Here is a 288,358-nt window from a genome sequence, read left to right as displayed (position 1 = left end):
TAAGCAAACAAATAAAAAGGCAATTGTGTGAGTCTCTGTTTTGAACCAATATTTCATATCTAATAGACTACACAACAAAGGAAGGCCCTCTTTCTTTGACTGCTGCCTGACATCTTGTGCTCTCTCTCAGTGTCAAGAACAATTCAAGCTGTTGTGAGGAAACGGAGTTCAGAGATCGTTGTTGGGAGAGTCACTTAAAGCTTTGCAGGTTTGATGAGGGAATTTTGTTTTCAGTCTCAGTAGATACCGAGCAACCAGAGGGTGGGGTGGGGGTGGGGGGAAAGAAAGATTCACTGTGCTTTTTTGTTGTTTGTCCCTGAAGCTTCTGCTTTCATAAGGTTGTCTTTGCATAAAAGGTTGCTCCCTTCCTCCCTGATGTGTCTGATGTGACAAGTGCAGTTTCTGTGATCAGGAAATTGCAGATGCTACACATTTGCCAAGGCCGTAGCTTATTTGCTAACGATTCTTAATCTTTGAAGGACTGCACATATCGAAGAATGCAGCTCTTTGATAAAATGGAATCGTCCTGGTTTCTGAAGTAGTTTGATGCCTGCTTGAATTGATGGCCTTCATTTCCTTGGCGCCCATAGAAAGAAACCAGTTGGCCTAAGAGAATGTGCATTTTTTCAAAGAGCTGATTGATCTAGCCCAAACAAGCTGGAGAAACTCCCTGCTTTCCAATGATCCCAAGTTTTATGGGAGAGATACCACTTTAAATATCTCTTCAGGACTGAACACATTTATATTTAATATCCACTGGTTTGGGCAATGACATTCCAATAATACTTTCATCTAACTTTGTCTTGCTTCCCTTTGCTTTCATCTATGTTGAATTCCTTTAGCTGCTAATACTTAGAGTTATTAGCTTCCACGAATAGTCAAGAAGGCAGCAGCGGGTTGAAAATAGGGTCAACGGTGACTTGATTACGTTCCTACTGAAATCTATTGGAGTTTTGTAGCAGACTTATATGAGAGCCGGGAAAATGCACTCTATATTTTCTTCAGCGTACTACTATAAACTGGGTTTCTCTCCTCTTCTGAAGTCTTTCAAAGTTTGCATTCTCTGTCTTTTGGTGCTACACCTCTGAAGATGCCAGCCACAGCTGCTGGCGAAACGTCAGGAACTACAATGCCAAGACCACGGCAATACAGCCCGGAAAACCCACAACAACCATCGTTCTCCGGCCGTGAAAGCCTTTGACAATACATTTGCATTCAAAAATGATTTCAATCTGAGACTCAATGCACTGAAGTAATTCCATTCAATTAATTTATATTCACACAGAGCAGAAGCGGGAAACAACAGTCATAGGTCTTGTATCATCCTCATGCATCAAACATCTGTTTGATATACTAAATTGCACTAGACAAAAAGATGATTATGCTACCCTTCTTACACTAGCATTAGAGATAGAGAGACCAGATTTTAAACTGCACTGTGCATTTATTTACTTAGAATCTTTCTATCTTGCCTCTCAATTTTTTTTGCCTTGTACGGCAAAAATAAAACAATAAATAACACAATGCATTTAAAGCAGTTAACAGTGTAACCATAACCAGAATCACATCTTTCTAAGCTATTGACATCAATGGTCTAAGATCATAGACTGAGAAGACCCTTCTAAGACCAATTGACTGAGAAAGGTGGAACTCTGCTTAGGACTGCACTGTAAATGGAATTCCAGTAGTAAAACAATAATTGGTATAATCAGTGCTAAAAAAAAAATTCAAATAAAGGATAGGCTGTACATAGGTGATTAAAACCAAATGTATGTAAAAATTAGGTAACAGCCTGAGTGATGATAAATATCTTCACATGGTGCCTAAAAATCAACAAGGTAAGCAACCAGGGCCGATTCCAGATGACTAACCTGAAGGTGCTGCATGCCGCCATGTTCCGGATCGCGACGGGGAAAACGCGAAATATTGCGTTTTCTCGCACGAGTTTGGCGTGATGTCGCGCGAGAAAACACGATATTTCGCGTTTTCCCCGTCGCGATCTGGAACATGGCGGCATGCAGCGCCTTCAGGTTAGTCGTCTGGAATCGGCCCAGGTGTGCTTCAGGGGAGGACTTTCCACAACTGGTGAGCTACCACAGAGAAAGCTCTGTCCCACTCACTTCCCTTCGGTGGGTAAGGGCACTCTTAGAAGAACTTCTGATGAAGATTTCAGTTGACTAGGAGGATATGGGACTAGGATTGCCACGCCTCCTGCTGGCAATTCTTGTTGCTTTCCCCTGCTCCAAGTGGCAGTGGTGGAAAAATATTTTTTAAAGTAGGCATAGCACACAGCCTGACATCACTTCTGGGGAAAAAACTGGAAGTGACATCATGTACCTCTTGGAATCACCAGCGATTCCTATAGCAACATGATGTCACTTCTGGCTTTTTCCCAGAAGTGATGTCACGGCGCATATGACACCACATGCCCCTCCATGTCTCCGCCCTAAGCTTCCACTGGTTGCCTGGCAACCTATTAGAGCTACCAGCTGTGGGTAGGAAATTCTTGTAGACTTAGGGGCAGAGTCTGGGAGGGCAGAGTTTGAGGAAGGGAAAGAACACAGCAGGGATATGATGAAGAGGCTGGTCTCCAAAGCTGCCATTTTCTTCAAGGGAACTGATCTCTGTTGTCTGGAGATGAGTTGTAATTCTGCGAGAAATCCAGGCCCCATCTGGAGGTTGGCAACTTTATTAAACCTTAGGTAATTGAATCTTCTGATTACCTGAAAAATACAATGAATAATATGCAGGTAGCAGTTTGTCAATGCATATAAATAGCCCCCCAATTATCTAAATGTTTAGATAGTCCCGCTCCTTCAGAAGCGACATGAAATAATTATGTACTAGAGCGCTACATTATTGAAGCATTTTGAACCTGGGTGAAAAAAGTAAGATTATCACATGAAAAGCCATAGCTTGTACTATCTAACTTATTAACACTACAAAAAACCCTCAAAAGCAGCTTTGATATGCATGTGAATATTTGGCTTTGAAGGGACAAATGACATGATGCTGGAAATGTGTTTGATCCCCAAGGTGTATTTTATTTTAGCTGCAAAAAGCAGTCACAGACACCCCAAAATGGATTGGCCATGGCAGCCAGTGATTCACTGGTGAAGAAGGGAACTCACTGTCTCCCCGCTCTATTCCATAATAACTAATTCTGTACACTTTTAATTTATACACTTTTAAAACCTTATTAATTGGACTGCTACATTTTGCAACTCTGATGTTGCATCATTAATAATCAGGGGTCATTTTGAGGGGGAATGCACAGGAACGCAGTTCTGGTAGTTCCCCATAGAGGTCACATGTCAGGTGGCCCTGCCCACCTGACTCTCGGCCATTTTGGGCCCATTTCGGTCTGGATTGGGACCGAAATGGCTCGGATCAGGCCTCTGATGGGTGGTGGATCACTCTCCCGCTCAGCAGCGGCCCAAAACTGACCATTTTGAGCCTCTTTTCGGCCATTTTCAGCCCCTTTTTGCCATTCTGGGCCCAATTTCAGCCCTGAATGGCCAGGATTGGGTCCAAAACAGCCAGGATAGATGATGTCAGGAGGTGTGGCATATGCAAATCAGTTATGCTAATGACACAGTTCCGGTGATGGCAATGGGCATGGCATATACTAATGATTTATGCTAATGAGTTATGCTAATGAGTTCCTCCAGCTCTTTTTCTACGAAATGATCCCTGTTAATAATCAGTCTGAACCAGAGCACCATCCACTAGAGAATTGTTTTTTTAATGTTGGGAACTCCATTTACAGGTTTGCTGTCTGTTTAGGAGAAGGGAAATCAACTCATTCAAGCCTCTGAGGGTCAACCTACACAATAACCTAGGAGGTCCATGTACAGAGCACCCAACATTATTTTTAAGTGACTTATAAGGTGTATGGGGGCCTTATTTAACTGAAGTTCATAAGAGATAGAGCTGTTAAGTCTTCCCCCTCGCTATGCATTGTGAAACCACACACGCATCTGATACCAGCTTCCTAACAGGACAAATAGCACCACTCTGGGCTGTGTTTAAGTGGGGGAAAGGTGCTGGCACCCATGCACCTCCCAAACATGTTTTTAAAACCCTGGGTCCTCCATACACAGAACTCCCAGTGTATCACATGGTTAGATCCTCAGAACTTAATGCATTGTGGAGATTTTGAGGGGTTGGGTGAGATCTCAAAATTCTTTATCTTCCCTCCCATAATTCCTTGCATGTTCCACTCTGACACTATATCAAATAGATAAGTGAGTAGTGCCAAGCTTAAAAGGAGTAAAATCCAATATTTCTATACAATTCAGGGACTTGCCCTGATTGGGGGGGAAGGTAAATTTGACTCCATAAATTAATCAAAAAATGGCCTAATGAGGAATAAAAATGTCTCCAAGAAAAATAAATGTTGAGAGAAACGAGGTCAGGAGGAGGGAGGACAAATCCACCTCTTAGTTTAGAGAATCCTGGGAAGGTTTGGAGGAGTGCAATAGAATTTCCAGAGTTTTCCCCTCCCTGTATTTCAGTCCTACCCCCAGTTGTTTTTATCATATTAGCTACCTCAACAGTCCTGTAAATCTGGATTCAAATTGCAAATGTTGCATTGACAGTAAAATTCAGAATGCTGGTAAATCTACTAGCAGTCATTGCAAAGTGTTTCATGTCTCATGTTTGGTTAACGAAGAATGAGTATCCTGAGAAATGTTTAATTCTTTTGGTTTCTCCTGCCCCCCCCCATAGGATGTTGAAATTGACTTGTCATCATGCTACCAACCAACCAAACAGTAACATCTCCCTGTGCCTTTCTCATACATCTGGTAGCTAATAATCCCCTCAACAATCATAATCCTTCACAAAGACATTCTGGGTTTGAGCCAAACCTGGAATTTTTATTTCAACCATCTGTCAATGCACTTTTGATGCACTAACTCCCTTGGTATTGAGATAATCATACAAATTTAACTGATACAATCTCAGAAGAGAATTCCCTTCCAATTCGAACCCAACATTTATTATGAATGGATTCAAAGATGGCTTCTCTATCTATCCCCAGCTGTATGTGCGCACATGGATACATGAAGCTTGCCTTATACATAGTCAGATAGTTAGTTCATCCCGTCTAACGTTGAGTGTACTCTGACTGGCAACGGTTGTCTGACAGGGATGGGTGTTCCCCTCTGTTTTATCTATTTGATATAGTGACAGAGTATGACCTGCAAGGGCCCTTTAGCTGAGGATTCAGTTGACTGAACTCGGACCCTTCTTTATGCAAGTTCGGCAGAGTCACAGTCCCTCCTTACTTGGGTCCTCCCCATGAGAAAGAAGAACTAGCTTCTTTATGTTTCTCTTGGATAAAAGTTTTAATATCAGACAAAAGAAGTTATTATTTTCTGCCTCTAAGACAGCAAAATTAGTATCCTTCCAGAGTGGTAACAATTTGGCAAACGTAGACTGTCTTTGCTATCTCAGGACATATCTAGACAAGCGTTCCTGTCATATTCTTTTTGGTTTTATACACTGCTGACCTTTGCATGTTCCCTGTACCTAATACTGCCTCCTCCCAGAACTGTCAAAAATGCTTTGCTGCAGAGTAACGTTCCACCACCTCTTAAGAAATCAGCTCTCAGACCCCTGCCTCAAACATCCCATTTCTAGGCAAGGTGACTAAGGGCAGTTGCCACTCCAGGGATTTCTAGATTGTCATGATCCAACTTGATTAGGAGTTAGGTTTTAAGACTGATAGAAAACAACGGAAAGAAAGAAAGAAAGAAAGAAAGAAAGAAAGAAAGAAAGAAAGAAAGAAAGAAAGAAAGAAAGAAAGAAAGAAAGAAAGAAAGAAAGAAAGAAAGATTGCATGAAACTGTGTAAGAAATAAAAATAGGCAGCTTAATCTTAACTCCCAGATGCCAGCAGGGTACTGACACTGCTGCAGGCATAGCTGGCTAGTATCCTATGGTCCCTCAGCAGAGAAAATAAATGCCCCCAAAGACCAGGCTAGAAGGAGCTGAGAGCACAGCAAATGCATTGGAGTCCAGTCCAATACCACTAATACCACCAGTCATATAGACAACGCCCCTGTGACAGCCATATTTGGATGCAGTCAACCAATCCATGGTGATGCTGGTCTGCCTCTCTGACATCAGCAGAAGAAGGACTAAAGCAACACAGCACCCTCTGCTGTATAGTGGATGCAGTCATGTAGAATTACCAACCCGAAGGTAGACCCTGAAATTTTCCCAGAATTACAGCTGATCTCCATACTACAGAGATTAGTTCCCCAGAAGGAAATGGATGCCTCAGAAAACAGAGTCTGTAATAAGTGCCCTCCCCTTCCCAAATTCTGCCCTCCCCAGGCACCACCTCCAAATCTCCAGGAATTTCCCAACCCTAGTGCTGTGTCCAGCTGCCACAACCCTGGGAAATCTGCAAGGGGGGGGGGGTCAAATCCCCTTTGTCAAATATGTTCTCTCACCAAGACAACTCCACTGCTCACTTGGCAGAGAAAACTCACAGCTCCTCCTAGGGAAGATTCCAAGTTGGAAGGTGAGGTTAAGAATGCCTCATGGAGCAAATTTTGCAGCAATTTTTGGAACTAAAATGCAACTGTGTGAGGCCATAACTGCATGCTGAGATCAGGGCCATAAAGAGAGGTGAAAGAGGGTGTGACCTCCCTGACCTCTGCATTGCAGTGATCTGACCCGGGGCTGCTTATGGCTGAAATTCATCTTTTAAAAAACACAAAGAAGATAATGTTTTTGGATCCCCAGTGTCTCATGTAGTTACATCCTTGAAAAGATCCCATTCTGTGCCCAGCATCAGTGTGTGTGTATGGTGGGGGGGGGGGGGGGAGAATTCTGTTTACATTACTCACAAGGAATAATGTCAACCTGAAGAACGATTCAGAAAATAATAGAGCAGCATTGCCCTTCACATCTTCCTGCTGTCCTTCCTTCAGTGTTTAGAAATCCATTCCATGTTTTTAGTTGTTCTAGAATACAGAGCCTGGAGCAATATCAACCCAAGTTTTACATATCGTTCAAGCAATCCACTCACAAACAGTGGACGTGGTCAGATAGCCATGAAAGCCTCAGCCTAGCTATGTGTACTAAAGTTATCCAGAACCTGGACACAGAGTTGGATTTACGAACAAGCTAAGTAATCTACAGTGTAGCACAGTGAGACATACTTAGTGACTTGGGAGCTACCTAGATGACTCTTCTGAGGACCATTCTCCATTGTGGCATCTGCCTCATGTTCCAAGAAAGTGGTTAAGTCCATTACTCACCACCAGTAGGGCACATGGTTCCACCTTGAAACAGCTGCTGCCAGGGGAACTGGAAGGTGGGTAAGCTGCAAGCCTCCTGGAACTGAATGCCTCAGGCCTAGTTGCCATATTCTCCCTGGGGATGTGAGATCTGCCACCCAGGAGGCCTTCTGCCCCAGCAACTGTTGCCCACCTGTACTCCAGCAGCTGATGGGAGAATTTTTTTTAATCACCATTGACATCACTTCCAGAAAAAAACCAATTTTACCATAGAGTATATTGTCGAAGGCTTTCACGGCCGGAGAACGATGGTTGTTGTGGATTTTCCGGGCTGTATAGCCGTGGTCTCGCCAAGACCATGGCTATACAGCCCGGAAAATCCACAACAATTACCAAAGAGTTTTTGGCAATTCCTAGAGAGGAGTGACGTCACTTCCAGGTTTTTCTCGGAAGATATATCATGCTGGTACTAGTGGCAATGCCCCTACCTCCCAGACTCCTGCTGATTGGCAGGCCTGACTTGACACCTACTTGCGCCAGGGATGGAGGTAAAGGGCCCATTCTTTCTAACAACCCTCTATTTTTCTTTGTAGCTTGTGGACTTTCATCCAAGCATCTGAAAACTGTCAGGAAGAGAGCAAGCTGGCCACAGATAACAGAGTAAAAACACAACTGCATCACCTGCCTGAGAAAGTAGCAACCTAGCAACAACGAGGTAATTTTATTCCCCTTTCTCCACAGCCAACTTCTCTCCTCCAGGCATTTGGTCTCTCTCTCTCTCTCTCTCTCTCTCTCTCTCTCTCTCTCCCCCTGCACTTTTGTGCCTTATGCTAATGAGAGAACAAGAAGGCGGAAAAGGAAGCCTTTTGCCCTACTACTCCTCACTCCAAATATGCAAGGACTGGCTGAGGGTCAACAGTGGCAAGAGAGAGAATCCAACATGGTAAGAGATAATCTGTTAATTTAAAAGGTCATCATTACGACCTGGGTCCTGACCGGTATATCCTACCAGTCACATATCACACCTGTCCTGCGCCAGCTGCACTGGCTTCTGGTTGAATTCTGAATCAGGTTCAAGGTGTTGGTTCTTACCTTTAAAGCCCTGAGCGGGTTGGGACCGGCATATCTTCTGGACCGCCTCTCCCTGTATGTTACCCGGAGACCACTTTGATCAGCGGATAAATGTTTACTGGTGGTCCCCGGCCCTAAGGAAGCCTGCCTCGCTTCAACCAGGGCCAGGGCCTCTTCAGTCCTGGCCCGAGCCTGGTGGAACACTCTGTCAATGGAGACCCGGGCCTAGCGGGACATATTATCATTCCACTGGGCCTGTAAGACAGAGCTGTTCCGCCAGGCATTCGGTGGTTGGAGGGGGCGGTGCCATGTTGGCCTCCCACCTTTGCGGTGGGGGGTTCTTCCCACCATTGCACTTTAATGTACTTGGTTAATTTATTTTATTATTGCTTATTGTATGTTGATTTTAAAATTATTGTTTTCTTGTTTTTATTGATTTTAACTGTTGTTCACTGCCCAGAGCCCCTGAGGATGGCCCTTTATAAATCTAAATAAATAAATAAATTTTAATAGTTACATCTTACATTATTATATGTGTGCATGGTGGGTTGATGCACAATAGTCAGTAGCCCTTTTGGTTGACAGTCAATGTGAATATGGTTATTTACAAGCCACAGAGTGAATACTACTGATCTACTAGCTTTACTTACTATGTTTGTTACTTAACAGAATATGCTTCATTATGAACCCAGCCTTATGTGAGAGTCTTATTGAGTTAGTCGTATGATTAACAGCAAATATCTTAAAAGTTTGTTAACCTTTAGCAAATGTTCATGTGAACATAGCCCATGGCTAATGGCCAGTGATAGAACTAGGCCAATCAGGTGGTAACAGCTGACTGAGATTTGCTGCCATGTGTTTTGGTCATGTGGCTCGCTAGTAGATACGCATCAAAGTTCTGCAGACAGACTGAGAGAATGTTGGGTGACTGTAACCTTTTGAACTTTCTGAGAAAGTCAAATATTGCCTAAATGTTTTGCTTGTTCCCATGGTAGCCACGTGGGAAGGGGGGGCGAGTTAAGATGTTTAAAGCATATGTCTATAAAGCTGCACTTCTAAGCATACCTACAGAACAAATAAACTCTGTAGGTGTTTTGTGATCCAAATAAGCTCACGTGATCAGTTGTACATTGTTCTCTTCTTGTCAACAGGCATCTCAGACTAGCCTGGTCTTCTGGAACAGTTCCACGTAAACATGCACCCTGATAGAAAAAACTCCATAAACGCCCAATATCTGGAGACATTTTTAACTTGCTGGATGCCAAAATCTGGAAAGAAAAAAGAAAACACCCCTGTATTATATCCAACACATGGCCATTTTTTAGAGGATGACAGATTTACATATGGAAAATTCCGTGCGGCTTCATTTACAAAGAAATGACCCTTTGAAAGTACAGTTCACATGTTTACAAACCATTCCCCAGTGGCATGCTGACAAAAATCCTTTTTATAGAAAGACACAGGGACAAAATCTCTACTGCTGCAAACAGGCAATGTTTGATTTCATCTCAACCAAGATACTTTGACTAAAACCCAAAGAAGAAACTGGATCATGGACTGTGCTACTTCATTTGTTTTAGTTATGGATCTTTTTTTTTCTTCAGTTGGTAAATATTGTAAAAATTCTTGCTTCTTTTCATTTTTTGTTATATTGCAGAAAGATTGGCATGAAAGAAAGATGGGTTTTATAATGCCTTGCTGTGTTATATTGGCATTCCATGCTTCTCCAAGGACCTCTCGATGGTCCTCCCCAACTTCATCCTCACAACAACCCTGTTACTTGTTGAGTAAAGAAGCATTTTTTTTCCTGTTCTGAACCTATTTCACAACTATTTCATTGTGTGTCTCGTAATAGTTTCAAGTTCCACCCTCCAGGCTCCTCAGCCAATCACTTTCAAATGGGAGATTGGAATGCTGAACGTTTGGCAGTTTAACTGCTGGCCAACTGACTGTTAAAAGTTGTTGGGGTTTGATGGGAGAAGGGTTAGGAAGTCTTCTAGTTAGGCAGGGCATCCATTAGGGACTTCTTAACTGCTTTGTAACTGTTAACACATTCTGAGGCCTCAGCTCTCCAGTAACTTGGTTACTATAATACTGCTAGGGCTGGAGAAAAGGGGGGAAAAAACTCACTGAAATAAATTTGTTCTTAGTTGGATTCATCAAGCCTACTGCATGGTTCCTTCAAACCTATAATCCCTTCATAACATAAATGTCATGTGGCACTTTGAATCCAGAAGTCTCTAGTTTCTAGGTCTGGAGCTGAGGTGTTGTCTGATGTCCCTAAGTTCTAGTATTATGGGAGAGGGAGAAGATGCTGTCTTTAGGGACTTTAGCCTTCCATCCTGAACCATTTCCCTAATCTGGGACTGCTACTTGGGGAAAACAACACGTTCCCTGGAATAGATGTGGGTTTCCCCAACAGTTTTAATGGTGCCTCTCCAAGACTTCTCCATATGCACTGTGGTCATGATACTACCACTCCCACAGGAATTGAGGAGAACCCACAACTCATTCTGTGTTACATCTGACACAAAGTAGGGACCCAGGCCCAATCTGTGTATTCCATAGCCAAACAAACCAATCGTTAGTGGAAAGCCTAGAGAATTCGTATTGCAAACTCCTTCTTTGCTTAATCATATAATTCAATCCAAATCCGTCTTAAAGGATTTCCCATCACTTTATTGGATTTGGCAGATGTCAGAGAATAACATGTTGTGCTAAATGCAATGCTCAGTTTATACCTGTGCTAACTTCAAAAAACTGACACTAGCCAGGATAAGGAAGGGTAAAAATTTGGCCTGATTTTAAAGCAAAAAACCAGCTGCTCCCTCCTTGGTAAATAGTGTAGTGAAAGATCTAACCCTCATTTGAATTTCTGCATATCTGCTTACCAACCTTCTCCTCTTTTCCATGTAACTTCTGTAGATCTAAAAAAAGCAAACTTTTCCCTGGATAATCGGGTAATAAATGAACGCATTGTAAAGCTGTGGATCCTGTTCAAAAAGTTTCCATTTACAACTCGTATATCAAGTTGTGGGTTGTGTATGGGATTTCTGTGCTTGCAAAAAACTGCATTAAAAAAAACAATTGGCACAGAAAGCTGTCTCGGAAATAAAGATGTTCTGTATTGTACAGCTGAATAATTAATGCCTGCTGAACAAGAACGTTAAGTCACGTATTTAACTTGAGTCAGTGTAAAGAAAAAAAAATCCAGTGTAAGTAGGCAACAATTTGTGGCAGGATCTGTTTTCTACTTATAACAAATGAACTCTGGGAAAGTGCAAAAGTTGAAAGGATGATAGAAAGTTGTGATAGCTGAACAACCCAAAATTGAGATCTCTGGAGGCTGATACTAGAAGCTAGTTTCTACTTCCAAAAACATTACTGAGGGACATCGTTGATTGGCTGATAGCCCTTGCTAAGCAATTATTAATTTCACCTTCATCTCATTGGTTGATATTATCCATTTCTGATTAGTAGGTTTCTTCCTACCTGCAGAAGACCTTCTGGCCATGGAACAATTGTGCCATGGAACAAGCCTTGTGCTGCTTTCCAAACACAGCTGCTAACTCACCATGCTGTTGTCTTATCCATGCTGCACACAAACTGACCAAAACCAATCAGAAATGACCCTAAGTCTGGCTCGATCCAATGCCACTGCTGTTGCCAAGCTTTCTAAACAATTTCTTCTGCTGTTTCCTCAATGACATGAGAATGGTTGCAATATGCATTCTTCCTGTGCTGCTCTGAGAGCGTGTGAATCAAGCTGATGATAGAGCTCCTTCTTGTACATCACACCTAGAAACAACAATTTCCACAAGACAGAATTTGTAGGGAACAGCAGAGTGGTGATCCAAGAACCAACCCATGAACTCAGCCTCACATTCATACATTACTTTCTTGTTTTCCCTCTGCTTCTCGCACATGCTGTTACCACTCCAGTTGGGGCCATTGAAGCATGCAGAAGGAGATCTCTAACTCCCCCCATGCTGTTCTCAGAAATGGAAACAGTCCTATCTGATGTCATCGCAGAAGGCCACATACTTTTCTACAATGGGCCAAATAGTTTTGTTTCTGTTCAGGGTAACAGTATGTGAGCGCGGGAGTGGTGGAATTTTCGTTTTTTAAAAAGAAGCCATTCCCAACAGTTGCTATGTGACTGCTCAGAAGACATTAAAACGAATGCATGCCCGTGCAGAAACGTTATCATCTACCCAGGTCAGTATTGTCTATTCTCTGACTGGCAGCAGTGATTTTAGGTGGAACTCTTTCACATCACCTACTACTTCATCCTTTTAACTGGAGATGCTGGGGATTGAACCTGAGACGGGCTGCATGCAAAGCAGATACTCACCGAACCACAGCCCACCCCTAAAACTAGCGGCAGTTTACAGGCATAATGTGCCCAGATCCCCCACCCAAACTTCAAATACAATTAAGACTGTGGCATGCTCTGCTTGTTTTAGCTACATTGGTGCCAATGGATCCAGAAGGTTTCTGAGGATATTGTGACTGGAAATTCCCTTTGAAACATACCTTCCATGACTTTCAAGGACACTTCTTTGATAGTGCTTCAAAGATTACCTATGATGACTCAGATCTTCTCCAAATCATGATGGAGACGATGTTCAAGACAGCTGCATGGTTATTCATGGTCTTTTTTTACTTGCATAAGAATACCAGAAAAATATCCATACTTCTCCCATGTAACTTGCAAATCTCATGATTTAGGAAAAATGCATCATGTGTTATCATTAAATTATTGTTCTCCTTGAGAGTAACAAGGGCACAATTCTCACCCACCCTCTCACTTTCAACATGTAAATATGTGTAAACAAATAAAAATGCTTCGTTTTCTCCAGAGAAAGTTATCTTGAAATGACTGAATGTTCCATTTCTCCTTCTCCTCTCTTAATAGAGTGTTCATATTAGCCTTGTACATGATAGATTAAAATACTTCTATCTTTGGGTTTGTGCTGTGCTGGCATCAAGAACTAGGATAAGTTGGGTGCAGTGAGACAGTATCCAAGGTAACTACTTGCTTTTAATTGAACAGCAGAGAAAATATTTGTGCAACTTATTGGCACATAAATTAAAGTTGCCCTCGAGCAGTCTTAAATTCACACAAACCTCTCTTAAAACCAAGTGAACTAGTTTCCAAGATTTTCTTTCAATGATCAACCACTAGTAGAGTGTTAAAGGATTGCACAGCCATTTCCATGGCTGTGTTTAGTTAGTAACCCCTATTATTCTAACATATCTCCTGAATATTTCACATTTTCTGGAAAAGCTCTTGGAGTCACATAAATAGATTAACTCCATATATCCTACATACACATATATGTCCTACTTATCTCTTGCATTGTTGGAATGGTGCCTGTACATGTATTCCAGAACATGCCAAGGGCTGTGTATGATAAGCAAAATTGGGCTCTCCTGAAGGTTCCCCCCCCCCAATAGGGTAGTCTCTCTACACGAGGTATCTGACACGTGAAGAACACATGTCAGGATATGCAATGTTAGCTGGGAAGAGTAGTTTAAAAAGTCAGAGCCAGAGGCAGGGCAAAGGCTTTGCTATACCGTGTGAAGGCGCTGTGAAATGCCAGAAGGGAAACTTTAGCCCATTATATACTCTCCAGGCCCAAGCCCGGTTCTGGAAGACAGCTCCAGCTCATTTCCAATCCTCAATGCACTCTGGTTGCAATCCTACACAATTTTAGACTGGATAGGTGAAATTGACAGAGCCTTTTGTCAGACAAAAATGACAAGCCCTCTGAGGAGCGATCTCTGCCAGCTCTATCTTTTAAAACTACGCTTCTGGCTAATATTGCATCTCCCTACACTTGACAAACACATGCTGAGGTGCCTTGTGTAGAGATTCCATGAGCATGGCAAAGACATCTTAGCCAATCACTCCTGTATGTTTATTTAAAAAGCAGAGGCTTTGTTCAAAGGTGTGGTTATTTTGTTTTAGATGCACAACTAGATTGATTGTGGCCATGCAGTTCAGCTATACCCAGAACACTGCATAAGATCTCGAATTCTTCAAGAGAAGAACTTATAACATCTTCTGTACATTAAAAAAAAACCCAACTATACAAGAAAGATCCCCTCCCCATTTTATAGGAATAAAATGCAATGAAGAAACTCTTTGATAAAGTAGGAAATACTATGCTTTCCTAGTAATTTACTAATTAAGAGAAAGCCAAGGAGGTAATGATGAATGAAAATGATTGGCCTCTCTTGGGGTATTTGCTAGGGAGTGATCCCAGCATGATAGTTGCCCTTTCGATGGCTGCGCTTGGCAAAACATTAAAGAAGGATAAATGAAGATAAACATGGAAATTGGGGTTGTATGAGAATCACATCTAGTGTGGGATTTGACTAACTGGGTAGGGCAACCAGCCCAGGCAGCAGGTCTCCCAGGTTAGCAAGAAAACCTGTTTAAAGGAAAACATTTATAATTGTCACTTATTTCAATAAGAAACTCAATGTGCCCTTTCCACATATTAAAAAAAATAACCAGTTTCATACAAGGTAGCCTTTGAGGACTTCATCAAAAGACAGATTGTTCGGCTAATAGCTATGCACAGGTGTTCTCCGTTGCAAAAAGGCATCTTGGTGATATTAAAATAAGTCCAAAGGGAAGGATTGGGTCATGATGATGCCCTTTTATTATGCACATGATGCACTGATTGTCCAGGAGGAACTCACAGTACAGTAGGTTTCTGTCATGCTTTTGTGGCATCTCTTTGTATCCACCACCATTCTGAATTGAGACTTCTAAGGTCTTTTGTACAGGGAGCTCTGATGCTCGAAAGCTTTTCCCCTGGAAATCTAGTTGGTCTTTAAGGTGCTACTGGACCCAAATCTCGCCCTTGTAAAGTAGGAGATATCTTTGTGGACAAGACAGTCCAGGAGGCAAATGATTGCTCTGGTGCAATGATATTGCAGTATCCACTAAGCTGTGCATGCAGCCTAGATTGTCACATTTGTCGAATTCAGCCTGCTACTTACAGAAACCTCTACAATGGCATAATTGGTATCTAGACAAATTAACCAAGGTTTCAGAATGATTTAGTTGTTTGACTTCTATTCTATCCTATCTTTAAGACTAAGGTAAAACATTCAACAAAACTTCCAATTTGTCAAAGAACATAGCTGCCAAAAGATTATATAGTTCTACACTTAAAGAAAAGAGTTGAGTAAGCAGCACATGCAGAAAACGGAAAAGCTGGCCCAGCCAGCAACATAATCAGGGCCTGCTACTCAAAGCATTTAATTATAAGGTGAGGACGAGACACTTTAAAGGCAACATTTCACTTCTTCAGGCAAAGGAAGTGAAATTCCACTTCATCTGGTGCCAAAGAAGTCAGTCCCCTCCCCTAAAAGAGGCCTAAATGACAGAAATGACATGGGAGAATTGTCTATTCTGCTTAAGCTTCATTAATATTTTGGTATTACATTTCTGCAGAGCTGAGCCGGAATACAAAATGGCTTTCCGTTCTCTCCGTACTCTGACAGGGACCACCTTTCTTATCCATTAGCAATAAAAGAGAGTCTATAAATAGGAGATAATTTCTGAGATACAAGGGGGAAGAGGAGGGTCCTTCTCCACAAATGGTTTCTGGCATAGGCAGCAGTTGTTTCTGACAATTGTAGGCCTTTCAATAACTCCAGGCTTCTAAAAATTGCTCTATTCTTCATGCTGCAAGTGTGTTAGCTGCGCATATACCGTCCTTGTCATATTGTTTACTGCAAAAAATCTGTAAGCTGTGGATGAGATGCATACTTATGTTGCCCTTTTAATATCCCCATTCCAATTTATTTTCTCCCTTGTGAGAAATGAACCCACTGTGTATTTGTTTTCAAACCAGTTTCTTGCCGTGTCCATGGTCATGTTAAGGATCTTTTCAGAATAATCTTAGGTAGGCAGAACTGAGCAGGAAACCACAGAATGATAACAAATGGACAATGATGAGGAAGCTGAGAGTAAAAACTGCTGCAATTCAACACGCAAGCCGTAGGGCCACTTGAGCCTCAAAAGATGGGTGCAGCTCAACTGCTGCTGCCATGGATGTGTTAAGAGCGAGTTTAATCTGCCCTTTCCCCAAGGAATGTAGGGTGTCTTACATTCTTCTCCCGCCGTTTGGTACTTGCAACAGCCCCGTGAGGTAGTTGATGCTCTGCAAGCATGACTGGCCCAAAGTTACCTAGCGAGCTTCCCAGACAGAGTGGCGGTTTGAACTTGGATCTTAGTCTGACACTCCAAACACAACTGGCTTTCACAGCCTTCACGGGCTCACTCAATTCATTCTTAAAGCTGCAGTTGCTGTTGAGCACAATTATCTGGGCTGAGCTCAGCTCAGTTGCGTTTCACAGGACCTCCTGAGGCAATAGCAAGGTTTGAGTCCATTGGCACCTTCGAGACCAACAAGATTTGCAGCAAGATAAGCTTTTGAGAGTCAAAGCTCCTTTCTTCAGATACTTTGACTCTCGAAAGCTCAGGCTCTGCAAATCTTGTTGGTCTCGAAGGTGCTACTGGACTCACATCCTGCTGTTCCACTGCAGACCAACATGGCTACCTACCTGAGGCAATAGTCACTGATTACCACAAGTTCAAATGGCTATATGAATGAACCCTCAGAAACAGCAAAGATGTGTAAAATGACAGTAGCAGCATGAACCTAGTTGGAGAGCTCTGGTTAGGATACACCAAGAGTAAACTGGCATTGCTGTTGATCTACTGCTGTCTGGGTGCTTGTTTCTGTATCCCCATAATACTTGCTTATGTAAGTAGCAGGTGATTACAAAGAGACCATAAACCCCTACTGCTCCCTCTGCACAGGAAATAGAACTTCCCACTGCCCAGGAAAGAGGAAGTAGCTAACAGTACATTAATATTAAATAATATTGAAAATAATTTGGATTTGCCTGTCCTTCACTAAGTGGATTCTGGATTTTTGCCTGAATGCATTAAGACATTAAAAATGTGCCCATTGATTTCTTCGGTTATTTTGTTTCAAACAATAAATGAACATGAAATGCAATAATGGCAATTGCCATCAACCATAAAAGAATATACATATATATATATAGCTGCACAGATCTCCTTCAGTCCCCCTGCCCCGGACTTGGGAGAGCCTCCCCAAAGGTGCCAATACTCAGTACCGTTGAGTACAGCCACAAAAAGGAAGCTTGTCAATTCAACAGCGGGCAATGTTACGGCCGGGTGTGAGGCTGGGGCGGAGGCAAAGAGCCATGCCAGGGGTGGAGAGGGAGGAGTGCAGGCATGGCAGGGCTCCTCTCTCACAGTCATGTGGTCGCTGCTATTCCTCAGGGTAGCATCAGAGAAGACAGAGCTCTTTCCCTCCCTCCCTCCCTCCCTCCCTCCTCAGGGGCTGTAGATATCTAGTATTAGCTAGCTTGTCACAACTTTGGGAAGTTTTGAGGCATTGGGCCAGATCTGCTGGGGTGATCCTGAGTGGCAGGGGCCATCTGGCCACGTACATCATGGTCGTACATCACCTGCCATCCTGTGTTGCCCAGCAGGCATACTGGGGAAGGAAACATCAAACCGTAAGGGGCTATTCAGTGCAGCGGATTCATTGCCCTACGCCTTGCCAATACTCCAGTGGCTGTAATCAATAAAGTTGTGGCTCATTTCATCCAAAATATTGTGTTGCATGTTCTTTGCCCACGGCACCAGCCTCACCATCGCCTTATAGCAAAGAAAATAGGTAAGGTGAAAATGCTTACAATGTAACAAAAACAAAAGAAATGAAAAATTCAATTTTGGAACATCTCTACCACAAAATCTTAGGCATTTACCCCACAGCAACCAGGACCAGAATGAGAATTAAAATAAGGCAGATGGGGCAGGTTTTGCTTGGACTGAAGAAAGCTACTTCCCTTCCGATTGAGGTAGTGTTGCTGCATCAGTCATTGCAACACTTCCTTTTATATCCCACATTCCTTTTTTAATTGTTAAAATATGGCTGTGAACGGCCTCATTGCAGTGCTGGTTCACACACAAGCCCGTTTGAACAAAAAGCAAAGCCCTTCCCGTGTTTAAAGCAGCAGCAACAGCAATAGCAGGAGCAGAAGATGGAGATGGAAGGTGATGTTTCCTCAGCCTCCGTGGCATGGAAGGATGGAAATAGAAAGGTGAAGAGAGTTCCTTGTATGGGATCTAGAAAGTATAGTGTTTGCACTGAACATCACAAACATGGCTGTAGTGCTAGCAAACACAATCTCTTTTTGTTATCTCTGAGAAACAGCCCTGGTTTTATTCCAACTGGTATAATGACACCTTATTAGGATCAACACTAGAGATGGCCACAAACCTAAATATGAATGGAAAAAACTAACGAACCAGTCTGGTTCGAGGTTCGTGATCCAGGGTTAGTGGAAGCTTGTTTCCATGAACTTCCATGAACTGGACAACTGATTCCTTTGGTTTGTATTAAAGGGCCAGAATAAATGGCCATTTCCCCAGGAGAAATGGCCATTTAAACTTTTCCTGCCACTTGCAAGCGGCAGGTCCCTTTAAACTATCAGATGGCAGGCGGTAGGAGGGATCCCCCCCTCACCGACTCCCAGCTGATAGTTTAAAGGGACCTGCCGCTTGCAAGTGGCAGGGCCCTTTAAACAGCCCAGCCCCCAGCCCCCAGCTCCCCAGCCCCAGCCCCTCACCCCCCTCCCAAACCCCAGCCCCAGCCCCCCACTTACTTTCCATCTGATGCTGGGGTGGTAGAGGCCTCCTCCACTGCCCTGCAGGCCTGTGTGGCAGCGGAGGAGGCACAAAAGGGCTCTGTGCCCTTCAAATGGCAGCCACGGCCACGGGCCTGCTGGGCAGTGGAGGCCTCCACCACCCCAGCATCAGAGGGAAGGTAAGTGGGGGGCTGGGGCTTGGGGGGGTGAGGGGCTGGGGCTGGGGCTGGGGGGGTGGGGGCTGGGGGTGGGCACTGGGGTTTGGGGAGTTTAAAGGGCCCTGCTGCTTGCAAGCAGCAGATCCCTTTAAACTATCAGCTGGCAGGCAGGGGGATTCCCCCACCTGCCAGCTGATAGTTTAAAGGGTCCTGCCCCTTGCAAGTGGCAGGAAAGGGCCATTTAAACCTCACGAACCCTGAACCACGAACTGGTTCTTAACTGGGCCAGTTCCATGCCAGTTTGTGGTTCGTGGAAACCCCACAAACTATGAACCCCATGGTTCAGTTTTTTTCTTGTTCGTGCCCATGTCTAATCAACACTTTATTACTAGGAGTAGCTCATTTTCATCACAGATCCCTACAGCAAAGCAGATAACTGCATCATCAAATGATATCTATCTCCAACTAGAGATGTAGATCTTCATTTGAATAGTTCATGGATACCCTAAGGCTTTATCCAGTAAAAGGCAAGCATTGCCAAAACTTAGAGATTTTAGTGGAAGCCAAGTGCACATTTGCTGAACTCAATGGGACTTAAAGATGCTTAACGTTGACTGGAATGGATATGCTAGTTGTTAACTCTCTGCTACACTTCAGGATGATCAAGAAATGGAACCAGCGTTAACACTACAGAGAACCAAGAGACTTGATTCTCAATCAACTGCATCACTGAGGTCGAGTGAGGACTGGGGAGAGGCAGTGTTAACACCCTACTGGTGTTCCTGAAGGCTCTCCTCTTCTATACCTCCAAATAAATGATTTTTTGCAATATACTAATGGAGATAAATTGAGCACTGTAGTGGGTTATGCTGTTTCTGTAAAGACAAAATGTTTACCTGTACATTGGGTGGCCTATCACTCAAAGACAAAGTTCCTACTGGGCTGGCAAATAGGGACAGCTGTAGTTGCCCACCCTCTGGCAGGTTTTGCAATACACAGACTCTTCCCACGCACACGCATCTCATCATAATGACAGGCTAGTCATATAAATTAAACAGAGCTCTATTCCCTGCTGATTTCTCCCTCTACTCCACTGGCAAGCCACAAAAGCTCCTCATCTTTTCTGTGCCATGTGCTGATAAGGCAAAGTTCACAAAACAGAAGCCTCTTTCCAAGTCTCTGGAAAACTAAACTTGTATAAAGTTAATTATCCAATGTGATAACTCTTGCATGGATTTTAATTTACAGATTTCACAACATAACTGTCTGCTCCGGTGCTTATTGAGCAACAAAACCACAGAGGGTTTCTCCAGTGGGTGTCTTAACCAGATTGCTTCCCTAAATGCTTCAGAATTGCAAAACAATAGACAAATACTGTAAATAGAACTACGGAAATTGCAGCTCTGCCTGCATACGGCACCTTCAAAGAACTACATACGCATCGTTTATCATGTGGCCCTGCTGAGGGGGAGATATCGGAAACCTGCACAGGAAACTCTGGCTAGGAATATTATTTAACTTCTTCTTTGCTTGCAAATTTCTGACAGCTGAGGTTGCAAGTAGGGCAGTCTGAGAACTGAGCTGCCTGAACAGAGGCCTGCAAACTCAGAGAAGCCGATCAAACTGTTTCCTAAAGAATTGTTTTTCTGTGCAGTTGGTTGTGGGCCACACTTACGTGGTAAGAACCATCCAAAATAGGAGTATGTCGGTCTTTGTGTGACCGTTTCTAGTTTCTAGCATCTGCCATTTACAACTAATTCAGCGTGCCATCCTGCTGCACATCCCTTCTCTGGGGGAGGTTTTTAGCATTCAAGATCAGGCTTCATGAACATTGCTTCATAAATAATACTACAACAGAATGTGACGACATAAGTGATCATCTGGACAAATGTTTTGCAGTACTTCATTATCCTGTCCCCATTTTCTCCTCTTTTTATCATTTTATTTTGTTAATATGGTATGTGCATGGCTCCATATTCAGGCATCTTTGCAAAAAATATCTATTTGTAGTTTATTTTTAGACGCTGAAAATGCCCACCTATATTCCCAGTCCTTGCTTCTTCTTTTTTCTTCTTCCTTTTTTGGAGGCTATTTGCAAGCTTTCTGTACATCTTTTGTATTGCTATGAGAAAGGAGCTGTGTACAGGGTGCTATTCTGGATGTATAAACTTTCTTTTTTAAAAAAATTGACCCTTCTCCCCACAAATTTAAATGCCTCAATAGCCACGAGCAGAGAATAAGCACAATATGGAACAAGAAAATCCAAGTTAATCCTCCTAAAACAAGTGGCAGTGCTCCGGAGCACATGGGCTGGGAATTTACAAACACTATGCATTATGGTGTAGCTGTAATGTGCATGTGTTACCCAATAAACTTTTTCTCAGGGCCAAACTAGACATGACATTTATCACATGTTCTTGACAAGGATTGGAAACCACTTGCCAGTTACCAGTTCCCATGGAAAATTCCCTTAAAAAGTGCTGCGGGGCCCCGATTCTGATTGGGACCATGGTGTTAGGGGCAGCAGGAAACTAGCTGCTAGTCAACGTGGAGCACACATAACAAACATCCCGTCTAGTGTGGCCCAAAGTATTCTGCAAAAGAAGTGGATACTTTTGAGCAGCTTGGATTGTTAATAATATTCATGTGTTACACAATAAACATTTTCTCAGGGTTGAACTAGACATGATGTTAATCACATGTTCTTGACCCTGAAGTCTAGTGCCAGCGAAACTGTAAACAGAAATACACTCTTCAAAGCTCATTAATTTCAATGGTTTTAGAAGGGTGTAACTCTGCTTAGGATTGCACGGTGTGTTTCCTACTAGTCCACCTTTTTATTTTCATTCATTCTGAAAATGATGGATTTTGAGATATCCTGAGGGTTTTTTAAATCCAAAAGCATAATAAAAGGCCATGCCAATTAGCATTTCTCCGTAATAGAAAATGGAGCTATTGCTGTAGTAAAATACCATTTCCATGTGCACTCAACTGAATGTATATGTTATTATCTTTCGATAAAGCATGCAAGACATTAAATGTGACAGGAGAAGCTCAGCTTCAGCCCTCTTGCTCTGAAGTACTCAGACCGACCTGAGATCAACACTGCTGCCGAGAGGCATAGAAAGTGCAACGTTTCTGTGGTCTCTTTTGCTCCAGTAACAGTCTGAACACGATAGGACAAAAATAATTAGGTTAGAAATTCCCACTAGCAAGGATAAACCATTTTAACTTTTGAAAAGTAACTTTTAAAACGTTTTTAACCCAATTACAAATAAACCTGTATTTTATCCTTTACAAAGCAAATCGTATAGACATGCAGCAACTGTCAGGCCTGGCTAGGGGACTCTCTCAGACTCTCCACTTCATCAGGTCTTTATTAAGAGATTTCCACTAGTAGAACGCTGTACAGAGCAATTGCCTAGAATGCCAAAGCGAAGCCCTCACAGAAAAGTTATACCCCCCAGTCTCCTCCTCCCTAGTTTACATGAAAGTCAGTTGAAGTTGGTGCATAGCTCTTAAGCGGGGAAACCCAGGGAGAGATGCAGAGCTGAGTCCTCAAGGTTGGTCGGTTCCCAGACGCTCACTCCCTCCTGCACTGATAACACAGTTCAGCAGAGACAGTAGTGAAAGGCCAGCAAAGAAAACAGTGAAGCAGCGAAGCAGCTAGTCTACTCCCCGTCTCCCCCCAATAGTTAGATACCTCCATGTATGGCAGGCAGGCTGGCTTGCTAGCCTGTCTGAAAGCAACACAGTCAGCAGATCAATTTCATGTGCCGGGAAACTGTTCTTGACTTTATGTGAGCTAACAAACTGAAGCTTCATCTAAACAAGACGGGAGTGACAATGCTGCATCAGTATAGACCTTGCAGTCCACCTATGGGCCGATTCCGCACAGGTTACCTGAAGCCGGGACGTTGCGGAACATGCCAGCAAAAAAGCGAAAAATCGCGAAAAACGCGATTTTTTGCAGTTTTGCCGGCATGTTCCGCAACGTCCCGGCTTCAAGTAAGCCGTGCGGAATCAGCCCTGGTTTCTAATTCCTGCTTGGGAAATTATTGGAGATTTGGGTGTGGTGCCTGGGAAGGTGCAGTCTGCAGCAGATATGTGATGCCTGCCACCATTTCCTCCAGGGAAACAATCTCTGTCATCCAAAGATCAGTTTTAGTTCCAAGAGAACTTCAAGGTCCCACTTTGAGGTTGGTAACCACAGGCCCATAAGGATATTGTGGCTGGTGAAACTGAAGGCCACTAACAAGTCCAGAAGAATCAACAGGGTTACATTTTCCTGGGTCCCTGGCCAAGCAAAAATGGTCAGTATCAAAGTCTGGTGAGGCAGGAGCGCAGCAGTAGCAGAGTTCCTGCTTGCATAAGGGAGAGCTTTTGCATGTACAACTGCCAGGTACAAACGTAATATGCACTCACAACTTTGGTCAGAAACACAGAGGTTGGAAGCAGGGGTGAGTGATTCATTTCATGTGTTCATCCACGTGTTCACTGCCTATGCAAATAGGGTTTCTCTATTTCCTGTTTCACAACTGGGGTCTGAGTCACGCACAGTACTCCTCTGGGAACGGGCTTTAGCACACAAGCCACCAAACTATAATGCACAGCCAATCTAGTGTGTGATTTAAATGCAGATTACACCCATTTTTTTAAATACAACATATCAGTCTGAGTTTGTGCATAAGAGAGGACGGGATGGGAGTATCCGTTTAACACAGAAATCGCACACAGTCTGCGCTACAGCTTTCTTCTTAACAAATATGGAAATTGTGACTCCATGTCACAATGTGTATTATATTGTCTTACCAGCCACACCTTGTATTGTACTTTATCCTCCTCCAGTCTTTAGCAAACTCCCAGATTTCTATTGACAGCCAGTTTGAGGGGTGCCATTTGCTCGCTGTAAGTAGGCAAATGATAGGACATTTTTGAGGTCTTTCGTTCATAGGGTCACCATAGGATGCGGGTGACTTGCACACACACAAGCAAGCAAACCCCCTCTGAAGGAATGGTAGGAGGAAATTGAGAGGGGCGGATTTTGCATATCTCTATCATTTTTACCATCTACCATAGAGATTGGGAGGAATCCCGAAGCGACACAGTATTGCAGTGAAACTGCTTCCAGTGATATCATTATGCAAGTTGCTGACCTCCAAAAGGTCTCACCATTGTGTGGGGTTTGGCTAGCAACCCTACTCCATGCAGTTGATTAGGGATGAGAAGTTTTAGGTTCCAATCAATGTTTAATCATGAAGCTTAATGACATTGTTTATGGAATTGTCCTTGATACTGACTGCAGACATCTTCCATATGGAGCTCCAGGGAGCTGAAAGTCCAGAAAGTTGGCTGAAGCTCCAGGGAGCCGAAGACTCCAGTCAGTTGGCAACGAGCCTGCCAGCTGGTAGTTCTGCTCATTTCGATATTTCTTCATCCCAGCCAATATTTATGTGATCTTCCTAATTAATTTGATCCAGCATCATCTTGTTGCATTCAAAACGTGATACTGACTTGATACTGACTGTACTAATCTCACACTGTGTAACCTGCCTTGAGTCTCAGTGAGAAAGGCAGAGCATAAATAAATAAAATAATAGGCCGTTCACTGTCTCTCAGTGGGAGGGTCTGTGGCTTCACATGCAGAATATCTCAAGTTTAATCAAGTTTAATCTCTAGATATAGTTAATAGGTGATATGAAAGACCTCTCCCTGGGAACCAGTTGCCAGTCAGCAGGGCTCATTTCGAGGGGGAACACACAGGAACGCAGTTCCGGCAGTTCCTCAAAGGGGTCACATGTCAGGTGGTCCTGCCCACCTGACTCTCGGCCATTTTGGGTCCGTTTCTGCCTGGATTGGGGCCGAAACAGCCTGGATCTGGCCTCTGACAGGACTCTCCTGCTCATCAGCGGCCCAATCCTGACCCTTTTGGGCCCCTTTTCAGCCATTTTCAGTCCCTTTTTGCCATTTTGGGCCCAATTTCGGCCCTAAATGGCCAGGATTGGGTCCAAAACAGCCAGAATAGGTGATGTCAGGGAGTGTGGCATATGCAAATCAGTTATACTCATGACACACTTCCGATGATGGCAAGAGGCGTGGCATGTGCTAATGAGTTATGCTAATGAGTTGTGCTAATGAGTTCCTCCAGCTCTTTTTCTACGAAATGATCCCTGCCAGTCAGATATAACACTGATCTTGATACACCAAGGGTCTCATTCTACATAAGGCAGCTTTCTCCACCCTTCTTCACAGGGTTATTGTGAAGATAAAATGGACGATCAGTTCCAAAATCAATCGATGCATATAAAAAAGGATTAAAAACAAATTCATAATAACAGCCTTTGGAAAATATAGTTTTAGCTGATGGGAAAATATAACGTTCTGTTCAGATTGCTTAGTGTTTTACCCCAGTTTTCATTTCTGAGAATTTAACACCGGTTTCCACCAATCATGATATTATTAATACATAGCTGGTGGCCTTTATGGGTCACAGCATCGTAAGTAATGAAGTCTAATGATCTAGGATAGATAGATAGATAGATAGATAGATAGATAGATAGATAGATAGATAGATAGATAGATAGATAGATAGATAGATAGATAGATAGATAGATAGATAGATAGATAGATAGATAGATAGATAGAATTGTATATATGTGTGTGAATACACATGCAAAGCTTTTTAAAAGATTCATTCTGCTGAAACATGAACACAGTAGTCAGGGAATCAGAGCTCAGTGTCCTTTTTGCTCAGGGAAATACCAAGAATCTATAATGTACAGACTTAAAAGCTAAATCTCCTTTTGATTATCATGCCTCAACTGCCTTTTTATGGCCTGTCATCTCACCAAGGCTGTTGCTTTGTTTCACAGATGGCTTCTCCACAGATATTGACTGTTGGTTGGCCAAGTTGGAACCTGACAAGATTAAGGAAATCTAAACTGACAGCTAGTTTTGTGCAAGGAAGCAGAATGTGGCTGTTGTCACAAGCTGCAGTGCAATGACTGTGTGTTCACACGCACATACCAGGAGGGCCTCCTCATCAGCAGATACAAGGACAGTTTCAGAGTTAGAAAGAGTGTATTGGGGTGAGTTTTACTCAGCACAAATGTAAGATGACAGTTTTGCAGCAGACAGTTTGGTACATAAGACCATACTGTGGCAGGTTTCCTAAGCAGGGTGCTCAGATGCATATGCAGTGCTCCTGTATATAGAAGAGGGAATTTTGGTAGGTGCAGCTTCTCACACTGTTAAAAAAAAAAACCTCTTTGAGACTACCTTAAAGTTACAGGAGCCCCGTCTTGATTTTATTGTCAGATAATGCTAAGAATGTCTTCTGATTCATTTTTGTTTTTAGGACTACAAGCTTTATGAAGTAATGAAATCTAATGATCTGGGATAGATAGATAGATAGATAGATAGATAGATAGATAGATAGATAGATAGATAGATAGATAGATAGATAGATAGATAGATAGATAGATAGATAGATAGATAGATAGATAGATAGATAGATAGATAGATAGACAGACAGACTTACTGGGGAAGGTCCTGGTGGGTCGTTGCCCTCAAAGGCTGCTGGTGGTCAATAGCAAACCAAACCAAGCCCCCAAAACACTAGCAGACCAGAGGAGAGGCTTGACTTGGACCCAACCAGCCAGCCACAGAGTGTCAACAAGCCTAGATTTGTTTGTCATGAGAGCTGCCTACAACTAGGAGGAAAAAATGCCCTGTCTCTTTAATAGAGACTGTTCTATGCTGCTCAGTTTGGACCTGAGCACTGATGGTACAGAAGGGATACCATTGCTGATGGGCTAGTATAAGCTTAACATCTCCTGAAGTGCTGCTAGCATCAGTGGAGAGCTACAGAGGAGGGGCGGTTTTCTTCCTTGCTATCTTCTCTGCAGCTGATGGTTTTGAACTGTTTATTCAACTCAGGCTGCTTCCCAGAGATGAGTCAATGTGTTGCTCTTCTTGCTGCTGCTGAACAGCTTTTTAAGTTATAGCATGATCAGCAACAGAGCAGTCAAGGACATGGTTCAGGTTGACTTCAGTCCTTCACAAGCCGACTACACAACTATGTACACATCCTATAGAAAAAGAGTGTGGTGACAGCTATGTGATGTAGTGATTATAATATTAGACTAAGACTGGGGAAGGCCAGGTTCATGAAGCTGAGTGCATGATGCTGAATGAGACCATTTGTCCATCAAAGTCAAAGGCAATGGCTCTCCAAGGTTTTATGTAGAGGTCTTTCACATCACCTACTACCAGCTCCTTTTAATTGGAGATATCAGGGATTGAACCTAGGACCTTCTGAACACTGAGCAGTTGTCTACCACTGAGCCACAGCCCTTCTCATGGGCTCAATTCCCTGTTCCACCATGGAAACTAATTTTGGGCCATTTTTCCGCCTAACCTACTTAACCGAATGATGGAGAGATGAATCATTTGAGCTGCCCCAAACTTCTTAGAGGAAGATCAGAGGCAGAAAGATAGGAGTTCCTATCAAGAAACATCGGTTCGTGACTGGAGAAGGAGGACTTTCAAGCACTGCACCAGGCCTGCCCGGTGTTTGAAAGCCCTCCTGTTTTTCATAAGTCCCAGATAGACAGCAGAAGCAGAAGGTCTAGCAAGTGTTCGATAGGCTGCCAAACCTGGTGGGTGGCCTGTGATTGGTTGAGGGTGGGCGGGATGTCAAAAGTTGTGCAGGCTGGATTACAGAGTTTAAAGTGGATGTAGAAACCCCATGCTGGAAATGCTTTCTCAAAGTGATTTTTTTGCTGGGTGGGCTACAGTCTTGCAGCCAAACTGGTCCCTAGTAGAGAAGATAAAAGGTGAAGAGGGCTGTATTTCATTCCCTTATGTCCGCAGATGCCGCTTGAAAAACCAGAGGATTGTTTTACAGCCTCCTTTGTAGAGTTGTAACCTAATTAACCGAAGGAAGGTGCCAGACTCAGAGAAACCCTCCAATGGTGGTATTTTAGACAGATCCGATATGTCAAGTTGCCATGGTAATAAAGGAAGAAAGCCAGAGAACTAAAATGTAGAAAATTCTGGGGTGGGACCAGAAATTAATTAAGGGAATGGTTGCAGGGGAGGGGCAGTTTTCTTCCTTACTGTCTTCATTACAGTTGATGGTTTTAAAGTATTCACTAGATAATTTTAGCAGATTTGCAGAGTGTATTCTCCAGCCTGCCGGCAAATCAAGGCTATAATTATTTTAACTTCAGCAGACACCTGCTTAGAAAATAAGTAGTTACTAACTAAAAGCACAGCTGAACAAATAACAAAGAACTAAAATCTACCTTAGAGAGAGTTCAGGGATTAGTAGTAGTGATACATATGAAGATATTTGGAAAGCCAACACTGCGATGCTGAGTGCCTTACACTTCCCTATGAGTAGCAAAAACAGAATATAATATTCCTAAGATTATTTTACCTTATTTGTATAGAATTTATAAATTGGTCTACTCTGTCACCGAATTTTTTTTCTATTATTTTCTTTTTAGGGCCAAACTATCATTCAGACACTAAGGCACTCAGTGGGTCAGGTAGGAGGTCACAAACATAGACAAATTATGCAAAGTGAAGGGCCTAGAGGCAGCAGCATTATTCTTCCAGAAGAGATCCCATTGGACCCTTCAATCAGCAGAGTACAGCAGACAGCTCTCATTGGATGCCTGCAGGCGAGATGTGGTTGCTGGCTGTCTTGAAGACAATGTGACAATAGAAGGTTGGGCCAGGATGCAGGAAATCCTAGATCGGACACTGAGAACCAAGCTACAAGTGACGCCTGTCACAGGTTGGACACTTGTCAGCTTCCCTCAAGTTTTGATGGGAAATGTAGGCATCCTGGTCTTGCAGCTGTAATGGAGAGCCAAGCCGTAAAACCAGGACGCCTACATTTCCCATCAAAACTTGAGGGAAGCTTTAAAGTGTCCAACCTGTGTAAGGTGTCACTTGTAGCTTGGCCCTAAGCAAGGCCCTAGAGCAGTCCTAGAGCAGTGATACTCACACAGTGGCTTGTGAGCCGTATGTGGTTCCTTGACCAGCCTCCGGTGGGTCTTCTGAACAAAGTTCTCCAATGTTGCACCCCCCCCATCCCCATGTGCCAGGGAGAGAAAGTAAGAGGACAGTGAGTGAAGTCAAAGGTACCTGTGCTTCCCACTCTGAGCCACAGATAAAATCTATTACAATAACATACATAATCTAGTTTTTAAAAGTTGACCTTTAATAAATGCGCTATATGTGTGTATGTTTCTATACATGCATATGTGCCTTTAGGAAGCAATACCTCTTTTATATTTTAGGGAACACTATGTGATTTTTTAAATCTTTATTCTTTCCTTAATTTCTTTCTCTTTCTCTCTAATAGTTATTAAAACACAATTCTTTCACTAGAATTAGAATTTTATATGTTCCTCACGCTTTTTATTGTTTGGTGTGTTGTAGGTTTATTTCCTTCAATTTTGGCTGTCTTTGCCAGCTCTGAACCAGCCACCAGCACTGGCTTGGAGTTGTGGTGGTAGAAAGAGAGCCAGTTTGGTGCAGTGGTTAAGAATGGCGGGACTCTAATGTGGAGAATGGAGTTTGATTCCCCATTCCTCCACTTGAAGCCAGCTGAGGAAGCCAGCAGCAGCAGCCATCACCAACACGTCTTCCAGGCACAAACCTGCCAGACATGAGGGCCCCCAAAGACCATTCGGGGCGGGCAGCTGCTGCTCTCTCCCAGAGTGCCCTGCATCCAGCGGGCTGCCTGCCCACCCCTGGGGAGCTGCTAGGGAGACAGCTGCCACATTGGTGAAGCTCCAGCCGCAGCAACAGCAGAGGGATCTGCTGCTGCTGCTGCTCTGACATGCCCTCGCTCCGGTTGTCCTCTGGGAGCTCTGGAGCTGCTGCTGCTGGCTTCCTCCAGCTCTTCAGCAAGCAAGGGGAGCCTGAAGCTGGCAGGTGGTCCTCACAGAGAGGAGAAGGAGAGGAGAAGGAGTCTCCTACACTTCCCAGGTAAACTTGTGCCGACATGCTATGTGTAACTCGTCTCTTGTGGTTTGGCTCAAAAGAAGTGGTTTGCTATTGTCTGCCTCTGCATAGCAACCCTGGACTTCCTTGGAGGTCTCCTATCCACTTATTAACCAAGACCAACTCTGCTTAGCATCTGAGTTTTGTTGAGAGCATACTTGCCTGAGCTCTCCAGGTCAGGGCACTGGAAATGTTCATGGTGCAAGCCAAGCAGATACCCCACCTCTGTAGGGGTTTTGTATATGAGACTGGAGAGGGACACTCAGGACAGGTCAGCAAAGTACCAACTAAACTATTTTCTGCTGAAAACAGAAGCCCTGAACTGACCTCATTCCATAGCATGTAGTAAAAAAACAAGAGGCAACAACCTGCCATCTCTCTATCATACCTGGATCCAATTCTAGTAGAGGACCACAGATTTCAGCTGCCGTAAATGAAGCCAAGAAAGGCCAGGGAAGCAGCAGCCTGTCACCTTCTCATCCTGCCTGCATTCAGAAACAGCCAGAAACCTCCTCCCTAAGAAATACTTTATATTGAGCATGATCATTAATATTAGACATTTGTTTGAGGGGCTGTTTGGTGACTTTGTATCTGGAGGGAGAAGCTCATTGGAAGAGAGAGCTGAGAGCTTGTGTGTCAAGCAGGCAAGCCAGCCTGCCTGCCATACCTGTGAATGTAGATCTACTGTGGCGGGATGGGCAGTAGTGTAGCTCTCTTCCTTCTCTGTATCTTGGCTACGCTTTGCTTGGGCTGAGTGGTGTTATCAGTGCAGCTGGAACTGAACATCTGGGAACTGACCTTGGGAAACTCAGTTCTGCATCTCTTTCAGGACTTTCGCGCTTCGCACTCTGCGCCAACTTCAACTGACTCTTGTTTGAACTGGGGGGAGGGGACTGGAGGTATAACCTTTCTGGGAAGACTTTGCTTTGGCATTCCAGGCAATTACTATGTACTAGTGCACTTCTAGGGATATCTAATATCTAATAAAGACTTTTAACTCATACAACCGTGTTTGATGAAGTGGAGAGTCTGAAAGAATCCCCTAGCCAGGCCTGATGTCAGAAATAGTGGGGGAGAGGGAAATGAGATCCCCCCCCCCCGTGCGCAGATCTTTGCAGGGTTCCCAGCCTGACCTGGTCCAGCCAGCACCACAATTGGGTCCAGCCTGGAGGCCAGCAGTGTGCAGCTCAGCCACATTTTTCTTGATACATGTTGCCAGGGAGAGGAAAGGAGAAAAGGCTGAAAGGGGAGCAGATAAAGCTATGTTGGCTGGCAGGTAGAAAAGAAGCTGGCAAGGGGTAGAGGTTATGGAGGTTTTCAGAGAAAAGAAAGAAAAAATAGTGGGAGAGGGGAAAATTAGATGTCCCCTGCAAGTCCTTGTATTGTATATGTTGTATACAATCATTAGACAACATGTGCACAGAATACAAACAAATAAAATAACAGTCAAAAGTAGAGAATCAAAATCTCTGACAAATGTATCCTAAAGATATAATTTTAAATTGGTTAACCCTTCTGTACAGGAACACAATGCACTTCTTCACAACACTCTGAAAAATGAAGCTTCGTTAAAGCACTCTGTTTTCCCCAGCCATAACCTATGCAAAAAGTCATCCACTTATTTCATGGCACAAACTGTAGACGGCATCTACCCACAGTTCATTCCATTGTGGTTCCTTTTCTCCATGACTTTCTAAATTCAATGCTTAGAATTAGCATAAATTCATAAATTCCATTGCAAGTCACCCAAGGACTCCATGAATAATGGAACAAAATATAGTTTTGTGTATAGTTTTGTTTTTTACAATAATGAACCCAGCTGCAATTTGAAACTAGATTCATATTGACAATTATCCTCTATCTCCATTGTCCCTTCTTCTACCCATCGAAAGCTCCACAAATGTGGGGGTGCAGTACAGCAGTTTCATGCTATCCTAGCGGAGAAGGAAAAATTGCAAACAACTATTGTTTGGGTGTACTTGTTTGGGTATTTTTATTTATCACTCAGATATTTTCTGTACATTGCACTAACCTGAAGGATGACCATCTAACTCTGTATCAAGTACATTTCCATACAGTATCCAGGACATTTTCATAAACAATGCCATAGGGTAAATAGATACAAGTTTACAAAGACATAGCGCTAGCAAGAATCCAATACAAAGTAGAAGAAAATTCTGAAACAGAACATAATCACTTCTAGGATTGACATTAGACAACATTAAGCAAACATAAAGCACAGGTAGTGCATAGGAGTACATATTTAAAGCAACAGATAATATGTAATGCCGCATAGTGGTGAAGTCTACGGTCCCTAACTCATTAGCGAAACATACGAGACCCCATCCCTACAATACTCTTATTTGAGTAAAAAGCCTTTTTGACTCATTCAGTTTTGCATTGTTTGCGGAAAGCCAGGAGAGTGGGGGCTCTCCTGACCTCCTCAGGCAGGTTGTTCCACAGGGTAGGGGCCACCACAGAGAAAGCCCGTGTATGGGCTGCTGTTGATTTTGCCCATGTGCAGCCTGGCACCTGCAGGAGACCCTGTTCAGATGAGTAAAAATGCCGTGGAGGAACATAGAGAGGGAGGTGGTCCCGCAGGTATGCGAGCTTCGTATGTAATAACCTTGAACTGAGCACAGCAACTGATAGGTAGCTAATTAGAAGGCTTATTGCCTTCTAATTGGACCCTAAGTACCATTAATAGAATGATGTCCAGAAGAGCAGGACATGCTTGCTTCCCCACTACTGCTGCACTTCCTGAAATTCTGCTCTGGGCTCAAAGGATCCTTAGGAGCAGCATGGGGTAAAGTGTGGGTCTGCAGTGGGGCGTGCTTGGTTCTGAACACTTGGCTGAGCAAACAAATCATCTTCCCCTCCTCCACTAATAAAAAAGAGGTGATTCCTGTTACACAAGTGGAACAGCACCGCATACTACAACCTCTGAGTTGGATCCCGCCTAAATTTTTCATCTGCAGAAAGGCAATTTACTCCCTTCCCCTTGTACTCCAGCTCACTGATCTCCATGAAATGCTGCTCCTAAAGGAATAGGAGATAGAGGGTCCAGTTCATTCATCTGTAAGAAAACTATTACAAATGTGTAACCTATATATATACAGGATCTGAGCAAGTCTGTTAATGATAGGACATTTTGGAGGTCTCTCATTCATAGGATCGCTATAGGTCGGAGGCAACTTGACGGCACATAACACTCACACATATGTGTATATAGTAAGTTGATATAGGGATTAGTAAGCAATTGCGGAGAGTAGTTTGGAGGACTAATTACTTTTATAGCTTCATTTGTTACATACACATAGTCTCACACATACACAGGAGTTCAAATTGCTCCCTTGCTCTGTTTCCCTGGAAAAAATGGCTCCCCAGAGCTGCTACCAGCTGTAATAAGAAAAAAAAGGCAAGTACAGTTTGGGGACAGTAAATAGACTGAACAAGGAATGCAAAAGAAACCTCAAAACCAAATCTTGAATTCTGAATTAAAATTTCCTGTTAATAAACTGCAGCAGAGTTCAAGATTTTTATATCAAGGAAATCACAGAGGTAAGAGAATTATGAATATTAAAATAATTTTTCAGTACATTTCATACTTTCAAGGAACCACCTGTGACTGTATAAATTAGGAGCAGAAACTAGAGAATGTGCCAATATTCTTCTAAAAGAAAAGTGCTGTAATAATTCCAGTTAAAATCTGGCTTTGATTGTGTTGGCTTTGTGTTGCTTCCAAAAGGATCTCTTGGGAATAGAAGTTAATTTACGGAAGCCTTGTAAGCTGCAGACTTTGGAAGGGAATATAATTTCACAGGGCCAATATCTGTGACTGTCAGGCTTTCAAAGTACCTAATAATGAAATCCTGCTTTTGGCACAAGAGTATACTTGGGTCAAGACACTCGGATGAGCAAAACAGAGGGATGTTTGGCAAAGTTTCTGGAAAACCACTGCAGAACGCTTTCCTGTGTGTTTCCCTATTTCACCCTTTTGTCTTTTTTTTTTTTTGAAAAAAATTTTTATTGGGTTAGGATCAAATGTTTACACATTACAGTCAATTTTCCCATTTCCCAATTTCTAACCCCCTCCCTTTCCCCCCCCCATTTTGTTGACTTCCAACAGTTTTCCAACCCTTTATCCCTTTTCCCTTACTCTTTATATATTCCTCTATCTAACAAATATATATTCTCCCTTTATTCTAAGCAATACTTCTTTAACTATTTTTAATACTCTGTACCCTGTCTATGAGTCCCTTTTTCCATAATGGATAAACAATTTATCCCATTTTTCATTATTCCACTTTCAAATATTTCTATATATCATAAACTATGTAAACCATACATTCATATAAATCAACCAGTTTAACTTATAATCTATATGTTATTCATTCTATCTTCTTCTTTCTATTTTAATTATATTTGTTTACATTAATATTTCTATTCCCCTTCAGTCATAAGTCTATATATGATATCAATCAATTTGACTCATATACAGCTTCAAATAAACATATTCAGTTTGGTACATTGTACAGACCCTTTTGTCTTTTTTAATAGGTTAACACAAGCTTTTCAAATGTTTCCGTTCTGATGGAATGTAACTTTGACAGTTTTTACATGTCATCGATAGTGTTCAGCTAAATGCTTCTCTTTTGCAGATGTTTGCTCTGTTCCATCTATAAAATTATTTCTATTTTACTATTTCTTTTTCTTGTTAACCAACACAACACAAATTGGCAGCATTTCTCAATGCTGCCCATAATAATCAAAGTATTAATAATAACAACAACAACATTTGATTTATATACCACCCTTCAGGACAACTTGATGCCCACTCAGAGTGGTTTACAAACTATGTCATTATTATCCCCACAACAAAACACCCTGTGAGGTGGGTAAGGCTGAGAGAGGTCTGAAAGACCCCAGGCCACCCAGCTGGCTTCAAGTGGAGGAGTGGGGAATCAACCCCTGCTCTCTAGATTAGAGTCCTGCACTCTTAACCACTATACCAAACTGGCTCTCCAGTTATTCCCCTGTGAGTCAGAAGGATTGGAGATGGCTGTGCTTATTATATGCCCATGAAGGACAGGAAAAAGCCAGTGTGACATGTGAGTGACATGCTGCCGTTGAGCATCTCCATCTGCACACACAAAGAAGATATGAGGTGTTGGACAGGAAGCAGAGAAAGGACAACCATTAGGGCTGCAACTCCAGTTTGGGAAATTCCTAGACATTTGGTGGCAGTAGATCAAGATAAGTAGCCATGTTAGTCAGTCTGTAGCAGAAGAAAAGAGCAAGAGTCCAGTAACACCTATAGGATTAACACGCTTTGTGGTAGGGTATGAACTTTCATGAGTCACAGCTCACTTCTTCAGATACAGCTAGAATGGGAGTCCATTTGTCCTTATATCTTGGAGAGTGGAGTGATTTCAGATGCCGAATGACAATACCAGGTAAATGACAATAGCAGGCATGATTGGATTAGGTAGAATATGCAGAGGGGTACTAGGTGTGGAGAAATCAGCATTGGTAATGAGACAGGAATCCTAGGTCTTGATTCAGTCCAGGTGGATGCATAGGATGAGTTTCAATATCAGTTGCAATTCAGCAGTCATTGGTGGCAGTGTCTGGGAAGTGTAGGCTCTGGGGAGGGGAGAGAGCTCAGCGGTGATGTGATGCCAAAGGGTCCACCCACCAACGCTGCCGTTTCTTCCAGGGGAACTGATCTATGTAGTCTGGAAATCAGTTGTAATCATAGGAGAATGCCTGGGCCCACCTGGAGGTTGGTGACCCTAACAACCATTCATACTCAGGTTCTTACTATTCCACTGACTGAACAGCTGAAGCTTCAAGTCTGAAGTTTGAAGAAAGGGTTACAACAATGAGAGAGAAGGGAGGTTGAGGCAGGGGAAGGACCAGGATTAATTTCAGTGACATAGTTGTGGTTTCAGGCTGGAGGAAAATTAAGTGGTTGTACAAAAGAAATGAATGAAGTGGATGTTCCAGAGAAAAGGTGGTGCTTGAGGAGAGCTTTACAAGAAGTGAAAGAGGTGGCATCATGCTGATTTTTGGGAGACAATTCTAGGCATCTCTTTATATGCATCACTTATGTGGTATCCTCTGAGGCATGGTGAGTAGAAGTGAGGTGACTTATCCAGCTTCCAGTTCATCCTTCACTAGGGTTGCCAGGCAACAGGAGACCAGGTAGGGCAGGGATATGGGGAGGGGGGACATCAGCAACATCATGAAGGGAAACCTAGAAGTGACATCAGGCCTCTCTAGGAATCTCCAAATCCATAAACCATAGCGGTTAAACCATAGAGATTTTTGTGATTCCCTATAGAGGCTTGATATCACTTCTGGTTTTTTCTGTAGAAGTTATGTCAAACACAGAGATTCTGGTGACATTAACAATAGGTCTACACATTTTCCAACTGAGAGAAAACACTGATGCACACTAAGAAACTACTACAACAACAAACACAAGGTCCACCAGAGGCTCCTCCTGTATATTGCCAGAACACTTGAATCAGTAAGATGTCCCCCCACCCTTCCTTGGAACAGCATCCCTGATGGCATGGCACGGGAAAAGCACACATCTTATTAGCTTCACAGAGGGGCAGTTGTGGAAGACAGCCTTCCTGAAAGATGCTGGCAGCAGGCTGCAAAGCTTATGATTGTCCTGTTGAGGGAAATGTTTCATTTTTGCTAGTTTTGGTTTAGTTTCACTTCTTACTTTTACCTCCCCCTCCTCCTGAGTCCCACTCTATGGGAAGAAGGCAGGCTTATCAATATTTTTAAAAGAAACAAATAAAACATCCTTTGAGTTGCCATGAAGCAATCAATGTATGTAATTCTGTTTTACTGTCTGTGTCCCTGTAAGCAAAGAAATAACTTTGATTTCAGCTACAACTTCTGTTTAACTCTTGGCAATCAAAAAAGGGACTGCACAACTAATCATCATTATTACTGGCATTTCATACGTGAACTCATATATGAATTTTTTTTTTATTTTAAAGGAACATTTGGGGAGAGTGTGAATTAGTAAACAGGAAAAAAAACCTGCACTATTAGCAATGAGAAAAAGAAAGGAGTAGCCAGGCGCCCAGACCAAGCAACTGATTTTCCAACCCAAACACTACTTCTCTTTAATTGCATGTTGATTAAAGAGCACAGTGATACAAAGGGAAGCTGTCCCATAGCTACAGGCCAAATATGTTAGTAAAGCTCCAGGGTAAAGTTGGGCTATATGAATTACAGCACTTCCTTGGAGTTCTTGGCACTTCCGCACAGTCCCTTTCATTTCTCCTCCCACAGCCTCCTGAATTCAGATAATAATCCAGCCAGGAGAAAGAACTGAGTACGATTGTAGAACTGCCTCCTGAGCTGAATGAAATCGGAAAGAGAATCTGCTTTGCACAGTCAGGAATAGTGCTGGTTTCCGAAAGCCTGCAGAGAAGCTATTGACAATTGTTTCTTCTCTGCGGGCATCTGTTGTGTGATTCTGAAATTTGATAGTGCGGTGGGTTCAAGCTGCGTGTCACCATTGGTGTTTCAAAAGGTTTCTGTTAATCAATGGGAAGGAGAGAGCCAACAACATTGGGTACTAGCACATGCTTATCAGGCAATGGGCACAATGACAACATGCCCTCTGTGCCAGATGGCAGAATGGAAGGACAATGTCTCCCTTTGGCATACATGGTGCTGCTTTCGGGCTCAAGGGAAATTTCCAAAACTTCCTGTCTCCCCACCCCCACCCCACCCGCCCTTCATTCTACTCTTTTCCACCTGGGGGATTCAAGTTAGTTAGATATTAATTTTTAAAATTGGCTTGCTTTTTTGACATTGTCACTTACTAAAAGAGAGAGGTGACCCATAGTAAAATTAATACACTGTTATATGCCACTTGTACATAGCACATGAAATTCTCTAGGGTAAGGCAGCTAGGAAAAATGACCATACTGAAAATAGGTTGGTTTATACATAACTACCTATATGTATTCATGAGAAAGAATGAAAGGACTGTATTTTTTTAACATATGGATTGATTTACTATGGATTTCATTGTGGCGTTTTTGACATTTTCTTTCTTCCCAATGAACACAACAGCTATTATGTAATTTTTTCCTAACAAAGTAGTACATCAATCAATCTTTATTAAAACGGTCCTAATTCAGCATAAAATGTAACCGAATTCTTATTCTCAAGAGATCAAAGGTAAAATTTATTAGCACCCATATTATTAAAAATATTACAAAAATATAATATTACACAAAATGCACTGTAGTACGTCCATCGTATCACTATTTTCTGAATCAAAACCAGAATATTTTTGTCACAGGGAAAATATAATTCTTTCTCCAAGATATTGAATGTGCTGCTATTGCAAATACTTTTGTGAAATGCTGTTACACAAGAGTTGTGTTTCTGTTGACACAATTATCGATAACAATACTTAGCATTTAGCGCTTTCCATATACAAAGCACTTCACATACTTTATGTGAGGCTGTGACTTAGGGCCAAGCTAGAAGTGATGAATTACACTTGAATGGCAAATGAACAAACTTGCATGTATTCCTCCCTGTTCACTTGCACTCCACTTGCACTCCACTCGATCACTGAATCACTGAGGTGAAAGATCTCTGTGTGAGACCCTGGAGAGCCACTTCCAGTCAAGATGGACAGCACTGCCACTGACAACAATCCAATGATCCAACAGTATAAATCAGCCTTATTGTGTTTATCTTGTTCTCTACAATGTCTTAGTACTGTAGGTTAGCATTATTATCCAACTTAAAAGACTCTTCCTCCAACTTGAGCCTCTAAAATGAAGGAAGGCTCCTTGGAGGAAGATTGGATCCAGTCTGATATCTGAAGATCTGATATCTGAGGGCCAAGCTACAAGTGACGAATGACACTTGAACGGCAAGTGGATTGAGTTGAGCGCAAGTGAACAGGGAGAAATACACTTGCCGTTCAAGTGTCATTCGTCACTTGTAGCTTCGCCCTGAATCAAGGACTTTTACACTAGTGCTCACTCTTAACCATTATACAGATCCCTCCATTTCCTGTTGCCCCTCCCGTCTGTTCCCAAAGCTCAATTGAATATGGTACATGCCAGAGATCTGAAGGGAAGTAAGTTTTTGGAGACTTGTGTGTGAGATTTGACAGGGTGTTGTGCCCTCTAGAACTGGGAGAGGAATGGCTCCTGCCTCCCACCATGCCATTTTCCCTACCTTGAAATGGCCACAAAGGAGTTATTTGCCATGTGGGGGTTGCATGTGCAAGTATTCAGTCCACATACACACACACCCCAATGGGGGTAAATAATGTCTCCTCCCCAAGACCATTTAGAGTTGGGGAAATGGTGGCAGGAGGGCAGGCAGGAGTCCCTCCTCCCTCTGCACTGTGATCCCAATCTGAATCAGGCCCCTGCACTGCTTCTGAATTGTGTAGGAATTTGTAGCGATTGTGTTGCAGCAAATCCTTCTGACAAGCACATGCCTGTGTTCTGACTGTAAAGATCAGCAATTTATATATATGTGTACATACACACATATGTACAGTTTTTATAACCTGAACATTTTTCTTGTTCAGTTTTCTTTTCAAAGTTTAAAAAGGAATTGTTTTGCTTTTCAGGTCAGGTAATGACTACCCACTGCATGTCTCCCAGTTTTCAAAGTGTACTGATGGTTTCTTTAACCAAGAAAATTCAGTTCTTGTCCCTATCTGTGCTGGTTAGAGCCATGAGTGTGGTCTCATATGACAGTGGGGAGAGGGGAGGGCTTGTATTCTGCAACCAGAAAAAACAGAAAAATCAATTTCTCCAACTGCAAATGCAAAATTGCAGTTGATAGTACATGGAAAATGCTTCTTCCAAAGCCAAAGTCTTCTAGAATAAAGCCTGACAATCAAACAAAACACAAAATCTGGAATTTCCAGGGAATCCACAGCTAGCCAAAGCTTTTCATTTTATATTAAGTGAATACTGTTTTTAATAATTGCCATCATCTCTTCAGCAACTGCAAACCATCTATCACATTTCTATCAGGCTAGTCCATATTGCAGAGTTTTAAATCAGGTCCTTTTCCAATAAGCGATACTTCAATGTAAAATATTGCTCTACCAAAAAGATGTGGGGATCCTCCTTAGAATGCATACTCTAGAATATGGTTATCAGGCTTTAATTTACCATCTTTTTGTGGTTGTTAAACCAAAGACTTTTCTATCTTTAAAAACATGTATCTTCATCTTTGTTTTAACCTCTGCATGTATAAATCCAACCTATTTCAGACATTTCTTCGATTAGTTTCTCAGCAACTTGTAGCTGTATTAACACAGCTGTCTGCAGAGGGCTGTTCAGTAAAATGTCGCCTTTGTCAAGGAAGAAGAAAAGGGAATTTTATTAGACAGGACGTTCCCACCAGTTGTGTCGTCTTCTCTGTTTTATATCACGGCTCAGATCTGTTTCCCTCCTCCCCACCCCCCGCCCAGCCACCCCTTGCAATCGACATTTCTTTCTTGCTTTGCTTAGCTTTCTTTATTCTCCACCACTATCTAAAGTAATTTTGTGGAGGGATTATAGGAGAAGGCTTACAGTAAATATCTTATTAAGCTCCATTCTTTTGCTACCAACAAACAAAAAGCCAGCAGATGTATGGCAGTAAAAAAAAGCGATGTTCTGATTTCAGAGCACTGCTCTCTGTATACACACACCAGAGCCGTTTTCACACGTCTTACTGGCTACGCAAAATCGAATGCACCACAAACCAGAGTCATGATGGGAAATAGTGCCAGGAAGATGCCATTGTTCCGGGAGTAGGGGTGTGCAAGCCAAAAATTTTCGGCTAAAGCCGAAAGCAGAAAGCCGAAAGAGGATTCTCTTCCATATAAGCCGAAAGCCGAAACGGCCAGCCGTTTCGGCTTTCGGCTTTCGGCTTACTTTCGGCTTTCGGCTTTCGGCTTTTTCAATAGGAAAATGCCTCCGGCGTCTTCCCGGACGTCTGGGGGAGGCATTTTCCCATCGAATCAGCCCAAAATTGGTGGGGACCTTCCTCTAACCCCTCTCTACAAACCCCCCACGTTTCAGACCGATTGGACTTTGGGGGGCCATGTTATGGCCCCCCCAAAGCACGTCCCCCTATCCTCCCATAAGAAAGCGAAGGAGCAGCATATTGTTAGCATGCTGCTGCTCATCTTCTTCATTATTTCCTATGGGGGGAAATGAAGAAGCAGGCTTCCTTTGCCAGGGGTGGCATTTTGCATGCAAAATGCCCCCTTACCCTCAGGGGCCCTTCTCCCACCCTTCCTCCCACCCCCCACCAAGGCTCAACCTGCTCCCACTTGGGGGGGCCATTTCATGGCCTCCCCAAGTAGGTGCTCTGCTCTCATCTCTACCACTGACAGCTGGGGGAGGCTTGTCTTGCCAGGGGTGGCATTTTGCATGCAAAATGCCCCCCAGCCCTCAGGGGCCCTTCTCCCACCCCTCCTCCCACCCCCACCAAGGCTCAGCCTGCTCCCACTTGGGGGGGCCATTTCATGGCCTCCCCAAGTAGGTGCTCTAATCTCTACCACTGACAGCTGGGGGAGGCTTGTCTTGCCAGGGGTGGCATTTTGCATGCAAAATGTCCCCCAGCCCTCTGGGACCCTTCTCCCACCCTTCCTCCCACCCCCCACCAAGGCTCAGCCTGCTCCCACTTGGGGGGGGCATTTCATGGCCTCCCCAAGTAGGTGCTCTTTTCTCTACCACTGACAGCTGGGGGAGGCTTGTCTTGCCAGGGGTGGCATTTTGCATGAAAAATGCCCCCCAGCCCTCTGGGGCCCTTCTCCCACCCCTCCTCCCACCCCCCACCAAGGCTCAGACTGCTCCCACTTGGGGGGGCCATTTCATGGCCTCCCCAAGTAGGTCCTCTCAGCCCCTAAAGTCCACCCCTTACAGCCCCACACAAACCCAATTCCCCCCCAGCTGCCACACACAGACCCAAATCCCCACATTAGCCCCTCACAGACCCAAATCCACCCCCACCTGCCCCACACCCATAACCCCAGGAACAGGCTGGCAAAGGCCAGCCCTCTCCCTTTGTTCCCTATGCTGGGAACTTCTAAACTCTCTTTCCCTGGGCAATTCTGCACAGCCCAGGGGTGCCACAATGGTGGGCACACTTCTGAGTGCCAGCTGGTCCCTGTGAAAGAGCACCTGAACCACAGACACCCTCCCTCAAATTCCCCCACCACCTACAGAGATGGCTGGCCAGCCAGCCCCATTGTTCCCTATGATGGGAACCAACTGCACAACAAAGAATAAAACAAGAACAACACAAAATAAAGTTTTTAAAAAATTATTTTCTTCCTTCCAAAGTACAAGTAGGCAAAGCATTATGACACATTACACCAGCAGTCCCCCACACAGAAAAATAACACAACTCACTTAACATCAGAGAATCACAAAGCACGATTCCTGTCAAAAACACTTTATTTCTTGAACAGCTTTAGGTTACACAGCAGGGGGGAACACCAAAGGGCATGGCAGCACTATCTTACACAAAAATAACACAACTCACTTAACATCAGAGAATCACAAAAGCACGATTCCTGTCAAAAACACTTTATTTCTTGAACGGCTTTAGGTTACACAGCAGGGGGGAACACCAAAGGGCATGGCAGCACTATCTTACACAAAAATAACACAACTCACTTAACATCAGAGAATCACAAAAACACAATTCCTGGCAAAAACACTTTATTTCTTGAACAGCTTTAGGTTACACAGTAGGAGGGCACAACAGGGCATGATAGCAATGTACTATAAAAAATAATACAACCCACTTCAGCGTTTTTGACAGCAATTGTGTTTGTGTGATTCTCTGATGTGAAGTGAGTTGTGTTATTTTTGTGTAGTAGACTGCTTTCCTGCTCTGTTGTGCCTTCCTACTGTGTAACCTAAAGCAGTTACAGAAATAAAGTGCTTTTGACAGCAATTTTTGGGGTGATTCTTTAATGTGAAGTGAGTTGTGTTATTTTTGTGTAAGATACTGCTTCCATGCCCTTTGGTGTTCCCCCCCCCCCCTGCTGTGTAACCTAAAGCTGTTCAAGAAATAAAGTGTTTTTGACAGGAATTGTGTTTTTGTGATTCTCTGATGTTAAGTGAGTTGTGTTATTTTTGTGTAAGATAGTGCTGCCATGCCCTTTGGTGTTCCCCCCTGCTGTGTAACCTAAAGCTGTTCAAGAAATAAAGTGTTTTTGACAGGAATCGTGCTTTGTGATTCTCTGATGTTAAGTGAGTTGTGTTATTTTTCTGTGTGGGGGACTGCTGGTGTAATGTGTCATTATGCTTTGCCTACTTGTACTTTGGAAGGGAGAAAATAATTTTTTAAAAACTTTATTTTGTGTTGTTCTTGTTTTATTCTTTGTTGTGCAGTTGGTTCCCATCATAGGGAACAATGGGGCTGGCTGGCCAGCCATCTCTGTAGGTGGTGGGGGAATTTGAGGGAGGGTGTCTGTGGTTCAGGTGCTCTTTCACAGGGACCATCTGGCACTCAGAAGTGTGCCCACCATTGTGGCACCCCTGGGCTGTGCAGAATTGCCCAGGGAAAGAGAGTTTAGAAGTTCCCAGCATAGGGAACAAAGGGAGAGGGCTGGCCCCCCCAAGTGGGAGCAGGCTGAGCCTTGGTGGGGGGTGGGAGAAGGGCCCCAGAGGGTTGGGGGGCATTTTGCATGCAAAATGCCACCCCTGGCAAGACAAACCTCCCCCAGCTGTCAGTGGTAGAGAATGAGATTAGAGCACCTACTTGGGGAGGCCATTAAATGCCCCCCCCAAGTGGGAGCAGGCTGAGCCTTGGTGGGGGGTGGGAGGAGGGGTGGGAGAAGGGCCCCTGAGGGTGAGGGGGCATTTTGCATGCAAAATGCCACCCCTGGCAAAGGAAGCCTGCTTCTTCATTTTCCCCCATAGGAAATAATGAAGAAGATGAGCAGCAGCATGCTAACAATATGCTGCTCCTTCGCTTTCTTATGGGAGGATAGGGGGACCTGCTTTGGGGGGCCATAACATGGCCCCCCAAAGTCCAATCGGTCTGAAACTTGGGGGGTTTGTAGAGAGGGGTTAGAGGAAGGTCCCCACCAATTTTGGGCTGATTCGGTGGGAAAATGCCTCCCCCAGACGTCCGGGAAGACGCCGGAGGCATTTTCCCATTGAAAAAGCCTAAAGCCGAAACGTTTCGGCTTTTTTTCTTTCGGCTAGCCGAAACGTTTCGGCTTAGCCCGAAATGTTTCGGCTAACCTGAAAGAAGCCGAAACACTTTTGTTTCGGCTTTCTTTCGGCTTTCAAAATCAAAAAGAGTCCAGTAGCACCTTTAAGACTAACCAATTTTATTGTAGCATAAGCTTTCGAGAATCAAGTTCTCTTCGTCAGATGCCTGATACAGATACTGGCCAAATACAGAAGAGCAGGAGAGAGAAGAGAGGCGGCAATTAGGGGGGGAGGGGGAGGGAGCAATCAAAACATTCCTTTGCTAGTATATGTAAACATCTCCTTTTGGTGTGTGTATCAGTTGGCTTCAAAGGAGTTTGCCCTGTTAGTTTGTAGCAGCCAAACAGCTAGACCATCCAATTCCAATGTAGTATGGGCCTTCGACAACCACAGCTCTCCCTGCCAGATGCATCTGACAAAGAGATCTGTGGTTCCCGAAAGCCCACACCAGGTGCCACTGAGCTCCCCCAGACCCCACCTCTGTAAAGGAAATCTGTTACCTGTGGTAATGTGATAACCATTCATAGTCCCTATTCAGTCCCAGCTTGACAGAGTCAAATTTGCATATGAATTCCAATTCAGCAGCCTCCCGTTGGATTTTGTTTTTGAAAGGTTTCTGTTGAACTACAGTGACCTTTAAGTCTTTGATGGAATGTCCTGGTAGATTGAAGAGTTCTCCCACTGGTTTCTGGACGTTTCCATTTCTAATGTCAGATTTGTGTCCATTTATTCTTTTGCGTAGAGGTTGGCTGGTTTGTCCAATGTACAGAGCAGAAGGACATTGTTGGCACATGAGGGCATACATCAGATTGGAGGATGAGCAGCTGTAAGAGCCAGAGACAGTGTAGTTGATGCCATTGGGTCCTGTAATTGTATTCCCTGGGTAGATATAGGGGCAGAGCTGGCATCTGGGTCTGTTGCAGGGCCTGGTACCTGTGCTGGTGATTCTGCTGGCCGATTCATGATTGTAAGTGAGAAGTCGTTTAAGATTGGGGGGCTCTGCACCCAATGGCATCAACTACACTGTCTCTGGCTCTTACAGCTGCTCATCCTCCAATCTGATATTGGAACCACAGATCTCTTTGTCAGATGCATCTGGCAGGGAGAGCTGTGGTTGTCGAAGGCCCATACTACATTGGAATTGGATGGTCTAGCTGTTTGGCTGCTACAAACTAACAGGGCAAACTCCTTTGAAGCCAACTGATACACACACCAAAAGGAGATGTTTACATATACTAGCAAAGGAATGTTTTGATTGCTCCCTCCCCCTCCCCCCCTAATTGCCGCCTCTCTTCTCTCTCCTGCTCTTCTGTATTTGGCCAGTATCTGTATCAGGCATCTGACGAAGAGAACTTGATTCTCGAAAGCTTATGCTACAATAAAATTGGTTAGTCTTAAAGGTGCTACTGGACTCTTTTTGATTTTGCTACCACAGACTAACACGGCTAACTCCTCTGCATCTTTCGGCTTTCAGAAAGCCGAAATGCACATCCCTATCCGGGAGTTTTGCCCGATTTTGTGTGGCTAGTGAGATGTATGAAAACGGCCCAGCTGATTGTAAGAGGTTCTTTCGTGATACTTATAGAAACGGGCCCTCAAATAAAAATAAACATCTTTATTGAAAAAGAAGAATATGAAACTATTTCAACTCTGCCGAGTCTCCTTGTCATATCATGAGGAATAAGAGGAAACCTTGAGGTACTCCATCAGCCAAAGGCCTAAGGGCAGAACAGAAGCCTCCTAGCAAAGGCAGACTTAGGGATTCTAGGATCCTGGGCAAAAGTCATAGATGGGGAACCAGAATCCTAGGCTCAAGCAAGGGAAAGCTCTCGCCCCATGCAAGGCTGGTGGGCGGGCATGGCTGCCAAGCCGGCTGCCGCCTGAGCCCTGGAAGAGGTAGATGCACATGGCAATCGCTGAGCTGACTGCTGTCCAAGCCCCAGAGGAGGAAAGGGGTATGTGGGGCGACCACTGACACCTAGCCAGCTACACAAGAGCTGGATGGGGCGGATTCAAGCAGTCTTCTTTCCCTCTCCATCCAGAGGGGTAGTGGGTAGATAGTCGGGTGCCCCCAGCCTGAGGCCTGGCGCAGCTGCCCTGATATTCTGAGGCTATGACTGCATCTGCCTCCCAGCAGTGTTTTGTGAGGCCTACCATCTAGGAAAAATGAAAGCCTGCAGAGGATTGTGTCAGACAGGCCCATTCCTCCAAGGCAATTCAGTAAGTATTGTGCATCAAAAGTATCTAATGCCACTGAGAATTCAGCAGACAGGCATACCTCATCTATCAAGGGTGGCCAAAATGGTTTCTGGTCAGAAGGGTTCCAGATTAACAGTTTCATCTAAGACCACCTGGAGTTGTTTAACCACCACTCTTTCTAAGAAATGGTAAATTTGAAAACAGATGGCATTTCTTTAAATCTAAACCATGCAATGGTATGTTTTTAAATAAAGGTCTGACCTCATTTAAGGCCAGAGGTAACGAGCCTTCCATCAAAGAACTGTTTATAGCTGGGAACTTTCATCAGACCAGACCTCCTCCGATGGATCTGACAAGCCACAAGGGGTTCAGATCAAAGGGGGAAAGTAGTAAGTTTTACATATTTAAGCATGCTGCCCACGTCCCCAGGTTGCAACAGTTGAAAGGTATCCCACATGAACATGACAAGTGGAAACATCAGTAACAAACATACTGTGCTTAATTTGGAGTTTAATCCTAAGAGATGTGTGTGATTTTATTCGCAAAGTCCTGTGAAAACTGGTCAACAGGCTGCAAAAGGCTGTTGTATTTTGTCCTGGAGGAGGGAGATATCAAAGGATGACCAGGAACAACGTTGTCAGGCAGCTGTATGATTTACTTTAATGATACTGCTCATGCAGCCTATTCGGCTCTGAGCAGTGCCACACTAGAATTAGAATTAAAAGGCAAAGTTTTTAATAGCAGCTGTATGCAGGTGGTGTTAGAAAAGTTTGTGTGTGAGACCTGAAACAGCCCCACAGTGGTCATCATGACTGGGGATGGCTGAACACCTGCCAAGCATTATTATCATCATGTCTGACAAATGCAAATAGGGAAGTGATCGTTCAATGGACTGTTTATTTGTTGAACCATAGGCATAACATATATAATTCAAGGCATAATATTCATTTCAAGTGTGTTTTCTTTACCCATAATTACAAGTTTAGGATTGCTCAGGTTGTCACCTGTGTGCTATGTCAGACTGCGTTCCGGCTGAAGAATCACACCAGACACTTGCTTGGGTTAGAAATAGCCACAACTTTATTGATTACAGCTGGACAGAGCATTGGCCTGGCATCTGGGCACGGATCCCCATTGACATTGGGGGCCTGGCTGCCGACCGATGCATCTCCCGCCAGCCTCCCGCTGGCACACCTCGGCACACGTTGTTCCGTCACCGGCTTTGCCTGGTGACCCTTCCAGATCCGTTGGGGTGAGCAGTCCCGAAGGCCCACTCAACCTGTTGGGATCCGGCCCAATGCCACAAAACCACAAAACCCATAAAGTTGTGACAGTGCCCCCCCCATCAGTCGGGAATAGCGGAGGGTAGGAGGGTGACTTGCTGCTCCTGCAGATGCTCAGGTGGAATGGCTCTGACCACAAGGCTGGCCCAGAGCAGGGATGGACGCTCCACCTCTTCCAGGTTAGTCCTGCCTCCACTGCATCTTACACCCGGTGCCAACCCAGCCTGCCAGTGAGTCGTCAAGCTTCCTTTTCTGTGACACAGCCCTATAATCTGAATAGAAAGCCCTCCTGAATAAGTCAGTCTTGAATAGTTTGCAGAAAGCCATGGGAGTGGGAGCTTTCCTGACCTCCTCAGGCAGGCCGCTTCACAACGGGGGGGGGGGCACTACAGAGAAAGTGCATGTATGGGCAGTTATTGATTTAGCCCAACTGCAGGGTGGTATCTGCAGAAATCCCTGTTCAGGTGAGCAAAGCAGGCATGGCAGAAAATAGGGACCGAGGGGGTTTCGCAGATATGAGGGGGCGAGACCATGAAGGGCTTTGAACATAGTAGTCACGATCCTGAATTGAGCCCAGTAACTGATGGGCTGCCAGTGGAGTGACAGCAGAATAGGAGTGATATGCATATGTCTGGCTCCTGAAAGTAAACACGCTGCAGCGTTTTGCACCAACTGGAGTCTCCAAGTTGACTTTGAGGGGAGACCTATGTAGCGTGAAGTACAGTAGTTTAGTCTCAATGGCATGAAATATGTGTCATAAGAAACAGCTCAAAGAGATACATTGTAAGAGACTATAGATTAAGTGATTGGGTACTGTCAGCTGAAACAGATACGCTTCTACTGGGTAGTTTGTGTTAATTACTTACACTTTAATCCCATTGAATGTCCTAACTGTGGATCACATCGTATTTTTGTTCTGTGAATGTCCCAGCTATTTATTATATTGTATTTACTTGCAGTATGCAATCCGCCTTGAGAAAGGCAGACTATAGATTAATAATAATAAATGAATGAATAAATAAATCTTTGGCTGTTCTGTTCCAACTGTTTGTTGTCTGTCTAGTCAAAATAGCTATGAGAAAGGTCTCACAGGGGACCAGAGGTCTCTCCACTCAGTTCTCCTTGCTTATCTTTTCCCATTTACAAAACAAAGCAGCAACACAAATTTAAAGTCAGTGGCAGGCAACTCTGGCACTCATAATATAGTTTAAAAAAGAGGTGGCAGCCAGGCAGTAACCATCACATCATGTACTGCAAGAGCATGCTGTGTGCTGTCCTCTCGATATAACCATTTGCCACGCTGCTTGAATAGGACGTGTGTTTTCCAGCATTGGTACATGTCAATGTGCACCTTCAAAAACCTGGTAAATAATTTTTTTTTAATCTAGGTTTACAGTAGTGTGTACTAAAGCTGGAAAATAAATGTGTATGTGTGTGTCATTCACACAAAATAGTGAACATGTGTATTGAGAGGGTCACACATAGTGCGCTATCCTGGCACATGAAGTAAGAATGCCAAAATCATAACAACTCATAAGGGCTCCAGTTGCTGTCTGAATCCGCCATGTCAGTATTTCCAGCTGAAGAAAGCAGCAACTGAACGGAGCACAAAGGCTTCATTAAAAGCCACCTCTGATGAAATTAAATGCCTAGATTGCTGATAGTGGCAGCACCCCAGGCCTTGGGAGTGAGCAACTTTCACAACAATTGAAGAAGCTCCCTTGGATATGTGGATGCATGCAAACCATCGATCTTCAGAGTAATCTGATCTCTTAATGTGGCTCCTCATGAGGGAAATACCCTACGGGCTCAACCAAATTTAATACGGCAACAGGGGTATGGGAAAGGCTTGTAAATTTTTCTTTACAGGGGAAGCAATAAAAAGGTACAAATGCAAGGAGGCAGGGACATGATTCATTAACTGAAACTCAACCATCAGCAACTGGAAATCTTACAAACAAGACATCTGTCATTGAGGCAACAGTTTTATGAGCGTAAACCCTGAGTTCAATGTGTCAACAAAATAAGAATTTTGAATCCCTTTCCCAGTCATCAATGCGGCGGAGAAAATGGTTTACAGGTCTCTACGTACTGGTATGCAAAGGGAGATGAGAAATGGACAAGCGCCAAATGGAAAATTGCTTACCAACAACTGGATTGAGCAACGAATGTACCTCCAGCCTCATCTTAATTAGATGAACTGCATCAGTCCATGGGCATTTTAAGGCATGAAGCTGGTCTGCGATGTAAATAATGACCTGCAAGGGCTAGAATGTACATTCAATTCCGATACATTCAATTCGTCCCTTTAGTATAATTTTCACCAGTTGGTGAAAGGTGTTTTATTAGTTCAAAATACCAAACTTGTCTGCAAAGTAAAAATATTGTGATACTCATATTCAAAGGGAATTAGACTACAAACAAAAAATGGAATTGCTTTCCTGGTCTTAAATATTTGCATCAGCATAACTACGTGAGTCTGAACAGCTCTTTTAGTTTTGTTTTTCTTGTTAAGGCGCCTCTATTTTTTCCAGTCCAATAAATTTAATCTATTTTTCATTCAAGTCCTGAATAGAGATGGACATGAACAGCAATACAAACGAAAAAAAGCCACGAACAGCCCAACCAGCTGTTTGTGAACAAGCTGTTCGTGAGGCCCCATTCTAAACAAACAGGTGGTTGTTGCAAGCCTCATTCGTTGCTGTTCATTGCTGCTGCAAGTCCCAGGGATCTACCCCTTCAGGTTTCAGGGCTGCTGCCAAGCTCTGGAGCCAAGCTATTATTTATTATTGGTACATTTCCTGCTGCCTGCTCAGGTAGGGTTTCTGGGAGTGGTGTGGTAGGGATCTTGATGGCTGGAGGAGAGCCTGCTGTCTCCCATGAACAACGAACATGTTCGTGAACAGGTCATGTTCGTCAATGTTCATTGTTCATTGTTCGTGGATGGCAACGAACAACGAATACCATCTTCAAGGTTTTTTTTCTGTTCGTGCCCATGTCTAGTCCTGAATACTAGAAGGGTTTATGCAGAAGCCCCAAATGATTTTTTTAAGTCACTAGGAAACAATATAATCCCTAAACTGGCTCATCAGGGCCATGAGCCTTGGAAGTCAAAAAGCTGAGCAATCCCTAAGCATGTCTCACTGAGCCTGGGACAGACTGTGATAAAGATCCTGTCCTCTCCCTAGCCCATTTGACTACTGACATCTCCATCCTGGCTTCACTCCCAGTCCTACTTACAATCAAATGAGCGGGGGTGATGGCTTTCAAAAAGGATGTAAGGGAAAACTATAAGTTCTAGTGCCCTCTCCCATGGCAATCAACAACACCTTACTGTTGAAGTGGTCCCCACAACTCAGAGATACCTCCGTGTACAGTTCTGCCAATATTAAAAATCACACTTTGCATTTTGCACAACTTTGCATGAGCTGTCCAGGATGGACAAAAAAAACCCAGACACACTTTTGTTTTTTGTGCAATTTGCTTAACTCTGTGATGAAATATTCTCCCTCTGTGAGCATGCACTTTTTGACCCAAAACTGAGACTTAATAGCTATTCAGCTCATCTTTCCCTATGGTAGTTGACCGCTATAACCCTAGTTCACAAAGTAACCCTAAATAGAACTGCTATATGGCCAGAAGCCTCCAAATGACTGTAGCAACTGTTGGTTCTGACAAATGCTATACCTATGCCCGGAGTGCCCTTCATGCTATCTCTCAGGAGGTTACATATAATTATATATGAAGACTGATGGTGGTATTTACCCACTCACTAGCTGGCTCATTCATTCTCTCCAGCTTCTTGCAATATAAAATAGGAATAAGGAAGTCACAGCAATTCCACTGAAATCAATAGGACACCAATGTGCTTTTTTGAAGAACAGTGTTCACTATGAATATATGAATAGTTTGTACTTCATTGTACATAAACAGGTTGCTGGAGGAGTAGTAACTAACAATGGAGGACCCATGAGAAACTTGTACGGAATGGGGGAATCCCAGCAGTAGAAGTGCCTGGCTGCTGCCCTATTTGATCACTCACTTGCCAGCCCTCTTCCCTGATTGCCCACTTGACTGCCCTCTGTGGCTTTTGTGCCTCCCTCAATCAGCAGCAGCAGGGGGAGGTAGTGGCTCCTGATTCTCTTGCTCATGCTCCTCCTCCCTTCTCCTCCATCCCAGCCCACCTGCAGCATAGCTTCAGTGGCAGGAGGGGAGTGGTGGCAGCTCCTGGGGGAATCTCATCATTTCCCCCTCTCTTCTCTTGCTCACCTGTCTGCCTATAGTGCTGCCACCTTCACCAGCCTGGCTAATATGGTAACTCCTGTTCCTGCTTCTCTCGCCAGCATGGACCTGTGAGAATCTCTTGGGAGAGGGGGAAGTTGCTAACCCTCCCCTACCCCTGCTCTACTGCCTGCCCACCCCACTCTCTTCTCTGCTTGCGTGCCTGTCCACCTCTCTACTCGTGGCAGGGAATGGCAACAGCTCCCATTCTTTCCTGCCTTGCTTCTCCCCACCTACCTGCAGCACCATTATTTCCCTTCCACGTCTCCCAGTTCCCACACATAGCTACATAGCTGCTGCAGATGAAGACAGACCAATGGAGACATTCTCTTGGGGGGGCACGATTTCACCCCCCTCCTCAATTTTTTTAAGGTTTCGTATTTTTTTCGGCAAACCTGAGAGGTTCCTCAAGTGTGTAGAAATATCTGTTTTCTCTGTACCTGGCCCCCATTTGAAGATATAAGCAACTTCAGAGGAGGCCATCTGGAGAATTAGATATATTGATGTTGCCACTGAGAACCACTGAAAAAAATGTTCCATGATCCCTAACAGAGGCAGCAGCTGAAGCATTGGGATGCTCTCTCAATGCAATGTGCATGCACACTTACTGTGCTACTAATATTGCCCAGAAGAGGCACTGGCAAACATATCACTGGCCTACACCATGCATTGCTAGCCGCTCTACAGTTGTGCACCTGCCCAGTGCGGCAAGAACATCCCTGCTGCCTCCTTTGCCTCCTCCAGATTCCCACCCCCCCAGGGATTCTAGGTTGGGGAATTCCTTGAAATTTGGGGGGTAGAGCCTAGCGAGGGTGGGGTTTAGGAAGGGGAGGGACTTCAGCAGTCCACCCTCCAAAGTAGCCATTTTCTCCAGTGGAACTGATCTCTATGGCCTAGAGATCAGTTGTAATTCTCCAGCCAGCTCCTGGAGGCCGGCAACCCTAATAAGGATGCCAGATTGTCAGGGCCTGTTATCCATTGTGACTCCATGTTGTATTCAGATGCTTTCTCATGCTGTAGTTTTCCAGTGCCTTTCCGTCTGCAGAATCAAAAAGAGTCCAGTAGCACCTTTAAGACTAACCAATTTTATGCTGCAATAAAATAAAATTGGTTAGTCTTAAAGGTGCTACTGGACTCTTTTTGATTTTGCTACTACAGACTAACACGGCTAACTCCTCTGGATCTATTTCCGTCTGCAGGTTGCAGACATCCAGTTGCGTTCCCAGGAAACAGGCAAGGCACCTTATCTCCTAGTCCTGAGCAGCGTCCTTGGAGGAAGTTCTCCCTCACGTTCCCAGGCTTCAACTGTAGCTGGACAATGGGGGGGGGGATTCTGAGGGGCTGTGTGATATACTGCTTTTGGTATCTATCTAGTCATTCTCAACAAAGCTTCCCTGTCAGCCAGAAGCGTTGAGGCCTTTGGATTAATTATGGACACTTATGCTATGAATGTAATCTTTCAATAAAGAACCTTTTGACTCAAGACCTTGGATTTCTTGCAGCAAGCGGTTGGGAGATGAATTCAGAGTAACTTGAATTCCATAAACTGACACAGATCTTCCGCCCCCTATGACCGTGCTCAACCATAGTGGCTAGTAATTCTTCAAAGATATGTTGCACAAGCTGCCCATGAGTGTATATGAACATCAGCCCAACTTCTGAAGTGCAATTTTATGGGATCCCAGCATACACTGAGATACAGCCCTATCTCTAGACAAGATGGGCCACCAGAAGCAGCCCACTTGATGCAGCCACAAGTTGTTTCTATTAGTCTTATTCTTACTACCACCACTATATGGGAGTTTTGTTCATATCTGAAGTGTTAGAAGAGGCAACCATCTGCCTTCGGCATTGTGCAAACATATATTACATGCAGCAGGATAACACAGACCCATTGGCATAGATCCGGAGGAGTTAGCTGTGTTAGTCTGTAGTAGCAAAATAATGAAGAGTCCAGTAGCACCTTTAAGACTAACCAACTTTATTGTAGTATAAGCTTTTGAGAGCCACAGCTCTCTTCATCAGATGCAGATCCATTGGAAGTGGGATACTGCCTTTTTTTTTTAATGCTCTTATGACTGTTTTTTAAAAGCCCATCTATAGACCAAAACGGGCAAGGAATGTCGGGCAATCTATTAACGGCTGTTCATATTTTACTGTTTTTTCCCCTTCATCTTGAAAGGCAAAGATTTACTGTCTGGAACAAATGGCTTGAGGTCGTTCATCCAAGAGACAGAGAGAAAGATGCAGGTTGAAGGGAACAAGCTACAAGTAAGCATGCCTTTACTCTCTGAACCTGGGAAAGGCCTACACCTCCCACACCATCAGCTTTCAAAATGGAAATTCCTCGGCACAAAAGCCTCAGCCCACGGGACTTTTCCAGACAAACAATTAGCCTGCAGTGCTTCACTGGGCATAAGAGCCTTGGCTAGAAGCCACTCACTATCGTTTAAAAAAGTGGGTTTTTTTTAAGTTCATTTTTTTGGCCAGCTGCATTTTTTTTATTATTATTTCCAAGGCAGGCCTCCACACCCACATCTTCAATGGAATGTGTTAATAATTTGCTTTGTGAAGATGAAAGGCTCTTTGATAGGAGGCAGCGTAAACACATCTCCTGTCTGTTCAAAGGTCTTTGTCCTGCAACAGAAGCATGGTTTCTGTACAGTGGCTTGAATGGATAGGACTGACATGTCTAAATCATTTTTAAAAAAATAAATTTTACTCCATGTTTTTTTCCTAATCAGGAGCATATTTTTTTCCTTTAAAAAGAAGAAAAATTATTCCATTGGGTAGACATGTTCTAACTTTTAATGGTGTTGAAAGTCAATAAGCCACACGCCCCTTGAGAACTATATGTGGATCAGTGCAGGCTGAAAGCAGAAAATTGGTGAAACTTTCACAAAATATGATATCATACAATTAAATATACCAAGTGCTGTCTATGAGTCTCTCTACATAAGACATCTGACACGTGAAGAACACGTGTCGGGAGATGCAATGTTAGCGAGGAAGGGTAGTTTAAAAAGACAGAGCTGGCGGCAGGGTAAAGGTTTTGCTATACACTGGAGCTGTGTGAAGGGGCTGTGAAATGCCAGAAGGAAAACTTCAGCCCGTTATAACCTCTCCTGGCCCAAGCACAGCTCTAGAAGGCAATTCCAGCCCATTTCCATTCCTCGCTGCCCTCTGGTTGCGATCCCACAGTATTTTTGACTGGAGAAGTGAAATTGACAGAACCTTCAGGGCGGAAAAGATGAAATTAACAAACCCTCTGGGGAGCAATCTGCGCTGGCTTTGTCTTTTTAAACTATGCTTCCTGGCTAACACTGTATCTCCCTACGCCTGAGGAACACGCGCCAAGGCGTCTCATGTAGCGAGACCTATGGCTGTTACCATTTGGAAGTTTTCTTCCACAACAGCTGCTACCCTACAAAAGCCCGTAGAGTGGTTCGTTTTGGACTAGGATCTGGGAGACCCAGATTCAAATTTCCACTCTGCTGTGGAAGTTCATTGGGTAGCAAGTGATGAACCTGTCCTCTGTGATAAGGAAGCAGCAAAAGTCAGGAAAAGAAAGGATAACAAACAGCATCAAACAACACACGTTTGCAAAAAAAGATTTTTCAAGATTACATGCTACTTTCAAAGTGAATATTGATGTTTGTTTGTTTGATTTGTTTATATCCTGATGACCCAACCATTCTTGGACAACATAAATCACAGTAATACACCCTCTAATTCTACCCTCATCTAGAAGCCACAATAGCCAGAAATTTTGCCATAGCCTGTGTTATATCAAAATCAGTATCAGCTAGGAAAAGAGCCAGGGAAGTAGAAGAATGACCTGAGGCAATCATTGGCTGAATCCAGAGGAAAGTGAATATTGGCATGAGAAAACCTGGTGCAGCTTCACTGTTTTGTAATGTAATTTATTGCAGCTCCCCCTGTTTTGAGAAGACATGAAACGCACTAAGCGAGTGTAATTTTACATCAAGCACCTAATGGCATCACATCTTGTGTTAATATTCACAGGGTACGTATTCAAGGGCAGTGAGGATCGAATTGCAACCACAATTTTTATCAAGACTATTCCAAGAAGTGATGATAATACCATTTCTCTCCATTGCAGATACAAATGCTGCAAGTTTCTTAGTGGTGGCCACTTTTATGGTGCTTAAGTTTCAGTGACTTTTGTGTGATTGTTTAATAATGTACAGGCCACAACCCATTTTCAAAAAATAAAACTGGGTCTTTCTTATAAAATAATAATCAGTTTAGAACTTGAACAGACAGGCATCAAACGTGACGTAATGGCCAGAATCAACTTTAATGTGATAGATTATATATTACTAGCAACAAAACACGTTGCGTTTAACAATACAATGAGCCCTAACAGGGCCTTGTGAGGGCATGCGCTGCCCCAGCAGCATTGCTGCTTTCTGCAGCGGGCCAATTTCAGCCTCAAACAGGTAGAAATTGGGCCGGTACAGAGTGCAGGAGCACTCCAGGGCCCATCACGCCACCTCGGCAGCATTCCTTCACTCTGCACTGGCCAGATTCAGCCTCAAGTGAGTGGAAATCAGGCCAGTGTGGAGCGCAGCAGCACTCCACAGCCCGTCATGACACCCCAGCCTGCTTGGGGTGTGCTCAGGGCTGGGCCAGCATGACGGGCCTCCTCGGTGCCTTGGTGGCTGTGGTGGTGCAACCCTCCGGAGACTCTGAGGAGGCTGTTGCAGCAACGGAGAAGGCCAGTGCAGGAGCATGGCTGTCCCCACCAGCAAGCCGAGCAGTAGCACTGGGCCGCACTGGGCCTTCCCACAGCTACTTTGGAGCCTTGGGAGGGGCACATTGGTCTTCCCCACCCTCTCCTAAGCAAGCCATATTGGCGACAACTCTTTATCCTCACACAAGCCAGAGTGTGCTGCACGGGGATATAAAGTGAGTTATCACTAATACGGCTTGCCTTTTATATAGTAGGATGAAAACTGCAAGGACCCTTGAAGAGTGCAGGGTATGTCGCCATGGAGCCCTTGCTTAGTGAGAGCCATACAGGATATACCCTCATTCCAACAATATCACCAAGAGGAGCACTTGATTTTCTCCAAAAAGGTTAAATGGCAACCATCCACTTATATGCAAAAAGGGAAGTATTTGGGGGGCAGTTTGGGGATGGAGGCATTTGGAAACACTGCTGGGCTGACCCAGCTACTCATAATCAAATCTGCTCCTGTATAGCTCTTCTATGCATTTGTTGGTCACGCTAGAGTATATGGAAACTTAGGAGCAACTGTTTCCACACAGCCTATCGTTCCCGTTTTTTGTGTGTGTTTTGCTGAGCCATTCCGAAAATTCCACCTTCACACACACACACACAAAGCACTTACCTTGCACTTTGCAAATGGAGACATCTGTAATCGTGGGGGAAAGCCTCCAGCATTCCGTGAATGGTCCATGGACTTCCTGTCTCCAGTGCAGGGAGACAAGAAACACAGTAATCTGACCTCTTAAACCATAGAAAGGGATGTGAATGGTCCTCATGCAAAACAATACATTAAGTGTATCTGGGCAACAGGAAGTAGGGGTATCAGAATTGTTGCAAGCGTTGAAGATTGGGTTGCCCAGCTGCACCCCAGCAGGAGAATTTGGATGGCAGGGACAAGCTCTTTAACAGCTGAAAAACCAAAGTGACATCATCATGTCAGGGTGACGCTTGCAATGCAATGATGTCACTTCCAGTTTCATGCTGGAAGTGATGTTGCACATTGGTGCAATGCCGAAGAGCACTCCATTCCTACCCACCAACCTGTAAAGTGGCACCAGGGAAGGGAGGCACAAGCCAGGAGAGGAGACCTGCACCCCTCTCCCCTGCTTTAAAATGATTTGGAAACTATAATTGGCATATAATGTCACTGCCAGTTTACTACTGGGGATAACCATTAGGTCCCATTTTATAATCTTGGCATTGATTGCAGTGTAACTCCTATGTTATTCAATGGAACTTGCTCCCAGGTAAGAGTCCTTGGGATTGTAGTCTATTTGGATTTCTTACACAGAGGTTTGTTATTTATTGTCTTTTTATTGGCTGGCTTTGATAATGTTTTACTGTCCTTATTTATTAGTTGTTTCTATTACCCACCTTGGATCCCAGTTTTCTCAGGATAAAAATAACATATAAATGTTTTAAATTAATGAAATAAATAACGAGCTGCCTCAAAAGAAATCACTCCTGAGGGAAACCCATAAAGCCCGTTCTCATTTAGCTTTTAGAGATCTGCTCCTTTTCCGGCGGGCTTTTAAAGCTATAGATGGAAGTGATGGCCATATACCATTGTTTTATATGTTGTCTTTCACTCATCTTAACTGTTTTATTGTTTTTGTTGTGAATTTTAATTTGTTTGCTTAAGATAAAGTATACTTTAATTATAGCTTGCTTATATAACACAATATGAATCTTGTGGGCTCGTTGCCCAACAACACAAAATACACACCCTAGCCAAGATACATGCCTTTCCAGACATACCCTAATTATCCCTACAATTTTGAGTAAGTTCTGTAGTTTCCTTTATAAGAAAATGATTGAGTATTTTGTGGACTTCTACCTGTACTGGCTGGAAAAATGTTTATGTCTGAATGGTTTTTGCTGAGGTTTGAAAACAATATGTTATTTTTAGTCTGAAGTAAATATAAGAAGACCTCAAAGCCTTTTTAATTTCTTCACAGTGCATTTCATAAGGGAAGCACTTCACTTTTCGTTATGCAGTTCCCAGGCTAGAGTGTCATTATGTTCATCATTCTTGAATAAACACTGCCTCTGGGATTGTATAAATAATCCTTAAAAGATATCTCAGGGAACATTCAAAAACACACCCAGTGCACGAACAGACCACAGCTGAAACTGTTTTGTTCTCTTTGTGGGGCTTACTGAGATTATATGTTAGGATAAAGGGGGGAGTTTGGTTTTAAAGGAGTTTTAATGAGTCCCCCCCCCTTTTTTTTAGTTTAGGAATACCGCTGATTAATTTAAACATGGTTTATTTTTTTGTCAGTAAAATTAAGGATCATGAACTTTTACTGTCCTATCCAGTGGCTCTGAGGGAATGGAATGTCGTTTTCCTAAGGCCTGGAATGACTAGAATGCAGACTTTTACATGCTTTTATCATAGAACAGCTTTTCACTAAAGTCAATGGGTGATAAGTACCATTTTAATAATCAAGCGTTACCACCATTATTATTTCTAATTAGAAGCAGCAGCAAGTAGATTATACTTTAAGTGTGTCCGTGTTCGACAGCTGATAAACTCCTGAACTGCAGTCATTTTTTATCCTGCATGCTGCAATGTAGTTAGTGAATCTCCACAGTGTTTGAATAATATTTTATGGCTTAAAGTTAGGATGACAAGTTTTGTATGCCGCGAGGCAATGGCTTTCCTCCTCCAGGAGCTCTGTGACCTAGTTTTCACTGAGGCAGCAAACCTGTGGATGGGCAATATCACTCCAGGCTGCAAGGGAAAACTTGTGTGATTAATGATCCATGAGAAAAGTTCCTGTTCCTTACACACAGAAAACTACCATCTCAGAATGCCAGTTGGGCTGGAATCTTTCTTTGTAACATTCTGTGTACAGTGGCATGTACACAGAATGTACACAGAATGTTATCCATCCACAGACTTTGCAGAGCAGAACTCTCCTTTTTCCCGTTCATCGCTGCAGCCCATTGAGCCCCCTGAATTTTGTTCCTGGGGGTCAGCGGACCCCCAGAAACATCTATCAACAATAGTAATACTTAGCATTTATATAAAGCTTTCAGTGTTCAAAGCTCTTGATATTGACTGATCTTGTGCTCTGAGCCCTCCTGAGACTCAGACAGAATTGATTTCCTAAGGCTACATCATGATGTTTGGTGTTTGGGGGGGGGGGGAGCAATTAGTGGGAGGGCTTCTAGTGTCCCTTCCCCACTGGCAGACCTCCAGAGGACACCTGGTTTTTGGCCACTGTGTGACACAGAGTGTTGGATTGGATGGGCCATTGGCCTGATCCAACATGGCTTCTCTTACGTTCTTATGTTCTTATCTCATGAAAAAAGTGAGATTTGAACTAGAGAGCACCTTCCCAGCTTACAGTTCATTGCCACAGCCATAACCCACACCTGCTGGTGTGTTCTTGTCAATGCAATTTTAAGAATTCATTTCTGATTCTTCTTAACAACTTTCTCTAATAGAGATAAAGATTAATGAGTTCAGAGGTAAGTTGTGGTCAATAATTTATTTAATAGGCTTAGCAGTCATTTTCTGCTTGGTAAATTGTAAGTAGGAGCTATATTCAGTAAATGCAAGGTACATACAGGGGTCATATCCAACTGTACTTAGCCAGCTTCCCCCCCCCCTTTGGCAAAGTGGCACACTCAGAGCAAACAAGAGCATACCTGATGCATCTACTGCCAAGCCAGCCAACCAAATAGGCACAAGTCATTAAATGAATTATAACCAATCAAACAGGAAATAAATTAACAGCTGAATCCGCACATGATTTTGCTGAAGCCCTTCACTGCAAAACAACTCTGTTCAGAATTAACAGTAAACAACATGCACACATCTAGACACCTGCCAATTGGAATTAACAGTTTCCTCACTGTGAGAACTCTGGTGAGTTTTCTAAGTTGACCACAAGTAGAGCAGTCCACCAATCCCCAAACTGCACTGGCTTCCTGTTTTCTGATTAGCCGTCACCGATTTTGGCTTCTATGTCCCCTTTGATTTTTGCAGAAGTAAATCAGGATGGTAAAGTGATATATATAAAGCATTTTTGATACCGTGCCAAGGATTTATGGCAACATAATGTGTTCTCTTAGCTTTGCTTGCTGATTTGAGCAGCAAGGCTTATTGAGTGGTTAAGTGGATTAAATATCTACATTCCGTAAGTCTATCTTTGGGATTTATATTGCACCCTGGCATTTCTCAAAGCCATAGCTGATAGAAAATCAAGTCAGAAAAACGATTTGTCTTTCTTGCCCATCTGTACCAAATGGGACTGGCACCAGGTGCACCAAACTGCATAAATTGCCTTTCATCAGTCTCCTCCACAGATGCATTTGCTCAACCCTTTGTTGCAATGGGATTAGAAAATCTGGTCAAAGGTCAGTATCCTACCACCTGTGTGTGAAAAGCACACAGAGCTTTCTGACCGTTTTCCTCCACCGCTGTAGCTCCCTCCAGCCCACTGGATCACTGCTGGGTTCATAGGAAATGCACAGGATAAATGCTGTGACTAGGGTTGGTGGCTGAAGCAAGGAGGGATGAGGGGATGAAATTGCACCCTCTCCTCAGCAAACTGTGTGCACAGAACAGGAAGGAACAGTGATTTCCTCATCCTTTCAGGCCTCCCAACCTACAGGGCTGTTTCCCCATGTGGGTCTCATGATGACCCCAGAACGATCTCTCCTGGGGTCAGAAAGAGCTGCAGCTATTCAGAAGAACGCAGGGGAACTACACCTTCTGCACACCGAGTGGTAGGAGACTGTCTCAGATTTTTTCCTTAAGCAATTTATTTGGTATTCAGAAGTATATTTCAAATACTGGGTAAATTGGAAGTTTTTACAACACAGTCTCTTTTAATGGCTGGTACTCAACCATTAATCAGATTGACTTTGGTTTACACCATTCACAGAAGCTGCTCTCAGATTAATACTGTTGACGAGGGAAGGCAATGGCAAACCACCCTGTATCAAAAAGTCTGCCAAGAAAACATCATGATGCAACGTCCCCCCATGGGTCAGTAATGACTCAGTGCTTGCACAGAGGACTACCTTCACCTTACCTAGACGTGGGGAAGATGTCAGATTTCGTTTGATGCAGCCTGAGGCTTCTCGTGTCAGAGGCTTTGAAAAGCCAGCAGTTTATGCTTCAGAAATTCTGCCATGAGCTCCATTTTTAAAAAAATAAACAAAAGGTGATAGCTCCATAAAGTTAGCAGGGAGCAGTTCTAGCTATAATATTTCCTTTCAGGTCAGGACCCTGGAATGAAGAGAGGATGAATGTAAAACAATTGTGTTTATACTTCAGGGTGCAACTCACAAAAATAGTGGCAGGCCTCAAGCAACCACAGGCTGCTTTGAGCTCCCTCCTTGTTAGGACTGCCAGTTCTTGAAACCAAAAATTCTCATGTCAGGACAAGATATGGTTCCCAGGTACCTGCGGGTGATGAGTAAACTCCCGGGGATTTGCCCCCATGTCCACCAATCGCAGGAGGGGGCAAGCTCCCAGAGGTTGCGTGCCACTGGTAGGAATGGGTGCCATGTGAGCTCCCAACCAGCGTGGCGACATCTGTTCCAGAACTGACGCCGTTGCACTGGCCATGGGAGCATTCCCACACTTCATTTGGGACCGGAAGTGACGTCTTTGCATCAGCCTCAGGGCACGTGTGCAAATCGCGCACGTGAAGAGGATCCTCGTGAGTGGCACAAGGTAAGTGCCAGCTCTCCCTACCTCCTGGGAGCCTCTAGATTGGAAGCCCAGAGCAGGATAAGAGCCAGGGGTTAATTAGTACGGTCATCCGCTTGAAGGAAGAGGCCCTGGAGTTCTCCTAGAATTACAATGGATCTCCAGACTATGGAGATCAGATCCTCTGGAGGGGATGGCAGCTTCAGAGAGCAAACTCAATGGCATCTCATCCCCCCTTAAAACTCTGCACTCCTCAAGCACCACACCCAAATCTCCAGGAATGTCCTAAGCTAGAATTAGCAACCTTAGGTGGAGCCCCACCATTTTTGGTTGATCTAGTGGTGATGCCCAGGGCAAAATAGAGATATTCGTCCAATTATACAGTATATGTATCACGTTAAAGACCAGCTGGAGCAGGAAAGTCCTAACTGGATATATAAACAAAGTTCACCATTCCTACCTATTTTATTAAACATCTGATTGATTCATAGAGTCCTCTGGTGCTTTCTTTTCAGCAGAATGTGTACTCTCTTTAGCCCTGTGGGACAAGACTGAACTCTGTCGCTCTATTGGATCTGCTTTCCTTGTCTCTGTTTTGTGGGCACTCTGGGAAAGAAAGGGTGAGAGACCCTGTAAATAAACTGATCCTGAACAAGGCTTTCAAATAAACACTGAGGTCAACAGCACTTTTTCTCACTAACTTCAGAGGCTCTGGAGACAAGGCTAAAGAGCGGAAAGTGAACTTGTAGCGCATTTCCATTGTCCCCTGCCTTTGTGTTGGTGTTCAATTGCATTTACAGCACCAGAACTGGCCTTCATATGAACACATTGTACTTGTGCTCACAAGAACTCAGGCAATGAAACAACTTGCTGCCAAAAACTGTCTTATGAAGCTAAATCTAAAGTTCTCCCATGCATCAGACCAAACAACAGCCAAACACACCCATCTCAGTCACAAGGACTGTTGCATTTGACACAAATGCTCACCTTTAATGAACACCCCCCCTACCTGTATGAGACATATTCTGAAAATGTTAAGTTTGCTATGCTGGAAACAAATGAAATACTGGCGTCTTTTTTATATGCCGTTAAAATATCTCATGCAACATCTATTAAATTGTCAGTTGGTCCATTATGGGAGAACTGTCACATTAGAAAGTTGTTTAAAAAGAAAAACTCGCTTAAAATAGGCCAGGATCCAAGATGAAGCTAAGAAACATGAAGAACGATTTGGCTGATAAAATAAACATGACAGGCTGGGAGAGGGCAAGCAAAAAGAAATTGGCCAGTAGCTAAGCAAAAAAGAAAAAAAAGAAAATTGGCAAGGAAGGGTAACGTCCCTGATGGGGAACTGTGAACTTTTACTTGTCTTGCACATATATCAGACTTCATATATCAAGCCCTGTATTCCATAAGAACTGTGGCTGGAAGACTTACTCCAAGGAAGTGTATACATTTACCGTCATTCAACAGTATGGCTGGCATATGGTGAATGAGTCTGGAGGAGTAAAGATGTGACCCTTAAAACGAACAATTCTTGGATGACAGGTTCTTTCTGTCATGGCACCAACACAAGTTAAGCCAGATATGGGAATACTGTCGAATTTATTCCTGCCTAATTTATCCCCCTTGCTATGCTGCTTCCACTTTTTCGGTGAAGCTGTGTTTGAGCGCTTTAAAAAGCAAAGGAGTTACCAGTGACAATACCAGCACTAATGCACCTCTAGCCAGATTTATTCTATCATCATCATCATCATCATCATCATCATTATTGAACATAATATACGAGGCACAACAGTCGTGGAAAATCAAAAAGTCTGGATAATCGACATTGCAATTCCTGGGGATGCCAGTGTCAAAGCAAAAGAACAAGAAAAAATGATTAAATATAGAGATCTGGCAATAGAAACCACCTGACTATGGATGAAGCATACAACCGTAGTCCCCATTGTCATCGGGGCACTTGGAAGCATCTCGAAAAACTTTGCAATTCATATGGGAAAACTGCAGCTTTCTGACATAACACCTGCAGAACTGCAAACTGCGCTACTTGGAACAGCGTACATATTACACTGATATCTGGTTAATACTTAGGTCTCCAGTGGAAACTCGTATCAGTTTAGCAAGGCCAATCAATAATAACATGTGACCTCTGCATATTGTTGATTGTGTTTCAGATAATTCGGATAATAATAATGATCTATATTTCAGGACAACTTAACACCCACACAGAGTGGTTTACAAAGTGTGTTATTATCATCCTCACAACAATCACCCTATGAGGTGGGTGGGGCTGAGAGAGCTCCAAGAAGCTGTGACATACCCAAGATCACCCACCTGGCTTCAAACAGAGGGAATCAAAACTGTTTTTCCAGATGAGAGTCCTGCCGCTCTTACCCGCTACACCAAACTGGCTTCTGTAACTGGTTAGCTTCTAAAGTTTCATTTACAGATTACAAAGTCCTCATGTTTGTTATGGAACAACACAAGGACTTTGTATCACACTTGTGATGCAGGGGTTGTGCCTCCCAGATGCACACTAACTCTTTTCTGTTTGTGATCACATTGGGCAGAATGTGGGATCACATTCTGCCCAATCACATTTGTGATCACATTTGTGATCACATTGGGCACATTAACCTTCCATCCCCGCAAACTACCCAATGGAGCTGTTATTGGCTCCATTATTTTAAAAAATCATGTCACTTAAGTAGCTACAGATAAGTTTCACAATGGAGCCAATAGCAGCTCCCTGGAGTGGTTTGAGGATGTGAAAACAGCCACTTCTCCCTGCATGCTGGAGTTGCAAACAAAAAACAGATGGTGTGTATGTGGGAGGCACAAAACTCCCATCGCACATGTGATACAAAATATTTGTGTTGTTTCCCAACAAACACAAAGACTTCATAATATTCATAAAGCTACTAAAAACATATTGTAGACCATTAATGGTAAATCCTGAAACATCACAATTACTAGATTTATCTTTGAAGGAAGTCCTGCAGTCAAAGCACTATAATTGAGAAGTGAACAGCCACATTTTCAAAGTTTTTGTTGTTCCTAAAATAACCATCAAGCAGCAGCCAGCAGGAGAGTTTCAGGCAGCCACCAGCATTTAAAAAAACAAAGCCCTATCTGCATTAATTTCATTTACCTACTCTTACAGTGACTATCAATTTTTTAAAAATCACCTTTCCACTGAAAACTCTGCATTTGCCTGCCTTCCTTGTGGTTTGTTTCTTTTCAGAAAGTGAGGAAGGCTTCCATTGCAGCCACCACCAACCCCAACCACTGTTGCACTTTCATTATTCCTTATGGGGGACTGCTGGGGCACAGGAGTCATGGTTTTTAATCAAATATCACCAAAATTGCAGTGGAGTATTTTCTGCCTGTCCTTCAAAGAACCCCCAAGTTTCAAGCAAATTGGGCAAATTGTTTGAATTCTACAGGCCCCTGAACAAGACAAAACTTTTCTATTTTCACTAGAAAAAAGTCTCCTCTCCAACCCACAAGGAGGGGGAAGGGGAAAGGAGGGAGGAAGGAGAAGGGCAACTCTCTACAGCTGGAGATTGGCTTGGAGTGCTCTTTGCTCCTCTCTTGCAACAATCTGATTGGAAGGGAAAAATTCTCCAGGAAATCAGTACAGGATCAAAGTGAAATGCAAGCTCAGGCTGCATTGTTGGTAAACACTGGAACTTTAAAAAAAAACCATAGGTTTTTTTGTGGGAGGGTTTTTGTGACTACCAAGCAGCCAGGACCAGCATTTTCATTCCAGAGAATCCCAGAAACAGTCATTTTTGCGATTTCTATGGCTCTAGCCTAGTAAAGTGTTTGGGATGTGAATCAGTGCTATGCTAGTTCAGTTTTCACTACTGCCATTTGCTGGAGCGCCTTGATGGTGCAGAATGCCCTCTCTCAGAGGATCTGGTGTGGGGTAGTTGATCTGCTGCCCCATAGGAGAGGGCCTCTTTATTTTCACCTTTGCTACATCTTTGCAAAGAAATCCAAAATGACATATGCCTCCAGTATTCTCTCTGCCAAAGGAAACTAACCCATTCCTCTGGAACTTTGCCTCTTAGAGAAATAAAGTGGACATAATAACATCTTTTACTTATAGCAGTTGAGGGAGGTTGAGGGGTATGTTGACTTTGCTATCAAGAAAGAAAGAAAGAAAGAAAGAAAGAAAGAAAGAAAGAAAGAAAGAAAGAAAGAAAGAAAGAAAGAAAGAACTGTTTTCTGTCTTTTATCTATAGCATTCTGTATCTTTATCAGCATGGTCATGTACATAAACTATATCAAATGGTCCTTCAGTAAAATGTGGCAGCTGGTTTATGTCAAAGTCAAATGATTTTTTTTTATCTTTAATCTTGCAGCTAGGACAGCTAGAGCAGCTCTTTTAATGATACACATAAAACAGAATAAAGTCTGTCTCTGAAAAAAACAACAGAAGTACCATTAATCTATTTTTAAATAAACAAGGCCTTGTAATAAGTGCTTTAATCTGAAGAGGAAAGATCCTACACTGGAAAAGAACACCTATGGACTGGCCAAGCTCTTTGAACCCTGAAAGGAGTGTATATAATAATTTATATCGTACTTATTTTACTGATAGCCTGCCAAAAAAACCCAGCCTTGCACAATGTTATCCTTTTTAAAAGGGGATTTTAATAGCTGCTGAAGCTGCACAAAAGGAAAAAATACTTGAAACCACTAGGTGCTCTCTCTCCTGTTTGAAAAGAGCTCTGACATTTCACGGGGGGGGGGGGGGATTCTTTTTATGCATTCACTTTCTAAATGACTGCAACCTTTAAATCATTTACCATGCCATTTCATTTATTTTAATGGGACTACTCCAGAGTAAACAATCGCTATCATACCAGTTCAAAGCAGCGCACACCAGAGCTATGCAGACTGACTCCTTTCTAAAAGTTCACAATTCCATCCGCCAATTGTCTAGTAGGAAGGGAGGAAAGGGGATGGAATCAAGACTTAGATGTCTCTTCCCAAACAGCTGTGACGAGATTTCTGGAAGAGCTGCATGTGTGCAGCTCTCTTGTGTGGACCGCCTGTCTGTGTATATGGATGAGACTGTGTGTGCAGAAGACAGTTTCTGCACATTTACTTCCCGGAGACATAAAGACCATTTATGTGCTCTATGCTATATGGTACAATATCAAGATTAAATGACACATGTATAAAGCGGAGCATCGTTTCTCAGGGCCCAAACAATTGGAAGCCTCTCGCAATCATGCTGAATTAACTTATTACTCTTGGAGTGACATGATCTGAACCAGTATCTGTTTGTAACTTCCCTCTCTGCTGTCTGTTGTTTATATAAACCAGATCTGGATATTATGGTTGCCAACCTCCAGGTGAAGCCTGGAGACCTCCCAAGATATTTCCAGACTACAGAGATCAGTTCCCCTGGAGAAAATGACTGCTTTGGAGAGTAGACGATGCTGAGGTCCCTCTCATCCCCAAACTCTGCCCTCCCTAGGCCCCTGACCTAGCCTAGGGGAGCCTGATCTGTTGGATCTCAGAAGCTATAGCACAAAGGTTATGGTGGGATTTCCTTTTTGGTTATTAGATCTCAGATGCTAACAGAGTCGGCCTTGGTGACTAATTGGATGGGAAACCTCCAAGGAAGACCAGGGCTGCAGAGGTAGGCAATGGCAAATCACCTCTGTTAGTCTGCCTTGAAATTCCCCCCTCCAGGGGTTGCCATAAGTCAGTTATGACTTGAAGGCATTCTCAACACCACAAGGTCCCTTGGGAATCCTATTTTATTTGAGAAACAAGAGCAGAAAGCCTCATTTGGCCCACAGATTGGGGCGGGGAGAGACTGGTAAAACTTGAAGCTTGGGCCTCAAACCTGTTATCTACCATCCTATCTTCTGTTTATATCATTTGAGAAATAAAATACAAGTTTTGGGGTTTTTTCACTCTTAAGATTCCCTATATGCATTAGGATTGTTACTTAAAATGTAGTGTCTAGTGCGTTTGTGAATCCAGTTTTCAAACAGCAATCCTCCGTGTAATGTAGGAAGTGGCTCTGAAATTTAGGAAACGCAGAAACCATTTGTGATACAGCACTGAGGGAGACTGCTCTTCAAAGACAGAAAAATAAGCAAAAAGCCATTTGGCACACCAAAGCTTAGGGCTATGTTTGTGATTGCTCTTTTGCTCCTGGATGTTGTATTGTCCAGATGCAAATGGAGATGTACTTTGCAAGGTAAGATGGCTTTTTCAGTCAAGGGATTTGGGATGCCATTAGGAATTGCAACAGAGCTCTTGGGCAGTCCCTGTTCATTTCAACAAACTTGAACATTCACTAAAGAAGGCATCCACAATTATCTATGGCTTAAGAAATCACTGAAATCTATTCAAAAACAGGATGGGAGGGACACACATACTAAGAGATGGGCTACTTAAAACATGGTTTCAATGCACAAACAGACTGAGCCGACTGGGTTCCCCATTGATGTCGCCAGTAAATGCTTATACAATCAGGGCTTTTTTTCAGCTGGAACGCTGTGGAACAGAGTTCCGGAACCTCTTGAAAATGGTCACATGGCTGGTGGCCCCGCCCCCTGATCTCCAGACAGAGGGGAGTTTAGATTGCCCTCCATGCTGCCAAGGCACAGAGGGCAATCTAAACTCCCCTCTATCTGGAGATCAGGGGGCGGGGCCACCAGCCATGTGACCATTTTCTCCGAGGGCAACCCACTGAGTTCCACCACCTCTTTTCCCAGAAAAAAAGCCCTGATTACAATGTACCACCAGAAACAGAATTGATCAGCTCATCTATGGGTCAATGATTGATAAGAAAGAAAATATAAACACTTGGCATGAAATCCAAGATCAAGGCAAAAATATTCCATGGCTGATGTGTATCTTAAAGAAGGCTGTAGGTTAAGAGAAAAAGCAGAATTTGAACTATTAATATCTGGAGATCTGAAACATCTCTTAGGGAAAATTTACAAAATGTTATTGCAACACCACACAGAAATGGAACAAGTTAAAACCTGCATGATAAAATGGATGGAAAATTTCGGAGAAACTGTTCCAATGAACCTATGGGAAGTTCTATGGACTGAGGGATATAAAATTTACAGGCTGTCAGTTACTAAGAGAGAATTGGAATAAAATGTTTTTCAGATGGTATATTTCCCCAAAAGACATTGCGAGAATCCATAACAGTTGTAGTGGACAGTTTTGGAAATGTCAATGCACAGATGCAACATTTTACCATAAGTTTTACCATGTGTGGTGGACTTATAAGAAAGTGCAAAAACACTAGAGAAAGTTACATGAAGAGGTGCAGAAGATTTTTAAACTCAGATTTGATTTGAATCCAAAAAACATGTTATTAAACATCCTACCCGTTAATGTCAGAAAAGAACAGGGAGACCTTTTTTGTTACATGGTTACAGCAGCAAGAGTGCTGTACACAGTGAGATGGAAAGCAGATGTGTGCCCTGAGGTGTCAGAGTGGATGAAGTCTATGAATATGCATATGCATATGGCCAAATTAACTACACAGGGAAATGACTAATCAAAATAGTTGATATTAAAGTTTGTACAAGTAGAAGAACCCAGTTTGGTGTAATGGTTAAGAGTGCAGGACTCTATTCTGGAGAAGCGGGTTTGATTCCCCACTCCTCCACTTGAAGCCAGCTGGGTGACCTTGGGTCAGTCACAGCTTCTAGGAGATCTCTCAGCCCCACCCACCTCACAAGGTGTTTTGTTGTGGGGATAATAATAATGTACTTTGTAAACCTCTCTGAGTGGGCATTAAGTCATCCTGAAGGGCAGTATATAAATTGAATGTTATTATTGTTGTTGTTATTATTAATCAAGGAGAGGGAAAGAAAGCTATTATACAATTAAAGTTCTGTTATGGAAAAAAATTGACCATATTTTTCTATCACTTTAATCCAATTTCAAATGTAGTGCTTGTTTAAATTGTAAACCAATCCTAAATCTGCTGTTTGTATAAGTCTCAAATTAATCTCAATGTACTGTTTGTATACGTTTCTTTTTATGCACTTTCTAGTGATATCTTGTCTTTTTAAATAAAATTTCTATACGGAAAAAAAAGAACCCAAGCTTGAACATCCATGAAGTTTGCATTCAATTATTCTGGACCAGCTCTATTCAGAGAAAAAAATATTTTAAATCTTTTTCACATATTCCTACTCACAGGAGATCTTCAATGCAGCAGGAGTTAAAAACCCAAGTGATGCTGTGTTAATGATCTTCTGCACATATTGATTAAATTTCTCATGTGCTGTCACAAGGAATTAGACAGTTGCATTGGCTGGCTAAGCAGGGCTCAGACAGCTAGCATTAAAAATGGAACAGATGCCCCCAAAGCATATCGTTCTCTGCTAACCTCTTGGCACTCTTTTTTCTCCCTGCTCCTTGCTAATTAGAAATATAAGTTTGTTTCAGGTGGGCTGATGCTCTTTGCTAATGTGTTTAGAAATCATCCAAACAGTCTGTTCCTTTTGGCCTTGTTATTTATATATAGGAAGCACGTCTCGCCCATCATGTTAGATTGCACGTAAAATCTTGTGAGCCAAGCTATGCTGGGCCTCATCTGCTATGTGCGGATGATAGATCACAGCCAAACAGCAAATTCAGCCCATGATAGGACTAAAACAGAAGATCCAAACAGCAATCTGCTCCCACTCCACTCACAAATTTAAGTTGGTCAACAGCCTCTGGCATGTTCTTCAGTAGAATCCTCATCCGAGTGACAAGAGCTGTGAACGACAATGCCTGTGGATCAGGCCTACCCTTCCAACATTAATTGAAACGCCACCTCACCTAGCCTTGTGATAAGGGCCGCTTCTAGTTCTTCTTGTCCCTTCCAAAAGGTATTCAGAAAATACATGAAGGATCCAGGGTCCCTTACCTCTGGGCTTACATATTGCTCAGAAGGCCTGAAGAGGCTGGGAGACCTTTTGTCCCTTGGGCCTGAAGTTTATTTATCTAAAACATTTATATCCTACTTTCTCTTCTCAGACTCGAGAGTCAGCTAACAACAACACCATGTTGTAAGGATAAAAAACACAACCGTCCAGTTATCAATATTTTTTAAAGCACTGCATTTAAAACACACATCATTTTGAAAAGCACAGAGTACATATTTAAAAGTGCACAGAATGAAAAAGCATACAAAATTAAAATCAAATTAAAAATTTAAATAAAAATAAATAAATTTAAAAAAAAATTCAGCCAAGTTTGTCTGTTCTTCTCTTTTGGTCTTTCAGTGCACCTGGAAACTTTTGTGTGAGGGAGGGTATTCTATGAGCTTCTTTTTTTTGCATTTAAATTGTATGTTTGTTTTTGTTGCTAGCTAGTTTTATGTGTTGTTTTTAATTGTTCCGTTGATGCTGTGTTGACTGCAATAATTATCATTGCCTGTAAGTTTCTTTGAGTACCTGTCAAAGTAAAAAAAGTAGGACACATACACACACTTATGCAGGGCTTTTTTTCTGGGAAGAGAGGTGGTGGAACTCAGTGGGTTGCCCTTGGAGAAAATGGTCACATGGCTGGTGGCCCCGCCCCCTGATCTTCAGACAGAGGGGAGTTTAGATTGCCCTCCGCGCTGCGGCATGGAGGGCAATCTAAACTCCCTCTGTCTGGAGATCAGGGGGCGGGGCCACCAGCCATGTGACCATTTTCAAGAGGTTCTGGAACTCCATTCCCCCGCATTCCTGCTGAAAAAAAGCCCTGCGCTTATGCCTGACAAAGTGAGCACTGGTTCATGAAAACTTCATGTGTAAACAGGCAATAAATGTGTAGGTTGGTAAGGTGATTTGCTGCAGCAGGTTTGCTTTTGCTGCAACAAGCTTAACACAGCTGCTCCTGAGGAATTTGTCATATTTTATCAGTATTGCTTAGATCAGCTCTGCCAGAGAGACCCGTCTGGAACTCTTGAACAAAGGCTCTCACTTTATTTTGTATTAGATGTTACCTTATGTCAAGCCATGACTAATGGTGGAAGAGTTACCTGTGTAAAGGGTGCGTGATGCAATCCAGGATCTCTCTTCCCTAAGGGACCAGCCTCTAATACTAGCGGATTTCTTGCTGATAGCCCAGCAAAGCTGAATGGCAGTCAGTTTACATTCTCTCCCAACAGTGAGACAGGACTGTATCAACTGAGCTTAGGGGCAGTGGCTGGAAATAGTTAGATCAACTAGAGGTAGGAAAATATTGCATACAAGTGCTTTTAAAATTAATTTAGCAACATGGTTTTAAAACAAATTCTCAATTTCACTAACTTTTTAAAAATGACGGGATGATAATTTTATTACTTTCATCCAAAGTTGCAGATAACCAGTGAAGTTTATTCCCCCTTTCCCCAGACCTGTTAAATACAGATAATTTGGAAAATCCTGACAGAGCAACACATCTAAAATTATTTTGAATGCATGACATTGTGTTATAATAATGCTAGCATGGTCTATTGCAATCCTCTGTAGAATTTAAAATAATGAACATGCAGGGAACCTACGAGGACTTGCAGGGGGCATCTCATTTTCCTTTCCCCCACTATTTCCTCTTTCCCTTCCCTGAAAGCCCCCATAGACTTCTTCCCCTTTTCTGCTCCCCCTATCTCTGTTCCTAACTTCCTTTTCTCCTTCCCACCCACCAACGAACTTACCATTTATCTGAGCCCGCCCCCATCTTCAGCTATATTTATTATTTATTTACTTAATTTATACCCTGCCTTTCTCTACAATGAGGAGCTAAATCTGCTTACATTGTTTCCCTCTTCTCCATTTTATGTTAACAAGAAACCTGTGGAATAGATCAGGCTGAGACTGTATGACTGGCCCAAGGTCATCCAGTTAGCTTCCAAGGCAGAATGGGGATTCAAACCTGGGTCTCCCAGACCCTAGCCTGAATCTCTAATCACTATATCTCACTGGCTTTCATACAGTGGCTGTTGTTGACTAGTACCAAGCAGCCAGACCTTCCAGGTGCTGCCAGGCCCCATCCCAATGAGTCCTCCCTCTAAGATTAAAAAAAAAAAGCTCTCTCCCCTCACCTTGCCTTTTACTGACAGAAACCAAGGCTTGAAGTCTGGCAATACTCTTATGGTTTCCTAGCAATGGCCACAAAGGCCACTGAGAGAGCATTCATTTCTTAAAGGTACAGGCCATGCTTCTATTCTTTGGGGGGCATTTAACCACCAGAGTACTTTTATTTAAGATTATAGTTTTGTTTTTTAGCATACCCAAGGCTTTTTGAGGTTTGTAGAAAGATATCTCTTGTTTGAACATGGTTCCAGACTCTGGACTAAAGTTTCCACAGGTGGAATTAGATATATTGATAACACATAAACTAAAATTGTTATTACTCAGAATGATGGGGGAAGGGGGAAGAGGCAAATACTCTTTATTTCCCTGACTTTATTTCTTCCAGAGTTAATAACAGAATGGATGGGTAGCTAGTTTGGATTTTTAAAAAATCACCAGGCATGTGAACAGTTAAGCTCCCTCTCCCTTCATATCACACCATCCAAGCTGATTCAGGCTGCATTTCACCTTTTGAATATTCTGGATATATCCATTCACAGATTTTCCAGGATCTCATCCAGTTCACCCTCATTTATTAATCTGCAGCAAATGCAGGATTGAAAAGGGGTCGGTTTACATAGGTGCCATTTGATGCCACATGCTGGTGTTTGACAGGCAATACTATGTAAACTGACCCCTTTTCAATTCCTGCATTTGCTACAGATTAATAAATTAGGGTGAACTGGATGTGGTCCCTTTAGATTGCAAGCACTCATTTTGATGCCACAGGCAGAGAACATGGAGGTAGAATTTCCAGAGCAACAGAGCTGACTTTAAAAACGCAGATGTTAAATACAGCTTATTGTCCAGCAGGGATCAGCTGAGCAGACTGGCTTGGATCCATGGGAGTGTTACCACCAACTGAAGGATTTCCGCCTGCCAGTATGACTTCCCCTCCTACTGCTGCAGCCCCAAATGCCCAAGCCCAAATGTTCTTCCTCGGCATTCCCTACTCCACAGAAACATGATTTCAGGGGCTGCAGCAGGAGGGGGAAAGCCTCCTACATGCCCCAACACGCTATAGTAAGAAATCTTTTTCTCTGTGGAAATCCGCCAGTGGATCCAGGTCAATGAGTCCAGGCTTTCAACCATACCAGGGGCCAAAGAAATGAAAAGAAGATCTGAGGAGGAGGAGAGAGCTGAGCTAAAAATGTTTTATTTTAAAAAAAATAGAAGGAAAGGGCTGACGATGTGCTTCAAGAATTGACCAAAATCTTACTTTACCTCCTACACTCTAAACAGAACTAAATCTCAGCAGAATTGTGACAGGCTTTTCCATTTCTAAACATCCCTCACCAAGTGAACACTCAATAATGGCAAGTTGTACTCCCACTCCTCCACTAAACAAACTGCTAAAAGGCAAGCATGGAAGCTGTTTAGGAGATAACAAGGTCTAAAGGAACTGCAGCAGGTGTTGAATATAACAGGCACCATCTGGGCCTGTCAAAGTCAGTCAAAACAATCTCCTCAAGGAAGGGCAGGGAAGGATGATAGTAACTGCAAATGAGGAAAAAGAAGCAAGAACTGTCTGTTTACTGGTGCATACACACAGAGTCAATCGCACAAAATGTTCTGTGTATCTCCAGCCTCTCTGTTTCAAAGGATCTGGTAACAGGCAATGTGAAATATCTCTCCTTGAGACTGGGAACCAGTGCTGAGCTAGATGGGTCCAGGGTCTGACTCAGTGTAAGGTACTTTGATGTGTACGTGTTCAAAACCTAAGCAGAGCTAGTCTCCCAGGAAAGCAAACCATGCTGCAGGACAATAACTGAATCCACAGCAAAGTGTCCAAAATTCATGCAAAGCAGCAGGTCACTCAAGAAAGTGAGCCAAAGGTCAAGCCTTGACTCAGTCCCCATGGAGCAAGTGGCATCAAGTTCATGCCAAATGGTGGAGTCACGACCAACATGAAACACACATGAAGCTGTGATTTATACTAAATCAGCCCATCAAGTTCAGTATTGTCTACCCAGATTGGCAGTGGCTCTTCAGGGTCTCCAGCAGAGGTGTTTCACACCACCTAGTGCCTTGTCTTTTTACCTGGAGAGACGCCAGGGATTGAACCTGGGACCTTCTGCATGCAAAGCAGCAACTCTTCCACTGAGCCACAGCACTTCACCATGAGTGGGTGGTCAGGTGTCAAGCTTAGCTGAATGCAAGCTGCAGACCCATGAAAAGCACCAAAGCTGACAACTTGTGCCAACAACTGATCCAGCTAGATCCACTCTTGAAGGGCAAGGCATCTTAAATGAATCTTGCTTAAAACAGTATATCCCTATTGAAAACATTTCCTTGTGTATTTTAGCACGTGTGTATAAAGTGCTATCAAGTCACTTACGGCGACCCCTGCGGGGGCTTTCAAAGCAAGTGAGAAGCAGCGGTGGTTTGCCATTGCCTTCCTCTGCAGAGTCTTCTGTGGTGGTCTCCCATCCAAGCACCAGCCCCACTTAGCTTCCGAAAGCTGATGAGATTGGGCTATACTACGCCACCTTCTCCCCCATTTCAGCACGTAGATGGCAGAAAATGTGGAGAAAGACCAAGGCCATTTTCATCAGTTTGTGAAAATTCCCAATGGCATATTCCTTGACAGCACTGAATTGCTGGGTTTTAAATAATATTCTTTTTAATTCAGTTTTGTCCACAGATTTTCCACCATTCCATGGGTTTCCAAATGTACTGAGAGCGCCTCCCTCTTTTCAGATTGTATTATTTATTGATTTTTATTTATTTTGTCACTAAGACCCAAGGTGGATTACAGAGTTTAAAAGAATCAGACACAAGGTCTGAAACCCGGATGGATCTCAAGGGATCACTTCCTCACCTGGAACAGTATTTGCCCCATTTGCAGGGCTATTCTAAACCAAATGACAGCCTTCAGAGTCCATGGAAATCAGTGGTCCTAAAAGGGTGTCTCTCTGCTTAGAATGCCATTAAGGGTCCCCCCCCCCAATCTGTGACATTTCCATTTAAAGAACACAACATTCTTTTCTGGAAAGGAATTTTTCAGGAGCAAGTGCTGTGATTGGGACTGGGGTAACTTCAGGAAGCTGTTATTTATATAAATCAGTGAAACCTTCTGAACTTAAAACTACTTTTATATACATTTCTAATGCTAACAATCCAGTTGCTCAAGGGTACATAGAAGTTTTGGTCTTGGCAAGAAGTTTCTGCTTATAGAAGTTTCTGTTGATTACACAGAAAGCATTTCTTTGAAGCCCCATCTCGAAATAGGGCAGCTCCACCTAGTGAAGGAAGTTGGTTACAGCTTAGAACACAATCCATGCAATACCTTTTCTTAGGAACAACTCAATGGCACATAACAGGATCCAAACTTTTGAGATCCCTTGAACTCTACGGGCTGCCATAATTTCCTCCACCCCCCACCCCCCAATCCCTTGGCATTTTGGGCGCTTGAAAAGGTGTGGAGGGAGGAAACATCTCCATGCCGTGAGCCTGATCAAGACTAGGCCATTTTAAAATGGTGACGACATCCTCATGGCAGCCACAAGAACATCTCCACACTTAATTTGGCCCTGTGTGTTACAGGAAAATTGCCTGTGGTTAGGACCTGCATACTCACTTTACCGCATTGGCGGCATCTATTTGTTTCAGCTCAAGCAACAGTAATCAGTCAATTACCAATTTTAAGCTACCGCAATATGTCAGTTACAAATAGGGAGATGTAATTGACATACCACTATAGCTTAAAATCTGTAATTGACAAATGCTATCATGATATGTCAATTGCTATTTTTTTTAAACCCAGAAAAACCCTGCAGTGAAGCTAAGGCTGCGGAGGACTGAGGCAAGGGAAATGGAACTGATGTGGAAAACATGCAGCTTCCCATGGTTTGACTGGGTGTGCAAAAGACCCTGTGGTGAAGGGACGCTTTGGCTCTTATTCAACAGCACTGGGCCTTCAGACAATTGTCTGGGTGGCTGTAACAGTAGCACTGTTTCCATAGTTAGTGGAATTCTTTTGTTTTCATTTCTCTTTCTCTTTTTTTCTTTTAAGAGTTTGATTTCCTTCTATCTTTATTACTCGTTCTGGAAAAGGAGGAGGGAAGAAAAACAATCCCACATGTAATCGATCTGCTTTAACGTTTCCGTTGCCTCCTATACTCCACTGTCCTGCTACTTGTTCACTCTGACAGCCCACCCCCTGCTATACCCTTCAGTGTAGCAGCCATTCTAATTAACAAGCAGTTTTCTTGATAATCTTATTTGGTTCTATAATCCTGATTAAAATGTCCAGCCTACCAGTGACAGCTACCATGTGACTAAAATACAATTTCATTAGGGAGAACTGGATTTCCTCCTCTCCCATCCCACACACATTGCAGCCCCTGGTAATATGCTGTGAGTAATACAGTTAATATGTTTGTGGGAATGTTGAAAGTAATTATTAAGCTCCTGTGAGTTCTGAGACTTTCAAGCAGCTGCAGTATCTGTTGTGTCAACAACTTTTAAAAATACAACATGACCCAAATGTGTTGGTTCTACTAAGCATGGGGTGGGGGAAGATACGTTGCAGTCTTCGCAGGGTTGTAGGAGTTCTATGACTTCGAGCATGTGTGGGTGTTGTTGATCTGGGGGTGGGGCTGTTTAACTTGTTTTTCTGGCTTCTTCATAGACTGATAATAGAGATGCTGGAGCTGGCTCTGTTTTGGAAAAAAGTTCTTCTGAGCCGGATTTCCTGATCGACTTTCTGTTAAGCTTACAGTTCCAGTTCTGGAACCCATGGGAATTCTGGAATGGCCGTTCCAAGCTACAAAATGAAAGCCAGGGTGTGGTTACTCAGGGGGACGGCCTCATCATCCTATGTGATAAGCTGCAGATCTCCTGCAAATAATCCCCATGATCAGGCTGCCATAAGCTACTGCATGGTACTTGTGAGTAAAATACATAAGCATCATGTGGGGACATGTGCAGGCTATGCCCAGCCTTACTGGGCATGCAGACAAATCTCCAGTGCATCATAAAGCAACATGTGTCAGTGACATCTGTGCCCAAGATCATTTGACCGTATACTCTTTTGAGTGCATGCAAAGGCCTGCAAATATTTATTTTATTTCATATTCATTTTTATTTACAGTCCACCTTTCTCACTGAGACTCAAGGCCAATTATACAATTTAAAACAATGTAATAGGAATATGCAACAAATGGTGCAATAAAAAAGTATAACACCTAAAATAAAGTAGGATGATACAATTTCAGACCCTTCTAGATGACCCAACAGCTGCCAATATGTACCAGCACCATCAGATTTCAGCAGCATCCATCTCCGAGTCAGAGTCTCTCTACACAAGACATTATACATGGGGACGCTCAAGTGACTTACTTTGAGTGGTCTTATATTGAAGTGGACTCTGTCTCCCTAGCAGTGCCGAACAAGTTCAAGATCTTTCACTTGATCCTACTCATGTAAGATGTCTTGTGTAGAGAGACTCTCAGTTTCGTTGAGCGTGGAAGGAAACACGGCATACACCCCTTTCTGCACAGAGACCACTCCACCCACATTCTCCGTCAGGATACAGGGGTCAACTTTCCTGGCTTCAAGAGAGAAGACTGTTTTGTATTAAACTGCAATGAACAGCCTCCTCTCAGCCACAATCTGACTCCATGTTATTTTAGGTGCCAGATTATTGTTCAGAGTTAAAAACATGTACCAGTGTCATTTCTGCCATGTTCAGGGGGAGAAAGTACAATGTAAAAGGAACTTAGCATCTGGTTCTTATTAACTGGTTCTTCGTTCACGGCTTTCTTTTTTATAAAGGTGTTGAAGAACTAAGAGTTGGATGACTAAAGAGATAGCTGTGTTTCTACAAGCTGAAAGCAGGTGTGAGGCTTCCCTGACATTTCCAAGACACTGTTTTGCATTCCATGCAAAGCTACAGCGCCTCCAGCCTGCCCTTGCCTGGGATAATGAGATGCACAGAGTTAAAGGGCCACAGGCTCTCTTGAAGCTGTTGTTTCACTCTGTTCAGGAAGTCATGTACACAGCTAATGCTTGCTTGGGTACGGTAAGTGGAATACTAGCTAGGCTGCCTATAGACATGAGCTGTGAGTAATAAGAAAAGTATTCAGTTCAATATTCAAGAGAGTTTTTTTTACTCAGATAGGAAGGCTGTACAGTAAGGAAGTAGTTTCAAAGAGATGCATTGGTAAAGAGATAGGGATCTATCTGTCTGTCTGTCTGTCTGTCTCTTCTCATACAGCTATTGCCTTAAGCAGAAATTAAAATGGGAAGAACCTTACATGATACCATGCCTCTGATGTTTAATTATTGCCCCTATATATTTTGCCACAGAAAGAGTAATGGAATCATTTGTCTCTGATAGTAACCATGGCCATTTCCAGACGGCTTACCTGCCTCCAGAACGTCGCGCCATCTTGCAGGGAAAATGCGAAATATCACGTTTTCTCGCACGAGTTTTGCGTGATGTCGCGCAAAACTCGTGCGAGAAAACGTGATATATCTTGCGTTTTCCCCGCAAGATGGTGCGACGTTCCGGAGGCAGGTAAGCCGTCTGGAAATGGCCCATGTCACCTGGGCTCTCATATTAGGTAGTTCCATATTTTTAAGTAGAGGGATGATTACACTAGCCCTCAACTCATTAAATATGGGACACTCTATAGTCATATGTTCAATGGTTTCAATTTTATCATACGGGCATCTGTATGTTGTTAGCATATGGTACTTTCCTGTACCTACCCTCCAAAACTGCCAAGGGAAAGGCATTCAGTTTAAAAGCTCTTCTGAGCTTTGTTACTTACTGTCATCTGATAAAAATACTTCAGCAGTTGCATCAGGAGGGCAATACCTAGGTAAAAAGTCAAACATACCCTCCGTGCCCTAACAGATGTCCAACTTCCTGACACGCATTTTTATTTGCCTAATTATATCTTTGGTCTCTATAGTCTTGACCATATTGTTATTATTCCTAGGCATTTCATTTTCTTTTCCGGTATTTGATCCCATTGACTATTATATTTATCTGCCTGGATGAGTTTGAGTAGAGTGGGCCCTCCCTCAGATTTTAAAATCTTTACTTTAAAAAGAAATGCTTTTATCCATGCCTTAGCTTCCATTGATATTTCACCCAATTCAGCTCTCAGAGCTATTCCTGAAACACATCTGGGAGTAGACAATAAGCAATGGAAAAAATACTGTTTGTAAGTCATTCTCTCAGAAGCAGCCTGAATCCAGGTTTCTGTACCATACCAAACTTAATTTAGAACCTTGGCATTATATACCTTTAAGGCCAAGGGTACAAATTCACCTCCCGCCATATAAAAATATTTGTAAATATTGATAAAAATATTGGTAAAGGCATAGGAATTATAGACTATACTACTATGTACTGTCTGTTGCTTTAAGTATGATCCTATTGGATAGTTTCTGCATTGTTTAATATGTCAGGTTTGGAATTGCTTATGCACTGTTTCAGTTCTGTATCAGATTTCTTCTTGTTTTCAAATCTCTGAAAATTTGCATTTCTGTACCCTACTGAATTACTTATTGATAAATAAAAATAAAATATCTGCTTTCCTAAATTGTTATCCCCTAAATTGTATTCCTTTACTCAAGAGTTTATATTTCTATACTTAGTCCTGCTTTTGCAACATCGGTTAGCAGATAGAGCCATTTTCAGATATTACAGTAGGTAATAGGTAGTGAACGTATGTACTACCCACATAATACACTGTCACCATGTTGCATGAACAGTGGCAACATATGCATGACCTTGTGTGTACAGCCTCAATCAGTGTGAATGTGAAACTTGAAATATCCAGTGTGTTTTTTTCATGCAAACTGGAACTGTACACACACGGTACAGCTGTGTGTTGCACCTGCAGGCTCTCAGTTTGTGCAATTGTAATGTCAAAAAAAGGATAGGCACATGATGGGCCTTTGCATGGAGCAACACATCCCTTACCTCAGGAGGCAGCTCCCACTGGTTATTCATGCTGTCTCTCCACAAAGACTAAAAGTTGCATACCATCCTGAGGCAAATAGAGATAAGCACGAGTTATAAACATGGGGGGAGGGCCCTATTAATCAATAACATTGGTGCATACAGGCAAATGGAGCTAACCTTGATCCCCTCACCTTACTTTGCTGGATTCCGTTGCTTGAAACGTGTGGGAGAAAATATGCTGAAAGAAACCAAGTACTGCAAGGTAAAGTGGGGGACGTGACAGAGTTTAACTCCACTTGCCCACATGCTTTATTTTTGTAAATAAAAAAATAAACCCTTACATATCTGTGTGAGGATCTCAAGAAAGGAGAAAGCACTCGCTAGGGAGGCAATTCGTGCTTTTATGTGCCTGCTACACAAGTGAGAATTTACAGAGCCATCCTAAACAGAGTTACACCTTTCTAAGCTTGTTGATTTCGATGGCTTTAAAAGGGTGTAATCCTGTTTTAGGACTGCACTGTTAGTTGCCAATGGAACAGAAATATGGGTCAAATCCACATTACTCATTCAAAGTCGCATGTTCCCCGCATTCCCCACGCAATCCCGAGTGCCGGTCACATTACCTCATTAAACAGACGCATTTCATTCGCATTTCTCCCGAATATGTGGTCACAGGTTTTCAACGGGAGTTTCACGGTGGCCGTGAATGGGCCAATGTGCAATTTACGTGGTTTTTTTAAAAACCACCCCCCTTCCTGTCTCTCTGGCTGTTCCGAGAGTTCCTATTGGCTGATTCAACTTGCAAGTGCTCCGTAGTCTGCAAAAGACTGTTTTTGACTTCATAGCATTGGATTTATTGATTATGCTGTTTCTGAATCAAATCTGGTAGTTTGAAAAATCATTTTGGGGTGAATCCATCCTCAGAACGGACTCGCGAAACTTCCTTTTTAACTGTTTTTTATTTTATTTTTTTATATTACTGTAATATCGAAATTATGAAATATTGAAATAATGACACTCCAAGGAAGTGAAACTTCAGTAAAATTCAGGCACTGAACTGTCCTGCATAGGAAATGCCCACGAAAGCTTCCCACATGCTTCCAAATTTCCAAAAAAGAAATGGGAGAGAGCCATCAGTGCTGTCAGTGGGGGAAAGAGAGGCATCATTATTTTCAATGATGTTTCTTTATAAGGCAAGATCGAAATAACGGAAAAGTGTGCTAAAAAAAATAAAAAAAATAAAAAAATGGGCGGGAAAAAAAGGTCCCTCCCAAAAAAGCTGTTTTCGAGCGGCCGTGTGACCGGAGGGACGCGTGAGAAAGGCGGATTTGAAACAGGAATGTGAAAGAAGAGGAAAAAATCACGGATTGGAGGCAAACGGAAGATATCCGATAAACATGCGGGTAATGGGTGAATGTGGATTTGACCATGTTCTCCTGAAATTCAGGAGGGAGGATCCTTTAGGTAACCCCTGAGAATTTCATCACAGTTAGGTGCGGGAGGGATACACCTGTTGCTTCTTTGGAAATGGAAACAACTAGCAGATTGATTTCCTAATAAGACAAGCTTTAATTCCAGTATCAAAGAATCTGAGTCATGTATTGTCGAAGGCTTTCACGGCCAGAGAATGATGGTTGTTGTGGGTTTTCCGGGCTGTATTACCATGTCTTGGCATTGTAGTGAAGATGCTAGCCACAGCTGCTGGCGAAACGTCAGGAACTACAATGCCAAGACCACGGTAATACAGCCCGGAAAACCCACAACAACCATTAACCTGAGTCATGTTTTTAAAATGGCAAACAACCCAATTTTTTTCTGCACACCCTTTCCAGAAGATGCTTAGTTCAAACCCTGCACGCATGTATATTTTCAATTACTTACAAATACTTATGTACTTGTCATAATATATGCCTGCCTGCATATCTGCCATGGATGTATTCTGTCTGCATATCTTCCATGAATGTATTCTGTGTTTTGTACTGGTCCTCTGAGGGCATGAGAAGTTTCTTATTGATATTAAGGCAGTAGGTTCGCTCTCAAGTATTTACTTTCTCTTTCCCCACTGCTTCCAGAAGTGTCCATGAAGACTGCTTGCGGCCAGCTCGAAATGTATCGTTCTTGGGAACTGAGATGATTCCATTCTTTGTTCTGTCTAGCCTAAACCTAGCTCTTCCCTGGCAACCCCCCTGGCTCTTTCGTTCCCAAAAACTTTAACGGCCCTTATCCTGATGGTGGGAACATTCCCTATAACTAACATCACCAACCCCAGTTACGTCACTTCTGAGCACCTTGAACTTGCTGAATCTCTAATAAAATTACTTCAACCAATACACCTGCGTGTTTGCTGAGGAGGACTCAGGGATTCTACCTGCCAAGGTCTGACAGTACTCTTCTGACATACTGAGAACCTGATTGTCAAAAAATAAACATGCATTAAAGCAGCAGTTTTCTTCCTAAAAATGCATTTTGTAGATGTCAGCCTTCTCACTAAAAATATATTAGGGCAGCTAATACTACACCTTTCTAAACCTACTGACTTCAGTAGATTTTAAAAGGTGTAAATCATTCTAAATTACACTGTAAATTCCACTTTATATGTACTGCTACCCAGGGCTTTTTTTCTGGGAAAAAAGGTGGTGGAACTCAGTGAGTTGCCCTCGGAGAAAATGGTCACATGGCTGGTGGCCCCGCCCCCTGATCTCCAGACAGAGGGGAGTTTAGATTGCTCTCCGCGCTGCTTGGCAACGCGGAAGGCAATCTAAACTCCCCTCTGTCTGGAGATCAGGGGGCGGGGCCTCCAGCCATGTGACCATTTTCAAGAGGTTCCGGAACTCCGTTCCACCACGTTCCAGCTGAAAAAAAGCCCTGCTGCTACCCCATTTACTTAGAAGACTGACACTCAGCTTTAGTTGTTCAAGGACTCTACACTGGAATCTGTTTTCCATACAGAATGGATTTCTGAAATGTGAAGAAATGATCAAGCAAACCCAAGCACACCCTCCCTGTGCAATTAGGATAATTACCTAGGGGCTTCAATAGAAATTCGCATGGCTTCTCTGTAGCTTTGAGCCCCAGCAACTAAGGGTAACTAAGGGCCAAACCAGACATGCACATGGAGTATCATGTCTAGCATTCCAATCAATTTTTGAGCACACAGGGATACAGTCGGAATCAGGATTATGGTGCACAGCGAACGTTGTTTAGCCTCTCCTCTGTGCCATTTTTCTTGCCAGGTCACTGCCCATGGGAGCTATTTATCCCACTGGGGTGTACATGTAAGTTTACCCAAACTGGGCAAATAGCCACTATCCAGGGATGTCCACGCCTCAAAACTGAGCTTTCAAAATTGCTGGGGGTCTTGAACGTGGAATTCTCAGAGCACATCTGATTTGGCCCTGGTTGTTCAGAAAATAAGCATTATCAGACATGAAGTTCCTGTACAGTGTATTATCACTACGTTTCCTAAGTGCACTCTTCTGGGTGCGCCCATATTCAGAAGTTAGGCAGGTGGCTACCAGAATCACAGCCTTTTCTGCAATGGCTCTAGAACTGGAGGTCTCCCTCTGCAAAATTATGTCTCCCCCTCTGCAGGTGCATTCTCAGACATTAAACTTCCATCACCACCAGGTTAAAACTGTCATGTTCTCCCCACACTTTCAGGGCCAAAAATCAACATAGTCATGACTCATTATTTTAATTTACGTTGACTACTGCTGCTGTATAGATTTTGGATTTTAGATTGTATTGGATAAGGCTGGTTTGTGTGTGTGTGTGTGTTATATTGTGTGTGTGAATTGTAAGCCACTTTAAAGGCCAATCCTGTTGCAAATGAACCCTAGATTTTTTAAAAAAATACGTTAGGGGAAATGTATGCAAACCTTTAAATAGAATACTTAGGCTTCCTATAATCTAGTCACCATACTATATTTGTCTTTCCAACAGTGCGATCCTGAACAAAGTTACCAAGTCAATATAGGTTTAGGAGGGTGACATTCTGTTTAGGATTACACACTGCAAGCCTGGCCATATTTGCAAGGAGATCAGTAGGGATTCGAGGAACCAGCCTGAATGTTTGAGGGCAGCAGTACTTTATTCTTTGGAAGTCATATTAAATGCTACATTGGGGGGAGGGGGCACCAGCCACCAGAATAAGGCTGGTGGCCAGAAGTAGAGTTTCTCTGACATCATCTGGCCACAACAGTATCCTGCAGCTTATAGTGCTAAACAGACCCAGATGTCATTCTCAAATCATTTAAAATACCGTATCTTGCTCTTCTATAGCAACACTAAAAATACATGATCTTTTCTATCATATAAGACATTCCCTCCATAAAGCATGAGGAGCATTTCTTGATGTAATTGGTTCCTAAGAGGTCATCTTTCATGGCTTCTTTCTGCCTCATTCTGCTCTGCTTTCCTCTTTGACCCACTGAAAAGGAACTTTCCCTCTGGATTTTATTGATTTATTTAAAAGATGTCCACCCCTCCTTTACACCAATTAATAAAGCACATGCTATACAGGGACTGCCCTTGCAGACATCTGGAAATGGCAACTGGTTCTGAATATGGCAGCCCAACCATTGCCAGGGGGAAGCCAGTGGGAACACTGCCTGAGCTACCAGGTTGTTTCTGAGTTCAGTTCAGGGTGCTGGGCACTAATTCAGTCCCCTTAAGCAGCCGGCCTCTATTCCTATGGGTTCTTATCATCCCAATGGGTATGTTACTCTTAGGATTATTATGGGGTAGGGAATTTGTTTTCCCAAAGCTCATTTTTTTAGATATAGCCATGGATTCCTCTTAATGTCTTTTTTTTTTCAAGAGCAGGATTGTTCTTTCATTTCTCTTCAAAGAGAAATAAGGCACCTTTCTGTAACTTCAACCCTTGCAGCTGTTTTCTGTTATACACCTCAGGGTGGTGCTCTAGCAGGAAGACAGGCAGGCTTTTTGGGGGCTACATTTGGTTGCACCTGAGCATCTACAGAGTGAAATTCTGAAATTTTGAAGTTCTCTTCCTGTCCCTCCTCTCTTCAAATTTCTCCTTGATCAAAAAGGAATAGATTAGAAACTGACTCCAAATTCCTAAAAAGACAAAAAGAAAAGAATTGCTGGGTTTCAGAAAGAAACTGGGTAAAGAGGAACCAGGCATTTCTCTTAACAACCCTATTCTAAGTCCATTGGCATCAATGGACTCAGAAAGGTGTAAGTTTGCTTAGGAATACAATGTTCTACTAGAACTTGGCCCTTTTCAATATTAACTCCAACCCTTTAGAATGGGCTTTCTGAGGAGGTGAAGGAGGCATCATTCTTGGAAGGTTTTAGGAGATGCTGTAAGGCTGTTTTATTTGTAAGGGCTTCTCAGGGGATTTTAGCTGCAGGCATTTTCTTTGGAGGAGGGGGGTAATTGGTTTTATAGTATTTTTAAATTTTATTTCAAAATTATAAAACAACTTGAGCCAGAAGGGAAAGGCTGGGTATAGCAGGGACAGCCTCTGCCCATCAGGATATCCCATTTTGGCTGTCTCACGCTACATATTATGTAGTTTGGTCCACAGAAGCCTGCTACCAGAAAGAAACAATAAATACATGTGCAATCATGGATGAATAATAATTCTTTACCAAAAATTTCTTATATCACATACAAGAAGAAACAAGAATATTGAAACTATTCATATCTTTAAAACTGCTCTAGAGATGTTCAGTACTTTAAGGTGCCAGTTAGATATTGTGTGTGTGTGTGTGTGTGTGTACACACACGCGTGCATGCTGTAAACTATGTGTATGGAATAGGGTTTTCTTAATCCCGTCTGGTACACTTTTCGCTTATGGTACAGCAAAATTGCTATGTGCGTAATATAATGAATGGCTAGTGGAGCAACCACAGACTGTCTTCATTTTTCAGAATGGTTTCCAATAGCAACATAGTACTTACTAGTTCATGCAGCCAGCAGGACTTCCTAACTGGCAGGATTGAAAAACTTTGTGGTGATCAAAGCCTGCCATCTCTTGGACCTCTAGAACAGTGCACACAAAGACTCAAAGGCATCATTTTGCCTGCTTGGTAATCCGAGCCGCCTGGAGCTTTCCAAAGCTTGAAACAAAATGAAACTGCAGGGTCCTTGGCCCAGACACAATATTGATGTCAGTGGAATTCTACTTTGGGAAACTTCGATGGGTCCTCTTGATTCGTGTGAGGCCTGGAAACCAGGTCAATTATACTGCATCCCATGAAGTCAACAGCAAAACATGTGAATGGTTACAGTCTATGAACAACTAACAGCACTGAAGAAACAACATAGGGGCACAGCTGATCTGATCATATGGTGAGCTGACCCTCTCCGCCCCCCACCAAGCATGTTTGGAGTGTAATTTAGAGAGAGTAATGTTGGGACAAATTCTGCCCCAACAACTTTTTATTGCGTACTAAGATCACAATGCCCTGCCTCTTGCAGTGAGGCATCACCATGATGATGCCAGGTGTGAGCATCGCACACGGATTTCTAAGAACTGTTTTAGGAAGGTTCTATGGAATCTGCAGACCTGTTGCTGTCTCGGAGGTGTTTCTTCCTTGTCACTAGTACTGACCTTAGGGACAGTGTTTGCCACGCATAGGGTTGGATTTCATACAGGTGACTCCTATGCATGTTTACTTGGAAGTGAGCTCTATTATAATCAATTTTCCCTAAGCAAATGTGCTTATAATTCCAAGCAGGCTTTAGGAAAGATCTATGTATGGTCGATCACTGCCAAACTCTGTATCAATTGGCTTATGCAGGTTTAAGTGGACCCAGAAAATCTCTATATGTGACATTCGTGGATTTGGCCACCGCATTTGATTCTGTTGACAGGAGTAGACTCTGGCAAAAACTGGCAGAACTGAACATCGATAAGTGGCTGCTGTTTTTGCTACGTGAGTTGCACTCAGACATCTAGGCTCAAATCAGAGTGGGTTTGTCAGGTTCTATGACTAACAAAATCCCAATTCTTAAGGGTGTGAAGCAGGGCTGTGTGTTGGCCCCAATACTGTTTAACTTATATATAAACAACATTGTTGAGAGGTTATCTGGCCCGCAATTTTTTCCACCCTCTCTTGGCAGACACAAAATCTCAATTCTATTATATGCTGATGATATGGCATTGGTATCTCTTACCAAAATTGGGATGAGAAGACAGCTTCAGCAATTAGGATTATACTGCAAGGAAGAGGCCCTTAACATTAATTTTGGAAAAACTAAAGACATGGTCTTCAGAAAAAGGGCACTAATCTCTTGCTGGAATATACTGGGCAACCAAATTAATCAGTGTAACTCCTTTAAACTCCTAGGAATTACATACCGAGAAAATCTGAATTGGAGTGTACATGTTGCAACAGTTAAAGCTTCTACAAGGATTGTTGGATCTATTTTGAGGGTTTTTTTTTTTTACCAAGGGTGGAGTACTTATAGATCCTGCTCTAAAATTATTTAAGAGTAAGGTTATTCCCCACCTTTTGTATGGCGCCGAGGTGCGGGGATGGAAAGAGGATATTATTACCAGTCTTGAAACAATCCAAAATCAGTTTCCACGTTGAATTCTGGCTCTTCCCAAGGGAGTGCCAGTCGCCCTAATGAGAGCAGAAACAGGTCTGCCCTCTTTGAGGGCACGGGTGCACCTCGTGGTACTAAAATTCTGGGGAAAAAACAAAGCAGCCGGACCTGATACACTCAGATATTTGTCATTTAATCAAATGCTATCTAAGGACCCGGTATGCCACTGTTTTTTTCGTAATATATTAAACAGATATTCCATCCCTGACAATCTTCTCAACCCCTCAGCAAATAACTTACATCTTCGAGACTGGGTCTATAAGGGTGATGCCCTGATAGATAGACAGGCAGTCTTGAACTGTCAGTCAGCCTCTTGGTTTAAACTCTTCAAGTGCAATCATTCTAGAGCATCTTACTTAGTTAGTATTGCAAACTATAATCTTAGAGCAGCCTTCTCATCCTTACACTTCGAAACAATGCCAATCACAGTTTTAGCAGGCCGCTACAGTAAAATACCTGTGCTTCTGTCCCTGTGGAACATCCGCAATTGAGGACTTACCTCATTATATTCTTCACTGCCCGTTGTATGCCCAACCTAGGACTAAATTTCTTTCTGAGATGCTGTCCAACCTTGGTACCCACTCAGATCCTGAGAAGATTGCAGTTTTATTAGCCGACTCTGATGCTCACACATCCTACAAAATGGCTTTATATGCCCTGGCTGCAAAAAAAATACGGGCTAATGCTGTGCTTAAGGGATAACATTAACGTTGAACATTGGGGATTTTTACTGTTTTTACTGTTTTAACTGTGTATACTTTTATTGTCCTATATGAATTTGACAACCGGAAATGGTTTGATGGTTGTATCTAGTTTTAAATTTTAATGCTTTGACCATGTCACATCAATTTTATTCAAGCTTGTGTTTCTGTTTTGTTTGTTGTTTGTGACTTGTAATGGCCTATGGCTGAATACAATAAACCTTTCTCTCTTGGATAAAGGGTGCTTGACTCTTGACCGCTTATACCCTGGAAACTCTTGTTGGTCTTTAAGATATTACTGAACTTGAACCTTGCTCATCTGCTGCAGACCAACACAGCTACCCACTAGAAAGAACCCTGTGAGGTAAGTTTGCCCAGTGTCAACCAGTAAGCACCATGGGAGAGTGAGGATTAGAACATGGGTCTCCCAGATACATCACACTACACCACAGTGGCTTTAAGGGGTAGTTGCTGCGGAAAGTATCAAGCAGCTGTGCCTCAGTGAGATGTGTAAATCATGTGGTAGATAATCATTTGATGGTTGTGGCCAGGCTTGGCCACAGGTCCGGCGAGTCTATGGAGGTGGTGCCGGCAGCCGCCTTAAGCGCTGAACTCTGAAGGAGGCACCATGCCAGCCCGATGACCCCCCTGACCCAGAAGAGGACCACGTCCCCACTCACATCTCCGCCCCTTCACCACTGCTGCCTGCCTCGACTCAGCTCCCAGCGAGCGAGGCACCCAGGTGGCACAGTAGCGAGCGGGGAAGTGGGCCATGTCCCTGCCCCTTCTCTGCTGCCTCCCGCCTCAGGTGAGGGGGATGATCCTGTGCAATGATGGCATAAGTGACATCATTGCACAGGGCCTGAGTTCGCACACGCTTTGTGCACGTACATGGGGGAAGGGGCTCAAGTAGGTATCTCACCTCAGGCGCCAGAAACCCTAGCACTGGCCCTGCTTGGCCATAATGAGTCTTCCCTCAAAAGCCATAACAGCCCACTCTGCATTTTTCTGACAGAAACCAAGGCTTGAAGACTGGCACTACTGTTGAAGTTGCCTAGCAACAACTACTGATGGCATTTGTTTCTTAAAGCTGCAGGTGCTCCTCCTCAGGGCCGGCGCCAGAGGTTTTGGCGCCTGCGGCAGCGTGCCTTGCGCCTCTGCGCGGCGTGATGACGTCATCGCAGACGTCATCACGCGCCGCAGGGGGGCTGGGCGGCACGCCGACCACCGAAGCTGCGGGCTGCTGCTGGAGCGGCGCGCGGAGGCTGCTCCGCGCGCCGCCCCAGCAGCAGCTCATGGCTTCTGCGCTCGGCCGGGGCGGAGGAGTGCGCAGCGGAGCTGAGGTGGCTGACTGCAGCAGTAGCTGCAGCCAGCCAGGCAGCCCCGTGCCGCCGCCGCCACATGCCCCAGCCGAGCGCAGAAGCTGCGAGCCGGGGCTGGGGAGGCGCGCGGAGGCTGCTCCGTGCGTCACCCCAGCAGCAGCTCACGGTTTCTACGCCCAGCTGGGGTGGAGGAGCGCGCAGCGGAGCTGGCGTGGGCTGGCTACAGCTGCTGCTGCAGCCATCCAGCCAGCTCCGTGCCGCCGCCGCCGCACGCCCCAGCTGGGCGCAGAAGCCGCGAGCCGCTGCTTGAGCGGCGCACAGAGGCTGTGCCCGGCTGGCGTGTGTGGCGGCGGCGGCGGCGGCAGCAGTAGCTGAAGGCAGCCCAGTCACTCCAGCTTCGCTGCGTGCGCCTCCACCCCCAACACCCCCTCCAGCGCCCCTCCCGTGCACACGCGCCCGAGGCCACCGCCTACCTGGCCTCCATGGGCGCGCCGGCCCTGCTCCTCCTATCATTTGGGAGGTTTTAATCCCTAATTATTGGTTTGCTTGCTGGCTGGCTGGCTTTACAAATTTTTCTGCAAACTTGAGATGCAAATATAGCATCTTACGCTATATTTATTATTTGTTTACTTTTTTATACTCCACAATGGGGACCCAAAGCAGCTTACAGCATTCTCCTCCCCTCCATTTTATCCTCACATTAACCCTCTGAGGTAGATTAGCCTAAAAGTGTGCAACTGAGTGTGCTTAGCCTTAGTTGTGTGTCACCCTCATGTTCATGGCAGATTGTAGATTTGAATCTGGGTGACCGGATCTTCATCTGAAATTCTAACCACTGCACTGCACTGGCTTTCATGAAGTAGCTACTGATGATCAGTAATATGCAGTCAGCCTGGGTGAGTCTGGCAAGTCAAGTGGTAGCAAGTCACCCAGTGGTTGCTTTCAGGCCTGGCCCTCACGAGTCTTCCCTCAAAGGCTAAAACAACCCTGAAAAAGGCCCTGCTACTCATGCACCCCCCACCCCCACCCCACGGCTTTTCCTGATAGAAGTCAAGGGTTCAACTAGCAATTATTGTAGTTGTTTAGCAAAAGCCATAGAGGGCATTAATTTCGTAAAGTGACAGATGCTGGTTCTATTATTTGGGATGGTTAACCCCCCCCCCTTCCATTGTATTTTTTTTTTTAAGATTTCAAATTTATCTGCAAACCTGGGGCTTTTCTCAGGTTTGTAGAAAAAGCTGCATCATCTATTCATGACTCCAATGTTTGGATTAAATTATGCACAGATTTTGCCACATTGAGAATTGTATATATTAACTGACGATGATGTTATCCATCGATGCATATTCTGCATTCTGCACATGCTCAGAAGGATATATTCTTTCAGATAGGCAGGTTGCAACAATGTGGCTTGCAATTAGATATCAGGCTGAATGAAACAAGACATTTGCTTTTTTTGCTCCTCCCCCTCCCATGATCCTACCTACTCAAGAAGAGGCAAATTTCCCATTGCATTGCAAAAAAGAGGAAGAAACCTCAAAACAATAAAAAAAACTCGTTACAATTTTCTGCCCAGTGTTCTCACATGTTATTGCAGACACTGAAGAGAAGAGACTCAAACAAGAATGAAACAAAGAACCTAGGAAGAAAATATTATGGAACAGAGCAGATGAAAATGAATTTGCTTGGGATTCATCTCCAGTAATCTATGCAGCTCCTCTTTCGCAGGCAATCTGGAAAAAAGCTGCATGTTTCCCCCTTATATTTCCACAATAAAAAGGGCCAGAGAAATTTTAAATGAAACTTGAGAATTTAGGGAGAGTTTATGGCATATTTCTAAGGTGCATTGCCAAAATATGGCCTGTAGCTACCATGATATAGAGCCATAACAGATTTTTCTTCCATAAATGTTTCTAATCCATTTTAAAAGCTATTATGTGAGCGTCAGACAGCGGTACACATGTAGCCTAACAAAATGTATTAAAAAGGACATTTCCCAATAATCAGCATGCTTCCCATTTTTATTCAATTGCTTTTAGGAAAACATAGATCATAATGTCAACCCATAAGTGATGGAATTCCCTCCAAGAAAGAGAACAAAGCAAAGGGAAACTGATGCTACAGTTGTTGTCTTCGCACAACCTGTCCCTTACCTGTCACAGCTCACCAATGACCGTTGCCCTTAATTTGCACTAGCAGAAGTCACCCTCTCTACATGGGTCTTGCAGCATTGGATGTGCCAATTGTTGTCAGGACATCAAACAGACTAAAATATAACAAAAGCTTTATTATTAGAACTGACAAAACGGAATTGGAAAGTGGAGAGATAAGTCTAGCTGCCTAGCTAGTTTGAGAGAGAATGAAGAGTGGAGAGATCTAGGACGACCTAAGTTTAGCGTTCTGCAGATAGACAAGAGGAAAAGCTCCTTTAAAAAAAAAGTACTTCCCCAACAGTCCTATCTTGCTGCCCTCTGCAGGATCTTATTGCTTTCTTCTAGACTTTGCTATATTCCAACACTAATTTAGCAAGTTCAGTGCTTTTTAAAAAAATAAACCCTCCAGAAACATCATTCCAAATATACATTTTATAATCATAAACAGTGTAGTGTATGTGCCTTTCAGATACATTAAATCTATGGAGGATAAGGTATTTGAGTTGTAACAACCTCAGAGCTTGAAAATGGTTCCTTTATGGAATTTCAGTCTAGTATGGAATATAACAGTCTATTAAATGCTGTACAATTGTATATGTTAACAAGCCTCAGAGTGTACACTTGCAAGTTGCAATACGGTACTAAGAGAGAATCTCTTCTGTCACCACAGCATATGTTGTTTTGTCTGTATAGTGAGCACATCCGTATCCCAACTGCATTGGAAGCTTTGCACATGCTCTGTCTGGATCCTGGATTCTCATTCATCTGAGGAGACTGCAATTTTAAGCACACCAGCCTTGTAGCTGACGCTGCATGATCAGCAGCGTCCTTCTCAGACAACCAAAGGCGGTTGATATTTCCCCTGAAACAGAGATACATGAGGCCATTTCCAAGAATTGTTTCCGGACAGATCTTTAAACAAATGGAAGATGCCATTCCTGTTGCATGACTGGCAATATATTTGCCTGGACAATAACCAGCAGCCGTGAATTTAAATTCAGACCAGAAGACTAGCAACATCAATTAATTGCATGCCTCATTTACTAGTGTAATCTATGGGCTGTTGCTCTGGTGATTGCAGCAATGTTATTTTCCTGGACTGCGTAGAGAAGATGCAATAGACGGCAATGGATTTTAGCACTTCATCGGTGTTTGATCAACAGAAAGGTAAGTTGCTCACTGTTAATACTGAAATCCATTCAAGAAGAAGCATGCCGGTTGCGGCTGCATTCTCAAGAACAGCGTGCAAAATGTTTCATGTTCATGGGAGGTCTCAGAAAGCATGAATTCATCTCAGATTTAGCTACCTGCACATGTTGGGTTTTTTAAAAAGGCAACTCCTCTCCCATCTGCTTTAAGGGCAGCCATTTATATATTACAGTACGTGGTTAACAGAAAGTATAAAGTTGTTTTGGAAGAACTGGCTGTATTCAACATTTTTCTCTCTGATGGGAGGTTCTAACTACAACAGCTTGTATACCTGTTTCCTTTGTACAAAAAACGGGATGGGGGAGGAACTGTGTTGACTGATGAAATAACTGATTCTTGAATTACATAGCATGCATATTTGGATGTTCTGGGGCAGGAGATTTTCTTTTCTTTAAAGAAATCCTTACGTGGACTGAAGGAGTATTGAAAAATTAAAATACCCATCAAACAAACCAATTCTTAAAGCAAAGGTGCATTTTCAACTGGAAAAGTTGCTATGGAAATAAAATTACATGCTCAGTATAGAGACGATCGTATTTACATTTCAGAACGATGGACTTGTTTGCCTGTTTGTTTGTGGTTTTCTGTTCTAAATGCTCATTTTTCAGATTTCTGTAACTTTTCATAAGACTTTCAGACCCACCAAAGCAGGAGCAACCACATCAGCCATTGTTCTTGCAACAAAATTCTTTGCACCCACTTGGCAGGGCCACAAAATAAGCTGTTGGCAGATTGCATCTACAAGGTACAGAAGCTGGTAAGAAAGCAGAGTCAGGCCTAAATCGAAGTACCCAATGCACAAAAAGTCTTGCTCATTCTCTTTAGTATATCAAAAGCATCTTACTATTTGTTCTATTCTATTCCTATTCTCTGAATAGAGAGCCAGAGCTCTGTGTTGTGAACTCTCCATATAATAAAAAGGGAGACTCCCAGACCTGTGATCTCTTGCAAATGCAGGGACCGAGAAGTGCACTTTTAACTCTTCTAACCACAAAGCCTTTCCAAGTCAGTGCAAAATCATGTTGTGTTTCGTTCTCACTTGTGGAGATGCCTGTTGTAGACATGACTGAGGATTGTGCATTAGAGTGGCCATCTCTGACTTGAGAAATTCCTGGAGATTTGGGGGCTGTGCCTGGGGAGGGCAGAGAAGCAGAAGGAAATGGGCAGGGACATAATATCATATAGCCTGCCCTCCAAAGCTGCCATTGCCTGCAGGGAGGGTTGCCAGCTTCCAGGTGGGTTAGGGTTCCCAGGTGCCTGCCAGTGGTGGGCCAGCTCCTGGGCCACCTTGCCTGCTAACCCACCAGTGGTTGGCAGATGGCAAGCTCCCAGAAGTTGCCCACCCAGGAATGCAGGCTGTGCACACACTCCCAAGGAGCATGACAATGTCACCCCCAGAAGTGATGTTGTCACACCGGCTGTGGGAGCGTTCCTGCGCTTCATTTAGGGCTGATTTGGGCCCCAGCCCTGCATGGAACATGGGAGCGCTCCTGCAGCTGGTGCAATGATGTCACTTCCAGGGGTGACATCATTGCACCGGAGCTGGAGCATGCACACGCAAAGAGAACCTCGCTGCATGCACAAGGTAAGCGCCAAGTCCTTCCCCTCTACCGGTGGGAGGGTATAGGGACCTGGCAACCCTAGATGGGGCTAGGGTTGACCACTCCAGGTTGGGAAATTCCTGGAGGTTTGGGAAAGGGGAGTCTGGAGCCTGGGAAAGGGGAGGTTTGGGGCGGGATGGACCTCAGTGGGATGTAATGCCACACAGACTACTCTCCAAAGCAGCCATTTTCTCCAGGGCAACTGAACTCTGTAGTCTGGAAATGAGTTCTAATTCCACGAGAGCTCCAGGCCCCACATGGAAGTTAGCAACCCTATCATTAGGGTTCCCAGATGCCCACCGGAAAGGGACAAATTCCCAGGGGTTTGGACCCTTGCCTGCTGATCTGCCTGTGATTGGTGGGAGATGGCAAGCCCCCGGAGATTGCCCACTACCAGTAGGCACTTCAGGAGCACACGCAGTGTACACACTCCCAAGTGGTGCGATGATGTCACTCCTGGAAGTGATGTCGTCACGCCAGCTGTAGGAACAGTCATGTGCTGCATTTGGGGCCAATTTTGACCCCAAACAGGCTGAATCAACCCCACATGGAGGGCAGGAGTGCTCCCTTGGCCAGCATAATGACATCACTTCCAGGAGGGGACAGAAATCTGACAACCCTACCTATTGTGCATGCATAAGAGCATAATTCAGAATTGTCTCAGGGGATCACACATCGAGGATGCACATGCTTTGCATGCACACAAGGTACATTCCCCACACGTGACTCGTCCTTGCCCCCCCCATCCCCTGGTTGGCCCTCCCAGGGACGTGGCAACCCTAGAAGAGGCTTTTTGCTCCTCTTCTCCTGTACCTACTGCTACCACTTGACCTTTGCAGAAATTGCGTGCAGGGACAGCCAAGTCTTCCCATGTCCCTGTGTAGGCTTCCCATTCCAGGCTATGCCATGTGCCTGAGTCTCCTGCTACCCAGGCCCTGGTTACTGCAGGGCCTGCTTGCGGCACACCAAAGAGGAATTACCAATTTGCCAACAGACCACCCCCTCCTCCTGCTGCCCATTTTAAAATAGTATGTTCAAGCAGTGGAAGTTTTCGTGGTGGGGAGGACATCTACGAGGATTTAAGAATTAAAAAGCATTTATTTAGAAAAGAAAGAAAATGTTCATAGTCATACTTTCAAGCACAGCAACATTTTGAGCAAGGGATCCCAAAATAAAGGCGTAAAAGCTCAATTCCTCTGCACCTAAGAAGTGCTCACACTTTTAAGCTATGGTTCAGGTCCAGCCCCCACATAGCTAATGGCAGCCACCTGCAAGGAGGTCGGGTGTGCCCCCTCAGCCTCCAGATGAAATCTGCCAAAGAGAATTTACTTTCCATGCCAGGGGATTTTATCTGTTCCTCCACCCCATTAAGCAAGTCAAAGGGGCAGGTCCTGAAGACTAAAGGAAGAATCTTCTCTGGCATATCTAAATCTCCCCTGGAAGGGTCAGCTTTTAGCAGAAAGTTTTAACTGGCACTCCTTTGTCTGCAGCCAGGTAGCGCATCTGCCTATCTAAAGCCTTGGGCTGGATGCAGCTTGGAAAGCATTTGGCTTCTCCCCGCGCACACTTCTTAATACTACAGTTTTGAAGATTTTGAAACAATCCCATTTCTCACCACCTCTGCTGTGCCATTTTGAAAGGATCTGGGAATATATGAGTTACACATCGTTCTTTGTGATTAGATTTCTGCAGGACCTCAGTTTCTATTTGAGACTCTTGCATTGGTCATAACTGTGGTACGTGAGCAGGATGTAAGAGTAAATGAAAGGAGAATCACGTGCAGGTGGAAGCAAAAGGCCCCGGGCATCAGTAATTCTGACTCATAATGAATTCCATGATGGATTCAGCATTGTGGAATTTTACAGAGCGAAGGAAATATCACAGTGAGAATGGAAGACAAATGTATATAGTATGGGTAGTTAATTCCATCATGAATGACTTGAAAGTGCCAGCAAAGAAGATGCTCTGGTCCTTTTGGTTAACTGCAAGTTAACTATATGCACGCTTATTCATTCATTCATACATTCATTCATTTAGCAATCCATTTAGTTAGATCCAATAGGGATCTAAAAGTCTAGATCATTATAACATCATTCTCCTCTCTTCCATTATAACCTAACAACAATCCTGTGAGGGAGGTTAGGCTGAGCGTATGGGACTGGCCCAAGATCACCTAGCAAGTTTTCAGGGCAGAGTGGGGATCCCAACCTGGGTCTCCCAGCCAGATCCTAGTCCAATACTCTAACTACTATCAATGCTGGCTAATAAGATGTGAGCACTATGTATGGAAACATGGCCTAGAGAAGCAGCATTTGGGGATTTTTCTGCTTGACAAAAGGAATGGAAAATGCCCTGCACTATCCTCTGTTGTATGTATGAACAATAGCTGTACATGTCTTGCTGGTCTCATTCATTCCTAACCATTAATATACAGACCTACTCTGCATGGCAGTACCCGAGCCCCCAAGGTCAACAGGGAATGAGCAAGAGAGATCCCAACAGCAGGTCCTCCAGAAGATCCAAATAGTAGGGCGGCAGACCACACCCATTGTACTAGGTGACCCCTAAGAATACTGGCCAGGAGCAGAACAGTAGCCCAGTTGTTTGTTTCTGTTTATTTATTTTTGGCATCTCAGTCAGTATACTGATATTATTATGTGGTTGCTGCTGTTATATCCCACTCTAAATATCAGTGGTACAGGACATGTGATTCCTTGTGTGCTGACCAAAGGCCACAGCACATATGAATAGTTTCATTTGAAGTGAAGGATAATCAGTTGCCAAGCAACCTTTCGATTTACCAGCAAGAAATATATCTAGCTGCTTGACAGTTGGACCTAGGGACTGCAATCATGCAAACTAGTGAGAGAGGAGGGAAGAGATTGGACTACATGTTCCTAATGTCACAAAATCACTGAAGGCATATCGTGGTTTTCTCTTATGCAGTTATTCATAGAATCATAGAATCATAGGGTTGGAAGGGATCTCTAGGGTCATCTAGTCCAACCCCCTACACAATGCAGAAAATTCACAAATACCGCCCCCCTCCCAACACACACAGTGACCCTGACTCCATGCTCAGAAGATGGCAAAACGTTGTCAGGATCCCTAGCTAAATTGGCCTGGGGAAAATTGCTACCTGACCCCAAGGTTGTGATCAGCCTTACCCTGGGCATGTAAGAAGGGGCCACAAGAACTAAGCACGCGATATTTGGGTGATTTTCACTGCCTTAAATCACAGCAGGACCAAATCCAGATGATTACCCTCACTTTTTGAGATTCCTTATAGTGTCACTTCTATTAAAATCAATGAAGCAGTTCAGGGAGAGAATAAACTCATACAGTCGTAGAAAACAGTTTAGATCAGTAAAGAGTCCAGTAGCACCTTTAAGACTAACCAACTTTACTGTAGCATAAGCTTTCGAGAACCACAACTCTCTTCGTCATATGCATGATGAAGAGAGCTGTGGTTCTCGAAAACTCATACTACAGTAAAGTTGGTTAGTCTTAAAGGTGCTACTGGACTCTTTACTATTTTGCTACTACAGACTAACACGGCTAACTCCTCTGAGTTTAGATCAGGGATCCCAAGCAGTGAAAATCTTTGAATTGTGGTGGCCAAAGTGACATTTTTTAAAATCTGCATAGCCAATTAGATCTTCAGTGGTCAATGAGAAGCCCTGCTGGTTAAATGCCCCATCTGACTCTACTCACTTCTTCAAAACACTTGGCAAGCAGCAGGAAAGGTGTAAGCAGGTGCCACAGTGCCTACAGGCACCACATTGGGGACCCCTGATTTAGATTTATTAAACTAAGAGAGCAATCCCAAGCAGGTCTAATCAAAATCCTACTCAGGTCTTTCCAATGAGGTTTATTCCCAGGAAAGTGTTCTTAGGATTGCACTGTAAAGGACTAATTTACTATGACCATCAAACATCCTAGGAAATAAGAAATTCTTAAGAAAGCCAAAAGGGAGGGGGGGTCACTTGAGTCGGGAACCTGATCTTAAGGAGGTCTCTGTTTATGAAGTCCAGTTCCAAAGTGGTTCAGACAATACCCTTTACCAGAGCACATGCTTTGAAGCCAGTTCTTAGCAGGAATAACCTTGTACCACTCTGGACTTTTTAAGCAAGGTTGTTTCCACATTAGCCATTTACTCTGGAATGGACATCATGACGTTGCCAGACTGCTGTATTACAATGCTTTCTGTGTTGTTTCCCCATCTTTTCCAGATCTGGTTTATGACAATTTGTTTAAAACTTACAGTGTAATTATGGTGCCAACCCGCTTTAGTTGTGGACTGGAGTGGCAAAATGCCACTGAGACTTTCCAGGGTCACTGCGCCTTTAAACGTTGCTCCTTTCCTTCTTTCTATTTCTTAGCTTAATTCATTCATTCCTGTTTACTGCCTGACTGCTGCATTCTTGACACAGTTCTTCATTCTACTTCAGGGAAGAGAAGGAGATTTTAAATAATTACAGTTTTCTATTTGCAGCCAAAGCATTATTTTAATGATATTTATGTTATGTTAATCATAAAATATGACCCCATACTAGGCAACAGATACTTATAAATCAGATAGACATTCACTACAAAAAGTGGTGCTATTTTCCCCTCAGTTATATCAGTGATACTCAGATCAGTGGTTCAGAATCACATGTGGGTTTTTTATGTACCACCTGAGACCCTCCTAAGCACTGTTCCCCAACATGGCACCCACAACATGTTCCAGAAAAGCAGGCAAGGTCATTCTCACCTTGAAACAACTGCCCCCAGAGGAAACAGGGAGCAAGTAAGCTGTGAGCGTCCTTGAGCTTCAGGCCTTGTGCCAGGGAGTGAAGTAAAGGGACCCTCCTCTCTATTATGCACCTTTCTCCACAGCCTCTGCACTCTCATCCTAGCACCTGGGCAGCTATTGGGAAGAGAGCAAGCAGACCATCTCTCTCACACACACTCCAACCTTAAACAACTCCTCACTCACAACAACGCACATCCCAACATGGACACGAACTCTGGGATCAGGGCCTGCAATAAACCGAGATGCCAGCCCTGCCCACATATCTGCTCCAACAACACCGTCTCTGAAACTAACAACAACACCTGCTATACCATCTCAGGCTCATTCACTTGTTCATCTTCCAACATTATATATGCCATTAAGTGTCAGCAATGCCCTTCAGTTCTCTGTATTGGACAAACAGCTCAGTCTCTTCGCAAAAGAAGAAATGGATATAAATCTGATCTCAACAATCACAACATTCCAAAACCTGTGGGAAAACATTTTAATCTACCAGGCCACTCCATCACTGACCTCAGAGTACCAGTTCTCAAGCAGAGAAATTTCAAAGGAAAATTACAATGCAAGATTGCTGAAATTGAGTTTATTTGCATATTTTGAACAATGGATCCCCCAGGGTTGAATCAAGAAACAGTATTTTTCTCGCATTACAGATGCTAATTTTACACACGTTGCACCCATGATCTGTCAAGCTAATGACAACAAGTATTATAGCTAGCTTCCTGACAATCTAATTTGCAATACCTTTCCCACCCTCCAACTGGACTTTAAAGACTCTTACCTTTTTCCACACCATGTGTCTGATGAAGGGAGCTTTGACTCTTGAAAGCTCACTCCCTGGAAATCTAGGTGTTCTCTAAGGTGCTACTGGACCCAGGGCTTTTTTTCTGGGAAAAGAGGTGGTGGAACTCAGTGGGTTGTCCTCAGAGAAAATGGTCACATGGCTGATGGCCCCGCCCCCTAATCTCCAGCCAGAGGGGAGTTTAGATTATCCTCTGCGCTGCAGCACAGAGGGCAATCTAAACTCCCCTCTGTCTGGAGATCAGGGGGCGGGGCCACCAGCCATGTGACCATTTTCAAGAGGTGCTGGAACCCCATCCCACTGTGTTCCAGCTGAAAAAAAGACCTGACTGGACCTAAGTCTTGCTCTTCTACTACAGACCAACATGGCTGCCCACCAAAACTCTCTCTTTCCAGTCATCATGTTACGTGTCCATCCTTTATTTACAGGGAAAAGTAGTGTCCTGAGTTAACCTTTTATATGATTCGCCCTCCCTACACCCACATACCCTATCCTTTACTTTTACGTAACTATCTGCCCAGGTGATTCAGCTGAGGAAACTGACCTGACTCTGGTATACCAAGCAGCGGCCAACGGGGATGTTAACACCTTGACTGCTGTCATTCGTGAAGATCCTTCAATATTAGAATGCTGCGATAGCGAGGGTAAAGTTGTTGTTTTTCTTGATTCCAGTTGCTGCAAGTTGTAACCAATTGCCAAGGTTTGCTCGTGCACTATCAGTTTCAACATTTTCATTTGATATAACTTCACTCCTTAATATTGTTCCACTTCTCCATTCATAAACTCTTGGTATGTGGGCAGTCATTTACTTACACCTAGGTAAACACATACCTAGTGTTTCCCCAGTGCAATACTGGCAATAAAAATCATAAATCAATCCTAAAAGTAGCAACCAACGTTGCATTGCCAATTTCTTAAAAGAATTGTACGACTTCAGAATGCAAGTGGAAGATGCTGAGATTTTGGAAATTTTAATACTTCTCCAACTCAAGACCTCCATGTATGTGGTAAGTGAGCAAGAAAAGGGGCTCTAGTCTAGCTCTGTCCATTAAGTGCTAGCTTTCTGTGTACAGCCAGTTTTGCCATGGCTGAGCATTCAAAGGCACAACCCATCACCTGTATAGTTGCAGTAGTACTCACTCACGAAGATTTCTCTCAGCATTTTAATTCAGTCTCAGCTGTCCATTTATAAATTTCTGTGTCCCATGTTTATGAGAAGAGTCTAGCATACACAAGAAGAGTGAAACTAAAACAAAAAGAGAAGCATATTATTCCTCATGTTTTGCCAAGCCTCCTGCTATGGCAGGAGACAACCTGCTGGCAAAACAAAAAAAATGCTGTAAGATAGATAGCATGGCATCACTTCTTCGAAAAATCTGGTAGTGACTAGAGATGGGCATGAATGGGGGGGAAAAACCCCGAACAAGCTGTTCGTTGTTCATTGCCATCCACGAACGATGAACAGCAAACAGTAACGAACATGACCCTGTTCACAAACATGTTTGTTGTTCATTGTTCGTGGCCCTTTAAAGATCCCTTTAAACTATCAGCTGGCAGGTGGCATGGGGGATTCTCCCCCTGCCGCCGGCCAGCTAATAGTTTAAAGGGCACTTTCCTGCCACGTGCAAGGGGCAGGGCCCTTTAAACACCCCACAAACTGACCTTCCCAATGTCCAATAGCCACCAAATTTGCAAGGGACATAGTCCTCACTGTCCTCCGAAGACCCCCCCCCCAAGTTTCAGAGAGATTGCACCCTGGGAAAGGCATGATGCATGGGTCCCCCCTTTGTTGTCATTTTCTCTTCACAGTGGCAAAAACAGGACTGCCTGTTGGAAGCTACTTTGAGGGGTTACAAACTGACCTTCCCAATGTCCAATACCCACCAAATCTACAGGGGACACAGTCCTCACTGTCCTCCGAAGACCCCCCCCCCAAGTTTCAGAGAGATTGCACCCCGGGAAAGGCATGATCCATGGGTCCCCCCTTTGCTGTCATTTTCTCTTCAGTGGCAAAAACAGGACTCTCTGCTAGAAGCTAATTTGAGGGGTTACAAACTGACCTTCTCAATGTCCAATACCCACCAAATTTGCAGGGGACATAGTCCTCACTGTCCTCCGAAGACCCCCCCCCCCAAGTTTCAGAGAGATTGCACCCCGGGAAAGGCATGATCCATGGGTCCCCCCTTTGCTGTCATTTTCTCTTCACAGTGGCAAAAACGGGACTCTCTGCTGGAAGTACTTTGAAGGGTTAAAGCCAGAAGGAAAGCCAGAAGGAGTTCAGACAGAGTTCAATCCCTGCCTCCGTTTGCCAAGGGAATAGATTGCAGGTGCCAGACTGTCTGGCTTGATGAACGGCTGACGAAGGCAACGAACAAGTCTTGCAACGACCACTTAGTAGTTTAGAATGGGGCCTCATGAACAGCTTGTTCGCGAACAAACGAGCTGTTCATGGTTTTTTCCCGTTCGTAATGCTGTTCGTGCCCATGTCTAGTAGTGACATCAGTCATCTCTAGGAACCACTGGGAATTCAATGGTTTTACTATAGTATTTCCAGAAATTCCTTGAGAAGTGTGATGTCACTTCTCAAGGTTCTACTGGAAATGATGTCATGTCATCACTGATGACGCCACTTCATTTTCCCCTTTGGTCTCCTGTCGGTTGCCAGGCCAGGACTGGAAACCCAGTGTCTAAGATGGCTCACATTTTTGCAGAGCTTCAGATGGAAATAAAGCTTGGTTCCCACCTAATTGTTATTAAGGAAGATTTGTCAGTGTCTCAAGTAGCCCCTTTCTAAAGAGAAACTAATGAGGCCAGCATTTTAATAACTAAAGAATCCAATTAAAAAGATACAGTGGCCATCTGTAAACTAGTCTGTGTGTCCTTATCGTCATGTGTCCCACTTGCTTTTTTAATTCTTTATTACTGACAATGCTTAGTCATCACAACTTAAGTGTAACATACAGTCGAAATACAAACCATCATGTGTGTGTTTATATTTCATACATACAGAACACACAGATCCTTCTAAGAAGCAGGCTTTGTTCATATTCCTAAATTAATTGATTACATCACTAACAGGTCAGGTCTGGAAATATTTATTGCATATCTTTCTGGCGGCCACAGCAAATGATACAATTCTATATATAATGAGCAAACCACCTCTGCTTCTCACTTGCCTTGATGGGGCCACCATAAGTCAGTTGTGACTTGATGGCCCATACATAGATATTAGGGGTGGGCACAAAAAAAAATTCTGTTTCAGTTTTGATTGTGGGGGTTCTGAACCACCTATGGTTCAGAACCCATAACCTGTGGTTATGGGTATTTTCAAGGTGGGGAATTGCCGGCTCAGATCTTCTTGGTTTGTTTTTTTTTTCATTAGCATGAGTTTCAGCCCTGCTTTTTGCAGTGAGGGTTTCCAGGAAGTTTTCCCTCAGTTACACGATGCACACACACACAAAAACAGATCTTGAAGAAGGTGAATGTTGGCAGGTGCACACTATGGCAAGAAACATCTCCTGCTTGTGCCTTGAACAAAAAGTTCAAAGTTAAACTTCTTATACTTTTCCTTTCCAAGGCTGTACACCACTGATGCATTCTGTCTCAGGACGCCAACTGGACACAGTGAAATTGTTGTTGAAGATGGGAGCCAACATCAACACACAAGATGCCTGTGGACGCACCAGTCTTTCTTTGGCAACCTACCTGGTATAAAAACGTCTTTCTTTTAAAATGCATTCAGATGTCATGACAAGTTTAATTAAGCCGAGGTTTGTCAGTACTGTGCTTGAACACAGCTGATTTGCTATGCACCCACACAGGCCTTGCCTCTTCCACTTCCCTCTTCTTCACGGAGCTTGACTGAGCACTTCTCAGATTGATCAAACTCCAGTTTGCAGAGATGTTTGAATGCAGCAACCTCAGCAAACTGGAGTTTCTCTCCCCTGCAAGTTGGTATTCTAAACTTCTGCTAAATCCCAGTTTAGTATTGTGAGTGACTATGGAAACAGACACCAATCTGCCTGTGTTCAGATCAAGCCAGGAAGTTTTTCGTCAAGCTCTGCTTACTAGAGAAGTAGGACAGGGAGCGTTCAAGCTCAGCAAACAAATTATTCCGTGCACGATGCCAACAAATCTCTCTTTAATGCAGTATTTCTTAACTTTTGGGGGGTAATAGACTCCTTTGAAAATCTAATGATAGCTGTGGACCTCCTCCCCAGAAAAATTTACATAAACACATGCACACAAAATTTTACATTCAACTTATTTTAATTATTGGCCACTTCCCAGGGGAAAAAATGAAATAAATCCTAACTGTGCAAATCAAGCAAAAAGTAAATGTTAATTCCGCTAAAAAACACATTTCAATGAGAAGACTGCTGTGGTTTGGCTTGAATAAGAAGTTGAAACTGTGGAGTGGTCTTTGGCATAGCAATATGCTTGTCATATTTGATATCCAAACGATTTCGACTTTTTGTTTTGATGGTGCTGAAAAACTGGCTCACAATGGTATGTAGAAGCAAATGTAATCAGAACTCCCATTGCACCCTTTGCCAGATGACTATAGATTAGAGATGGGCACAAACTGGGGAAAAAATGAACCATGAGGTTCTTGGTTCTTCGTATTTCGCGAACCATGAACTTTCATGAACCTGCCCCAGTTCGTGAACCAGTTTGTTTGGTTTGTGAAAACGTCACTTCCAGGTCAGCAAATCATCACTTCCAGGTCAGCAGAAGGTCACTTATGGGTCAGCAGAAAATTACTTCAGGGTCAGCAGAAGTTGTGCAGAAAGCCCAACCCCCATTGCCTAGAAAACTGAGGGCGAAGCTACAAGTGACGAATGACACTTGAACAGCAAGTGTGTTTCTCCCTGTTCACTTGCCCTCCACTCAATCCACTTGCCGTTCAAGTGTCATTTGTCACTTGTAGCTTGGCCCTCATTGATCAGTGCCAGGCTGTCTGCAGTGACAAACCGAAAAACAAATCAAACAAACCAGCCTAAAGTTCATGGTAGTTCATCAGAAATGGGCTCTGACGAACCACCAGTTCACAAACCATGAACTGACCTGGTTTGTGCCAAACTTTGGTTCGTATTTCAGTTCATGGCCATCTCTAGTGTAGACTTGTACCAAGGAACAGCAGAATTTTCCAAGATTGCTCTTTGAGCAGAATTCATGTCACTTCATAAAGAAGATTTTTCCCTACAAAGACACTTTTCAAGTGACAGGAAGGAAGAAAACATCATTTTTGTGCCCAGTTTACAGACCCCCTGGGGTCCATGGACCACAGGTTACGAACCCCTGAATTAGAGTATATCTTGATGCCTGAATACATATAGCCTTAGTGAAGAGTTAAATGAAAAGATGCAAAAGTAGTTTATGGAGGCGGGGGATAATCACATTGGGTGTTGAATATTTTCTTCAAGGGCCTTTATGTAGCAGCTAAATAATCTTCCATTTCCTAATGGGAGAACACTTGGAGGAGGCAGCAGTTTGTGATTCTCTTTCACTCTGCTTGTTCTACTGCCTCCGGGCACTAGATTGACCCAATATCTCAAGCCCAGTGATGGGCTTTGGTAGATGCCTACCCTACTAATCCTTGATGCCAGCCCTTGAGCCAAGGAGAAAAATCTGTAGTGAATGCCAGCTATGTACAGGACTCATCAACCATGCCTGTGACATCATGAACCTACTTGCCCATTCCTATTCCAGAGTGGCTTTGCAGTTCATTTAAAACTATGCTTTTTTAAAGGGAGAGAAAAAACAGCAGTCATATGAATAAACATACATGTACTTCTTTAATTTTAAAAAAGGAAGGCAACTTGCTGAATCATGAGTGAACAGGGAAATGCTTAAGGCATTTCTTATGCTGGCATGTATTTCTGTTTGGCATTTATATTGTGAAGCTAGGAAGGGCATCCTAAGCGGAAGGCCACAGCAGCTCCTGTTTTAATGCTACATTTGCACCTCAGTCACCCAAGCCTTAGGGATTTAGAAGCTTGTTTTATTATTTGAGTCCATTATCTTTTATCTTAATCCTGTAGTCTCATTTTCTCTCTCTCCCCACCTCCCCATTCAAGCATTAGTATTTTCATTCCTTTTAAAATGTTTTTTTGTGTTGTAATATTTTAATGTGTGTTTCCTCCTCTTGCAAACCTAGGGTTTAGGTTGGGTATTTTTGTATTGGGTACCCCTTCAGAGCGGCTAATGGTGCTGGAATGCACAAAAGTTAAAAAGTGGTTTTGAAACATCAGTGTGGGCTTGCAAAATATCTGGGAGCATACAACTTTTGCATGCTGGGGGAGAAGTGGGTAATACGTAGAATTGCCAACTCAGGGGAGAAATTCCTGGAGATTTTAGGTTCTGGGAGTTCCATTCTGATCCAGAGGGGAAACCCCTCTTTGAACTGATTTTTTGAGCTGTGGTTCAGGTTCTGTTTGACTCCCTGCTCAAGGCAGACAATAGAAAGTATTGCTATGGGGCATGTAACTTTTGGAACAGTGATGGATACTGCCTTCTGTGCCCTTAAAAGAAAACTGGATAAATTCACAGTAGGCAGCTCTAACAACAATTATTAGCCACAATGACCAAATGGAAACTTGGGGCTCATTTTCTTGAGGACTCTACCATAACAGAGGGCTATTGTTTTCATGTTCTGGTATCTTAAGAACGCCAGAGGCCAATTACTAGGAATCAAACCAGGAAATTAAATTTTTAAAGGATACATCTCAATACAAATTTCTAACTCAGTTGTCTTTAGACTGCATCACTTTTTTTTAAAAAAAAGGTATACCGCCTATTGACACTAATTGCCCAAACCCCAAAGTATTTTTTTCTTTTTGATCTGCTTTTAGGGGTGGCTTGAGGGCTGTGTCAGCCTGCTGAGAAATGGTGCCAAACAGAACATCCCTGATAAATATGGAAGATTGCCACTACATGCTGCCACTGCTGATCCGAATGTCAGGTATGACAAGTCTTATAACCAAAATTTCCTGAAGGGAATGAGTTCCCTCGTTCTATTGCATGTCGCTTTTTAAAATTTACTGCTATGTTTATACCCCTCCTTTCTCCCCACTAGGAACCCACATTGGCTTACATCATTCTTCTCTCCTCCTTTTTATGTTCACACACACACACACACACACACAAAACAGTGAGGTGGGTTAGACTGAGAGTATGTGACTGGCCCAAGGTCATTCTGTAAACTTCCATGGCAGACTGCAGATTTCAACCTGAGTCTCTCAGCTCCTAGTCTGAAACTGTAACCACTGCACCACCTTGGCTTTCATGAAGTGGTTGCTGTTGACAGTAACAAGCGGCCAGGCCTGGGTGAGTCCTGTAATTCAGGTGGTACCAAGTCACCCAGTGGTTGTTGTCAGGCCTGGCCCAAATGCCTCTGCCTTCTCAATGACAATGATAGCCGTGTGAAGAATCACTGCCATGAAAAAAACCCCATCCTCAAGTGCAATCATCTGCTGCCCATATGAAGCTAAAATGGAGGAAAGGAGAACCATGTAAGTCACTTTGGGTCCCCATTAGAGAGGAAGGTGGGGTACAAATGAAGTAAATAAATAAAATGCACACCACCTTGATCTCACTGGAGGAAAAACAGGATAAGAATGCCATGGATGGATGGATGGATGGATGGATGGATGGATGGATGGATGGATGGATGGATGGACATAAAATCAAAGGCACAATAATTTAGTTACAATCATTATTTATTGATGCCTTTAAAGTAGGCCATAAGCTGCAGCAATGGAAGCTTTATTCCGTGCACATATTGATGTATATAGATATAGGGAAAAGAGAAAAAAATCCGTTATGAGGCAATGGCTTATGTATGTTTGAGGCAATGAGAAGGTCTTCTGCCTTTGGTGGCTCTGCCTCTGTACATTGCATTCCCACAGGTATACCTCAAACCCATTATTCCTCTTACACTGCTTGTCTCAACTTTTCCCAAGCACTTTCTCTGGTGGCTGCTTTGTTAAGTTTCTGCTGTCCTTGTACATCACTTGAACAGTCCACTCAAGAGGTTTCAAGGCAACCAAGAGGGTGTTATCATTAGATAAAACCTCTATAGAAAAGGAGCTCAACTGAGATTTGGGGAAGAAGTAGCAATTTATTTTGCCAAAGCACAGAGTTTCCTGTACATTCCCCCCCCCCATGGTCTCCATGGTAACCCACAGACCTTTGGTCAGAACACAAGTGTGCCAGCTGTTCAGTTTCTTTTCATCTGTCTTATTAGCCCAAGTCGGCCAAATTAGTTCTTCAGACTATGATCACTCCATTACTGGAAGGCACTCCTGAAGGACCAGAGATCTTTAGCCCGGATTTGGTTTTGTCTTTATCTTTGCTCACCATGGCAATTTTAACATGTGCAAACAGTGGCAGGTGGAGAGCTAGAAGAGAAAAGTAATAAGGGCTATGCAATTTTTAAAAATCACAAAAAACAAAAATTCTGCACCTCAGTTATGGATTTGACTTCTGCCACTGCATAAATTATGCCCAGCATCTAAAAATGCATAAATGATTTATTCTGCTTCTTCTGATTCTGAATATCAGTCTATTATGCAGAGCACTGAAAATATATCCCTGACAACTGCCCGTCTTTTTTTCATTTATCTTCTTTAGCTTCTGAAATTGACATGCTGTCCACACTGTCCTTAAAGCTGTAGGGAGTAGAAATGTGTTTTTTAAAATTAAAGCTGAATTGAAGAAGCTGAATTCTGCACACAGCATTATACACCACAAGGGGCTAGGGGGTTCTGCTTGTGCAGAATTCTAGCCTTGATAATAACGAATCAGGATAACAGAGGATCAGTCAGTTGTACACAGCCAGCTCCAGATTCAAACACCTTTACAACTGGAAATACCTTTACAAGTGGAAAGCAAAACACTGTTGGGAAAATGGGACACTTGGGAGGGCATACAAAGTTCCAGAAAGAATAAGGCCTTCTAGGCCATCCCCCACATCAGCCAAAACCTGGATGTTTTGTATGTTCCCTGGAAGACCCAGATACTTTGCATGTCCCTGGGAAGAGGCTCCTTTAAGATCCCCACGGGATTTGTGGGGCTGGCTGCTCTCTTCTTGTCCATCATCCCAAAGGGGTGATGGGACCTGCCATTTAAGTCTTTTGTCTCCCTTTGTCTGCGACTCTAAAAGGAAGGTCAGGAAGATCTTGTTCTACTGCTCGTCTAATGCCAGTATAGTATCACTTTCCTAATCCACAGAACCTTGCATGCAACAGCACATTGTAGCACATGACTCCAAGCAAGGATCTCTGCACATTTCCTTGTGAAATTCATAATGGGAGCTGGGGGGTGAAGGGCTACAGAAGGTTGCAAAAATTTAGGAGAGAGAGTTCAAAATGTCTGAGAAATGCTGGTTTGCATACTCTGTCCATTCAACTAAGAGGCTCAAAAAGACATTAGGGTATAGAGGAACCTAGAATAAGAATTAGCTCTAGACTTAAGAACATGATGCAAACTTATCCTCATGCTGAATAATATTCAGTGGCTTCACATTATTCTAGTCTAAATCATAACTCACAGCCTTCATTTAAGTGTATAACTTAAAACTTATCCCATTCAAAGGACTCGGGATATTTTATGTTCCCTGGATTTTAAGGAAGGCCTACAAGATGTTGCTGCATCAGTGCTTCTCTGCATATACAGTAGAGTTCTCATGTTACTACAGTGGGAATATTTCCAAGTAAACAACTTAAGGAATACATACAAGAAATGTTTGTTTTCTGCCCCATCCCATCCTTTCTCCTTAAAGGTCAGGAGGACATCATACCTGATAACTTCCTACCTATTATAGCCTCCCAACAGCCCTTTGAGGTAGGGTTAACTGGGAGAGGTTGACTAGCCCACAGTTACCCTCCCCCCATGAAGAATGAGAATTTAAACCTAGATTTCCCCAATTGCAGTCCAGCATCCTAAAAAACTTTGCCCCAGTGGCTCAGCTATGCTCCTTACACTCCTAAATTGGGAGGCAGAGCTATGTGGTTTTAAATCTCTTGATGAAATAAATACAAGTCAAGAATCAGTGTGGTTGTGTTGTTGTTATCTGAGGCTGTGTTAAAAATATAGGATATTGTCCAAGGTTTAGTACATTTAGGAAAGAACGAAGCATATGCTTAACAGTTCCATCGAAATCATTAGTAAATTTTTAAATATGCTTAATATGATTGAATTAGCCATCTTTGAATTTTGCTTTAAAATTTAACACGCACCGTGTCCTTTGTCCTTCATAGGCTATTATCTGTGCTGCTTCAACAATCTGATTTGAGTGAAATTAACCATCAGGACACTGAGGTGAGCAATTAAATTTCCCCTACTATCATATGTACTTACTGTAGCTTATTTATTTACATTATTTATAGTCTGCCTTTCTCATTGAGACTCAAGGCAGATGACAGAGGCCGTTTCCAGATGGCTTACCTGAAGCCGCTCCATGCCGTAATGTTGTGGATCGTGCCAGGGAAAACGCGAAATATCGCGTTTTCTTGTGCGAGTTTTGCACGACATCATGCAAAACTCGCGTGAGAAAACGCGATATTTCGTGTTTTCCCCGGCATGATCCACAACATTGCGGCATGGAGCGGCTTCAGGTAAGACATCTGGAAACGGCCACAGTGTGAGTCAATATGATTAAACATTAAAAAGCACTGCAATCTATGTATATGAAGTATGTCCTGACTGATCAACACCCAGCCCAGACCCCTAGACTTAGAAACATAAAATTTGAGGAGAATATTCCTTTCATGATGTAAACACCCACTAAGAAGAGATTTTAAGAAATTCACCCCCTAAGGGGGTAAAAAGGGGTAAAATGTGTTTTCCCAAAGGGATACAGCTTCCCTGTGTGGCTGGCAGGCTGTTCCCTGCTTGCACCCCTGCCCACTGCCAGCTCGGCCACTCTACCCTGATTGGGCCAGCCTTTCAAGGTCATTTGCATATGCGGGCTGATTGGGGCTTACAACATTCCACACCTCATCCCTCCCCTCAAGACAGTTGGAACACAGAGGTCATTTGTGTATGCGGCCTGATTGGTCCTCACTCCCCACATTCTAAACAAAATGCAGTTGCTATTTGGAGTCATTGAGTGTGTCCTAAGGTAAAATGCACCTCCCAGTCTTCCCCTCTCTCTGATTGGTCAGCTGTAGAACTCTATGTTCTGAGGTAAAAATCAGGAAAAGGAAACTGCAGACAGTTGAAGAAAGATGGCACAAAGACTTCTGAATGGGGATAACATGTTTCGCTTTATTCAAACACCTTTGTAAAGCTCAGGTACTATGCTATTATACTACAAAACTAACACCAAAAAAACCCACAAACCAAAAAATGTTACATACTCATAAGTATTATAACTGAATTTAAAGCAGTTAAATACCGTAACAAAGCATGGGCATCAAACTAGTATAATAAGATTTGATTTATATACCACCCTTCAGGACAACTTAACACCCACTCAGAGCAGTTTACAAAGTATGTCATTATTATCCTCACAACAATCACCCTGTGAGGCCAGCGGGGCTGAGAGAGCTCTGGAAGAGCTGTGACTGGCCCAAGGTCACCCAGCTGGCTTCAAGTGGAGGAGTGGGGAATCAAACCCAGTTCTCCAGATTAGAGTCCTGCCTCTCTTAACCACTATAACAAACTGGCTCTTTCTTAACCACTACACCAAACTGGTATGAATTGCAGAAATCTGCATACAGCAGAAGCAAATCCAGAGCTACAGGCAGTGCTGAAAGAAAACACAAGCAATTTAACATGACATATTAAACGACACAGAAACTGCTCGGTAGAAATACAGTAGAATCGTCCACAGTCCCTGTCCCTTTACTAAGCATCTCTTTGAGCCATTTCCTAACTGTAAAACCCTCTTACCTGTATAAAAAAGCCCTCCTGAAAAGTTCAGTCTTGCATTATCACTTATGTCAGAGAAAGCTAGGCTCATTTGCCCACCAAACAAAGGCTTAGTGCTTAGTTGAAGGGCCCAGAAAGTAGAATGGTTTTGGAATAGGCAGAGCAAGCTTTAAAAGAAACACTGCTGTAAACAGAATATGTTTTCCTTTACAGAACACTGCCCAGTAAATAAAATAGGGCAGGGGTCTCCAACTTTGGTTGAATCTTTTTGGCACTATTAGAATTTTGAATATTCGTAGTAAGCTCCATCACAAAATGGCTGCCATAGAGGACACAGCCAACCCTAATATGGCTCCCATGGGAGCAAAGCCCAATCACAAACTGTTGTGACGCTCTAAGTGAAGCATCCTGCTACTGATGGAGGTAAATGCCTTCTATTCTAAAGCACCTCCAACTGCAATGAATGGAGGAAAGCCAGGCTTGGCTCTTTGCTTTAGAGAAGAAGAAAGGAAACAGATTGCTTACAAAAAGCACTGACATCTTGAGCTTATGATTTTCAGGGAATGACATCGCTTCACTGGGCTGCATTCCATAACCGACCCCAGCATGTGCAAGCACTGTTGCAGAAAGGAGCTGATCCAACACTGGTGGACAAAGATTTCAAGACAGCTCTTCACTGGGCTGTACAGGTAGGGACAGTGGCCAGCCCTTTAATACTGCATGCTTCTCTTCACTTTTGTTTCTTCAGTTTTGTTTCTAGAGTGTGAAACCATGGAAAGTATAAGCTAAACAATACTGCATAATGTGATCATGGAAAATATATGGTCCTGGTCAGAGTAGGATCCCAAATGGTTGGATACATAACATAATGGAAAGAAGGCAACTGGGTTGAAAGCAGCCATGAAACAAGCCCAGGAAACAAGCACATGGCAAGGAAGACAAAGGATTACCCAGCCTTGTTAAAGTACACAGAATTATGTCACAGTTTATTTTCAGTATTTCAGCAATAATGATATTCATATTCTCTCCACTTGCTTCAAGATGCCAAGAAATTATTCATCTTTGCAAGAATTGTACCATCACAAAGCTGCTTAATGGCAGACATGTAAAAAGATTGGCTTGTGGTTGGAAGGGGACAGGAAGTTGCAGCCCTGCTGAGTAAGAGCACACTGAAGCATGAGTTACTTGGGCATTCCTTGGGGTTTTGTCTTGCTCAGTGAGATTCTGCACCCACCCACCTCCCTTTCAACAGCAAGCCCCTGTGGTGTTAAGCAAATCTGGGACATGTGAAGAGACATGGGGGAGGCCTGCACTTTGAACTACAGAAATCCAACTTAATATGTACGCGTACAATTCTCTGCATCTCTGCCATCTTTTACCATTAGCCCATGAAAACTAATTTTCAGGCAGTAATAAGAGAGAACTGGGCAGAGTATTTCAAATTTTTTTTAAAAACTCAGTAGATTCTATTAGACCATATTTCAAAGTGAGCCAAAAAAATTATCTAAATGAGAAACATTTATGATATAACATGAAAATGCATTTAGGTACATAAATCCCATAATGATTGGAAGTTGTTTCCACACTACCATTTCATCTGGAGCAGGCCAGTTCCAGAGTTTGGGGGGGGGGGTCCCTCCCACCCATGGACCCTCCCACCCACCTGTCTGTGCATCTTTCCTTTGCTTGCTCTCAAGCAAGAGCCAGTTTGGTGTAGTGGTTAACAGCGCGGGACTGTAATCTGGAGAACCAGGTTTGATTCCCCACTCCTTTACTTGAAGCCAGCTGGGTGACCTTGGGTCAATCACAGCTTCTAGGAGCTCTCTCAGGCCCACCCACCTCACAGGGTGTTTGTTGTTGTTGGGATAATAATGACATTCGTAAACTGCTGAGTGGGTGTTAAGTAGAGATGAGCATGAACCTAAATACAAACCAAAAAAACCCATGAACCAGCCTGGTTCGTGGTTCACAAACCAGTGGTTCATGGAAGCTTGTTTCCATGAACTTCCACGAACTGGTCTACTGGTTCATATTAAAGGGGCAGTTTAAATGGCCAATTCCTGGGGAAATGGCCATTTAAACTTTTCCTGCCCCTTGCAAGTGGCAGGGCCCTTTAAACTATCAGCTGGCAGGGGGCACCCCTTTAAACAGCCCCAGCCCCCCCCCAGCCCACACATCCCCAGCCCACATATGCCCAGCCCCAACCCCACACTTACCTTGCTGCTGGGGTGGTGGAGCTGCCATGCGGGCCTGTGGCCTCTTCCTGCGAGGGGCGGGAAGGGCTCACAGAGCAGCAGAGGAAGCCGAAAATGGCCTTCCTGCCACTCAAATCACTGCCACAGGCCTGCAGGGCAGCGAAGGAGGCTGAAAATGGCCTTCCTGCTCCTCAAATGGCCACTGCGGGCTTGAGAGGGGTTTCAGCAGGCAAATTGCCTGCATCTGTGTGAATTTGGCAGAACTTGTGTGTTTATATGCCTTATCTCCTCTCACAAGTTTCTCAGGGTAGTAATTGTTAAGTGGGATATCACCCTGATTGGCTGGATTTGCCTTAAGATGTGACTGTTTCCAGGCATGGGGGTGGCTTTTCTTGCTATGGATGCTGCTGGGCCATTACTTTGATTTGAACACTGCAAGACCAGCTTACCCTGCTATGGACTCTATTGGTGAGGCCCAGCTGTGGGATTATTAGTCAGCTAATTCAAGTGTCTCAGTTAAGTTAGCCCTATTCAGTTTTTAGTAAGGATTTGTTATTTTATGTAGATGCTTGCAAAGCTTGAGTGGGGAATACCAGGGGGTTTTGTGTGTGTTAACCCTCCTGAATTTTCTAGAATAAAAACACTTTTTTTACTTTGTGGTTCCCTGTCTCTAAAACCTAAACTGTATCACACTGGGAAAACTCATACTCGAAGACAAAGGGGTAACTCCCCTCTCAAGCCTCTGCAGGGCAGTGGAGGAGGCCGTTTTTGGCCTCTGCCGCTACACTGCAGGCCCATGCAGCAGAGGAGAAGGCCAAAAATGGCCTCCCCACCCCTCAAATGGCTGCCACGGTGGCCATTTGAGGGGCGGGGAGGCCGTTTCCAGCCTCCTTTACCACCCTGCAGGCCCATGGTGGCCATTTGAGGGGCCAAAAGGCCGGTTTTGGCCTCCTTCGCCACCCTGCGGGTCCGCAGCGACCATTTCTGGGGCAGGAAGGCTTTTTTCTCCCTCCTCTGCTGGTCTGCGGGCCCGCGCAGTGGTGAAAGAGGCCAAAAATGGCCTTTCCACCCCTCGCAGAAGGAGGCCACGGGCCCACAGGGCAGCTGGGCCGTGGCTTCCACCACCCCAGCAGGAAGCTAAGCGTGGGGCTGGGGGCTGGGGTTTGGGCCATTTAAAGGGCCCTGCCACTTGCAAGCGGCAGATCCCTTTAAACTATCAGCTGGCAGGCAGCAGGGGGGATTCCCCCCGCCTGCCCGCTGATAGTTTAAAGGGACCTGCCCCTCGTAAGCGGCAGGAAAGGGCCCTTTAAATGATTAAATGCCCCTTTGCCTGCTGCTAAGTAGCTGGAAAGGGGCATTTAAACCCTATGAACCACAAACTGGTTCGGGAACTTGCCCCAGTTCGTGGGAGTTCGTGGTTCCTGGTCCATGAAAACCCATGAACCCCATGGTTAGTTTTTTTTGTGGTTCGTGCCCATGTCTAATGTTAAGTCATCCTGAAGGGCAGTATATAAATCAAATGTTATTATCATTATTATTAAGCTCTCCCACCACCTGCAATCACAGCTGCCCACACTGTCTGCACACCCTTCCCCTATGGTACTGGGTGGTGGGTGCAGCTAAGAGTGCCGCTGCCTTGGCCACCTGGACTGTTGATGCTTTGTGCACTACCAGCATGCCCTTCTCCAGCAGCACTAGGCAGCATATGCAGCTGGGAGCAGAGGTAACTAAGCACTCACAAGAGGCAGTGGAAGAGTGTGAGTGCAGGCATCAAAGGAGATGCGTCAGTAAGGAGTCAGCAACAAGGGGCCCCATCAGAAGCCACAGGGCCTGGCAAATGCTCCACCTCATGTGCTGACTCCGGCTCTGGTCTGGAACTGCCAGGATTCATTCATTCATTCCTTACAGAAGATACAGTGATGTGGTGAATTTGTTGCATTCCAGCAGATCTCATTTGTTGCTGCTGTTTTTCTTACCTATTTTTCACACCTTTATTGTGCCATCTTTTAATTTTAAAAGCAATTGCAGCACTAGCCAGTCATGTCTCGTCTGCCAAGCCCTATTGGTTGCTCCTGCTCCAGGGCTGCTATCCCTTTAGATCAGAGATCCCTAGTGCAGGTACCCTGGCACCTGCCAATGTGTTGCTTGGTATCCCCTGCTTGATGTCCACTTTGGGATAAAATTCAGAGGCTCTTCAATGGAGGAGGGGAAAATAGGAAGCTTCTGCTCACTCCCTACCAACTTATAAACCAGGACAATGCTGAGGTCAACACAAGCAGACACGTAGGCATAGCCAGGCAAGACCATAGATACGTTCTTATTTCTCTGGGCTTGACAGCCTCTTTCTGTGGCTACACAGAGAGAAAACTGTCACCTTTCTTTGGAAACTAAAACAGTATCTCCCACCCCTCATTTCTGGTACCCATTTTGTTTTTGTCCCCATTTAGTTTTGTTTCCTCCCTTCAGCAACCTTATCTTCCCATTGCCACTTAGAGCATCAGAGAAAGAAAAAAATAAATTAATCATCGGTGTCATATGCAGCATGATATCACTTCTGGGGAAGTGGGCTTCCCCAGCCGGGGCTTGACGATTTCTCAGAGGAGGAGCAGCTGGAACAGCCAAGGCTTGCTGACAGCCTTGCTTCTCCTGAGGAGGAGCAGCCTGTCTCCCATCAGCCTACCACAGCTGAACAGTCAGATGCTGAATCCCAGCCAGAAGCTCCCCTTCCCCACCCAGAGCCATCAGCCCAGACGCAGCCAGCTTCCTTATCCCCTTCAACATCTCCAGACCCCCGAGAGCAATGTCAATGCAGCAGGCACAGAAGAGACTTACAGACCCGACATCGGTCAGCACGCCTCCAAGCTCTGAACAGGCCAGCCTTCTCGGAGGAAGGAGGGGCTTCAGAGGAGGAGACTTGAAGCAGCTGTGCCAGCTGACATTACACTCCCAGAGTATAAGAGCATGAGGGAGGGGCCCTTTCAGCGTGGCTTCAACGAGTTCTCTGAATTGCTACTGTGTTGCCTGCACTTGCTCCTTGGAACTGTTTCTCTGACCTCCAATCCGGCCTGTCTTTGACTACTCCCTTGATTTACCAACTTTGTTCATTCCTAGCCTTGCCATTACCTGTCAGCAGTACTCTGCAGACCCGGCTGCTGCCTGAAGCAGGACAAAACCCAGAATGACATCATGTCACTCTGGAACAGAGTTTCTAGCAATTCCTAGACAGACTTGACATCACTTCCAGTTTTCCCTAGAAGTGATGTCACACCTGGCACAACTTCCCGCCCCCCCCATGCCCTGATGGTTGCCTAGCCCCACTCCTAATGGCAGCCTAGTATGGTGGCATTGCTGTCCTTTCTCAGAATTCTAGAAGTGCCTGCAGGCTCAGCACCATTGTTTTAAATCCTCTTTGCTTCTGTTGTTTTGAATGACATTTCTGGATAGGTTGTTCTTTTATTATTAATTATTCCTTTTTCCTTTGCCACAAACATGATTGTCCTTGTTTTATTTGTATTTTATTTTTCACAAACATACAATTATGAAATTTCTGTCAGGAAAAATAAAGATGTATTAACAAGCACAATTCACAGCTAAAGAAAAAAGCAGTAATTAAAACCTCCTCCATCTTTAAATATTCCTTGCTGGTGCCATTTTAAAGAAGCTGCCAATGCCCTTTGCTTAATTAACTACTTCCTGCTTATTTGTGGTTCCAGTGCCCTGACATATCTGAAGAGAAACCAGAGTTTCTTATAGATAGATTCTTAATTCCTTTTCCTTTAGAATAGATGGAAGAGCTTATTACTGCATTTCTCCTTGGTTGCAAAAGTGTTTGCTTTTTCTTTAAAAATTGAATTACCATAATTTTGTAATCAAGCAATTATGATAATTAAAAAATTAATTGCTTTGATTGCAAAGGGAAGGGAAGTAATTAAAGTTTTTTTCCCATTAGGGAAAATAAATTTCAGTATTTCTTCAGGAATGTTGAAGCAACAGCTCCACAAGTAATTAATTAACAAAGCTATTAAGCATGCAGCAGCACAAACCCTGGGAAGTTACACATTTAAAGGTTGAAGTAGTACTTGTGCTGCATAGATCTTATTTATTAGCATATATATTTTATTTATTATTTATTTATTTTATCCCCAATATATATTTTATTTATGTTATTTTGGACATTTCTATGCCAGTTTTCTCCATGAAGGCAGCTTACAGAAATTTACAGACCAACCAATTTAAACAATATACCTTAAATAAACAAGAAAGACAAATCCTTCCCGAGTAGACCTCGTTCATGGGGCTGGCTATTATAGCCTCCAGCCTACGAGCCATAAAGCCTGATGGCTCTTGCCTTCAACTTTCACCCAAGAGTGCTTGCCTCTGGGCTCACTGAGGCTTGAATACAAACAGAGAAAGTAGATCTCAACCCAGGGGGTACTCGGCTGCTGCTAGCTCTTCCTAATTTCCTAAGGCTCACTCTTCCTAATTTTCTTCCATGCCAGAAATGCCTCAGGCCACACGCAGGCTTGAATACTGGCAGACAGAGGACAAAACAAAATCAGCTCCCAAGTGAGCCTAATACTAGCATCTTGCCTCTTGTCAGTTTTAGGTCTTCAGCTAGGGCAGGGGCCTCCTGCTAATTGCACCTGTTTTCTGAAGCCATTTTGAGCAGCAGCAGGAGAAGAATAAAAATATAAACACTGCTGGCTTCTATGCCAGTACATCACTTCTGGGCACAACCCGTGTCCCCACCCCCTCACCCTCCAACTGGTTACCAAGGCCATTTCCACACGGCTTACCTGCTTGCGTTATGTCCTGGCAGATCGCGCAAAAAACGCGGAAAAGCGCATTTTTTTCGTGTGAGAATTGTGCGACGTCACATGACGTCACGCAAATCTCGCGTGAAAAAACGCGATCTTCCGCATTTTTTGCGCGATCTGCCAGGACATAATGCAAGCCGGTAAGCCGTGTGGAAACGGCCCTGGCTTACATCTGACTGTTACATTGATTGTGCGAATCAGTAGAAAATCAGTGACAGAGCTCATCAGAAAGGAGAATGGGGAACTGAAATCCCATAAATAGAAGAACAGAGCAATTATATTTATATTTAAATATATCAGTTGTAGGAGAAGCAGCACTTTATTGAATCCATCCTAACAAATCAAATATCTCCACTCCATTTCATAAGCTTGGGTATTTTAGAAACGCTGAGCATTCACTTATAGCATCTGAAGAAGTCCATGAAAGCTTGTGCTGAAATAAAATCTTTTTTTTAAGGTGTAATACAATGCGTGCCATTTTGAAGAGGAAGTACAAGTGAAAAAGTGTAAATTTTATTGTTCTTGTTGATTAACTTTTCATGCCACACAAATGTGGTTGATTTCTTTCAGAGTGGAAACCGCATCCTGTGTTCTGTCATCCTTAGCCACCGTCAGGGCCCATCAATAATAAACTATGATGATGAGAATGGGAAGACTTGCCTTCATATTGCTGCTGCTGCAGGATACAGTGACATTATCAGCGAGCTGGCTAAAGTCCCAGAATGCAACTTGCAAGCCCTTGACGTGGATGACAGGTGACCATGGAAACCAACTGAAAAGAGCTAGAGAGTTTGGCTGAGGCCCTCATTGCTTTGACCTACAGTAAAGGATGTTTGGCTGCTTGCTCATGAAAAGTGGCCTCTAATTAAATGATACTCTCCATGGCTTCTTCTGGCTCAGCAACTCAGCAAGCAAGTGTCCAACTTTTATTGTTAGAGCTCATACTCATGAGGGGGAGCCAATGGTATGAGGGGCCTTTTAGTATTTTGTATACTCCAGTGTTAATCAGAGCTTAATTTATGGCACAACTTACCACCAGGGATCAGCCCTGTGATTTATTATGAGCTAACAATAAAGAAGGAAGTGCCTCTCATACAGTTGGAATTAGAGGAAAAGATTTACTGGGCAGTGTCACAGACTTGCCATGAGGCCTGGCTGTTCTCATGTTAGAAATTTATCTCTGATATAAGTTCTTAAACACATACACACACTCAGAGAGAGAGAGAGAGAGAAGGAGGGGGGAGAGAGAGAGAGAACGCAATCTTAAAGAGGTCTATTCAGAAGTTCCATTTCATTCAGTTGGGCTTACTCCCAGGAAAGAGTTCCTAGGATTGCAGCCAGAGAGACTTCTTAACATCAGTTTGGAATACTTGTATAGTGTGGTGCATAATTAGGCACCCTTTATTTTATGAAATAGACACAATTAAAGATTAAATTCACCAGCCCAATGAACAATGTGAACATACACTGAAATTATAGATCCAGCCAGTTCCTTAGAAGGGACCCTTCTGTAAGTGTAGGATATATTTAGGTTAAAAAGGTAGTAAAGGTAGTCCTCTGTGCAAGTACCAAGTCAGTACTGACCCATGGGGGGACATTGCATCACAACGTTTTCTTCCACCAGGATCGAACTCAGGTTGTGAGCAGAGCTTGGGCTGCAGTACTGCAGCTTACCACTCTGCACCACAGGATATATTTATAATCTTTTAAAACAAAGCTTAAGCTCACACAATTCCAAATACCTTGAATTTGAAATTTCAGAACTTCAGCCTCAGTACAAAGTCCTGTAGACAAATCATAAATAAGGATAATATCTGCCAACTAGAGATGGACACGAACCACAAGATGAACTAAAGTCTGTCACGAACTGGGCCGGTTTGTGCTTTGCGAACCAGTGGTTCGTGGAAGCCTGTTTTCCACAAACTTCCAGGAACTGGTCTGCTTGTCAGGATCTCCCCGACAAACATCTGATCCAAGCCTGCGAGGGTGAAATGCGGTTTGCCCGAGTTCGCAAACTGGTTCATGGTTCATGGGGTTTAATTTAAATGCCCTTTTCTGTGCTGCTGCAAAGCAGAAGGGAAAGGGGCATTTAAACCCCCAGATCAGCTGCTTGTGGGGGATCTTCCCGACAAGCAGCTGATCCAAGCCTGCAGGGGTGAAATGCCCCTTTCCGTGCTGCTTTGCAGCAGCACGGAAAAGGGCATTTCAATTAAACCCCACGAACCACAAACCGGTTTGCGAACTGGGGCAAACTGCACAGTTCGTTTCTTTCCCGGTTCATGCCCACCTCTACTGCCAACATCAACAAGGTTTTGCCACTCTGCTTCTAGTTGTAGGGGATGCTTAAAGTTCATGTTCAACTGTTATGAAGCTGAGTGCTGGAAACCAGAAAGGCTCAGTGCTGACCACTGACTGAGGATCTTACTACATGATACATTTCTACATGGGCATGCACTGGTTTTAATGTGCTCATTGCAGACACACATTAGCTGAAGGGAACTCCCTCTTTTTTTAAAAAAAGAGAGAGCTCAAACAAGCTCAGAATGGTACCACAGGGGGAGGAAAGACTCCTGTCCTCACCCCAATGATGTTTACTCACATAAAAACCCCATGCAAGGGACACTATTTCACTGAATTTGCACAGATTCTCCATGTGGAGCAGCAAAGTCAGCAAAATAGCTCCCATCCACCACCACACACTGTTTTCACACAGGAAAATAGCTTGGAGGAAGGCAGGAATTTCTCTGTCTCCCTTTGAGATGCTATTCTGAGCTCGTTTGAGCTCTCTCTCTTTTTTAAAGAAGCACTTCTGTTCAGCAGACGTATGTCTGTAGGGAGCACACTAAAATCATGAAGATATTTATCATGTAGCTAGACCCTGAGGGTACAGCTTAAATGACCATTCTTTTGAGAATATAAATTTAGCTCTTACAGAGCTACACTGTGGGTGTCTAGAATGGAGCTTGGAGGCATGAATCCTTTCCTCAGGGTGCCTCTCCCTGCTGGAAAGAAAAGGTCACTCCAGAGGTGCAGGTGTCTCTGCAGCTTGACACTGTACCTCCAATTGCTGTAGAGCTGGTACTCCCCTAGTTGCACTCCCTGGTTGCAAGTTCCCGGCAAGTTCTGTGAGAAGTAAAGGACTTTATACTGTTCTTTGTCTCAGGCTACAGAGAGGGACATACAATAGAGACAGAGAGGTAGAGAGGTCAGGGGGGAGGGGCTTTCTACTAACCCTTTGATATATAGAATGCTATTCTCATGGACTTCCTTTTTTCCTGCTTCACTTTCACTTTCTCTCTTCTCTCTTCTCCATCTTGCCACTGAAGGGGAAAAGGAGTGTGTCAGTAGTTAATGTCAACAGCTTTTCATTCTTTTCCCCTTCACAGCCATGGACGCAAGGCATGCTTCCTGCATCCACCAGCATCCTAGCTTAGTTAGATTAGACCCTGTCTCTTCTCTTTCCTATTCTAAGTGCAGTTCCTAAAATAAAGGGACTCTTAGAGCCAAGCTACAAGTGACAAATTACACTTGCCTGGCAAGTGAACAGACTCACGTGTATTCCTCCCTGTTCACATAGTGATCAAGTGGAGGGCAAGTGAACAGGGAAGAATACACATGAGTCTGTTCACTTACCAGGCAAGTGTAGCTTGGCTCTTACTTTCTTTATTAAAGGAAAGGAGACTCCAAATAAGATTATCTCAGTGGCTTGTACATATGCTTAGCTGCACTCACTAGGCTGCTCTGCTTCCATGTTCATGATAGAGTGTATGCGTGCATGCATACAGTTGTACATGACAGAGAGCCCACAGGAGGTCATTTTGGGCATTGTCCCTCAACACCTGGAGCCAGCCCTGAGCAAGAGTGATTGCATCTCACTACCTGTTTAAAATGTTATAAAGTTATTCTTTATAGGAGACCGAGAATGGCCATCTTGCCACAGCTCTGATGTGTCTGCCATACCATTTAAGTTAACTGATGCCATGTCCCAAAGCTTCATTCCCCAGTGATTTCATCATCTCAGCTGTTTGTCTGACTCCTGACATGCATTTATACAGCAAAAGGTTATTAAATACATTTTGTTTCCTATAGGACACCCTTACACTGGGCCACAGCAGCAGGGAAAGCTGATTGTGTTAAGGTCTTGCTACAGCTGGGGGTAAACAGCAGCCCAAGGGACATCAATGAGAACACTCCCCTGACATATGCTATGTACTGTGGGCACACAGCATGCATTAAACTGCTCTCCCAAGAGAACAGGTAAAACCAGTGGGGTTTTTTGTCTTGGCTTTTCTTCTTATAGCCAGCTAAAAAACTGGATAAAAGTGACATTAAACATGGGATTCATTGGATCATCTCTGTGTTGTGTTTGTTACCAAAGGCATTTCTAAACAATTGGGGGGGAGGGGTTTACACAACTGATGCACAGTCACAACTAGCATGATGCAGAATATTTTCCGGGTTTGGAAGATAGCAATTTCTGTTAGCTAGAATCTCTCCTTTAAAAAACTGCCTTTCAACTTTAAAAAGTCCCCAAGATGGTTTATAGCAATATGTACAATAAAAGTCAATAAAAGCAGTAAAATATAATAACATTTAGTTTAAGCACAATCAGAATCAATAAAATGCAATACAAATCCATTTCCCAACAGTGCCATTCCCCGGGCCACTCCATCTCAACACTATGGTCTAGACCAGAGGTCCCAAATGTGGTTCCAGTGGGCACCATAGTGCCCATCATTTCCTAGGGCTCATTTGCTTCTTTCCCAGAGCAATTCTTTCCCAGAGCAAAACACCAATCCTGGGTTTTCTTCATTTCACTAGAGTAGAAGATGCTGTAGAAGAGCCCAGAAGGCATCATCATCTTTGTGTCTGCGGGGAGCATGCATTTGGAAACAGCTACATGCATTATAGGCATGGCTTGGAACCTCCTAAAATTTTGTGGGATCTTTATGATTGAACCCAGCCCCCATGCCAGCAAGTTTTTATGGTGCCCACTATCAGTTCTCAGTATTCCAGAAATGTTCACAGGTTAAACAAGATTGGAGACTCCTCGTCTAGATCATTTAGGGGTTGCAAGTGGAACAACCAGCTCTGTGAATTGAGCCCAGAAGCGAACAGGAAATCAATGAAGTCAGGGCCAAGCTACAAGTGACGAATGACACTTGAACGGCAAGTGGATTGAGTGGAGGGCAAGTGAACAGGGAGAAATACACTTGCCGTTCAAGTGTCATTCGTCACTTGTAGCTTGGCCCTCAGTTGTTTTATGCCTGACAAAATAGGGACTCTGTAACCAGCTTTCTGCACCAGTTGTAGCTTCTGAACCATCTTTAGTAGTCCGTACCCTATGTATGCACTCTAGTTTTGTTCATTTACGCTCCATCAAACTGATGGACAAATGACTGAAAACAGATATTTTACTTCACTTTCCCCGTTTTTTTTAACTGTCATACTTCTCTCCCCTTGCATTCCTCTCAGTTAATAATTAGTATTATTTCCTGTGCTGAAGAGTGCAAGAACAAAAATACTTAAGCCATTTTTCTGATAACATGGCAGAAAATTTTATTTCTTGTAAAGAGTTACCAGAAGCTAGAGAACAGCAAACTCAATGTGTAGCTGAAGTCATATTGTCTTAGCCTTGAATTTGCCTTGAAAAAGAAAATTGGGTGCCACAGGGGTGCAATCCTGACCACCTTGAGGCTTGCAAGTTGCAGACCAACTATAAGTTGTCCAAATATATGGTAATATTTAAAACTCAATTTACATTGGCTAATTTATATATTATTTGGTGGATCCTGTAGGGACTCAAAACAGCTTGTCATTCTTCCCTTTATCCTTACAACTACAACCCTATAAAGTAGGTTTGGCAGAAAATCACTGATGCAAGGCGACGCAGTGGACTTCCATGGCAGAGTGGGATTTAAACCTGGATCTCCCAGCTCCTAGCATAACATTCTAACCATTGCACCATATAAAAATAACTAATAATAATAATAGCTGTGCTTATATATCACTCTTCTAGTCAGATTAGTGCCCTACTGAGGGCCAAGCTACACATGACGAATGACACTTGAACAGCAAGTGTATTTCTCCCTGTTCACTTGCCCTCCACTCAATCCACTTGCCATTCAAGTGTCATTCATCACGTGTAGCTTGGCCCTGAGAGCACTGAACAAAGCCAGTGTTATTATTATCCCCACAACACAGCTGGGGAGCTGGGGCTGAGAGGAGTAGTTTACCCAAAGCCATCTGCTGAGAGATCATGGCAGTAGTGAAATCAGCAGAGTACTGATTTGCATCCCAACCACTTAACCACTATGCTACAGCAGCTCTCTTTATGTTGTGACCCCTTACACGCTGCCTCCTAACAGAAACCTCTCTTCACAGGTTCAGGACTACAGGCAGGAAAGGCACTCATAAATTGCGACCCATCTCATCAATATGTAGAGCCCTGATCCTTTTACAACCATTTTATAACCACTAGATCTCCTCTCTCCTCTTTCCCAGAGACATCACTAGACAGGATAGCTCACTTCCCTTTATTTGCCACCCATCACCCAGCTACTTCACAGGGCTATTGGAGTTAGGGAACCCAATATTTCTTTCTTTTATACAATGTCACCATCTAGTTAATTAAGTTCATTGGCTATGGCCAGAAAGATTGCTGTGTGTGTTTTACTTCCCCAGAGATACCAGACATCCAGTCAACAGGATTTGAACTGAGGGGGGAAAGAATTAATTTTTATTTTCAACTTCAACAACATATGTGTATACAAATTTCACTGAGATTCTAAACAGATGCATTTTTCTTTTCTCACCAACGTTTTTTTTTAATTCCTCAAAGACTAGAGCTAGTTCATCAAGTTTCCTCTCAGAACAATAAATTCTTGAAGAAGGAAGGTCGATTCAGTGTGTTTAATCAAATCTTCTCCTGCAAAAAGAAAAAGGACAATTGGAAGGCAAACCAAAAAGACAAAACTAGAGATAGATCTCAGAGGGAAGAGACCTCAGAAGTCGATGACATTATCACAACATTTGACTGTATTATGGATGCAAACTGTAAAAGCTCTTCTGAGGAGTGTGTCATGGCTATAGACTTTAAAAGAAGAAACACAGAGACTAAGAAGTACCTCTTCTCAGAAATTAACCCTCCAGATAGCCATGGCCTTCCACCAATAAGAACCCAAAGCCTCCCGCCCATTACTGTGAGTCATTCTTTTTTAACATCTTCTCCTACGACAACATCTAGTATGAGTTTGGATATTGATGCCCACCATTTTGCACATTGCTCTCAAAAAAGCAGAAGTGAACATGATTTGTCAGATCAAAGGAACAAACGACAAACTTTGGACAATCCCTGGAAAATTGACACTAACCAAATACTCACTTGTAAAGTCTGGACAACAATGCCTTCTGATAATAAACTGATAGACAGATTGTTTCCGGAAAGATCCAGTCATGTCCTGTTGTGCCCTCCGTCGCTCCCACAACTGCCAAACTCTCCATCAGGTATTTTTTTCTACATAGTTCTGGGTGGGTACCAACCAAGGAGCATGTATGACACAAAAAGAATTTGTATGCCGCTTTGCCTGCTGCTTTTTCCAACGCAGTGTTCATGCTGAAGAGCCAAACCCTTATTAAAATGAATAGTGGTTTGTCTCTTCAGAATTGGGAATAAGTATAATGAGGCTCAAGCTGTCATTGGTTCTCTTCCACTCATATATTTCCTTTCTTTGGGCATAATTATGCAACATTATAATCATTACCATGATATCAATTCATAGTTTTATGTCATTTTTCAGTATAAATAACAGTATAACAGTGCTTTACTGTTCTTTTCTCTTTAACTTCTGAATATTCCATTACTTTATGTACTCGCTTTGGACCATTTATTTACTTTTTTGTACCCTGCCTTTCTCCCCAATGGAAACCCAAAGTAGCTTACATCGTTCTCCTCTCATTCATTTTATCCTCACAACAACCCTATGAGGAAGTTTAAGCTGAGAGTGTGACTGGCCCAAGGTCACCAAGCAAGCTTGGGATTTGATCCTGGGACCCCCATCATCATCCAGAAGCTGGTGGCCAATTTTGAAACTTCTAGAATTAGTTTCTGATAAACTATGCCTGCCAAAAACAGACAACCATCATGGCAGAGCAGGGATTTGAACCTGGGTCTCCCAACTCTTAGTCCAAGACCTTAACTACTGTACCACATTAGCTCTGTAGTAGGTAGTAATGGAAAAAAGCACTGATGTCTGCATTCAGGTACAATACTAGAAGTTTATAATAATCATTTTGGAAATATTCAATATGTGTATGCTTTTGTATGTAAGTTTTTACATCCACTATAGATCTCCACTGCCTGCTGTTGCCCAGTAAACAAGCAGGAGAAAATGTGAGGGAAAGTGTTTTATCATAGAGTTTGGGGGGATTGCTAGAGCACTACAGTGATATGTGACATCACTTCAGGTTTCATGGGTGGAATTGATGTTACAGTGTGGTACAGCGTTATGTGAGACCTTGTCCTCCCCCCCAAAGTTTCATCCAGCCAGTATTTTCACTTAGTCTTTCCCAATTCTCCTCTTTACTATTGCTCCTGTCCCACATGCCTTTGTTCATGCAGGCCCCGTGACCACCAGCATAGCTGGGTGGACTCCTTCCCTTTTTTCCATCTCAAAAGCTGGTTGCATCAAACCCAACGAATGACTAAGGCAATGAAATCATACTCGTGCCTATAACTTTACTATAAATGCAAGGGTCTCAAGGTCTTCCGTAAAGTTGCAAGATACTCCTTTATTCTACTCAGACCACTGAATTAATGAGAAAATAATACATATGTGTTTTTTTTAAAATGGTATGATTGTGCTGGAAGTGGCCTCTTCATCCTGATAGAGGTGAGAAAGTAGGGTAGCACTCTGCTCGTTGTTGCTTTGTTTGCCACCTTTACATCCAATAGGGTCCTCAAGGTGGCAAACAAAGATATTAAAACACTTAAAACATTAAAATAATATTTTAAATATATGTAAATACAATAAAAATAGAGAGATAAACAAATGAAAACCCTCCTCACATATTTGTAGAGTCAGCATAATTTACTCTTTCACTCTAGAGAGTGAAAGAGACATCTGGAATACTACCAAGGCATCTGGAATAGATTTTGGTTTATGTTTTTAGAAATGGCATTTATTCATGTCACAATGTCTGATGCGGTTAAGATTTTAGCATTACAAGTTCCACTATCTTACCACTGGAGAAAGGAGTTTCTCTTGGCTTGCCTTCATGAATGTTGAGGTGGAAAGTTACATAATGTTATATTTTAATGAATATTTTCAAAGGTTGCGATGGAAATTCCGGCAAGCTACAACAGTGAGTTCTGCATTCCCTAGACTAGCTATTAGGTTGGATCCAGCACAAAATTTCTGTTTGTGCTAGAGCTTTTGCACAAGCAGAAATGCAAGAAAAAGACCACAGTAGCTGCTTGCATTGTCACACTTATTGTATCCCCCACTTGTATTTCTGCTTGCAGAAGATCTTGAACAGGTGAACCATGCAAACTCGTTAACCCATGTAGCAAATATTCTTGTATCAAAATATATTGTAAAGTCTTAGTAAAGTGCAAAAGTAAGCAATTACTAAAGTGCTCAAGTGTTCATGGTTGCACACAGTCAATACTTCCGACTCAATTAGCATTAACAAACTGCAGTCCCACCAAAAACAGGAGTCATAACAGATAGTATGTTTAATCAGTTTACAAATGGTCACATGCCACAATTTTGCTTCTAAATAGTATAAGCTGACTTTTCCAACTTCTGCCTTTTAGTGTAGAAATGATAGCAAAGGGCATATTAGGCTTCTAAATGAAGCAATCACTGGAAGTATTCTGTGCAACCTTGAATACTTGAGCACTTTAGTAATTGCATACTTTTGCACTTAACAAAGACTTTACAATTTATTTTAATATAAGAATATTTGCTACATGGTATTTATTCATGTGTTAACGAGTTTGTGTAGTTAGTTTGTCACAGTTCACCTGTGGTTCTATTCTTTCCTGTGATTCTCTCTCTGCTTTGTGCAGAAGATCTTGTTCAACCAATTTCTGGGCACTATAATATTGGGGCAGGGGGAAAGGTGCTAGGTGTTGCACAAGATTTTGCACATCACTGGATCGAAGCCATTATATGGACTCCTTGCATGATATTCTGTAGCAAAAACTATTACCCTGGGTACATGAACAGATGAAGCTGCCTTATCCTGGTTCAGCAAGGTCAGTATGGTCTTCTCAGACTGGCAGCAGCTCTCAGGATGTGATTTTTCACATCACTTATTACTTGATCCTTTTAACAGGAAATGCCAGGGATTGGACCTGGGACCTTCTGCATGCCAAGGTGATGCTCTACCTCTGAACCATAGGAGATACGTTACATGTTCAGTGCGCTTAAAAAGGGATATACTCCAGTACAGCTATGTAATTTTTGGTGCATACTTAAGTTCAGTAAATTAGACCTTCAGAGTCGGGAGCAGGGGAGTACATTACAGAGAGCATCCGCACATCAGTATCTAACACAGGGTCAAACTACATGAGACAAAATACACTTGAATTACACTTGAATTACACTCAAATATACTTGAATGACAAAATACACTCAAACTACCTGTGTAATTTGAGTATATTTTGTCTCGTGTGGTGGTGAGACTCACAGTCTCAGTGGTATGTGTCTGTCCAGGGCTTTTTTTCTGGGAAAAGAGGTGGTGGAACTCAGTGGGTTGCCCTCGGAGAAAATGTTCACATGGCTGGTGGCTCTACCCCCTGATCTCCAGAGGGGAGTTGAGATTGCCCTCCGTGCCGCCCAGCGGTGCGGAGGGCAATCTAAACCCCCCTCTGTCTGGAGATCAGGGGGTGGGGCCACCAGCCATGTGACCATTTTCAAGAGGTTCCGGAACTCCATTCCACTGTGTTCCCGCTGAAAAAAAGCCCGGTGTCTGTCATTTGGTGCCAGAATTATCAGCGTGGAAGAAAAGACATCTGACCCCAAAACTTCATTAAAATGGTGTCTTTGTTGCCTAACTTTCAGGACTGGAAACAGAAAACTGCAGCCCTGTAGTTGGTGTCCCTGTTTTTCCTTAAAGATTGCAGCAGCTCTACTAAACTGAAAAGGGATCATGAAAGGGGATTCTGTGCTTATGTCATCCCAGGACTAATATGCAGGATGCACAGCTGGTGAATTATCTTCCCACAGCTAGCTTTCCCATGGTCACAACATATATGGGTTCTAATATGTATCTGAATGTCCAGGGCTTGTAAAATTGCCCCAATCACTGTGGTGAACAACACAGTGGCATAATATAGTCCCTTAGCTTGATAGCAGAGCACACGCTTTGAATGCATAACGTACAAGTGCAGTCCTGGGCATCTTCAGGTAAAGGAGCTTAGAAAGCTATTCATGGAACTTCCAGAACTAGATGGGTGCATGAGACTTTGGAGAGATGCTAGACCAGCAGTCTGACAGTATATGGCACCATCATACATCTGCCCATGTATAATCGAATTATACACTAATTTATTCTTGTAAGATGGAGATCTAGTAGTATCCACCTACTTGATTCTGTGGGTGGAGGGATTTGTGCCCATGGAGCACAACTTTTTCACCACCACCCCCACTGTCCACAGGAACAGCATTTCAGGAGGCATTTGGGCCATGGTTCCCAACCTTCAGGTAGGACCTTGAGAGTTCCCAGAATTACAACTCATCTCCAGGCTATGAGATCAGATCCCCTAGAGAAAATGGCTGCTTTGAAGGGTGGATTCTAGTAGATCTTACTGAGGTTGCTCCCTTCCCCAAGCCCCACCAGCCCTAGGCTCCACCCCCAAAATCTCCGGGAATTTTCCAACCTGGTGTTGACAACTCTAGTTTTGGGCCTCAAGCGGAAGAAAGGAGGGGTAGCTGCAATCCATGGTGAAAATCTGTTGTTCCACAATCACTCTGGTGGATCCAAGCCAGTATGATGCACTAGTTCAAGTGTCAGATCAGGGCTGGGGAGACTCAGATTCAAATCTCCATTCTGTCGTGAAGCTCACTGGATCACTTTGGGTCTCTCATGCTGTCTGGGCCAGAACTATTTCACAGGGTTGTTGTGAGGATGCAGTCAAGGCGGGGAGAACCGTGTAAACCACCCTGGTCTCCTGAGTGACCAAATAAATGCAAAATTCAGAATGGAACATGCTCACTTATATTTTTCCCATCCCTGTCACTCAATAAGGCTCTTTGCTTAGGTGTTATTAATTGGGCATCGTCTTTGCAAATGGGAATAAACCCTGCAAACAAGCAACAAATGTATTGTTCTGTAGAAAAGGGAACAACCGTGGTAAGAAAAATGATAGACAGCACCAGTGAGCAGGAAAAACAAGATATGGAGACGTTACAAGGGATGCTAGGAATCAGTTCAAAGTATTGGTCTGAAAAAAGAACCCATTGAAACTCGATGCATTTCAAATACAAACTTCACGACAAATAAAACCTGTTCAGTTGTTAGCAGAGAGGTGTCTCTTGTGCTATAGACAAATCCCGTCAAGCAATTCTAAAATCAACACACAGAAACAGTATTCTATACATTGATCTACTGATCTTCTATTAAACAGAGGGAGGGGGGAAAGGGTATGCAGACTCAGGGTGGTAATTCACTTTCCCACCATCACTACTCCACTACCCCCATTCGTATATCAGGCAGAGTATCTTTTCACAATAAACCCAGTTAATGTTCTTTTTTTCCCGGTTGTAATTTGCAGGGAAACATTTTCAGCAGGCAACCCTACAGCAACCCAAAGTAAAAGATCTTACACCTGTGCGGAAGACCTTGGCTCCTTTATTAAACCACTGTGTTCAGAAAGGTAAGGATAGCATTGAGCAGATCTCTAAAATGCACAGTTGCTAGCTATGTTTCTTCTACTTAAGCACTTTTTCAAGGAGGAAAAGTACTGTATAGTTTTACTGTATAGCATGATCTCCAGGGATTTTTATGTGTGCTTTCAGTTCCACTGTAGTATCATATTTTTCTAGACATACCAAGTAGTGTACCTCAGGGTAGCTCTGCTGTGAAGCCATGCCATAAAGCCATGTTAGAAAGAATTTGACCAGTGGGGAAATTGACATGCATGTAATTAGTTGTGTGAACATATCTAAAGGTCCTGACCTGGATAGCTCAGGTGAGCCTGATCTCATCAGATCTCAAGGTCAGCCTTGGTTAGTAATTGGATGGGAGACCTCCAACAAAGACCAGTATTGCAGAGGCAGGCAATGGCAAACCACCTCTGTTAGTCTTTTGCCATGAGAACCCTGCCATAGCTGCCATAAGTCAACTATGACTTGAAAGCACTCTTTACCACACATACCTAAAGAAGCTGCCTCTTGTCAAAGATTTTCCAGAACTAGCCTAGCTCATGTATATGTAGCATATGACATTTCCTGCATGGCTTCCATGTTGAACATGTGCCACATGCGAAGCAGCCTTTACAAAAGATGGTCAGTATGACTGAGTGGCTCTGGCATACAGGTGTGGGGTTTTAATGTACACACCAGACTCCAGTAAAGCTCCAGATTCTGATCATTGCCTACCCTTTTCTCTACATCATATATTATCTGTGGGACCGATACTGTATAGCTTCTTGACACATATAGCAACTACTGCCTATACTACATTGGTATTTTTCTCACAAAAGTAAAATGATTTCCTTAATAGCTGGCCACAAAGTTACCGTTTCCTTCCATTGTCAGCAGATTACTTCAAAAATGTTGGTTCCAATGACTGGAAAGGCAAACTAATATCATCTAGCTAGCAGCATTATTGCACTGTAGCCCCCTGTACATGATGTGTGCACCATCATGTCTCAACCAACTTATAGCAACCCCACCAAAGGGTTTTCAAGGCAACTGAGGATAAGAGGTAGTTTGTCATTGCTTTCCTCTGCAGAGTCTTCTTTGGTGGCTTCCCATACAAGTACTGATCCTGATCGCCACTGAGTTCCCTCCTCCCCCCAAACTCCACTACCCCCAGTAGCCCCCCCTTCCAAATCTCCAGAATTTCCTAACATGGAGTTTGGCAACCCTAAGTCTTTTTCAGGCCCTCATTCATCCACTGTGTTAAACAGAAACTCCTTCTTGAGGTGCCTTTGATAGTCAACAGGTTGTTCAATGTTAAATATCTTCTCCAATAATCGTTTTGGCATAATGAAGCTTGACTTTGTAATTCCAGGAGATCTCCAGGTGCCACCTGAAGTTTGGCAACCCTAAAAAGACCCCTAAAATGAGATTAAGTTTAGAACGCTCACTGTACTAAATCAGCACTCTAAAATATGAGTGATTACAAGCAACTGAGGAAATAAGGGCTTGAAAACTGTCTGATTTGAGACAAAACATTAAAACAACTTTTTAGAACTGCAAAAAATTAAGGAAACAGAAAACAGAATGAATGTGACTGCAAAGAGGAAGCAATTAAAAATAGGACTGAAGAAGAGAAGTGGACTGTTCAATGTTTATGAGAATGTAGTCATCTTTGCATAAACAAAAAGGGATTTTCAAGATCTTCACAACCTTTTTCTGTTATACTGGGTGGGTACAAATGTGCTGAAAACTGGTTTACAGTGCAATCTTAGCACAGTTACTCCAGTCTAAGCCCATTCCAATGAGCTTAGACTGGAGTAACTCTGTTTACGATGGCATTGTTCATGTACTTCCATAATTTATGTATTTAGTGCATTTCTGTGCGATCTGCCAGGGAACTTGCCCGAGGTGGCTTATAAAATGAAACACCATAAAAGCATAAGCACCATAAAAGTTATTTTAACCTGAGAATTGAAAACCTACCCAGACTGTAAAAATATTAAGCAGCTTAAAATGAATTTTAAACAGTTTTCAGACTAAAAAGATGGCTATTAAAATGGCATTAAGAATCAACCTCTTAATTAAAAACCTAGGTAAAAAGAAACGTTTTGGCCTGGCACCTGAAAGAAAATATCATAGGCACCAAGCAAGCAGTACATTCCCTGGGTGAAGTGTCAAAAAGTCTTGTTTGTAGTTGCCACCTGCCTCACCTCTAAAGGCAGGGGCACAGAGAGCAGGGCTTGTGAGGAAGACCTTAGCTGGTGGGATGGACGGTATGTGAGGAGGCAGTTCTTCAGATACCCTGGCATCAAGCCATTTAGGGCCTTACAAGTAAGAACCAGCACTCTGAATTGTGCCTGGAAACAAATGGGCAATTCAATGTATGTTTGGTGTGTGTGTGTGTGTGTGTGTGTGCGTGCGCGCACGCGCGCGTGCACTGTTATTGGTGTGTGCTGTTATTGGTGCTGTAACTGTAGAGGTTTTTTTTTTGTAAGATCTCAGATTTTTCTGCAAACATAGGGATTTTGTTTTTCAGGTTTGTAAGAAGAGCTATCTTGTCTATTCATGGCTCCAGTCTCCGGATTTAAGTATCCACAGATTTGGCCATGTTAAGAATCAGATATATTTATGTAGTTCTGACATTCAGCCCCCCGCCCAACATCCCTTTGTACATAATAGAAATAGACACCATCAATACAAAACTTTTAAAAGTCTCTTTTAAAAGAACTAAGTTACTTCCATGAACGATCAATCTACTTTGTATTCATTTATGTATACATAACCCGGTTAACAACATTCTGTCCCACTTGAGGGTGATCAAGAAACATGATGAGGCAGTGCTGGCAGGAGCAAACTATATAGTGGATTCTCTGTGTCTGAAGACACAAAGGGTAAGAACATGCTGAACTCCCACACTAATAGTGTCTCTGAGTTTATCCACTTACTTTTTTTCTAGACAGACATTGTCCATTCTATGGGAAACGAGACACTGCTGCACTTGTGAGAATAAAATTAGTCCTCCATCTGTTTCAATCGGTTGTCTAGCACATTGCAAGCTGTCCAGGGGTCCCTTTAATATATAAGCCTCTATGTGGTATAAGCCTCCATGTGTAATAGTGATGATGAGCATTTTGCTTATTCAGTAATGATAGTAACTTTCAAATATAAGATACAAGGCACCTGTCAGGCTGGACCATTCTGCTGTCTGTTGCATGCCAGAACATGGGTCATGTACTTTAATGCAACTTTAGCTGGGAGTAGGAGGTTTTGTTTGGAGAGTAGTAGTAAATAAACCAAACTCAAAAGGGAACTTGCTTATGCAAGTATAAGCAGAAGTCATGCCTGCTTATTCTGGGAGTTGCCACATTCAGCAAATAAAGAATTATCAGTTGTTCTGCATGCACATAGATAACAAGGGAGAATGATTTTAAGAGCCTATAATATGCTGAGCAGTTAGCAAAAGTAAAAACATTCAGAACAATCTCTAGAAAGCGGCCCTGTTGGGTATGTTAGTATATTGGCTATCTTTTACAGTGAAATCCTAACGGGCTTAAACTGGGGCCGTTTCCACACTGTCTATAAATAGTGCGAGACTCACGGAAGGCTGCCGGCTTCCTCCCGCGATTTTTAACACCATCCGACTACAAAACGCCATAAATCACCGTTTGTGGTGTTTTGTAAACAGATGGCATCAAAAATCGGGCGAGGAAGCTGGCAGCCTTCCGTGAGTCCCGCGCTATTTATAGACAGTGTGGAAATGGCCTGGGTGTACCCCTGCTTAGGATTTCACTGTTAGATATGTAAAATCTGGCCGTTATAACCCATAAGGGAAATAATGGAAGCAATCCATCACACGCCTATTGTCAAACTAGAGGCCTGCATGCAGATCCATTCTCATTGGCTTCTTCTGAGTTCTGTGGAATGGACTGATTAGGAATAGAAGAATAGCCATTTAGTCTTTGGACCAAAGATTCCTCTAGACCTCCCTTTTCCCCCACAGTGGCCAACCAGGATGTCCCACAAACATAGCAATGAAACCAGCTGTTTAAGACCATCCCAAGTAACTGGTGTTCAGAGATAAACTGTCCCTGAGCATATGGGTTTCATTAAGTCAACATGGCTACTAGCCATTGAGAGACCTACTCTTCCATTAATGTGTCGAACCCCCTTTTCTTGATATTATGAAACACAGCTGATGCTGCTTTCAGAAAATCTCCATCGGGTTCAATGAAAAGGCATTGTGCCTTCTCTTATACTGTTTAATAAGCCCTCGGGGATGCTGAAGCCATTTGATTTCCCAGATATACAGTTTCCCTTTCATTAAGAGCTGTTTCTGGAGCATAAAATAGATTTTAGAGTGAATGAACACTATATTTCTCTGTGTGGTTTTAATTTCAATAAGCGTGTGTGATAAAGTGCAGCCAATCATCCTAAAACCAAGCAGTGCTGTCTGTTGACTCCAAGACAAGGGCAGGGTAGCCCCATCCGCTGGTCCCACTCTTCAGTTGTCCTGTGCTGCATCCATCTTCCACTACACTTCCTATTCTCTGCTTCCTGGCAATTTTTTCCCTCATCTACCACTACTTTCAGAGCTTCTTGTCTCTTTTTTCTTTCCACTGGTTACATCAAAAATTCTTGGCAACCAAAGTATCTCTTCAGGGATACGGCTTTCCAATGTATTTCTGTGTGTGTTACCATTATACCTCCTAAGACTTCATAGATAATGAGGACACTTCTAATCAGAAGACCTGATTTTCAGTTTCTGCTCCTCCTACCCACACACTTACTTTAATATATACTGTCATTATATATGCTTCTTCACAAGCTGTTCATTAGATGCATTTACTCTGCACTGCAGTCATTTTTTTTAAGCGGATGTGTTAGTAATTCACATTTCATATTTTGGAGTCTCTCATTCATAGGATCGCCATAGGTCGGAGGCAATTTGATGGCACGTAACACACACACACCCCACTTGCCCCAAGCTATCCCAGCAATCTAGTCACTACATTATAATGGCTTTCCAACCTAATTTCAGTGAGCAACTGAAAAATATGCACTAATGAACTTCATTCTTTCATGGTTTGGGTTTAAATCTTTTCTCTTTTTGCTCTTTTCCAGTTCCATTACCACTTGGCCAAGTTTCTCAAGGTGGCAAGGAGTCAAAGTCCTTGGCTTTAAACTCCTTAAGGATTGGCAATTCGGGTCTCCCACCAGCACTTACCACAAAATCCCAGAAAGCGGGGCTTCCTCAGAGTCATTTATTGCACCCCTTACCTATTCTATCACGAGAGCCTCTCCGAACAAACAAAGTCCTGCCTTCCATTCCAAAGCAAAAGGGATCCATCCTTGGAGGAGAAGTACTCAGCCAACACAACTGCAAATCAAAGAAGGACAACTAGCTCATGAGACCTGGGTGGCTCCAGGAAACTGAGGGATTATTGTTTTTTTTTTAAATAGCATTTCTAAGTGTTTGCTTTCTAATCCAGTCAGTGTGTCCATTGTAATTACACGGCTAGCAAACAGGCAATTTCAAAAGGCAAAAAGCATTTGTCTCAGTAATCTATTGGATACATTTTTTATCTTATTGGAAATGTGCTAGCAAATATTCAATGGAAATAGGGGGAGAAAGCCAAGTAAAAAAAATTTCTTTTGGGCAAGAGTGCCTGTTTCCTATCAGGAACACCCAGAACTGGATCCAATATGCGTCACAATTCAGCACTTGTATCTCATTGAGAGCTGAGGGTGGCCAAAAAAAAAAAAAAAAGATTCACCTCTAGGGGTGCTCTGCTCACTATCCTGGACATCACATTTAACTAGCCCATACTTATGCAGTGTTTTGCATACCCCATTTGCAAGTGTGCAAATACTACTAATTCATTGGCCAATACACAGTTAAGAGCTCTTTAAAGAAAATGTCCTACTGTACAACATGCCTGAATGAGTGGTTTTTTCAGCCTTGTCCAATCAGTAGTTGATCAGTTCAGTGTGGGGTTTACATCAGATCTTGTGGCCCATTGATTAGGTCACACAGTGCAATGCTGTGCAGAATTTTTCTTATCTAAGCCCAAACAAAACAAAATCTGTCATCTTGAAATTCTCACCTCTAAATAAATACTCTTTAACATTCCTTGAGAGGTATTATTAAGATGTATACATTTCTGTGTTTTGAGAGCTGCTGTAATTTTTGTGGCCTCTGAGTGACTAAAAAAGGTCTCAACAAGAAAGGGCAAAGAATGGTATTAACTTTTCAATATCCTTGTTGGTTGTAAAGAAATATTTAAATTACTTCCTTACTACTGTATAGTTAATCATATCTATATTCAAATGTACAATTTTCCATTCTACGTTCATGATTAGGGTTTTTCCACCCAGTTTAAAGTGTCTCCTAGGTACATTTTTGTCAAGCTGCTGTACCAGCACCATTGCAGTGTGTTACTTATAAGTATTCTGATTTATCATCTCCTCCTTCAGTACATTGTTTCTTTAGTTACAAAAATATACATCCCTACTAACATCATCATCGTCATCATCATAATATTTTAATGTTTCCTGTTTGGTGTCGTGGTTAAGAGCGCAGGACTCTAATCTGGAGAACCGGGTTTGGTTCCTCATTCCTCCACTGGGTGACCGTGGGTCAGTCACAGCGTCTAGCTCTCTCAGCCCCACCCACCTCACAGTGTGTTTTGTTGTGGGGATAATAATGACATACTTTGTAAACCGCTCCGAGTGGGTGTTAAGTCATCCTGAAGGGCGGTATATAAATTGAATAATGTTGTTGTTGTTATTCACTGTTTTCATTTATATGTCAATCAGTTGTCAGTCAGTCAGTTAGCCTGCCTTTATTGGGATCAGTTGGCACAATGTGTACAATACAGAAATCACAGAAAAACCAAGTTACTTCTGGAACCACTCCAGATGGAATTTTATAGCTGTATAGAGAAACAGTGTTACATTCTCAGTGGTTCTAGGCAGGGAGTCATTTAGAAGGTTAAAGACCTTTAAGGAATCTGGGAGCCCCCTCATATGAACTAATTCTATGTTTAAATATTTGAGACTCAAGTCTGCATATTGTTGGTGTAACTTCTCTTTACATGGGTTCTATGGGGCTTAGAAAGCAACTTTCACAAAATTTTAAGAAACAGCTTTTTTCCTTTTAAACTTTTTAACAATTAATAAAATACAACTTTAACAAAAAATTAACTTTTAAGTACAACCATACAAAAAAAACCTCCAAATCAACAATGTCCTTGAAAAGGCATCTAAGAAGTGATGGTGTGTCCTCTCTCATCCATTTGAAGCAGCTGTACCCCAGGCTTCAGGCTTCAGGCTGGGAATTATAGCCCTTATTCAAGGTGATAAGAGCTTATAATTTATTAAGCTCCCCTGCAAACAGCCTCCTCCTCAGCAGCCTGCCTCTAGCTTCTGACTCCAGCCCACTGGGCTAAACCAATTAACCTTACAGGGGTTACATTGGCAATCAAGCAGAACATGCGAGACTGTCTCAATACTACCATGATCGCAGTGGCAAACTATCTACGTATGGGATCTTGTTATATCTGCTGAATAAGATTGCAGATGGCATCATGTTGAATCTTGCAAGGGAGAAAGCTCTGCAAAGATGTGGTGCCTGTAGGGAAGATAAATAAGAAGCCAGACCACCCGTCTTAAGAGAAATCTCAAAGCTTAGAGGGGAACAAGTTTTATTGGCTAGGCTAGATAACTCCTGATATTCAATATCCAGTATTCTGTGTTTGATTACTCTGTATGCCTCTGGAAGTGAAAGTGGGTATAATGAATCAATGGATATACCTATGGTCGTTATTTCCTTTTCAATATAGGCTAGCCAATTAGACAAGTTGGACTCTAAGAGCCCTTGTTGTATAAGGCTCTCTGCCTCTGCGGTGTAATGCAAGCGTAACCAGTATTTTACTGTCTTAAGGCACGCTCTTGTTTCCACAAGGTTTAGACCAGTTTCTAGACAGAGGGCTGCATAAGGTATACAGCGTAGCATGCCCATAATTTTCTGCAAAAACCTGGCCTGCAGTCATTCTGTAGCACCATCAAATGCACTTATCCATGCTGGGATGCCATATAATAGTTGGGCCTTAAAGACTTTCAGCATGACTGGTACAAACTGATTTCCTGTGTTGTAAAAAAAAACAGGATATAGCAGAGGCACTGATGTTGGCCATTTTTATTGCTGATTTGTGGTGATTAGACCATGATGCATTATATTGGAAATGCAGCCCCAGATACCAAAAGTGATTAATCTGTTCTATTTCTTTCCCACCAATTACCCAATTGGATAATTTGCTGGATTTAGAGAAAATGATTCAAAATAAGTGTGTTGGTTGAGAAAAACATAAGGCATCTATTCAGTGATCATTTTAAGCCTATTCTAGAGCAGGAAAATAATACAGTATCATCAGTGTATGGTGCCCAGTTTAGGATAATGGCAATCAACTTCTGCTAGATAGGGGTCGAGGTCATTGAGAAACAAGTTGAAGAAAGAAGGAGCTAAAATATATTTTTGTCCTGCTGTTCTCCCTCAGGGGAGCCCAAAACAGCTTACATCCCTTCTCCTCTCCACCTTTTTATTCTTACCAAATATCTTGTGAGGTAGGTTGGGCTGACAGTATGTTACTAGCCTGAAGTCACCCAGCAAGCTTCTATGGCAGAGTGGAGATTTAAACCTGGATCTCCCAGATCCTAGTCTGATACTCAAACTGCTACACTGCACTAGCCTTTAAGTATACATGTTGAAAGGAGACAAACTCTGACTGCAGGATTACATTCTAATCACAACTAGGCAGACAGAAAAGCAAGGTGTTAAGGAAGGGTAGATAGGAAGGAAGGGTTCTTCATCTTCTCTCTATAGGCAAAGCAGCAGCAGATATGTAATGGCCGCAATTTTTTAAGGATTTAAGGTCAGCTGTGAGAAGGGACAAATTAAATGGGTGCCCCAGTGCTAGGGAAAACCTTTGCACTGTGCCATCTTCTTTATTTAAATCACTCCTTGCCTGAACCTATTATTTGCTCAGCTGGGGAATACATAAAGGTACTAGTCATGTTCATGTACTGGTAAGTTCTGTAGAACTGACTCTTTTTCCTCTATTAAGTCTATCCATAATACATAGATTTATACTGGTGCTACCAATGTGCTTGCAACATTACCACAGAAGCCCAAGGTACTTATGGTACAAGTAATCATTTGCTGCAAACATCCGCTTGGAAAAAACAAAACTGATGTCCTGGAGCACTCATACTTACTAGCACACCAGAAATGGTATTTATCTAGGAGCACAGAAAATCCTGCACCACAAATTATGCTCACATTTTCTTGATGGTATAGGCATCTTAAATAAGCCTTGGGATAGAGAAGGGCTTTCAGGGGGAAACTCATATTGCAAATCACCCTAACGATGTATTGTCGAAGGCTTTCACGGCCGGAGAACGATGGTTGTTGTGGGTTTTCCAGGCTGTATTGCCGTGGTCTTGGCATTGTAGTTCCTGACGTTTCGCCAGCAGCTGTGGCTGGCATCTTCAGAGGTGTAGCACCAAAAGACAGAGATCTCTCAGTGTCACAGTGTGGAAAAGATGTTGGCAGATCTCTGTCTTTTGGTGCTACACCTCTGAAGATGCCAGCCACAGCTGCTGGCGAAACGTCAGGAACTACAATGCCAAGACCACGGCAATACAGCCTGGAAAACCCACAACAACCATCACCCTAACGATGTTTTAGTCTGCCCTACTACCAAAGAACTGCAGTGCTAAAACTAGAAAAAATGAAGGGCCAGGTTCAATCTCCAGCATCTCCACCTAAAAGAATCAGACAGTAGGTGATGTGAAATACCTCCAATATAGACCCTGGACAGCCATGGTTGGTCTGACTAGTCAATATACTGCCCTTGTGTTCAGGTGTGTGTGTTTGTGAGAAGTTGCTGTGGCTCACTGGAAGAGAAGGTCCAAAATTCAATCTCATCTCCAGCATCTCCACTTAAAAGTATGAGTTAGCCGGTGATGTGAAAGACCTCAGCCTGATGCCCTGGAGAGTCATGGCCTGTCAGAAAAGACAAGATTGATCTCGATAGACTGATTGTCTGGCTTAGTATAAGCAGGGCTTTTTTTCTGGGAAAAGAGGAGGTGAAACCCAGTGGGTTGCCCCCAGAGAAAATGGTCACATGGCTGGTGGTCCCGCCCCCTGATCTCCAGACAGAGGGGAGTTTAGATTGCCCTCCGCACTGTGTGGAGGGCAATCTCAACTCCCCTCTGTCTGGAGATCAGGGGGCGGGGCCACCAGCCTTGTGACCATTTTCAAGAGGTTCCGGAACTCCGTTCCACCGCGTTCCAGCTGAAAAAAAGCCTTGAGTATAAGGCAGCTTTGTGTGTTTACGTGTGAGTTCGAAATGATATCTGAATGTATCCCAAGTCTACAGCAGGAGAAACAGTGATGGCATCTATGGTAAAATCCAAGCCTGCCACCCCCACCCTCACCCCCAACAAAATTTCAGGGAGGTATGAGAAAGGGGAGCAAAAGACTTTGCATTCCTTTAAGCTCCCACTGTTTCTTTCCTTCCATTTAATTTCTTCTTTGTTTCCTCCAAGTACCAATTTCATGAGTTGACAAGAAATCGGAGAGTACAAACATTCAGGACACAATCCGTCTATTGCTCTCGGAAATTATCTCACCAGAAATATCACAGTTTGGTTGTGCTGTATAGGCCAATAACGCAGTTTCAGTAAGTGAATAAAACAACTAGTTTTCAGGAGGATTCTTTTCATTTACAAGTGTGCCTCCTTTTAATTTTATTGAGCGCAATACAGTAAGTGATCACATTCTTCAGCCATATTGACTTCTTGGTCAGGCCCATTCTGAAAGGCAATGAAGTGAATGTTTAATATCGACACTAATGGTTATAAGTTGCCAAGAAATTCCTTTCTCAGAAGCTTTAAGAATGCATTTCCACTTTTAATTATTATTTCAAATGCTCCAAAATATTCAAACTATTTCCCAGAAAGAAGTAGATATTCACCAGGGACTCCTGCTGCTCATCAGAAACCCGGTTCAAAATCTGTTCTGCTTCTTCCCCTCATCGCCCGCCTCACCCACCAAAATGCCAAAAGTAACAGAATGGGCATACTGCCTTCAGGCACATCAACAACAGGGGCACTTTTAACTAGGGGGCATCCCAGGCAGCTGGGGGCATGGTGGAAACTTCCCAAATCCTTGCAGCCAGCTGTGCCAGCCACTGCCACTGATTCCCCACACTGACTCATGCAGCGTGGCAGAAGCAAATTGACATCTCCCAGTGAACACAAGCACACAAAGCTGCCTTATACTGAATCAGACTGTTGGTCCGTCAAGATCAGACTGTCTCCTCGAACTGGTGGCAGCTCTTCAGTAGCGGTCTTTCCCATCACTTATTACCTGATCCTTTTAACTAAAGATGCTGGAGATTGAACTAGGAGCCCTCTAGGAGCAAAGCATAGAGCCACAGCCAGCGCTCCCCCCCTACTCCAACCTGGGCTGGCCCACTCCAGTGGCAGAAGGGTTCCATCTGGCCCGCCCAAGCTCTGCACTTTGCAGAGGAGGTGGTGCCTGGACTACCCAAGTGCTGGGCAGAGAGATGAAGGCAGTGCCTGGCCTTTCTGAGCCCCCACATGATCCAGGGTGGGAGACAGTGCGCAGCTGGCCTGAGCCCCATGCAGAGTGAAGGAGGCAGTGCCCAGCCCACTGTGAGCTCCTTGCAAAGGAATATGGTGCCTAGCCAAGAGAGCTGACACCTGGCCCACCTGAGCCCTGAGCAGAGAGAGAGAGGCAGCACCCAACCTACCTGAGCCTCAGAGTGAGGGAGGCAATACCTGGCCCACCCAAGACTCACGCTGCACAGGGAGATGGCACCCAGTTATCTTGAGCCTCACATAGTCCCAGGATGGAGTGCTGTCCAGTTTGGTAAGCTCCTTCTTCCTCTCTCCCCCTTTGTGGGGGAAAGCAGAACAGGCAGGCTGCCTTTTTCTCTTTCCCTCCTTTGGTGGGGCAATGCTAGGTATGCCAGGGAGTGGGGCCCTTTTCCAGTGCTGTTCTTCTGCAGTTTTCCAGTCTGCTTCTGCAGTGGGAGGTAGGCAAACCAGCAGTCAGGTGGTTGCAGGGGGGCAGGGGGCTGACCATCTCATAACTGATCCATCTCCCCTGCTGCCAGAGTGATTCTGGGCCCCCATTTTCAAGTTTTGTCCAAGGCCCCAGATTTGCTAAGACTGCATGTGATCAGCAAGGGTCACAAGATAGCAAAAAAAAAAAACTGATACAGGATGTTCTACCTGCATTACTTGTCTTCAAAGTTTTCTCCTTTGCAAAGTAGAAGAATGAGGGCTCGATTGTTTTTTATTCTCTAGTTCTTCACCCCTCCCCCTTTCAACCTCTCCCAGTTTTCCTAGCAATCTAGGCTCCCTAGACCCATATTTGTGATGGAAGCACGAGTCTGAAATTTCTGCTAGAGGAAAAGTAGATGAAGTTGGGGGGTGAAGGTGAAAAGCATGCATCAAGGAAGCCCAGTGCCCTCTTCCCTATCTGTCTGTCTATTTGATGGGTTTATAGCCCGCCTTTCTTGCTGAGGCTCAAGAGGGATTACAATACACAAACACACAAATGCCATTCAATCAGACAGCATAAGACAACCAAAAAATAAAGAATTGGACTAGGAGCAAAAAATTATGATACAATGCAAAAAAAAAAACCTGTCTAAGGCATGACATACCGTACTGTAGAAAGTGGATTACAAAGGTAGAAGAAATGCAGTAAAAGCAAAGTGATACATACAATGAATACTGTAATCAACTATAATCTTATCCCCTTATGAAACATTCTGCCATTCCATTATATTACAGTTCTCACTCCTTGATAAAAACGTCCTCAATATTTTTCACCCCTATCCTGTTTGAAATCACATCCCCCCAAACCCACTTTGTGGAGAAGACATGGCAGCCAGGCTTTGAAGATGATAGCGCATGTAGAGACAGAGTATGCACATCTGCTGAAAGACAGACCAGGAAGTAGTATATCCCTCCCTCAGAAACCAACCCTGGGACACACTTGAAAAAAACAGATGGAGGACAGGCTCTGGGAGTTCTTGAGAGCCATACAGCCCAGTCAAACCCATGTCTCCTGTCTTTTAAGAAGCTCTCTTTCTCCCCCTCAGAACAGGAAAAGAGCTGTGGCTCACTGGCAGATCATCTGCTTTGCATTCAGAAGGTCCCAGGTTCAATCCCTGGTAGGTTCAGGTAGTCCATGATGTACAAGAGCAGTACCTGAGATCCTGAAGAGCCGCTGCCCATCACATACGGGCCTTGAATAATAACAACAACAATGTATGTATAAACTGCTCTTCTAGACAGATTAGTGCCCACTCAGAGCAGTGAACAGAGTCAGTATTCTTATCCCCACAATATACCTGGGAAGCTGGGGCTAAGAGGAGCAGCTTAGCAAAGGCCCCCTGCTAAATTCATAGCAGTAATGGGATGTGAACCAGCAGAATGCTGATTTGCAACCCAACCACTATGCTACAGCTAGTCCCATAGACCAGTCTGAGAGACCAGTCTGACTCAGAATAAAACAGTGTTGTGTGTTCAATAACAGCAATAATACAGAGCCTCGGGAAGCTCTCCCATGAAATCAAGGTAGAATCCCAGACAGACAGAGATAGGTCCCCCACCCCCTTTTTTAAATGAAACCATCCTAGCTTATTAACACAGTCCTCTTTTCATATCTCTAAGGCCGTGGGCTAAGTACAGCTGAGCAAGTAATACATCAGGCACAAGAATGAAGTAACCACACCTCTTCTGAGGAACAACACTTATTAACATTGAAACTGAGAATCCCCTGGAGGAAGACTAGACCAAACACATAAATGCTTCCGAGGAAAGCCTGGAGAGGGAAAATAGGTAAAAGCAGATATTTGTAAACAGATGAAATGCAAGCTACATGCATATTTAGTAACACTTGCTTAACTCTGCTGGCTCCCAAAATGGAGCTTGGGCATTGAAAAAAGGAAAGAAGCCAAATTAAGCAGGCCATGATCATTGAGTATCTTACAAGTTAATTCTACTTTTCAAAGAGTCTTGAAGGTCACATTAACTTAATGCAATTTTTTTTTTAGTCAGAAATGAATGATTCAGGGTGTTTACCCAAACTAGAGGTACAAAACAGCTGCTTCATTCACAGCTGCTAGAAAGCAAGTGTGTTATGGCTATCAGAGACTCCAGGCATGGGTAGCTCCAAATTGGAATCCTTTTCCGTACAAGGCAAACACCTTGTTTCCTTGGCAACCATTTTGCTTTGTGGCTCATGCGCTTCCCCTGGCCCCTCCTGGTATCAGTAATCTGTCTATCCAGGAATCTCAGAAGGGCACACATGACTCTCCTGACCCCTTTCTTAGCTTTACAATAACCCTGTGAGGATGGCTAGACTGAGAGAGAGGTCCCATTGTCTCCCAGTAAATCTCATGGGATTTGAACCTGGATACCCACAGGCTTCATCTAACCATGACACCACATATCTCTCACATACACACACACAGGAAGAGAGAGATTGTATAACCTGGTCTCTTGAGCCACTCTCTGTAGCCCTTACCTGTCACTAGCTCCATTTTATGTTCCCTGCCCCAGAACTAAGCCCACCATGTTTGCCAACACATGCCACTCCTTCCCAGGGCTTCCAAGTGCTATAAGACCTCAACCAAAACTAATTAGTAATTCTAGTACAACTCCATTGTTCATTGGTTGTCTTACGCTATCTAATTGTACTGTTTTGTATCCTATAATCTACCTGGAGTCTCAATGAGAAAGATGGCCTATAAATAATGTAAATAAATCATAGGACCTAGGCCTAACACATAACATTACTTGCCTGGCTCCATGGGCCCCAGAATCTTGTATCCCTAACACAGTTTGCATGTACTTTATGGATTTTCACCTTCTCTGAGGATGAACCTGTGAGGAAGTTCCAGTCACAACCACAATGTGATGTACAGAGAACCACTCTTGAAATGTCTTTCTGCAACTGAAAATCACCTGAAGCCAAGTTCAGCCCATCCACAAATACACAATATCTGACCTATATCCAAATTTAACCCAAATTGAGCCCATTCATGGGGAGGGCAGAATACCAGTCAAATAAAATAAATAAATAACTGTTGAACGTGAGCTGGATTCTCTGAATTTAGTTGATGTTATTCCATGTAGTTATTTTGCAGGATTTGTGTGCATTCGGGAACATTTTGTACATAGCCCTTGCGAAAGATTAGAAACAACCAATGAGAAAATGCACTCAAGGACAGGCAGTATGTGTGTATGTGTGTGTATTTTCATTCAAGGTTGTGTTGACTTGCAAACAATAGCAACAGTGCCAGGCAGGGAAAAGACGTGCCAGGCAACCACTCCATTGGAGCAGCAGGAGACGTGGAAACTTGACTCTTGGCCATAAGTTTGCATAACATTTGTATGGAGCTGCTCACCCTTGATAGTCTTCATTTTATCCTTTGAGCCTATTTCCAATCTTTGTAGGCATATTGCCAATAACAGCCCAAATTTATTTATGTGATCAAGAAAAAGCACTCAGCAGGAATAAGGTTCTTCTGGCTGAGTTCTGATTTCCAAATTGAAAGGGGGGAGGGGGAGAGGAACCCTTGCAAAGTTTACAAAACCAGCTCAAATTGCAAATGGTTTTATATGTACTGGTCACAGACTGTAATAATAAACTTGACTTGACTTGAAAAAACCAGCTCAAAGATCACAATATGTCAAGGTGTCCTCATTTATAAATCTCAGCAGCATCTGCAATCCAAGCTCTTTCCTTCTAACGTATTTTTAATACAATTCCTCACTGGCTAATCATAGGGACAATGTTTTGGAGGGTGTTTTGTTATTGTTGCTGTTTTTCCTCCTATATTTTTTCTCTCCAACACATGGTAACACTTTTTCTACATGGAAATAATCTTTTTGTATAGGCGATCACTGTGTAAAGTATATGCTGAACCAGACCAAGGAGATTTTTAAATCCAGCATCCTGTTTACAGTGTTCACCAGTCAAATGCTCCCACTAGCATCACATGAAGACAGCAACTCATTTCTGTTCCATCTCTCCTGCACAAGATAATCAGATATACTGCCTAGAAACTTGGAAGCTCTGTTTTAGCTTTTAGGCCTAATAGCATGGTACATGTGTTTATTTCCGCGCACCCCCTCACCTGCTAATTATCCCCTGAGGAATTTAGTAAAGTAAGTAAATAGTATAGCTATCTTCTCTATACATGCACATTTTGCCACCATTTTGTCTCCCCCTCCCCCACACACACAAATATTCTTTGATGTTGGGATCAGTATCTCTCCTGTTTTGTTCTTCCTTCGTGTCAATAACCCAGTTTCTGGCTGTGCTTTATCTAATCATTGGACTACAATAGGTATTCCCAGAAAGAAGTCTCGCTGCACCTGTTATTTGGCCATCAGATTGTTAATCAAAGACCACCACCCCACCCCACCCCATCTATTAATTAATGCACTTTTAGCCAAAAGCCAAACAGTCACATTTGCATTTCCCAAGAATCCATGTCCATTTATAGTAAGCCTTCACCATTTCCTGCCTGGGACTGACTGTCCCCCAAATTAGACCCATTTCATTGATCAGGCCAAGACTGCTTCTGGTCCTAACATGCCTCTTCCCCTCCTGGACACACCCCATCACTTACCTTATTTAGAACTTCCTTTCCAGGGCCCTGATCTATCTCCTTCTAGTCAGGTTACACACCTGAGCTCACTCCAAGCCTGGAAAGCCTTTGGGTGCCAGCCCTACCCTTGTGTTCACAACTGCTAATCCCAAACCTACTGCAATGAAACATAGATTTGCCTGGAAGATTTGCAGCTTGGACACTTGGACTTCTGTCTTGGGATTCAGATCTCTATTTGGATCTCCATCAATTAGCAGCTATAGCCACCTTTTTTCCCTCTCTTGCTCTGTCTCTTTGGCCTGTTACCTTCCCTTCTTGAGTGGAGTAACTTGCATTACATTTGGATGCCTCGAGAAACTGTCTCTTAAAGTGGACTTTTAGTACTGAGCATGGATAGTGAATGATTGAGATTGCCATGACTGCTGGAGGGTTGCATATTCTGCCCCTCAAATATGCGCCCTTAAACTTTGTTTCTGGTTTCACTCTGTCTTGATTGCACTGTATCCTCAAGGATCTATAATCTCTGCTGGAAGATGACCATTCTCTCTCCCAGGGATTGAAGGAGAGGCTAGTCTTTGCTTACAGGCACCTTTCTAGTCTACTCAACAACAGCGACAATAGACCACCCAAAGGAGATACAAACCAAGGGATTAATGCCTGCAGAGACTCCAGTACCACTTTTGTCTCCAAACGCACTCTGATGACTGATCACAAGACCAAGCATTGAATGGCCGTATCATCAAGAGCTCAATTGTCATCCTGTCCTATCTATCATGTACCTGCAATGCCCTGCTTTCATGTACATTGGCCAGAGTGAACCGTCTACACATAAGACAAAATACAGACATGAATCAGTCATTAAAAATGCAAATCATCAAAAACAAGTGGGACAGCATTTCATCCTCTCTGGACATTCAATAACAGACCTTTAAGGATGCAGTACTTCAGCAGGAGAGTTTAAAAAAACATTCCAGTGAGAAGCTGCTGTGTTGAAATTCATATGCAGATTTGATATTGTCAGAGTAGGCCTTAGTAAAGATTGAGAGTAGTTAGCAACTGGATGGGCACTCAAATGCACATCCCCATCCTTATTGTATAGGTGGCTCAGGGCGCCATCTTGCCACACAACAGAGCAAGCAATGAAATTTCCAGCACATCTGGGGAACGTTGGTCCAATTGCTTCAGTAACAAGGAAACGTTCCCTCTTTCTCTCAGATCGAGGAGAACATGAGGATTTTGTTCAGCCTCAGTAATAACAATTGGCTAAATGATGCTATGAAATCATCACATTCACTACGTGATCCCTGATTGGCTGGGATCATGTGCATTTCCAAGACTTAAAAAGAAATAATAACAACAACTGCACTTATATATCACTCTTCTAGACAGATTAGTGCCTCACCCAGAGCAGTGAACAAGTTAGTGTTATTATTACCCCCACAATACAGCTGGAGAGCTGGGGCTGAGAGGAATAGCTTACCCAAGGCCACCTACTGAGCTCATGGCAGTAGTGAGATTCGAACCAGTAGAGTGCTGATTCACAGCCAAACCACTTAACCACAGTGCTAAAGCAGCTCTCTGTGCCAAGGCAACAGCAGACCAGGAGAACACTAGATGCCACCAGGCATAGAACTACATATTAACAAATAGCAGGGGAGGAGGCTTTTTAACCTTTCAGAATAGCACTAGGTTTGTCATCTGCACAGAGTTTTATAAAATCCACCTAAATATTCTCCCACATGCAATCAGAATTAAGTCCTCAAAGGTGAGAAGCAGGCATCAGATTATGTAAAGAGTGCCTTGCTTCATTTCTTTCTTTCTCTATCACTTTCACCCACAGTGACCTAACCTTTACCTCCCACAAAACAATGGGAAGTCCACCCTTTTCCTGTTTTCATTGTTCAAACATTTCAAGTAAGGAAGTTTTTCAGGTTTTTGTTTTTTTTTACTCTCAGAGCAGAATTACAAGTAAAAGGGAAATGGACCAACTAATGTAAGTTTCAAGCTGCAACTTCTGTAAGCAGAAGGTGAAAATAGACTAGAAGGTTATATAAGAACTGGCTAGCATCCTGACGAATTTGAATGCATAAGTGATATCTGGTGCAGTGCTTTATTTCATTCATGCCTAATATGGTGACTTACTGGGTGTAGAATGGCTTACTTCTTCCTGATGCTTCAAAGATTCATTTGTGGATTCAAATTCTAAAATATTGTTCCTTTTCCATCCCTCTTCCTCAAGAGGTGGAAAGTTCAGGGCACCCTTCACAGGGTAAGTGCCCTTTACAGGAAGAAAGCTCTGAAGACTAGTGTCTTGGAAGAATTATTTACAAATGTGCAAATTTATCAGAAATTACAGGGGTGAGGAAGCAAGCCCAGAGGCAGCCCTAATAACAAAGCAGATTTTTTTAAAAAAAAGAACAACATTTCTTAGGTGCCTGTCAGGTTCCGCCATAGCAGCTGCAGAGCTCTGGGCATGGGTATCCACAGTAGGGGCCTGGGGCATGAGCAGGCTTGGGATTGGCCCCTAGATAGTGGAAGGAGGGGGGTATACATCACCCTCTCAGCCACATATGGACCTGTCCTTCAGTAGCCTCTGCTCTTCCTCCACTCCTGCACCATCCTTTGCCAAGTGAACTGCTCCCACTCTCCAACCACTCCTGCACACCTCACCATCAGCTCCTACACTCTCCACCCTTTGGCTCCCAACTGAGCCTGCTTATATAGGGCTTCCTGCCCTGCTCTCCACCCTTCCACTTGTGGGTTGATTGCTCCTGATCTGGGCCAGCTGGGGAGGCTTCTAAGTGTGTCTCTCTCTGCTCCGATCTCCACCCTTCTTCCCCTGGGCTGGCTGCTCCTGATCTGGGCCAGCTTGGGAGGCTTCCAGCTGCCTCTCCCCAGCTTCAGCCTCTCTCTTTTCCCTTGTTTCCTACTTGGAGGTTGGCGCTGGTAGGGCCTTTCCAGGCAAGATGGCCTGATAGCCATTTCTCCTTGGGTATCCTTGCAGCTAGGCAGTTCCCCAGGGCAGGTGGCATTTCTGTGGACCTGATGCCCAGCTTGCCGGCCCACCCAGTGTGTGCACAGGGGCAGGGGTATCTCCAGCCTGTGTGTTTTTCCCCTTGTTTCCTAGCCCCTAGGGAGGGGTCTGGGGTTTGTCTTGGGCTGCTCCTGGGTCTCCTGGAGTCCACCGGCTGCCTTCTTGCTCATCTGGGGCTCCCCTGGGCACTGATGTCCTACCGCTCTCTTCCAGCTGTGATGGCAGCACACCTTTTGCAGGTACCAGGTGTTGTCTGAGGGGTGTGGACAGCTCACCCTGGACAGTACCTTTCTGAACATATTGTGCTCAAGTGAATATACATTCTTCTAAATGCATGTAGAGCATACAAAACACTAGGATGGTGGTTTTCAACATTTTTAGATGCAACCTAACTTCCAACTACAATCTGGGATCCACTTGTAATTTATTAACCAGGTTGGGGGCTTCCACTCAGACGATTTTCTCCACCTTGGATGCTGTTGGAAAGCAGTTTCCCCCCCAATTCCTACACTACACTTTCTTGAACCTCCTATGTTCCTCCTGTCTTTCCTTTCTAAAACTTGCTTTACTATAATCCTTTTTGAACGATCACAACAAAGCCAGGGTGGCTGCCATGTGGATGAAGAAAATCTGGGTCTTCCCAGCCTCATCCACATCAGTGCCATTTTCTCACCAATGCATGAAGAGATGCATCCTCCAAAATTTCACCTTCATACAACTAGAAAAGGTACAGTTGTCCTAAATTAGGAACATGCACACGACCCATTCTAGGTGACGACAATTTTTGGTGGCTTCCTTGTTGCCACTTCAGCTACTGATCTGACACAGAAGCAATGGGGTTTCCATATTAGAAGTTTTCTCAAATTTTCCATGCTCTGGTTCCCTGCAGTGACTATCCCGCAGCAGGGCTTTTAAAAAAAAATTGATAATTGACATATTGTTATAATGTTATGACTATAAGAAGGAGGACCAAACTGCTTGGTTGGATAGGGGCTGTGCAACCATTAACTTAAAGAGAATTGCAGGGTTTCTGTCTGTCCATACCTAGAGGCCTGGAAGAACTTACCTCTCTCCCCATATACAGGATATGGACAGGCTGTGGTTATTTGGTAAAAATGGCTATGCACTCTACACATGCTAAAAGGCATATTTGTCTTTATTGTGGGTGAAACATAGCTGGTACAGCATAATGGCTACGAGGTTACAATCATGAAGCCTTTAGTCTGATTCTTGTCCCTTCCATGAACTTCCTAGATGGTTTTAGGCAAGTATCTCTACCTCTGCAATCTGGGCATAATAACAATTGCCTGCTTTGGAGGGTTGTTTAAAGCATTGCAATAATATATGCGAAGTCCTTCATTTATGTATATATATATTTTCCATCCCAAGATGAATTACACAGCGTAAGGCTATGTGATCCACAGTTGGGACATTCAGTTTTCGTAGGGCTGCTCAGACCCGTAGCTTGTCTGTCGGAGCCAGAACACCAATGACTCCACAAATCTTCAACCTTCCAGAAACGTGGAAAACAGACCTCTCTCAGGATAATCCTGAGGAAGGACCTTAGTCTGATTTGTTTATACAACAACTTCCCTGACCTGTGGAGGTCAGTTTCCTTGGAGAAAGTTATGTTTGCCACCTACACAAATCCATATCGTGATTGTATCTCAATCCATGTTGGTAAAGCTGGTGCGCAGATTGGCAATGCATGTTGGGAACATTACTGCTTGGAACATGGAATTCAGCCTGATGGCACAATGCCAAGCAACAAAACAATTGGTGGTAGTGATGACTCATTCAACACCTTCTTCAGCAAGACGGGTGCAGGAAAGCACGTCCCTCATGCTGTGTTTGTGGATCTGGAACCATCAATAATAGCTGAAGTGAAGAATGGGACGTATAAACAACTCTTCCACCCTGAACAGCTGATTTCTGGAAAGGAAGAGGCTGCTAATAATTATGCAAGGGGTCTCTACACTGTTGGGAAAGAGATCATTGACTTAGTACTGGAACGTGTCAGGAAGTTGGCTGACCGGTGTACTGGCTTGCAAGGATTCCTCATTTTTCACAGCTTTGTGGGAGGTACTGGCTCTGGTTTTACTTCTCTGCTGATGGAACGCCTCTCAGTTGACTATGGAAAGAAATCAAAATTAGAATTTACCATATACCCAGCTCCTCAAGTTTCAGCTGCTGTTGTTGAGCAATATAACTCCATCCTTACTACCCACATGACCCTTGAACATTCTAATGATGTCTTCATGGTGAACAATGAAGCTATCTATGATATTTGTCGTAGGAACCTGGACAATGAATGCCCTACCTACACCAATCTCAACCACCTAATTGGTCAGATTGTCTCCTCAATCACTGCCTCTCTCAGATTTGATGGTGCCTTAAATGTGGGCATGAAAGAGTTCCAGACAAATCTGGTACCTTATCCTAGAATCCACTTCCCCTTGGTAATTTATTCCCCCATTATTTCAGCAGAGAATGCTTACCATGAGCAACTCTCTGTCGCTGAGATTACCAATGCTTGCTTTGAGGCATCCAATCAGACAGAGAAGAGTGATCCTTGTCATGGTAAATACATGGGCTGTTGTATGTTATACTGTGAGGATGTTGTCCCTAAGGATGTCAATGCTGCTATTGCTGTTATCAAAACCAAGCGTACCATTTACACTTGGTTTTGATAGTGTGACTGGTGTCCTACTGGTTTTAAGGTAGGCATTAATACCAGCCCCCAACAGTAGTTCCTGGTGGTGACTTGGCCAAAGTCCAACATGCAGTCTGCATGCTCGACAATACTACGGCTATTGCAGAAGTCTGGGCTAGCCTGGACCACAAGTTTGACTTGATGTATGCCAAGCAGCTTTTGTCCATTGGTATGTTGGAGAAGGAATGGAAGAAGGAGAATTTTCTGAGGCCCGAGAAGATCTTGCTGCACTTGAGACATGTAAACTGTACATGTAGCATCCCATGCATATAAATGCATATAATCAAGTAATCTTCCAGATGATTTTGCAAGTGCTGAAATATTTAGCTGGATACAAATAAAATATTCCTGCATATTAGTAAAAAAAACAGTTGGGACATTCAATAAATAATAAAATAAAGTATGCATTGCAGAAATTTGAAAATAAGCATAAAATTCAAATGCTGGAATACAGAGATAAAACATTGCTGAAACAAAACATAAGCAAATTGATGTAACTTACAACTACCCAGTAGGATCATACTTACAATAACACAAGTACATAGTATTAAATTCTATAGTGCCTATCCCTTTACTGATACATCTCTTTGAATCCACTTCCTTACAGTACAGCCCTACTATCTAAGTACAAAAACCCTCTTGAATAATTCAGTTTTGCATTGTTTGTGAAGAGTATGGGAGCTTTTCTGACCTCTTCAGGCAGGCCATTCCATAATGTGGGCGCCACTACAGATAATGCGCATGTGCAGGCAGCTGTTGATTTTATCCATTTGCAGGGTGGTATCTGCTTTGATCACCTAAGAGGGCTACACATATCCTGATATTACATGATATGTCAGGGGTGGCCAAAGTTGCTTAATGTAAGAGCCACATAGAATAAACGTCAGATGTTTGAGAGCCGAAAGACATGATACATTGAAGTGACTACAGATGAGGAGGTGGGTTTGGGGGAGTGTTCTGAAAGTGACATCACAGGAAGGGGTGGGGTTTAGGTGCAGTATGCTGGAAGTGACATCATCGGAAGGGGGGAAGCTTGGGAAGAGCCATCACCTGACCTTTGACTTGGAAATGACATCACAAAAGTGACATCACATCCTTGCTAGGCTTCACCCCCAAAGTCCCCAGATATTTTTGGAGTCAGACCTGGCAACCCCAACATTTTTATTGAAAATATGAAAGACATGGAAAGAAAGAAAGAAAGAAAGAAAGAAAGAAAGAAAGAAAGAAAGAAAGAAAGAAAGAAAGAAAGAAAAGGAAGGAAAGATGTGGAAAGAAAGAAGGAAAGGGAGGGAAAGACATGGAAAGAAAAGAGGAAAGGGAGGGAGGGAAATAAACTAGACTAAAATAAAATGTATGGCTATGGCAATACTCAGAGACCTCCGGGAGCCACACAATATGACTAGAAGAGCCACATGTGGCTCCCAAGCCACAGTTTGGCCACCCCTGTGATATGTCCTAGTAAGACATCTAGGCACTGAAACTATGGGCCAAGCTACACATGACGAATGACACTTGAATGGCAAGTGGATTGAGTGGAGGGCAAGTGAACAGGGAGAAATACACTTGCCATTCAAGTGTCATTCGTCATGTGTAGCTTGGCCCTTAGTTTAGAGACTGTTAAGCCTAGATAAATAAGGAAAGAGAGCCATGTCCAAAAGTTCAGATGCCACTGTAAAGTTGGCATTTTGAAATATTATACCAAGCTCCAAAATGTTTAAGGCCAGATTTGATATTCTGAGTTTTGACTTGTGGTGAACTAACAAACTGTAGGCAACTGTGTGGTTTTCCTTTGCTGATCATGTTTCTTCGTTCTAGCAGAGATGCATTTCCCTGGAAATCTGATGGCTTTATTGCCAAGAATCTCAACCTCTATAATCCACTCTGCTGAGAAATGGTTGTATAAATATAGCCAAGTTTGGCAGTCGAAATGAAGTGGTATATTGGCGGACACATGTGAAGACCTGATTGTGATTTTTGTCCCTTCTGCCGCTATTCCAGGAAAACAAAGAGGAGCTCCCAGGAACCATTACCCTCCCTCCCTCAGTACCAGTAATATTCTGAGGGTGTTTTTCTTTCAGTTGTGCAGCATTTTCTTGATTTATTGAATGAATTTGGCACTGACAGCTTGCTAGTCCAAGAAATAAGACAGGCTACAATAGAAATAAGGGTTGGACTATAGGTTATGTGGGAAAACTGGGAACTTAACTCTACATTTCTGTCATGATTTCTCTCATAACCCTAACCTAACTTTTCCCTTATTATGCTGATACAGCTCTGAGGTAATGCAGAATAGAATGAGAGGGGGGAAAGGCTTCTTTACCTCTTGCATACTGATTTTCCCTTACAAATGTCTTCCACTCAAATCAAATAATCAGTAAGTACAGGAGAATTATGTCCCCACCGGCTCATTCTTTCCTGTAAGTACCCCTCCCTCTGTACATTATCACTTCCTTAGCAAACATGAGTTTAGGAACTTGTGTTTATGAACATAAATTCTAGTTCTCCCATGAAAAACTGTCATAAGAAAATGCCATTCATTTGGGATCATATAAAACTGCCTTATATTGAGTCAGACTGTTAATCTTCTTGTGGTATTGCCTAACTGGCAGTGGCTCAAGAAGAGAAAGTAGAGTATTTCCCCAGCTCTTGCTGCCTGAGAGCCTGAGAGGTATCAGGATTTAAATTTTTTCATGGAAAGCAGGTGCTCTTCAACCAAGCTCCAAACTAGTGACAAAAGTTTGTGGCATACATAATGTTAAACAATATCTACATAACCACTCCTATGCTTGCTTGGTCTCAGGATAAGTCACTGAGTTCAGTAGGCAACAGATTGTAGTCTTAATAAAGGTACAGTGAAGCCTTTATTGTTGAACATTCCTCTGCCACTAACTTCCTCTAAGCAATCTAAACTCCCCCCAGGGGGTGGGGCCACTGGCCATGTGACCATTTTCAAGAGGTGCCAGAATTCCGTTCCACCGCATTCCAGCTAAAAAAAAGTTCTGCATGTACACCAGATTCAGGAAAAATCAGAACACCTTAAATTACTTCTTGAAACTCAACTAGGTTCTATCTATGCTCACTCATACAAAAACACAATACTCATATGTACATTATCCTTATACAAATTGATGATGGGTCATTGCCACATACATAATAAACATTCATACTTACCATTGACTAACAGTGGTGCATACTCCTTTCTCAACTGTGCCCACTGCTACTAACAGCAAGCAGCCCTTTCTACCCCTAGACACGGTATGTCATTTTTTAAACAGTTGGAATGCTCATAAATGTTACTAGCATCTTCACAGCTGAAGCCCATGACCAATATACCCAAGCATTATTATACCCAAACATTATTTTATTTATTTATATATTACTATTTATTTATTTATTTATTTAATTACATTTTTAGACCGCCCTCCCCGTCAGACGGGCTCAGAGCGGTTTGACAACAAATTAAAAACAGTAAAAACATTATAAAAACATTAAAACATCGTATAAAAAACCATTAAAATTGGCAGGTGTAGACTATTAAATATTAAATTGCAGCATTGTCCTGCATGGGTGGTAGAAGGTCTTCAGTGGTATGGCCAGTGAGAGGACAGCCTAGCCCCCACCAAATGCCCGGTGGAACATCTCCGTCTTGCAGGCCCGGCGGAAAGATAACAAATCCTGCCGGGCCTTAGTTTCCTCAGACAGACAGTTCCACCAGGTCGGAGCCAGAACTGAGAAGGCCCTGGCTCTGGTAGAGGCCAGGCGGACCTCCCTGGGGCCAGGGACCATCAGCAAGTTCTTAGTGGCTGATCGAAGCGACCTCCGGGGAACATATGGGGAGAGGCGGTCCCAAAGGTATGCTGGGCCCAGTCCGCATAGGGCTTTATAGGTCAACACCAAAACCTTGAACCGGACCCGGTACTCAACCGGTAACCAGTGCAGCTGATGGAGGATAGGTGTTACATGAGCCATAACTGGTGCTCCGGCAACCACCCGTGCAGCTGCATTCTGAACCAGCTGCAGTTTCCAGATCAAGCCCAAGGGAAGCCCTGCGTAGAGTGAGTTGCAGTAGTCTAATCTGGAGGTGACCGTTGCCTGGATCACTGTTGTGAGGTCATGGGTCGATAGGTAGGGGACAAGTTGTCGAGCCTGTCTTAGATAGAAGAAAGAGGATCTAACAACCGCTGCAACCTGTGCCTCTATTACTACTTGGTAGTAATAGTTACAGAGGTTTCAAAGACTATGTCCTGTTTTTACTAGGGCTTTCCCTCCATTTGGTGATTGGGGGAAGCAAACTGGCAAAACCTCTTATTATTTTCTGCAAAATCAACATGCTCTAGGCTTTAATTTGAAAATCCATTCACTTCTTTATGAACATATTAAGTACCCTAGAGGATTACTTGAAGTTGGCATTGATTTCACAAATATGTATATAAAATGGGAAATTGGGAGTGGATGATGACTTCCAAATGAGAGTCAGAATGTAAACCACTCTGAGTGGACCTCAGGTGGTTGTGAGGATAATAATAACACACTTTGTAAACCACTCTGAGTGGATGTTAAGTTGTCCTGAAGGGCGGTATTTAAATTGAATGTTATTATTATATTATTATTAGGAAAAAAGTCCTGTGAGATTAGACCAGTGGTACATTTAGTTCAACATAATATTTCACACAGTGACCAAACAGTTGCCCTGAAGGGCCAACATTCAGGGCACAGAGACCAAGGCAAGACCTCTGATGTTGTCTTACAGCATTAGTATTTGGAGGCTTGCTGTCTCTGTACATGGCAAGATTTGGGTCCAGTAGCACCTTAAAGACCAACTAGATTTCCAGGGCATGAGCTTTCAAGAGCCAAAGCTCCCTTCAAAGGAGCTTCAAAGGGAGTTTTGACTCTCAAAATATCCTCTTTCTTACACCATTGCCTCCATTTCATGTGAATTGGGCAAGATCACTGTGCACACATGGAAAATCTACAAGTTATCTAATTCACATGAAATGGTGATCATGCATATTGAGTGCATTGTGTGGATCACTCATTTCTCATTCATCTCTGGAGAGCTACCATTCTGTGCATATCAGAGAAACTGAAAGCATTACTTCTCAGCCACAATCAAGCTCAAGATTGTGTGGTTGGGGGGATTCGGTTTCGTTTTCTCAGCCATGTCGGACGCTCCTCTTTGCAGGTCCGAGAGGAAGCGCCCGAGCACCCTGTCCGAGCAGCTGATCTGCGAAGATTAGCCCCCAAAACTCCCAGTGAGGGAGGCTGGGTCCGGGACGCTGCGGGAAGAGCCCCCCGGAATCAATGCGGGGGGTTAATTGCCCGTTTGTCCCTACGGAGGCCGGCAGACGTGCGCGGCGCCTCGAGTGCTGCCGGGCCATGGAAAACGGCAAAGAGCAGAATTAGGCGAAAGCCTGCAAGTAAGCGAATCCCTTCTGTTACTACAAGCGCACGCGAAGGAGTGGTGGGATCTGAAGCTAAGAAGGCTCGTTCTTCCCCTTCGCTGAGTTTCAGAATCTGGTTGGCGGTTTCCCCCCCCCTAAAATGGCAACGAAAAAACAAAGTCCCGCTCTGGGCAAGTCAGTTTCGGCTGCCCTGAAGGGAGAGTCGTTGGAGGAAGTAGTGCGGAGGGCGGTTGGTGAAGCCATAAAACCCTTTGTTGACAAGCTGAACGAAACAGATCAAAGGGTGGGCTTAATTGAGAGTGAAGTGAAAACCATTAAGGAAGCAGTGGGGGGGGGCAGAGAAGTCTGCTCGGGAAAGTGCGTCACTCGTGAAGGCTACAAATAAAGAGCTTAAGCTGGTGGAGAACCAGCTGATCGGGCTACAAGTGGAACGAACACAGACAATTTTGCGCCTCCAGAATGTGAAAGAGGAGGAAAATGAGGATTTACGGGGTCTGGTCTCGGAACTACTGGCGACACCCGCGAGGGCAACTAAAGAAGAAGTAAAAAGCGCCATTTTGGAAGTCCGTCGGGCTACTTCAAAATATGCAATGAAGCGTCAGCTGCCTCGCGAGATCATCATTGATTTTTCATCTAAGAGGATCCGGGACACTATCCTATATAATTCATACAATGCAGATTTGGACTTTTTGGGTAATAAAGTTAAGATATTGAAAGACGTCCCATTTCTAGTTCGGAAAAGATGTTTTAAGTATAAAAAGTTCGCAGCTCTTCTGAGAGAACGTGGAATAAAGTACAAATGGTTATTTCCGGAAGGAATCTGGTTCAGTCACAAAGATCAAGCTTTCAAGATATTATCAGAAGATCAACTAAGGGATTTTGAGGATAAAAATCCGGAATTTCAGTGCACCAAGCAAGACGAAAAGGAGAAGTCTGAGGGGGGGGGGGAGGAAACGAGCACTGCAGCTGCAGTTGCGCAGAGAGAACTGCGTCCGGGACCCAGGAGGGGAAGGAAAATTTAATTTGAATTTAAATTGTAATTTGCATTTAGTAAGGTCAACCACTCCATCAATATAACATAAAGCTTTAACTTTTGAATAATGGCAGTATGAAGGGAAAACATTTTGTGTAGCATAGTTGTTAAAAAAAAAAAAGATTGTGTGGTTGGGAAACTACTTAGAGAATCATTCATTCACTGTCATATGTGGAGCTGTCAAAACTGCCAGGAACCACTGACAATGGTACGTACGTAAATATGTTGAATGTGAGACAATGGAATGTTCCTCCCTGGCTGTCAGAAATATTCCCACACAAGCAGGGGACCCACAAGGACTTGCAAGGGGCATCTCATTTCCCCCTCCTCCACCGTTTCCTCTTTCCCTTCCGTGAAAACCACCGTAGCCTCTCCCTTTTTCCTGCTTCTCTCCTTCCCATCCGCCAGTAAACCTACCTTTATCTACCCCCATGTCTTCAGCTTTTCCTCCTTCCCTCCACCTGCCAACTTCTTCCTGGGAAAACTACTACCCATTTGTATGGTGCCCACCACTAGGTCAGGGCCAGCTGTGACGCACTGGCTGCCAGGCTAGGTCCAATTGCACAGTGGGGAACCTGCAAAGTCTTGCAGGGGGCACCTCCCTTTCCCCTGTATCCCCCTCCCCACACTATTTCCTCTTTCCCTCCTCCTGGCAACCCTTCCCTGCTTTCTTCTCTCCTTCCCACCCATCCACCAACCTATTTTTTATCTGCTCCCTCATCAGCTAATATTTATTTATTTCATTTATAACCTGCCTTTTTCCACAATGGGGACCCAAACAGCTTACATCGTTCTCCTATCCTCTGTTTTATCCTCACAACAACCCTGTGAGGTAGGTTAGGCTGAAAATGGCCCAAAGTCACCCAGTGAGCTTCCATGGCAGACTGGTGATTTGAACGTGGGTCATCCAGATCCTAGTCTGAAACTCTAACCACTACACCACATTGGCTTTTGTGGGGAAGCTGCGGTTAAACAGTAGCCAGCAGCCAATCTTGGGTGAGTCATTCAAGTCACATGGTAGCAAGTCACCCGATGGTTTCTGCGAAGCCTCGCCCCAATGAGTTCCTCCCCCAAAGGGAGACAGCGGTATTGCGCAGCATAGTAATGAGAGGAGCGATGGCAGTCATTCATAAATCTTGATAGTTTATATTACATATGAAGTTGCCTTTTACTGAGGCATATCACTGGCCCATCTCAAGCAGTTTTATCTGCTCTCACTGGCAGTGACTTTCAAAGGTTTGGGGGTCAGACTACATGTTATGATTTATAACGTGTTGTGTCTGGGTTCTCCGCCTTTGACTGACACAGTCAGACATCAGATATGAAAAAACTTGTTTCCTTAAGTACACTGGGCCTCCATTCTCATCAGGACCATGAAGCAGGGGATAAGGGAATACAAGAGATGATATTACTAGATTGCCAAAGCTAAAGCAAAATGCATAAGGAAAGCCAAAAAGAATGTTATGTGTGCAGAATATCTGCTGCACGGCATGCAAAAGCTGACTTCCGTTAGCTTGCCCACACCCTTCAGAGTTTTGGAAAAAAAGTGGCCCTTCTCAGGAAACTGTTTTGCTGCGTGGGCATCCCCATCTCTGTCTTTAGCGTGGTACTTCACACAAAAATAGAAAGAGGGACTGAGGCACATTTCCTTTCTATTCATGCTGAAGGTCGCATTCAGGATCACGGAACCTCTTATTCCCACCCCTATTTGCCTGTTTTACTATGATACTTGGGCCTTGCTTTCTGCTTTAATGCTAGGAGACAACTACTGCCAGCATGAGTTGACAACAGTACAAATAACTCGGCTTCCACAGAAGTAGATATCGCATGCAACTATGTCCTCTGTAACCTGATATTTTCTTACCTGGAAAACCTCAGGAGGGAAAGGCACATGCTTGCGATTCTGCTTCTACTGAAGGGACTTGCAGGAGAAGCCAGCTGCTGGATCCTCAAAGGTGAGTTTTGACACAGCTTTCATTCAGAGTGACTGGACTACCCAAATCAGCATGCTCCGCATGGCAACAGCAGGGCTTTCTACAATGTGCCATTCCAAAGGAACATTTATGCAGGTCAAAAATTCAAGTCATGCAAAAACTGCATTAGGTTAGCATGAACATAATGCTCTTCTGTGTTAATGTGGTCAAATTCTCAGTTTTGAGGGTTTCCTCTCACATGATGTACACTTCAAAATGTCATGGGATGTGACTCTAAGCAACCAATCATGAGTGCACAGGCAAGGGAAATGCATGGGTGCATTGTAGCTGTGCATGGTACACTTGCAAATTTTAATCACGTACCACTTCTAAAAATATTTAGAAACCATAACAACTAGCATTGAATCATCCTGATGGGGCAGAGCAAGTTACACTGCCGACTATAGGCAGTGGTGTAGTGATTAAGAGCGGCAGGACTCTAATCTGGAGAAGCAGGTTTGATTCCCACTCCTCCGTTTGAAGTCAGCTGGGTGACCTTGGGTCAGTCACAGCTTTCTTAGAGCTCTCTCAACCCCACCCACCTCACAGGGTGATTCTTGTGGGGATAATAATAAAATACTTTTGTAAACCGCTCCGAATGGGCATTAAGTTGTCCTGAAGGATAGTATATAAATCGAATGTTATTATGTAATGTTATTATAAGAGGTTGCAATTCATTCTATTCCACTCATGTAAGATGTAGGATTGTATCTTAAAACGTCAGTTTATTAATCTGCAAATTAAAGCCTGTAGCATGAATTGTGACTGTTTAGACTACCCTAAGCTATCTCAGAGTTGCTGTTACTTGTCACTGATGTTGCCTGGACAGAAAAAAGTCCAATAACCTAAAGGCAAGGGAAGTCTCTTGCTATGGGAAAGGAGCCAATTAAGACTTACACATGAGATTTTACAATTACACATACCAGAACCCACCAATGTGAGTGAGCAGTACCCACACAGCTCTATAGCGGTCACCAACCATTTCATAGGAGTAGGGAGGGGTAGGCAAACTTTCAGCTCAAGCGCTGAAAAAATATATCTACCGGTGTTCTATGATCTACCTGTGTGCCAGCAAACCAAATGGGAGCGGGAGACAGGGTTGTATTTGGAGGCACATTTGAAACAAACCAAGCCCCAGGGACATTGCCAGCATCTCAGAGATTCACCTTGGACTAGACTGGTGGTGGTTCAAATCTGGGAGATGATGAAAAGCATAAGCCAAGCATGTTGCCTTATCCCATGCTGCTGAACCCAACAGCGGTGTCAGTGTCTTGGTTTCTTATTTGGAGATCTGACCCTGGGTACCAAAACAAAATGGTCTGATGGGCCACTTTTGACACATGTACCAGGGGTTGTTTACTGCCAGAACAGGACAATGTGCAGATTTTTCCATGCATATACAGCTTTACTCCGTACACGGAATGAATATATATGTGCATAAAAAATCTGTGCCTTGCTCTACTACAAGAAATAGCACCCACATGTATCAGGAGCGGTGCAGGTAATGTTCGGTTCTACTGATGAATTCCTGTGTGTGTGATTGTAATGTCTGAGGACCGGTTTGTGAAGCTAGAACCACAGCCATGGTCTCTGTAACTCTGGAGGTTTTACATCCAGCTTGAAGCATGATATGAGATATATCAGATATAAACCACAGATTTCAGTGGAGCTCAATTCCCATTAAGTGTGCACAGGATCATAGCCCCATAAAACATTAGTCAAGGTTCGATTAAAGACTGTGGTCAGAAATGACTGGCCACACAAAACCACAGAGCAGCTGCTAAATCAGGACTGGATGCTAGCGTTCAGGGTAGAAACTGTTAGGCCAGGGCAAGCAGAACAGGGCGGGGGGGGGGGGGAGGTGAGAGGGGCAGGTCATGATTAAGAAGAGGATAGACAATGTGGCAACAAGCAAGCCTGGGACTGACACAGGAGCTGAGCCAGAAAAGACAGGGCAGGAAGCCAGGATCATCAAGTAAAATATTGGAGCCAGGAAAGGAAACCACCCCATGATTCTGGTTGCTCTAGGCTGCTTCCTAGATCCTCTTGTTACACACGTGGGCCAATGATAGTATGTCTGATATCGCAAGGCCAAGGATCAAGGAGCAGAACAGGGCTGTAAGGAAATGGTTAAGAAAGATGCATTGGTAGAGGGATAGGGACTTTTGACTATCCTTCTGAGTACTGCTGTAATGATTCTTCTACTGGGAGCATAACCCGTGCTGTTTAATATGTTATGTTAAATTGCTTATGTTTTGTTTCAGCATTATTTCAGCCCTGTGTCGGGTTTCTGCTTGTTCTCAAATTTCTATTGTAGTGTTTATTGAATGTCCCGGTCATTGATCATATTGACTTACACTGTGTAATCGTCCTTGAGTGTCAATGGGAAGGGGGGGGGACTATAAATAACAAAAATTTAAATAAATAAATAGGCTCACAACACATTTCACACTGAAAGCCTATAGACAAAGGGCCAAGTTAGATTTGTTCCAATAGTTAGTTCCAACAGCTAGTTCCAATAATTTTTGGGGTACATATTGTTCCCCTCTCCAGATTTCTGGCTAAATGTGAGACAGTTGTTTAAGGTAAAGGTAGTCCCCTGTGCAAGCACCAAGTCGTTACTGACCCATGGGGGACATCACATCACAACGTTTTCTTGGTAGACTTTTTATGGGGTGGTTTACCATTGCCTTCCCCAGTCATCTACACCCAGGAAACTGGGTAGTCATTTTACCGACCTCGGAAGGATGGAAGGCTGAGTCAACCTTAAGCCGGCTAGCTGAACCCGACTTCCACCAGTATCAAACTCAGGTCATGAGCAGAGCTTGGGCTGCTGTACTGCAGCTTACCACTCACACCCCAGGGCACCATGAGACAGTTATTTATGTAGTTTCAAATGGGTGGCCATGTTGGTCTGCAGTTGAAGAGCAGGATTCAAGTCCAATATCACCTTAAATTCCAACTAGATTTCCAAGGTATAAGCTTTTGAGAATTTTTCAGACAAAGTACAACTCCCAAAGAGGATTTCAGCAACTAAAGGCAAATACAATGGTCAATTGGGAGAGGGAAGAACTCAGCAGGGATGTGGTGTTGCACTAGAACTTCTGTTTCTTGTACACTCTATGGTTAGGTTTGCTGATTTTTTCTTGGGAAATTCCTGGAGATTTATATATTCGTGATACAACAACAATTTATTGCACACTCAACAAATATTTATTTATGTTATTTATGGTCTACTTTTTTCACTGAGACTCAAAGTGGATTACACAGTGTGATATTAGTACAGTCAGTATCAAGGACAATTTCATAAACAATGTCATATGGTAAATAAATGCAAGTTTACAAAGACATAACATTAGCAAGAATCCAATACAGTGCTGAGGAAATGCTGAATCAGAACATAAGCAATTCTAGGGCTGACATAGAAACACATATTTAAAGCAACTGATAGTATGTAAGGCAACATAGTGGTGAAGTCTATGGTTGAAGTCTATGGTCCCTAATTCATTAGTGGAGCATCTGAGACCCCTTTTTGAATAATTTGGTGGAAAGCCTTTTTGAATAATTCAGTAGAAAGCTAGGAGAGTGGGGGCTTTCCTGACTTCCTCAGGTAGGCTGTTCCACAGGGTAAGGGCCACCACAGAGAAAGCCTGTGTACGTGCTGCTGAGAATACACAAAAAAAGGATTAAGGGGAAAATATTCTATATTAATGTTTTGAGTATCTCTGTTACATATTACTGTTAACCTCCACAGATCTGTACTAATCATTAGTAGTGGGTGTCTTTTGGGATGACTTTAGAATTGCTGAATGTCTGTATTTACAAACATTTGCCATGTAACGCTAAGCAAAGTCACACCATTCTAAAGCTGATAGTCTTCATCTCTATATCTGCATCAAAATCAACACTAACTCCAAATCCCACAAAAGATAATGTGTGTTATTTGTGTCAGCAATAGAGATGGGCACGAAACAAAATACGAACAAAAACTCATGATGAACCAGGCTGGTTTATGGTTCGTGAACCAGTGGTTCAACAGATCCCATTTCTGATGAACCGCCACAAACTTTAGGCTGGTTCATTTAATTTATTTTTCAGTTCCTCTCTGCAGACAGCCCGGTGCTAATCAATCAGTTTCCTAGGCAACAGGGGATGGACTTCCTGGAGACCTTCTGCTGACCTGGAATTGGTGGCTTGCTGGCCTGGAAGTGACATTTTCACGAACCAAAATGAACTGATTTGTGAAACCAGGCAGGTTCGTGAAAGTTCGTGGTTCATGAAACGTGATGAAACATGAACCGCATGGTTCTTTTTTTTTCTGGTTTGTGCCTATCTCTAGTCAGCAAGAAATGATCTCTACTTTGTTAAAAAAAATGTAATAGACTCTTAGTAGTTATTGCTTCAAAATAAAATGTGAAGGTTGAACTTGATCTGTTACCCTGATAACTAATGGAAAGCTGATCAAATACGCTTTTGCTCTTTACAGACATATAATCAGAGACAGAAATTCAAATTCAAAGTTATTGGAATAATATGAAGTACAACATTATTATTTTTAAAAAGAATAGGAAAGAAATCCAAGGACATAAATATATATTTGACAGAAGAAGTATGTTAAAGAAATGCTGAGAGGCCAAGATTGTATATTTGAAAGCAAGAGTCTGTGGCACCTGTGGCTTATCACTAAAAAGCATTCTGGGAATAATATCTGCCACAAGGCTTAAGCGAAAGAGTCATGAACACTGCAGTTTTCATGTGAAAGCAGATTCAGCATTATTTGCTTCACTGTGCATCAGAAGAAATTGCTGTTCTTATCCAGAATACTAACAGACGCTTCAGTATAACAAACATTTTGTATTCTCTGCACACTTCAAGAAGGTATTGCTGCTGTTTTTCTTCTATAAAATCTGTGTTAAAACTTGGTTCAGGTAGTTCACTCTCACAAGTGGCAGGGGGGGGGAGCGCCAGCTGCAGCTGTCTGTTTTTTAAAATAAATTTACAAGACAGCTTAGTGTAACAGTTAAGAATGGCAGGACTCTAATCTGGAGAACTGGGTTTGAGTCCCCATTCCTCCTCTTGAAGCCAGCTGGGTGACCTTAGGCCAGTCTCAGCTTCTCGCTGCTCTCTCAGCCCCACCGACCTCACAGGGTGATTGTCGTGAGAATAAAATAACATACATTGTAAACCACTCAGAGTGTGACATTAAGTTGTCCTGAAGGGTGGTACATAAATTGAATGTTGTTGTTGTTGTTACTTTTCCAATATTATCTTGTCAGAGTTTTCCTTAACATCACAATGTATTCATAGTACAATAACAAAGTAGCTATACAATGCAAAGCTGTGTCCTTTGTCATGTCATACTTTCAATGTACATTAATGCCCAAGATATCTGTAGTATGATGGTGGACATGTTGAATACATAAGCCTCTCCTGTATGGCTTGGCACCACGGCCAGTGTTTTTAGGATTGCAGGCTATGGTAAATCATAGTCACATATTCAACACAGCAGCAATCTGCCCTCACTCAAATCCCAAGTTATAGGACCCAATAAATAATTGGTGGCTTTGCCTATGATGACAGCTATGCACAGAACTAATCTGAGTCAGATCTCAGTCCAGGAATCTGATTTTAATGCTGGGGTTTAATTTCTTGGTACCGTTTCCATGCTTCTAATATCTGCATCACAGATGGAAATTCAACAGGCAATGCTTTCCTCAGCATTCAGGATGCATCACTCTGTTGAATTCCTAACTGTCATGATAGGGCTGCTGCAACAGGGAAAATTATTTTCCATCTAACAAAATTAGTATAACATGAAGGGGCTTACTAGGGCTTTCTTTCAGCTGGAACGCGGTGGAACGGAGTTCCGGAACATCTTGAAAATGTTCACATGGCTGGTGGCCCCACCCCCTGATCTCCAGATAGAGGGGAGTTTAGATTGCCCTCCGCGCCGCTCAGCGGCGCATAGGGCAATCTAAACTCCCCTTTGTCTGGAGATCAGAGGCGGGGCCACCAGCCATGTGACCATTTTCTCTAAGGGCAACCCACTGAGTTCTACCACCTCTTTTCCCAGAAAAAAAAGCCCTGGGGCTTACTATGACAAAATCTAAAAATAACATAATTTGGTTTCATTGATATGAGAGATGGAAATCCAAACTCTGATGCGTAGAGATAATTTCAGCCTTACATTTCCACTCAGCTACCAGCCAGATAAAACAGAGAGACAGATACACACAAACACATACATACATTAAAACTATGTGTGGCCCCTGTGAAGATCAAACAATCTGTACAACATGGCTACAAAGGGCTAGGATAGGGGATCCCCAAGATGACTCTCTGAGAACCAAGGTAATCCAAATTATGTTATTCCCTATTACTATGTACGGATATGAAATTGGATGGTGAAGAAAACTGACAGGAAGAAAATTGATTAATTTGAAATGTGGTGCTGGAGGAGAGTTTTGCAGATACCATGGACAGCCAAAAAGACAAATAAGTGTATACTAGATCAAATCAATCCTGAATTCTCCGTAGAAGCTAAAATGACAAAACTGAGGCTATTGTACTTTGGTCACATCATGAGAAGACAAGATTCTCCGGAAAAGTCAATAATGCTAGTAAAAGTGGAAGGCAGTAGGAAAAGCCACGTAGTAGAAGAGCCAAAATAAAAGACTCAAAATAAAAGAAGCCACGTCCTCCAGGTTGCAGTATCTGAGCAAGTCTGTTAATGAACGGACATTTTAGAGGTCTCTCATTCATAGGACAAGGCCCTGTGGCACAGAGTGGTAAGCTGCAGTACGGCAGCCCAAACTCTGCTCACGACCTGAGTTTGATCCTGGCGGAAGCCGGGTTCAGGTAGCCAGCTCACGGTTGACTCAGCCTTCCATCCTTCCAAGGTCGGTAAAATGACTACCCAGTTTCCTGGGGGTAAAGTGTAGATGACTGGGGAAGGCAATGGCAAATCACCCCGTAAAAAAGTCTGACAAGAAAACATCATGATGCACAGGGGACTACCTTTACCTTTACCATTCATAAGATCGCCATAGATCAGAGGCAACTTGATAGCACATAACACACACAAGGTTGCAGAAAAGTCCAATGTATTTTTTAAAATCTGCAGTCAAAAAATTCCAAAAATGTTATGAGCTGTGCCTGATGTACAGGCAAGCCTATTTATGTGCTCCATCTCCTTAGTTAGCTAAGAGTCAATATTTCTATTGTGTTTAAAGGAAGGATGGGAAACTGAGTTTTCATTTGCAAAAAGTATAATTTAACTTATTATAATGTTATCTGTATGATGTGCTGTCAAGTCAAAGCCAATTTGACAGAAATGGTTTGCCATTGCCTGCCTCTGCACAGAAAGCTGAGCCTTTCTTGGTGGTCTCCCATCCAAGTATTAACTATTAGAAGAGGAAGAATAACGCTGTCCTTTCCTCTGGTTTCAAAGGGGGACAAACCAGAACGTTAGAACTACAAAGAAGTCAGGGATTTGTTTACTCTTTACTGTCCTGGCACTATTCATTGATGTGTAGACTGCTAATCTCAGGACTTCCTCCTTGCACACCTGCCTCTCTTTGTCACAATCCATCACAATCCTCTCTTCTCACCATCTTGCACCATGGATGCAGGACTTGTCCTACCAGGGCTCATTTTGAGGGGGAACGCACAGGAACACAGTTCCGGTAGTTCTCCAAAGAGGTCACATGTCAGGTGCCCCCCCACGCCTGATTTTCAGCCATTTTGGGCCCGTGGCCTGGATTGGGGCCAAAACAGCCAGAATAGGTGATGTCAGGGGGTGTGGCATATGCAATCCAGTTATGCTAATGACACACTTCCAGTGATGGCAAGGGGTGTGGCATATGCTAATGAGTTATGCTAATGAGTTCCTGCAGCTCTTTTTATACGAAATGGCCCATGTCCTGCTATCCAGTGTCATCCTTAGACTAGACAAATAAATAGGGATCTCTCTTCTTTCCTATCAGAATATGGAGTTCCTACAATAAAGACCTCTCAGTTCTTTTCTGAATGTAAGCCAAGGTTCTTAGTCTAAGTTTATTTTCTGTCACCTACACTAGCCTACACTCATCATGCTTACTTCCTGTAAAAGATGCAACTCTGTTAATATTAACCAGGGACAACCTTGCTTAGCTTCCAACCTCTGACTAGCCTGGGTCATGCCAGTCAAAGCTACTGCAATATTACTAACACCCATATTATATATAATAGGTTGAATCTTATGGAAGGAGTGCACAGAACCTCCCCCTCCAGGACTCTCTGTGCCCTGAAAAGCTCTGTCTTGCTTGCACAAGAATGGAGTATGATTTCGACTTACTATAGTATGGACAGAGTTCCTGAATGAACAGACCATAAAAACACATGAACACGTGGCATTGTGTTTAACAAGGAGGAGGACTTAAAAGCTTGTTCAAGGTAGCTCGGGGTGCATAAAAGCAAAGGGAGTGATAGCCGGGTCTTCGTTTTTTATGCGTATATTTCCTTATATCTTTCTTTTATCATTTCTTTGGGGTTTCCTGCCCTTTCTCCACTTCTTCCTATTACTCTGTATTATTTCCTCTGCTGCCAACCACAATTTCTTCACTTTTTTCTTTTCTCTTTATATAGCAGTTTGCAAATGATATTGTAGGACCTCCTTGGGCATTTTAGGGTGGGTGTGATAAGAGAGAGAAGTTCCAAGGAGGAGTAGAAGATTATGGTCGAGCTTTCCTCTTTTAGATCTTGTTCATGATTATGTATTAGTACCATTCTGGTTGTTTATATTTGTATTATTTACTTTTGATTATCAGGGTGTTCTCTCCAAGTAAAGTCACTTTCGCCCTTCCTTATTTGAGCCTGTTATTTTAATTTACTGATTGTAACAGATAGAAACAAAGATTTTCTGCTGCAGTACTGCCCTTCTCAACACAATCCCCACATCCAAACACCTGGAACTGCAAAGGTGGCTTTTCCAAGCTACGGAGGGGAGAACCGCGCACTTTCATCTTTCCTCTCCCGGCCTTAAGAAGAAAAATTCCATCTCCTGTGCGCAGGCGCCGTGGCTGCCTTGGACCGGAATCCCTTCCCCCTTCTGGAAGCTCCCTTGACGCGACCAGGGCCCGCAATCCTGGCAGCCAGAGGCCCGTTACGGGAAGCGCCTCTTCTCCCGTCTGCCACTCCCCCTGGAGTGACGTCACCGCCCGGCCTACCAATGGCGGCCCGAGCGAGACGCTTGCGTTCGGGAGGGAGCCGTCAGTCAGAGTGAGGAGGCGGCGGCGGCGGCGGCGTCGAGGCGCCTGAGGCGAGGGGTCGTTGTGGCCGGGGCCCGGGGCCGCCTCGGGGCTGGCGGGGAACGTGGCGGTAAGTGGCTGAGGGAGGGCGGTAGCTGGTTCTGGAGGAGTCGTCCTGGTCACTTCGTCGGGAAAGGGCCTGGGGCAAGAGCCGAACTTGGACGTTGCTGGGAGGCACTCCCGTCGGTCTGTAGGGTTGTTGTTGGGCAGAGTCTCCGAGGAAACGAGTCGTACGCTGTTAGGTTCTCGGAGCATCTCCACAATTCCACTTTACTGCTTTTCACAAAAAAAAAAAGCATGACTCTGGCGAAGCAGAAGGGTTTACCCGTCGGTGCTGTCTACCTGCCCGGCGTTTCGTCTGAATAGAGCGACACGTGTAGCTGCTGGACACGCGTCGTAGCCTAGTTCCAACGAGACTGGAAACCCCACGGGTAAATTGTAATGCCTCGGCCAGCAACAGGCTTAAATTGGGTCACAGAGACTGAGGTTTCCTTGGTTGTCTTGCCTGTGAGGTGAGAAATTGGGGGCTATTTGCTCTAGATGGCAAAAGCAAGATTCGGATCCAGGAGCACTTTGGAGACCAACGAGATTTCCAGGGAATGAGCCTTTGGAGAGTCAGAGCGCCCTTCGTTGGATACAAGGAGTGGGAAAAAGGTAAGAGATTGGATTAGAAAAACTCCTACCTTTTTCCACTCCTTGTATCTGAAGAAGGGAGCTCATACCCTGGACATCTAGTTGATCTCTAAAGTGCCACAGGACTCGAATCCTGCTGCTCTACTGCAGGCCAACAGGGCTACCCACCTGAAATTATCTAGATGGCAAGGATTGACTCCTGGGGATGGTTGTTTTTCTGAACGAAATCACACATAATACAAAGAGGTTGAAAGGAGTGATGTGGTAGGGGGCTTGTGGTAGGGGGCTTGATCTGCCTTCTAGTGCTGCCTCCTGCTCTTTTCCTGCTGCCCTTTGCCACCCCAGTGATGAGAAGCGAGCAGGATAAGGTCCTTGCTGCTGTGATTTTTCCAGCCGCACCACTGCTTACTCCTGATCCCTTACTCCACCTCTCCATTCCAAACTGCTGATGAGTCTGTTGAGACTTTGTATCAGGATTGGATAGAGCTGTATCTCCTCCACATCTGAGTTCACAGGTGATAAACCTGTTGGATGCTCAAATAAAATCTCTTGGGTGTCACAGGGCTCCTGTTCTGTTTGTGTGTCTGGGCTGCATTTGAAATAAGTTACAATGGGAGATATGCAGTTGATCTTCATGTGTTCTTGGTGTGTGTTTACTTAAATACTGCTTGGAGGAAGAGCTCTATTTATTTGGTAGGGGAAGCAGTTTAAGAGTGCTTAACTCTTCCCCTGCCATTTCCCCAATCAAATTACCAGTCTCTTGCAACTGTTTTTTGTTGTTAAACTGCAGATTCAGTCATGGATCTTTCATGTAATATGGTGCAGGTTACAGGTGGCGACCGTGTGACTAAATTAATGTAAATGCATAAATAAATAAATTTCCTTTAAGAAAACTTGACATTGCTGGGGGAGAGGGGAGATACTGGCTAAAATCTAAAATATTTCTTCCTGTTATCTGTACTTTAATATGCTGGAATTTCTTCGTTGAATATGTTTTACTCCATATAAAGTGAACCCTGTGTGCAGTCTGAGGTGGCATTAGTAAGACATGGTTTTATTGCATTGGAGCTATAGCTGAGTATTGCACTTGTATTACTTATGTTCTGCACCCTAAGACCTGTTGCTAATATTAACTGAAATGAAGTTTAACTATTTGTAGTTGCACTCATATTCATCTCTTGATCCCCTTTTCTTCTTTCTGTTGTCCACCATGTTGTCTTGATGTAGATGGTAAGGCTCCAGAGAGCAAGCACTTGTCAAGTTTTTTTAAATATGTTATTCTGTAAACTGCTGCTGAGGGTGCTATATAAATTAACAGTCTATCTAATAGTAATGTAGGTGGCTTATGTTAATCATGATGGCAGTGAAATCAGATAACTCACAGACAAGGTAGTCATTTTCAGTATATTTCAGTGTGTATCTAGGATTCCTCAGATATGCAGCAAAATAAGGGTTTGTAAATTAACCCGAAGAGGAAAGAGTCCTCAAATGGTTTGATGAAAACAGAGCATAATCTGGAAGGCACAAGAATATTGAGAGTAGTTTAAGGAAGAAAAGCTGAGGAAATTGGCCTGCTCAATTCCCAGGGAGTTTATAGAATTCTAGAGGGAGAGAGATGTGAGAAAAAATGTCTAAATCCGTTATCTTCCCCAGGCTTCCATGCAGATCCACACCTTATTACTGTTTCTAATAGTAAAGTGAGTGCTTTATGCCAATCAAAAAACATACAAAGTAGGAATGCCTGCATACCCCTTGGGTATGCATAAAAGGGCAGTTTTGTAAATTAACCAAAAATGGGGGAGGACCAAAAATGACTTGGGTCAAGAATGAACCTTTTAAAGAAAGCATGGGATATTGAGGGCAGTTGAGAGTCAAAGCAGAGAAAAAGCTTGTAGTGCAGGGTGAGGGGCAGATTGAACAATACTTTCCCCTTTTCTACACTCAGTTGATGTGCATAGACATATTGTTGATTTTAAGTATTAACTCTTACCCCATTCCAAGTTTCTGGGGTCACTGCAGAAGTCACAAGATTCGGCTGAGGGATTGATTTGTATCCCATTTGTCTGTTAAGAAGTTGGTGCATTTCTGTATTAGGTGTTTTTCTGGGCTCAGGATGGCATGGCCATCATTGTGCCTGATAGGGGGATTTCCACTGTCTTGCATATGTTATGCTGTTTCTATCAGAGTGTGACAGTGTGTTAGAATCATTTTCCTTCCTGAATAGTTTTTGCCTCTGCCAAATCACAGTGGCACTCTGAGAATTGTTTGTAGCTCAGGAGAGGAATGAGAGCCAAGTTCCTCTTGAATGTGGCCCCTTTAACCCCACTTGAGTCACTTGTATGCCCATGAAAGTGGCGGGAGGGAAAGACATTCAGGGCAACTCTTTATGACTCTGAAATTCTGAATTGCTATGAAAAACAATAGGTACAAAAACAGATTAGGGTTTCCATCTGATTGCGACTGATAGCTTTCTTTGTGCATATGATGGAAAATATTTTAACTGTGGAAAGCTCTGACCATGGATCTTTGAGCATCTTCTCTAGTCTGACAGTTTGAGTTGTGTGTGGGTAAAGTGCTGTCAAGTCACAGCTGATTTATAGTGATTCCATAGGGTTTCACTGCAGTGCAAGAGATGAACAGAGGTGGATTGCATTGCCTACCTCTGCATAGCAACCCAGGTGGGCTCCCATCCAAGCACTAACCAGGGCCAAACTGCCTTAGCTTCCAAGATCTGACAAGATTGGGCTAGCCTGGACCATCCAGGTCAGGGTAAAGTTTGAGTTACTTGTGCTTTTTTTTTTTTAGTCTTGGCAATAATAAAAATAATTGCATCAGGTCTGATTTCTTTTTTGTATTAAATCTAAAAAACTAATGGAGGATTGGAGAATTATGTAAGCCCACCTTAGGCCCTCATTGGGGTGAAAGATGAGATATAAATGAAATTAAATAAATTAAATATGTCTGGCATGTACCATGTATGCGGTGTAAATAATGTATATGTTTTTAATGAAGTAATTGTTTTGTATATTTAGGAAAATAGGTATTTTCATGATTTATAAATAGGCCTGGGATACTGATATACAGCAATATTAACAGCCAGCCTTGTACAGGACTGGATATATCACATTCATAGATTCAAGCAGAAATTTTCTCAAAGCCAAGTTCTTGGGACTGTCCAGTCCTATGCATATTATATTTAATGGAAATGTAAAATGTAGGAATCCATTAGAAAACAGACGCATTAAATGCAAATATTTCAACTTAAGGGGTCATGTAAGCAAGTATCATGCTATAACATTGATGGTGGTTTTAGATTATGTATCTTAAATTTGAGCATAATCAGATTGCCAAGTATGGTGGAAAGCTGAACTACTATATCTCCTAGAAAATAACTTCTGTTAGGGTGCTGCCCAACTTTCTAAGTGGTGCTGTCTTGTTATCACAAAATGAAGGGAAAGGGGAAGAAAGATCATTTATGAGAGTGGAGGAACCTGCTTGGACACTGCTAGGGCACCCAGATACAGATCACAAAATGGGCTTTAGAAATATGACTTGACTTAAGTTGCTAAATAAAATCAAAACTTAGCATTACAGAATATATTTAAAAACCTATCCAATCATTCATGCTGAACCTGGCCCCTTGCAGATTGGTATACCCAAATATGGGATCAGGTTCAGAGAGGGGGTATTTTCCTACAGAGTTGGGAGAATCTGCAGGTTTGTAAAAAAAAATGTAAAACCACCTGAAAATGGAGTGGGGGGGGGAGGAGGGGAACCAGCCAAATGGCACCATTAGAGAGCTGCCCCCAGCCCTGCGAGGCAGGCAGGGAAGGAGGAAGAGTGGGCGCTGCTGCTGTCCCCCTTTCCTATGGCTCCCAGCCCTGCCACTGCTGCCTCTCCTCTTCAAATGGGGGAGGAGGAGCGGGCACTGCCACCCCCCCCCCCTTGCATGTGAGCTTAACAGGCAGGACAGGAATGGTGGTGGCACTGTGGAGCAGGCCGGTTGACCAGCTGGCAAGAAGAGGCGAGGATGGAATCCCCTCTCCCCACTTCAAGTCTTGCAAGTGACCACTTGGTTTATCTAAAAAGTTAGGTAGACAAAATAGTGGTATTTAGTAGAAACTGTTTAAATGCCTAGTAGCTTCCTGTTCCTTGGGCATTTAACTCCATAGACTGGCTAGCATTTATTCCCCTTGCTTAATTTCCAAGCCAAAAACACAGTGTCTGTGTCAGCTGTCTGCATCGCTCTCTTGATCTCCCCTTTTTTTTCTTGTGGTTCTGGAAGGCTAAGGGAGCTGTGCGCCTCACTTAGCCAACATAAATCTCTGCTGCTTTCTGGCTGGAAACTGCAGCAGAGGGAGCTTGTGGATTTATGTTGCCAGTCATATTTTTAAATAGATTTTGTTTCCTTTGGATGAGAAGGCGGAAGAGTTATGAAGTATTTGTGAAGCATTTGTGATATTTGCTTTATTTAAAAATATGAACGTGTTATGAAGGTAAGTTCATCCCTACAAGCAGACAGTAATGCTTGCATCTGATTCCTTGGGAGCCCTGTTGTTGTAACTAGAACCTCTCAGTTCTCCCTTCCTTTCTCCTACCTTAGTCTTTGTCCCTTCAGAATCCTAACTGGTTTTTCCCCTGCTGTCTCTGTGCCACTTAGCTTGGAATGTCCCCTATTCTAAGCTTTAATTAATGTATTATTTTCTTAAAAAACTCAAAAGAGCGACCCAGTATCTGGAGACTATCACCTAACTATTAGCTCTCATTAATGAATCATTAGCTGAGCATGACATCCATATCTTCATTGCTTTTTTCAAGCGTCTGATAAAGTGTGTTTTTGCTCAACAACGCTTATACTACTGTAAATTTATTAAATGTAAGGACACATGTATCTGTTTTGGCTGAAATAGATTGATATGGCAGCGCTTCTTGAATCTGCATGTATAGTAAGTCACCTAAGGTTGAAGTATTTAGTCTGCAGTCTGTCTTTTAGCCCTAGAATTGGGACCATGTGATCAAGCACTATCCTCAACAGTTTATCTCTAATGAAGACTAGTGGTATTGAGGGATCTTGGGAGAAATACTTTTGTGTTTTACTTACTCTGTTTTATTAATTATTTTTGATTTACACAGTTATGCTACACAATCCCTTTTTTCCCTTTCTGTATCCCCTCTTATTATTTTTTAAAAATAAAAATACATTATTTTTTTAAAAGGCTAGTAGTGTTGTGCTGAATTAGAAAATAAATATCTGCGGATTTATTTATCACACATTTTATTTTTAAGTAGTAACCATGAAAAGGTAAGATGGGCCTCATACTTTGACCGTTCTGAGGCAGGAGTCATCTTAAAACAGGAGGTAGAAACTTCTTGCCTGTTCTGTGTCCTTTCCTGTAGTAGCAGTGGCCATCCCCCTACTGGGGGCAGGGGGGCACAGTTTTCAGATTTTTTAATGGGTGTATTGTTATAATTATCTGTCTGTCAGGTTCTCTAATTCCCATCTTTCATTTTTAAGAACAGTCTGTAGCCCCTTTTTTGTGGCGCTACAAGGCAAGCTCCCCAATCTGTATGAGTGAAAGTATAGGCAGAGACTCTTTACCCACACAGTGTTTCTTCCTCTCCTGACTGTGTGATGGAGGCTCAGGTGGGAAGGGTGCCTTACAGAGCATATATGAAGAGGTTCTACAAGTTTTTGCAAGACTTAAGAAACAGTGCCAGTCCCTCATGGAGTTCCCGTGCCTTAGGAACAAACCTTACAGTTGCCCACTACTTCTAGTGTCTACTGCTTGAATATAAATAGAACTTTTTATGGGGCTCTTGACAGGATTCTGGTGGTGCATTTTTGGAAGGGATGCTGTGGGCTAATCTGGGTATATCAAAGGGTTTGATACATTCCCTAATGGACATGAGTTGATAGTCCTGATGTGCACAGAATTTTAGTCACTGTCATTTGCCCCATAAATCCTTTCAATATTCCACCATACCTGCAATAAGAAGGTCTAATAAGCAGATATTGCATGGTCGCTTAAGGGTGATTGTGATCTCAGCCTTTGTCATTATAAGTGGGAGAACAGTAATCTTGAAAAACCCACTCTCAATTCCTTTACTTGTGAGGTACTAAGCGAGATGGACTCTGCATGCCTGTCAGTATATACTTGGGATTTGGATGACATATACAAGAGGGTGGCTTTGGTCAATTTGAAAGATGTGGGGCTTGACTTGTTTTTTCGCTTGTCCGATCTGAAATATAGTTCATATAGATGAATTCCAGCAAATCACAAGACTAAAGTTGGATTTTAGGTATATCCAATCATAAAAACTTATCTGTGTATGATAAGCAGAAGCACATGTGAGCATCTGCAGGCGCTGGAAGGGTGAGGGTGGGCAGCTGCACTTGGAGCAAAGGCACAGGAGAAACTCAATGTAGGCTTTATGGCGCTCGTTGAAATCTGGTGTCTTAGGCAACTACCTGAGTCACCTATATGGCCAGGCTGGTCCTGAGAGCCCATGTACCCTAGCAAGAAGTTTAGTAGTAAAAGAGAACAGTGGTATGGTCACAGCATTGGCCAAAGGAGTGACAATTACTGTGGGGTTATCCCTTCTAGCTCCAAAACTAACAGTTCTCTTAAGTTGCTGGGGAAAGCTGTATTTGGTGGCTGCTTTTGGTGCTACTAATAAGGAAAGTTCTCTTCCTTGGGTGAGTTTTTTTTAATGTGAAATGATAAGCTACTATGAGCTTCAGGGATAGGGTGGAAAATAAACAAAAGTCCATTGCCTCTGTGGAATGATGCTGTTCATCTTCTTGCTTATATACCCACCAGAGGAATGTTGTCGTTCGAGTAGGTCACTTTTTCCTTGAAAGGGAGAGTGATAATGGATTTATTTTTGCACTCTAAGGCAAAGCTTTAGTAGCTGGGTTAGTTAAGTACTTTGTGGAGCAAAGCCACAGGTGGCTCAGTCATATGCAATCTTCACTGTTGAACTGGCCAGCCCTCTGCTGATTTTCCTACCTTCCCCCTAAATGTTGTTATGGTGGTCTGAAGCATTGTTTTAGCAATACTTACCGCTTCCAGTGCCGATATTTTAGTTTATGCATTAGTTATGCATATTTCTTGATGAAAGAGGATCTTCAATTTCCTTCATCTGACAGTCCCAAATTTTTTATTTTCTTTGCAAACCTTATTGTTCACACTTAATAAATAGAGGAAATTTCAACCTGCTTGGTTGGCAGGGTAGCTTGGTTGGCTTGGTTGGCAGGCTGAAGAGAAACTTCATAAAATATTTATTTTTACAGTGACTTGATTCAAGATGGTCTCACGATGCATTTGGTCGATGCAAGTTGTATGGACTGTACTGAGCATTTACTCCTTTGCAGGTGAGTGAAAGAATAATGAATCAAAACTGTGACGGCACAATGTGTGCTTATGTTAATATGTGCTTATGTTATGTGTGAATATTATAGAAAATGAGCCCTGTTGCTTATTACCTATCGTTCTAAAAACATGTGGCTCTATTTTTATATTCTTTCCTGGTTTCTGGCTTTGAAACTTTAGATCACATTCTAGTTTAATTTTATGTGATTATAATGATTTCACTTTTACTAATATTAACGGGAAATGTAATATATAGGCATAGCTGCTTTTTCACTTTGCTAATTCTTGTTCCCCTTCAGTTCAGCGGCTAATACTGACATCAGCTTGTGGCCAAAATACACTATATACCAGACATATGGTGTCACAGGTGCTCTGCCCAATTCACAGTCAGACGTACGTCAGAGGAGCTCACCTTAAATAGTGCTGGTTCACTCAGCCCTGTGGGGAAGGGGTGGGGGGTGGGATGGGAAAAGGAGCTTTTGATTTTCCTCCAACCTGGTTTTGCCAGCAGAAATAGCAGCTTTGAACCCCCCCCCCCATCCTCATCACTGTTTCTGCTGGTGGGGCGGGAGCGGGACTGAAAGCTCCTTATTCTCTTTGCAGCACTAGGTGAACAAGCACTATTTAAGGTGAGTTCTCCCAATGTACATCTGACTGTAAGTCAGGTTGTGCACCTGTGGTCCAGCACATTTTCATAATATCATGTATTTTGGCATTGCAGTAACATTGCTGTTCTCCAAATTAGCAGGTGAGAGAGGGAGAGTTCATTTACTAACCTTAACAGGAAATGTAAGTAATCCTGGGGAGAATAGTTAGCATTTCTAGACATATTTATGTCAAATACAAGGCAGTTTCCCCCTCTAGCATTTTATGTGTTTTAATAGCTATTGCTATTTTCAGTGGTTTATTGGTAAAGTTTAATTATGCTAGTAATGCTATGCAATTACAAGATATAAAAGTGAAGCCAATGAGTTTTCTTTGTTTCAGATGGTCTTGTGAAATTGTGTGGCCACATCGTTCCAGAGTCTCCAGTAGTACCAATTGGCTCCAATTTTACAGCATTATGTGTTCTCAGTGACAGTTGTCAGAACATTCCTGGCAATGTTCATGCCAATCAGATAATCTGGAAGACTAAAAATAAGGTGGTTCCTAAAGAACAATACACCATAATAAACCAGACTGCTTCTCTTGTAACATTTAACGACACCTCTACATTGGTTTCTCCTCTGACGTGCAATATCTTAGTAGAAGGATCCATTGAGCAGAACATCTATGGAATTCAGGTTCAGCTGGGCTGTAAGTAAGGTTCCTTAAACTTTTGATTGTGTTCCATGAGAAGATCCTGCACGAAATTTTACTGTCTGCCTAGATAGTGATAGCTTGTCAGCCATTATTTTTCAGCCAAAACATAAATCTTGAACAAGAAAATAACAAATAGCTCAGCATTATTTTTTGCAAAGGTTTTAAACAGAACACAAAATAGATACACAAAACAATATTTCCTATGATTCTGTGATATCAAGAGAAGTAATCATAAAGCAGAACAGATTACATTTTCTTGTAAGTTTAATGTTTCATGAAGAGAAACATGCTTTCCATAATAAAAGCATATCTTGGTTCCTTTGGGCTTCTACAGCATTGGTCCTCAGCCTTATATAAGTTGGGTGGCATTACCAGCACTACCGCTATAGACATACAGGGTAAAAATAATTAGCGCTAGGTCCCGTACTGTGTGCTTGGAGCAGAAATTGGGCCCCAGGTCTGAAAACGCTAAAGACCACTGTTTGAAAAATAAGTGGATGGAACCAACTTAACATCATGAAAAGCAGCTGCAAATGTATCCAGGTTGATTCAGTGACCAGTCGAGGGCGGCTAGAAGATGCTGTTTAACCTTTTTCTTACCAGTTTTTTGTAGTCTTATCACCTGATTGTTGTCTGCCTGAGAGAAGGGTGGGGGATACGGGAACTTTTCTCCCATAGTGACTGAGAGAGGTATTGCAGAATGGCACAGAACATGTAGTTTGGCCCTTAAAGCCCTAAGTTTTTCTTTACTTAAGCATTTCCCAGTACTCAGATTTTAAATTGCATTTGATAAGGTCTTGGCCACAACATTTTTGTGACTAATCTATAACTTTAGTTGTATTTTATGATCGGGCAATTAGTAGCTAAAAAAAAATGGGAATATTTCAGTGTAATTTACTGAAGCCTCAGAGCTAAATCTTACTAAACTCTGATTTACACATTTTTCTGTGAGTTAAAGAACAAAGAACCAGGTTTACAGACTTGAATAATTTAGAAATTAATATGCAGCATTTATCCAGCTCCTTAAATTGCTTTTGCTTTCTGAAGTGATTATTGGTTCAGTCTTAGGAACTCAGGTTCAGCAGAACATTTAAATCCTGTGTTGATTATAAGTGTAAGTATCTGTTGTATGACTTTCGTAGTTCACTAATGAAATAATAACTAAAGCTGTAATATATATGGAGTTAGTTTCATTTACTCCCTATTAATTTAAGTGAGACCTACAGTGTGATTATCAAAAAAGTGCAGCAGGGAGCATATCTGCATGATATGTTAGAAAACACAACCCGTACATGCTTTGTGCCAGTATAAGCCTGAACCCATAGTTCACATTTGCATTGGTATTATCTGTTAGTGCCGCTATCACAGATAGGTCTCCTTTATTGATGTTGGGTATTAGGCTTAAGTAAATATTCTGTAGATCCAGCAGAAACTTGATCCTTATCTCTTTCCTTAAAGATTGGCACAGTCCTCCCTGTGCTGATCTGGTGGAAGGGAGCATGGGAGATCTGATGTTTGGATGGCTCTTTTTTCCTATTTACCCCTTGCAGATTCCTATAGCAAAACCTGTCATACTAATAATAGGGGTGAATTCAGCTAGTTGTCATTTTAACAGTTCATATTGCATGGGTGGCAAAATTTAATCAATTTTAGTTATTTGACTTTATAATCTTTTTGTTTAATATGTGTCTCCTTTACCAGGGAGTACTTTGAGTGCCACCTTTGAAGAAGTATTCCTGCTTCTCTTACACAGGAAGTAGTATCTCTGTTAAGATGGTGCCTGCTTGACACTCACACATTATCTAGAACGGAGGACATTTTGTCTTCGAAACTCTTTTTATTCAAATATATGCAGATTTAAGTAATCAGTTAAATGGACTTTAATCAGATGACATTCGTGGTATTTTTAAGAAAGTTCTGTTCAAATAATGGTGAGCAGGCAAACTTACAGCTGAGGTAGAGAAATTGGGAGTCTTCAACAAAAGTATTCCAGCTTTGCTGGTTAACGGATAAGGTATTAATTGAATGAGAACCAGAAAGTTCATTACTGCTGTTGTTTTCCTTTGGCTCAGAATATGCCCACTAGTGAATTTCTGCCAATTTTTATCTTCTTCTGCAGTACCTCCGGAGGAACCTAAAAATTTAAGTTGCATTGTGACTCAAACAGAAAAGGACAAGTACGCTCTGCCGTGTACTTGGGACCCTGGAAGAAACACTTTCCTGAATACCAAGTATTATTTAAGGCATAAGTGGTAAATTCTATTTTACGTTTTAAAAACCAATGTCTTTGAACAACGGATGCAGAAGTTCTGGAGAATTATTTTTAATAATAATATTAGTTGTGTCTCTTTGGTTAGAGATTGATATATATACAGTACATGTTAACATTGTTTAATTCAGCACTTTTGATAAGCATTTTGGAAACGCTGACTCCATTCAGCTGTAATGGTAAACCATAGTTTATTGGGTTGTCAGTATGGTGCCACTCCCACTACTTCATTTATTGGAGGTCCAGACATTTGGATTCTAAACCATGATTCACACGGTGGTCTGCAGTTTGTTACTAAATGTGTTTTATCATACTGTGCAAATTTGGAATCCCAGCTTGTTCAGTAACACTGCTCCCGAAGCACAATGTCACGGTGACAGAGCAGCAGAAAGACCTTGCCACTCCAGCCGCGGTCAGCGCTAGTGGGGGCCATCTGCTTCTCCGACTGCCTCCCTGCCCCTCTCTTCACGCCGCTGCCAATAATGACTATCAAGTGTAATTACGCCTCCAGTTTTTGCCTAGGGGAGATATAAAAGGCAGTGTGACAAAATAACTCACAGAAACACATGTTTTTATTCATCTTGCCATCATATGCAGTCAGGCTTCTATAAAGTCATACACATTTTCTCATTCCAAGCTGGTGTCTTGGCCACTTTCACTGTGGCCACTTCCAACTTTATTTTTGGGCCATCAGCACCTTCTTATCCTCCATGCTCAAAAAGCAAAGTCCACCATGCCTTCCTTTTCCAAAGCTCTGTCCTGAATTCAGGATGGGAGCCAAATTCTGGTCTGGCTGCGAGACTGACTTCTTCATTGAGGCGACTGAAATGCATTAATTGATAACTGACTTGCATTAGGTGATATTGAGTAGCTATTCCTATGCTGTACAAGTAATCTTCCCCACAGCAGTGTCCATAATAAGGGTGCTAAATGAGTTGTCTCTCTTCATTGCTAGCCTAAAGGGACAGCTGCTGCTTCCCTGTTTCTACTTCTCATTGAACAAATTGGAAAGGAGGAGAGAGTTTCTCATTCTCCTGCTTTCCTGGAGACTGTTATTCTTGATCTACATGTATGGCAGATTACAGTGTTGTATCTGACTTTCCTAATTCAGTCTGAATATTGAAAATCCAGTGAAACACTGTTGTAATGCATCCTCCTAACCGCCAAATTCTTTTTCAACTATTATATTTAGTGGAGTGGGCAGTGTAGCATTGGGCAAAGGTGACTGGTCTCATTTCCAGCATATGCTGCTGTGCTTTTGAAGAATTTTCTGAAATCAAACAACGGTACTTGTACTTCTACCCTTCCTCTGCTTACCTTTGGTGCGTTCAGAGGGGTTGGTATCTGATAGAAACTGTGACCCAGCCTTGGTATTAGGCCGGTTTGGTCATGTATCCATTGATTTTGTCAGTAATTTTGTCTAGACCCAAAGCCATGGTTAAATGCTGACTATGGAAATGACAGCAGAATGAATAGGAAAATTAGATGTGGTATAGTAATGAAAAATAGACCATAGAATTAAGGTAATGACAGAGCTAGGATGTGAGTCTCCTCTGATCTTGTCCATGATACAGAGGGCAGATAAAAGCATATGCTATATAAAATTAATCTGATATAGTTGAGCTTTCACAGCCCTTCTATCTGAGTAAAAAGCCTTTTTGAATAATTCAGTTTTGCACCATTTGTGGAAAGCCAGGAGAGTGGGGGCTCTCCTGACCTCCTCAGGCAGGCCATTCCACAGGGTGGGGGCCACCACAGTGAATGCCTGTGTATGGGCTGCTGTCGGTGTCACTGATGTGCGAGGTGGCATTTGCAGGAGCCCTGTTCAGAAGAGCAAAGCTGCCATGGAGGAGCATAGGGTCCCATAGGTATGCCGGACTAAGGCTATGAAGAGCTTTTTAAGTGATAACCAATACCTTGAACTGAGCAGAGTAACTCGATTGGAAAAAGAGGTCCAGAATTAATGAATAGCTGTCTTTTAGGGAAGTCTTATAATGCTGTGCAAAAACAATAAGAGGTTAATATAATAGGCTAATAAAAAGTTCACTTTAGAACTCCAATAGCAAATATTTTATACTTAGTTTCTGTTCTTTATAACTGTCCCCTATGTTTGGCGTAATGTGCATCACTTTTGAATGTGTATGTTTGCTAACAAAAATATTTTATTTCCTTCTGGTCTAGCCACCTTTCAAGTAAAGCAATCACTATATGTAATTCTGTGGAACTGAAGCATTTACTAGGGAATGTCTTACTTAACTTTTTGGGACTCACATCTGTGTAAACATATCTAGGATCGTGACAATGTGCATAATCACGGTTTATAATAAAGAAGAATGTATCTGTATTAAATCTTGTTTCTCTTCAAATTTAGGGTTTATGAGAATTTCTCTGACTGTATCCCGAGTGACGGAAATAACAGTTGCACCATTGAAAATGCTATGTTCTTTGTCAATGTCGACGTATGGGTAGAAGCTAAGAATGACCTTGGGAAAGCTGAATCTGAACACATTAAGTTTGATCCTTCAACATGTGGTGATTATATCCCTCCACTTTAAATAACATATGGGAAGAAAACCAATAAAATTATTGAATGCTTTTGAAATGGCATGTGCAAACACTTTTCAGAAAAAGTCATTCATTATCTAGATGATGGAAGAAGAGACAGGGACCACTACCACTGGTACATCTCCACTCTGAAGTAGAGAGACCACTTTAGGGTGGATGTGCAAATGTTACCCAAGTCCTGTAGCCTTGTCAGTAGTATCTTATCGTAAATGATATTATAGACTGCAGAAAGATCTAAAAAAAAAGGATGTGGTTGCTATGTTGGCTGGGTTTTTTTGTGTAGAAGCAACACCACAGTCTTGCTTGATACCAAGCCTGGATCAGAAGCCAGAGTGGTGGAATGAATCTTTTAATAGAAGTACGGTATCCCAGTATAAGTGGGACATACTTCAGAGTAAACATCTATTGGTTTGCACTGTAAGCCATGCCAGTAATATACATCCAACCAAACAGAATAGGATGGAGTCTTGGTTCTTTGGAATGTAATGGCATCAAACACGGTAGCTTCCATTAAGACAGCAGAGCCATTTTGTGTACAAAATGGATGGTGAACTCATCATTAGAGCCAAGAGGGATGGTGTTAACTCAGCACTATCCGCATTCTGAAACCAACACTAAGTGGATAGAATCGATGCCTTTGGCAGCAGGACAATGATCTTGGTGTTGGTTCTGTCACTGGTAGTATGGCAGGCATAGAGGTTTACTCACAGGAGAAGAACTGGCACCTAATGCCGGTTCCAAAGAAAATTCATGGATGGTAGTGGGCATAACTTTTCCATTGGTAAATGGCTATAAACCTGTAGGCCTGAATATTACAATTCAGACTATTAATTAAAACAGTATGTGTCTTAACTTATATATTTGTTTTTCCCTAGTGAAACTTCTGCCTCCACGTAAGGTTTCAGTCAACGTAAGTGAACTTCCCACAGTCCTGAAACTGTCATGGGATAATCGGTTTGATTTAGATTTGGAATTGGAGTTTAACATTCGATACAAAGTCATTGACAGTTTGGACTGGCTAGAGGTAACCCTACATCAATTATTTGTTAATGCTTTTCTGTGATACTTTCTTCCAAGACCAAGTGTGCTGCTTCTTGTGTAACTCCCAGTAATTAAAAAGCTATACCTGATCCACTAGAATTGTATAAGACTAAACAACAAAAAAGTAGATTTTAGGTTTTTAAAAAATTGAGGAGGGGGGCTTCAAAAATATCTGTAAATATTTTTATTCTGAAAAGTGATAAATCTTATATAGCCAGGTCAAGAATATAAAATTCAGGATGGGGTGTTGGAAACTTTTCTTTCATTTCTGCTTCATCTTTGATTGATAGCGAGCACCTTGAATTTTATATTCTTGACCTAGCTATATACGATTTATAGGCAAAAGGAATTACAACTCCCAATATGATACATTGCCCTCACTTCATGATATCCTGGGGCAGAATTCTAAGGAATTCAGTCCATGTTATTTTCAATTTTATCTCAACATTTATTGTATGCTAGGTCATGTATGTTTAATTTATGTATTTTATTGATGGGATATTATCTGTGATATTTTTATAACACTGAGGAAAGCCTTTGGGCCGAAACATGTCTGCTTTTATTAGTTCTGTATATATGGCAATGAGTTGTATTATTATACCTGTGCATTAGTGATTTTATTTTATTTATATACAAGGTTTTAGTACATATATATAGAACCATACGATGTTTTTAATCTAATTTGTATATTTCTAATTAAACATTATACCAATATTTTTAATTCATATTTTTAGTTATACTCCACAGTTGTATTTTTTTCCTGTTGTTCCAACCTCCTTGGTTACCCCTTGGTTTGCAGGGTTATTTTTTTCTCCCCTTCTTGTTGGTCTTACCGTTGTGGCCATGTGCCTGTGCCAAGCTATCAGCTGGCACCCTTTCTCCGTTTCAAAGTAGCTCCATCCTCTCCTTGCAGCTGTTTTTCTGAGCAAAGGCAACAAGACTGCTATAATGGAAAACAAAAAATTCACGGGAAAGGGAGGCATATATAACACCAATACTACGTGAGCTGCATTGGTTGCCAGTAGAGTACCGGATCAGATTCAAGGTTCTGGTATTGACCTAAAAGGCCCTAAGCGGACTGGGGCCAGAGTATCTGTGGGACCGTCTCTCCCCATATATTCCCCGGAGGACTCTTCAATCGGGAGCTATTAGTAGTCCCTGGTCCCAAGGAGGCCCTCCTGGCCATTGACCTAAAAGGCCCTAAGCGGACTGGGGCCAGAGTATCTGTGGGACCGTCTCTCCCCATATATTCCCCGGAGGACTCTTCAATCGGGAGCTATTAGTAGTCCCTGGTCCCAAGGAGGCCCTCCTGGCCATGACGAGATCCAGGGCTTTCTCGGTCCTGGCTCCTACCTGGTGGAACGCTCTGTCTACTGAGACCAGGGCCCGGTGGCATTTATTGTCTTTCCGCCAGGCCTGCAAGACAGAGATGTTCTGCCAGGCTCATGGCTAAGGTTGGTCCTCACCGGCCTGGGCGGGGGGGGGGGGAGGAAATTTAACACACACACCCCGTGAAAAAACTGTCCATATTATAAGTCTTCCTGATGCTGCCGCCTCACAGTATAAAATGTCACTGTTTAAATGGTGTTTTAATATTTATATTGATGTAATGTTTTAAACTGTTTTTAAATGTTGTTAGCCGCCCTGAGCCCGCTTGTGGGGAGGGCAGGATATAAATATGAAATAATAAATAAATAAATGCCACAATAAGAAAGGAAATGTCAGGGATGGAACAGGACCTTTTGCATGCAAAGCATGTGCTTTACCACTGAACCACAGCCCCTCCCTCAATGTAATGATGCAGTAATGATCAATAATAATAAGTTGTTATTATTCAGCGTCCTTCAGGGGGCGATTCTTTCCCCGATGCTATTTAACATCTATATGTGCCCCCTCGCCCGGTTAGCTTGCAGCTTTGGGCTGGGTTGTCACCAGTATGCGGATGACACTCAGCTCTGTCTGCTGATGGATGGCCAGTATGATCTCGCTATGGATTCCTTGACCAAGGGTCTTGAGGCTGTGACGGTATGGTTACATCAGAGTCACCTGAAATTGAATCCCCTGAAGACGGAGGTTCTGTGTCTGGGTCGTGGGGCAATCGAGCTGGGGACCCGGCTCCCAGCCCTCGATGGGGTACAATTGAAACCTTTGCCGACGGTGAGGAGCCTGGGTGTGACCTTGGATGCCACACTTTCAATAGAGGCCCAGGTCACGACCGTTGCCAGGTCTGCCTTTTTTCATCTTCGACAGGCCAGGCAGCTGGGGCCCTATCTTTCGCCCCGGGACCTGGCCACAGTAATCCATGCAATGGTCACCTCCAGGCTACACTACTGCAACTCACTCTATGCTGGGCTGCCCTTGGGCCTGACCCGGAAGTTACAGCTGGTCCAGAATGCAGCGGCACGCATCCTTACCGGAACGCCAATTCAAGCGCACATTCATCCTGTGCTGTGCCAGCTGCACTGGCTCCCAGTGGAGTTCCGGATCCGGTTCAAGGTGTTAACCTTGGTGTTTAATGCCCTTCACGGATTGGAACCTGCATACCTGTGGGACTGCTTCTTCCATTACGTCCCCTGCAGGGTGTTGCGTTCTGCAGACAAGCAACTCCTGGTGGTCCCTGGCCCAAAGGACATCCGTCTGGCCTCAACAAGGGCAGGGCTTTTTCTGCCCTGGCCCCGGCCTGGTGGAATGCTCTGCTGCTGGAGATCCGGGGCCCTGCGGGACCTGTTACAGTTTCGCAGAGCCTGTAAAACGGAGATGTTCCGCCGGGCCTTCGTCTGAGTGCCAGCAGGTGTCCTCCTCCTTCCATCTAAGACCACCACTTCTTCTGGGGCTGCCCTCGACCCATATACGGACTCCCAATATTTGTTCAAATAGCCTGCTCCTGGACTATTTTAATGATTTTTTAAAAAATTATTGATTTTATGTTTTTGTGATTTTAATGTATTTTAATGCTGTTTGCCGCCCTGAGCCCATCTGTGGGAAGGGCGGGGTATAAATCGAATAAAATAAATAAATAAATAATTTTATATCATGAACATGAGATAGAAAGGAGTTTTAAAGGAGATTCTTTTTAACAAAAAGTAAATTTAAAAGGTACTCTTAAGTAGACTTTTCCTAATCATTGAGCCATTATACAATACTGTTACCAAGAAATTAAGAAATGGGTAGTCAGAACAAGTTATACAGGAAGAAGTTACAGATTTTTTTTTTCTGTAACCAGTTCTAGATTCGATTTCTAGACATGTCCAGCCTCTGTATCTTTCATTCTTCCATAACACCAGTTTCTTTTTGACAGGTTCCTCCTGAAGACATAGCAACACGGAGAACTTCCTTCATTCTCCAAGATCTGAAGCCACATACCAAGTATGTATGTCAGGTGCGTTCTAAGATTAAACGCTGGGCAGAGGCGACGTGGAGTGATAACTGTCCAGCTCGTTGGAGTGACTGGAGTAAAGAAGCAGTTGGAGTCACAGCTGAAGATAGTAAGTAATATTACCTTCTACTTTGTCTACTCTTCGTTATAGGTTGCCAAAATGGTGGGCAAGTATATTTCAGCCTGACTGAAGAAGGCTTTACACAGCCCATCCTTTCAAGTGAGAAGACCTTGAAATGGGGTCCATGGAATAATTATTTCAGTTCGGATATTTATGGGAGTTACTGCAGAAGGCTCCAAACTAGAGATGGGCACAAACTGAAATATGAACCAAACCAGTTTGTCGGAACACATTTCTGACGAACCGTGACAAACAGCTATGATTTTTAGGGCAGTTCATTTGGTTCGGGTTTTTTTGGTTCGTCACTGCAGACAGCTTGGAGTGGATCAATCTATTCCCTAGGCAGCAGTGGGTGGGGGATGGACTTCTGCAGACCTGTAGCCCTGTGAACATCAATATCAGCCCTCCAAAGCTTGATAGGCAGCTCTGGCTGCCAACCAAAGAGCTCCCATTCTGCTCTGTGCGGGCAGGAGGAGTATAACCCCAAGCTCTCAGGCGAGTGGCTTCAGTTTCCAGCAGGAATTAGACAGAGAGGAACTGCTGTTGGATTTTCAGTCGCAGAGGGGGTTGCTATTTGCAGCCTGTGCTTGACATTCCGGTGCTTCTGTTCGACAGCCAGGCTCAGGGGTTAAGCAAAGTGAGTTACTCATCTGAGGAGTCTTTTATTATTATTATTATTTTATTATTTTGAGCTGTAGGGTTGCCAGCTCTAGGTTAGGAAATTCCTGGAGGTGTGGGGGTGAGCCCGGATAGGGTAGGGTTTGGGAAAGAGAGGGACTTCAGCAAAGTATAATGCCATGGAGTTAAGGTTGCCAGCTCCTGGAGATTTGAGGGGTAGAGCATGGAAGAGGACAGGATTTCGGGAAGGGAGGAACCACAGCAGGGTATAATGCCCTCCAAAGCAACTGTTTTCTCCAGGGGAACTGATCTCTATGGCTTGGAGATCAGTTTTCATTCCGGGGGATCTCCAGCCACCAACTGGAGGCTGGCAACCCTACCTTCCCCCCAGAATTGACCTTCCCTCATGGATTGCCTCTGTTCTTTCCTGACAAGAATATTCCTGTCTCCCCACAGAACATTTACTCCTTCTCCCCAAGATTAACCTCCTCTCATAGATTGTCTCTGCCCTTCTGTTCTTTAAAAGAATATTCCAGTCAAGAGGATCTTCTTGACTGTCCCCTCAAAAGGTACTTTTGTCCCCATTCCAGCCCCAGAGCAATTTTTCTGCTCCCAGGAACCGTCGTTCCACTCTGGGGGGGCTGTGATTCTGTTCTGAGAGGAAGATTCTTTAACTCTATCGCACGTTTTCATTGCAACTTTTTGGTGCTGCATTGTATTTCAACTGAGCCAAAACAAGTCAATTGGCTTTCGTGGCTCCCATTATATCTAATGGAACTTTTCTGGGGGCACCCGCTTTGGGGGTCTATAACGTGGACATCTGAAATCCAATCTTCGCCAAACTTGGAGGGTGGCTGGAGGAGAGCCTGCTGAAGACTCCCTACGAGTTTGGCATCTCTAGCGGTCAGGGGCCTCCAGAAGTGACGTGATGAACCAAATGAACCAGTTTGTGAACCAGGCAAGTTAGTGTAGGTTCGTGGTTTGTGAAATGCAATGAACTGCCATTTTCCCAGTTCATGCCCATCTGTACTTTGAACAGAAGTTTAGAGGGTTAAAGCAATGCCTACAGAGGCATCCAAGATATTATGCTGAGTAATTTTGCTGTGGTCATCATCCACAAGCAAATTCTGCGTGTGTTTCCTCACATCAGAAGTGTTTTCCTTGGGAGATTGATAAATACTCCATTAAAAAGACCAATTTGGCTTTATAACTGAAAGAAATTGGAATAGTTTATATGAGAATGTAAAGGCACGAGTGCTTTTTGTAATCAAAAGTTACATATAGTGGGTGTGTGTGAAAAGGACAGTGTGCTAAAATGAAACAACTGCCTGTTGGTTAGAGGAATGTTTGTTTTTCCTCAGAACCATCTAAGGGGCCAGCTTTGTGGAGAAAGATTATTGCTTCATCGCCAGGACACAGGACTGTGCTGCTGAACTGGAAGGTAAGTAGTGTCAGTACTCATTATATCTGTTGTGACGCTGATGATCCCTGTTACATGAAAAGTCACTCTTTCTGTCCGGTTGCACTGGTACAGACGCCTTGTTGTAAGCCCTTCTTCAGTTCCACCTCATGGAACTGCTCTTGGGTATAGATGTTAGTGTGAAAAATACCCATGTCATATATTTGGAAGGCTGTACACATACGCAATTTACTAATGGCCCCTTTTTAAATTCCTGGGGAATTTAAATAACCTTTCCCTTGATTTCTCTCTCCCTGTAAGCAGAGATTTTAAAATTTACTTTTTGTATCCTGCCTTTCTTCCAAATAGCTCAAATTTGTGCTTCAGTTTGGAGAAACCTCTAAGGCTGGATGAATAACAAGATTAAGGAGAGGGCAGAAATCTTCCTGTATGGTCCCTAAGATAAGGGGAGGAACTAGCTGGGGTCAGTCTGTTGCCTATTGTCTTAGAGAGCTGGGTTGTTCATTAGGGCCAAATTATTCAGGGAGGAAGCTCCAAAGACTTTGGGGGAATGGCCCTCTGGTTTAATCAGCCTGAGATGGGCTTTAAAGAGGAGCAAGTCTTCATTCCATTGCTGCTCAAAGACTCACCACCTTGTCCTTGGCCTCGCTGCTGCTCAATGAGCCATTGCTGTTTGCTTAAGTTGGATCCGTGGTAGCCTCTTATTGTGATAGGTTAGCTTAACTCCAGCAGAATGCAGACCCCATTTTCTGGCCCTAAGCCTGTGTTAGAAACAAAGTGGAGGCCCAAAAATGCCCCCCCCCCTTTAAGGCAAGGGTCCAGGGGTTACACTAACTGTCATTGATGTGTGGTGTTTAAAGTTAAGTTTCTTGCCCTTCATACCAAAAAACTTACTTCTGTATGCAGAAGGTAACATCCCTGATGAGAGAAAGCTGCTGCCAGTAAGAGTAGTGCTTGGCTAAATGACCCAAAGGTCTAACTCTGTGTAGAGTAACTTCATGTGTTCTAATACAAACCTAAAATCAAGCAAAATCTGCCTCTGAACAGGAGTTGGATCCTTCTGACGCCAATGGAATAATTTTAAGGTACGAAGTAAATGTCACCGCAAAGCCACCATTTTCTTCTTCACCTGAGTTCTTCAGTTTGAATACCACCCAGCTGATTCTTAATATACAAAATGGGACATATGAAGTGAGAGTTACGGCATATAACAGCGTTGGTGGGTCTCCTGCATCACCTTTGGTTATCCCAGCAACCAATTCAAAACGTGAGTTTCCTATGTGAATTTATCCATGTTTTATCTCTAGTTTTCATTAGAGGACAAGATGTTTATCCAAATGTTAGTATTGGAGGAGACTTGCTTTTCTTAAATTTCAGCTTCTTTGTAAACTTAGAATTGATCTGTTTCATTTTTATACAGTATGTGTTGCTGTACCTTCTACAAAACTGCAGGTAGTTCTTCTGTCACTCTGTCCATGTAATAATTGTACTAGTGTGGATCTTACCCCTATTCTACATTCCACTGAACAAAGTTTATTAATTTTTAAAATTTAGTTAATTAAGATATTTATACCCCACGTTTCTTTTTGGTTCACATTTCCTTTTGCCGCCTTCCTCTAGTTTAAGGAGCCTTCCTCCAGTATAAATGGTTCTTCCATTGGAGGAAGGTCCTCCACTTAAGTTGGGTGAAGGCTCCATAGGTCGGAAGCAAGCTGCTTGATGATGTTTGGCTCCACCCACTGGATATTTACACATCTGTTTATATTGAAGTTACGTCCCTAACAACATGGTTCAGTTATAGAAACTGTGGCGCCTGCTATGTGTTAGATTTTGTGTGTTAGGTATTTAATTATTTACCAGTAGAATTAAAAGTGCTGACCTTAATTTTTCTACTTCAGATTTTACACTGTTCCATATGATCTCCTTCATCACCAGATACATACCCTTGGACGATCTTGTCCTGGTTTGGGGGACAAGACAAAAGTGCTTCTTAAACTTCGCTGCCTGTTCTTTAATTATAATTACACCTCTCTGCTTTTACTTAAGACCCAGTCGCTCAGCACACTGATCCAGTGTTTTGAGTCCAGCCAATATCTAAACTTTTGACTTTCATTAGAGCAGTGCAGGCCCAAGCAGATGGAAGCAGGAAAGGAAGCACAAGTGATTTGCCATATTACTCTGACTTGCATCCTTGCCTACAGCTGTATTAGGACAAATCTGCCTGTCCGCCTGCATCTACATATGTGGCAGAATAAGATGGAATTGAGGTGGTAGTGCATTTGTACCACTTTGGACTGCAGGTGGGAAGCATATTTTTTTTAATGTTCCCATGTCTTTAAAAAGCACACAACAATTTCATATACGTAGAAAGCTAGTGCAGTGGGGAGGGAACTGCGCTAGAACTTCTCCTGTTGTGCTGGGCGTCTCAAATCTCGCATATGGCAGTACAATCAAAAGTGGTATCTTCTATATGCAGCCAGAAGTATTACAATCCATTTTGCCACTACATTCTGCTGCAGGCATAGGCCAGGTCCCAGGCCTGATTGAAATATGATGCTGGGACAGCAGAAGAGCATAGCTGAGTGATTTTGCATTCACCCAATATCTCATTGAAACTGGACTGCTCCCTGTGGAAAGCATGCTCAGCGTGCCAGAGATCCATTGTGCTGACTTGCTAACTAAGTACATGTACCTGCTTTTTACCCATACTTTAAAACAAGATAACTGAATACATACAACATCACATAGTAAGCATTAAGCATTTGCCTCACCAGCATCACTTTTAAGTCAGATGTCACATAAGTCAGGAGGTGGTATGAACTATAGAGAATGACTTCTTGGATAGCTGTAATGTTTTCTCTGAAGTATATGGCACCAGCTATCACTAGGAACAGGATTCTTTACAAATAAAAGCCCCATCAGCTTTTCCCCACAATCGATCTATTTAATATGTAGCAACAACATGTTGCTGTGTTGAGCACATGTAGGTAGGTGAGGCAGTAACTTTTTAACAGGTCAGTGTTTGAGTATGTGCATTTTTTAACCTTTGCAGTATAGATGCTCTTTGAGAGAACTGAAAAACAGAGTAAATGCATTTTAAAACATGAAAATACAGAATTTTTGTGATTTTTGAGGGGGATGCTTTGCTTTACTGCTTCTCATGCTGGCTTGGTTAATGATTTTAGGCACCTGTAATTTCAGCTCAGGTTAAGTTTCAGTTAGAGTGAAATTAACTACATTGTTGTTTATGACTAAGTGTTGCAGCCTTGTAACTTTTAAGTGATAAATAATTGTAGCTGAAACTAGGAAAGTTTTGAAATATTAGAACCTCTGCATTATGGCTCCTCCAGGAATGAAAATGTCTTAATATTTTTTTAGTCATTTCAACTCCTGTGAAAGATGTTAAAGCGTCTCCTAAAGATGGGAAACTCTGGGTGAATTGGACAGCTGCCAATGACTATGCCAATAAATACATAATTGAATGGTGTGAACAGTGTGACAGCTCAAACTGCAGTTTTGAATGGCAACAGGAACCTGGAACAGCTCAAGGCACATTTTTAAGAGGTAACCTTGCTGGGTCATGGTGGATACTAGACAATGTACGGAGGCAAATGGCAAAGATTGATAGATTTCTAAAAATGTGATCTTTTAAATGTATTTTATATATTTAGGCCTTAAAAAGTAGAGTTTAGTATGAATATAAAAGATGTAAATACTATGCATTTGTAATATTATGTACAAATACTATATATTTGTAATATTAAATATCCATGTTTCTAGTCCTGTAAATTCTATCAGTGTACTTACTTTGGCTGTATAGAGGTGAGTGGGAAATAAAAGTGCGAACTTGCAGACTTTGTTTTGTTATCTGTATAGCCTTCTAAGCCATTGGCTAAACTGTTGTGATGTCACAAAAGGGATAAATGAAAGCTCATTCATGACTTGCATACTGTAGCTATCTTCTCTTGTCAGAGAAGATTGTTGCAGCTGAAATACAGGGTATCAAAATTGCAAGGTACTATTTTGTCTTTTCAGTGGCTTTTATTATTTATGATTTATGATGAACAACCAGAGCTTTTAAAACTCGGCTTTCTGGCTAACATTATAACTCCCTTCATGTGAGCGTCCCTGTGTAATTTGTCTCTTGTAGTTTAGCTCTAAGCCTCTGTTTCCATTTAGGGCTGCTTCATCTTGAGCCGTGACATGCCACCCCACCCTCTATAGTTACAGTTTTTGAAAATGTTTCTTTTTCCTCCCATAGGAAATATAAAGCCATTCAAATGTTACTTGATAACTGTGTATCCATTATATGCCAATAGTCAAGGAGTTGGAAAATCAACACAAGCTTACCTTCTACAAGGCGGTAAGTTGAAAACACTATCAGATGGCTGCTCTCCCCTCCTTGCATACACACTTGATATAACTGCAGGCGTATTATGATATGTATCTCAGCAGTACATGTACAAGTTCTTTATATTTTATGTTTGTATTCCTAGGCTGTCTTATTCTGATTGTTTTTTCTGAAAACATGATGCCGTGGCTTTTAGCTTTAAGTCATATTTTAATACCTGGGAAGATATTTATTCTTCGTTGTTAATCTGTCTTGTTGATAAACTTATTTACTTGTCAAAGTAGGTCTTTTTTCAGAATTTGCTTTTAACATGCAAAATGTTTTTCATTAATAGAGCCTGCAAAAGGTCCCAGTGTTCGAACAAAGAAAGTTAGGAAAAATGAAGCCATTTTAGAATGGGAGCCTCTTTCTGTGGCAGAACAGAATGGATTCATCAGATATTATGGTATATCTTATAAAATGATGAATGGAAATGAAACAGGTATGTCTAGACTTAACTGTATCTTTATCTGTATGATTGGGCAGTACCTGAAAACATTTTACAGTCAGCTTTATGAGCCAGTCATAGCCCTTTGGGTACTCAGACTTCAGGCACTTGTGTTAGTATTTATGACTGCAAAAGCATTATGATGGTTTGTGATCTTACTTAAGTATATTAAGGTAAAGGTACTCAAGTATATTAATTGGTGCTCTTTATCCTACATACATTTTGCTGACTCTGCTATTCCTGGGAATTCAGTATTTAGGTTTTGTAACAAATTAAATAAAAGGCCTGTAATCTGGAATAAGGAAATTCGTTCGTAACTGAAGCATGGTTTCATCGCTGTGTATCTATGGTGATAGAAAAGGAAACATTATTTGTTCAGATAGAAAATGATAACAACAACAACAACTGTTTTGTTCAGATAGCTGAATGTCATTTTGACTTGCAGGAATGTTTGTAATGGATGACTTTGACAGCTGAAATCCTGTTTTGTTTACTAAAAGCCTGAAGTGGAATGTTAAGGAAATATGATTTTGTTCTATTTGAATTTGTTTGAATAAAATCATATAATTCTAGTTACAGGTGGTTAGCCGTGTTGCTCTGTAGTAGGAGAGCAAGATGCGTACCAGTAACACCTGACAGAGGGAGCTCTGGCTCTCAAATGCTCACACCCTGGAAATCTAGTTGGTCTGTAAGGTGCTACTGGAGCCACGTCTTGCCTTTCTACTTCTGGTTAGATTTCTGTTCCCACCACTTTTGAGAATTCAAGTCTTAAACCTGATAAAATAAGACAAGAATTGTTTAATTTGTTCATACTAGTAATACAAAGAGTTTTAATTGCGTCATAAAATTGAAAATACAGATTGAGCTCTATTCAGATCTTGCTAAATATTCAGATGTTTTTTGGATTTGAGTTGGGAATATAGCTGTGATCAGCTTGTATGGATTTAATGTAAGGAAGATGTCCACAGAGTTTAAGCAACACAAATTAAAGGAAATGTTTTTTTCTCTAGTGATTAATGTGGACCCTTCCACAACAGAATATACACTATCATCCTTATCAAGTGACACCCTGTATATGGTACAGATGGAAGCAGTCACAGACAAGGGAAGAAAACGCGGTCCCTCTTTCACATTTACTACGCAGAAGTTTGGTAAGTTTTGACACAGTTGTTCCAATTTTAAATGGCTTGAGTTGTAACTATATTAGTTTCAGGTAGGTAGCCGTGCTAGTTATCAGTAGAACAGCAGACTTCTGCACCTTAGACATCAACGACATTTTCAGCGTATACGCTTTCAAGAGTCAAAGCTTGATATCTGAAGAAGGGAGCTTTGAATCTTGAAAGCTTATACCCCCCCCCCCAATCTTGTTGATCTTTAAGGTGCTACTGAATTTAAATCCTGCTATTTATTTTATATACCCTGCCTTCCTAGTTTGAATAAATATTTGTGGAGCTTTTCTTGGCCACATTTCCCATGACTATAGTTGTAAGATGCACAGGGCTGCCACACCATGTTAACTACCACAGTTACAGGCCATCTGAGAGACTGTCTAGCTAAATGAACCCCAACATATAGGAAATAAACCCTGTAGTATCCAATGTCAAACCACCATTATGGAGAAACAAAACAAGGAAGATGTATATCCATTAATAGGGATGTCAGCACAAAGGATGCAAATACTGAGATCTATAGGGAGCAAGAGATATATAAAATTCAGTGCGAAGGGAACAGTATCAGTATTAAGAATGGAAAGTCATCTGGAGAATTCAGCTGATATTAATCCATTTGCTGCTCTTAAATTGCTCTGGATCAAATAAAACCTTGACCCACATTGTAAAAAATTTGATTGGCTGTTCTTAGCATGTTTTATCAGACTACCATCTTGCTTCTCTGTTTCAACCTGACTTGTCTCATCATCTGTTGTTTGTAACTGCTAATTCTATTTCATACTTTGAAGTTTCATGAATCACATCTGACCTTACTACATCCTCTTTTTCACACAGAGAATTAATACTTGAAAGATCCATGGCAGAGTTCATTGTCTGCCTTATCCCCACCCCATAATCTTCTTTAAGAAGAATTCCCGGTTTGGACTCCACATATCTTAGGAAACTCGATATGATACACAAAAGCTCATATTGAAATATTGTTACCCTTTAAGGTGCCAGTAGACTTTTGTTTCCTTCAAATAAAATGGCCTTTTATGCTGTGTAGCAGAATAGCTAGCTGGTTGTAAGTAATATTGCATCTGGAATACAGAGTGATGTTGATGCTGCAGGAGACACGTGCATGCAGTTGGCTGTAGCCCATTACAGCTGCAATATGTGAGTGCTTATGAGGCAATGCTGTCCTTTCAAAAAATTGTCCCATGGATGTAGCAATTAGAAATATAAAAGTTTCTAGAGCTGTTGAAGCCATGGCGGGAAACCATTGTGGAGGGAAGGGGACATACTTGGGGGAAATTTGAAAGATATGCAATATTTTGTTTCCTATCCAATTTTTTTTTACAGATTTAAAGAAATTCTTTAAAATAATGTATATGTATATAGTAATGCCCATTATCTAATGCTGTACCTTGTTTTAAATAATTTTTTTTCATGCTACACACTTTGAATAAAACCTCATCTTTCGTTTCATTCATTCTAAGAAGGAAAAAAATTACAAATCTTTTCCATGCTTCCCAATTTTTTCATCAGAAATTTTTGTTTTAATCTTGTCTTTAAAAGGATTTCACTAATTCTAAAAGAGACTATATTTTGTAAGAGTTTTTTCAATGCTTCCCCAAATTCCTGTTTTTCTGTTGGAAAAATTGGAACAAATCCTTAGACTTTTCAATGCTATACATTTTTAATGTGAAAAACCTTGTTTAAAGAAGCTTTTCATTCATTCTAAAACAAAGTATTTCAGCGTTCACCAGAAAGTCCCGGGGAGATTTTTCCTCCAAATTCCCCCCCCCCGCCCATGCTTTCCACTTCTCTCGGGGCAATATGTCTGTGCACTGTGTCTTTGAAGGTTCTTATGGCCACCAGAGTCTCTTCCTTAAACCTGGTGTAGCACTGGGGCATATTAACATAGTGTGGCAGCCCTGTGCCGTCTTCAGCTCTTCCTCATCTTAAACTCAAGCTGGAACTGAACCTTCCAAAACCATCAGGTGCTGGAGGTTCTTTAACTATTCATAAGAGACAACCTGGCAAAGCTGTGCTAACCAGGATGTTGTTGGAACTACATTTACTTGGATGGCTGCCAGCCACTTCTGTTAGAGAATGAACATGGGCTAATTTAGAATTCCTTAATTTTCATATTCAGAATGCTTCTCACTCAGAAATGCCTGGCTAGTTCATAGAGGTGCGTGTGCACATACATTTTGTCTGTGTTCATGCAGGAGGATCAAGGAGAACAGATAGATGCACTGTGGTGCAACATTCATACATATACAGATTTCTAGCCACGGTTTTTGTAAATGGACCTCTTAAAGTGCTCCATGGAATGTGAGAACATCAAAAAGCAAGAAACTCTTGGTCAAAGGCAGTCTGGAAAAGTTTCTGGATTCTTTTTCTCTGGTTGCCTTATTGTCACTAAAAGTGGACATACTTTTCATTGTTGGGAAGCGTGAAAAACTACCAATAAGTGAACTGTTGCTCATGTGTGCAAATGTGCCAGATACAAAGAGATCCCACAGTTTTTTTCCTGGTAATTCCTGCTTCAGATGTTACGCAGGACTGCAAGAAAGGAGCTACTCAAACTGCATTCTGTTTCCTTAGTTACCTTAAATGTCTTAAATCTGCACTTGTTGCTTCTACCAAAGTATCTGTCATTAGTGTGTGTACTGCTAAGATAGGGGTCCTGACCATATTATTAAGTGTGTACCAGAATGATTCTATATAATACTTTTCCATTCAGTTGTAAAAGATTCTTTAATGTTTTTTTCATTATAGTGTCTTTCCCCCCTCAAGTAATCATCTACTGCCATAGTCATTTGCTTATTTCAAATGCTTTGAAATTTGTAGTGCTAAGGCCTCTGTTCTCAAATAATGTTACCAAGGGAATGAAGTGCTAATTCCATTTTTGTATTTACCTTTTAGGGGAAGGAGAAATTGAAGCAATAGTTGTCCCTGTGTGTCTGGCATTCCTGCTAATAATTCTCTCGGGAGTACTATTTTGCTTCAACAAACGAGATGTGTAAGTATTCTTACTAAGGTACTGTATAATGTGTTACATTATCTCTGAAAAAGATATTAATGAGCTCTAGAATCATGCAGGAGGTTTGCCCAGTTTGAATTTCTAACATTTAACAGTGTAGAAATCATTCACTGAATTACATACACAGTCATGGTCCTACCAGTAGAATAGCTGAGAGCATAAATGTGGATAATGCATTCCTTTCTAAATAATGTCTATTTCTACCTTTTTGTGAATGTTTTGTGCTTAGAAGGGTGACAGCTTCCTCGAAAGAAAAAATCCTGCTAAATTTGGTCATTTTTGTGAGGCAATTTTGTTCTTTGTATTTATATGTATGAAGGCTTCAATTGCAGTGCCAATTCATAACACTGGATAAATTTTCAGAGCTTGTTATATTTCCTCAAAAGGATGGAATAGTGAAACCGTAGGGTGGAAGGAAATTAAGATATATATACTACTTGGAGTTTGACTTTTAAACTCTTAACGTTTTCTGGACACTCCTATTTGTTGCTTATCACATAGAGCAAATAAATGACGTTACAGTCAAAGATTATACCTTTGTTTTCATTTTAAAGTGTGGTCTCCACTTCAGATGACTCCTCCTTACTCTTTCCCTTCTGGCTCATGTTTATTTAGTTGTTAGATTACTAATGAAGTGGCCACTGCGATGATGAAAAGGACACTGCAGTATCATCAGATACTGTATGGCTCTTCAAAGAGGAGCAGCATTCTACATCCCCCTCAGCTCTGCCTTCCCAGCCTAAAATTTCAGTGCCCTCGTTTGGACTGTGTTTAGTGCCACTGTTAATGATAGGATGTTTTGGAGGTCTTTCATTCGTAGGGTTGCCATAGGTTGGAGGCGACTTAACGGTACATACACAGGTGCCGCTGGAAAGGGCCTAGTACAGTACAAGTCTCTCCTTCCTTCCTTCCCTCAGCCATGGCAATAGTCATAAAACAGAGCTGCCCTTACTGCTTAAGGCAGACAGGGTGGAAGAGAGTTTCCAGCCCCAGCAGCCCCTACCTGACTGCATAATGCTACTGTCTATGCACATGGTGTGACCCAAGACGCGGGGCTTTAAAAACAATAATCCTGACTTTAAAAACAATAATCCTGACTTGAACATCTTAACAGCTACAGAAATATTAAACATCAAAAATGTATCTTAAACATATGCGCGCGCACACAAGAACATTATTTTAAAATGTGATGGAATATAAAATCAATAATACAGCAGTTGATCAGCATTGTGTATACACATGAGAGATGAATAAAGTTCTCAGCAAGTTCATATGATGACAGTTCAGTGACTTGTCTCTTTCAATCTTTGCCAGCATCAAGAAGCATATCTGGCCTAACGTGCCTGATCCTTCCAAGAGTGTAATTGCTCAGTGGTCACCTCAAACACCATCCAAGGTAAAAAAACACACCCTTCTAAATTACCTTCTTCCTTTCTGACAATCATGTTTAACTATAAACTGAATAACGAGTGTGTGGAGGGATGGATAAGGGTGGAGTTACATTCAAGGAGGTGGGTCCTAATCATGCTTTCTGCTGGTGGAAAGCATGTCTACCAGCAGACTCTTACTGCTTCTCCACACACACACACACACACACACAATTTGATTCCCACCCTCTTCCTGGGAGCCCACTGTTTCATGGGTATAATTCACTGCAAAGGGAAATTTCACTTACGCAAGAACTGTTCCAACTGTAGTAGGTAGAATCCTTTAACATGTAAAATGACAGTTGCATTGAACAGAGTACAACCAGTATTTTATGTACAAATGTGTATGCTGACCACAACAAAACTTGTAAATTTCACCCTGACATACTGTTCAAATGTTCTTGAACTACATTGTGGCAGTACCGCTTGCTGCTTTGAAGTTGCATAACTGTAACTTTATTTTTACTACACCAGAACTGGGGAACTGGATCTCCAAAGCTTTACAGAGGCTCTGCAAGCTGCCTCAGAACGTGGAAAGTGTTATTGCTAGGAAAAACCCAGAGAGCAGCTGAACTGCATTCATTTTGTACTCTAAATGCTTAATGGAGTACAACAATCATTTCTCTTAGATCATTTCAAATTTAAATGAGTATGGAGTTTTGAAATTTATTTTCTGTTGTTGCCATGCCACCTGAACATAAAAACAGGACTATGATCCAGAACATGTTTTCTGTCAAGGGTTACTCTTAAAACAAGTGACATAATAAAAACTGTGTCAGGAAAGTGCAGATTGTCTCTTCCTCAAAGTATTCGCAGTCAGTGCCAACATAATGGGCCACAAGAACTATGGAATTATGTTATCATTGTCCTACCAAAAAAAGGCTAAAAAACTTGAACTGCATGTAAGGATATGATTCCATAAATGGGGGACCCACAAGCACTTGTGGGAGGCACCTCATCTTCCCTAATATTTCCTCTTTCTTTCATGAAATCCCCCCTAGCTAGCCTCTCTGCTTATCCTGCTTCCTTCTCTCTTTCTTACCCACCAGCCAGCCTACTTTTCTCTGTCCTCCTGTCTTCATCTTTCCTCCCTTCCTTCCCCCTGGCAGCCTCTACCTGGGAAACGCATGCACGGTGCTGGCTGCCAGGCAGGGACAAGTTTCAAATTGGGAAACTCAAAAGGACTTGTGAGGAGCACCTCCTTTCCCCCTGTTTGCTCTTTCTCTTGTTCTAGCAGACCCCATTTCGTCACCTTTCCTTGCTTCTTTTTATCCTTTCCACCCACCAACCTTTTATGTGCCCCCCCCATCTTCACCTCTGTTTAATATTTAGTTATTTCATTTATACCGCGCCTTTCTCCACAATGGGGGCCCAGAGCAGCCTACACCTCTCTCCTTTATTTTATCATCACAACAATCCTGTGATGTAGGTTAGGCTGAATGTGTGCGACTGGCTGAAGGCCACCAAGTAAACTTGCATAACAGAGAGAGGATTGGAGCCTGCATCTTTCAGATCCTGGTCTGAAACTGTAACCACTACCAACACTGGCTTTTATGGGGTGGCTGCTGTTGAATAGTAGCAAGCAATCAGGCCTGAGTGAGTTGTGCAGATCAGGTGGCAGCAAGTAGCCATATGGTTGCTGGCAGGCCTGGCCTCCCTCAAGTCCCTGCCCCTCCCCCCTAGCTTTTACTGACAACAAGTCTTGAAGGTTGGCAATACTGTGTGGTTGCCTAGCAAGGGCCATTGAGAGCATCCATTTCTTAAAGGTACAGGTGTTATTTCTATTATTTTGAGGGGTCAGCAACCCCCCCCCCATGTTTTTTATAAGATTTCAGATTTTGCTGCAAACCTGGGGCTTTTTCAGTCCTGTCTGTTTATGGCTTCCGTTTCTGAATACAAGTTCCTACATATTTGGCCAAGTTGTGAATTAGGTATGTCTCCTTGTTTCTGAAAAAAATTCAAATGATATACATTTTGTGTAACAAAGCACACATGCATTTTTGTTAATGACTCAGTGAGCATGAATCTTACGTATGTTTGAGAGACAAAAATTTTGTTATAGAGAACCTCTTTTAACTTGAGTAAAAAAACATGGTAGCGCATGTGAGAACTTGAACAGGACATGGGTTGGATGCAGTGCAGAAAGGCTGAGTGAGTGAGTACTGTGTTAACTTCCCATTGAATCTTGGAAAGGAAGTTAGGCTAAGGGCATGCAAAGGCGATACAGCATTAGACGCTGGCTTTGTTTGCAAGATAAGCATAACAACTTTGTTTTGTGTTTCCTTGTAGCATTTTAATTCCAAAGAGCAAATATATCCAGAAGGCAGCTTTACTGATGTCAGTGTGGTCGAAATTGAAGCTGATGACAAGAAATCCTTTTCTGAACAGGATCTGAAACCTTTTGACTTGCTTAAAAAGGAGAAAAATGCGTCGGAGGGCCACAGCAGTGGTATAGGGGGGTCCTCCTGCATGTCTTCTCCTCGACAGAGTGTTTCAGATAGTGACGAAGGTGAACCTGCTCAAAACACTTCAAGCACTGTGCAGTATTCGACTGTAGTACTTAATGGCTACAGAGATCAGATACCTTCGGTTCAGACCTTTTCCAGGTCTGAATCCACCCAACCCCTGCTGGATTCTGAGGAGCGGCCAGAAGAGCAGCAGGTGGCGGACAGTGGTGGCTCAACCCCGATGCATCGTTATTTCAAACAGAATTGCAAGCAGGAGGAGCCTGTCATGGATGAGTCTCATTTGGAAAGAGTAAAACAGATTTCTCCAATAAACGAAGAAGATATTGCTGGACTTCAAGCCTCACAAACATGTGGCTCTGGTCCGGAAAGAGATGAACAGGAAGCAGCCTTAGCCGGCACCTTCTACCCAAGCCCTGCAGGGCAAACTCCGGAGTTTGAAACCTTGGGCATAAGTGCAGTAACTGAGGATGAGATGCCAAAATGCTATCTACCACAGACCCTGAGGCAGGGTGGTTACATGCCCCAGTGACTCAGAGAGCCTGCCTCCTGCTAGGCCTCCAATTACAACCTCCTATAAGTTAAAATATTTTTTTAAAACTTGCTTCAAATGAACCATTCTCTTAATGGAAATGCAGATTTGGGAATTTTGGAGTAGACTTTCATTAGGAAATTTCCTTCTTGTCCTCCTTCAAGCACTACATCCCATTCAGGCTTTCGGAGAAATCTGTGATGCCTTTTTGGGCCCTGTGGCATCCCATTTCATTTTAATGTGAGATGGAGGATCGCTCTGATTTTGTCACAGCAGTAAAGGCGCCGAGATGGGGACTGACTTCTTATCATTATATTCTGAAGACGTTAAGACTTACATGTTGAATGCTTTCTTTTTTGGTAGGCGAGGGTCTGCCTTTAAAAAGTTAAAGGAATTACAGTATCTTATCTTGAACAACCTTTTCAAAAAAATTAACCAGGGACCAATCTTTGACTGTCTCTGGTTTGGGGTAGAATGCAGTGTATTAGTTTGTGCTGCATGGATTCCCAGATTAACTGACTAGAAAGGCAACATTTATTTTAGGATCCTCTTCCCAACTCACACAAATCTGTGCACATGCTCTCTCAGTAAACTTGAAGTCGCTGCCAGAGGATGTAGTGAAGGCCACAAGCATTTAAAAGGGGATTAAACAAATTCATGAAGAAGAACTCCATTGGTGGCAACTAACCATTGATACTAAACAGAACCTCCACATTCAGAGGCAGTAAAGCTCTGAATTACCAGTACTGAGAGGCAACCTTAGGGAAAGGCCTTGGTCTCTTTGCCCTGTTGTTGGCCCTCCAGAGTAACTGATTGGCTACTATGTGATCAAGGATTCTGCATTAGATGGATCACTTGTCCGATCCAGCAGAGTTCTTATGTAAAGGTCTACAATGAACCAAGTAAAGTATTTACCATCTAGTCAAGTATGACCTTTGTCAAAACCTGAATGCTGGTATAATTTTTAGTATTACACCTCTGTGTTTTGGCCTCTCTTAATATGAGCCATAGTGAAGTTTGGATATTCTATTTAGAATGTGAACTTTTTATGGTTAAATATTGATCCAAAAATGTTGTACATGTGCATGCTTCCTTTTGTTTTCACTAGGTAAGGCTCTAGTAAAACAAACATCTAAATGAATATTATAATAAAGTTTTATAGGGCAAGCATTGTGTTGCTAGTAGGAAAGCCTGCCACTCTTTTACAGACTGCCTTACCAGGTTCTAGTATTCCTTGCTGCCATTGACTGACATTATGGATTTCTAGCGCACTTTGAGAAAACTACTCAAAAGGGCACCAGGAAGAACCACAAAGCCTCAGCATGTTGGATGGAGAGTATTCTCTCCCTTCCCACCTACATTCTTTCATTTCATGACAAAATCTTTCCTATAAACATTTCTTTCAGTTTTATGTATTTTCAGAGTAAAATCATCTAGGTCAATTTGAGTTCTATAAGCTGATGAATCTAATCGCATTACAGTGTTAATAAGATGAGTCTCTGATTCTGAAGAAAGCCAAAAACACTACAGCTGTTTTAAAGAGAAATAAAGGTTCCTTTAATTCTGCCTCAAATAATATAATGATGTGTGATAACATATTTTGGAATTCCTGGGGCTAGGGAGACATCATCTCTGTAGATCTTTGTTGCTTCTTAAGATTGTGCCCAGTTACAACTGGTTATACTGAAGGCACTAGCTAGATGAATGTAATGTCAACTCCAAGACAAGATATCCAGGAATAACTTTTAAACACTTCCAGATGTTATCCACAAAACTGTTCCAATAACGGCTGTGTCCTAGAGTCAGTTATCAGTAAGGATGGTGATAATGTGTGCCATAACCTTGTACAAATCCTTCTTTTGGATACGTTTCCTTCCTCTTGGTTCTACTGCTGGATTTCTTAACTGCACCTTGCATGTATTGTAGTAAAACTTCTATCCAGTGTTCTTTAAAAGTGTGTTCTTTTACCTTCTCTAACAACTTAAATACACATTCTATTCAAGAATATTTGTGCTATATTGGGAACACTATCTAGATATCTATGCCTAATATATTATTTGGACTTGATCAGCTCTCAGTCTGATAAAATATTTTACTCTCATGGTCATTGCACATCAGCGCATCAAAATCTGCCCAAAATGTATCATAAAATGTATAAAAGCAAGTAAATACAAGATAAATATGTGTATGTTTTGAATTCATGAGCAACTGGACTTTTGTTCGTGGCATTTTCATAGGCTTGCTGTGCTCTCTACATATGAAAGTATGCTTCCCTTGCTATCTCGCATGTAGGGAGAGATTGATTGGAAGATAGAAAATATTTTTTAAAGTGATTTACACTGATATTTTAGCATCCCTGTCCTAATTGTTGTTTCCTAATCCTCGCAAGAAATTGACAATCTTAGTTAATAAAATCCCTTGTTACATAAACTAACATCTTCGTGGTGCTATATTTTAAATATGGGCACAGTGTCCCAAAATTCAATTCTCCAGCATCTCCAAAGGGTCATCAAAGCAGACAATACTGATCTTGATAGACCAATAGTCTGACTCTATATAAGGCAACTTCATGTGTTCAGTGTACATTATAGTAGACTTTTCACTAGAAAACTTGCTGGTAAGAGTTAAGCAAGGTGACCAAATAGTAGGTGGGAACAGCAGAATATGAATTAGAAATGAGAGGGTGTTCCCGTACAAAAATGATTGCTTCACTTGCTAAAATGTCCAGATACCAATATGTATTTTTTTAAAGTTGGTCCCAATATACTGTTTCATTTTTGTATAGTCTCGAAATGGGAGTGTCTCAGTAGAAATCAAATTGCTAGACTGGAGAGTATTTTGGACTGCAGCAGAGGGGCGAGGGGGTGGGTAGCAAGAAAGTTGTATTTCACAAATGAAAATCCTTCCAGCCACAGAATCATTCTGGTAGATCCAATCCTATGTCCTTGTAACCCAGCTCCTCTCTTGTTCCTGCTGACCAAATGCAGCAAATGAACTCTTACACTTCAAAATTTAATGAGATCTTTATGGCCCCTGTGCCAGGAAACCAGTAGGTACATGGATAGTTGAGTCCTATTTATACTATTTCATTTTTGTATAAACTTGCTGGTATAGATAATTGAGTCAGTTCTGCAGTGTTATAAAATCTTGGATAAATCTTTGATTGCTGGCAACACAAGCACATGTTCAAGTTACTTGAGAAGTAATGAGCTATTCTTTTCTAAATATGGCAGTTGGAGAAACCTAGGCTTTGTGCACTATTGCCACTGAGATTTCTGAACCTTCTTCAGGGTAAAGAGGAAAGGTGTCCCAACAGTAGTTCATGATGGCTCTTTCTAAATTTATGGTACTCATCCTTTCTTACTGGTAACATACAGTTCTAATCTTTAGACAATCTCAATGATCCTCCAGTTTTAACTACATCAATAGCTGATGTGTAAGACCATGTGTTGTGTGTTCCATACCAAATTGTATCCTGTGTCGTCATGAGTTACTTGGCTATCAGCACAATCATATGCATATTTATTTGGAAGTATGTATCGTGGTGGCTACCTTTTTCCTTCATCTGATGCATGGTAATGAGATCTTTAGTAATGAAACAATTGGGGGGGGGTGTCCCATTTTGTGCTTGAAAAGTTTCTAAAATCAGTGAATCAATGCTACAAAGTCAGTCTTCAATAAACTCTTTTAAAGGATAGTGTATAACTGCTCTCCTTTTGTGTGGGAGAGAGGACTCTAATAAGATAGTACACATAGGCAATTTTCTGTTTTGTATTTCAAGCTAAAAGATGTGCAGCTGAATGTAACTTGCTAGAGTACTGTATGACCTTAAGCCCTATGCAGCCCAATCCTATGCATGTTGACTTGGAAGTAAGCTTCACTGAGTTCAGTGGAACTTGCCCCCAAATGAGAATGGATGAAGTTGCAGCCTTAGTCGCAGTTGGAATTCATGCAATTTAAGGAAGACATCCTTCCTGTTGAGTCGTGGAGGCACTAAAGCAATGTACCTCTGCACAGGTGTTTACATAGGCTACACAGGGAAGTAGGGGTTTAGTTGCATAGTTTGCAGAGGAAGTATGTATGACTTCCAGTGTGGAATAGTATGTTTCCCTTTCTTAAGTTTGCCTCCATATAGCTTGATCCTGGGCAATAGCAGCAAGGTAAAAATGTCCCTTACAAGTGTGGCTCAAGGTTTACCCAGCTGGATGTTTGGAGACAAAGCCTGTTAGTCATTTTGTGTGGATGGAGCAGTGCAAATCTTCAAAAAAAGTGATTGTGGAAAACGTCACTTGGTCTTGAAATCTGTGACACTTCATGTTCACTGCCTGTGTTACAGCTTGCTGCTTAATATCCGATATATATCCAGCATTTTTTAGTTAGCTCAATATGTTATCTATGCAAAATTCTTAACCCTGTGTCAGAGCTTGTCTACATTCAAATCAGTACTACTCACAAATATTTACATGACTGGTTCACAGTACTTGTACCATTTGTGTACATCATGAGCTTGTATTGCCAAAGTGAGAACTGTCTCGTTGGGCGGGGGTGGGGGGAGGTGTTCCTGTGATAAATGGTTTTGCAACAAGGTACGTGTGCATTGTTTTCCCCCTGCTGTGAAGGGGTTTGAGTGCCCATATAATCTACATCTGTTGTTAATAGATATACCAACCAGCTTGCTGTATGGTTTTCTTTTGTGTCAACCAAGAAAGGAAACAGCACCCAGCATTTTGTATTTATCACAACATACTTTTAATTGTTAAACTTCAGTGAGGACCTCCCACCCCCTGCAGAGCGATGCAAGCGCAACTCCCTGTGTTGTCTTGACTGATTTTTCCAGGTGCTTTTTCTGGACAGTTGCTACAGCTCAGCCAAGACAAATCAGCTTCAGCTAAGCACAGTTGGGTACTGGGAAGTGTAGACAAGCCTGAGTCCTGCCTTGCACACAAATGTCTGATACCCATCTTGCCTTCAAAGGTGCATGTTTGTTGTCATGTACATGTTATGAAAGCTTTATGTGTATTAGAAAATGTCTTTCTGAGGGATTGCTATTTACTGTATGTGTATGTTGCCTTTAAAACAAAAAAGTTAATATACTATTATAAAAGTAATCATTAAAAGAAATAGCCATTGCTTGTTTCTCAGTACTTGCTAGTGTTGTCTTTAGACTATCTGTATGTAGTAGCACAAAAAGCAAATTAATGCTATGTGGCTTTACTTTAACTTTGCCTCAGGCCTGAATTACATTGAAGCAGGCATGATCTGATCTCCCAGTCTCACCTTACTTGTACGTCTCAAAGCAGCTGCTGGGGCCTCTGATATTAATGGAATCAGTCATAGCGGAGATTTTTAACCTCCCCCCCCCATTGCAGTTTACATCATGTTTACACTTAATTGCATACCTGCTATTGCTTCCAGAACAGGAGTGAACAATTCCTGTCCAGCTCTAATATCCTCAATGGTGTGGATTCAGTATAGGAAAGGGGATAGCGTGCCACACTGGGACACCAGAAACCTGGTGTCAGGCACATTCAACCATGAAGCTCCCTAGGGCTGACCTTCACCTAGTCATAACCAGCTTAACCCTCCTCACAGAACAGATGCCATAATGCACACAGTTCTCCCTTTACCCCATTTTAGTAAGTTCTTTGGAGAAAGGCAGATAAAAATGTAATACATGCAGTATTGAAACACCTCAGGATCGTCTGGAGTTGCCTGGAATCTTTTTAAATGGCCACTCTGTCACCCTAGCATCTATCTTTTGATCACTCACCACCTACATTCACGAGAACGGGTTATACAAGTTTATGGTGAAGTATTGGAGGTCTCTTCAGATGCTTTTATAACAATATGGGATGTACTTATGAGGTAAATTTAGTCCCCCTTTTTCTAAATGTTCAACTGGACAGACGAGACATGAGTGAAGGCAAAACAACGTATTTTATTCAACAGGAAAGAAAGATACTCAACACAGTGTTAGGTGTGGAGTGTTTCAGCTTAAATGAATAAACTGATTCAACTGCAACCCAGCAGTTACCTTTCCCTCTATGATGGATACCCTCCCCACTTCAGTCCCCTACTCTGAGGCAGATTTTCCCACCAAAATCCAAGTTTGCCTGCTTTGGCTAAGCAGCCCCAAGTAGCGTGTCTCTATTTGTGGTTTTAAAGTTTTTGTGTCTCATCCTGATAAGCAGTTATAATTTTGGCTTTTAGCCCAGCTCAGAAACTCGATGGGAGAAAAGCAGGGGCCCTCTTCCTCTGTGTAGGAAATGGCACTGGAGACTGTACAACATTCAAAAGAAACATCAAAGTTGAAGGTTTACCATTTTACCTCTCAGTCTCTGGTTCTTAGAAACTGCTTCTGACTTTTACCTTGTTGCTTATTTATCACCTAAAAATAAGCTTTCTTCCCTAAGCCTATCCACCCTACCTAAAAAAGCCAAATTAAAAATCCTGGATAATCTGACACTCTTAACCTGAGCCTCCAAATCCCTATCAGAGAAGGTTTTCCTTGCTAAACTGAGGTTTGCTCCTTCCCTCGCCCCCATCTAGTAGAGTTTCATGGGCTCTGACTGGCTGACAAATACTTTAATTTGCATGAGGCTCAAAATCATAAGGATTAGTTCAGGACACAGAAGGAGGGACAGGACTTTTGACGATAACTGCCACCACACATTTAATGCTTTAATAGCAAGTAACAACTTTCTTGCAAGCAGAGTTGTTCAGAATAGGGTCATGCATTAAGTTCAACAGTTGAGCACTTAGCACTGGCTATGTAGAACACAACTGGTCTTGTTCATGTGTATCAATAGTCATGAGACATTTGACTAGGAAGTTTTTTGATACATAGAGTCTTGCAGTTTTTACTGCTAACAATGCTGTGAGAGAAATCACTTTCTACCAGAGCAACTGAGTGTTAAAAACAGTTGGGAGGCAAAAGATTTGTGATTAGGATTTTCTCCAGTTTTTAGAAAATCTGCAGTACCAGGCAGCAGCTTCAAAGATTACAAAAAGATCACTGGGAAAAATAAACCGTTTAACCTTTCCTTCCGTGCTGCTTCTACAATGTAAAGCACTCCTCTAAAGCTGGAATTAGTCCTATATAATGGAAAAACAGATTTGAGCAATTTTACCTGTCTTTTCTACCACCTTGTGCTAATTGCAAAGCAGTTAATGGGCTGAACACAATTTGACATGACATATTAAACAATGTCAAAACTGCTCAGTAGAAGTATACCTACAGCAACAGACAGTACACGGTAGTATAGTCTACAGTCCCTATCCCTTTATTAAAGCATCTCTCAGAACCATTTCCTTAATGCACAGCCTTATGGTGTTAGACAGAAAGCATTTCTGTTCTGCATTTTAAACTTTCCCAATCCACTCTGTTCCATGGTCATCTTTGTTTGAGAACCCAAGACAAAGAGATTAGCACCCACTCCCTTTGATTGCCTTAAGGGATTATGTTCCAAACAATCTACAAAAGCAGCGGGAAATTGAATGAATTAACACAATTTTGTTTCTGCTGACAAATCACGAAACCTAGCAGAAAAGCCATTAAATATACGATAAAAGTCCAGTGTCCACAGGAAATGCTTTTCCGTAGCAGTAGTGACTCTGTCTTTAGTCTACAAGGTCAGCGGGAGTAGTGTGCTTCTGGAACTTACTCTGATCCAAAACCATAAGTATTTTGCAATTAATTAACGCTCATTCAGCACAACTGCATCCAATGCCACATATTGTTGCCCATTGCCACCTGACACACAAATGGGGATGGGAACAACCTCTTTCTTTCTATCTTTCTTCTTTGGGACTGACAAGTTTTCGCACACCAGAAATTCCCTTGTATGGATGGAGTTTTTTAAATAGGGATTGAATTCAGTTTTTTCTTTCATACTTGTCTGATCTTGTGTCTCCTCATCTTTAGAACTTGAATTCTGACAATGTTCCAATAAGCTTTCTTCTGATCTTTGTAAAGGCTGCCGTTGGATCATCAGAGCTGGAAGTAGTTGATTCCTGAAATGTTGACCAGTGGAGGGTACTGTTTGCGGGAGAAATTGTATAGCTTTGTGTTCTTCACTGCATGAAACCTCACAACTGCTAACAGCATCTTCTGTAGTGACGTTTGACTGCTTCAAGCAATACTCAAGATTCAACAGCTGACATTCATCATTATCCTCTACTTTCAAAGTACTGATTACCTCAGGAATAACTGTGTTATCTTCAGACTGAGGCTCTTTCAACGGCTTTTCCTGTTGGGGGAGAAAGGGAAAGAAATTCTATGAAGCAGTAAGTTCAAACTTCTACTAAGTTCCACACGAGTGAAAAACTAAACTAACAGCTATTATTTCAATTTGTGTATATAAGAAAGTATATGTATGTGGTTAAAAACTTTTTTAAAACTCTTTCAAAAATAATTTTTTTTAAAAAAAATTGTATGTATAAATTACACATTGGAATCATCAAGCTACAAAACCACGAGCCTGTACATAAAGAGCTCTCCATCTATTCACAACTAATCTTTGTTTCATGTTTTCAGGAAGACAAATATTGTTTGCATTAGCTTGTGACAAATGTAATCTAAATATACAGCCTCCATCCCATCAGCTAGCTCACGCCCAGCAAAATTGTTCAACGTGGTTCGGTCACTGGTCTCCCTCCCAGGGGGAATCCGTCAAATTCAGAATTTGGACATTAGATGTGAGGCTTTTGGGAGCTTTTTTGCTGATAAAATTTTGTCTCTCCACCATGACTTGCCAGCCACAGTTGATACAGTAAAGGAACTAGAGACCCCTTGGCTGTCTTTGGGGTCAATATTTGATCAGTTCAGTCCGAGATTGACAGGACCCTGCAATCAGTTAGGTGCACCACGTGTCCCCTGGACCCATGCCCATCGTGGCTGGTAAAGGCCAGTGCCGATGGTCTACGGTCTTCATTGGACGCCATTGTTAACACGTTCTTGGGCACCAGGGGTTTTCCTGGGCCATTAAAGGAAGCCGTAGTGAGACCTCTCTTGAAGAAACCATCACTGGAGCCGACCTTCCTGGTCAATTACTGTCCAGTTTTGAACCTCCCGTTTCTGGGAAAGGTGATTAAGCAGGTGGCAGTGGAACAGATACAGGGTTTCCTGAAGGATGTCTCAGCCCTAGATCCCTTTCAGTCCAGGTTCCGGCCAGGACATGGGACGGAGACACTGCTGGTCGCCCTCACGGACGACCTTTGCAGACATCTGAATTGAGACGGTTTGGTGCTGTTGATATTACTGGATTTGTCAGCAGCATTCGACACAGTCGATTACGATCTTCTGACACTGCCTCGCCAATGTGGGGATACGAGGGACTGCCTTACAGTGGCTTGTCTCTTTTATCCACGGTTGGGGACAGAGGGTGGCGCTTGAGGAGAAATTGTCATCTTGTCACCAATTGGTGTACGGGGTACCGCAGAGGCCAATACTCTCCCCTTTATTGTTTAACATCTATATGTGCCCCCTTGCCCAGTTGGTGCTATATCTAGTTGTACTACTGTATTGTTCGTTAATAGTTGTATTGCTGCCGCCAGACAAAGAGTGCTGCTATTTTTATATGATGTTTCAATGTTTTAATATGGAACGTTTTAAAATGATTTTAAGGTTGTTATCCGCCCTGAGCCGGCTTGCGGGGAGGGCAGAATACAAATATGATATAAATAAATAAGAGACAGCTCATGCCAGTGCTGTGATTTGACATGCTCTTGTCCCCTCCTTGGTCCTAAGATCAACAAATCAAACATCAGCCTCTCATCTTTTTAGCCTGCAGGCGGTCTCCTGCTACCACTGTGGTTTGTCCTTGGACTACAGAAACAGTGGAGGGCACCAGTAATAATAGCTTAGCTTAAGAGTATTTGATGCACTTCACTTATATGGAATTGGATCCAACCACTTTTTCTGCTGGTGAAAATGACAGAAGTGGCCTCCTTTGAACACCCCAAAAAGCAATGTCGAGGATCATGGGTCCTGCATGGACAAAAGCCATGCGGGACAGGGGCTGTAGTAAGGACGAGAACAGAATGAATTGGTTGGATCCAGCCCATCCATACACACATACACACACAAACCAAGTTGCTTACCTGTTCGAGTGGTCAGTTGCACATTCACACTAACGAGTTTGGTACCTGTGCAGAGCTATGATCAAGAAACTTCTAGAGCTAGATTTGTGTTGTGAAAAGTGAAGAGCAACAAGAGGGTGAAATCATTCCTTCACTGAAGGGGGGCAATTTCATCCCCTGATCCCTCCACATTCAGCTAATCCTCCAAATAGATCTTGCAACCCCAGGAACCATCTTCCTGCAGGTAAGAAGGGGCTACAGGAACAGAGAGGAAGGCAGGAAGACTCTGTGTGCCTTCCATGCATAGCAGGTTGGATACAAGCCACTCTCTAACCCTTACACCAACCTTGTTATAAAAGTCACCGTTCTCCCCAATATGCAGCAAGTAGTAATGTGTGAATGTTAGTGGCTGCACAGTAGACTTTTGTCCACAGCCAATATGCTGAAGTGTAAAAAATGTTGAATAAATAATCTAGCAGCATGTACTTCAAAATCCCTGCTCAGCTACTCACTAATTGGATAGACACAGGACAACCTCACAATACAAATGAAAATTGTAAGGACTGCCTCACAAGGATATTCTGTAAAAAAAAAACCTATGTATAAATTAGAAATCTTTAAAATTCTTCTGTGTTAATGTTCTTACACATGCATATGCTTAATGTTCACAGGCACACACATCTAGGCTCAACGACCACTTCCCACCATGGGAAATTTTTCATATTGAAGTCCCTGGCAGTGCCACAGAAATGTAATCTAAAATTATTTCAAAATTCAGTCATTACCAGATTGTCTTGGCTCATCTCAGGCAATTTAGGATGTGGTATTTTCGGCCAGAAAATCCTTTTTAACCTGCAAAAAAACCCCAAGCAAACAAAATGTTTTAGCTAACTAAAATTAAAATTTGTTAGCAACTACAACTCATTGTTGACAAGGACAACCCATTTCTACTTTACAATAATAGAAGTATCTTGTCCCACACCATCATAAGAATTTCTGTTCACCAACAGCCTCTGGTTTTCCTTCAGTTTAGTTCTTCTGGTACATACTGGTACAAGAATGTTTTATTTACTGTGCTTACATATTACAGGATGCCTTATTTCCCTCCATTTTAAAGGAGTGATGTAAAACGAGATAGAAGAAATGCTTAATACACCATCTGACCTATATTTGGACTGCTTTGAACCAATTACAATGACAGACCTTAACAGGATCCTAGCATCTATGAAAGCCGCTGTGCACTTGATCCTTGCCCATCTTGGCTGTTAAAATCAAGTAAAGATCATATAAGTGAACCACTGAGATCTATTGTAAATCAGTTACTAACTCAGGGCACCTTCCCCCGGCCGCTCAAACAGGCAGTTATCCGCCCGCTAATTAAAAAGTCATCTCTAGACAAAGCTGATGTGGCCAATTACCGTCCAGTCTCTAATCTGCCCTTTCTGGGCAAAGTGACTGAGAGAGCAGTAGCTGACCAACTCCAGATCTTCTTGAAAAACTCTAGCGCTCTAGACCCTTTGCAGTCTGGATTCAGACCAGGGCATGGGACAGAGACAGCACTAATAGCATTAGTGGATGATCTCCGTCTAAATATAGACAAAGGCCATGCCTCCCTATTGCTCCTCCTGGATCTGTCTGCAGCCTTTGACACAGTAGACCATGCCATCCTGTTCAGGCATCTAGAAACAGAAGTGGGCACCAAAGGATGTGCCCTGGACTGGTTTATATCATTTCTCATGGAACAGACTCAAAGGGTTGCCATCGGAGATCAGCTATCTCCAGAATGGGAACTATCTTATGGGGTCCTGCAGGGCGCGATCTTAACTCCCATGTTATTCAACCTCTACATAAAACCTTAAGGAGAACTTATTCGCAGCTATGGAGTGGGATGTCATCAATATGCAGATGATACCCAACTCTATATCTCACTATCCAGGTCCCCACAGGATGCAGTAGAAACCTTAGATCGCTGCTGGACAGCCGTAGTAAAATGGCTGAAAAATAACAAATTAAAATTGAGCCCAGACAAGATTGAAGTGATGCTCGTTGGGAAGTCAGAGATCTTGAAGGACATTGTATTTCCCACCTTTGATGGAGTTTGTTTGACCCTTGCAGACTCAGTGAAGAGCCTAGGCGTTATACTGGATCCAGCAGTACTACTAGAAAAACAAGTTAAGATAGCTGCAAAAAACACTTACTACAATCTCACTCTAGCCTGGAAAATGGCTTCTTATCTCAACACGGTCGACCTGGCCACCTGGATCCATGTTATGGTAACATCAAAACTTGACTATTGTCATGCATTATACATTGGTCTTCCACCTAAGTTAACTAGGAGGCTCCAATTGGTGCAAAATGCTGCGGCTCAACTATTATCAGGAGCAAGCAGGAGCTTGAACATCACTCCCATCCTACAGTCGCTCCATTGGCTACCTATCAGTTACCATGCTCAGTTCAAGGTAATGGTTATTACATACAAAGCCCTTCACGGCCTTGGGCCAGCATACCTATGGGACCGCCTTTCTCCCTATGTCCCTCCATGGCATCTTCGCTCATCTGAACAGGGTCTCTTGCAGGTGCCGGCCTGTACATGGGCAAAATCAACAGCAGCCCGTACATGGGCTTTCTCTTTGGTAGCCCCTACCCTATGGAATGGCCTGCTTGAGGAGGTCAGGAGAGCCCCCACCCTCCTGGCTTTCCACAAACAATGTAAAACTGAATTATTCAAAAAGGCCTTTTTTCTCAGCTAAGAGGGTGGTATTGTAGGAAAGGGATCCCAGATGTTTCACTAATGAGTTAGAAACCAGAGATTTTACCATTATGTTGCCTTACATATTATCTGTTGCTTTAAATACATACTCATATATCCTACCTGTGCTTTATGTTGTTCAGTGTAAGTCCTAGAATTGATTGTTCTGTTTTGGCAATTCCTCAACCCCACACTGGATCCTTGCTAATACTTGTAATCCTTGCTAATACTTGTAATCCTTGTAAACTTATATTCTTTTACCCCATGACATTGTTTATGGAAATGTTCTTGAAATTGTATTCATTTACCCCATGACATTGTTTATGGAAATGTTCTTGACACTGTATGGAAATGCCTGCCCTTGTCCTTGCCACTAATTGTACTAATCTCACACTATGTAATCCGCCTTGAGTCTCAGTGAGAAAGGCGGAAAATAAATAAAATAAATAAATAAATAATAAACATTTACTCACGTGTGTCTTTTCAGAGCCCACAATAACCCAAAAGTTAACAGGCACAGCATTAACATTCCAGCAATGACATTTATAAGGACTATTTCCACTAGACCTAAAAGAGGAGGAAGAAAAAGTGGGAAATAATAGCAAAACATCAATGCGACTCATCCAGAAGGTTCTGCATTTAGGACAGCAGTAAAAGGTGTAAGTCAATTAGTTCAGATTTCTTATTTCTACAGCAGAAACCTCTTAAGCTAAAACAAGAACGTTAATATAGATGATGTCTCCAATGAAAGCCACACAAACAGGTGACATTTGTGTTGTACCTACAACCAACTCATGTAAGAATTGTAGTACAACAATATTCATGTATTTGATGGCCCTGATGTTTTTCCCCCTCAAGTATATCGCAGATGTGCTTTTTACAATGATATACCTATTTCTAAGCGGGGCCATAGGAAGCGAATCTACAGATCCATAAAGTGAGGGAAAGATGGGAACATTTCTCTGCAAATATAAATAAAATCTAGGTTACCAAAAAAATCTGAAATCTAAAAAGAAATACATTACACAGTGTAAACCAATATGATAAGTGGTTGGGACATTCAATAAACAATATATTCAAATAAAAAATACAGTAAAAACTTGAAAACAAGCAGAACTCCAATATGGAGCTGAAACAAAACATAAGTAAATCAACACAACATATTAACGATGCGGGCAAACTATCCAGTAGGAGCATAATTACAGCAAAAGACAGTACACAGTACTATAGATCAAGATGGGTAGCTGCGTTAGTCTGACTGTAGCAGTAGAAAAGAGCAAGAGTCCAGTAGCACCTATAAGGCTCACTTCAGAAGTGAGCTGTGACTCATGAAAGCTCATAACCTACCACAAATTTTGTTAGTCTTAAAGGTGCTACTCTTTTCTTGCTCTTTTCTACTGCTGTAGTATAGGCAACAGTCCCTATCCCTTTACCAACACATTTTTCTGAGCCATTTCCTTACAGCACAGTTCTATTATCTGTGTTGAAACGCCTTTCTGACTCATTCTGTTTTGAATAGTTTGTGGAAAGCCAGGAGAGTGGGAGCTTTCCTGACTTTTTCAGGCAAGCTGTTCCATGAGATGGGGGCCATCACAGAGAATGTGCATGTACAGGCAGCTGTCGATTTTGGCCATTTGTACAGTGGCACCTGTAGGAGGCCTGTTCAGATGAGCAAAGGTGATGTGATGGGCATAATTAGAGAGGCAGTCCCATAGATATGAGAACCAAGACCATGATGGTTGGGAAGGAGAGAAGGAAGGAGGAAAGGGGGATAGGCTATGGGGGCTTTCAGGGAAGGAAAAGAAGAATAAGTGGGAGAGAAGTGAGATGATCCCTGTAAGTCTTTGCAGGTCTCCTGCTTGTGCTTCCATAATTCCATCACAGGCAATATAGGAGAAGCAAGCTCAAATGTATGTTTTCATGTTTTGCATAAAATATGGAAAACGTGAAATATGGAAAACATGAAAAAAATATGTTTTGCATAAAATATGGAGACAGACACGTTTTTTACTAGCATTCATCAGCCAGAGAAATTGTTCAGCAGCAGAGCTAATATTGCATGGTTTTCACTCAGTGTTGTAACTCACTATAAGAAACCAGCACTGCCTCCTCTAAGGCCTAATTCAGCATACATCAAAAATGGTCCATAAAGGGGAAAATAATGTGTACAGGAATAACATACTAAGTTGGCTGGTGCTGAAAGTGACAGCACTCCCATTGGTTCCGCCAGCAATTGTGCTTGCCATAACATGAGCTGTATACCTCACGTTAGCTCGCAACGACTTTAGTCGGTATTGCAGAACATTAGCATTCACCGTCTTCCCTAACAAGACAAAAAACTGGCATTAAATGTTAATTTAATCCAATACAGCACAAAATTTATGAAATTCCTATAAACCTGAAGAGAATCCCAACCATAAGAAAAAGCAGAAAGTCACATTTGCTACAAAGTTGCCCTTATACTACTAAGCAACAATAGAGGGCAGCATATGCTGCATAACACCACAGAACAATATTCTATATATTCACATACAATAGAAGCACTTTCAGTAAATTCTGTTCAGGTAGAATGCAAAATAATGTCTGCTGCTTTAAATACACACACACAAACACACACATTCAAATTATATATTAAATATAAACAGTAATAGACAACAAGAAGAGAAGCAGTAAGAAGATAATTATTCAAAACCTAATGTGATGTTATTACAATACTAATAAAAGCATTAGTATTATCTTAAATGACATCTCTCCATAGGTTCTTAACATTTGAAGATGATGAGATGTTGAATGTGAGTTGACAAAAGATATAATTAGATTACAAACCATAAAGTATTAGCACTTTTTTATAATCTAATTTGATGAGTTAATTTTACCATTTTCCAAAGACATTCACGCCATATGTTGAATATAAATTTTGTTTTAGATTTCCAGTGCTCAGATACAATGGATCATAGTGCTAGTAAAGCACTATGTTTTTAAAGTTTTGCATGCCATTTTTTTTTACTTTTCTCTGTAATAAAAATAACAGTAATTAAATAAATGTAATAAAGCCAATTTTGGTCTTGATTTCATTTGTATTATTTTGTTATTCTCTTTATATCAGTTGCCAGAAGGTATTTGTTTATTTGCGGCTCCAGAGCACATGTAAGTATGAACCTGTATCAGTACAGCATCTCCATTATTAAGAAAAGGATAAATTATAGATTTATAAATTATAGAATTTATAGATAAATTCATGTTTTACTGGTGTGACATGCCATTTGTAGTACAGTACCTTAAAGAGCCTTCCTCTTATTATTATGGAAATTAATTTTACAGGGTATATCTTCCAGATGGTTTCTCAAGCTTCAACTTTTATTTCTGAACCTAACACCCCTTTTTTTGGCACAATGCACTAGTTTTACCATAATTTTGATAAGCAGTGTATAAATGTTTGAAAATGTCCCTTTTGTGTGAGCAGAACTTGACTGAATCAGGAGTTCAAAACTTATTAGAAGACTCTTAAATTGTTATGTGATACAGAATGTGTGATAAAATTTGATGCATTTGGAGTTAGTTAATTTTAATATTTTGTAGTTTATCTTGTACATGGGTGCATGAAAAAGCTTGATCAGAAGGTGAAAAAATTGTCAATCTATATAGAATATGGGGTTCTCACTTTTGATACTGCTGATATTATTTGTCTTAATTATTAAAAAGTAGGTGACCTAGGAAAAGCATAAGGCAGGGTTGGGGGGAGGATAAACTTTTTTAAAAAAAATCCAAGACCTCCAAAGTAAGGAGTGTACTACCTCTGGTAAGATTTAGAATTTTGCATGCTCACTTCAAGCTCTGATGTAGGAATGGTAGTGCATATGTTTGTATTATCTTAGTAAAGAAAATGTAATTAGATCCAGAGGAATTAGCCGTGTTAGTCTGTAGTCGCAAAATAGTAAAGAGTCCAGTAGCACCTTTAAGGCTAACCAATTTTACTGTAGAATAAGCTTTTGAGAACCACAGTTCTCTTTGTCAGATGCATCTCTGGTTCTCGAAAGCTTATGTGACAATAAAGTTGGTTAGTCCTAAAGATGCTGTTGGACTCTACTATTTTGCGATAATTTAATTGAAACCCAACTTTTTTGTCCATTTTTGTGAAAAGATCATCAGTCTGCTTGATATGTGTAAAAATACATTTTAAAATCTTGGGTTCCCATATTTCTAATACTTTACTTTGAAGTAGATAAATTTCTCTAGCTTACGTTGCCATTTCTTTAAAATATTATGTGGAATTAAACTTGGTAAATTTGTGGCCAGGGGGAGCTATGTTTAAGTCAGATTGATATCTATACTGCAGTACAGACAATATGCCTTACCAAAATAATGTGTATTAATTCTATTGTTTTAAACATTTTTTGTTTAATTAAAATGTCTATGATATCTAAATCTCTTATGATAATTTCACCTCCCTTGACATTACTGAGGGCATCTACAATGTGTGCGCACGCACACGTGCACATGCATGCACATACGCACACACACTCACGGGATATTTGATCTACACTGGGAGAAAATATTGATGCTAATGCAAGCAGTTTATTTAAAAAACCAACACCTACCTCTGGGATTTTGGGATGTAAACTGATTTGTGTTAATTATACAGCACAAAGTCTAAGGGGGTGTGTTTTCGCAGGAAGACTGAGGAATGAGCAACTTTGTTTACAATGTGCATAATTTCCTTTGTGAAACTTCACATGCCCCCCCTCCATCATAATGCTGAATGACATAGCATGTGTCCTCAAGGAGCTGCATGCTAACACAATTTAAACCTAACACTCTTGAGCTGTTGTTTTCAAGCTGAATCAAAGCAAGCCATAATAGGAACACCGTAGTGGAACATCCTCAAGTGTACAAAACAGTTGTCCCCAAGTAATCCAACAGCCTGTTGTTCTAAACACTGACAAGCACCACCACAGGAGGTATATGAATTCCATTTCTGAAAATGTAGGGATGGGAAGGGCATCCACACACACAGCTTCTTCCCTGCTAAATATAGAGGAACAGATGTTTTTGACTAATAACTAGATTCTAGCTTTTAAAGCTGTGCTCCTTCAACTATCCATACCTCCCTATGGAGTGCCATCTCAAACTTTCAGGAACCACATACCAGAGTCAGAACATTCTTAACAGAACAGTGTTAGATGGCATACACATATTCTGCTTCATGCATGTATACATACCTAATTCTTCCCCACCTTCAGGTTTGTAAAATATAGTGTAGTTAATAATATCACCATTTGTTTTTGTTTTTTCAATTTCCTTCCACTTTATGGTAGCCTCATTTTTATCGACATTCTCTACTTCTGCATTAGGGCCATCTGAGGGGCCTAAATCAAGTACACACACACACAAAAAAACTTTTAAAAACTTGACCTATTTTAACATGCCATTCCTTTATTAAGGAATGGAGCTAAGTGCTTAGCTATTATAGCAAGACACATTTTCTATTCATCCATTACAGTAGAGGTTAAGCTGTCCTCATTCTTAGTCTATAGCAAGTCATGCTGATGCCCCATCTACCCTAGTTCAATCAGGCTGATGGGCAGACAAAAACTCAAAGACTCTTCTTTTCTCAGACATTTCAAACCCTAGTGACCTATGACCTCTTAACTAAAGATTTCACAGGTTAATTGAGGTTTCGTGCTATGCAAGGCAAGAGATCTACCACTGCACTAGATCTTACCAAAGTACTATCTTCCTGCAGTTAATCATGCACCTGCTCAGGCTGGGCAAACAATTCGTTCTGGACAAGTGGCTTGCCAGACCATATTGGTTTTAGCTACCTTTTGCACACCTGTACATAATGGTGGGCAAGCTGAGAACATGCTTTCTTGAGATGGTACATTTTGTACTTACTAGTTGCAAAGCTGCATGAACAATACCAGACAGTGGTTGCTGAGAGAAGCACTATTAGTGATCATATAAATATAGAAATAACCAACAAAAGAGTAGGTACTATTTCTTTGTATTACAGCTATTCCCTGATAATGAAGCTCCCAAACATATCATCATCATATCTACTTTGTAAACTTCTCTGAGTGGGCATTAAGTTGTCCTGGGAAGTATATAAATCGAATGTTGTTGTTGTTGTTGTTGTTATTATTGTTGTTGTTACTTCTGACCTGGGACCTAGAGTATAGATAAAAAAATCTACACAATTGGGACAGATACACGTGTGGGGGGAGGGTCTGCAAACCTGGGTTTGCTGAAGAATCTGAAATTTAAAAATTGGGGGTAAAAATAATAAAAGCAACATTTGTAACTTGGAATGCCACAGAGATTTCATACGACTATATATATACTGAGATCTCACTGGCAACTTTGAGGGCTGCTAGGCAACCACAACAATATTGCTGAAATAAAGCAATAAAGCTTCCAATCATGTCAGTCAAAGGCAGAGGAGAGAAAGTAAATAAGGAAGAAGATGAGAGGGAGGGAAGAAAGCAGGGAAAGAGGAGAGAAGAAAGAGAAGCTGTAAAAGGGAGACCAGAAAATGGTAGGCAGGTGGGTAGAGAGAAGGTAGAAGCTGCCATGAGGGAGGGAGGAGGGAGAGTGGAAGACAGAGGGCAGATAAAGGCGGGTGGAAAAAGGAAGCAGGAAAAGGTGAGAGGATAGGAGCTGCCAAAGGGGAAGAAAGGAAATTGTGTGGGAAGCAGATGAGATGCCCCCTACAAATCCTCATGCAGATTTTGTTAATAGAATGAATTCATTACAGAACTGTCATAGCCCAGTTGCTACTTAATACATACGTCCTTCCTTAAAGTAGGTCCTTATGGAACTTGGAGCTTTTATATAATCTTGGTACACAGGATAGACTGAGATGTTGTAACATTTATATTGTTTGAAGGTTCCTGAAGAGGAAAAAGAGACTCAGATGATCATGGCTTGTCCAGGATTTGTAGCAAGAACTTAGCATATGCACACTGCATATTATATATAGTCACATTATATATAAGCATCATGTACTCATATAGCAAGGAAAGATAGTAGAACAAAACACCAGAATCATCTTTTCACTCCATTAGGAGCTTCTGTTTAGGGTACCTTTCCCCCACCCTATTAAATAAAGCATCCATGATGTAGCTAGTCCAAATCAGCACTTTTGTACACTATTCCAAAATGATGCGGCATTTTGCACGCCACCCCGAAGTGTCAAAACCAAGTACAACCCCTTCTTAGTCATGGGGAAAATGTTGTTATGGACTCTAACCATCCTAAATAGGAAAAATTCTATCTACTCTCTGTCTTGATCAGTCAAACCCTGCTTCTACTTGAAACCATGAAAAATGATGGAAATACTCTTGGTAAGTATTGTAAGTATGACAAGTTTAATGCCTACCCTCGCTAGAAACTCAGTTTTATTTTCTTTTGAAGTATCATTCTCGCTTCCCTTTCTCTATACGCCAGCATGCTCAGTAAACTCTTGATAACTCGAAATGAACTCTTTGTGTTCTTTAAGGTGATACCCAATGTCCCAAGGAGTCTGGTCCTGTAATGATGGGAAAGAACTGCCTGCATCCCACTTCCTAAGGTATGCATCTTTATGTACTGAGCGCCAGTTTGGTGTAGTGGTTAAGAGTGGCAGGACTCTAATCTGGAGAGCCGGGTTTAATTCCCCACTCCTCCACTTGAAGGCAGCTGGGTGACCTTGGGTCAGGCACAGCTTCTAGGAGCTCTCTCAGCTCCACCCACCTCACAGGATGTTTGTTGTTGTGGGGATAATAATAACATACTTTGTAAACCACTCTGAATGGGTGTTAAGTTATCCTGAAGGATGACATATAAATCAAATGTTATGTTATTACTTTATTCCCCTTGAGGGGAGCTGACACCTGATGAAGAATCAGAATACATATAAAACATACCAAAGCAAACACAGAGTAACAAGTCTGCTGCAGCAATTCCAATGGGGTTCACACACCTGCCCCATCCATTATAGAACTTGCAAATCTGGAAGGGTCAATGTGGATGTGCACGCTTCTCTGTGCACATGCAGGATGGTGAAAGAGAGAAGTCAGAACAAGGGAGTCACATATGCAAAACAGCACATGTTGCAATCGGATAGAGGGTTAGGATAAGGCACTGAATGATTCCTCCCCGCTAGACTATTTTTCTTTCCAAAAAGAAACTCTAGGAAATTAAAACTGCTTCCCAAAAAAGTGTTTTTATTTCAGTATATAAGTGGACCAGTCTCCATGCTGCAAAAATACTCCAAACACTTATCTAACTGGTATCAACTTCTGGCTTTCCTCCAAGCAGCTAATAACAACAACGACAACGACAACGACAACAACGACATTCAATTTATATATCGCCCTTCAGGATAACTTAATGCCCACTCAAAGTGGTTTACAAAGTATACTATTATTATCCCCACAACAATCATCCTGTGAAGTGGGTGGGGCTAGGAGAGCTCTGGAAGAGCTGTGACTGACCCAAGGTCACCCAGCTGGCTTGAAGTGAAGGAGTGGGGAATTAAACCCGGTTCTCCTAATTAGAATCTCACTGCTTTTAACCACTACACCAAACTGGCTCTTAACCACTATACCAACCTGATGAAGAACTCTGTATCTGTCCCTATGATCAATGGTTTCCAAGCAAATATGCTACAGTAATTCAACCAACTTTAGTCTGAAAGACTCTAGCAGCAAAGAACAGCAGTGTATTCTTTGGAGCTTATTATTCAATTATACCCACAATCAGCACTAAGCACACAAATGCAGGGACTAAACCAGTAATTACTAAGTGAAAAATATCTCAGCATCATGTACATTTTTAATCAAAGAAAAGGACTAAGGCTGTCACAAAAAATTACACAGTAAATGAAATGTTTTCCACCCTACAGATATAACCAAGAATTAAAACTTACCTTTCTGAAATGACCACTTGGTGGCATTTCTTACATATTGCCATGATCTTTTATTTGCATCCATTTCTGACACATCATACCATTCTACAACATAGCTGTGTACATTTGAATCTAATGTTTTCCATTCCACAGTCATTTGTTCATTTAAAGCAGAAGCATTCAGCATATCAATTCTTGAATGATCTGAGAATAATTTGCAGAAGAAAAAAATAGGACTGTTGATTTTAACAGATGTCAGCATTTTGAATGTGATTTTTTAAAAAAATCTTGAATTGTTTTTTTTAATTTTATTGGTGAGTATACTTTTCAAATTCAATACATACATTCCCTCAATATCTAATTAACCCTATCCCCCACCCTTTTCCTCCCCCCTCTCTATCGACTTCCAACAGCTTTCCAACCCTTAACCCCTCTTATTACTTAATAAATCCCTTACTCTAAGCACATTCTAATTCCCCCCCCAGGTATTCTATCATATATATCAAATATCCTATCAATATAATATACTTCTATCAATTATGCTATCAAATATTCTATCAGTATAATATACATCTATCAGTTATACTATCAATATAGTATAGATCAATATAGCAGACCAGTATAATATAGTATAATATATAACAGAAGTCTTAATTTAAACATATTCTATTTCTTTTAAACCTATATTCTATCAAATATACTATCGTCATTATAATATGTATTAAAACCCCTACTGTGTGCCCTGCCACCAATGTACACCGTACTACACATTCATTATATAATATACAATCTGATCCACTAACATTATAGTATATATAGTATACCCCATCAGTATATTTATTTAACTATTTCCTTATTCATATACTCTAAAAAAGATATTACTTATCCTAACCTCCCTATCTTATTCTTTACAAAATCAGTTCTAATTTTCACCCCTTTTCTACTATATTATAACCCAAGCTTAGATTAAAATAGATATAAATTGGTATAATGGTAAAGTCACTTCTCTCTTCTGTTTAAAATGTCTTATTTTAAAAATTCTTAAACTGCCACAGTTCTCCTTTCACATCCCATTTTTTCCCCAAAAATTGTTTCAATTTCGCCCAGTCCGCCAAATACTGTCCCGGATCTAGGTCTTTGAGTTTTCTTGTCATTTTATCCATCTCTGCAATGTACAACAATTTATAAATCCAGTCCTCTACAGTAGGTACTTCTTATATTTTCCATTTCTGCGCATACAGTAATCTTGCTGCAGCTGTCATATAAAATAACAACATTCTATTTTGCACTGGAACATCCTCCATTCCCAAGTTTAGTAGCAGGAGTTCTGGGTTCTTATTTATTTGGGTTTGTAACACCTCATTAATTACTTCTATTATATCTCCCCAGTACTTCTTCGCTACTTCACAAGTCCACCACATGTGGTATAGTGATCCTTCGTGCTTTTTACATTTCCAGCACTTATCTGACATATTAGCGTTCCCCAGCGCAATTTTCTTCGGTGTTAGGTACCATCTGTATATCATCTTGTATACATTTTCTCTAATATTCGTACACGTTGTAATCTTAATTGTATTCTTCCACAAGTGCTCCCATGCCTCCATTGCTATTTCTTTATGAAAATTTATTGCCCACTTCACCATCTGTACTTTCACTACTTCATCTTCAGTATACCATTTTAGAAGTATCTTGTAGATCTTTGAAATTTGTTTCTTATCTTCTTGTAGCATTACTTCTTCCAATTCTGAGTTTTCCATTCTTATTCCTCCTCTTGAACAATCCGATTTGTAAAGATCTCTAATCTGTCTGTATTGAAACCAGTTATAACAAGGAAACAATTCTTCTTCTGATTTTATTTTTGGCATTGAATATTGTATTTGTATTATCTCCTTGTAGGTTAAGCATTGCTGTTCGTTCTCGACAGTTCTCGGGTCTATTACTTCATATGGGACCACCCAAGAGGGGATTTGATCTTCCAGATACATCTTATATTTCTTCCAAATTGTGAAGAGGCTTCTTCTAATATAATGATGCAGAAACAGAGAGTCCGCTTTTATTTTATCGTACCATAGGTATGCATGCCATCCGAATATTTTCTTATAACCTTCCAATGCCAGAAGTTTGCAATTTTTCAACGTTATCCAATCCTTTATCCATGTCAAACAAATTGCTTCATAATACAGTCTTAAGTTGGGCAGTTGCAAGCCACCTCTTTCTTTCGCATCCCGTAACACTTTCATTTTAACACGTGGTTTCTTGCCTTCCCACACAAAATTTGAAAATTTTCTTTGCCATTTTTCAAATTGTTTAGAGTCTCGGATAATCGGGATCGTTTGTAACAGAAACATCACACGAGGTAGAACATTCATTTTTATTGTCGCGATTCTGCCCAGCCATGATAAATTCAGCTTGTTCCACTTTATCAAATCTCTCTCTATTTGTATCCACAACTTCTCATAGTTGTTCTTAAATATTTTTTGCAGTTAGTTCAATTCCCAAATATTTTACTTTGTTTGTTACCTCGCAGTCCGTTAATTCCATCAGTTCTTGTTGTTTCTGTTTGGTCATATTTTTACATAGTATCTTCGACTTCTTTTTATTTTCAAAAAAACCAGCCAGATCTCCAAATTCCTTTATCTTCTTTATTACCTTTGGCATATTGTCAATTGGATCCTCTACAATCAACATTATATCATCCGCAAATGCTCTGACCTTGTAGGTAAACTCTCTTATCTTTATACCTCGGATTGTGTCGTCCTCTCATATCTGAATCATCAATATCTCCAAAATCAATATGAACAGCAATGGAGACAATGGGCAGCCTCGCCTTGTGCCTTTGCTTATTTTCAGTTTTTTTGTCAAATCATCATTCACTACAATCGCTGCACTTTGGTCTTTATAAATTCCTTTAACTGCTTGTATGAACTTTTCTCCCATTTGCAGCTTTTCCATGGTGGCGAACATAAAGTCCCAGTTCAGATTGTCAAATGCTTTTTCTGCGTCTACGAAAAAGAAACCAACCTCTTTATCACAATGCTTATCATAGTATTCAATAGCATTTATTACTGTTCTCAGATTGTCTTTAATTTGTCTATTAGGTAAAAATCCCGCTTGTTCATCTGCAATGAATTCCGACATCCGACATCTTTCCGCCAACACCTTTGCAAATATTTTATAATCATTGTTCAACAATGAAATTGGTCTATAATTTTTAACAGTCAAATCTTGTCCTTCTTTTGGAATCAATGATATGTTAGCCTCCTTCCAAGAATCAGGAATCCCTTGATCCTGCATAGCACCATTCATCACCTCTTTCAGGAGAGGTGCCAATTCTTGGCCCATTATTTTATAAAATTTTGCCGTTAATCCATCCGGGCCTGGCGCCTTCCCCAATTTCGTTGCTTGAATAGCTTCTTTTATTTCTTCTTCTGTTACTTCCTTATTCAATTTCTCTTTCCATTCTTCAGAGAGTGTCGGAAGTTTCATCTTATCTAAATATTCCGCTATTGAATCTTTGTTCACCTCTTTTTTTTGGTATAGTTTTGCATAAAATTTAAAAAAGGCTCTACTAATGGCGACTTGATCACTTAATAGCTTATCATCTTCTCGTATCGTACTAATAATTTTCTTCTCCTTCCTCTTTTTTAATTGCCATGCCAAATATTTCCCAGGTTTATTTGCACCTTCAAACGACCTTTGATTCATCCTCTTTAAATTCCACTCCAATTCTTTGTTGTTCATTGCCGATAACTGTTCTTGCAATATTTTAATATCCTGATATATTTTCTTTTTGCCTGGTCTCTTTTTGAGCTGAATCTCTTTGGCTTTAATTTTTTCCATAATTTCTTGTCTTTTCTCCTCCTTTTTCCTCCTGTCTCTCGCATTCAAGTCCATTAGTATCCCTCTGATCACGGCCTTATATGTGTCCCAAACCTTATTTGTCGATACTTCTTTATTCAAATTGTATTGCAAAAAGAACTTGGTCTCTCTTCGCAGCAACGCAATATTCTCTTCCATTTGTAACAGGTCTTCATTTATTCTCCATCCTCTTCTTTTACTATTCTTACCAAATTTCCACACAATTGGATTATGATCTGAGCCTACCTTTGGCATTATTTCCACCTCTTTAGTCCAAAGCGACAGTTCTTTGGAGGCCCAGATCATATCAATTCTTGATAGTGTAGAGTGTCTTGCAGAGTAATATGTATATTGTCTATTCTTGGGATACTGTCTCCTCCATACATCCTCTAAACTTTCCTGTTTCGTGATTGCAAAAAATGACTTTGGTAATAGTCCTCTTTTTTTTGTGTAGTCTTAGATTTCTTGTCTTCCTCCAAGTTTGTAACTCCATTAAAATCGCCTGCCAATATTATTTGGTCATAAGACAGTTCATCTAACCGTTTTTGTAAGTCCATAAAAAAAATTTCTTTTGCACCATTAGGCACATAAATTCCAATCACCAATGTCTTTTTTGAATGCCAAATTATTTCCACCGCCAAATATCGAGCTTCAACATCACTAAACACCACTTTAGGCTGTAGTTCCTCCTTTATATACAGCACAACACCCCTCTTTTTCTGTTTGGAGGCAGCTACAAATTCTTTTCCAAGTTTTGCCATTTTCAAATATTTTTCATCTTGCTTTCTAATATGTGTCTCTTGTAGGCATACAATTTTACATTTCTGTTTTACAAGCCAGTGGAAAATAACCTTACGTTTACAAGGTGAGTTTAGTCCATTTACATTCCAAGATATGATTTTACACTCCATGATCAAGGTTTTGTGGGTTTTGGTAAGTCCTTTTCATTTTTACTAATAAAATCCTCCATTTCCTGGCCAGATCTGATGCTCTTTCTTGCTCCACCAAACTCAAATGTCAGTCCCTCTGGTATTTCCCATCAGTATTTTACTTTCATTTCTTTTAACATCTGGACTAGCTCTCTGTATTTCTTTCTTTCCAACAACACCGATCTGGGCAGTTCCTTCATAATTCTTACCGCCTTTCCATCAACTTCTAGTGGATCCTGAAACTGTTTGGTCACAATTAGTTCTCTTGTATTTCTTGTCGTAAATTGCACAATCATATCCCTTGATAACTTCCTCTGAGACGCAAATTTTGAGTTAATTCTATACACCACATCTAGGAGAGCTGCAATTTCCTCTTCCTCCTTCCCCAGGTACTCTGCCAAAATTTCTGTAATCTGCTCTCGGGCGGTCTTTTCCTCTGTTTCCGGGATCGAACGAAATCTTAGTTGTTTTTCCATTTGTTTACTTTCCGCGATGGTCACTCTCGCTTTCAATCCTCTCATCTCTGTCTTCTGCAGATCCATCGTGTTTTCTACTACCTTAACTCTCTGCTGCATATCTGATACGTCTTTTACCAGTTCTGCCATTTCCGATTTAAGTGTCTCTTTAAAGTCTCTAAAGTCTTTTGCCATCTCCTGTATCATACCTTTGAGCTCTTTATTGCCTTCTGTAACTTCAGAAACTTTTTTATCCAGATTCTCCATCGCAGCTTGCCACTCCTTCGACATCGTGGGGCTAGATTTACCACGCTCCCACGAGTCTGCCCTTTTCCTTAAATCCGTGGCGCTGATTTATTGCTTCCAATTGCTTTAAAAAGTCTCAATTTACTCAGTTTTTGTTAAAAGTTGTTTTGCTCAGTCCAAAATGTCGGGCGTTTTTTCTCTATGGTTTTAACTTGAAGCAAACGCCCTTACCTTCTTCCAAGATGTCCTACTTCCTGTTTCCTTGAAGCCAAAACTTTGCCCTTCTCTGAAATGGCGAACTTCCACTTCCTGTATTAACACAGACCGCCTCTTGCCAGTCTCTTTATGGTCCTGACGTACTTCCTGTTTCTTTAATGTTTGCAGCAGTTCTCGCGATATTCAAGCTTTCCCACAGTCCAATATTTCTTCTCACCGCAGGTATGTAAATAATATCCAATTTTCCGCCTTAACTACTGTTTAAAATGTCACTTTAAATTTTCCCTTGCCGGAATCTTCCCCTTCACTTAATCAGTCTGTCGCAGTTTTTAAATCCGTTTTTAAACTTTATTGCTTGCTTAAATCTGTCCCGGTTCGAGAGATAGCAATCTTTACCTTCTTAAACGTCTTTTCTTGGGTTGTAATCGCTGCTTCTTTTAATCAAACGAATCTGTTTCCCTTGCTGCTTATCGAAGCTCGGGCATGCAGGTCTTATGCCAATACAATTGACTCCTGAGCCGCTGCAGAGATCTTAGCAAACCTGTCTTCGGGTGGGACCTCAAGGGCGAGAGAGAGCTCGTTGCTTAGAGCCCCCCACCACCCGAGATCAACGCGCCCTCAGATACAGTGCGTACTTGCCTGTTCTCTGCCTGCGAACAGGGGGCCGTGGGCAATCTGTGCCCCTCCAGCCTCCACAAACAGCGGCACGGACAGCTCAGCTCTTAGAGCTGCTTTAGACCTCCATGGATCCCGAACTGGAAGTCTTGAATTGTGATTTACAATGAAAAGTAGAGGGAGTCCAAAATGCATGTTACCACTTATTAACTTTTTAACTTTTTTGAGGGGAAGTTAAGTAACATTTGTCTACTGGGTACCAGAAGACAAGACAGAAGACATGAGCAGTTGGGTAGGAATGTACATTTTATATATAACCGATACAGGATGCAAAAGTAAATTTACAATTAAAACAGGTGAAACTACATAGTGCAGTCCTTACAAATACAGGTTTACTTTCAAAGACAGTGGATCTGAGGCCTTCATCACAGAAGCCCTGTTTTTGTTTTAAACTTGTTTTTCTCCTCAAAGGAATCCTAAGTGGTTGCTTACTAACTGTGATCGTTTAGTACACATATTTGAAGATGAAGCCCAATTTATTCTGGGGCTAGACACTGGCAAAAGAAACTAGAAATGGACAAGATATCCTAATGGTTGTATTCAGACAAAACATGTTATAAAAATGAGGAAATCCTTGGGTTTACATACTCTTTCCCTACCCACATGTGGATCATTAGTTAATTGCTCCCACATTCACAAGCAGTTTCATCTTGGTTTGGAGGCAGCAGACAAACTATCATTGTGGCTTGGATGTAGCACCAAAACTGATTTGCTAAGAATGCCGAAATGATTAATTAACATCTGAAGCCACATGCAGAAGGAGGGGAGAGCAAAAGCACAGCATATCACAGTTTGAATGTAGCCAAGGTGACTTTATCATACCCCATTTTCAATACAGAAATCCGCCCCCATCAATTTTCTTGTAGCAGTTTTCAATATTATTATTACAATAGTATTTTAGAAAATCTGAAGCCTGATTCTAAACTGGTTTATTCAGTATATGATCTGTCAAAGCACAGCAGGACTTATGACTTGCACCCTATCAAACATTATCTGGCAGACTCAGCAGCCAGGAGGAGATTTCTTGAAAACATATCTTTTGTCTAGTGTTATGTTCTGCCGGCTCCAAGAGTCGGGAGCCTGGGGGTGATCTTGGATGCCTCCTTGACAATGGAGGCCCAGATCACTGCAGTTGCCAGGCCCTCGTTTTTCTATCTTCGACAGGTCAAGCAGCTCGCCCCTTATCTCTCTTCCCGCGACTTGACTACAGTGGTTCAGGCAATGGTCACCTCTAAATTAGACTACTGTAACGCGCTCTACACAGGGTTCCCCCTAAACCTGATCTGGCGGTTACAGCTGGTGCAGAATGCAGTGGCACGTGTTATCACAGGACTGCCAATGCATGAGCATATAACTCAGCATATATAGCTGCACTGGCTACCGGTGGAGTACTGAATCAGGTTCAAGGCTTTGGTACTAACCTATAAAGCCCTATGTGGACTGGGACCTGCATATCTGCGGGACCGCCTCTCCCCATACAAACCCGAGGACTCTTCGTTCCAGTGAGAAACATCTGCTAAAGGTCCCTGGCCCCAGGGAGGCTCACCTGGCATCAACCAGGGCCAGGGCCTTTTTGGTCCTGGCCCCAGCCTGGTGGAATGCTCTGCTTGATGAGACCAAGGCCCAGCAAGACTTGTTATCCTTTTGCCGGGCCTGTAAGACAGAGCTGTTCCGCCAGGCATATGGGCGGTGCTAGGCAGAGACCCCTGGCCGGATGATGGTGGATTAGGCCCTCCCCACCACACAAATACCCCCCCCCCATTTAAATCATCTTTTTACTACGAAGATGCTCTGAAGATGACTTAGGCTGGTAAGCTGTGCTGCTATGTTCAGGTTTTTATATATGTATTTTAAATTGTGTAATATTTTTGGATGTTTTATGGTTGCTAATTTATAATAATTGTTTTATATATCTTAACTGTATGTGCCTGTAATCCGCCCTCAGCCTGCTGGAAATGTGGGGAGGGCAGAATATAAACTGAAAATAAATAAATAAAATAAATAAAAACACGAATGGCAATCCTGCTGTGAGGGAGGGTGAGTTTTTCTGCTTCTCAATCATTTAAAAAAATTAATAAATTAATTATTATGATGATGACTTCATGGAAGTAGTACAAAAGTGCTGGAGACTGTCACATGATCAAAACACAGATTGCAAATAAGTGAAACTGAGTCATTAATCTGCAAATGGTGAGGGTCTATTGTACTGGAGGAAAGTGACCTATATTGACCACATAAACTCACCTTTGCTTTCTTCAGCACATGAAGGAATTCTCAAAATCGCCTCTGGGGAATCTCCAGCTCCATTTTGCGCAATAACACTTATCACATAGGCTACTCCTGTTAGCTCTATAGTGATTGTCTCGTCAGTAGTGTTGTTTACATAGACAAAAGAATGGTTGCTTTGTATGAAGTATTTTACTCTGTAGCCTTTTATAATTCCTAAAGATTCATCCTCTTTCAGTTGCTGTTTAAAAACAAACAAAAAGCACATGGCAGCAATAAAAGAGTACAGATTTAAGAATATTAACATGTCAGAGTGGGCACACACATAGACAGTAGAGGTATGAATCCCCACACTACCATGGAAGCTTGCCAGGTGACCTTGGGCCAGTCACACCCTCTCAGCCTCCCACGGTTGCTGTGAGGATAAAATGGAGGAAAGGAAGATGATATAAACTGTTTTGGGTCCCCTTTGGGGAGAAAGTTGGGGTATAAATTAAGCAATCAAATAAAACTGCAATAAGAAAATAATCAGACAGCTTTGAGCTAGCTCCTTAGCCCTTCTGAAAACATATCAGTTAAGATAATTCCTGAAATAGATTTCCAATTTTCTGTCTACCAATAGGAAGCTTATAGTACATCTGCAAACATCCTTCATTTTCAGCAAATGATTAGAAGTTTCTTATTTTTAGTTCATGCATCTTGACAACAACCCTGTGAGACAGCATAGACTGAAAACTGGCAAGATGTGCAGGGACCTCCAGTGAGTTTCGGAGCTGAGTCCTGAATGGGGATCTAAATTCTGTAATCACACAGCCAATAGTATCTACTGTATCAGACTGGCAGGCATTTGACAACATGACCTTGGCATGCAGATTTCAAAATAATGAGAAATAAATAATTACCTGTTTATATTCTCAGTGGCGCCTGTATGATTGCCTACAGGAGCATACAGGGGGGCTGCCAGGCTTACAACCCAGTAGAATTACAAAGCTACGTGGATGGCATAAAACAGCACTTTTATATATAGCCTATCTATATTGGTGCCAGGAACAGAATACATTACATAACTGGAAGCAGAAATGGAAAAGCTCTATTGTGTCTGCTAAAACAAGACCAGGAGCTGATTTTGGTACAGATCATGAGTTGCTAATATTAAAAATTAGAATAAAGTTCAAGAGAAACACTAAAAGAATCATAGTGTCAAAATATAATCTAAATAATATTCCTGAAGAATTTAAAGACCGTGTAAAGAACACATTTGCAATACCAAGTTAGATTGATCGTGAACCTGAAGAACTATGGCCTGAAACCAAGATATTATCAAGGAAGAATGTCCAAAGATTATTAGCTACTATTCCCATAGCTAAATGGATGACTGAAGAAAAGCTTAAAATTGCTAAAGACAGATGAGAAACAAAAGCAAAAGGTGACAGAAATATAGTCAGAATTCTAAATGCAGCTTTTCAGTGACTTGCACACATAGACAAAGAAATCTATTATCATAACCAGTGCAAAGAAATAAACAGCAACAACAAAAAAGGAAGAACAAAAGATCTGTTTCACAAAATCCAGGACATCAAAGGGAAATTCAAACCATGGCTTGGGGATCCTGAAAGAACATCAGGAAAAGATACCTTCAAAGAAGAAGCTTTTGACAAAGAACCAGAAATCTTACAAAATGAAATGAAACTTGCACTCAAAGCAACTGGGAGAAACAAAGCACCTAGCGTAGATGGGATACCAACAGAGCTATTTCAAGCTACAGAAATTGAGTCCATCAAAACCTTAACAAGAATATATCAACAAATATGGAAAAGAAAACAATGGTCCACAGACTGGTAACACTCAAGTCTTAATTCCAGTTCCAAAAAAAGGGATTGCCAAAGAGTGCAGCAACTATTCGGACCATTGTGTTAACTTCCCATGCAAGAAAAGTGATGCTCAAAATTCTATAGCAAAGACTCTTACCACATATGGAGCAAGAAATGCCACATGTTCATGCTGGATTCAGAAAAGGAAGAGGCAGTCAATATCACATTGAAAATTTACCATAGCTAATGGAACATACCAGGAAATTTTAGAAGAAAACCAGCCTATGTTTTATAGATTACTGCAAGGCTTTTGACTGTGGATCATGAAAAGCTATGGATGAGGTTAAAAGGTGGAGGTGTCACAACATCTGATTGTTTTGATGCTCCACCTATACACTGGACAAGAGGCTGCTGTTAGGACAGAATATGGGAAAACAGAATGGTTTCCAATTGGCAAAGATGTCAGACAAGGATGCATATTATCTCACCTTTTCAACTTCTATACAGAGCATATCATAAGGAAAGCTGGATTAGATTTCGAAGAAGGTGGAGTGAAAATTGACGGAAGGAACATCAAAAATTTGAGATATGCAAATGACACCATCAAGATGGGTAGCCATGTAAGTCTGTCTGTAGCAGTAGAAAAGAGCAGGGGTCCAGTAGCACCTATAAACAAAATTTGTGGTAGGGTATGAGCTTTCGTGAGTCACAGCTCGCTTCTTCTTTTGTGAGTCACAATTTTACTTCAGAAGAAGTGAGCTGTGACTCACGAAAGTTCATATCTTACCACAAATTTTATTAGTCACCATGTTACTGGCAGAAAATAGTGAAGAGCAGAAACAATTACTGATGAAAATTATAGGAGAAAGTACCAAAGCAGGATTCAGCTGAACATCAAGAAATAATGACTACTGTGGAATTATACAATTTTTAAGCTGACAGTAAGGAAATTGAAATTGTTCAATTTTTTCTATTCCTTGGTTCAATCATCAACATCAACAACAACAACATTCAGTTTATATATCGCCCTTCAGGACAACTTAATGCCCACTTAAGAGCAGTTTACAAAGTATGTTATTATTATCCCCACAACAAACACCCTGTGAGGTGTGTGGGGCTGAGAGAGCTCCAGAGAGATGTGACTAGCCCGAGGTCATCCAGCTGGCTTCAACTGGAGGAGTGAGGAATCAAACCCAACCCTCCAAATTAGAGTCCCACACTCTTAACCACTACAACCAAAAGGAAGACTAAAACCAAGAAATTAAAAGAAGACTGAGACTTGGAAGAGCAGCCATGAGGGAACTAGAAAAGATCCTTAAAGATGAGGATGTCTCTCTGGGGACCAAGATCAAGATAATCCAAACTATAGTATTCCCTATTACTATTTATTGATGTGAAAGTTGGACAATGAAGAAAGCTGAGAGGAAGAAAATTGATTCATTTGAAATGTAGTTGGAGGAGAGTTTTGCAGATACCATGGACAGCCAAAAAGACAAATAAGTGGGAACTAGATCACATCAAGCCTGAATTCTCCCTAGAAGCTAAAATGAAAAAACTAAGGCTATCGTACTTTGGTCACATCATGAGAAGACAAGATTCTCTGGAAAAGTTAATTATGCTAGGAAAGTGGAAAGCAGTATGAAAAGAGAAAGACCTAAAGGGAGATGGCTTGACTCCATAAAAGAAGGTTTTTCATTCATGGGATCACCATAGGTTAGAGGCGACTTGACAGCACATAACACACACATATATTGGTGCAGCAAGTTATATCACAGCAACCTTTTTCTAAATTACAATTCTATACCAGCAGCATGTTAAGGTCTCAATATGGGGATTAGGCATACCCCACCAACTCGCCCTCACTCTGCCCATTCTTGCAGTGGGGGGTGACATCACAGAAAACACTTCTGATTATTGCATCTATGATGCTCTAGGAATCTCACCAATCTCTGAGGTCTTTACAATAGAGATTGGGATAATTCCTAGAGCATCACACAATGTGGTGTTGTCACTTCTGGGTCTCCACCTGGTAGTAGATTTGCTTGCTGGGTAGTCCCGGCTACTGCTCCAGTGGCTGACCAGAGAAAAATAAATTGAAAAATAGCCATCAGCTCAACCGTGTTACAAAACTTCCAGGGAATCACTCGAAACGCTATGCGAAAAGTTTCTGACAATTTCTAGAGAGGTGTGACGTCAGTTCTGGGTTTTCCATGGAAGTGATGGAATACCATTGTGCAAACAGCACTCCCCATGTCCCCTCACCCAGACTCTTGCTGGTTGCCACTGACTACAAAACAAAGGAGTATCGCAGCAATTATAGATATGAAAAAGAAAACCCCCACTAGAAACACTTAGTAGGTAATAAACGTTTCACTGTAGCAACACTTAAAGAGCAATTAAATAATTGCAATTTATAATTGTGGATCTGTAAGTGTTTATTAAGGTGCAACTGCAAAATTGCACCTTAAATTAACAATGATCCACCATCAACACCTATTACAATTCATAACATCCAATAATAATATAAATACAAAATATCTGTTTCTGACTTCCGTTTCCAACAGAAAAGTTCCAGTCTAACAATTAACAAGGTAAGTCCATGTAAGGTACAAATTTTCTTCTAGTGTGTTTGTTTATATTTTGCAGAAGACTGCTATAGCCATGTGGTTCGGAGATTGTAGTAGCTGTGCAATTCAACAAGGAGCCTGGCTTGATCCTTGTTTTGTGATCTTTCTCAAGAACGCCACAGACTTTGCTCCATCACGTGTGATGTCTTTCTTTCACGTTCTAAACAGGAACTGACCAACATGACTGCGTGTGTGCCACATAATGTCTAGATATAAGGCCTAAGAATCTGGATTCCTTTGTTGCTTGTACTCATTTAGGGCAATTTTGTTTTTTAAAAATTCCCCCCTCTTCAGAGAAGATGGAATTCTCAGTTAAGACTTCAAGGAAACAGTTTACCTTTTTTGTCCACTGAATGTCCAACATGAGAACAGGACCAATACCAAATCTATTAAGAAATAAAGCAGTCAAATTTGCCATTTGGCTGCTAAACAAGTAGAAATTAAGATTTTAAAATGGCATTTTTACCTTCCAGAAAAGATGAACCAATCGGGTTCCAATTGGTCGACATGTTTCAAGTATTCTCCACAAGTCTACTTCTTTTGAGGGAGCTATTAATAAAATAGAATAAAAAATATAAAGGCGAGAACAAGTTTATACTGCTCTAAGCAAGATAGTTGCAACAAAATCTTGCTTGATTCAGGTGTCTTTTCAGTGTAGCATACTCCATTCTGTTTCCCATGTTCTCCTCATTTCCAGACATCCAAGGTAGTCATGAGATGCAGATTAGGGGTGTGCAGCCTGAAAAGATTTGGGTTTCCTGCTTTGGGTTTGCCTGAAGCAGGAAAATTTTTTGGAAATACCGTAATTCCGAAGCGTATTTTACTCGCTTCAGTATGCTCCGTAAATATTCGGAGCATACTGAAGTGAGGGGGGGCAACCCCTCCACCCCCCACCCACTTACCTGGCCAGAGGGAGAGCAGGAGGGTCATCAGCTGGGCGGCGGGTTGCTGCTGCTGCTGCTGCGGCAGCACGAGACTGCGATGGCTTGGAGCCAGCCGGTTCCTCTGCCACCACACCACCTCCTGAGCCTGCAAGGCAGTGGGGAAGGCTGGAGCTGCTGCCTCCGGCCCTTCCTGCCCCTCAAATGGCCACGGCACCCATTTGAGGGGCAGGAAGAGCCGAAGGAGGCGGAGAAATGGCCAGCGGTGCTGCGGCCATTTGAAGGGCAGGAAGGGCTTTCTCCACCTCCTCCACCACTGCGTGGCCCCGTGGGCGGCGGGGAGGGCCGGAGCCACCCCAGCTGCCAACAAGGTAAAATTCAGGGTGGCTGAGGGGCTGGGGTAATGTTTAAAGGGCCCCACTGCTGCTTGTAAGCAGCGGTGGGACCCTTTAAACTCAGCCCCGAAGCTTTCCGAAGCATTACAAATGCTTCGGAAAGCTTTGATTTGGGATTTACTAATCGGGGCCAGATTCGGAAAACCCGAATCTTTACGGATCGGGTCCAATTCGGACATTTTTTCCTGAACCGCACACACCTAATGCAGATACGACATTTGCCCAACTTTCCCCCGTATTTTTCTCCTGCGCGCATTCTGGGATTTATTTTTGAAGCTGATGCCTAGTCAATGCTGCCATGTGTTGTGTCTGTGTGAAACACCATACTCCTGTTCTGCTTCTGCTGCCCCCCTCTTCCTTTCCCCCAGGAGTTGATTGGTCTGTCTGCCAGTAGCCACTCCCATCCTCCTCAGCTCTCTGAACTCCTTTTCCACCATTTTTATCAGTAAAGCGAGGTAAGGGTTATAAGGCTGCTTCTCCATTCACTTCCTTCTTTCTGAGTATGCACACACACACACACACACTTTTTTTCCCCCAAAGCCAGGAAAGGGTTAAATGGTTGCTTTCACTCCCTCCTGGCTGTTTCAGGCTTCTCCTAATACCAAAGAGAATTTTGCACAGCTGTTTACAAAACAAAGTCAGAGGGAATGAAGCAGCAGCATTTTAACCCTTTCCTGGCTTGGCTTTTAAAAAAATAATGAGAGTAGAACAAGCACGAAAAGTATGTTTTCCCGCAGAACACTGCCACCAATTGCCTCTCCAATGGGCATGGGATAGCTCAATCAGCAAATATGGGGGTGGGTGGGCTCCAACATTGCAATGTTACAACACACGAGAAATTTTTTAAAAATAAAATGTCAGCTCCAGCCCCCATAAAATGCAGCTCCAAACAGACACATTTCAACTCGTCTGGAATAACAAAACAGATACCAAATCGACTCAAGGTCATGCAGTGAAGAATGATGGGACCCCAAGCTGTTTCAATACCAATCATCATGAATGTTCAGCATTGCTCAGCATTGACGGCTTAAAGTGTGCCGTGTGGAACAGGCCTCAGTCAATGGAATGAGCCTCAGTCAATCATCAAACAACAACATCTAATCCCTTACTACCATGGGCAACTGCATAGCATTAATGTATCAGAAATACTATGATAACTTGAATAGTATATGCTTTTTCCTCCAGACCACAGCTGTTGCAGTATGAACAGATTAGGAACAGCAGCCTTTCCTCTGGGATATGCTGAAATCGAATGATGTAGCCAAAAGATGGATCACCACAGGAGTTCAAATTTAGCTCCAGACACATGCTTTAAATGTGAATCATTTAAAGAAGGAGAAATGGTACTTTTAAAGAAGGAGAAATGGTACTTTTAAAGAAGGTACCATTTCTTCTTCTTTAAATAATTCACAAACATGAATAATGGGAGCTCAAAGTGTTTAGTAAGTGTTTAATAACTGTGTAAATGATGTCATTTTCTCTATGCAAAGGCTACACTTGATCTATTTAATCCATTCAGTTCAAAACTTTTAAGACCATGAGTTGTCCTGCTGGACCAGACCAGCATCTTGTCTCACTCAGTAGCTGAACAGCTGCCTAAGATGTAACCTTGTTGTTTGATCCTAGCACTGGTTTTCACAGAACAGCATTACTGCCTCTGGATGTGGAAGCTGGTAGCCACAGATGGATCTATCCTTATGAATCAGTCTAACCCCCTTATAAAGCCAACTGGGCTACTGGCCATCACTCCTCAATTTAAATACTCATTGAATGAAAAAGTACTTCTGTTAATCTATTGCCCATCAAGTTCATTGCGTGTCCACAAATCACGGTATTATGGAAGGGGGGGGGAAATTCCACCCCTTTCTACACCACAAATATAAATTTTATAAATCTCTGTTACCCACCACCCCTTCTTTAATGTTCTTTTCTCTAAAGTTAAAAGTACCAGACAGCTTTAGCAACCAGAACAGTACACAATATCCCAAATATATCTGCACCACAGATCTGTACAAGGGAATTATTATATTAGCCATTTTGTTTTCAGTCCCTTTCCTGAAGATAGCCACTAACATGGAGTCTCCTTTTTGACATTTTTATCAAGATATCCACTACAGTCCCAATCTGAACTTCCTTTTCATTCACTTCCATCAGAATAAATCGAAAACTGGGAATTTATGTTTCAACATGTATCACCTTGCACTTGCTGATGCTAAACTTCATTTGCCACACTGTTGTCCCCTGACCCAGTTTGGAAAGATCCCCTTAGAACTCTAAACAATCTGCTCTGGATTTCACCTCCAAGCTTGACCATGACACTGCTCACTCCCAATTCCAGATCAGTTATAAACAGATTAAATAGCAAAGGTTTCCATACCAATCCTGATAGGCCTCAACTGCTTGTTTCCTTTAACAGCAAGTCATCCATCCACTCCTACTTTTTACTTCCTGTTGTTTAACCAAGTTTTAATCTTATTATATGACTATTAAGTTTTCTTAGGAGCATTTGGCGAGGGAACTTCTGAAAAGCTCTTTGGAAGTCCAAGTATATAATATCAATTGTTAACTGTCTCAAAGAATTCCAAAAGGTTGGTGAAGTGGGACTTTCTTTTGAAGAAGCCATGTTGATTTTTCCTCAGCTGGCCTTCTTCTTCTATGTGCTTAACAAGTCTGTCTTTAATAGCAGTTCCTACTAATTTATCTCGAACAGATGTTAGGCTACCTGGCCTGTAATTTATCAATTCTGAACCCCTTTTTAAAAATCAATGTTACGTTTTCAATTTTCCAGCTGGGAAACCAGTTTGAGCAACAAGCAACATATACTGGGCTCAACAGGGGAGGTTTCCAAAAGCAGAATCTGGCTTCACATTTGAAGTGTATACTGGCATATTTAAAGGGGGGGGGGTCCTATACATTATTAAGAGTTTAAAATTACCTCACTGCACCAGTATTGTAATAATCTTCCTTATAAGAATGCCTAGGAACATCACATAAAGCCAGTTGTGAAAGACATTTTAATTACAAAAACAAATAAATTCAAGATTTATTTATTACCTTCCTTTACAAGCTGCCTATCTCACAGAGCCTCAAGACTGATTAATTTACCATCATCACTTCAGGATGATATACCTGTCTTACGTTAAAATCATTAAAGCCACAACAAACTTCCAGCATCCAGGGACTTTATAGGTCCACTTAGAATCCTGGAAATCAAGGAAATTCTGGTCCCTGATAGCCGACTCTATGGGAATCCTGGAAATCTCCTTAAGAACTTAGTTGCTAAATCATCAAACTGCATTTCATGAAGAAAAAAATAAAGGCTGTAGTTCTGGACAACCACAATGCAAATGAGAGAGAAGTCTGTGTACGATTGATTTTGAAAGGTTTTCATTGCAGCCTGCTACTTGCCAGAATCAAAAAGATGTTTTCCAACTTAGGATCACCTGAACTAAGGACTTTCAAAGCATCTTTCACCACACACACACAGTTCTCCTCTGCCCACGCGGCAACTTTAGAGGAGAATGGCACTGGAAAACTAGTTAATTTTTCTCTAACGTTTGCAAGTAAAAATTCTTGTACAAAATCAGGCATTATTGGAGAATTAAGCAGACAAGCACCACCATCACTCATCTCATCGAGTTTTCTGCTGCTGTCATTTCTAGATTTGCTTGTCTTTGTTTGTAGCTGCCACATTTTTTTTCCTGCTGTATTTCTCTTCTTTAAAGATGTAGCTTGCCTCCTCTGGTTTTAATTATTTATTTGGCAGTGTGGGGGAGGTCACTTTTTTTCTTTTTCCAATGATTTAACAATCATATTATAGTATGATTAATTATATGAGAGCCATAGTTTTTATGAACTTTTTCATATTTGGCTTTGAAATATATGTTAACATGGATTAAATTTATCTGAAAATAAAAACCATCTGCTACTTTCAAACCATAACAGTTGTATCAGAATCAGCTGTGTTTTCCTTGCCTTCTTCCTCTGTTGTTCCTTTCTGCTCTCTGCTCCATTCACTCCAGAATTTTGAGCCTTGGACAATGCATCGAATAGCAACAGCATATTCTGTAAAACCCCATAGATTGGTGAGATTAAAAGGATTTTCCTGAGGATCTTCTATGATGTCGTAGGCATCTTCCTAAGAATGAGGAAAGGAACACCATTTTGCTTCAAAGATAACAGCAAAAATGTTGTTTATGTGAACTCAATGAGGCTGCCTTATACTGTGTCAGAACATTGGTCTATCAAGGTCAGTACTGTATACTCTGACCAGCAGCAGCTCACCAGGGTCTCATGCAAAGGTCTTTCTTATCACTGACTACGTGATCTTCTTAACTGGAAATGTTAGGGATTGAACTTGGGACCTTCTATATACAAGGGAGAAACTCTACAACTTAACCGCAGACCCTCCAGTCCTGACCAACAGGGAAACTACAGCAATGGGGAAACTACACGTGCATGTCCCCATATTAATCATATTATAGTACGATTAATTATATGAGAGCCATTGTTTTTATGAACTTTTTCATATTTGGCTTTGAAATATATGTTAACATGGATTAAATTTATCTGAAAATAAAAACCATCTGCTACTTTCAAACCATAACAGTTGTATCAGAATCAGTTGTGTTTTCCTTGCCTTCTTCCTCTGTTGTTCCTTTCTGCTCTCTGCTCCATTCACTCCAGAATGGAACAACGAAGAGTACTGGGCTATTCTAATAGTACTCCATAGATGTAACTAACAGGACGGATCCAGCCATCCTCCAAGTAGCTTTCAGCCAGCCTACGGAGCCTTCCTCCAACTTCTACCAATAGAAGAGCCACTTAATTTGGAGGAAGCTTCCTTAGATTAGAGGAAGGCTTCAAAACTGAGCTGTAAGCAATCGGCCCAGCCTCCGCCATCTTTAATAGTAATTTAACATGGCTGCCTGTGATATAAAGGTACAAGGCCGCTAGATTTAAAATGGCAGTTTGTATTGCAGCCAGGGGAATTCCAGCTAACAGTTGCTGAGTCCCGCCCAGGGAGATGAAGGCATGAATGAAATGCTACATGTAAATGCGGAGACTGAGAGACTAGCAGTGATTTTTTGCAGTCTCCCCAGCCCCTAAAGAAATCCAGAGCAACAAAGGTCTCACAGAGTCATCCCATTTAACACATTCCTTTCCCTCTTTCCGTGATGAGATCTTCTGTCCAGGATTGAGGAGAAAATCAACAAGCATTCGTAAGTATTTATCATTCATTTCTGGGAAGGTACATTCATCAACTTAGCTCCAGTGGACTTCATTAACAAACTGCCCCTTTGTGCAGTGCCAGAACAAATTTTGCATTTGCTTTCACAAGCCCCAGCAGCTACCAATCAAGGTAATCAACCCTTTTGTTACTTCCAGGAACTGACCATTGGAGCCTTTGTTCCAACAGCTAGGTGGGCCACCTCAGGGCACGTTTTACCCTATAAGAGTAGTGTCGTGTCTGTGCCCCATCCATGCCACTACTTAATGCTGCCCTGTTGTTTGCTGATCTGTTATTTCTGACCCAATGTTTCATGCTATAACTTGATATCGTATTGCCAATGCCATAACTGTTTCCTTTCACAGGCTTATTGAAGCTCCAAGTGCCTTATATAACGGACTGTAGAAACTTCTGGCCTTGTATACTGCTCACTCCCATACACTGCTATGTCTCAACTTTGATCTTTTGCTTTCTCAGTGTCTCGACTTGATAGTACAAATATGTGAGACGTTCTCAAGAAGAGTTTGCGCCAAAAGTCCTGTTTTACTGCTGGGAGGGGGGAAGGAGTAAACGTGTATGTTAAGAGGAAGGATTTTCCCACAGGTTACTATTCCTGTCAACCTGTTCTTACTGCTTAGATGCTTACCTTGCTTCTGAATAATTCTATGGACATATCTGTGGAAATGATCTGATTTCTGAATAAAGTCATTTAACCAAGAGCCTGGATTTCTTGATACAATGGTACAGGGATCTATCTGCCATAGCCTATCATCCACAGCCTGACAAGTAGTGCCCTAGCCCCATTCAAATCGTGCACACTTCCAGGACCCCTGCTTCCAGGACGCTGCTCCCTTAGGGTCTCTTCCCTAAGACTCTCTCTCTGTGCATACCTATTGGATCCAAAGTGCTGCTTGCCAGAGGTTATTCCAAGCCTCTTGCTCTCCTGGCCAAGAACGCTGTCATTTGAAGCTACTCTCTTCTCAGGTGGACTGGACTACTCTTCAGGATAGGTAGATATACTTCTTCCCCTCCCTCACTCTATTTCAACTTCTGGCTAGCTTCCTAGGACTCTGTGTGTGTGTAACCATTTTACCCTGTATTCCTGTGTGTATGTGCATGCATTTTTCCCTTTCAATAAAAGACTGCTCTTTGAATTTAAGCACCAGCCTTGTTTGCTCTTTCAGAAAGTACCCCGTAGACATTGGTGAAAAAGATCTCATAGTTACCGGCCTCTTGCAAAGCCATCTTCCTTGCTTGCTAATTCCCCCCACAATTCTCTTAATTGCAAGATCAATTCAGGTAACAGAGCCAAAAGGGAAGGTGGGGTATAAATATTGTAATAAATAAATAATCTTTGCTCAGCAGAGTGGCAGAATAGAAGTAGGATCTACCCCAATGTCTCTTGCCTGACTGGTTTTGACCCATGTCAGATTTTAAGTAGGTATTGTGTTTGACATGGATATAACTGTATTACATTATTGTGTGCTGGGGTAGCCAGGTAAAAATGTGAAAGGGATACATCAAGCCTCATTTTTCATGCATACTATTTTATTCATATCACTCCTCTATACCAGTCCTTACATTGGCTTCCTCCTCCCTTTGGTATTCAGCTCAAACTTTTATTGCTCACCTTTAAGTCTCTTCACTATCTCACTTTTTCCTGTCTTTCTTTTTACTTTCTTCTCTTCTTTGCACATCTAATACTATTCTCTTGGGGAGGGAGCTGCAGAATCTATATCATTTATTTTGCCTGTCTCCCTGCAAACTCCACCTAAACAGAAGCCCATAAAGTCATTGTTCTATCAGTGCTGTAGTCTTCTTTGCCTCTAATAAACTCAGAATGGTGTTACTCTGTTTAGGATTGCACTGTTAGTTACTATAAATTATCAGATATGTTGTTGTAACTGTGGTTTAAACTGCACTAATATAAGAATCACGTTAATGAAGACAGGTGGTGAGTAATCTGTCTAGAAGAGTGGTATATAAGCGCAGTTATCATCATCATTATCATCTTCATCATCATTATTAATGGAAGTTTCTTGTATATGGTTTTATACAAATCAGATGGGGTAATGAAAAAATAAAATAAAATCTACAGGTGGCAATGTGAAGTCCTCAGTGTGGAATTATGTTGTTCATTATGGCACAAATGGGTCAGATGGAGCTATATCCAAGGAAGACAAGAGTTCATGAAAAGGATCTACTGAAGAAGGATAGATTAACTGGCAATACACAGTGAATTGGCATATTATCACTTTATGCATCTGTTATAAATTATGCAGGAATAAGATCAACTAAACTGGTAATTGAAAACAGTATCAACAGAAGAAGGCTCTTTCTGTTATCTGGGGGTTTTTTTATGGGGGGGGGGGACTACCAAGAGAGAAGGAACTGAGATAGTAGATATGATTCAAATACTGTGATGTTAAGATAGTAAAGAGTCTAGTAACACCTTTAAGACTAACCAATTTTACTGTAGCATAAGCTTTTGAGAGCCATAGCTCTCTTCGTCAGATGAGAGGTACAGAAGAAGGTACCAGTAATTCAAATGGATTTAGTACAGAAGCCCCAGATGAACAACATCCCAGAAAACTATTTTTTCAGCCAAATTATCTCATGAGGACAATGGATTAAAACATTTCAAAATGCTGCTGGAAGTGGTAAAAGAAAGGAATTGTAATGAAAGATGTGAAAAAACCTAAACAAATTTGGCACAGAAAAACAAAAAGAAGATGTGACATCTCATGAAAGGATGTTATCTGGCATGGCAGATATGTTTCATTTTATTCATTTATTCATTCATTCATTTATTTATAGTCTGCCTTTCTCACTGAGACCCAAGATGGATTATACATGCAAATCAGTATGATCAAAAGCTAGGAAATTCAATGAACAGATACAATATGATCAACAGCTAGAACACTCAATGAACAATAGGGTATGGGTTGCAGAAATTTGAAAACATCGTAAATCACAAACACGAGATAAAACACTATTGAAACCAAGTATAAGTAATCAACAATGGCATCTTTAACAGCAAGGAAATATACCTACATCAACAGATAAAAGATAAAAAGAAGAGTTTAAAAAAGGATTATTTCTCAGTGACGAAGGAAAGAAGTGATAAGATATAAGACGAGATCAGATCATTTCAATTTTTGAGACTTCTTGAGACTTTTAGAGACTACAGATGGTTGGACTAAAGATCAAAATAGAAAGAACAACTCTGTGAGGGGAAGAACAAAAGGGGTGATTGTGGTGAGCCAAAAATATCCGTCCAACTTCTCACCAAAGTCCCTTTTCTGATGTTGGACAAATCATCCCTACCCCATCCTTTTATGTGTGTGTTCAACCTCAGCTTTGTTTAGTTTAAGCAATAAAAAACAAGGGGGGAGAGAAGATGGCCTGGAGAAACATCAGACTGCCAGAGGTTGGCCAGAGCTCTTAGAATGCATATCTGTTAACAGTGAGTTTTATGTCAAGGGAAAAGTTTATAACTAAATCTGTACCTTATAAAATGAGGGGGTTCCAACAGGACTTGACCAAGTATAAATTCATAGAACCCTAAACCAAAGAATGAATCAGCCAGTCCAATAATAGAGGAGGGTTAAGATTTAAAACGATTATTTAAAATCCCAAAAGCCCTCCCTTTCTTCATTTTTTTTTCATTTTAGTGTTGCTGACAGGCAGCTAGTTCATTCATGGATCCCAGGGTACACCCCAGAAAGACAAGAAGACTATGCAGTTAGTGCATTTAGCTTAATCAAGTAAAAGTCAGACTTGTTTTAATGTTATTTTATCTGTCTTTACTGGGGTCTGTATAATAACTGGCCTTTCTCTATACCAAATGCTTTCCTGTGGAGTCGCCACCTTTCACACCCCTTCTCCACACCTGAATAAACTCCCCCCACCCTGCAAAAACATTAACTGCTATGGAGCTTTTATTGTCCTCTGTACATGCCCAGGCACTGCTCAGTAATGCTGTTTCAGGCAATGAAAGGGTTAATCTTTGCATGTCCCCCCGCCCCCGCTAGCTTAATTATCTAGAGTACCAAGGTATCAAGCAGGGGATTAGCAACATTATTTGACATTTTTCAGGTAGAAATATACCTATTTGAATATTTTAACACAGAACTAATCTACACAAGTTGTTGCAAGTTTTGTGACTAGAAAGAAAGCCAGTTTGGTGTAGTGGTTAAGAGCGTGGGACTCTAATCTGGAGAGCTGGGTTTGATTCCCCACTCCTCCACTTGAAGCCAGCTGGGTGAACTTGGGCTAGTCACGGCTCTCTAGAGCACTCTCAGCCCCACCCACCTCACAGGGTGTTTTGTTGTGAGGATAATAATGACATACTTTGTAAACCGCTCTGAGTGGGCATTAAGTTGTCCTGAAGGATGGTATATAAATTGGTTGTTGCTGTTGTTGTTATTATTATTATAGATCATGAAATCTAGAAAAACACCACCTAATTAAGATACAACTTACCGAATCATTCTGCTTCATGTTTTTGTATCGAATCTGGCACTCTCTATACGTCTCTCTTTCCCAGGAAACTCTTAGCATTTTCTTCATCCCTGGAATTGTTTCAACTTTAACAGGAGGTGGTTCAACCTTCACTGGAAGAGAGAAACAAAGTTTTCATGCCTTCAGATAATAAGCAGTATCCACTAATATTTGGGAGCAGCAGGACTCTGTTTAGATGGGGAGAAAGCCAGTGTGGTGTAGTGGTTAGAATTCTGGACTAGGACCTGGGACACACAGGTTAAAATCTCCACTTTGCCATGGAAGCTTGCTGGGTGACCTTGGGCCAGTCATATATTCTCAGCCTACCATACCTCACTGGGTTGTTGTGAGGATAAAATGGAGGGGAGGAGAATGACATAAGCCACTTTGGGACCCCACCATGGAAGAAAGGCGGGGTATAAATGAATTAAATAAATAAATAAAAATGGGGAGCATATGGAATAGGCTGCCTAAGACCCTTTGTGGGAAATCGCAAGAACCACTGGAGAAGACTCATTCACCTATGACAAAAGTAAGCTTATGCCAACAGAAGAGTGAACTATGCAGTTAGGAAAGGGTTTGGTCCCGTTTTGTCACAAAAGGTTCTCCTGTTCACATAGCAAGAAATGCAGCAGGATTAAACATTTAAGAACTTTCTCCCCAACACCTTCTAACTAATACTGGACCAAGGGAATGCAACAAGCAGAAACAGTTCTGTTATGGTTCCTGTCTTTATTGTAGCATCCAAGTCAGACTGGATTTTGAGCAACTTCATCAAAACATAGAGCAAAAAAATACCACCGGGAGCAAGTGGTTAAATCCCTCACAGTGTCCTAGAATCTGATCAGAAAACACACTGCTGGCCTGTGTTGTTTCTGAGGGGTCATTTGTACATTCTGTGCAATTTGAAAACTTCCAGATCTATCACTGACGTGCAAAAGTTCTCTCCCCTCCAAGATGCAGGTCCAATGATAAATCATGTAGGATTGCCAGCTCTAAGATGGGAAATTCCAGGAGATTTGGGAGTGGGGCTTGGGGAGAGCAGGGTTTGGAGTTTGAGGGAGCTCAGCAGGGACGTGATTCCACAGAGTCTGCTGCCATTTCCTCCAGGAGAACTAATTTCTGTAGGCTGGTGATAAATTGCAATTTTGGGAGATCTCCAGGCCCCACCTGGAGGTGGCTAAGAGAGATTGTCACAGTCCTGGACACCCTATCCCTGGAGAAGAAAGGGTGGAGCAGTATCACTGCCCTAAAGAAGATCGCAGCCCAGCTGCAGAGTCAAGAAGAGAAGTAGTTGGGCCTGGAAGAGCGAGGGAGGAGCAAACAGAAGGAAGGCCAACCAGTACAAGCTCCCTATGGAGCAAAGGCCTCCTCTGGGATAAAAGCCTCCTTGAGAGAAAGGGCCTGATCAAAGAAGCAGGGAAACGAGAACTGGGAGTGGCCAGGGAAAGAGGAATTAAAGGCCCCTGTTGAAGCAGGTAAAGGGGGCAGCTTGCAAGAAGCTGTGGTCAGCTAGGCCTGGAGCCTTAGCAGACTAGCCTCCTGGCTACTTGGAAGGTGACATTCCTGACCCAGAGAGAACTGGGAACTTTCCCCACTTGATCCAGTCAGCTTGGCTTAACCCTGCAGAAAGTGTACAGTGGCCAGAACAGGAGCTTAAGAAGCTGGGAGAAGGACTAAGGCTGGGAAAACAGGCCTAGCACCTCAGTGGAAGCAAACAGAGATGATGAAGGGGAGCATGGCCAGGTTACAGGGTGGGCAAAACCAACAGCTGCCTATACATGAGCATTTTCTGTGGTGGCCACCTCTCTATGGAATGGTCTACCTGTAAAGGTCAGGAGAGTTCCCACTCTCCTGGCTTTCCACAGATAATGCAAAACTGAATTATTCAAGAGGGCTTTTTACTCAGATAGGAGGGCTGTACTATAAGGGAGTGGGCTCAAAGATATGCATCAGTAAAGAGGGACCATAGACTTTATTACTACATACTACCTGTTGTTTTAAGTATGATCCTGCTGGATAGTTATATGATATTTAATATGTCTGTCAGAATTGCCATGTTTCAGCATTTCTTCAACTCTGTATTGGATTGTTGCTGGTTTTAAATTTTTGCATATTTGCATTTATATACCCTATTACATTTTTACTGAAATGTTCTTGAAATTGACTGTACTAACACTGGGTTATCTATCTTGAGTCTCTGTGACAAAGGCTGATTATAAATAACATAAATAACATAAATAGATAATAGAAGCAACAGGGAAGATCCGTTCACAGATCTTCCAATATCATGTATAGTTTGATCCTAAGACATAGTAAGGCTCACTTGGATTAAAAGTTTCCTCAGCCAGCCACAATAGTGAATCTCCAAGGCAGCTACATCCATTAATGTATAGATGAACACTCTGATTGACAGGATTAAACCAAGTACATAGAGTAGGAGGAGAAATAATCAGTTTGTTCAGGGGTCATTTTGTAGAAAAAGAGCTGGAGGAACTCATTAGCATAACTCATTAGCATATGCCACGCCTCTTGACATCACCAGAAGTGTGTCATTGGCATAACTGATTTCCATATGCCTTACCCCCTGACATCACCTATCCTGGCTGTTTTGGACCCAATCCTGGCCATTCAGGGCTGAAATTGGGCCCAAAATGGCAAAAAGGGGCTGAAAATGGTTGAAAAGGGGCCCAAAATGGTCAGGATCAGGCCGCTGCTGAACGGGAGAGTGATCCACCACCCGTCAGAGGCCCAATCCAGGCCGTTTTGGCCCCAATCCAGGCCATAACGGGCCCAAATGGCCGAGAGTCAGGTGGGCAGGGCCACCTGATATGTGACCTCTTTGGGGAACTGCCAGAACTGCGTTCCTGCACATTCCCCCTCGAAATGAGCCCTGAGTTTGTTAACAAAAGACCCTGCCTAGTGGGTGAAATTTGACAGCCTGACAAAACAAGCAGATGGATACAGACAACCTATTTCAATCAGCTCAACTGCCACAGAGAGACACAGTAGAGTTGGAGCGCCCCAACCAGAAGGCACTCAGGGGATCCTAATGTAGAGTGGCAATTCCAAATCATTCCTCCGTAGACTTCTAAAAGCAATAACTAAGGGAGAAATCATGAAAGGAAAGAGGACTATCTTGTAACTTGAACACTGGTATTATAAGATTGCATCCAAGCCTATACATGGCCCTTTAAGACAGCATCTACAACAGGTAAGTAATACAGCGTCTTCTTGTTGAGATTTGCAGGTCTAATTCTTAGTTTGGTGTAGTGGTTAAGAGTGCCAGGACTCTAATCTAGCGAGCTGGGTTTGATTCCTCACTCTTCCACTTGAAACCAGCTAGGTGACCTTGGGTCAGTCACAGCGCTTCTAGGGCTCTCTCAGCCCCACCCACCTCACAGGGTGATTGTTGTGGGGATAATAATAACATATGGTTGTTGTGGATTTTCCAGGCTGTATAGCCGTGGCCTTGGCGCTGTAGTTCCTGACGTTTCGCCAGCAGCTGTGACTGGCATCTTCAGAGGTGTAGCACCGAAAGACAGAGATCTGTCAGTGTCAGTGTGGAAAAGAAGTTGGCAGGTAATTTATATCTACTCAGGAAGGTAGGGTTGGGCTGAGTCATCCTGTAAGAGTTTCCCAGGGTGTGGAATGCTAATGGAGGGAGGCTTCACTGTATCCTGAGGAGGTTCTTTTGCATATGGATTGGTGCTTGATATGCTAATCTTCTCTGCAGCGCTATTGTCGGGTATAGAGTATTTTGTTAGCCTAGTGTTTTTCAGGACTGGAAACCATGCTCTATTCATTCTTAAGGTCTCTTCTTTCCTGTTGAAATTGTGCTTATGCTTATGAATTTCAATGGCTTCCTTGTGCAATCTGACAAAGTAGTTGGAAGTGTTGTCCAGTATTTTAGTGTCCTGGAATAGGATACTGTGTCCTGTTTGAGTTAGGCTATGTTCAGCCACTGCTGATTTTTCCGGATGGCCAAGTCTGCAGTGTCTTTCATGTTCTTTTATTCTTGTCTGGATGCTACGCTGTGTGGTCCCAAGTCTTTCCTTGGTTGTTTGATTTATTTAGAGGCATAATAAAAACATTAGTAGACCGTGCAAGACGGATATGTGCAAGACGGATATGTGAACCGCACTTTCTCAACAAGGAAACTAATCATCTAAACCACGCACTTCAAGCAAATGGCTACTCAAGAAATGAAATCAGAAGAGCAATTAAACCAAGGATAAATCAAACAACCAAGGAAAAACCGTCTCCCACAGGAAAAGTGTTTTTGTCATATATCAAAGGAATCAGTGATCAGATGGGAAAGCTTATGAAAAAGCACAACCTTCAAGCAGTATTCAGACCCACCAGAAAAATACAACAGATGCTGCGATCAGCAAAAGACAGTAGAGACCCCCTCACCTCTGCAGGAGTATACCGCATACTCTGCAGCTGTGGACAAGTTTACATCGGGACCACACAGCGTAGCATCCAGACAAGAATAAAAGAACATGAAAAACACTGCAGACTTGGCCATCCGGAAAAATCAGCAGTGGCTGAACATAGCCTAACTCAAACAGGACACAGTATCCTATTCCAGGACACTAAAATACTGGACAACACTTCCAACTACTTCGTTAGATTGCACAGGGAAGCCATTGAAATTCATAAGCATAAGCACAATTTCAACAGGAAAGAAGAGACCTTAAGAATGAATACAGCATGGTTTCCAGTCCTGAAAAACACTAGGCTAACAAAATACTCTATACCCGACAATAGCCCTGCAGAGAAGATTAGCATATCAAGCAGCAATCCATATGCAAAAGAACCTCCTCAGGATACAGTGAAGCCTCCCTCCATTAGCATTCCACACCCTGGGAAACTCTTACAGGATGACTCAGCCCAACTCTACCTTCCTGAGTAGATATAAATTACCTGCCAACTTCTTTTCCACACTGTGACACTGAGAGATCTCTGTCTCTTGGTGCTACACCTCTGAAGATGCCAGTCACAGCTGCGGGCGAAACGTCAGGAACTACAATGCCAAGACCACGGCTATACAGCCCGGAAAATCCACAACAACTATCGTTTTCCGGCCGTGAAAGCCTTCGACAATACAATAATAACATACTTTGTAAACCACTCTGAGTGGGTGTTAAGTTGTCCTGAATGGTGGTATATAAATCAAATGTTGTTCTTCTTGTTACTTCAGATAATATTTCCAGAAACAAGAGAAAAAATTCACCTGACCACTTCTAGGAGATGCACCAGATATTTGTGTGTGTGTTATGTGCCATCAAATCATCTCCAACCTACGGTAACCGTATGAATGAAAGACCTCCAAAACATCCTATCATTAACAGACTTGCTCAGATCTTGCAAACTGGAGGATATGGCTTCTTTTATTGAATCAAGCCATCTTGTTTTAGGTCTTCCTCTTTTCCTACTGCCTTCCACTTTTCCTAGAATTATTTTCTTTTCCAGTGATTCTTGTCTTCTCATGATGGAACCAAGGTACAATAGTCTCAGTTTTGTCATTTTAACTTCTAGGGAGAATTCAGGCTTGATGTGATCTAGAACGCACTTATTGGTCTTTTTGGCCATCCACAGTATCCACAAAATTCTCCTCTATTCTCTTCCTGTCAGCTTTCTTCACTGTCCGACTTTCACATCCCATTACTATGTATGAACCAGACATCTAGCAACTGTATATAAACTTAGCACTTGTACAAATGTACAAAGTCTGTTTCTTATATCATTATTTGAAATAGCTTATTTTATAACTTACGTATTTCTGATGAATTTTGGGAAACACACTCAGACTCTGCTTTCCCTAAGGGATTTTCTAACTTCAACTGGATACAAAATAGAGGATAGAATATGCCAGTCTGGAAATTCCAAGATCTTAAACCATTCTTACTTGATCTAGTTTCTTTTAAAAACACTTGTTTGTCTCTGTAGAAAAGAAGTACATTAATAAAATTTCTGTAAGGCATAAAAGTGTTCAACAAGTTTAAAGATCTAGTTCAGTAAAACTTGTTCCACATTCAAGAACAGAAAATAACAATGCAAGATGAACATCAATATATAGAATTCTCAACATGGCCCCATCTAGAGATTGGAGCCATGAACTGAGAAACTAGACGTTAAACCAGCTTGAGAAAAGCCCCAGATTTGCAGAAAAACCGGAAATCTAAAAGGGAAAAAAAATGAGGGGGGTCAAACCCCCCAAAATAGCAGAAGCAATGCCTATATCATTAAGAAATAGGTGTCTTCTGAGATCTTAGTGGCCATGGGAGTTGCTACGCTATCATAGCTACTGTCAGCCTTCAAACCTTGTTTTCTGTCAGTTAAAAGCTAGTGGCAGGATGGGGATGGGGGGGGACACGGTCCTTTTCAGGGCTATTTTTGCCTCCCAGTCTTCCCCTGCTCCCTTCTGCTCTGGAGGAAGAACTCATCAGGGCCATGCACAGCAGCAACCATTGGGCAACCTGCACAACTCACTCAGTTGCAGTGGTGACTAACTTGATGCCATGCAGCTCACCTGGGCCCAGTAGCAGCCTCCATCACAGAACTTACTTGAGCAACTTGCTACCACAACACTTTTGTAACTGGGCCAGGCTTTTTCCAATGAAAGGCTGCCAGGGGCCTGGAAGGAGGGAAAGCTGAGAGCCAGTGTGATGCAGTGCTTTGAGCATCAGGCTAGGATTTGGGAGAGAGATGTGGAGCCAAGCTACAAGTGACGAATGACACTTGAATGGCAAGTGAATAGACTTATGTGTATTCCTCCCTGTTCACTTGCGCTCCACTTGATCACGTGTGATCAAGTGGAGCGCAAGTGAACAGGGCGGAATACACATGAGTCTGTTCACTTGCCACTCAAGTGTCATTCGTCACCTGTAGCTTGGCCCACAGGTTCAAATCTCTACTCTGCCATGGAAGCTATCTGTGTGAGCCTGGACCAGTAACTCTCTCTCAGTTTAATCTATCACAGGGGGTTGTTGTGAAGATAAAATAGAGGAGAGGAGACTGATATAAGCTCCTTTTTCTCCTCACTGGAGAGAAAAGTGGGGTATAAATCGGCCCTAGATCCCTTCCAGTCTGGGTTCCGCCCAGGACATGGGATGGAGACACTGCTGGTCGCCCTCACAAACAATCTCCACAGACACCTGGATCGAAGTGGATCGGCGCTGCTGATTTTATTAGACCTTTCAGCAGCGTTCGATACGGTCGATTATGAGCTTCTGACCCACCACTTTGCTGACGTGAAAATTCAGGGGACAGCACTACAGTGGCTTGTCTCCTTTCTTCACGGTCGGGGACAGAGGGTGGCGCTACAAGATAAGTTATCGTCATGCCAGCCACTAGTATGTGGTGTGGCGCAGGAGGTGATACTCTCCCCTTTGCTGTTTAACATCTATATGCGCCCCCTCACCCAGTTGGTGCGGAGTTTCGGATTTGGGTGCCACCAATATACGGATGACGCCCAGCTGTATCTGCTGATGGACAGCTGGCCTGGATCTACCCCAGATGTCCTGGAGCATGCTTTTGAAGCCATGGCTGGATGGACAAAGTCGGCTGAAGCTAAACCCTGCGAAGATGGAGATCCTGTACTTGAGTCGCGGAAACGTGGATTTGGGACCCCAGCTTCCTGCACTCGATGGGGCGGTGCTTACACCAGCCCCAAGAGTCAGGAGCCTGGGGGTGACCTTGGATGCCTCATTGACAATGGAGGCTCAGATCACAGCGGTCGCCAGGTCCTCATTCTTCTATCCTCGACAGGCCAGGCAGCTTGCCCCCTATCTTTCGTCCCGCAATTTGACTACATTGGTCCAGACAATGGTCACCTATAGGTTAGACTACTAAAACGCAGGGCTTCCCTTGAACCTGATCTGGCGGTTACAGCTGGTGCAGAATGCGGCGGTACGTGTTATCACGGGCTTACTGATGCGTGGCATTGCGTCAGCTGCATTGGCTACCAGTGGAGTACCGAATCAGGTTCAAGGTTTTAGTATTAACCTATAAAGCCCTATGCGGACCGGCGTATATGCGGGACCGCCTCTCCCCATATGAACCCCAGAGGACTCTCCATTCTAGTGAGAAACATGTTCTATGTCCCTGGCCTCAGGGAGGCCCGCCTGGCATCAGCCAGGGCCTTTTCAGTCTGGTGGAACGCTCTGTCTGAAGAGACTAAGGCCCTGCAAGATTTGTTATCCTTTCGCTGGGCCTGCAAGACAGAGCTGTTCCGACAGGCATATGGGAGGTGCTAGGTGGAGCCCCGCTGGCCGGTTGATGAGGGATTGGGCCCTCCCCACCACCAATACCCCTATTTTTAAAAACTCTTTAATGCAGAGGTGCTCTGAAGTTGTTTTAAATTTGATCAGTGGAATTATGTGCCACTATGTTGATATTTATAATTGTATTTTAACTGTGTAAATTGGATGTTTTTAGAATTGTTAACTATAATAACTGTTTTATACATTTTAACCTTTATGTATTTTGTAATCCGCCCTGAGCCTGCTGGAAATGTGGGGAGGGCGGAATAAAAATCGAAAATAAATAAATAAATGAAAGCTGGAGAGTGGTGGGGCAGATAGAAGAAAGACCAGCTGGCGGGAAGGAAACAGGAAAAGGGGAAAGGATTTGGGTGCTGCAAGGAGACAGAGGGCCGCTACAAGTGACGAATGACACTTGAACGGCAAGTGAACAGACTCACGTGTATTCCTCCCTGTTCACATGATTGAGTGGAGGGCAAGTGAACAGGGAGGAACACACATGAGTCTGTTCACTTACCGTTCAAGTGTCATTCGTCACTTGTAGCTTAGCCAAGAGAAAATAGTGTGGGAAAGTGGATAGTGGGGGAAATGAAGTGAATCCCTGCTTGTATGCTCTTAATTGGCAGCTATCATTACAAACTGTGAAGTATGATCTCGCCCAGTTAAATACTTTCAAGTCTCGTTTATTCAAATGGAAGAGATTTATTTAGACTACAATGCTAGGGCGGCTAGGTTGGCTGTACTCTATAGATCATCAGTCTCCTCTCAATTGCTGCTAATAGCCACATCAAGTACTACCCTCCCACTACACTTCCTGGACACAGTTCTAGAAATAAAGACCCAAAAATGTGGGTCTACCATTTTGGCGACTCTATAAGAAAGCATATTTTATTTCAGTTTAGGAGATAAATAGTGTTTAAGGGAGCTGAAAGTGGAATGACAAGAGATTTTATTGCTTGTGGTGGTGACTGACACATTACTTCTTTAATCAAACAACTTTGCTGGATTTTTGACACATAATTTGTAAAACCTGTGAAGAGAACAGGCAATTGAATGAGTGTATACAATGGGCAAGAACCTACAGGACTACTGAAGTGTGTGGAGTGGTTAAAAAAAAAGGCAAAAAACAAAGAGGCAGCTCTGTTTTTTCAAATGTTCAGATAGTAAAATTAGGGTTTTTTTTAATGTATATAATGCAAACCCTATACTGTAGAAGGGCAGAATGTGCTATGCACCTCCAAGCATAAAGGAAGGTACAGGACCAACCAAAATACATACGCCTCAATCTAGCCCCTGAATGATTTGCACATGCTGGTTTTGCTCCCTTGTTGCAGAAATATGGGGGGGGGGGGGATGTAACAGCACAATCCTGAACAGTTATGCCTTTCTAATAACTGAATTATGCATTTCTAATAAACTGAAGCCAATAGGCTTAGTAAGGTGTAACTCTGCTTAAAATTGCACTGAAAATATTACCTTATTATATACCCTCTACTTACATAAGGTTTTTCAAAGCTTCTTCACAATGCTTCTTGAAAAACACTTCACTTTTAAGTGTCTAAAACAGAAATTTGTGTTTACATGTTTTTATAATTCTGAATGAAACAGAGCTATGAAATCAAGAAACATGGGAGAGACTTTTTACAGCAGTTTAAGATTTGTAACATTCTGGGCCTTCTAGTATATTTTTTAAAAATGTATTGGTGTTGATGTATTGTAACACTCCCTTCTTTATTTTGCTGTGATTCTTATTCCTAGAAGGAAATCTACAACTGTTTTGTTCAAAAAGATAAAACTAAGTTTTGAATAAACTGGCAGAAAATTTGTTTTCCTATCAAATCTCATGCATTTCCTCATTTATGAAGGGGGCAGGTGCACACGGTGTCAATCTTGCAAAAATCCAGTGCTGTTGCTTGCTGAGATTCACATTGAGAAATCAAAGGGCTCATTTTAATCAGCAATTTAATATTCAGCTAATAAATTGCATTGATCAATAAAAGGTTACAATCCTAAATTTATATAACCTACAACAGGCACCATCAACAAATTGCCTAATCTAATAGATTTTATAGAATTAAAATCTAAGTTTTATGAATATTGAAAGCATGTCAATGTCTGATCCAAATAAGCCACACAAGCAGTACTCAAACATTAACAATACAAGTAGGACTCCCATTTTTATAGTTTCCATGGATTCCCCAAGCAGACTGCATCATAGATGAAAGGCTCGCTTGAAATATTAATTAAAATAAAAAAAGGGAGCCAGAGCCCAGACTACCTATATATCCCTCCAATATATCTCTAATTTTTTAGTGTTAAAACAGAGTCATAGATGCAGAGTCACACACCTTTATTTTATTTTCTCAGGGAACTCATTTTTACTTTTCCCTACCTCTCAGATGGCAAAAATGGTGCTAAGGTAGTACAGGGTGCAGCAGTTTGCCACATGTTCTCCCCCCACCCTTAGTATCAGTTACATTTGCAATGTTGCTTTAAGAAAACCAAGTCATTTACAGTGCCATCCTAGGAAGAGTTACAACCTTCTAATACTATTGGCTTCTAAACTTACACAATAAATAATATTAAAATTTTAACAACAGAATATTATCATTATTAACTCAATTAACCAAGGACCAGAATTGTTTAATCCCTCGGGCAGTGTTTCCCAACCCATGGGTCGGGACCCAAAAGTGGGTTGCGAAACCTCTGAAAGTGGGTCACAGATCAGCCATCCCTAATGGCAGCTGCTGCCCTTTGTACCCTTCTCTTCCTTTCCACTCTTTCCTTTCTAGCTTCTCCCTTTCTCACCTTGCCCTCCTCCTTTGCAATAATAATGAGAGGGGAAAAGCTGTCTGGCAACTAGTAACTTTACAATAGAAGCTGGAAGAAGGCTAGAGAGTAGGTGAGAGCTGTTCAGCACATGGAAACACGAGAGATGGAGAGAAAGAGGTGCGTGCAAGCATAGGCTCTGTCTTGGCACTTAGCAGCCCAACCTCTTGCCATGCCCTCTTAAGTGCTTCACTGCCCCTATACCTACTGTGGAAGATGTACTGCACTGAGCCACCTCTTTGCCAACATCTGCCATCTTCCTGCATCTCCTCAATTCCCCTCCCCCAGCTCCTTCTCAGTCTCTTGGACCAGGCCTGGAGGGGTCATCACCATACAAAGTAAATTTGGATTTGTTGGTCACCATACCAAAAAGGTTGGGAACCACTGTTCTTGAGCAGTTCACACAAGACATTCTGCTCTTTATACATGCAAGACTGATATCCTAAACATTTACTAGCAAAGAGAAATGTAACATATGACTGATTACCCATAAGTGAAGCTGCACTGTTTAAATTAGTTCTGTAATCCTAGCCCTACTGCATTCTTTATTGGGTATCTTATGCTGTCTGGTTGAATTGTTTCTTGTATTTTGTAATCCTTCTTAAGCCTCAACAAGAAAGGACAACTATAAATGAAGTAAATAAATAATAAATAAAATTATAATTATTGGACTTCCAGCTGAGTATGTAATCAACTGGGTTCAGTTCACTTCACAATTTATCAAGCATATTCATGACTTGTTATTGTTTTGTATACCATAATAGCTGACCAGATAGCACTTACTCTTTTGCAAAAATGCTGTAATTTGTTTCAGTGTCAGTATCTCGTTCAAAAGTCCAACTGCAAGTTATATTTTGGCCCTGATAATTAATGCAAGAAATATTTTCAGGTTTCTGTGGTGGAACTATAATCAAAGAACAAGAAAGACAGTGGATCGTTCAAGCATTAATTTGTACTCAGTATAACATGTATGGACAGTTTCACATTAAAAAGACTTCACTGTGTGGAATTGTTTAAACTTTACTATTTCCATGGCTATAACTATTACTCTCACCCTAACTCCACCTTAGCACAGTGGTTAAGTGGTTTGGCTACAAATTAGCACTACACTGGTTCAAATTCCACTCCTGCCATGAGCTCCGTAGGTGGCCTTGGGTAAGCCACTCCTCTCAGCCCCAGTTCACCAGCTGTATTGTGGGGATAATAACAACACTAACTTGTTCACCGCTCTGGGTGAGGTACTAATCTGTCTAGAAGAGCAATATATATGTGCAGTTATTACATATATTTTGTTAAATATTCATAAATATTGTTAAACTGCTTAGAATATCCATATTTAATTTAAAACTTCTACGTTAACTTACATCCTGATTTAACTTCTGTGTGAGCCAGATGTTGCTTTTCAACTGGAAAATCAACATAGCATTTCACATGAGCCTCCCGAAGAGTGAAATTATGGATAATAACTTCCGAAACAGAATCATTGACAATTTTATAGTTTTCTTTTGCAATCCTATCTCCATTCAATGTCCAGATTATATGACTTGCATTTTTATAGGGATAGAGCTTTTTGCCAAGGCTACAAAAACGTCGCAGTGTTGAACCTCTTTCAATTACGGGGGACAAAGGAAATATATGATGTCCCACATCTCCATCTATTAAAAGAAAATTACTTTGATTAGAAATATTCAGAGAAAAACACACACACATACACCAGTGATGCAGATCTGCTCCATTTATATGTACCTGGTACAACTTCTGAAAGACTACTTATTGACAATATCCTGCCTGTGATTTGGCACAAGTAATTGTGTCTTCGAAAATGCTGTTATCATGCAAGTGCTTAGGACTAATTTAGACTTTAAATGAGTGACTTTGCCTGCTTTCTGGAACATAGACATGTACACGAACACATGAAACTGCCTTATATTACATCACACCTTTGGTCTATTCAAAACCACTATTGTCTATTTTGACAGGCAGCAGCTCTCCAGGATCTCAGGTAGAGGCCTTTCACATCAACTACTACCTGATCCTTTTTACTTGGAGATGCTGGGGACTGAAACTGAGACCTTCGGCATACCAAGCAGATGTTCTACAACTGAGCCACAGCCCCTCTCCCAGTATTCACAAATACCCTACACATGAATAACAGTTTCAGGTGGTAGCCATGTTTGTCTGCAGTAGGACAGCAAGATATGAGTCCAGTAGAACCTTAAAGACCAACAGAATTTTCAGAGTATAAGCTTTCAAGAGTCATCCAATGCTGGACAATGATATTCCTCTGTCACAAGCATTGGAAGGCAAAACTTTTATTACCCATAGACAGCCCCTAATCTTAAACAATTTCACATTCACAATGAAGTACTTATTTACATGAACACAGACTCTGGGATCAGGGCCTGCAATAAACCAAGATGCCAACTCTGTCCCCATATTCATTGCAACAACACAGTCACTGGACCTAACAACAATAGCTATACCAGCTCAGATTCATTCACTTGTTCATCTTCCAATGTCAGATGTGCTATCAATTGTCAGCAATACCCTTCCATTCTCTACATGGGACAAACTGGACAGTTCCTATTTAAGAGAATAAATGGACATAAATTTGACATTAAAAATCACAATACTCCTTAAACTAACTATATTATGGGATGTTATCTTTAAAGACTCCTTAAAACCTAAATCACAATTAGAATCATCAAGTGGTATCATCAAACTCCCATGGTTTGAATATTTTCAATTAAACCATCTAATCACCAGTTCAAAGATCCAGAGACAACTTCAAAGAAATCAAACCAACTTTGAAAGATTGCTAATCTCACAAAACAGAAAGGAAAAAGGCCATATATCTCTCTTACATAAGATTTTAAATTCTCAAAGATGGACAATGAAGTTAGATATCAACTCTGATGGCAGTCTGACTGCAACATACCCATCTCTGACTCGCAATGGTCCCAGATTTGGTCTTCCAAAATTTGTTCAATTTTGGAACAAGAACAAGCTTTAGGAAAATCAAGCACATATGGTACCTTACCCCACTCAAGTTACATTACATAAATCCCTCACACAATCCACATGGTTGGCTTGGCTGCGAACATATAGGTTCCTACATAGTTGGTGGGACTGCCCTTTGATCTCCCACTACGGGGCAATAATTTTTGATGACTGAAAAAATCACAGGTTATAATATTCAACCCAGCCCCTGAACTTGTTTTCCTTAATTTATGGGATAACACTGACATCCCAGCAATTCGGAAAGACCTGTTTGCAATTATGATGAGTGCTGCTAAAGCCATTATATCAAAATCCTGGAAATCAATAATTCCATTTACAGCTCAACCATGGATCAACAAAATGTGGGAATTTCTTACAATGGAAAAGATCACAGATCATATCTCAATCACTGAAAATCAGAACTTCCAATCCAGCTTCTATGAGAAATGGTGGCCTTCTTTTTGGATTTTATGGGAAGTCCAAGTAAATATCTAAAATTGATCCCAGACAACCTAAAGATTATTGCCATTTTTTAAGAATCTCTCTTTACTATGTTGCATAAATGTATATATTGCTCGTGTTAAATGTTTTATATATGCTGTTTTGGGCATTTATTTATATTGTTATGCATATTTGTTATGTTCTTATATTGTTACAAAACTTAAAATATTGTTTTTTAAATCACAATACTCAAAACCAGTGGAAGAACTTTATAATCTTCTAGGACATTTAATTGTGGATTAAAAATTGCAATCCTCAGAGAAACTTCTAGGAAAGATTACAACATGAGATTGCTGAATTTGAGTTCACAAATTTAGAACAATAGACCCCGCCTCAGGGCTGAATAGAGATATAGGATTCTTATCTCACTACAGATGCTAATTAATGCTCTAATTAAGCTGCATTGTACCACTGTACCTTTGCATCCTGACACCCTTCTTTGCAACATCCCTCCCACTTACTGGCTGGCTGTGATCTCAATTCCTACTTATATCTGATGAAGGAAGCTTTGACTCTTGAAAGCTTATACCCTGAAAATCTTGTTGGTCTTTAAAGTACTATTGGACTTGAATCTTACTTATGAGTAATGTAACACATGAGCTACAGTTCACAGGTGCCATTTTTGTATTTTCTGTGACTTGTGTGGTGAAGTCCACATAGCAGTTGCAGATGTTGCTGCGGCTGAGATCAGCAGGATCCCAGTTGCACATTACACTGTTCATGTTTGCTGATTGACTACTGTGTTTGAAGAAACTGGTGAAGAATCAAACCCTAGAAACAGACTCCACTCTTAATTATAAGCATTAAGAAAATGTTATCTGAGGGAATTTGTTGAGCTTCTACATTTAGGCACTCTAAAGTCCCATTCATTCAAACTAACTCAAATAAGTGGAACTGCAAATGGATTTCACCTACATACACAGTACAGCCTTCTCTCCTGTCCTGAGAAGAGACCACAGATACTTTATTTTTTTGAGATTCAGCTGAGTGAAATTAGAAAGTTTTAAAATTGTTCATTCATATAGTGCTTTTCAGGAGAGGTAGGCAGCAGGTTTGCTTACTGCCTAATCCCAACAACATTACCTCAAACTTAATACCGCTGATTTCAGTACAATTTTCGTCCAAATAAATTTGCTTAGAATTCTGGCTTAATAGTACCAGATACAAAAATGGTCCAACTTACCTGCCAAACAGAATCTGCAGATAACTGTTAAGGTCCAAACCAAAGTGTACAGCATTTTAATTAGAATTAGGCAGGAAAAACTGAAAGAAAGTTATGATTTTTAAATGTTAGTAATGCTCCTCTAACATAGAACACTTTTCCATTTGCTGAGCACAATTCCCAGTTTTCCTTCCCCCAGGTAGTAGGAATATTTCTGTATTGTTTTTTCAATTTAGTACTTTTTGAGACAACTGATATCTCACTTTATTCAGTGGGGCTTATTCCCAGGTAACTTGTGTCTCACCTACATATATAGGGAGGACCTCTAGCTAAGTCCTTGTCTGGAGAGCAAAATCAGGTCTGCTTGCTCCTGGTTTGTTGTTGTTTTTTGCACCATATCCTATTACAATGTGCACTGTGTAAATCATATGTTAAGTAAAATCTATTCTTTAATTATCCTGTCTCTTTTCCTTGAATGTTTCTTACCTCAAGTTTCTTCCCTACTTATTCTGTTCACAGGAACAGAAAGGCAAGTGATTGTTTTGTTATGATATTTATTTTGGATCAGGGTCATATGACAGATGCCTAACGAAATTTTTGACTGGGGACCCATGGTGGCTCTCAACAGCTCTATGCACTGGACTTAATCTGGCTCTTAAAAGTTAGGCTGGATGTTAGAGCCAAAGAAAATTTGTCAAGGCCTGTTCTATGGCATAAGCATGCACAAATAGTTCTCTTTCTCCTTAACTGGGGAAGGGTAAATGGGGAAGGATTCTTTTTCTGCATGCCTGTGAGTATGAAGAAATCTCTCTCTTTCTTGTACTTTCATTATCCACATAGCCAACAGGCACTTATTTTTATTAATTTATTTACTTCATTTATTTACTTCACTACCTTTCTCCCCAAGAGGGACCCAAAGCGGCTTACATTATTTTCCTCTCCTCCATTTTATCCTTACAGCAACCTTGTGAGGTAAGTTAGGCTGAGTATGTGTTACTGACCCAAGGTTACCCAGTGACCTTTAATGGCTCAGCAGAGATCTGAACCTCATGCTTCAAGCACCTAGTCCAATCCTACAGCCACTATATCATGCTGTCTTTATTTGGGGATGGGAACACGATTTCAAACATATTCATCTCCCTATCAACTCTGCCATCATTATTTAAACATAAACCTTCATAAACAAATTACAAACAATCCAATAAACACAACTTAAAATACATCACTAAATAAACACTACCCTGTTGTAAATGAGGCCAGCAGTATAAATAGCAGTAGCTACTAACATTTTCACCTGAACAATTATTCAACGTCCAACTAGTACTGCACTGTTACACTTCTTCTGATTGCTCATTCAGAAGGCCTTGCTGTTTCCATGCATGGAAACCATGTTGCTATCCTCTGCAGGGAATAAGATTTTGAGTGTTGGTCAGGACTGTGTGTGTTATGTACTGTCAAGTCACCTCTGATCTATGGCAACCTATGAATGAAAGACCTCCAAAACACCTTATCATTAACAGACTTGCTCAGATTCTGCAAACTGAAGGATGTGGCTTCTTTTATTGAATCAAGCCATCTCATTTTAGGTCTTCCTATTTTCCTACCGCCTTCCACTTTTCCTAGCATATCCTGCTTTGGAGCTTTCACCTTTAACTTTCATCAATAGTTGTTTCAAGACTTCACTATTTGAATGTTTATTAGGGTTATGAGCCTTTCCCCACACGCACACAGGAAGAACCATGTACACCATACACAAAACATCATTATGTTAAAATCAGTAGGTTCAGCTACATGTAATCATAGCTCAATGATCATCACATGATAATGAACAGGTCTTCCACAAGGATTTAACCGTTAAGGGATTTTTCTGAGGACTCGTCTCCTAAAATCCTAAGTGAGCATTATTCAAGCTGAACACCCACAGAGGAGATGAACTTTGCCTTGGTAGGCAGATTCTTTCTCCCTCACTTTAGAGATTAAACTGCAGCTCAGCTTGATCTTACAGTGAGGCGACAAAGTTCCTTTCAACTGTAAACATTTTCTCATGTTTTTACTTTGTCAACTAAGTTTTAGCCTTGGACGAACAGATTCCCAGAGAAGTCTCAAACCCATAACAGAAGTGTGGCTCCAAGCATTTAAAATGTTTATATTACAGTGAGATCTATCCTGTCACTCTGTACCATGTATCCTGGGAAATGTAATTCCGAAGAACTGTTTGTACTAACTTTCTTGAGCTTTTATTCTGTAAACAATTAGTGCTAAGGTATATAAGATTCTCTGATGTAACTCTTCTGTATGCATATGAGCTAAAGAGAATGTGTGTCTGAGCTTTATTTGGAAACAATAAAATTCATATTTCTTTGTATCACTGTGATTGGAGTCTTGGAACATATTTGGGTAAGTGGTAGTAGGGGAATTTATAATTATCCACAGAGAACTATTTTTTTTAAAATCCCCTATCACTAACTAAATAACTGCATCATAATCACAAAGGCACTGTTCTCATCACCACACAATTAGGGGCAGACTGGGAAGGAAAAATGGCCCTAGAAATGGGCACCACAGCCCTGCCCCCCTACCAAAGGCAGCAAGGAGAGAGAAAGAGCCTGCCTGCCTACCCAGCCAGCCTCACATTGCATGGGGCTTGTTCAGGTGCTATCCTTGTGACCACAGTGGCAATCTGCCTCTACATATAGTTGTTCTGCAAATATACAGAAAATGATAGTCACTTGTACTGAAAAACATACACTTAGTTGTACATACTACACACATAATATGCAGTTTAGCAAAACATCTAGAAATGTTGAAAAGCAGCAAGAATCAAAAACCGTCACTGTAATTAAAGAAAACACACTGATATAATATTCGCTCCATTGAATGAAATCAGTCAGTTAAATAATTAGATAATAGGCTGACAATGAAGTTAAGACTCAGAGTCCAAAGTGAACAGACCAACATCTAGGAGAATGGCTTTCAAACTTTCAATATTTTCCACACTGATTAAATTTCTGTCAGATCAAATGTTATGGAACCTTGCACAGTGCAGAAAAATCTGGGGTATATTACACTCAGTTCAAACAAGGCACTAGACAGGTTTGTTGGACCTCACTGTGAACTAAGAGTACTTGAAAAACAGAGATCACTTTCTTCCAGGGAAGCTTGTTGGCTACTACTGAGGACTTCCTCATTGGAAATCCCCCTAAGGTTCTGAGGAACTACAGCATTCCTCAGAAAACAGTCCACTAAGCAGGGGGATGGGGTGTGTGTGGGTGTGAAATTACTACATGAAATCAAGTACCTGCTGTATTCTATAAAAAGACCCTTTCACCATGCATCGCTTTCCTGTATTTTCACACTACAGTGTTGAACTGCAGTGACAGCCTTTCACTGCAGAGACCACCAAGCTAGTGAGGAAAGATCTTCATATATCTAAAGCTACCTTGGTGTGGATTTTTCTACTGCTCAAATAGAATTCACCTCCTCACCTTTGCATCTCAAATGACACAGGTGACCTGCAAATCAAATAGTGACTGGCTATTCACCTTTCCCATTCTTCAGATGGGTTGTCCATCAGGCGGGTTGTATTGGTTCACACCAAAAAGCATCTGGCATGTTTATCTGATCAAATGTTTTGGGGTGATTTTTAAAAGAGAAATATTGTCACTACAGGACTAGATGTGAAATAAGTATTTTAAAAGGAGCCTCATTGCAAATGCAGAATTTAAATTTGTATCACACAATTTAACCAGTTCATATATGCATTTAGATAGCTGATCGCAACATCAAATCTTCTATTAAGTTGTTATTTAAAGTAAAGGTAAATGATTCTGTGCAAGCACCGAGTCATTACTGGCCCATGGGGGGGGGGGGAACGTCGCATTACGTTTTCTTGGAAGACTTTTTGTTACGGGGTGGTTTGCCATTGCCTTCCCCAGTCATTTACACTTTACCCCCAGGAAACTGGGTTCTCATTTTACTGACCTCAGAAGGATGGAAGGCTGAGTCAATCTTGAGCTGGCTACCTGAACCTGGCTTCCGCCAGGATCAAACTCAGGTCATGAGCAGAGCTTGGACTGCAGTACTGCAGCTTACCACTCTGTGCCACAGGGCTCCTAAGTTCTTATTTACATGTGTGAATATACCACAAAAGATAGAACTTGAGTATTGACTCTGATCCGATACTTCTCAGAGCGAGGTCCAATGCTTGGCTCATCTGTCACATCTGCAGATGACTAGTGGTTCACTTCATATGAGCAATGCAATGCAGAAACATCAAGTGCACGAATTTGCCTTATGTGAACTGTAAAAATCACAAGTAGCAACTTTTCACTGTTCGCTGAAGGGAAAGAACAAGCTTGCCTGAGATGTTTTGTCCATCCCGTCTTTGGGGTTGCAACACTCCATTTTATCATCCCAAATAGACACGGTTCTCACGTTCAACTGCACAAGTCAAGCAGTTTAAGCCTTACCTGCGAAAAAGTCCTTGCGTTTTTTTGACTTTCTTGGCGCGTCCGGTAACCAAACGACTGTTAGGATTCCATTTAAGCATGCTGTCGGGAAAAAAAGAGGGGGGGGGGGAGGAGGAATAACTGAAGGGCGATTTAAACGGCGCGCTCATACAAATCTTCACAAGGAAACAAGAGTCTCAATATGTTGTCGAAGGCTTTCACGGCCGGAGAACGATGGTTGTTGTGGATTTTCCGGGCTGTATAGCCGTGGTCTCAAGCCGAGAGTCTCAAGTCCTTGAAAGGGCGCATTTTTAAAAAAATGAGGATTAACATAGTTTGTACGTGACAGAAAACGGTTTCAAGATTCAGGCAGAGAACATTCCCAGATTACAAAATGAATTTAGTCATTCTTAAAACCGAATCTTACTGGGCACGTAGAAAGAGAAAATAATCTGTGGGATTTAATTTTTTTTAAAAAACCCAAAAAGTTAAAAGCGTCATCTTGTTCCAAAGAAAATGTTAAAAGCGTCGTCTTGTTCCAGTAAAATTGTTCTCGAGACAGCGCTTTAGAAGCAAGCAGCCAAAAAAGGAAACTCACACAAGGACCGGCTGGGAAGGGAAGGAAACGAAATCATTGAAGCCGCTTTCGAAGAGACGTTCTCAGCCCCTGAGCCAGAGGGACCCTGAAGTGACTCAACTCCACAGAGGTCCAAAAAGACGGACTAGCCGGAGCGCGGGAAGGCGGACGGAGATACTTCACTCGAACCGCGGACGGAGACGAGCGCGTGCCTGTTCTTCGCCCGCCCGTCAGGGCTCTTGCCTGGAACTTCGTCGCTCCCAAGTCTCCGCTCGTCAGCGCGGCCAACAGGGCCTCCTTCCCCTTAGGCAAAGCCGCGCCTTCTCCAAAACGACGCTGCTTGGTCCATGACCCCGCCCAGCATGTTCTTTCCCCCTGCTGAGGCTTAAGTGGGTCCCCCCCCCCTCACAGCTTCCCTCTTTCTTCCTCCTGGCCTCCAGCCATTCGCCAAGATGATATCCGGGTCTTAATGCTGCGAAACAAAAGTCCAGCAGCGTTTTAAAGACTTATTTCGCTAGGAGCTTTCCTGGCTCACAGCTCACCTGCGGGACAACTAGGAGATCAAAAAGGATTGGAGTCTAGTGGCATTTAAGAGACCAACAAGATTTTCACGGTATAAACTTCCTAGAGTCAAACCTCGCTCCTTTCTTCAGGTAACAGCCTTGACTCTCAAAAACTCATACCCTGAAAAATCTTGTTGGTCTCTAACGTGCCCCTGGACTCCAATCCTTTTTGATCTCATAGTTCTCCTGTTCTACTGCAGACTATCACTACCCGCCCTAGATTCAAAAGGTGTAGGGGCTCTGAGGGGCAACTGATGTACTGTAGGCTTCAGCTTTCCATGGGACTTGTCCACTTTGTCGTCAGAGACATGAAGAGATCTTTTAAACCATTAAATCTTATGCCGCAATAAACTGGTTCGTCTTCAAGGTACCACAAGCTTCCTTTTTAAAAAATTGCCCCAACAGGATTACGCCAGTACCTCCCTCTGGAATCACATCATTAAAAAAATAGAGGGGACTTGCGTCATCTTGACGACTAAAATTTTATTCCAGAATAACCTTTTGTAGACTAGATGCTGCTTCTTTAAGATGTCATGAGTGGATCCTTACTGTGCACCATACAGTGCTTCCTTATTTTTAGAATAGCAGGATACTCACAGGATTGTAAATTCCAATGGGTGGTAGCCATGTTGGGACATTTTTTTAAAAAAGTGGAACTTTGTTTCAGGTGGGCAATCATGTCGGTCTGTAGTAGAAGACCAGTAGCATGTTAGAGACCAACTAGATTTCCAGAGTATGAGTTTTTAACAATGCAATCCTAAAAAGAGTTACTCCAGTCTAAGCCCATTGAAATCAATGATCTTAGACTGGTGCAACTCTTCTTAGGATTGCACTGCAAGAGTCAAAGCTCCCTTAAAGACAGCTTTGTCTATTATGGCAGAAACTTTACAATGATAGAAGACTCCTTATTTTTGCTGTTATAGACTGGTAATAGCAACCCCTCTAGAATAATCACATTAGTCAAGTTATATAGTTGTTCAACATAACTGAGACACACACCTGGCAGCATGACCTTTAATATCAAGTATATGAGTATACTATCTACTCTATATAAGAGACTATTGCTTCATTCAGTGTGGGCTTTTTACAAATAATGCAATAAAGTTTAAATCCATTGGAATTTCAAGGGTGGGGATCCTCTGTTCCTAATATAAGCTTTCTATTTTTATGTAAGAATTCCTGGAAGATGAACAATCCCTAAACATTATGTACAGGTATTTGGTAAGATGTAGAGCCTGTGGTTCATTTCTTAAGAGAGAGCTATTGGGAGGGTGAGAGTGATGATGTCTTCGAAAATCTACCCATCATGAAATCATGAGTGGGTAAAGCTGGACAGATCATATGAGTGAAGCATTAGTGTTCTTGAAGGGCACCGGCCACTTTTTAAACCGAATTTTCCTAGTCTAAAAAAACCCTAAGGTGAAAAAGAAGCATAAAAATGTTTTAAATTGAAATAATGCAAGCTTCCATTTAAAAGCCTTTTTTTCAAATAATCCTTAGGTGTGGTGAGCTGATGCTTCAGACGAAATGGTGTGCCTCCTGTCATAAATGCTGGCATTGCAAAAATGCCCTATGGCAGAACTCATCCTCCCAATAGCTCTCTTTTAAGAAATGGACCACAGGCTCTGCATCATCACTCTTATGCTTACGTGATCCTGACATTCTTCCTTGAATAAGGGCTTAAATAAGGTAACCTTTGTTAACGTAAGGAATGCTTTTTCTTGTAAGAAAGTTATGGGAAAGCTTCCAAACTTTTAAATGATTGCTTTAATTCCTTGTGTTTCCGACATTAACAAAATCATAAATCTAAATTACACATAGCATTTGACTGAACTCTAGAAAGTACCAATTATTTCCCATTCACATCTTTGAAGCCCCACATGAAAATATGGCAGCCTTATAAGCTAGATATAGGCCTGCTGCTGGGGATATGTGGAACATAGTATAGTGCCTCTGGACATATGTAGATTAAACAAGATTATCAGTTGGATGATTAAACTTGCTGTCACATATCTGGCATTACAGAAAAAAGGGTTTATTTTATTTACAGCATTTCCAATAGTGTTGGAATTCCAATAGAAATCTTCAAATCTTGTCTTTTTCCTCCCAAAAAATTAATCACTGATTATAATCAGGTCTGCCTTGAAGATGTTATGCAGACAACTCTACTTATAAATCCAGTTTTGTGATAATGGATTGTAATTACTCATTAAAATGGTCACCTTTTAATATGGCAAATTATCTACAATCCAATCACCTCATCTGGCAGTGGGCTCCATCCATTTGTCAGGGCCACTCAACACACACTCTATTGCAGGTTTGATAGGTTTATAAAGCTTTTAATTTTAGGTTACTAGGATTGTAAAGATAGTTATTTAAACAGCGTTAACAGCCTACTTATGGCAAGAATACTAGAATACACTTTACTGTAATAGGAACTGCAGTAAGCTCCCAAACCTGGTGACCTGAATGTTTTCCCTAGGGAGCTGTCATTTTGAAAGATTTCACAGGACCAAGGCACTTACCATCTGTGAGACAATAGAAACAAAGGTCAAGAAGAAACAATTGTACAAAATGGTTTTTTTTAAAAAAAAAATTAAAACCAGGAAAACCATGGCCTTTGGCAATAAGATACTTTTATTATTAAACTGCATTGATAATTTCAAAGAGAAATTCAAAAGTGAAACTGTAGCATCCTTCTGAGAAGATGCTCACTTCAAACATGTTCAGATAAACAAGCTGCTGCCTTCCCATTGGTCAGGAAAGGCTGATTTTTCCTTCAAACGTGACTTGGACTTCTGTTCAACATTTTTAAAAGACAACTAGACCAAAAAAACGTAAGAGCATAAACACTATCAATTTACCCATTGAAACCTTGAACAGGAGCAGTGCATACATACAAAATTCCAGGGAGTCCTGTCCTGGCTCACTGTGACCATTATGTAACTAAACATGTCTGTGCTTTTGGCGCATGTGATCCTTTTCTCACCTATTTCTCAAGAGGTCCAGCGAAGAGCAGATACTTTGCATGCCTCATGTTCGACCCCTGACATTTCCAGGATTTTAGGTAGTCAAATGGGGGGGGGGTCCCCCACACTCAACCAGTTGTTAAAGTAGACAAAAATGGCCTACATTGGGGGCAGGAGGACTGATGAGCTGCATATTCCTCAGACTAGCCATAATCTGTGCACAGCTCTAGATGTCCACACTCATCCCAATGTCAGCATTCGGGGCCATCAGAAGAGGAAAGTGAAATTAGCAATGAGTTTGTTGCAATACCATTTGTGCATGCTATTAAGCAAAGGCATCCAAAGTGCAAGAAGCTCTCTCTCACAGAGGTTGTTCATTCCACTGGGATTTGCTCAGGAAATTTTACAGTAGACTGTAAACATTTTTTGCAGTGATATCACTCAAGGCACTTTCTCCAAAACAATTAAGATAATGTCTATGGTTGTTTTTCAGTTGTGCCTTTTTGTTGCTAGTGGGGAGGAAATCAGTGGTTTACACCCCTTTTTTTCCAGAAACAGGACATGTAATCGTATCTTAGCATTTAGAGATACCTATAAACATCAGTGGTGAAACATGTTCAAAAGAAAAATAACAGAATTGTTTATTTCAGGGAAATATCTTGGAGGCAATTGCAGTTCCCATAGATCAGTAACAATTGTATCAAATATGTGCAGCTATTTGCAAAATGGATGTTTAGCAATGTCAGAAACAATTTAAGAACACATTACAATCCATTATAGTGCATACTGTACTTTTATTTTTTATAAACAGCATTATGTATTTCATTAATGGGTCCCTTGCATTTAAACCAATAATTATTTGTGGAGCTTTAAACCAGATGATTAAGCAGCTGACATGGGGTGGGGGGAATCATCAGACTAACCCTAAGAGGAACATAAACATTCTTTATGGGTAACAGATGTTGATTATATGTGATTAAATGTATTTGCAGTTACTGCTTGTTTATAAGTTCATATTATATTTATATATACATTTCCAGTATTATTTTAATATTTTAATTGGTGTATTATCTTGTTTGCTGCCTTGGGACCCTAATTGGGTGGAAAGGCTGTGCATAATTTTTTAAAACAAAATAATTAAAAAATGTTTGAAAAAGAATTTACAATTTTTTAACATATACATATTTGTATATACATGTGTATACACACACACACCATTGCCCTGAAAGTAAGCTAGGCTGCAGCAAGTGGCCCAAAACACATTCAGTAAGCTTTATGACCAAGTATGAATTTTAAGGAAGGTCTACCTTGCCCTAGTCTAATTCTCTGATTAAGACCTCACACCAGAAATAATGTATCACATCTGAATTATACCTTTCTTCCATTCAGGGCAATATACCTAGGGTTACTTCCTTTAATTACATTTATCACTTTTGTTAAGTTGCATCTATATCCGACAAACTCAGCTACAGTTATGCAGCTCAAAAAAGTACATCCCCTTAACTTCTTAGCAGTGCTCATGCAAGATAAAGTTCTTGCTTCCTTCATCATTAAGGGGCATCTTTCGCCTCCACTAGCAGGCTAAAGGCTCTAGCCTGGATGGCCCAGGCTAAGCCAATCTCGTCAGATCTTGGAAACTAAGCAGCATTGGCCCTGCTTAGTGCTTGGATGGGGAATCTCAAAGGAAGATCAGATTTGCTGTGCAGAGGCAGGCAATGGCAAATCACCTCTGAATGTCTCTTGCCTTGAAAACCCTGTGGGATCACCATAAGTCAGCTGTGACATGACAGACACATACAGCAGCCTATGATGATTACTTTCATCATGACTGCCGTTTGCAATAGTAATGGAACAACTGGGGGTCTGTATGATGCAATATAATATAGTAAATATAACAAATATTTAATTTATATTTGGTTGCCCTTCAGGACAACTTAATACCCACAGAGTGGTTTACAGTGTGTTATTATCCTCACAACAATCACCCTGTGAGATGGGTGAGGCTGGAAATGCTCCAAGAAGCTGTGACTGATCCAAGGTCACCCAGCTGGCTTCAGGTGGCGAGGGGAATCAAACCTGGTTCTCCAGATTAGAGTTATGCCACTCTTAACCACTACACCAAACTGGCTCTCACGAACACTCCCTACTGATTAAAAGCTTCATTATGAAAAAACAGCCACAAGGAACACACAGCAGATTAAAATGTCACCTTTAAGGGGATCAACTTTTGGTGTAACAGATAAGTCTTTTGAAAGAATAAAAGATTATTTTATATGTAAATATCCTTCTTGGCATGAGGAAGACTTCAACTCCAGTGCTTATTTCTATATGTAGAACTTTGTCAACCATCATAATTTTAAATAAATTGTAGTGGCAACACAATTCTATAGGTAATGTACAACGTAGTGCACCCTTCGGTTAAAATTGCTAATGCCTTGCTGATTGAAATGACAATTCCTAGACATCTGAAGGAAGCAGTTAAAAAATCTTTGCTAAAGGTGAGGTTGCTGATTTAACTTTTCTAGGGAAGGTGACGGCAGAGCAGCTCCAAGCATTCCTGGAAGACACATCTGCCCTTGACCCATTTCAATATGGCTTCTGGCGTGGGTGTGGAAGAGAGGTGACTTTAGTTGTACTGATGGATGATCTTTCTTCAAAGCCAGACAAGCAGTCATCGTTGATTTTTAAATCTATCCATGGCCTTTAATGTATGTGGTGCCCTCAAGTCATAGTTGACTTATGGTGATCTCTGCTGGGGTCTTCATGGCAAGAGAGGTGGTTTGCTGTTGCCTGCCCTCTGCAACAGTGGTCTTCACAGGAGATCTCCCATCCAATTACTAACCAAGGCTGACTCTGCTTAGCTTCTGAGATCAGCCAAGATAAGGCTTACTTGGCCTTTTATACTGTTGATGATTCTATCCTTAGCCATTGTTGGGATACAGAACTGGTGTTTTTTTGGTGGTTTTGATGTTTTTTGTCTAATCAACTTGGACTGCAGGAGCAGAATCACTGAGTTCGGATTTGTCCTGCGGAGCACAGCAGGATTCCACACTCTTCAATATTTATAAGGCACTGCAGAATGAGATCATCTGGAGATTTGGTGTTGGCTGGATATTTCATCATCCAAGCTTCCCAATGCATCTCTCATTACTTACCCAATCCAAGCCCTTCACTTGTTTAAAAAAAATAAATTCTCCAAGTCTCTCAGGCTGAATCAGGATGTCCCGCTTCAACCACACCCTCCCTTTTGAAATTTCAAGACTCAGATACGTGTATATTCTTTAGATCACCTGATCTTCAAAAGGACAGAACTTCTATTCACCAGGACAGCTTAGCCTATGTTTGTATCTTATCCAAGCAAGTTATATTACTAAATACATACTGGAGTCAGGAAAAAATATAAGACAAAGTGACTGGTGGTTCTCCAATCCTCTTCAGAGCTTAATTACACAAAGTAACAGAACTGAGAGCCTGGGGTTTAAGAGCATACATATTTACAATCCGAGATCTTTGAGAGGTCCAAACTGGTAAACAACCAATATATAACTATTTTTGAGAAGTGCAGCACTGAAACCCTGCGTAGCCACTGAAAACCTAAGGTCCCTATTGGATTCTCTGTCTCATCAGGATACCAACCTCTTCCCTCTAAACTCCACATTAAATGGCTTCCCCTTTCTAACATTCCAGTCTCCCCCCCCCGCCCCCTTTTAAAGGAGAGTGGCTGTAGTTGGGAAAGGCAAACTCTTCCTTACCCATTACAGCATCCTCTCAACTGTGAACCAATGCTTTGAAGCCATGATCAGGTGACTAAAGCAAAACAAGCTGAAACCAAATTGAGACAAAGCAGAGGTAACAAGTATGTTCAAGATGTGCTGAAATGAGCAGCAGTTAGGCACGAGCCTAACATCCACACATAAATCAATGGGAATGAAATAATATTTTGGGATTTCTTTCCATTTTAATTCTATAATAGACCCAATCCAGCTTCTTGCTAAAATAGTTCCATGCAACTAGTAGCTATGGGGGGATACCCATTCTCATTATAGAAAACAGCCCAATAACTTTCAAATAAAACTTGTTTCCAATCACATTAGTATCTCTATTCACTTGAATGCAAAAGAATTAAGATGCATTTATTTTTATAGCATGACCCTACTCTAATAATCATATCCCAGTTATTCATGATGGTAAATTGGTATCTGCAAGGGATTATTGATCTGCTACTATTGTAATGCTGCCTCTGCCTTTTAAAGTGTTCTAAAAATTAATTTTTCAGTGCAAATTGTTTCTCATTTACTCTACTCCGTTACAGAGCAGAAAAAACATGCAATACTTCCTTCCTCTTACCGTTTCTTCATGACATTGCAGTATCATAGCAAAAATGTATTTAAATTGCCAGTAACAGCTTTATGTATACATTTCCATTAAAGACCAATTACAAATCATTCAAAGTTAAATTCAGATCAGTATACATTATTCCTTAAAACAGAAGTGCCGTCCATGTAGAGGAATTATGTAATTTAAGCAGATCTCACTAGGTGTAGCTTCTTGCCCTGTAATACAGTTTCTACTGGAAAACACTGGGTCTTTTTATTTCTTTAGCATTGCTTAAAAAGAAAAGTGTGTCATTATTCCTAGCTCTCCTGAGGATGAGTGATGGGGGATTGCTTGAAGTTTTCCACTGACCCCAGAGCAAAACAGGAGTATAAATCTAGATAGTCAATGTTCACTTGGCACTGACAGGTTTTGGTAAAGCTCTTAATATTAGTGAGATGATGAACACCCACATTTAGCAGCCTAAATTTTCTGCTTACATACAAGAAAGGAAGAGTTTAAAAAACAGGAAATCTTGGGCTTTGGCTGTAAAGTTGAGTAATTTTATGTAAAATGGGTTAATAGCAGCAGCTTTCAGGAAATATTTACTTGAAACAGCTCTTTCTGTGAGTCAGGAAAGCCTCTCAAAATTGATTTGTGATTACTTTCCTGTTTACTATTTTTGTAAAAATGAGACCCATCCAAAACTGTTAATAAATATGTAACTGTAAATACTATCAACATTCCAGCCCCCACCTATGGCACTGTTAATATGCAGCTATGAATTCAGGATCCCTTTACTGACAAGGGAAGGGGGAAATTGTGAGCTTGGGCCAGTCACTATTTCTCAGCCTGATCTGCCTTTACATGGTTGTTGTAATTAAAAAAACAGGGGAAAGGGACCCTGTACAGTACCCTGAATTCCTAGAAGAATCAGACATGAATGCAATGGAGAAAGAAGTAGTGCACAGAGATATACCAGTCATTAGATTTTCTATACCATTAGGAAGTTACGAAATTTGTTTTCAAGCAATACTTGGGTTGTGCCTGATGGTATGAAGGGAATGGCAGACTGTGTATTTTTGCCTGAGGGCCTGGGTTGGTTCTTAGCAGCCCACTGTTGACAAACCAGTTTTTAGGAAAATGGAAAATTGCATCTAAACTTATGTTTCCATTGACTCCACAAAAACGCAGTTTAACAGATAAAGAATATCTCTAGTCCCTTCCCTTAGCCAGAAACAAGTGTGTTAAGAGAAGCAAGCATTCCTTCCCTGCCATGCATAAATCATGGCTGCACCTCTTTAAAGGCATGCTTTTGAAGAATACCTAACTTATGTTTTGTAGGAGTGAATGGCCAAGCTGCATGTTACATTTTATCTTACATTGCTTAGCTGTGTGCATGGGTATACCATTTGGTCATATGTTGTTATGTTAAGATGAGAGATCCCACGTAATTTGGTGTTAGTGTTATACTATAGTTTCATTTTTGAATTTTAATTGTTATGAGCGGCTGTAGGAGATTATTTTTAAAGCAAGAAAAATACACATCTAAAAAGCTGGGCTAGTACCTATAACAGACTGAAGGTCTATTGCATGCTTGCCTAGATTCCTGCGCTCAATCAAATTGCATTTTAGCTACTTCCTGCCTATTTACCAAGAAAGCCAGGAAGACTGAATTCTAAGTGATATTACATAACTGAATTTTGGTATGGCAGCGCCAACCCCTCCCATACCAGACAAAAGGCTAACCACATTAACACAGGAAAATGTGGGCAGTAAAGATGAAAGCATTAGGTAACTGCACCAAGGTGAGTGCCAAGGCAAACAGAACTGAAAAAAAATCTTTCTAGAGAAACCAAAATACAGAAGTAAATATGAAGTATGATTGTATACGGAAGCATAATCAGTATAAAGAAGAGGTAACAGGGAGAGATTGGGCTTAGATGTTCTAACTTGTGCTGTTACTGGAGGTATCTGATAAGACTATTCTTATTTTAAAATGCATAAGGCTCCAGATCTATGAAGGGCTTTCTAAGTGACAACCAGTACCTTGAATTGAACCCAGTAACTGATAGAAAACAAATGAGTGATTACAAAATGAGTTTAATACGCATACTCTGCCTACATCCCAAGACTAACCATGCTGCAACATTCCATACCAACTGGAGTTTCCAAGTTGGTTTCTAAGGCAGGCCCATGTAGAATGTATTACAATACTCCAGTCTCAAGGTCACCGTAGTTTAGATCAATATACGCAGATCAGCTGAGGTATAGAACCATCTTAAGAATGTGTGGAGAACCCAAGCCAGGTTCACAGATCGGGGGGAGCCTACCTCTGGGTCCACCTGCCCAACAAAATGGTCACTGCCAACAGGTCCCCTTCTAAGTCCTGTCACTGGGGTGGGAACCACGCCTCAGGCCTAACAAGTCTATATATACTTGAGGCAACAAGCTGAATTCAAACCAAAAGTTACAAAGGTAGAATGGGGCCAAACTGGCCTAGACTTGGTCTTTAGATTGAAGCTGTTTAACCAGACACCACACTGATAAAAAAATATAATTGATTTATTAATGTAAATAAAATAATCAACCTAGTGTGTGTACATAAAAGGACAGATAAAACAAGGAAGCTAAATAACCTTATGTTAGGCTTACTTGCTAAAGCATTTTGTCAGCAATGCAAGATCTATCATCAGAGTTTCCAAGCATCAAAACATGATTGTAAATCCAAACAATCACAACCAAGGAGCCATGTCTAGATCCCAGACTTCAAGATCAAGGGGGCAGAAATCATGGCCATGTCAGAGCCAAGCCCAGACCAATGGCACAGCTAACAGAACTAGCCTTTATTCCCCAAAGCCTGTCAAGGGGGCAAAGAGAATTGACCAATCAGAATATGGTAATGATGTTTGATCCTCTGTAGCTGAAGCAAGCTCTCACACCAACATCCTTTCTTCAACCAAGGTGGCTCAAGGGAAACAATACGGAATGTTATATGGCCATGACAGCCTTGGATGCTTCCGACACTCTTCAGCAGTGTCAGGGAAACCATGCACTTGTGACTGATAACACTAACAAGCTTTGATATGGCTCTGATGAAATTATCCTTTTCTCATAGGCATAGACCAATGGTTTTATCCAACAGGCTTTACAAATTCTAGTCAAGCAGGTTAGCACAAGTTATGCTCTTAGCACAAGTTAGGCTCAAAGCAGGCCTGTTCACCACAGTAAGAGCCTTGCTGGATCACACTAAGGGACCATCTAGTCCATGGTATGTAGTTGTCAAGGACTGTAGCAAAGAAGTCTTAGATCAAAGTGGTAAAGTACCTTTAAGAAATGGACAAAAAATCTAAACTGGGGAAGGAAAAGAGACAAGAAAATCGCTCAAATTTATCTTTTTAGTACATGAGCCACTGCGAGGCCAGCAAAAAACAGTCAGAGACTCCCTTAAATTATTTTTTTAAGTCTAAGCCCTCAATTCAAAGTGGACACTATTGATCAACAGACCATACAGAAAAATTTCTGGACAACATGGAAAAGCAGTACTGCAGCAAAACTAGCCACTAGGAAAAACAAGTTGCTACATTTGACTAGAGATGTGACAGCCTGGAAAAAATCTGGAAGTGTCTGGATAGAGTGCCCCCTGCCTAGTATTCTTTTTCCATTTTTGCAATGAAAAATGGAGGACTGAAAAACCCTCCCATGAAAAATTATTTGAGTGAGAAAACAGGGTTGTACCTACCTTTAACTCTTGTTCATTGAAGTCTTCTGGGACTGAGCACACATGGCACTGTGCACCTGCAGGCTTGCTGATTGGCGATGTTTTGAAGCTTTTAATCCATTAAGAGGCACCCGAGTGCACGCGCATCTGCTTCTTGCCAAAACAGCCCATGCTCTGGGAGAGGCAGCGCCCCTGACCCTCAGTTTCTCCTGAACTGCTGGACTCTCCAGGTAAGCAGTGAAGAGCACACCACAGAGGCAGGAGGAAGGGCATGTGTGCCTGCACAGAAGAGTTCAATGAACAACGGTTATAGTTAAGTGCAACCCTGTTTTCATCACTCTTCTGTGCAGTCCCACATGGGAGACTAGCAAGCCACCACTTACTCAAGGAGGAGGGTTAGGCTCTTCACTGGAACAGCAATTGTAGGACTGCTTGACCCACTGCTGCCTCTTTCCTGTTGAGCACATCCAGCGCATAATGTCTGAAAAATGTGTCAACAGAAAAGAGAAATTTCTCGTGGGAACCAAACCAAGGATTAATACACTTTTTATATGATATTATAAAGTAATTTCAAAGGCAATTACAAGAAAATTATACAAACTGTTTATGTACAGCCAATAAAGATGTCCAGAAAGTCTATCATCTGTGTGTATTCCTTAATGTGTATTCCTTAATCGCAGTATAATCACGGTGTGCAGATGAGTCTTCACAAAGTCTTCTCATATAAATTCAGCTAAACAGCTTCTCATATGCATTCGTCTTAGAATATAATCAACAAAAGTCTTCTCATATAAATTCAGCTAAACAGCTTTTCATATACATTGCCACGCCCAATCTGGGGCCGGCTACAAACAGATTTCGTCCCCTTCTTCAGGGGCGTGGTTTATAGCTGTAAAAAACAACATTCTTACTTTAATATAAAATAACAAACATTTAAGTATTATTGCAATCCCCCAGACGGAACTGACCTGTTATATTCACACAGCATAGGGTATTTGAATCAATAATTATTGTGGAAACGTGTGTCTCCAGTATCACAGTCACAGCAGCTGTATCTTCTCCTGCTTGTGGCCAAACCCTTCAGCTGCGGTTTAAATCACATACTCATTATCCAATCTTAAAACTTTAAAGCAACATAACTGATTATAAAAAGCAATTCAACGATAGTTCCGTATTGAGGCCGTGCGGTCTGATCGTCTGCAAAAAGACAATCCAAAATGCTTCCCTCCTCAGTAGCTTAATTTGATTTGCATGTCCCTTAGTTACAACCTCCAGTACCGCTACTTTAAAGGAATTTTCTTCATGACGATGCTCGATAAAATGTTGTACCAGGGGTGCTTCCATTACTCTGTGTCTAATTCTAGACATATGTTCAAAGATCCTAGTTTTCAATGGTCTTATCGTACAACCCACATAAAAAAGAGCGCAGGGACATTCAAGTAAGTATATCACACCCGATGTGTAACATGATGCAAAGTGTTTAACTGTCAGTTTCCGTTCCTTAACAATAATCTCCTTCCCCTCTAGCATAAATTTACACAAAGTACATCGGCCACATTTAAAATTTCCCACAGGTAAGGATGTTTCCTGAAGTTGAGTGCGCATCATAGCATGAACTAAATCATCCCTTAAGCTCCTGGATCTTCGTAAACCACATAACGGTGGTTGTTCACATCCCGCAATCTCCTCAATAAGGGGCCAATGGCGAGCTACGATTCTTTTAATTTTATATGTTAAGGGTGTGTAGTCCAATGCCCATCTAATTCTTTGGTCTGGTAGGACTTCCCGAGTCTGAAATAATACAGACCTATCTATAGCTCTAGCCTTAGAAAAGGCTTGAGAGATAATTTTAGATGGGTAACCTCTATTAGTAAACATTCGTTCCATCTGCCTACCATCCCTGTCGAAATCAGTTATTGTGGTGGAATTCCGTCTGATACGCAAAAATTGGCCATATGGTATATTTTGTCTAAGATGCCAAGGATGGAAGGAACCAAATTCCAAATATGAATTCCGATCTGTCTCTTTACTGTAGGTTCTAACCTGTATCTTTTGGGAGGCATCCCGATATGTAACCACATCCAAAAAATTGATTTGGTTGGGGTCTGACCGCCAGGTGAATTTAACATTCGCATCCCGTTCATTAAGCCATTTACAAAAATCCGGTATCTGGGCAGCTCCCTGAAATAAAAAATATAAATCGTCCAGATATCTACAAAAGAAAACAATATTACCCCTGAAGGGGTTGATGTCTTGTAAAATGTGAAATCTCTCCCATCGGGCCA

The 288,358-nt window shown here is 42.1% G+C and overlaps 3 protein-coding genes and 1 pseudogene across 3 annotated transcripts; 3 read left to right on the top strand and 1 right to left on the bottom strand.

The window, feature by feature from the left end:
* Window positions 1-94,564: 94,564 nt before the first annotated feature.
* Window positions 94,565-139,010, top strand: ANKRD55 (ankyrin repeat domain 55). The gene is made up of 11 exons (XM_054987530.1): window positions 94,565-94,604; window positions 102,369-102,491; window positions 105,425-105,555; window positions 108,702-108,811; window positions 112,110-112,170; window positions 114,285-114,413; window positions 121,307-121,491; window positions 124,826-124,993; window positions 127,578-128,242; window positions 133,518-133,619; window positions 138,730-139,010. The coding sequence occupies exons 1-11, from the start codon at window positions 94,565-94,567 to the stop codon at window positions 139,008-139,010; spliced, it is 1,995 nt and encodes a 664-aa protein (XP_054843505.1).
* A 16,095-nt stretch (window positions 139,011-155,105) lies between these two features.
* On the top strand, window positions 155,106-156,333 carry LOC129334532 (tubulin alpha-1 chain-like; annotated as a pseudogene).
* Window positions 156,334-173,758: 17,425 nt separating this feature from the next.
* IL6ST (interleukin 6 cytokine family signal transducer) lies at window positions 173,759-210,148 on the top strand. Its single transcript, XM_054986313.1, has 16 exons — window positions 173,759-173,841; window positions 181,699-181,779; window positions 182,765-183,073; window positions 185,199-185,331; window positions 187,720-187,880; window positions 188,789-188,937; window positions 192,253-192,439; window positions 194,431-194,510; window positions 195,537-195,756; window positions 197,868-198,053; window positions 198,751-198,852; window positions 199,175-199,321; window positions 200,338-200,478; window positions 203,410-203,506; window positions 204,842-204,923; window positions 207,244-210,148. Exons 2-16 carry the CDS (start codon window positions 181,713-181,715, stop codon window positions 207,949-207,951), a joined length of 2,769 nt encoding a protein of 922 aa, XP_054842288.1. The 5' UTR covers window positions 173,759-173,841; window positions 181,699-181,712; the 3' UTR covers window positions 207,952-210,148.
* A 3,721-nt stretch (window positions 210,149-213,869) lies between these two features.
* Window positions 213,870-274,032, bottom strand: IL31RA (interleukin 31 receptor A). The gene is made up of 16 exons (XM_054986846.1): window positions 273,951-274,032; window positions 269,503-269,582; window positions 266,183-266,473; window positions 265,602-265,722; window positions 259,502-259,668; window positions 253,702-253,832; window positions 247,962-248,124; window positions 243,177-243,259; window positions 238,291-238,513; window positions 229,689-229,871; window positions 227,569-227,670; window positions 226,000-226,146; window positions 222,963-223,103; window positions 221,254-221,347; window positions 218,817-218,883; window positions 213,870-216,200 (listed from the first exon to the last, which is right to left on the bottom strand). Exons 1-16 carry the CDS (start codon window positions 274,028-274,030, stop codon window positions 215,649-215,651), a joined length of 2,625 nt encoding a protein of 874 aa, XP_054842821.1. The 5' UTR covers window positions 274,031-274,032; the 3' UTR covers window positions 213,870-215,648.
* Between the last annotated feature and the right edge of the window lie 14,326 nt (window positions 274,033-288,358).

The sequence above is a fragment of the Eublepharis macularius genome, chromosome 8 (assembly GCF_028583425.1).
Source record: "Eublepharis macularius isolate TG4126 chromosome 8, MPM_Emac_v1.0, whole genome shotgun sequence".
NCBI classification, from domain to species: Eukaryota; Metazoa; Chordata; class Lepidosauria; order Squamata; family Eublepharidae; genus Eublepharis; species Eublepharis macularius.
The sequence above is the reverse complement of the archived record's forward strand: the minus strand, read 5'-3'. Positions and strand labels throughout refer to the sequence as shown.

Excerpts from the sequence above, each read along its gene's own strand:
- IL6ST (XM_054986313.1), top strand. The coding sequence starts at position 181,713 with ATGGTCTCACGATGCATTTGGTCGATGCAAGTTGTATGGACTGTACTG. Across the intron at positions 185,332-187,719 it reads TATTATTTAAGGCATAAGTG|GGTTTATGAGAATTTCTCTG; the intron begins GTAAATTCTATT and ends CTTCAAATTTAG. Across the intron at positions 198,054-198,750 it reads TCAAGGCACATTTTTAAGAG|GAAATATAAAGCCATTCAAA; the intron begins GTAACCTTGCTG and ends TTCCTCCCATAG.
- ANKRD55 (XM_054987530.1), top strand. The coding sequence starts at position 94,565 with ATGGATTTTAGCACTTCATCGGTGTTTGATCAACAGAAAG. Across the intron at positions 94,605-102,368 it reads GGTGTTTGATCAACAGAAAG|GTGATTCAGCTGAGGAAACT; the intron begins GTAAGTTGCTCA and ends CTATCTGCCCAG. Across the intron at positions 124,994-127,577 it reads CTGCTCTCCCAAGAGAACAG|ACTAGAGCTAGTTCATCAAG; the intron begins GTAAAACCAGTG and ends AATTCCTCAAAG.
- IL31RA (XM_054986846.1), bottom strand. The coding sequence starts at position 274,030 with ATGCTTAAATGGAATCCTAACAGTCGTTTGGTTACCGGACGCGCCAAG. Across the intron at positions 226,147-227,568 it reads GACCTACTTTAAGGAAGGAC|GCCCCTCAGATGGCCCTAAT; the intron begins GTATGTATTAAG and ends TACTTGATTTAG. Across the intron at positions 216,201-218,816 it reads AGATGAGCCAAGACAATCTG|GAAAAGCCGTTGAAAGAGCC; the intron begins GTAATGACTGAA and ends CTCCCCCAACAG.